The sequence below is a fragment of the Monodelphis domestica genome, chromosome 1 (assembly GCF_027887165.1).
Source record: "Monodelphis domestica isolate mMonDom1 chromosome 1, mMonDom1.pri, whole genome shotgun sequence".
Lineage (NCBI taxonomy): Eukaryota > Metazoa > Chordata > Mammalia > Didelphimorphia > Didelphidae > Monodelphis > Monodelphis domestica.
Window position 1 is genome coordinate 599,334,425 of NC_077227.1, and position 288,358 is coordinate 599,622,782.

Below are 288,358 nucleotides of genomic sequence, written 5' to 3' on the forward strand. Positions count from 1 at the left end.
ATTGCAATTCTTTTGCATCTTTTATATACATATCTTGTCTGTACTTTTCAATACAAGGCAGCTAGAGGTGATGCAGTGGAGAGAGCTCTGGACCAGGCATCAGGAAGATCTGAGTTCAAATGTGCCCTCTGATAAGGACTAGCTATGTGACTCTGGGTAAGTCACAGCCTCAGTTTCCTCAAGTACAAAATTGGGGTGATAACAGCACCTACTTCCCAGGGTTAGTGTAAGGATCAAATGAGATATTTGTCAAATACTAATATGTTGCCTGGCACATAGTAAGCACTATATAAAAGTTAGCTATTATTATTTTTGTTTAAACCCTTACCTTTTGTCTCAGAATCAATACTAAGTATTGATTTCATGACAGAAAAGTAGAAAGGGCTAGGCAATGGGGGTTAAGTGACTTGTCCAGGGTCACACAGCCAAGAAGCGTTTGAGGTCAGATTTAAACCCTGGATGTCCTGCCTCCAGGCTTGGCTCTCTATCCCTTGAACCACCTAGTTGCCCTGCTATTATTATTATATATAATATATCATAATATCATAATATAATATAATATGATGTAATATAATATGATATAATGTAATATAAAGTATTATATTATTATTTCATAGTATAGAGCCCAGCATGTAGTATGCACATAATAAGGATTTGTCCCCACCATATACAGACACACAAAAACACACAATTTATCTGTGTATAAAAGCCCGTGAGAAGATATGAAGGAGGATAAAGGAATTTCCTTACCACTCCTTGACATTCCTTTTTCATGATCCCATGTAGGGCGATAGAAAAACTTCTCAATACTTCCTTTATATGTATATACGTTGTGTCCTCCCCAAGTAGAACCCAGTAGAACATAAACTTCTTTCGGGTGGGCACCTTTTTTGGTTTTATTTATCTTTATATCACCATTTCCATTGCAAGATTGTGGGATAGCTGGGCAGCAGGGTCCCTGAGTGCTTGACACATCATAAGCACTTACTGAAAAGGACTCCCATTTTACAGATGAGTGACCCAAGGCCCAGAATCTGTGGCTTGCCCGTGATCATATATAGCTAAGAAGTGGAGGAACCAAGACTTAAACCCAGCTCTTTTAATACCTAGTCTCCTACTCAGTGCCACAGACTCCCACTGTAAGAGGACTCCCCATACATCAGGATTTGCCTTAAAAAGCTGCCTCTTCAATGGTCTGTCTCTCTCTTCACCTTTAAAAGTAGACCATTGGCAAGCAAACACTGAGCAGAACCTCAGGGGGCAAAATGTCCCCATCGTCAAGATCATCTCCCAACTATGAATTGAGGTAGACCAATGCTCCCCAGTGGGATTTGAGGAATTAAGGAAGACAACCCTAAATGCCTTCTTTGTTATCATATAAATGTCTGATATTCCAGTAATGCTAACCTCCTTTGACAGAAGAGTAAATTGAGATTTCCTTAGAAAGATGGTGACTTGGTCAGTTATATAGTCAGTAAATATAAATATCAGAGCTAGGTGGTGCAAAGGATAGAGTGCCAGTCCAGGAGACTCAACTTCATGGGTTCAAATATGGCCTCAGATAGTTACTAGCTATGTGACCCTAGGCAAGTCACGTAACTCTATTGGCCTCAGTTTTCTCATCTTTAAAATGAACTGGAGAAGGAAATGGAAACTGCTCCAGTATCCCTGCCAAGAAAATCCCAAATGGGGGGCAGCTGGGTGTCTCAGTGGTTTGAGAGTCAGGCCTAGAGATGGAAGGTCCTGGGTTCAAATCTGACCTCAAACACTTCTGAACTGTGTGACCCTGGACAAGTCACTTAACCCTCATTGCCTAGCCCTTATCACTCTTCTGCCTTGGAACCAATACACAGTATTGATTCTAAGCCGGAAGGTAAGAGAAAGAAAGAAAGAAAGAAAGAAAGAAAGAAAGAAAGAAAGAAAGAAAGAAAGAAAGAAAGAAAGAAAGAAAGAAAGAAAGAAAGAAAGAAAGAAAGAAAGAAAGAAAGAAAGAAAGAAAGAAAGAAAGAAAGAAAGAAAGAAAGAAAGAAAGAAAGAAAGAAAGAAAGAAAGAAAGAAAGAAAGAAAGAAAGAAAGAAAGAAAAGACTAGAAGCCCTGGTTTCCTTTTCTATATCTGCTACTTCCCAGCCATGTAACTATGAGAAAGTCTGCCTCCCTAAATTTCAGTTTCTTTATTTATCAAAAGAGGAGTGATTAGGGGAACTTTGCCCTAAGGCACCACCATTTAGAGAGTCTAGAATTTTTAAAGAATTTTAAAGAATACACAATTTTTAAAAGTTGCTCCACCTGGATATTGGCAGCACAAGCATTCCCTTCTGCAGCACAGAGACACCTGAACTTAGTGCCCACTTAGCAGGAATGATTAGCTAAAATGGGAGCTCCCAGATGATATGGATTGTTAATCACTCTCATCTCTGAGTCACTATAGTAACTGGCCTCCCCTCCTGCTTACCTGAATTTGTGTTACTTTCACATCATGAATTTCAAAGTTGTTTTCACTGCACAGTTTAGATTGCTTGCCCACATGCCAGAATTGATCTTTGTGACCCTATAATAAAAAAAGATAAGCACTGCTTCTCCTTGGAGTTTAGAAATGGATCTTTAACCTGTTATGGAAGAGCAAAGGGATCAAAGGTACCTGGTGTCTTTAGTAACCCCAAGTCTATCCTTTCCTACACAGGGGTTGCTCATGGCTCAGGTGAACCTGAGTTTCTTTTGACCTAGATTCACGGCCTTTTTTCTGCATTTAGGAAGTTTTAAAATATGAATCAATAACATATGTTTTTAATTTAGCGGTTTATTCCCAGGAGTCATGAAAACCTCCCTGTCTCTCTGTTTCTGTCTCTTTATCTTTATTTGTCTGACTGAGTGTTTATCTCTGTGTCTGTTAATCTCTCTGTCTCTCCTCTGGGTGCCTTTCTTTCCATTTGTCCCCTTAAAGACATTACTGTACATATGTACAATAATAATGACCACACACAGTCTTAGCAAAACCAGAGAGACAAATGCATTTTACTTTATTTTACTAAAACCCTTACCTTCTGTCTTAGAATCAATACAAGTATTGGGGTTCTTTTTACTAATCCTTATTTAAGAGTGCTTGCTTTCTACATTGCAACTTGTTTTATTTATTTATATATCTATTATTATTATTATTATTATTATTTTTAAACCCATGCCTTCTGCCTTAGAATAAATGGCAAAAAAAAGTGGTAAGACCTAAACAATTGAAGTGATTTGCCCAGGGACACACACCTAGGACATGTCTGAAGTCTAATTTGAACCCAGGATCTTCTATTGATGTGTCTGAGGTCAAATTAGAAGCCAGGATCTTCCATCTCCAGGCCTAGTTCTCTCTCCAATGGGTCACCTAGCTACCCTAAAACCAAGGTTAAAACAAGTGGCAGGGGACAGCTGCATGACTCAGTGGACTGAACCAACAAACTATCTTTTTAATTTAACTCTTTACTCCCAGGAGCCAGGCCTAGAGACAGGAGATCCTAGGTTCAAATCTGGCCTCAGACACTTTCTAGCTGTGTGACCCTGGGCAAGTCACTTAACCCCAATTGCCTATCTCTTCCCACTCTTTTGCCATTTATTCAAAGGCAGAAGGTATGGGTTTAAAAAATAATAGTAATAATAATAAATACACAAATAAATAAAACAAGTGGCAATGTAGAAAGCAAACACTCTTAAATAAGGATTAGTAAAGTATATTCATCTCTCCCTCTAGAGAGAACAGAAGGGTGGAGGGAAGGAGTATAGGATAGGGGTGAAGAATTCATCAGGTTCTCTCTCTGCCAGACTACAAGTATATTCATCATTCTGTCTACTTTATGCTCAGCTTTCACTACCCAGTAGTGATATGAGAATCTCTATGTACTCTTCTGCTTCCCCCCTGTAGTATCACAGCTAAAGCTGATTAAGACTGGGCAGAAGCTTTTGCTTCTTCCTACCTTCTCTCTACTTCTGAGTGATGAAGTTTGTGAGTTTGACACTCCCAGAACTTTTTGTGCCATCCCTTCATTGTCATTGCTCACTTCTCTCCTGTCACAAAGTTTAAGATCTCCCCCTCCTTTAGAATGAGAAGGAAGGAGACCAACAACTCTGGAACAGCCACAACCCACAGAAACTGAAATAAGGAGGCACTGGATAATGTACGTCTGCCTACAGACATCAGTCTCCAGCATCCTACTACATTAGTCCCCAGGGCCAAGAATTTTTTAGTCCCTTTCAAAATAAGCTGCCACATGCTTGACATCTACAATTATCCTTCACAGTATCAAAATTCACATCAGCACTTAATAAAACAAGAATGATTAACGTGTTATCCCAGCTAATTACCTTATGATAGTATTCCTAGTAAATATATAATGACATGAAATAGACATAGCATATTTATAAAGTATCACTTGACAGGCTGCTTCAATGAAGTACAGGTTTAAATGACATCAGGGGGAAAAAGAGAATACATGAAGGATATATTCCCTGCACTTGTTGCATCAGTACCTGAATATCCGTAGAACATAAGGGAATATGCATAAGAGCAAAACAATAATATCTAAGCACCAAAACAGAAAAACAACAGCACATACATGAATAAACAAGCATCAAAGCTAATCATCACTAACAGGAAACGTATTACAGTACATGAGTGAACATGAGAAGCAACAAAAAAAGAAGTACACTCAGAATAGGAAGTAATGAATACATGCATCGATGAGTGTTCAGGATGCACAGTACATTGTTAAATATTAACATTGTCACTTGGCTACACTGGTAGCCATTCCCCCAGTTTCTCCTGTGTTACAGTGTTACTTACCATGTCGAAAGACCTTAGTTTGATAGCCAGTCAAGGACCTGGAGACCTATTTGTCCCTATCCTTGTTTCTATAGCTTACTCCATCTATTTGATGATTTTGGCTGATTGTAATCTTCATTGTTCATGCTGCATTCCTAAATCTGAACTGAAAGGGGGCCCCTGCTGGCTAGCAATGTTACTATGCTCTTTGGGTGTGTGCATACCCTAAAGGCAACTAGACCGTACAGTGGATAGAGTACAGGCCTGGAGTCAGGAAAACTTATTTTCCTGAGTTTAAATCTAACCTCAGACACTTCCTAGTTGGGTGACCCTAGGCAAGTCACTTAATCCTGTTTGCCTCAGTTTCCTCATCTGTAAAATGAGATGGAGAAGGAAATGGCACTCCACTCAATTATCAAGAAAATTCCAAATAGGGTCTCAAAGAGTCAGATACAACTGATATGCCTGGACAACAAGTGCTTTGGGAGCACGTTCCAGGCAGGAAAGTTGCTGTTTCAATCAGAAAAATCTCTGAAAGTGGATTCACTTCTTTCTATTACTGTCCCACAGAGTTTTAATTTTTTTGTGTGTTTAGGGTTTTAAGACAACTTTGCATTTCTTGCCCTTCTGCTTCTAGAGCTCTTCAATTATATGTGCACAAGTGAGGGCATTCAGTGGATTAGCAATAAATAGCACAGTTCTTTTTTTTTTCTTTTTTAACACTTACCTTCCATCTTAGAATCAATACTATGTATTGGTTCCAAGGCAGAAGAGCAGTAAGGGCTAGGCAATGGGGGTCAAGTGACTTGCCCAGGGTCACACAGCTGGGAAGTGTCTGAGGCCAGATTTGAGCCTAGGACCTCCCACTCAAAGGCCTGACTCTCAATCCACTGAGCTACCCAGCAGCCCCCAATAGCATAGTTCTTAACTAATTTGTGATAAAAAAAAAAATCCTAGAAAATTCCTTAGAAAGTGAAAGCAGAGGAGTAAGGCTTGGTGCTCCAAGAAGGGAGAGAATGGAGGGGCTAGAGCTGGCAATGAAGCCAAAGACTAGATTTAGGAGGAATGAAACAGAAGGAGAGATGAAAAGATAGGAGATTATGATTGAGGGGGAGGTCTAAGGTATAGTCAAGAGGGCTAAGCTGTAGTAGAGGCCATGGGAGTTCAGCTGGTTGATGAAATGAGAGATCAGGTTGTTCAAAGAGACATCAGTATGAATACTGAAGCCCCCAAGGTTGAGAACAGATGTTTTTGTTTGGAGGAAGACTATGAGTTAGGTACTGAACTCCCTGGGAAAGGAGCCGGTACAGCTAAGCAACACGAATTTTAGTCAGAATTGAAGGACCTTCAAAGGCAGAATAGTTGCTCAATGACGGTAACAGAAGAAATCTATAAATGTGGACGGAAAGCAATGAGAAGCAAGTAGTATGCTGACTCTTCCTCCTGCCCCCTGTGTTGAAGAGAATAAGCGGAAGATCAGCCAGCAGTGGAGGTGATTTAAAGGATGAGGTATCTTCCAAGGGTATCCATTTTTCACTGAGTACAAGGAGATAAGAGAGTGAAAGGAAAAGATCAAAGACAGTAGAAAGGGCATTCTATGGAAGAAAATGGAAGGGGATAACAAAGCGATTGGGGTCTAAGGAGGAGTAGGTTAGAGGTAGACTAGGAAGATGATGTAGGAAGAGGGCATGAAGTCTAAATCACGAGGACTAATGAAGTAGGAAGCAAGATTTTCTAATCATAGGACAGAACAAATACTAGTTGACTAGAATGCCCAATTAATTGAAACAAGGGATGGCAATTATTTGGTGAAGGAAGAAAGACCTGCAAGGGGGGGAAATTGAACCCACCAGAGAGGGAGAATCATATCTATTGATTATGGTCTAACATGAGTATTCCATGTTTTCTGCATGTTGTTAGGAAAAAAATAGATGTTCTCCTGTCTTTAATGTGCATTATTACTCTGCATGCTTATTCAGGAACTAGTAGCCTCCTTATCCACTTGTATGGAGACCTAGTTATGAACTATAGTCCAAAATGTCAGAGGGAAAATTGTGAGTTGGGGCACAGAGTCAAAGTTATGATTTGGCAGTCTCCCAAGACTGAAACCAGGCTGTGTAAGCCCAGAGTCTGGGGAAGTCATTCTTGATGGTTACTAAGAGCTTTATAGATATGATTTAATTTGATCTTTATCTAGACCATATAGGGTAGGCTTAGGCATGGCAAATATTTACAGGCTTCCTCTACAGATGGGGGAGTAAGGCTTGGATTGCTAAAGTGATTTTTCCAAAGTCACACAGCAAATGAGTCAAAAAACAAACAAAAAAACAGATACTGAACTAAGTGTTATGAATCCAAATTCCGTGCACTTCCTGTTGTGCCAATTTTGTGCCACTGTGGCCAATGCTGCCCTTTCAAAATCTTCTCCATCTTGATTAGGAGCTGCTCTTGGAGTTAACTCTAAGAACAGCCCACTTAATCTTGTCAGATTGCTTGCCTGAGGAAGCCAAACAGAAATCTATCACCTGGTGAGCAATGTTTAGGCCATTTGTTTAAGGTTTCTTTTCTATGCTACTGCTCTGTGGCTTGGGTCAGGTTAAATAGTAACTAAACTCTCCTCTTTCACCTGTCCCCATTGAGGTTGTTTGCCTATCCAATAGCTAAGAAAAGTCCATGAGAAAATATATACCAGGTGTGAGTGAAGCTCATCATCCTAAGTTTTGTTACATTTTTATAGATTTAGAGCTGGAAGGGACCACTGAGGCCATCTAGTCAAGAACCTCCTCGTTTTAGAAATTGAAGAAATGAATTCTGGGGAGTTAAATGATTTATCTAAGGCCACCTAAAGTAAGCTATATCAGAATCAGGCCCCTTCAATGCAAATGCTTCAATATAGCTTCAGTATCTTTCTCTTTTGATGATTAAAATCTCTGAGAGACTGGGTCCAGAGTAAGAAGATCAATTTATTGATCAGGCTAGCAATAGCCAATTAATTGGTCAGGGATCTCTCTCAGTGATCAAAGACAAATTCATTCAGCATCTTGATTCAGCAAATATAATTTGGAAACTGATGAGGAGGTAGGCTAATATTTTCTAATTCTTCTATGGCACCTCATGAAGATGGGGAAATCACAGCCTCATCACCGAATTCCAATATCCTTGCTGATCTAGGAAAAGAAATCAGTATATACTGGTTAAGATTGACTTTTCCCCCCCATCCATCCCAATGGGGGAACTCAAGGATGTTTCCAAGCTATCCGCCAAACATACTTGGCCCAAACTAGTTTTTGTTTACTGGACAAAATGAAGCTTATATTCTCAAACTTAATCATCTTAACTTTAGAAGTTGTTCTGGGGCAAGGAATATGAGAGAATTCCTAGGACTGTCAGAAGAAAGGGATAAGGAAAGAAGCCTGAAAAACATACCAAGCCCTATTACAAATCATATTATATAGTCAGATCATTATTTAAAAATAACAATGATACAGCATTAGGAATAAATCTTCTTACTCCCTTGCATGATGCTATATCGTTTTCTCTTTAACATTACTTCTTCCTCTCTCAGCATGGGATAGTAGATAGAACACCAGATCCATTTATTCTGACCCCCAAATCCTGAATTCAAGATCAATAATATAAAAATATTATGTAAATATTTATGAACATTTATATAACTTGAAAGAGATATAATAATTAAGTTAACGATGAATGGAATTTTAGAAAAATAAGACATGTCTTACCACATAAATGAATGTAAAAAAGCAGAAATATTATTATCTTTTGTTGATTCCAATGCAATAAAATTATATTCAATAAATGGCCACTAAGAAATTGAGTTTGTTTAAAATTGACTGGAGAGTAAACATATAATAATAGCAACATTGTAAAAAATATTTAACTAGAATTAGTACAATAAACATGCATGATTCTAAAGGACCACTAATGAAACATGCCTTCCATCACAGAGACATGACAAAATTAGAATGTATAGTGAGACATATATTTGTATACAGCCATTGAGTCCATGGGAAAAGAATCTCCTCATCTTTGATTACCTGTGTATATCTGTATGGGACTTGCAAGCTTCATAAATAATTCCTAAAATAGTCAGTTTCCCAGAGTTTAATGGCTACCAATGAGAGTTGGTCTCAGTTTAATACCAGGAGTGACCAGGACACATATAGCATCCTTGCGTGAATGGCAGTCATTTTGACTTTTGCACTATCCAATATGGTCCTAACCTACTCTTTCCTGCATACTATGCCAATGAAGCAGGGGGACAAGAGGACGACTCAAAAGTTTAAAGCTTAAAAGTCCTGAGACATTGGTCTAGCTAGGTTCTCAACAATGCAACTATGAATGAAGACCCAAAAATTTTAAAAAGAGGAAGTGAAAGTCTTTTGAGTCACTAACTATCCTGCCCTAAAGGACTATTCTCAGAAGGTTCCAGTGGTAAGCAAATATTGCCGTTTAAACAGCTGTGGGCACAGTTGATAGAAACTAGCCTTGGGGACTTGGAGAGAAGATGCTTTGAGACCAGGTGGCTCAAAAGAGCTCCCATTTGGGGTTTGCCAGAGCTTGATCATGCACCCAGAGCTATTCTAATAAACATAGACTTTGGTTGTCCATTCCAGACTGAAGAACTCATTGTGATTATTCGCTCTGATGGATCTTTGATCCTAGGTAGATATCTCCCCTATCAATTAAGTTTCTATGCCATTTTTGCTCCTCCTTGATCTAGATCCTCCATTGAGGAGCTACTCAATTCATTGGTGATATATTTTATATCACTTCTTGTAGGTTGACTTTGGTAATACGCTAGATAGCCTATTAAACACATGATGTGTCTTTTTGGCCAATGCCTTTTATTAGGCATAGAAGGACACCTATAATTTTGATTATTTGGAGATAAAAGGGTTCTCTTATCCACAGCCATATACCATCACCAGGAGAATAATGGTATTGAAAAGGCTTGTTTTTTTTTTTTTTAAGAACAAGGACATAAAGTTCAGAAAAACAAAAAATACATCAAAAATCACCTGACATCATATACAAAGTCTCACAACTCCAGTCTCCCACTCTGGCAAATAATGGAAGCTGTCATCCTGGAAAGCTAAGTGTCACAGTGAAGAGTATTGGTTCTGAAGTCAGGAAGACATCTTCTAAATTCAAATCTGACCTCAGACACTTTCTAAATGGATGACTCTGGACAAGTCACTTAACCCTGTTGGCCTCAATTTCCTCATCTGTAAAATAAGCTAGAGAAGGCAATCGTAATCCACCCCAGTATCTTTGCCAAGAAAACCTCAAATGAGGTCATAATGAGTTGGACACAACATCCATCTTCTATCTTTTCTTTGGGGTAGACCTTGATTATCTCATAGCATTCAGTTTCATTTGCTTCATTGTTGCTTTCTGCATTTAAATTGTTCTAGTCATGGTATATATTATTTTCTTAGTTCTGTTTTACTTCATCTGGTGTTTTTAAGGCCTAGCCCAAAAGAAGTTGAGATGAGGACTCACCCATACCAATACCAAACAAAGACAAGACCTTGGTTGGACCAATGCTATGGAGAAACTTCATTGAATCTAAGACCGCGTTTCCTCCAGAGAACAGGATAGAATAGAGGAGGAGAGTTTACCCATGAAATGTCTGAGGAAAATGTACCCCTGTTCTTACTATAGTTGTGAAGAAAATGTCCCCTTATAAAAGTTAATTGGTATTCATTGGTTCAATGGAACTGAGGCACCAGTCTCTTGTGTGGCAGAGATGGAGAATGGAGGACAGAGCCTATAGTATTAGATATACTCAACCCTTCCAAGTAACCCTAGAATCCTGGAGGAGAAGAAGCTGGAGCCTGACTCGGGGATAGTGAGAGTAGATAGTATGGCAATTAAATTATTTATTTCTAATATATTGAACTATTTCTATTTATGGGTTGCAAATCAGAGACTCAGATCTGTCCCTTGGGGCTTCCTACTCATTACTTTGTTCCTAGGAACTTCAAAGAATGCTCCACCCAAGAATTTCTTCCATTGTAGGGTGACAGACAGGAAAGTAAGATTATGAGTTATATTTTGCTCAGTAAACAAAAACCAGCCTGGGCCAGGTGTGTCTACAGCAAAATGGAGTTTTTGATTCTCCACTGGGGTAAATGGAAAGTATCATACATAATCAGATAAGACCTGGTCACAGACTCTAGATATGTGATTGCTCACTATCCATCAAGGAAGCTGGGGAGGGATTGAGAGTATGATGGACCACCTCATCATTGGTTATCTACCAAAGATAATTTGGGATGTCCAGGGGAGGGCTGAATAATAAGCTTTCAAAATTGTACTTATGGATCCATGTGGCAGGATTTTAGAGTCTCTGACCACTGAGAGAAGTTATTGGTTGTTAGCCTAATCAATAAATTTATTCTCTTATCCAGAAGCTAGTCTTTCATGATTTTTTATCATTATAGTAACTATATATTTATTTAGGCAGTCAGTCAGCATCTAATCAGCTTTTGCTGTGTGCCAAACACTGAACTAAGCCCTGGAAATACAAATATAAATGAAAGGACTGACAATCTGTCCTCAAGGAGCTGAAATTTTAATGGAGGAAGACCAGTCATAAAAGAAAGATAAAATGGGAAGAGGAGGAGAAACTAAAGTAGCTAGCCCAGGGACATGGTAGAGGAAGTACTATGAGCCTTGGATGTCCTTCTTAAGTAGAGATTCTGGAAGGAATCTAAGACTTCTTATGTCCCATCTGACTACATTCATTTTAGACTTCTTTGCTGAGGACCAGGACTGTCTTTCTTTTTTGCATTTATATCCCCAGAAATATGCCTAGTACCTGGCACATAGAAGCTACTTAATAAATATTTATTGACTGTTGACTTTTTAAAAAAAAAACCCTTGCCCTTCATCTTAGAATCAATACTGAAATTGGTTTCAAGGCAGAACAGCAGTAAGGGCTAGGCAATGAAGGTTAAGTGACTTACCCAATGTCATACAGCTAGGAAACATCTGAGACCAGATTTGAACCAAGGACCTCCCATCTCTAAGCCTGGCTCTCAAACCACTGAGCCATCTAGCTGCTCCATATACTGCCCCTCCCCCCAGACTATTGGCTATTGGTCCATCTAGTCAGAGGGAGTGACCACATAAGAGGTAGGTACTTCTAATGTGTGAATTACAGAGCAGGAATGAAGCTTCAGGATAAAGAGTTGGATGTGGTAAAAGAAGTCTGATCTGAATGTGTCTCTTGGTGATGGAATTGAAGTTACCACAAGCCAAGAAGGATAATTATATTTATTATTTCTTACAGTATGATATTCCATTACATTTACTTACCACCATTTGCTTATCCATTCTCCAAATCAATGGGCATCTTCTTTGATTCTAGTTCTTTCCTATCACAAAGTGTTAGTATAAATACTTTAGTTTATGTGGGGCCTTTCTTTTTTGTCAATGACTTCCTTGGGAAAATGTGTTTTTTTTTTTTTGCATAATTTCACATTGATTTCCAGAATGGTTAGACAAATACACAATTCCCCCAATAATATGCTAATGTATCTGTTTTTTTTTTTTTTTTCACAACTCTTCTAGAGGAAACTTTATCTAAAAAGATTAAGAAACTAGGTATAGACCAGTGATGGCAAACCTATGGAATGGGTGCCAAAGATTGCATACAGAGCCTTCTCTGTGGGCACATAGCTGCCTTCCTTCCCCCTCCCCCAACCCTAGTTCATTACTAGAAAGGCAGAGGGACTTGGGTGGAGCTGCTCCCCTCCCCTTCTCCATTGTGCCTGATGACATTTTTTCACAACTCCCACCCCTCTGCCTAGCAGCCCAATAGGAGTACACAGAGGGTAAGGTGGGTGGATCACAGGTGGCAGAGCTGAAAGGGAGCAGAGCACTAGGGCTATTCCCCTCCTCCCTCTCAATTCCCCCAGGACATTTTTTCACTTACCTGCTCCTCTGTCCAACAGCCCAATAGGAACACTTCCTCCCTCCCCTGTGTGGGGTAAGGGGGTGGGGGGAGCGCACCCAGCATTTGGGTGAGAGAGGAGCATGGCATCTCTGGGGGCGGGCATCTGGAAGGGGTGGGGGAGGTGGGGGACCCAGCACTCCATCTCTAAAAGATATCATCACTGGTATAGACCATCTCATTTCAAATACCAAAATAATCTTCAAATGGATGCATGACTTAAACATAAAGGGTGTTGTCATAAACAAATTAGAGGAGTAAGGAAGGCATTACCTTTCATATCTATGGACAGGGGAAGATTTTAGCACTAAACAAAGAATAGAGGAGATCACAGAAGATTAAATGAACAATTTGGTGACATAAAATTGAAGCTTTATACAAACAAAACTAATGTAACTAAAATAAGAGAAAGACGTAAATAGGGGGAAAGTTCTATAGTAAGTTTCTCTATTAATGCTCTTATTGCCAAGATTTACAGGGAATCAATTCAAATCTATAAGAACAGGAGCTATTTCCAGTTGACAAATGGTCAAAGGATATGGGCAGGCAGTTTTCAAAGGAAGTTACTGAAAATTGTATTTAAAAAAGGGTACAAATCACTAACAATGACAAAGGCAAAATAAAACAGCTCTGAGGTTCTACCTCCCATACAAATTGGTAAAGTTAAGTAAAAAGGAAAATGGCAAATTTGGAAACCATGTGGAAAAAATAAGTATTCTCCCATTCCTGGGATAATATCTCTGAGTATTTCTGCCTCCTGATTTCTTTCAAGTCTCAGCTGAAATCCCACCTTCTATGAGAAGCCATTTCTGATCTTCCTTTCTTCTGTTGATAATCTCCACTATCTCCTGTCTATTTCCTGTTTGGACATAGTGATTTTCATGTAGACTCCCTAATTAGACTGTAAGCTACTTGATAGTGTTGTTGTTTGATTGTTTTTTCAGTTGTGTCCAACTCTTCATAACCCCATTTGGAATTTTCTGGGCAAAGATACTAAAGCAGATTGTCTTTTCCTTCCCCAGCTCATTTGACAGATGAGGAAACTGAGGCAAACACAGTTAAATGACTTGCCCAGGGTCACACAGTTAGTAAGTGTCTGAAGTCAGATTTGAACTTAGAAAGATGAGCATTCTTGACTTTAGGCCTAGTACTCTATCCACTGTGCCACCTAATTGCCCAATACTTTGTAGCAGAGACTGTCTTTTTTTTAAAACCCTTACCTTCCATCTTAGAATCATGGTAAAGGCTAGGCAAGGGGGGTCAAGTGATTTGCCCAAAGTCACACAGCTAGGAAGTGTCTGAGGCTAGATTTGAATCCAGAACCTCCCATCTCTGGTCCTGACTCTCAATCCATTGAACTACCTAGCTGCCCAAAAGACCATCTTTTGCCTTACTTTAAGGCTTAACATATAACTTTCACATAGTAGGCTGTTAATAAATGTTTATTGACTGATAATTTACTATTGTTCAAGAGACCTATAAATATTGTCCCAAACCATCATGGGGTTTGCGAGACATGTCACAGGAACTATGCCTGTTTGGATCTCTCTCCAAGCTACACATGCCTAGATTTTGAATTAATGACATTAAGTAAAATTATTTCTGATAGATATAAAGAAAATGAAAAATCTTAAATTAATATTTTTTTAAATTTGACATCTCCAACAATTACTATTCCTGTCTTAAACCAACTTTGCTAGTTTTCTGGGTATGAGATCAAAGCCCAGGGTTGTTTTTATTTGTATTTCACTTGTAATTATTAGTGATTTGCAACATTCTTTCATACAGTTGCTAACGGCTTGCCATTTTTACTTTGAGAACTGTTTTCTTCACATCCTTTGGTAATTCTGATAAAATCAGACCTTTATCAGAAGTATTTGATAAGAAGATTTTTTTTTCTAGTTAAATGCTTCACTTCTTAACATAGTTGCATTCATTTTATTTACGAAAGTTTTTCAGTTTCTCACAATTAAAAGCAATTTACACATTATGAAGCATTCTTTGCTGCAATTGCCTCTATCCCTTATATGGATAAAAAAACATAGCTGTGAAATTTTTTATGGAATGATCTTTAATATTCAGCTGAACCTAAACCTTATTTCTTCCATACAGTTGTTCAGTTTTCCTTGCAATTCTTGTCAAAAACAGAATTCTTCCCTATGTAATTCATGTGTTCAGATTTACCGAGCCCTGGGTTATTGAGTTTAATAATTTCTGATTCTTCCTCATCTAGTCTCTTCCATTGATTAGATTTTGCTATTTTTAACCCCTGCTGAATGGTTTAGATGATTGCTACTCTGTAATATAGTTTGGGGTCTAGAATTTCCCTTTCGTTCCTACTTTTTCCCATCATTTCCTGGGTGACATTCTAGATCTTTTGGTCCTTCAAATGAATTATATTATTATGAGGGAGCAATTTCAGTCACTCATTTGGGACCGAGGTCAGACCAGAAGCAACTGAGGAGCAAGAGGATTGGTGAGGAAGTGAAAACATCTGATGATAACAACTTTTTCAAGACGTTTGGTCATGAAAGAGAGGAAATAGAAGGTGCTGTAGGACAGATGAAGGAAGGCTGGAGGGTTTGGGGTTGGTTTGTTCCTTGGTTTTTAAGGACTAGGGCAATGAGAATGTATAAGCAGGATTAGAGGCCAAGACAATGCTTTGCACGTAGTAGCAATTTAATAAAATGCCTGTGGAAGTGAATCCAGTGAACAGAAAATGACAACATTCATTCAGTGCCCCAAACGTCTTGGTGTGTGTTTTAAGCCCTTAATGCCACAAAATAAAATGTTGGGATGTTCTGTACAATCCTTTAGAGTTTGAGAGGCTCCCAGTTATGCTTACAACTCCATGAGGTAGATGCTACAGGTATTCTTAGTCCCATTTTACAGATGACAAAACTCTCTTAGAGAAAATAAAATGGTCAAGCTCGTGGCTGCCCAACTAACCTGAATGTGTGTGTGTGTGTGTGTGTGTGTGTGTGTGTGTGTGTGTGTGTGTGTGTGTGTGTGTGTGGTGTGTGGGGGAAATTTGAGCTGAGGTAGGCAAGATATCACTGAAGCTATGTTTTAGGAAAGTTAGTCTGATTTGGGATAAAGAATAGATCAGAGTGATGGAGTCCAGTGAGGAGACTGACCCAGGAATTCAGGCCAAGGTGTTGAGGGTCTGTTAAGCTGAATTTAATCCAATGAAGAGGGCTAGACTGAATATTTATATGTGTCCCAAAAGACTTAATGCTGGTTATCTTCTCTGTCCTGAATCTCCACCTTGTCTTCACTCCTGCTTCTGACTCTGATTCTTGCCCTTATTCCCAGGTAGTATAAGTTGCCTTCCTCATTGGTACCATGGAATAATAATGATAATAACTAATATATGTTACTTTGCTATTATTATCTCACCTAACTCTCCTGATAACCCTGGGATGTAGGTGCTATTATTATCACCATTTTACAGATAAGAAAACTGAGGCAGACAGAAATTAAAGGACTTGTATAGAGTCACACAGCTAGTAAGTGTCTGTATCCCAATTTGAACCCAGGTTCCTGACTCCAGGTCTGGCGGGTCTATCTACTGGGTTGCCTCATTGCCTCATAAAAGGAGAAAGGACAGGAGCTAACTCCAAGGAGCATTCTGGTATAAGGATTGTAAGCCACAAGATTTAAATTCAAGAGACCTTAGAAATCATTTTTACCTTCTCTCCCATTTTATAGAAGAGAAAACTGAGACTAAGAAAGGAAAAGTAGCTTGACCCAGATCTCACAGGCTTAGAGAGAATGTATGGACTCAATGTTAGAGGTAGGACCTGTATATGAAGGAGAATGTCTTAAGTACAACCAGGGATATTTGTAGCACTGTGAAGGTCCCAAGGAAAGGCAGGATAGGCAAGAATGGCAATAAAAAGAGTAATGAGGACAGGGTTGTGGATAGAGGCCCCTAGGAAAGAATTAGACTCAAATGCCAACAGCAAAGAGCAACCACCAAATATCTGGTAACTCCCATTCTCATTATTTTTTATCAGCTGCAGATTTTAGCTCTCCAAAGGCAGAAGTGAGCTCATCATCTGGAGAGTGCCAGTCACCAAAGAGTTCCTCTGCTACTCTGAACATAGAGATCATAGAGAAAAGAATGGCAGGGGTGCTTTAGGAGAAGCTCAATCCCAAAGGCATGGAAATTCCCAGACTTGGGAAATGTTTTCCTCAGCTAAAATGCTGGTGAGTGTAATGGAGGGTGCTGGTCTTGGAGTTAGAAGTCCTGGTTTCTCATCTCAGTTCCCATTACTTTGTGGGGGAAATCACTTTCTGGGCCTGTTTCTTCCCCTGTAAAATGAATACATGAGATGAGATGATCTCTAAAGCCCCTTCCTGTTCTCTGGTCTCCTTACACAGAGTTGGCAATGGCAGGGGACAGCCTCTTCCATACTAGGGGCCCCACGGATGCCCATAATAGTCACCTTCCTTTTTTATGGCAAATTCACAATGATTATCTCATTAATTTTTCCTGAACAACTAAGATGAGTCAGGCAGTGTTTTCCTGGTGAGGTAAGGTAAACCTCTTAAGGGCAGGGTTTGTTTTATTTTCAGTTTGGGTTCTCCAGAGTTTAGCAGAGGGCCTGATATAAAACAAACACTTAATAGAGTTTTGTTGATTAATTGAATCCATGCAACAATTCTTCATCTGTCTAAAAACAGCTAGCATGTTTGCCTCCCACTCCCACTCCAGGCTTCTCTTCTATAAGCTAAACACCTCCATTTCCTTTATCTGACCTTCATATGGCACAAACAAAAGATCTTCCATCCTTCTGGTTGCCTTCTCTGGCCACACTCCAACTTAGAAATGTCCCTTAAATGTGGTGAACACAAAACTCCAAATGGGGTCTGATCAAAACTGAGCATGGCATTTTATGGTTGTTGCTTGGTCATTTCAGCCTTGTCTGACTTCATGATTCCATTTGGGCTTTTCTTGGCAAAGATACTGGAGTAGTTTGCCATTTCTTTCTCCAGTTCATTTTACAGAGGAGGAAAGTGAGGCAAACAGGATGAAGTGGCTTGCCCAGGATCACACAGCTAGTAAGTGTCTGAAGTCAGATTTGAACTCAATAGGTTGAGTCTTCCTGACTCCAGGTCTGGTGCTCTATCCACTGTGCTACCTTGCACCATCTAGATCATCTCTTTATTCCTGTGAAAGGGTGTGCCTCTAAACCCCTTCCAGGTCTCTGCTGGCCATAGAAAGTGTCTGAATAATCTAGGAATGTGGTTCTACTAGGAGAAGACACAATGACCTTGCTTTCTCTGTTTAATTTGATCGTGTGCCTTTTCCTATTCATTCATCTACCTGAGAGGAAAAACAACAGAGGAACATTGAGCCCCAGAGCAAATGGCCATTGCCTGGGATATAGTCCAGTTTTCAAAGATTAACAATGGGAGATCTGTGGAATGCTTTTTATAAACTAAAGTTAGGTCTCTAACAGAAGGACCCAAGTACCTGGATCAGAAAACCAGGAGTCCAATAAAAGACTAACCCCGGGGCATTAGATGGCTAGAGAGACTCTTCTTGTTTTAATAATAATAAGAATTATCATTGTTATTTTAGCTGGCATTTATGTAGTGCCTACTCTATGCCAGGCACTGAACTAAGTGCTTTACAAATATTATCTCATTTGAGCCTCACAACAAGCTTGGAAGGTAGGTGCTATCATATTATCATCCCCATTTTACAGTTGAGGAAACTGAGGCAGAGGTTGATTTGCTCAAGGCCACACAGCTAGTATCCGAGGCCAGATTTAAGTTCAGGTCTTCCTAAAAAGACCTTAGAGCTTAGAATATCTGAATTTGAGAATCTCTGAGTAGGGAGATGAGAAACTTCTAAGAATCTTTAGGAAACAAGAGAGAAGAACCTGAAGGAAGATTTTTTTTGCTAGTCTCCAGGCAAAGGTTTCTATCTCTTCTTTTCTTTTTTTTTAACTTACCTTCTATCTTAGAACCAATCCTAAGTATCAGTTCCAAGTCATAAAAGTAGTGTGAGCAAGGAAATTGGGGTCAAGAGACTTGCCTAGGGTCACACAGCCAGGAAATGTCTAAGGCCACATTTGAACCCAGGTCCTCCTGAGTCCAGACTTGGTACTCTATCCACTGTACTGCCTAGCTGTCCCTGTTTGTATCTTTTCTAAAAGAGTAAAAAGAAGTCTATAGTTTTTGAGATATACAAACATGAACCTCCCTGCTCTTCCCTCAAGGATGATAAAGCCAGGGATTTCAGCAGTTAGAAATGTGAGATCAGTTAGTTAGAGAAAAAGTATTTATGCTTACTCGCCACATGCCAGGAACTATGCTAAGTGATGGGCATACAAATACAAGCAGAAACACAATTAATATAGTGTCACTCCTCAAAGCATCAAAGAAGACTTCATCCAAAAAAACATTGCTCCTTCCCTCTGGGTCTCAGTTTCCTTCTCTGTAAAATTGGAATGATGCCTACAATATTTCTCAGCATGAATGGGAGAAAAAGCACTTTGTAAACTACAAAATGTCATTCAAAACGGACCAATTCAACAGTTATGGGCACAGCTATTAGGAGGGGAACAGTGATTAAAGTGGAAATGAAGATGGTTCATTTGAGGGCAAACTAGTAAGAAGACTGCCTTGTCTAGAGCAGAAATTATGTGTAAGCTTGAGAAATGTAAGAAATAAGTTTGGAAAGGTAGGTTGAGTCCGGAAGGTGGAGAACCTTGAATAGTAGGCTGGAACATTTGGATTTTGTTCTGTAGCAACAGTTAAAGCTATTCAGAGTCAGGGCAGAGCTAGCTGGGACTCCACCACTGAAACTCTTCTGAGCCTAGAAAGGATGAATTCACCCCAAGTTTCTTCCTAAAACATCTGCTGTCAGCCATCTGTGAATGTACGTATGTACCTCCCTTTCTTGCACTCACGTGCTCCTTCTGTCTACTCTTTTATCTGCAGCTTATTTCCTGTCTTAACAGATCTCAGTAATTTGCTGGCAGAAGAAACATGAATAATTGGAACCTGCTCTAGAAATTTCTACTCTGGTCAACTTCCCTCCTGCCCAGGTTGTGTGTACCCTGGGAATGACAGACCAGGAAGGGAAGAATTCAAGTGATGGACAGTAAGGGATCCAAGACTGGTACAAGCAGGACCTGGAGTCCTCAAGTCCAGAATGAGAAGATGGGCTAAATCAACCATGGGATCATCTAATGCTTCACTGAGACTTTGGCTTCTATCTTCAGAAATGGGCTAGAACCTGAGGAAAGGATGAATCACCTCTAGGACTCTCCTCTTCTAGAATATTCCCATTCTGGAGTTTCCCAGGTTGAGATCAAGTCAACGTGCTGGATAGCAAGGAGCCAGCTTGGCCTCAGTGAGCAGACTATTATTTGTTCTGAGATCTGTAACTTCCTCTGGGCTAGGACTCACCCTTTCTCCTGTACTTCTGTGGGACATCCAGCCATATTACAGTCTGCCTAGGAAGAAGACAGCATCCCAGTGGCAGGTCCAAGGAACAAGGCACCCATCATGGCCTTCCTCCTGAGGCTGCTCAGGTTTGGTACTGAGAAAAAGAAGGCAAAGCATTATGCCAACGTGAAACGAGATGTGAACCCTTATGATGTGTGGGAACTTGTGGGAGAGCTGGGGGAAGGAGCCTTCGGGAAAGTATTTAAGGTAAGCTAGCTATAGCCTGGACTATTATTGGGAAGGAGGCTGAAGGTACTTAATTACCAACTTGACCCAGATGGAGACATAACTCAAAGGAGCTCAGATTCCCTGGGATGAAATCTTGGACCCCTCGGTCCTCTTGGGATGGACCATAAAGGAACGGGAGGAGGGCCCTAGTCTTCTCCCACCAGAGAGGAATGAGCAGAAGCCATGGAGTATCTGATTCTTTCCAGTCCCATTTGTCTTAGCCACTTGCTAGAAAGAACTGACATTATGAACATAGATTGTGGATAATGAGACTCAAAGAGGACAAAAACTTGCCTCGGGTCACACAATTAATAGGAATCAGAGGAATCAGAATCACTATGCCTTCCACATAGAACTGCATGAAGATGCCCCACACATGTAGACTCAAAATAAAACTGGGAATTCCATAGCCCCTACTGCCAAAAGCTGTCCCTCTGTATATTTTCCCTCCTATCATGGCCCCTTATCCCTGACTCCTTTATGTTCTCAGTGGTCCCATATTCAGTTTTTTCTTCTTTCTTTTTGCTCTCTTCCTTGATGAACTTGCGTATATCTACCACTTCCATTATTAGCACTCTGCAGATTACTCCCCAGTTTTTATTTCAAGTCCTGGCCTTTCTTCTCATTTCTTGTACCACATTTCAAACTATTTTAAATCACAACTCAACTGATATTGCTGCTTGGTGCCTCCCTGATGCTTGAAATGTAATCAGAAAAACTCGCCATCTTCCTCCCCCAAACATTCTCTCATGACATAGCCATCTCTGTTAGTGGCACCACTAATTTTCCAGCTACCAATGGAAAAAACATCAGGGTCATCTGTCAGGTACAACCTGTCCCCAGGCCTTATTGATAACTGAGTCTTTCTTTCTCGTGTCACTTGAAAGTGTCTCCCTTTTTCCATTTCCACTACCTGAATGTAAGTCTTCATTACTTTCTCACCAGGACAATTTCAATAACCTCCTTGTAGGTCTCCCTGATTCCATTTTCTTCCCTTCTAATTCATCCTACATACTGTTACTCCATTAATCTCCCAAAAGCAAATATCCCTCTCTCCTTGCTCAACAATTTTCAATATCTCCCTGTTACCTTCAGAATAAAGTAAAACTCCTTCATCTAGCATTCCAGGTCTTCCACTCTGGAGTTCTAACCCATTTTTATCTCCATCTCCCATCACTCCCTTATCCATACCAAATGCTCCAGTCAAAATGAATTCATATGTTATCCTCCCAGCACATCTCACCCCCTTTCCTTATACTTTGTCCATACCATCCCCTCTGCCTAGAGTGAGCTAACTGATCCCCCCATACCCACCTCTTGGCCATTTTTCAAGGTTCAAATCAATTGCCACATCCTCCAAGAAGCCTTCCTTGGTCACCCCAATCACAAGTGATTTCTTTTTTCCTTGAAATCATATTGTAAATGATGTCCCATGACACAATATGTGGATTCTTGCATTGTAATTATTTATGCCCCTAGTATTTATCTCCCCTCAGTGGTAGGGACTATACCTGACACAGTATCTCAAAAATAGCAGACCCTAAATGGGGTGCTGTTTTTCTTTTTTAATGGAAAATGAATTAAGGAATGAATGAACACTGTCCGAGTATTCCTGCAATAATAAGAGCTGATGGAGGCATCTAGGTGGTTTAGTAGACTGAAAGCCAGGCCTAGAGATGGAAGGTGCTGGGTTCAAATCTGACTGGAGACATTTCTCAGTTGTATGATCCTGGATAAGTCACTTGACCTCCACAGCTCTTCTGCCTTGGAATCAATACATCTTATTGATTCTAAAACAGAAGGTAAGGGTTTAAAGAATAATAATAATGATAGCTGACATTTATGTATTGCTTTGAAGTTTGCAAAGTGCCTTATTAAGAGGCAGCGTGTCCTTGTAGATGGAAAGCTGATCCCAGTTAGGAAAACCTAGATTCAAGTCCTGCCTTTAACATCTACAGACTACGTGACCCCAGAAAAGGCATTTTCTTTCTCATGGTTCCCAAACAGTTCTAAGATTGCCATTTGCCTAAGAACCATGACAGAAGCAGTTCCTCACCCAGACTTCTCTACTTGGATGAAACTGCAGATGGTATTTTTTAAATCCTTTTTGCATAGATTATCTCATTTGAACCTCAGAGCCACCTTGTGAGTTCAATTTTACCTATGGATCTAATTAACTTCATTTTACACCTGAAGAAACTGAGGTTCAGAGAAGCTAAGGCTCTTGCTGAGGGTCACACAGCTGTCTCTCTGCCTCCAGGCTCAGCCTTCTGTCCACTATATCACGCTGCTGGTCTGAGATGCCATCAAAACAGGACAGTGATCTGTCCTAGCTCTACTATTAGTCGGATGAGTGACCATGGACACGCGTTTCCCCACTGTAACTCGGTTTCCTCTTCTGAAAATGAAGGGGTTGGATTCGCTGGTCCATGAGATTTCTTCAAGCAGTAATAGTTAGTGAGAGGGTCAGGGGCCTGAGTCCCTTTTTCGGGGGCCCTGCTCTCTGTAGCCAAAGACACTGACACACCAGCATTCAGTTTCCTGTTTACAGTTCTTGTTATTATGAAGTGTGGTTTCAGTGAGGGGGGAAAAAGGTCACACACAAGCAAAGCTTGTGGAGAAGGGTTTATTTTTGTCCCCTGCGCAGCATGTACACACCTTTCTCCAGACGCTCACTTAGATGTGATGATTTTCTTTAATTGCCCAAAGAATAATTGTGAAGAAGGGAAACAGAGCTTAGGGAAGATCCTCAGGTGAGATGGAGCAGGATCTGGACTCCCGAGTGAGCACCGGACCCCACCTAGCACAATTCACGTTGGCCTTAACCAGAGATGGCAAGGCTGGCTGCATGCGTGAACTTTCCACCTCTTGCCCCTTCAACAGGCCATTGATGAGATGGAGAAGTCCACCCAAAGGAATTCAGTGCACAGTAGCTTCTATTTGTCCTGAATTTCCACAGTGAGGTCCTTGAGAGCAGGGAATATTTTCTGCATTTCTTTTATATTCGCAGCACTTGGCACAGTGCCTGGTGTATAATGAATGTGAATGCTTCTTGGTGATTTGATCTGACCTGGTACAGATTCATCTCTATTTGTTGAAAAAGTACCAAAGTGGCTCATCTAGACAAGCGTGACAGTATTTACTCAATAAGATCCAGTATGGTATGGTGGATGGGGAACTAGGAGAGAGATATAAATAATTAGCGTCATTCCTATCCTCAAGAAGCTTACAGTCTAGTAAGGAAGATAATAAATGTACACATGATGATGATAGATAATTGCAATAAAAACAATAAAATCAGATGAAGTAAGAAAACAATTCCAACTGAGAGGATGAAGAGGTAACATTTGAGTTGAGATTTGAAAGACTGGTTCAACTGTCATAGTTAGAAATGGGGTAAAGGACAAACATTGCAGACAAAGGTCCAGAAGAGGGAAAATGAAGGAAATGTTGGGGGGTGGGAATGGTCATAGACTCATGCAATCATATATTTCGAAGTGATGAGGGCTTGGAAATCATTTAGGCCAATCCCTGTATTTTATAGATAAAGAAGTCAAGGACCAGAGAGGCTTGATAGGCACATATAGAAGGAATAGTGACAAAGAGATTGGAAAGATTGATTGTAGCCTCATTGTGAAGGTCCTTGAATGCCAGCCAAAAGAGTTCAGACTTGATTTAGTGTCATTAGACCAGCGTTTGATTGAGACAATGGATTTCAGCCTAATTAATGATGTGCAATCAAACAATCATGGCTATTCTTAGTGGAGTCCTCAAGTTTTATGAACCATTAGGGACATGCTACGAGTTCTATTGCAATTTTCTGTATGAATAAAGGGTTCATGGGCAATAAATCAGGCACTAACCATCCTGTCGCCCTGATTCCCTTAATGAAACCATCTCCTTCCACAACATCCTCGTTGCTATTCCTGGGTGGAGTGGCAGATCACAACACACATTCTTCCCTATAACCGAAACATGTTGGCTTTTCCTTGGTAGAGAAAGAATGAGAACCTCTCACAGGACAAATATGACAAACTGGAGACAAGGAGTGACTGATAGACCTTAATGTGTTAACCAACCCAAAGATAGCTGCATTTTCAACACAATGATGGTTCAAATTGATGTGGGCTTTGGGGTTAAGGGGAACTTTCCACCAGGTGATCTCATTTGCTCCTCCCAATTGCTCCAGGGTTGGGGGTACTCTTGTTGCTGTTAATGCCATTTACAGATGGGAGAGATGAGAGCTGAAGAAACTTGTTTTCGCCTCTAGAGTTGTCAGTTCAACAAGGTAGTTAAGTGGCATTGTTAAAGCACCTACTCTGTGCCAGGCATGGTTCCTAGGTCTGAAGATAGAAATAAAAGTGAAACGAATAATAACAACAATAACTTCTCGCTAGGAGGTCACAGTATAATGGAGGAAATGACATGCAAATAATTGCATCTAAACAAGATATAGATGGATAAACCTGAGAGGGAGAGAACTAAGATTAAAAAAGACCAGGAAGGGCTTCTCGCAGATGGTGGGACTTGAAGGAAGCCAGGGAATCCACGAGATGAAGATGAGGAAGGAAAAGTTCTGGGCATGGAGACAGCCAGAAAAAAATGCCCAGAGCTGGTGAGGGAAGGTCTTGTGGGAGAAATAGCAAGGCCACTGTCCTGGGATTGCAGAGTATGTGGAGAAGCGTAGGATACAAGAAGACTGGAAGGTTAAGTAGGAGCACAAACCACCCTTTGAAACTAAAGGAATCTGAAGGAGGCGTTAGCAGTAAATTGAGAATAGAGAGCTTAGTTTAAGAAGTACCTTAATAGCCAAATGGATATTTATTTGATCCTGGAGGTGAATGGGAGCCATTGGGGTTTTTTGAATAAGGGAGTAACATGCAGACCTGGTGACTGTAAGTTAATAGTAGTAATAGAGTCCATCATCCCAGATATCCCCTCCTAGGTGGTCTCCCTGCCTCCATCAGTCTCCTGATGTAACATGACTGATAGGTGAGTCCATCCACTGATACGGGGTCCTGAATATCATTCCTTCTTCCTCAGGGCAGTCTAACCTGGATCCTTTATGCCTGGCTCTCCCAGTACCTAGAACAGAAAAGAATAGATGAAACAAAAAGACCTAGACCCAATTCTCTGGGTTAGATGGGAAGAAAACCCCATAGCTCTTTCCCTTAGAGTGAAAATCTCTCACTGGATGCCTTCATACTACCAGAGCCCAGGTAAGACAGTGAGGCAAAGAGATGGCCAAAAATGACTCAGGCCTTTGCAACCACAACTGGTTACCAAATGTCCACCTCTATTTTCCTGAGATAGCTGGAGGCACAGTGGATAGAGCCCTGGACCTGAAGTGTTCTCAAAAAGACCTGAGTTCAAATTTGAGCTCAGACATTAAACGAATAACTTAACCTGTATACCTCAGTTTCATCAACTATAAAATGGGGGAAATAACATCGCTTACTTTTCAGGGTTGTTGTGAGAATCAAATTAGATATAGACATTAGTCATTAAGACATCTTGTCAAGGGGGCAGCTAGATGGACATTGAGGGCCAGACCTAGAGATTGGACATCCTGGATTCAAATTTGGCTTCAATCACTTCCTAGCTGTGTGACCCAGGAAAAGTTATTGTTAGTGTTATATTTTTGTTAAAGCACCTACTCTGTGCCAGGCATGGTGCTAAGTGCTGAGGACAAAGAAAAGAAAAACGAATAATAACAACAATACCTTCTCTCAAAGAGGTCACAGTATAATGGAGGAAATGACGTGCAAACAATCATATCTAAACAAGATATAGATGGGTAAATATGAGAGGGAGAGTCTTCCTTGCATAGCCCTTCTGCCTTTGGAACCAATACACAGTATAGATTCCAAGAGGGAAGGGAAGGGTTTGTTTTCTCATCAAATGAGAAGATATTTCTTTTATCTGTCATTACAATTTTCCCACCATTTTCCACATGGAGAAATGCCATCTAAGTAAATTGATGGGGTCTATGCGTATAGCAAACCCCCATTATTCTTAATTTGTGAGACGTAATATGGCATAGAGGATTCAAGGCAAGCTAGCCTTGAAGCCAGACTGCAAGTGCCTCCTTCCACATATGATGGTTGTATGAACCTGGGTAAGTCATTCAATCTCTAAATATTCTAGGCAACTCTCTGACACTGTAGAAGATTCTAGCTATATTAGCAGAAGATATTTCCTGACCTGAGAACCTGAAAATTTTCTATGCCAATGAAATCATAGGTCTGGTCCCTGCTCTATTCCTCTGATATATATGCATATGTATTTATATATACTTGGATGTATTTATACATTCACATGTATATTTGTTTTGTTGTTCAGTCATTTCAGTCATGTCCAATTCTTTGTGATCCTATTTGGGATTTTCTTAGCAAAGATACTAGAGTGGTTTGCCATTTCCTTCTCCTGCTCATTTTATAGATGAGGAAACTGAGGCAAAGTTAAGAGACTTGCCCAGGGTCACATAACTAGTAAGTGTCTGAGGCTAGATTTGAACTCAAGAATATGAGACTTCCTGACTCCAGACCTGGTACTCTATATACTCTGCCACCTGGATGCCCAAATTAGATATATTTTTAATTCAAATTTGTATATTGTATTATTATATATTATGGGTATCATTATATTATTGTATATTATATATCATTTGAATATGTGTTTATGTTTATATATAATTTGTTGTTTATTTATGGAGAACTATTTGTGACTCCATTGACCATAGCATACCATGACCTATTCTCCACTACCTTCCAAAGTCTGTCCAAGCTCATGCTCATTTCTCTCCCCTTCTTCTTTTGCCTTCAATCTTTACCAACAGCAGTCTTTTCCAAGTCCTGTTTTCTCATTATGTAGCCAAAGTATTTAAGCTCCAGCTTCAATATTTATCCTTCCAATGAGCAGTCTGAATTAATTTCTTGAAATAATGAGTGATGTGATCTTCTTGCTATCCAAGGAACTCTCAAAAATTTTCTTCAGCCCTACAATTTGAAAGCATAGATTTTGTAGTACTCCGTTTTCCTTAGAGTCCAACTCTCACAATCATATATCCCTACTGGGAAAACCATAGTTTTGACTCTGCAGACCTTTTTGGCAAAGTGATATCTCTGCTTTTTAGTGTGCTGTCCAGATTTGCCGTAGCTTTACTTCCAAAGAGCAAGCATCTTTTAATTTCATGACTACTGTCACCATCTACAGTGATCTGTGAACCCAAGAATATAAAATCTGGGGCAAAGCCAAGATGGTAGCAGCAAAATTCTGAAACTGCTCTGAATATCCTTCCAAATCCATCTTTAAAAGGCACTTCAAAAGGACAGGAGTCAAATCAGGATGAGCAAGGGGGCTCTCCCACTGAACCCAACATGAAAGGTAGTCAGAGAGAATGGATTTCCATGATATAAGGGGGAACCAGAAGCAAGAAGGAAAAGCACAAGCCAACCTGCTCCCCCCACATCTACCATGCCAGACACAGAGCCAGAACCTAGGTAACTGTGGGATTCTGGGACACAGGCTACACCAAGAATATAAAATCTAAGCTGATTCTAATTCTTCTCCCTGTTTGCCAAGAAGTGATGAGTCCAGTTGCCATGATATATATATATATTTTTTTTTAATGTTAAACTTCATGTCAACTTTTACACTCTCCTCTTCCATCTTCATCAAGAGGCTTCTTAATTCTTTTTCACTTTCTTCCATCAGAGAGTAGTATCTTCTGCATATCTGAGATTGTTGATTTTTCTCAAAGAAACCTTAATTCTAGCTTTTTATTTCACATGATGTATTCTGCATTTAAGTTAAATAAATAAGGGAACAATATATGACCTTGTTATTTTTCTTTCCCAATCTTAAGCCAATCAGTTGTTCTGTGCTTAGTTCTGTTATTTCTTGAACCTGTAAACTGGTTCCTCAAGATACAAGTAAGATGCCTGATACTCCTATCTCTTTGAGGACTTTTTGCATTTTATTGTGATCTACACAGTCAAAGGATTTAGTGTAGTCAATGAAGCAGAAGTAGATGTTTTTATGGAACTCCCCTCCTTTTCCATAATCCAGTGAATGTTGCTAATTTGGTCTCTAGTTCCTCTGCCTCTTCAGAAACTGGTCTGCTCTTCTGATAATTATCAATTCATATATTTCTGAAGCCTAACTTGCAAAATCATAACCTTGCCGGCATGTGAAATGAGCACAATAAAATGATAATCTGAACATTCTTCAGCATTTCCCTTCTTAATGATTTGGATGAAAACTGATCTTTTTTTCAATCTAGTGATCAATATTGAGTTTTCCAAATTTATGAGCATATTTCATGTAGCCCTTTTTAGAATTTTAAATGGCTCAACTGAGATCCTGTAACCTCCACTAGTCTTATTATTAGCAGTGCTTCTTAAGGCCCACTTGACTTCTTTCTCCAGGTTGTCTGTCACATTATCATCAACCACATTATCTTGGTTATCAGTGACATTAAGATCTTCCTTTTATAGTTCTTGTGTGTATTCTTGCCACCTGTTCTTAATTTCTCCTACTTCTGTCAAGTCCCTACCATTTTTGTCTTTTATCATGCCTATTTTTGCATGAAGTGTTCCCTTGATATCTCTAATCTTCTTGAAGAAATCTCTTATTTTTCTCATTCTATTGTTTTCTTTTATTTCTTTACATTGCTCATTTATGAAAACCCTATCTCTCCTTGCTATACTCTGGAAGTCTGTATGCAATTGAGTATATCTTTCCATCCTTTCCCTTTTACTTTCTTTCTTTCCTTGGCTATTTGTAAAGCCTCATCAGACAATCATTTTGTTTTCTTGCTCTTCTTTTTCTTTTGAAATTTTTTTTATTGCTGCCTCCTTTATAATATCTCAAAGCTCTATTCCTAGTTCTTCAGGAGTTCTATCTACCAGATCAAATCCCTTCAGTCTCTTTATTATTTCTACTTCATATTCATAAGGTATATTATTTAGGTCATACTTATGCAGTCTGATGGTTTTCCCTACTTTCTTCAATTTAAATCTGAATTGTGTAATATAAGAAGCTCATGATTTGAGCCACCTTCAGCTCCAGGTCTTGTTTTAACTGACTGTAGAACAGTGATCATGAACTGCAAACTGCAACCCTCACACCGCTGTGAGCTCCTCTGCCTTACCCCAGACAGGGGAGGGAGGAATCACTTTCATTGGACTGAGGGGCAGAGGGGTGGGTCATGTGAGAAATATTCTCAGGCACACATAGAGAGGGGAAAGGGAGCAGTCCCCTCTAGCATATGTGCCATAGATTCACCAACATGGGTATAGAGCTCTCCATCTTTGGCTGCAAATTATATAAGTAATCTGATTTTGATAACGATCATCTTGTGATGTTCATGTGTAGAATCACTTTTTGGATTATTGAAAAAGTGTTTGCTATGACCAGAGTCATCTCAAAAAACTCTATTAGTCTCTGCCCTATTTCATTTTGTCCTCCAAGGCCAAACTTGCCTGTTATTCCAATTATCTTTTGGTCTCTTTCCAGTCCCCTATGATGAATGTGACACCTTTATGTGGTGTTACTTTCAGAAGATGTAGTAAGCCTTCCTAGAAATGAGCACCTTTGATTTCTTCAGTGGCCGAAGTATGTCATAGACTTGTTTTACTGAGCTATTGAAGAGTTTGCCTTAGATTCAAACAGATATCTTTCTGTCATTTTTGAGATTATGCCCCTGTATTGTTTTTTTCACCCTTTTTTGCCTCTGAGGGTTACTCCATTTCTTCTAAGGCATTCATGCCCTTGGTAGTATATGAAGTGATGACCTGAATTAAATTCCCCTGTTCCCCTCCATTTAAGTTGTGATACCCAAGATGTTAATATTTAATCTTTCAATGTCCTATATGACTCACATCTAACTTACCTCAGTTAATAGGTTCTACCTTCCTGTACAGTATTATTCTTTACAGCATCAGACTTTTCTTTCTTTATCAGATATAGCTGCAACTAAGCTTCCATTCAGCCCTGACCCATATACTTCATTATCTCTGGAACTACTTGTAGTTGTCCCCGGTTACATGTTGGGCACTTTCCTACCTGTGGGGCTCATCTTCAGTTGTTATATCTCCTATAATTTTAATGCTGTCCATGAGGCTTTCTTTACAAAGATACTGGATTGGTGTGTCATTTCCTTTTCCAGTGAATCATCTTTTGGCAGAACTCTCTACCATGACCTGTCCAACTTGGGTAACCCTGCACAGCATAGCTCCTAGTTTCACTGAGCCATGCAAGTCCATCTTCCATGACAAAGCAATGATCCAAGACGGGATACACACACACACACATGTTATATATACCCATATGTACATAAATTATATGCATGAATTTTATAGGTATATATGTATAATTGAATGGATTTTGACATGATCTGAGTCATGTTAACCTATATGCTAAGAATTAAAGACTGAAAAGGGTGCTGACTTGGTATGGGCAGAAACTCAAATAAGAAGGTTCTCATTTTATATTGAATTTATTTAGAGTTAGAACACAAAATAAAGCTAGTCATTTCTTTTAAAATGAGAAAATCATCACTAATTTTACACTAGAATAGCCATTTGTGTGATTTCATAAGGTACAAGACTTGGGAACCAATAACAACAGAAATCCTGTAAGTTATTCCAAAGTCCCATGCCATTATATCACAAATGCTTTCTTCAAAAAGAAAGCAAAAAGGAAGGTACAGGACACGATGAGCATCAAATAGGATCACATGCAAAAAAAGAGAATTTTCAACTGACTTTTATCTAACAGGAAATGAATGTGTGTGGGATATTTCAGAAGCAGCTGCCTCTGGATGATCAGATTGCCACCTAGTTAACAGAAAGATCAAAATTAATGTCAAATTAAAGAAATTAATGAATCTGAAAAGATACAGTATGCAGTTACAACAATTCCATCCCAAACTCTTTAAACAAGCTATTGACTGGGAAAAAAAAAGGATAATAAAGTAAAGACACTGATAAAGATAAGTTTAATCAAGAAGGTCAGAGAGCTAGTAAATTTCTTTATCCAACAAATATCTGGTCTTCTTTGTCAAACTGAGAGTTTTGGCAACCAAAGACAATGCTAATTTACAATATGAATTTATTTGCAAAGAAGACCAAGGCAAAAGATTATAAGCAGTATAGTAGTAGTCTCTCGGTAACCGAGGATGATGATTGTCTTTGTGCACTTTCATCTGTGATGTAGATGAGTGTGCACAAAGACACTTGTGCATGAAGGAGATTTAAATGGAAAAGTCGATGCACAGAGACAGTCCCACTCTCTCGGCGTTGGAAGTCTGGGTCCAGTGGCACGAAAAATCGTTACGCCTGGAGACTTCCTCAGCTGCATTGGATGGCCGTGTTGTCTTTTGTGCTTCAACATGCCCTAAGCACTCCACAGTGCTTTGCTGCGTCGCCCTCTCAGCCGTTGAACCTTCTTATTGGTTTCTTCCATCTGTTTGGCCGAAGCAGTCTTCACATGCTGGGTGAGCAAAGCCCTAGTTCACCAGGGGTCTACAACCCAATGGCTACCCTCACAAGGTTTAGCCGGCCTGTCGAAGCTGTTGCCCGGAGTGTGGCCGCTGCCGCATGCTAGCAGCTACTGGGAGCCACAAGTCAGAGCAGGGTGTCAGGTGAGGGTCAGGTTGGAGAGCTGCCCTAGGAGGGCACAACAAGCCCTCCATACCAGAGATACTGCCCCTCCCTGAAACAGCATAAGATAGTAGTGCTGGGGAAAGTGAAGTTGGGGAAAGTTTACTTGAATTCCATTTAAATTAGAATATTCCATCAACATTTGTAGGCAAAACTAGAAAGAAAACAGATGTGAACTTGAATTATTTTCTGAAGTTTGTATGTTGATTTCTTCTCATCATTAGCAATGAAATCAGCACATTTGTATCCAAATATACCATACCTTGGTATTCAGTGTTGTGTATCCTGCTCCTTTACTTCAGTCATAGCACCCCTAAAAGCTACTCCCACATTCAAGGCACATTTCAGGGTAGCATCACTCAAGACCAAAGTTCTCAAACTTCCAATTATGTTTCTTTTATTGGACCAGCCAAAAGATGCATTTATTCAAATCAAAATGCCTTTAAATAATACAGTAAAATATTTGACCAGGAAAATTTCCTCCAAACATACATACTCCCACAAATTCCCTCAGCCAAGACATTTTCCTCTTTCAAGTTCAGTTCCTATGCCTTATTGCCCCCTTTGTACCAGAAGAGAGCAACCCTGATGGCTTATAGGTAGGTATACTAATTCTCAAGTAGCTCTTCTATCTCCCCCAAATAAGGATAGTTGCCTTTTATCCAGATAATGAAATTCGCCAGATACTCCTGTTTTCAAATGAGATCATGCTGATTGCATTGAGCCTCAAAATGTTATAGGACAGCAATGGTGAACCTATGGTACATGTGCCAAAAAGGGCACACAGAATCCTCTCTGTGGGCATGCCTGCAGTTGTCCACTAGACTTCATTACTAGAAAGCCAGAGGGACTCGGGGAGGGATTGTTCCCCTCCCCATCTCCTTGCACCTAAGGACATCCCTCACTTTACCCACCCCTCTTTCCAGAAGCCCAAATGGAATGCTTCCTCCCTCCCCTGCCTGGGGCAAATGCTGGGTGGGTAAAGCTCACATTCTGTATGAGGGGGTAGCACAGATGGCAGTCTGTTGAATCTGTGGTGAAGGTGATTCCTGTGGTGAAGTTGGAGAGGAGGTAGGTTTAAGGGAAACATAGCTCACAGTGTAGTACATAGCTGGAGGGGAGCAGAACTGGAAAGGAGTGGAGTGCTTCGATCAGTTGCCTTCCCCTCTCCATACATGCCTTTCATCACCTGCTCCTCTGCCCAACAGCCCAATGTGAATGCTTCTTCCCTCCCCTGTCTGGAGTAAGTGGGGGGAGGGATGGAGAGGGCATGGCACTTGGTCTCTGGGGGCAGGGGGGCACAGCACTTGGTATGAGGGGGTGGGGTAGGGGTGGGGCCTAGCACTTCATCTCTAAAAGGTTCGCCATCACTGCTATAGAATCTCTTTGATGCTATATCCATAGCCACTCAAACGAGTTATTGTTGTTCAGTCATTTTTCAGTCATATCCAACTCTTCATAACCTCATTTCAAGTTTTCTTGGCAAGGATACTAGAGTGGTTTGAGTTTTCTTTCCCAGATCATTTTATAAGTGAGGATCTGAAGCAAACAGGGTTAAATGTCTTGCCCTGGGTCACACAGCTAATAAGTGTCAGATTTGACCTCAGGAAGATGAGTCTTCCTGACTTCAGGCTGGGCACTCTATCTATCATACCACTGCCTTTGATAGAGGCTGACCTAGAAAGGTACACAAGAAAAACCAAGCAAATGAAAAATCTTAGCAAAGGCAGTGGGATGAGCAACCCATTGAAGTAGTACATATATCTTTGAGAGACACACTAGCTGAACAATGATCTGGGCCCAGAACTGAATGGGAGGTAAATCCACTACATCCTGTTTGGGGAAATGTGCAGTTCTTTCACTTACACCAATCTGCCCCTGTGCCAAAGTCCATTTATTAAATGTCAGTATTCTCTAGCTGTGTTACATGATTAAGGTGTTACAGCATACCATTATCCCAGTAGAATCAAAATTATAGATGATGGAAGCAGCTAGGTGGCTCAGTGGATTAAGAGTCAGACCTAGAGACAAGGGGTTCTGGGTTCAAATCTTGCCTCAGACTCTTAGCTATGTTATTTAACCCTCATTGCCTAGCTCTTACTGCTCTTCTGCCTTGGAACCAAATATACATACAGTATTGATTCTAAGACAGAAAGTAAGGGTTTAAAAAAAAACTATAAGTGACCCAAAGAGCATAAATAGGTTATAGTATATACCAACAAGGACTTATTTGCAAGAAGAGGCATAGCAGAAATATGCATGGTCATGTGTTAATGGAAAAGAAGTGAGGTGGTCACATAGGGAGAATGAGGCAATGAGAGGCAGGCACCTTGAGTGTCCAACTGGTACCATAAAATATTCATAACTCCACACAGCTTCCAAAGTGACTTTCCTAAAGTGCAAATCTGACCATGTCATTCACCACCCCACCCCAACTCAATTACCAACAGTAGCTCCCTATTGCCTCCAGAATCAAATCCAAAATTCTCCATTTGGTATTTAAAACCCTTTACAACTCTCTCTACTTTCTCAGGCATTTCTAAACTTTACATCTCTCAGCAGTACTCTAAGCTCTATAAACACTGGCCTACTTATAATATGCTGCTCAGACATGATTCTCCATCTCTGATTCTAAATATTTTCTCTGACTGTCTCCTGTGCCTGGAATATTATGCCTCCTCACTTACATCTCCTGCCTTCTCTCTTGTTGTTGCTCAGTCATTTACAATTGTGTCTGTGTGACTCCATTCCAAGTTTTTGTGGCAAAGATCCTGGAGTGGTTCTCCAGCTCATTTTGCAGATGAGGAAGATGAGGCAAACATGGTTAAGGGAATTTCCCAATGTCATATAACTAATAAGTGTCTGGGACCAGATCTGAACTCAGGTCTTCCTAATTCCCTGGTTTCCTTAGTTTTCTTCAAAATTCAGCTCAAATTCTAGATTCTACAGGAGGTTTTTCCCTCTATGCCAGTGATTGCTCTCTGAGATAATCTTCCATTTACTCTGTGTGATCATATATGTCCAGATATTTGCATGTTGTCTCCACCATGAGAATGGGAAATCATTAAGGGTAGTACTTCTGCTTTTCTTTGTGTTAGCAGTCCATGCACATAGTAGATGCCTAATAAATGCTTGTTTATTGACTTAATGACAAAAATATTAAAAGAGCTAGACCAAGGGGCAGTTGAGGGCTCAGCAGATTGAGAACAGGGCCTATAGACGGAAGGTCCTGGCTTCAAATCTGGCCTTAGGCACCTCCTAACCATGGGACACTGGATTGATTGTCTAATCTTTACCGCTCTTCTGCATTAGAAGCAATACTCATTGTTGCTTCTAAGACAGAAGGGAAGGGGAAAGGTCTAGATTATTGAAGGCCTCCAGTGGAGAGGGTAAATCTTCCACAGAGGATTTGAAGGACAAGACCCACATGGTTGAGAAGACATGGAGGGCCTGTGGCCTAAAAACAGTGATGAGATCGTGGCTACATCACCTCTACGTGCAAGGAAGTCTGCGGGCTTCTTTTGGATCTAGCCTTTTTCATGGCGCTCTCTGTGTTCACTGCCACTTATAGCATTGCTCCAATGGTTGACTACCCTAAAACCCTACTATGGGTGTGGTGCCAACCCACTTCCCTAGTTTAGTAGGTGTGGGTTCCAAGCCCTCAGGTAGGGCATTGGCATGCTGCCCTGATGGGAGAGATAAGACCATAGTTATCACCCTCAATGATTAGGAGTGATCAAAGAGCCAATGCTGGGCATGCCAGGATCAAAGAACAATTTCTCCAACCATCTGTTGACACTTATTCTGTTATCATGATCCAGCAACCAATGGGGTAGTATCCTTCCTTTATTTCCAATGCCTTATACTCTTTACTGCCCACTCTCCTCCCCTCTTGGTCTCTAGTCTTCCTTTGAATGAATAAAATCAATCTCTTGCTTGCTCCTCCTTCATGTTTTTATTTTTAAAATAAACCCTTACCTCCTGTCTTAGAGTCATTACTAAGCATCAATTCCAAGGCAGAAGTGTGAGGGCTAGGCAATGGAAGTCAAATGAATTACCCAAGGTCACACAGCTAGGAAGTGTCTAAGGCTGGATATGAACCAAGAACATCCTATCTCCAAGACCTGGCTCTCTGTCCACTAAGTCTCCTTGTTGCCCTTAATGTTAACACCTTCTCTATGAATACCTTCCATCTACTCTATATATTTTATACATACATTGTTTTTGCATGTAATCTTTCTCAATAGACTATAAGCTTCTTCAAGCCAGGCACTATGCATTTCTTTGTATTCCTGACAGTTTACACAGTTCTTGGCACACACAGTGCCTGGCATGTACTAGGTACTTCATAAATGCTTATTATTGGTTAATAGTCGGTGTTTAATAAATGCTGTTGTCTGACTCTTGAGAAAGCCCCTAAGTCCCAAACTGTTGCAAGTGACTAGAAAAGCTTTGTTGTTTTGTGTTGTCATTTTTCAGTTGTGTCCAGTTCTTCATGATTCCTCTTTGGAGTTTTCTTGGCAAAGATTCCATGGAGTCATTTGCCATTTCCTTCTCCAGCTCATTTGACAGCTGGATACTTATTAATTCATAAGTAGTTATGACTGTCCCTTGGGGAGTATTTGGAAATGTCAGCAACAGTAGCTTTGGTTTCCGAATTGCTGCAGACTTTGTCCAAAAGGCACATCAGCCAGTCTACCGCCGGCGTTTTTATCTTTTATCCTCTGAGATACATCTGTAATTTCTCCTGTGTTGATGATATTGCCTTCTATATTGTAGAGTCAGAGTTAAATTGCACTTACAGCCAGCCCTCTCATTTTACAGTTGAGAAAACTGAAGCCCAGAGAGGGTAAACAACTTGCCCAAGGTCACACCACTAGTAAGTGTCTAAGATAGGAGTCGAACCCAGTGGCTCCTAAGAGTCTAGCACCCTCTACAACACTAGGTCTTCTTGATTCCAGTCCCAGAAGCTGGACTCCCTGTCCTCCTTCCTCCATCCCTCCCCACACAATACACTTTCAGAGCTGCCTGTAACATGTATAGTTTGCAACATTTGCCCATCAGAAATGGTGTTTCTCCCTGTGACTCTCATGCGCCCTTCCATAGATCTCTTGTACTCCTGCCATTCTATTTTGCAAAATAATGATAGAATTTCAGTTACACAGTTCAATTTGACAGCTATTTACCAAACATTTACTATGTTCTGGGCATTGTGTTGTCAGGTGCTAAGGATCCAGAGACAAAAACATCCACACCATCTTTGATCTCAGTGTCCATTCTGCTGCAGAGAAGGGAGACGGTATACAACATGAATACTGATCACCATCAAGCATAATAAATGGAATAACTGTAACCATAATAGCAATAGCTAACATGTGTATAGAGCTTTAAGGGCTACAAAGATCTTTGTACAGAGTATCCAAAAAGTCTAAGATATTTTTAAGCCTTAGTAGTTATTAAATAAGCATTTAATGGCTATTTTAAAAAATCACTTTACCTTCTGTCTTAAAATTGATACTAAGTATTGATTCCAAGGCAGAAGAGCCATAGGGGTGAAATAATTGGGGATAAGTGGCTTGCTCAGGGTCACATAGCCAGGAAGTGTCTGAGGCCAAATTTGAACCCAAGACCACCTATCTCTAGACCTGGTTCTCTGAGCCACCTAGCTGTCCTGCTAGTCCATAGTTACTAAAAGCTTTTAAATGTCCTAAGACTTTTGGAATACAACATGCTATTAAAGCTTTACATTACATTAAAACTTTTGGGGACACATTGTATATATATGATCTCATTTACATATTATAATATATCATATATTTTATATATAGGTACTACATAGTATTGCCTGTTTGCATATGTGTTATAAACTCTTTAATGACAAAGATCATATCTTAATTATCTTCTGTCCTATAAGGGCCAACATTGTGCTGCAAGTAAAATAATTATTTCATAATTATTTATTTATATTTATTCTATTTCTTTGTAATGGCATAATATTAATTTTATATATTAACATATTTAGTGGCATATAAATATTTAATATATTTTTTTATTATTCTATTTATAAATTTTGTTCAATATTTTTTTAGTTGTGCCCAACTCTGCATGACCCTATTTGGGGTTTTCTTGGCAAAGATACTGGAATGGTTTGCCATTTCTTTTTCCAGCTTATTTTACAGATGAAGAAAATAGGCAAACATGGTTAAGGGACTTACCCAGAGTCACACAGCTAGTAGATATCTGAAGCCAGTTTTAAACTCATGCAGGTGAGTCTTCCTGACTCCGGGTCCCGCACTCTATCCACTGCACTGCCTAGCTGCTCCTATGATTGCTGAGCAAATATCTGTCTCTGCCTCTTTTAGAGGCAGCTGCTGGCCCAGTGGATAAATCCTGGAGACAGGAAGATAAATTGAAATTTGGCCTTCGATGCTTATTAATTGTATGACCCTGGGCAATTTACTCAGCTTCAGTTGCCTCAGTTTCCTCAACTATAAAATAAGGATAAGAATACTACCTTCCTCCCAAAGCTGCTATGAGGATCAAATGAGATAATTGGAATAAAAGCACTTAGCACAGCACCTGGCACATAGTAGGTACTATATAAATGCTCATTCCCTTCCCATAAGGGACTGTCTCTAGACCCCATCTTTTTTGCTCTTCCTTGGTATCTCTATTGTTCTCAGTCGTCACCCTCTATCTCTCTCTTACAGTCTCTTAGTAACCCCCTTTCTCTTTCCTTTTTCCTCAAAGCTTTAAGCCCTAGAATAATATTGTCCCTTTTTTTTAACCCTCACCTTCTGTCTTAGAATCAATACTATTCTAAGGCAGAAGAGCAGTAAAGGCTAGGCATTGGGGGCAATGAGGGTCACATAGCTAGGAAGTATCTGAGGTCAGATTTGAACCCAGAACCTCCCATCTCTAGGCCTGGCTCTCAATCCACTGAGCCACCTAGCTGCCCCCAGGGCTCTTCCTTTTTGTACCTTTTGGTTGAAAAAAATGCTGTATGAATGTATTCCTCTATTAAATGAAGGGTTTGGACTATAGTAACTGTAAGGTCCTTTCCCAGCTCTAGTATCATATAACATTCTGGATATGAACAAGAATTCTAAAAGAAGGTCTCTTATTACCTCCCTGACCTAGGAAATATGTGAACCAGCAAGTTTGTAGAGAAAGACTAACTGTCTTAGGTTAACCTCTTGTATCCGTCTGAAAGATGATTCTGTCCATTCCTGGAATGGTCGGAAGCAAGAGCTAAATGGAACTGGGATGAGAGAGCCAGGATATAGAAGCTGGAGAGTGGCCCAGGTCAGCTCCTCCTGAGCCAGCTCCATAGAGTAGCTTCATTCATTTGTCTGAAATGTTGGGAATTCCTAGAGAAAGACGTCCACATCCAGATGGAAGCACAGAACGGACATCCAAAACCAAAGAGAAATGCTTGGAAGCTTAGACCCTCTCTGGGTCTACCAATATCCTTTCCATTAGCCAAAATAGTGGCAACCAGAACACCCAAGTTATCCTCTTCTTCCCCGAGGGCGAAAGTAAATTTAATACTCCTGGGCTAAAAGGACTTGTGGCCAGAGCAAGGACACATTTACATTATCTATAACCAAAGCTAACCCTAGATAGGACAGAGCCCCAGGGCAAAACACAGAGCATACAACCTCTCCAATACTCTCATCACAATGAAATTAATAACCAAAATAAATAATAATAATCATGGAAGCTAACATGTGTATAGCATCTATTATATGCCAAGTATGGTACTAAGTGCTATCCAATTAGGATCTCATTTAATTACATTAAAATTAAATTAGATTAAAAGGACCTTTTAAGATTGGTTTTGTATGTATACATGTGTGTATACACATGTGTGTCTTAGTGGGCATGTATGTTTACATGCATACACCGTGTGTGTTTATAATTGTGTGGTGACATACATTTAGGTTATATACATGTTGTATAAAACATACATATATGTTACTGTGCAAAGAGGTGGCCCAGTAGGTTGAGTGCCAGGCCTGGAGTCAGGCAGGCATCTTCCCGAGTCTCAGTCTAGCCTCAGATACTTACTAACTGGGTGACCCTGGGCAAGTCACTTAATCTTGTTTGCCTTAGTTTTTTCATCTGTCCAATGAACTGGAGAAGAAAATGGCAAACCACTTCAGTATCTTTGCCAAGAAAACCCGAGATGGGATCACAAAGAGTCAGAGAGGATTGGAAATCATTCAACAACAAATAACAGACATATATGGTATCTCTACTAATATAATGTATAGTTATTTATGTATATTTGTGCTGTATATATTTATCTCTCCCATTTGAATGTAAGCCCCTCTGAGGAGGGATTTTTTTCCTTCATACTTTCTAGAAAGTTAACTTATCCCAAGAAACGATTACAAAAACTTCCCTTTAAACAAAGAAAAACAATTAAGGAAAACAAGGTGACACAGTGTCCACGTCTGACAGCATTCCACACCACTGACCCCTCAACTTTCTGTCAAAGGAGCTAAGTGCTTTTCACCAGCTGCCCTTTGGAACCCATAGTGGTCAGTCTTGCCAAAGATGTTCCAAATAAGCTTATCCAAATAACTTCTCAAAGTCTGGGCTCCTCCATTCTATTGTGAAATAATACAAATCACCTCTCTTCCTTTATATCAGCCAATAACAGAAAATTCTTTTTCTCCATAAACTAGGAGGGGAGGGAAAGAGAGGTGGGATGACTGATGGCTTAAATTGGTGGCTAAGCTTCAATACGACTGAATGCGTCTTCTTTGTGAATGATGAAATTTGTATGATCTAGGGCAAGAGATGGAAATTGAGGTCTTGGTGCTAAGCTGCACTTCCTGTCAGTCTCTCTGAATGGAGGAGAATAGGAAACCACAATGACTTCCTCTTAACTGGAAGGTTCAATTATATAGGTCTTCTCTACATGGGGTGGGGACCAGAGAGGGGAGTGGGGCAAAGATTATATAGAAGGAAACTGAGAAACACTGGCAGAGAGAGAAGAGCCAAGATAAGAATTTAGACCGTTGTTGTGGTGTAGATGTGGGAAAGGGGAAGGAAAGGGGAGGGAATAAGTGTGTGCCTACTATGTGCTAGGCACTCTGTGCTAAGTGCTTTTTTACAAAGGTTATCTCATTTGATTCTCACGACAACCCTGTGAGATGGGTTCTATTCTTATCCCCACTTTACATCTGAGGGGACTGAGGCAAACAGAGGTTCAGTGGCTTGCCAGGATCACACAGCTAGTAAGTGACTGAGACCAGATTTGAACTCAGATTTTGCTGACTCTATAAACAGAATTTCCTGCTGCTGGATAGGAGCCCTGTATTGGGTTGGATTCTACATAGACCTTCTTTCTCTCTGATCCTTTGTCCTGGGGTGCTGGCATTCAGGAAGCGTATTTCAAACCTGTTCCTATGATTCCCAGGCCTCTGCCAGGCCATGTTCCCTATGGCATTACTGCCCCTATTTTCTTTCTCTGCCCAGGGCTACCACACTGAGTGCTGTCACAGTGGTGCTCCTCTCTTGAACCATTTTCCATCCTTCACCATAGTTTCCCATCTACTGACTTTCTCATTTTTGACCTTTACTGCGGGCACAGGGATTGGAGGGTCAAGGGTCAAGGGCTTTCTGGGGGTAGTGAACAGCTCCCTTTCCCACTGTAAGCTATGTTTCAACTGAGTTCAACTGATCTCAGCACCACCATTCCTTCAAGACTGAATGTGCCTCAGTTATAAGAATCTCTAGTTATAATCCTGGATCCAGTATTGCCCTTTCCCCAATATCACAGCCTTAATTCTCAGGAATTTTCCATTTAACTGGAAGTGGATAAGGGCCAAGGAGTAGAAGATCTAAAACATTCTAAAGATGGGAAATATCATAACCAAAGTTACTGAACAGGAGAAGATGCTGTAACTATGAACGAAAGCAAATATAGATCACTAGACTATTTCCAAGAATGTCAGTGGACAGTGCTTTATTCACTAGTTTACTCAATGCAAAGCACTTAAAAGGAAATATTGTGAAAATAAGATTTGGAAACCTAAGAATGGTGTCAGATCATAGTGACCTTTGAATGCCAAGCTATGGAATTGGGGTGTTTTTCTAGAGATAATAGAAAGCAATTAAAAGATTTTAAACAGAGATGAGAAATGTTCAGAACTTCACTGTAAATATCTTGTCTCCTCCAATTAGAAAGTAAGCTCCCCAGGAGGAGGAACTTTCCCCCCTCTTTGTGCTCCTATCCTTAACACCTTATTACAATGCCTGGCAAACAGTAGGCACTTTGAGGTTTGATTGATGGGCCTCTGCTAGGGTGGTAGTGATGAGAACTGAGAGCTCGTCAGTGGTTCCCTTCCTATTTTTAGTAGCTTTCCCCTATCTTTAAAAATAAAAGAAACCTCCCCCCGAAAAACTTTATTTGAGCCTACAATGCTCTTAAGCCATTATGCTATATCTCTCCTCTCTTTTGTAACCAGTCTCCTAGAAAAAAAAGCTGTCTGTATTCACGACTCTATTTTCTCATTTCTGTCACCTCGACTTTCTCATCTCCAGCTTATTTCAAAATCCTTGCAATTGACTTACCCATATTGGGTCCAATAAGATGGAGGGCTTAATTCATATGATCTCTTACATCTCTCCAAAATAAAAATTATATTCAAGAGATAAAACAATTTTAACTATTTTCATTGTCTAAAACAAAAACAACCTAATGAACCAGCAGCAGAGAATATTACTTTCTTCTATAAATTCAATTTTACCTTTTTCTTCAGCACTGCATTCTCTTCATCCTGCCTCCTCATTGAGAAAGCAAAAAAAAAAAGAATCCTGTATTACAAACATATAGTCAAGTAAAATAAATTTCTGCTTTAGCCACATATGTGTGTGTGTGTGTGTATATATATATATATGTGTGTGTGTGTGTGTGTGTGTGTGTGTGTGTGTGTGTGTGCCTTGTCCTGCATCTTGAATCCATAATCTCTATCTCTCTGTAATGATAGATATAGATACTTTAGTCTGTATTCTGACTCTATCACATCTCCATCTGATATGGGTAGCATATTTCATCAGGAATGTTCGGAACCATGTTGAGCCTTTTTTGTAATAAGAGTTCCTAAGTCTTTCAAAATTATTTGACTTTATAATGTTATTATCATTGTACAAATTGGTTCTGCTCACTTCATTTTGTATCAGTTTATAGAATTCTTCCCAAGTTTCTCTGTAACCATCCCAGAGAAAGCTAATGCCTTCAATTATTTATAATCTGACTTCCAATTTTATCACTTAGCAGAAACTATTCATGTCAAGATTACCACTGATCTCTTAATTGCCAAAATTGATGGCTCTTTCTCAGTCCTCCTCCATCTTAAGCTCGCTACAGTATTTGACATGATTGACCACCCCCTCCTCCTAGACACTCATTCTTCCCTGGGTTTTCATGACACTATACTCCTCCTGGCTATCCTCCTACCTCTCTGACCATTCTTTTTCACTTTCCTTTATTGGATTATCCATGTTCTATTCCTTATGCATGAGTGTACCCCAAATCTCTGGCTTGAACTCTTTCCATTTTTCTAAATTCTCTCTTGTTGATTTAACAAGTTCAATTATTATCCCTATGCAGATAACTATTATATTTACAATCTATTCCTGAGCTCCAATTCTATGTCATTAATTGCCCATCAATTATTTCAACTGAATGTCCTATTGGCATCTCATACTCAACATGTCCAAAATAGGAATCATTATATTTTCCAAAAATCCTTTCCTATTCCTAACTTCCCTATTTCTTTCAAGGGTTTTGGCAGTGACCTGAGTCACTCAGGTTTACAAGTTTAGTGTTATCCTCTACTCTTCCTTCTTCCTCACCCTTCATATCTAATCAGTTTCCAAATGTTGCATATTCTGCTTCTAAAATTTTTCCTGTATCTGTCTCCTCTCTATTTACACAGCCACTCTCTTGGTTAAGTTTATCATTACTTTTTGCCTAGATCAGTGATGACAAATCTTTTAGAGACTGAGTGCACAAATTGCAACTCTCATGCTGCATGTGAGCCACCCCCTTACCCCAGATAGGGGAGAGAGAAAGTGCTCCCATTGGGCTGTTGGGCAGAGGTGGGTGATGTAAAAAATGTCCTCAGGCATGGTGGAGAGGGGAAGGAGAGCAGCCCCTTCTGGCATACATACCATAGGTTAGCCAACACAAGCCAAGACTATTGCAATAGTATCCTAATTTGTCTCCCACAATTAAGTTCTCCTTTTATATTCCCCACACAGCACAGTACCTGGTGCATAGTAAATAGTTAATAAAGGCTTTATTCTTTTATCTATCTATATATCCAATCTTTCCACCATACATCTACCAAACTGATATATCTAAAGCACTATACATGACCATCTCATGCCCCCTGCTCAAGAAATTCCAATGGTTCCTTCTTGCCTTTAGGACAAAATATAAATTCTTCCTTATTACCTCACTCTAGACTGCTTTTTTGGCTAAGTTTACTCAACTCATAAAATAAGTAAATCAATTTATTATGTTCTACTATGAGCATTCCATGTTTTCTGAATTTTTGTGAGACAAAAGAGAGACTTTCCTGTTCATAATGTGCATTGTTACCTATAGTGCATGTTCAGTAACTAGTGGTCACATGTCTGGAGACCTTGTTATGAGCTACAGTCTGATATTTCACAGGGAAAACTTTGAGTGGGGAGACAGAAAGAAAGAAATATGATTTGGTAACCTCCAAAGATTAAAACCAGTCTGTATAAATGTAGAGCTTGGGGAAATAGTTCTTGGTGGTTACTAAGTGCTTAACAAACATGATTTTATTTGATCTTTGCCTAGATTGTATAAGGTAGGTATAGTTTTTTCAAATATTTACATATCTACTGTGCAGATGGAGTAACTAAGGCTTTGGTTGCTGGTAATTTCCCCAAAATCATACAGCAAATAAGTCAATAAAAGAAACAACAACCAAAAAACAAAACAAAAAAAAAATACAAGAACAGACAAGTTTGAATAAAAGAGGTTAGGGGAAAACAAGAAGGGTCAGAAGCCTGGGATTGTGCCCAGAAGGAGTAGACAAATAGGCTATATCAGTGAGATATAACAGTTTGGAAGGAAGGGACTGGGCAACTTTGAGGTAGCAACAACATGATAACATAGGAAGATGGCACATAATACGTATTTAATAAGTACTTTCCCAATGAATGAATTAGTGAGGGAGTAGGCAAGCACCCAAAAGGCAAGGGGTGCTGGAAAAAAGGTTGGAGAACTATTTTCTTAAGGTCTTACTCACACAATGAAGAAAAGTTCTTAGCATAGTGCCTGACATAGAGTAGACATTAAATAAATGGTTATTGATCCACTGGTTGAAGAAAAGATGCCAAGGCTCAAAGTCAAGGCTACCTAGTAAGCCCACAAGGTCACCAGAAATTCATTCATTCATTCAATCACTGAAAAAACCTACTGTGGGCAATTAGGCACTGCAGTTTGTATACATAGGTCAATAGATCGATAGATTGATAGATAGATAGATAGATAGATAGATAGATAGATAGACAGACAGACAGACAGACAGAGAGGATATCACTGCAATCCTGAGCTTATTAAAGCTTTAAACTGCACTAAGACTTTGGAGACAAGAGATAGTAATAGAGATCTGTCTCTATTTAGATATAACCTAAGAATTCTAAATCCTAGATTCCTTGAGTTAAGAGGTCTTCGAAGACATCCAATTCAATCCCTTTCTCGAGCTTGAATCCTCTCTGTAGCATCCCTGCTTCGTGGTAACCAGCCTTCTACTTAAAGATCTCTGGTGACCAGAAGCTCACTTCCTTCACTTTATTCAATTGAATATTGAATAAAACATGGCCCTTGTTCCTGGGGAGCTTATAAATCAATAGAACCCTGGTTCCCTCTGTTCCTTTTATAAGGAGCTTATGGGAAAGTTGAGGAAGCTAGGAGCTGACTCAAGAAGGAGTTATTTGTGTCTGCATCTTCCAGGCTCAAAACAAGGAGACTGGGGTCTTGGCTGCAGCCAAAGTGATTGAGACACAGAGTGAAGAAGAGCTGGAGGATTACATAATGGAAATTGACATCTTGGCTGGCTGTGACCATCCAAACATTGTCCAACTACTGGATGCCCTTTACTGGGAGGGCAAACTTTGGGTAAGTTCAGTTGTATATGATCACAGCATCTGTATTGTTTTCACGATTAACTTGTTCATGGAATATATGTAGTCAGCTAAATAGAGGCATCTCCATTTGAGAGTCTGGAGGTCTATCTTAGAGTCCTTATTCTATCCTTGCTTTTGTTGTGTGACTCAGTTCATGATACAATATCCACCCTTTTTATGCCTCTGTGAAATGAAGGAAGATGAATTCTTTGGGGGGAAAAAGGACAAAGGGAGATGGAAAGGGCTGTGATGGTGGTTACTGACCACTGATCTAGGACTCCGATGCTGTTCAGCTTAAACATTAAAACCCTGAAACCACAAGAAAGTTGTGGGGTGAAGCAGAGTTCATATTAATGTTCCATATATCCTACATCATAATAGTTTCTTGAACTCCATCCAATTAGCAAAGTGTGGAGTTGTTAAGAAATGGAAAATTTGGGGCAAGTAGGTAGTAAGGAATTGAGAGCTAAACCCAGAGATGGGAGGTCCTGAGTTCAAATTTGATCTCAGATACTTCTTAGCTGTATGATCCTGGGAATACCACTCAACCCCTATTGCCTAACCCTTACCCCTCTTCTACCTTGGAACCAATACATAGTATTGATTCTGAGGAGGAAAATAAGGACTTTAAAAAAAAAGAAAAAGAAATGGTAAATGTTCTTTAGCATTCTCATGGTCTACTAAAGAGAAAAATGCAGTATTGTTGTTCTCTTTAACCCAAAATATTGCTGAATCACAGGACTCAAGTAACAGAAGAAAATGAACCCAAGACACAATCTCTGACCTTAAATTACTAAATTCCAGGGGCATGCCAACTAAGAGACTCCTAGATTAAAGAAGAAGGATGGATCCTTATTAGGCTCCTGGCTTGGGTTTCATAGCATTGTCTCTCTCTGAATTAACATTTTTGGCCAACTGCGTAGAGTTCAAGAAACCACTTTAATATAATACAAGTAGGCTTGAAACACAAGCTTAATACAAGTACACAAATTTCAAGCACACAGCATGATTAGAGAATCCAGCTTTGTCCAACATAGAGGATATATCTTCTTCAGTAACACGTAAGGGCAGGGGTCCAACAGGACAGACCTGGTCCTGCTCTGAAAGGGTTGAGAGGAAGAGAGACATGGGCAAGGCATCTAGGCCTTTTATCAACATACTTTGGGTTGGGGTGGACATACATGCCAGAAATCAGTAGATAGTTAAGACAGAAAGTCATGACAAAAAGCAGGAAATATCTCTGTGGTCACAAGCAGTCAAGGAACTGGAAAGAAGCCACCAATCCTGACATGGTAAATTGGAGTAACAAAGTCAAGAAAGGCAAGGACCAGAAATTCAGGAAGTCAGGTAGGTAAAAATTTGGCACCAGCAATCAGATCCTATGAGGTCCTAAGGGATAGTTTGTTTTCACCAAAGGCTGTTATCCTTGTTTCAGGAAGTAAGCCCAGTTGGTTGGAGAGTAAGACCCTCTGCCTACAAATGTGCTTAGATCAATTGTGGGGCTGGAACCAATCTTAAAGAGAAATTTTTAAACCTAAGACTCTCCTTGGTCATGGATTTCCTATGCCTGTCCCACCTCCTCATCTGGCCCCAGCCCAGTCCAGAGCTCCTTCCCTTTGCTCCAGCTCCAAGCTGAGTGTTTCTCATAGACTCTTTTTTTTTATTATTTATTTAATTAATTAATTAAGAATATCTTTTCACAGTAACATGTTCTTTCCCTTCCCTCCTCCTTCCCTGCTCCAGTAGCCAATGAGAAATTCCACTGGGTTTTACATGTACCATTGATCAAGACCTATTTCCATATTATTGATATTTGCAATAGAGGGTTCACTTAGAATCTACATCCCCATTCATGTCCCCTTCAAACCATATGATCAAGGAGGTGTCTCATAGACTCTCCCTTGTTTTTTAACTGTTCTGTTCCATCTCTCTAGCTTCCATCATAAATTTCTGGCTCACACGTCTGTCTCCACCCTATTTGGCTTGGTTTTCCTCTTTTCTGTGTTCTGACTTTTTTCATCATACCCAACTAAAAACAATTTCTTTTGCCATTTTTTTAATTTCTTGAGCAATGTGAATTCACATTTACAAGGTATCCCATCACAAAGAAATAATGAAGGAAGAAGGCAAGGGGGAAATGATTCATATTTACATAAGTAGCTAATTCAAGTAAATTTAGTCCCCATTCTACAGAAGTTTAGATAGGTTGAATGACCCACGCACAGTTATACAACTAGAAGAACTAGAACTCACCCTTCTAACTGCCAAGTCTTGCTCTCTGTGTGACTCTGAGCAAGGTTGCTTAACCTCTGTTTGTCTCAATTTCTTCAACTGTAAAATGGAGTCAGTAATAGTACCTACCTCCCAGGGTTTTTGTGAGGATCAAATAAGACAACATTTGTTAAAAAAATAAAAAAGAAAGAAAAGAAAGTACTTAACAGAGTTCTGGCACGTAGTAGGCACTATATAAATGCTTAATGCCTTCCCCTTCCGTTAAGTTATATATCCACAGTCTCATAGCTAGAAGAGCCAGGATCCAGACTTCTGGCCCCCAAATCCAATGCCCTTTCCACTTTCAGAACCTCCTTCCCCCCAACATCTAACAGAGCTAACCATAAACTAGACACTTGAGTTTTTGTTAGATCATTCACTAGTAGAGAGAAACACTGTGGAATAATAGATTTCTAGACTTGAAGTCAAGAAGAACTCAGAGTCTCTGATACTTGCTGGACAGTCACTTAATCTCTTTGAGGCTCTGCAGATTCCTTGAGGCTATGCTGTAAATGTATTACAGTCTGCAACATTTGGGTGGGTGGGTCTATCCAGGAGGATCATGTATACATGTATGTGGGGATGTATGTAATGGGATGTAGAGCTGTATTTAAAGAGCGCATATGGGTGGATAGGTCATGGGGTCATTCATTTAGGGCTGGAAGGGAATTTAGAGATCAAAGTCTGAGGTGTCCAGGGTCATGGAAATTGCAGGGAGTGGAGGTGGGATTCAAACTCAAACTAGTGCATGCAGTGGGCTGGGTAGGTATATGTGAGAGGGGTAAATGTTAGAGTATAGATACATGCACACACGCACACACTCTCACGGGTCAGGTGTATGTCAGAGTGGAAGATGTAGCGCCTGAGAGAGCCAATAAAACATTTGATTCTTCCCTCCTCCTCTCTTTGGTTCTCAGATTCTCATTGAGTTTTGCCCTGGGGGTGCTGTGGATGCCATTATTCTGGGTGAGTATATTCCGTAGGCTATCACTTCATCACAGCGCAGTAGTCCACCATTCTGATGATATAGCACTTGAAAGGAGATCAGGTCTTTCAAAAATATTTTATCCCCATTATACAGAAGGAAAAGCCAAGGCCTAAGCTTGAAAACAGAATCTCTAGTGTTCTCCATACTCCCCCATAGCCTTGGAATCAAGAAGTTTGAATCCTGCCTCAGATGCTTTATTAGTTTTATCTCTCTGGGCAAGTGATTTAACCTGGCAACCTCAGTTTACTCATCTGTGAAGCGGGAATAATAATAGTACCTACTCCCAGAACTGTCCTGAGGATCAAATGAGATAACATATGTAAAAAAATTAATGCTAAATAAATTTCTATTGAATTGAATAGTCATATATAACTAGAAAAAAGGCATCTTACTCAGCGAGTGTGACAGTGCTGGTGAAAAGATGTGGTGATTCCTGTGATACAACATTTTGTGATGTCAGCTAAGCTGATGGACAAGAAAATCATTTTTTTAAACCCTCACCTCCATTCTTAGAATCAATACTAAGTAATAGTTCCAAGGCAAAAGATCTGTAAGGGCTAGGGAATTGGAGTCAAGGAACACAGCTAGAAATGTCTGAGGCCACATTTGAACCCAGGACCTCCTGTATCCAGTCCTTTCTCTCTATCCACTGAGCTCCTACCTGCCCCTATCCATGTGGACTTCTAAAGAATTAGGGATTTGCAAACCTTAAAGCACTCTCCGGGATGTGCACTTCATAAATGCAGTCATGAGGACAATGATGGTGGAGCTTGAGGACCTGGGTCTAGAATCTCCCTCTCTCTTCCATCATTGCAGAGCTGGAGAAAGGGTTGACCGAAGTTCAGATCCAAATGGTCTGCAAGCAGGTGCTACAGGCTCTGGAATACCTCCATGGATCTAAGATCATCCATCGGGACCTCAAGGCTGGGAACGTCCTGCTGTCTTCTGAAGGCTATGTCAAACTTGGTGAGTCAAACCCTGGGCCATTCCCCCAGGCTCTCCCCCAGCATTCCTGGCTCTCTCACAAGCCTTGCAATTACCTAATTTGAACCTTTAGACAACTGTGTGAAGTACATGTTCCAGGTATTTTCAAGATGGTAAGAACTCTAAGATTGGGAAGATCTGGGTTCAAATCCTGTCTAACATTTATTAGCTGGCAAGTCACTTAACCTCATGTGCCTCAGGAAGGTCACTGATATTTCGCTACTAATGTATTATTATTGCTAGCTATATAGCTAACATTTATATGTCACTGTACAGTTTGCAAAGCACTTTACATATATTATCTCCTTTGATCTTCACAACAATCCTGTTGGTGAGGTAGATATTATCAGCCCCATGTAGGGGTTTTCTTGACAAAGATCCTGGAGAAGTTTGCCATTTCCTTATCCAGTTCATTTCACAGTTGAGGAAATTGAGGCAAACAGATTAAGTGACTTCCCCAATATCTGAATAAATATCTGAATATCTGAAGCTGGATTTGAATTCAGCTCTGAAGGTCTTCTGATCTCCATGGCCAATGCTCTCTCCATTGCCTTTACCCAGCTGCCTCTAAGGAGGAGATAAGAAGACTTACATTAAAGACCTTGCAGGGTTGTTGTGAAGAAAGGATTTTGTAAAGCTTAAATTACTACAAAAATGTAAGTTATTTTGATGTGTACTAGAGTCACATAGACAGTGAAGCAACCTTTTCAGTTGTGTCCGACTCTTTATGACTCCTTTGGGGGTTTTCTTGGCAAAGATACTGAAGTGACTTGCCATTTCTTTTTCCAGCTCATTTTATAGGTAAGGAAACTGAAGCAAATAGTTAAGTAGCTTGGGCAGATCATATAACTAGTAACTGTCTAAGGCCAGATTTGAATGCAGGTCTTTCTGACCCCAGGCCTGACTCTCTATCCATGGCACCATCTAGCTACTCCCATCTCTTGCCTAGAGAATTGCAATAAACTGTTTTCCTCATCTCCTTCTTCTCCCCACTCTAATCCATGCCTCACACACCTGCCAAAATACTCTTTCTAGGAAAGAGTTTTGGCTCTGTCACTCCTCACCTTAAAAAAGCTTCAGTGGCTCCTGATATAGTCAGATCTTTCTAAATGCCTCAAGGGAAGAGACTGTTCTTTTTCTTTTTTGTGTTCCCAATATCTAGTATGATGGCTTGTATATGTCAAACATAATGGGTAGTCAGCCACTATTTAATTGCTGAAGAGAAATAAGAAAGTCCAGAGGCCAGAAGTGGGTGTAGATAAATAAATTTGTGAGTATAGCCAAAGGTATTTAGACACCCACTGTATGGGGGATGGGGAAAAAAGAGACACCCCCATTCTTTATCTTTCATTTTGTCTCCTCCATCTCTTTCCTTGAGACAGCTGATTTTGGAGTGTCAGCCAAGAATTCCCGCACCTTGCAGCGAAGAGCTTCCTTCATCGGGACACCATACTGGTACAGTTAGAGGGCCCATTTTCCAAGGAAGCCCATAGCTCCAACTCGGGGATGAGATGAGGGGGGTATTTGAGATTTGGGCATCAATCCTTGTAACACAGAAAGGTCCACCAACTCTTAGCTTTTAGTTCTGGTCTCTTAGTGAGGAAAGGGACAGGATGGACACCTAAAGGTAATCAAGGGGTCATTAGCAAGGCCTACAAAAAGAGTCCTCCTGGGTAAAGATATGGGAATGGTCCAAGTCATGTTCTAAGAAGATACACAGGATATCAAATAGAGTATATGTTACAAATAAATCCAAGACCTTGATGGGGAATCTGGAAAAGAAGAAAACAGAGCTTACCTGTAATTAGATAGGAAAAAATGAGCAAACAACAAAAAAGCACCTAACTCTAAAGAATTTTTATGGAGACAAAGAGCAAGGTACAGACAGAGAAGGGGACAGTGAAAGCAAAGGAAACACACACAGAGTCCAAAAGAAAAATATGGATTGGACACAGAGTCTCGAAGAGCTCAAAAAAGACTTCAAAACCCAATTAAGAGGGGTAGAGGAAAAGTGGGGAAGAGAAATGAAAGTGATATAAGAAAAAAAAGAAAGTGATGCAAGAAGAAAAGAAAGTAATACAAGAAGAAATGAGTGATGTAAGAAGAAATGGGCCAATTGAAAAGGGAGAACCAAAAACTGACAGAGGAAAATCAGGTCTTAAAAATCAGAATTGAAATAGCTTGTTAAAAAACAAATGAACTAGAAAATAGATCTAGGAGAAACAATCTGAGAATTATTGGACTACCTGAAAGCCATGATGAAGGAAAAAACCTTGGATATCATATTAGAAACAGAGCTGGGAGGGATCTCAGAGGCCATTGCAAGTCAGAAAATCTTGGTTCCAATCTTTGTTCTGCCCCTTGCTACCTATGTGACCTTCAGATGAACCATTTCTCCCCTCTGGACCTCAGTTTCCTTTTTAGTAACATAAGGAAATGGATTGAATAGCTTAAAAGGTCTCTTCTTGCTCAAGATCAACAATCCTGTAATATTTTTCCCCTGATAATTTTTGGGGGAAGAATAGTTTGTTCCTCTGGTCTACCACAAGAACAATCAGATTTTCCTCAGGGACCTCCAGCAAAGACTACTTAAGGAAAGGGATGGGGATCTCAATCATCAGTCTATTGACCAAAACTGACTGACTACCCCTCATCGGTCTTAGCCTCTTGGTTTCTTTTCTTTTGGCAATGCGCAGAGGGTAGCGGGAGGGGGTCACTCAAGGAATCAAGTGGGACAAGTAGAATGAACCCTTGCTTCTGTCTACAGGATGGCACCCGAGGTCATTCAGTGTGAGACGTCCAAGGAGGCCCCTTATGACTACAAGGCTGACATCTGGTCTCTGGGGATCACGCTGATAGAGATGGCTGAAATGGAGCCTCCCCATCATGAGCTTAACCCCATGAGGGTGTTGCTAAAAATCCACAAATCCCCTGCACCCACTCTGCGCTATCCTCAGCAATGGCAAGTCCTCCTCTCTATTCTCCTCTCATCATAACTGAGGCATGGGCAGTGCTGAAAAAAAGAGCAGTCTAGACTGGAAATGGTCAGCACTTAGAGAACTAACAGATCCAGGGGAGATGCCAGTAGCAAGCAGTAGGCAAAGGTGTGAGCAGTCAGGGAGGCAAACACCAGGAGGGTGAGGAGAGGCAGCAGAGGAAGACAATCACAGTGAACTGGTCCTTGGGAAGTTTTTTCATGGCTATTAGGATTTGGGGACAGGATTTTAGGCTCTGAGAGAATTTTGAAGGGAAGAACGAGCCTGTAGACCTGACCTAGTCATGCCAGTGGTATTGGGGTAAGGACCTCCCTAAGTTACTGCCTCTCCTTTGATCCATTCCCAGCCCACTCAATTCCCCAGGACACAAATAGTAGAAGTAATAGGAACTCAGTGAATATTTATTTGTTCAATGACTGAAGGAACCAGTCCCTTGCCAAGGTCTCTATGACTTTACTCTTTATCTTCCTCCCTTGATGTCATTGCTGGTCTAGGAGCCCTGATCTGGACCAATCACCTTTATTGCCATGCTTGTAGCTTCACCAGGCTTGGGATGTAGATCTCCAAAAGACTTCTCCCCTTCCTGCTCAAATCATTTCAGTTCAAGTCAGCAACAATCGATTGGGTTTAAAGTCAAAAGATATGGATTTGAATCGCAGTCCTGAGGAAGCTGGCACAACTTGCTTTACTTCTCCAGAACTTGGTTTCCTTATCTGTAAGGCCAGAAAGTTGGACTAAGTGACCTCAGATATCTTTTTCAGCTCTATCTCAAAATAAATTTATTATCCCATAGTCCTTTTAGGATCATACTGGAGGGGGAAGCTGAGTAGCTTAGTGGATTGAGAGCCAGTTCTAGAGAGAGGAGGTTCTGGGTTCAAATTTGACTTCCTACCTGTGTGACCCTGGGCAAGTCACTTCACTCCAATTGCGTAGCCCTTACCACTTTTCTGCCTTTGAACTGTAAAAATTAAAATTAATCTACAATAATTTAAAATATTATAATTTAAGAGATGTATTAATGATCACTAGAAATAAAGGAATAAAAAGGTAATGAAATAAAAACACATGCCCATGGCTAATATACCTGTTCAAAAACCCCACACTCCACCACAGTCACCAACAGAAAGCAAAAAGAGCGAGACCAGGAACCCCACCCAATATATCTCCCTGTCTACATGACCATGTAACAACAGGAAGTCAGTGGGTTCCTAAGAAATTCAGTTCAAAGGCACGAGATTTCCAAAAATATTGATTCTAAGGTGGAAGGTAAGTGGAGAGAGAGAGAGAAAGAGAGACAGACAGACAGACAGACAGACAGAGAGACAGAGAGAGACAGAAACACAGAAAGAGACACAGAGACAGAGACACAGAGAGAGAGGGGGGGGTGAGAGAGAGAGAGAGAGAGAGAGAGAGAGAGAGAGAGCTTATTTGAAGGGCAGCTAAGTACCACAGTGGAATAGAGCTCCAGACCTGAAGTTGAATCTGGCCTCAGACACTTCCTAGCTGTGACCCTGGGCGAGTCACTTAACCCCCATTGCCTAGCCCTTACTGCTCTTCTGCCTTGTAACCAATACTTATATTGATTCTAAGACAAAAGGTAAGGGTTAAAAAAAGAAGAAGAAGCATTTACTAAGCACATATTATCTATTTTAGAGATAGACAGACAAAAAAAAGGAACTATTCCTGCTTTCAGAATGTACAATTCACCATCCTGGTTACCAGAGACAGCTAGATGAAATAAAACACACACAGTACCTATTCTCTTAAGGGTCATTTCTCTCCCTTTTATCAAAACCAGAGATCAATAATGGGCAGCTAAATGCACAGTGGATAGAGGACCAGGCCTAGAGTCAGGAAGACATGGTTCAAATACAGCTTCAGATACTTAGCTGCTAAATTACCCAAGATAGGGCACTAAAAAAAAAAAAATCTCTGTTTGCTTGTATCCTCATCTGTAAAATGGGGATAATAATAGTACCCAAGTCCGAGCTGTTATGAAGATCAAATGAGATAATATTGGCAAAGTTCTTAGCACAGAGCATGACACATAAATATTAGTTATTATTAATACATTCATATTTCATCTCTATCTCCTAGTTAGAACTATAGAAATGTTAGCTATTGTTAATACGTACATACATTAATATACTCAGTGCTTCTTTTCCTCACAACCTAAATGCTGGAAAAGTCATCAGTAATAATAGCTAACATTTAAATGCTGATTTTATATTTACAAAATTCTTTACATATATTATCTCATTTGACTTTCACAACAAGCCTGGATGCTAAGTATGATTACTATGATTATTCCCATTTCACAGATAAGGAAACTAGGCCTGAGAGAGGTTATATGCAAGGATCACACTGCTAATAAGTGGGGAGGTAGGATTTGAACTCATCTTCTTGACCTCAAGTGCAGTTTGCCATCCATTAGGCCCCCCCAGTGGCCTCACTAAGGTTCACGTAGGATCTTTAGCCCTTCATCTGATCCTGCATTTCCTGACTTCCCCTCCACACTAGAAGAAGGAAGCAAAGGCTCTTGTAGGAGTGAAGTCTCTAAGCTCTTCCACACAGAGGAGAAAAGGTGGCCTCTGAGCGAATGCCAAGGGACAGAGAGATGTTACTCCTAGGATAGGCCAGAAGTTTCCTGGATATTTCTTACAGGTCTGAAGAGTTTAAAGACTTCCTGAGGAAATCCCTGGAGAGGGATCCTGAGAGCAGATGGTCCGCCTGTCAGCTCCTGCAGGTAAGCAGCCTATCTCCAAGGCGCCACGTATATTTCAATATTTCTACCCCGGGCCCTTTGCATCTTCTTCTGCTCCAACAGCCACCAGGCCAGAGGGTCATCGTTTTACCCAAATGACCTCAAACGTCAAAGGGAGATCTGAGGACTAATTAATAAGTCAGTTATTATTCAGACCTTTTTCGGTCATGTCCAACTCTTTATGACCCCATTTGGGATTTTCTTGAAACAGACACTGGAATGGAATGCCATTTCCTTCTCCAGTTCATTTGACAGATGAGGAAATTGAGTTAAACAGAATTAAGTGACTTGCCCAGGGTCACACAACTAGTAAGTGTCTGTGGCCTGATTTGAATTCCTGGAAGAGTCTTCCTGACTCCAGGCTCAGCGATCATCTAACCCCAGTAGCATCATCAAACACTGAATTTGCACCATGGACCCACTTCCACCCAAACCTCTGAAATTAAATTCCACACTTACTTAAGATCATTTACTCATTTTGACATTGATGGGAGGGGGGGGGGGAATGCAAAAGGTACTGGAAAGAAGGAACAGTCAGTCACAACCAGCCCCACAGCTCTTGCCAGTCTCCTCCTTTTTCTCCCTTCACAACCATAAATTTTATCCAAGAAGCCGCTGGGTAGGACCCACAAATGAGAGAGGAAGCTTTCTAGTCCCCTAGAAATCATCAAATTTTGTAGTTAACACGAGGACCCTTTTACCCCATCCCTCTTTGCTGGAGAAGAAGCCAATCCTAAAGCTTTCCCCTCTGTTCCTTCTTTCCAGCATCCTTTTGTGTCGGAGGTGGAAGGCAGTGGACCGCTGCGAGAGCTGATTGCAGAAGCCAAGGCAGAAGTCCTGGAGGAGTTTGAGGAAGAAGAGATAGCAGCCTCCTTTTCGGTAAGCCACAGCTGGATGGCATCTGTGTCCCTTTTAGCTGAATTACTTCTTCTGGATTGACTTCCCTGGGAATTACAAGGTCAAGGACACTTTAATTTGTCCAGGGAACCCAGAGTTCCCTAAAAACCTTCCCCTTGGAAACTGCCCAGTTACAGACTCTAGCTACTAAAACATGAATGAGAAAGAGATAGCCAAGTGGCAATGAACCTTGAAAATGCCACCTTCTTAAACCAGGTCCCCCAGAAGTGTTAGCATCATAACAAATGGCATGTATGGAGACACCAAGGACACAAAAATGCCCAGTAGACTTTAACATAAGAAAGTCAGTGTGATCTTGGGCTACATTTTCCTTAAAAGATAGTAATATGGGGGGGGGGGGGCAGCTGGGTGGTTGAGTGGATTGAGAGCCAGCCTAGAGAAGGGAGGTCCCAGGGTCAAATATGGCCTCAGATGCTTCCTAGCTGTGTGTTCCTGGGCAAGTCATTTAACCCCCATTGCCTAGTCCTTACTGTTCTTCTGCCTTAAAACAATACACAGTATTTATTCTAAAATGGAAGATAAAGGGTTTTGGTTTGTTTGTTTGTTTTTAAGTAGTAATATAGTCCCATTGTACTTTATCCTAGACAGGGCGACATATTCAGATTCAATATGGAGTATTATATTCAGTTCTGAGTTCAAGACATTCCTCTTGGAGGACACATATCTTGGTTATGTATCCCTGGGCAAGTCCCCTCACTTCTCAACACTCCAAACAAATTTTTAAGACTAAATGTTGCTAGGCAGGCGCCAGTCTGCTTTGGTAGAGTAAGTGTCCCTCCCTCAGAGTTCTCTATGCCAATTGTGTTCATTCAAGTATAAACAAGGGCAACTCCCTGCCAGCTGTATATTAGCTTTTTTTGCATATTGACTTTTAAAACCACATCTTAATGTTACCTACATTTTATATTTTTATTTATTTTGTTAAATATTTCCCAATTATATTTTAATTTGGAGCAGACTGCACTTGGGAGTGGTGTGCCACATCTGTTCTATTCCAATGAAATCAGAGATCCAGGTTTTTTTTAAAAATCACTATTTACATTCTACGGTCATTGTGAGGAAATCTCTCTGTAAATGTATCATAAACACACGAGTTGGCATTATTAGCCATACTCGCTGTGCCTTCCAGATGTTGTCAGGGACTAGCTAGCACCCTGGGCTTGGGAACCATTGGGCAAGGAAGCAATCGAGCTGGGTTCTCTTCCCCCTGGATCATAGCCCTGAGAGCTGGAAGGGACCATAAGGATTGATAGTCAATCCCTTATTTTACAGTGAAGGCAAATGAATCTTGAAGAAGGGGAATAACTTGTCCAAAGTCACGCAATTAATAAGCAGAAATCCTTGGATTCCAACTCAGGTCCTTCCATTCTAAATCTCATGCTATTTCAACTCTTTGGTGAATACAGGCCTATCTGATTCTAAGCCCAGAGATCTAGCATTGCATCACCAGCTGCCTGCAGATAGAATGAAAGGGATTTTGGTCCAGGTCACACAAGTGAGTGATGGATGACGCTGAGGTTTGACCTAGGATTGGTGTGTAAAAGATGAAATGACTGTGGAAACAAAGGTTCGATCTTTCAAGCATATCAATTGATTAAGCAATACATAAATCCAATACAGATCAGGACCAAAACCCCTCAGCTTAGGGCTGGATCCCCAAATTCAGGGGAGACAGACTTTTTAAATATACATTAAAAACAATCAAATAAGTCTAATTAATGAAAATGAAATAACAGTAGGTAATCTCTGATTTCTTATTTAAGGAAAGATTAGGGTTTTTCCAAGTTGGGAGTGGGGGAGCAAACAGATATAATTCCTCGAATTCAGAAAAAAGAAGTGTCCTACTCCTCCCTAGTGTCTCTCTCTAACCGAAGGAACATGGAAACAATAACTGATTGATCAACATGGAGCCTGTTTTCTGATGACATGGATTGCTTGAGATGTACAATTATGAGACAACTCTGCATCAATCTTAGGATCTGACTGTATTTCTGTTAATATAACCCAAGTCCTTGGATAAGGATCTCTAAACAGCAGGTACATATTGTCCAGTTTCCCAGGGCTAGGTTCAAACAATGCAATAAGGTTTTCTTCCAATTCCTATACTTGAATAAAGTTTTCTCACAGGACAGAATTTGGACTAGACTCATAATTTAATGGAAACTAAGCTAGCTTTAAAATTGAGTCACAAAATGGAGTCAATGTAATTCACTCAATTCCCACAATTAACTACTTGCTGTCCTAATCCTCTTAATTCCTTCAATTTTCTCAATTTTCCTCATAAATCTTCTAACTCTTAATGCAGAACTCACTCCAAGTGACCACAGTCTGAGCTCTGCTACTCCCTTGCCATAAAAATCAATTACTTTATGTCATTAAGGCTCAGTTTTAGGATCTGTAAAATGAAGGCATTCGACTAATTTCCAAGATCTCTTCCAATAAAAAGTTAACAAACATGAATTTTCCAGAATATACTAATAACAAGTTAAAGCTAGAATGGACGAATAAAATAACAACACTTCTTAGTCATTTTCTTTGTGCCAAGATATCATCTAGTCCAGCCCAGACTATATAGATTAGGAAACTGAGGCTTGGAAAATTAAACTAACTTATCTAAATCCACAGTTTATCACTGGAGGAACCACCTATTCTAGTGTGACTAGAACCCAGACATCCAGACAGCTACACCAGTGTTGTTTTACAATGTTCTACGGCAGCTAATTGGCACAGTCACTTAACCTGGGCATGACCCTGTTTGACTCAGTTTCATCATCTGTAAAATGAACTGGAAAAGAAAATGGCAAAACCACTCTAGTATTTTTGCCAAGTAAATCCCAAGTGGGGTCATGAGAAAAACTGAAAAATGACTGAATTGAATGGACATGTCATCCAGTTCCTGATTCCTAGCCAAAGAGGTTTTCCATCGACTGGTAGAGTTGATATAACCTGATTGAAAGACAGAGTTCTTTGGGGGACTTATCATCTTCTAGAGGTCATTCTGGGGCACTTGAATAATTCCAAAGATCTGTATGATAGGTACACACACACACACACACACACACACACACACTGCAAATATTACCCCCTCCTCCCTTTTTAGTTTCTTAGTTTGCTGAGGCCAGGAAAACACCACTTGATGATTATCTTCCTTTAGACTCTTCTAAGCCCTCAGATGACCAACAGCCCAGGTTCTGTTCCAGGTTTTACTCAAAGTCTTTCCAAATGGCTAGGGCCTACCAGGGGTGACGGTCTACAGCACAGACCTCAAGAATTCACAGCATTTTGGAGGGAGGGAACCAGCAAAAACATCTACCTCTATGCCATACTGAAGTATGAGACCAGGCTAGAAAGGACTTTCGAGACCATGGAATTTTAGGTCAAGATGTCCATGGAAGAGACCTCAAAAACCATCTAGTTCAACTCTTTCATTTTACAGATGAAAAAACTGAGGCCCAGAAAGAAGTGAAGAGCTTTACCCAAGGTCCCAGAACTAATAAATAGTAGAGCTGGAATTCAAACTGAGGCACACTACCTCCTAAACCAGAACCACTGTACCTGACCTTCCTCCTGTCTTAGCTCAAGTGGGCAGCCCCTAGTGAGTCAAGGGCAAAGGCTATGAGCATCTTTTATACTTTATTTAAACCTTTAATAAACATAGATGTAACCATGTGCCTGATTATTCTTTCTCTCTCTGTCTCCCCTCCTCTTTCTACCTTCTCCTTTTCTCTCTCTCTTTAACTCTCTCTCTCTCTTATTCTCTCTCTCTCTTTATCTCTCTCATGCCCTCACCCTTCCACCTTTACTACAAATTATGTCTCTTTCTGCCTAAAGGTTCTTAGCATATTTTCTAAGGACCAGAATTAAGCATGGAAGAATAAGAGGGTTACACTATAAATTTCAACCTCCACTTCTGTTAGTAGATTTTATCTCTCATTACTAAGTCTAAAGTTTTTGTAATCTTGAGTAGAATTCTGCCCCAGGATTTCAAATATTCTTTAAAAAGTCTTCACCTTCTTACCTAGCATCAATTCTGAGACAGAAGAGCATCAAGGGCTAGGCAAATTGAATTCAATTATCTGCCCAGGGTCACACAGCTAGGCAGTGTCTGAGGCCAGATTTGAATCCAAGTTCTCCCAACTCCAGGCCTGGCTCTCTATCCATTGTTGTTTCTAATATTATAAAGAAAGATAGTCTGCTATCTTGGATAGAGCAAAAACCTTAGAGTCAGAAAGCCTGCATCCAAGTCCTACTGGTACATAGTAGCTGTGAGACCCTGAAAAATTCACTTAAATTCTCAGTGCCCGCAGGCAATTCTATAAGATGACAAATTACAGAGCAGGCACAGATTTTCATGAACATCAAGGGTCTCTCATTAGGAGTGTGTGTCCGTGGTGTGACTTTGGGCAAAAAATAGTAAGGAAAGGGGCTCAGGTTCAAATGTACCCTCAAACACTTCCCAGCTGTGGGACCCTGGGCAAGTCACTTAACCCCCATTATCTAGTCCTTTCTGCTCTTTGGCCTTGGAACCAATACACAGTACTAATTCTAAGATGAAAAGTAAGAGTTTTTTTAAAAAAAAGAATGATAAGGAATAGTCAATAAACAATAATTGATCAAACAATAATCAGTAAACATTGATTAAGTGCCTATTATGTGCCAGGCACTATGCTAAGTACTGGAGATTCAAATAAGAAAAAGAAAGAGTTTCTGCCCTCAGGAAGCTTATAATAAAATGTAGAAAGACAATTCTCAAAAGGAAACTGAAAGGGGGTGAGTGACAAGGATGGGAGCAGGATATGATGTTCATGGAGTTGGAGCCAAGCAAAGCAGCTGGTGGGAAATGACAAGTTGGAAATTCTACTCTAAAGAGATTTTTTTCTTTTTTAAACATTAACATATTTATTTAGAATATTTTCCATGGTTACATGATTCATGATTTTTCCCACCCCTCTTCCCTCCCCCCTTCCAGAGCTGAAGAGCAATTCCACTGGGTTATACATGTATCATTGTTCAAAACCCATTTCCATATTATTCATATTTGCAGTAAAGTGATCTTTTATTTTTTTAATTTTGAGGTGCTTAATAAATGTTTATTGTACATTACATATAATATGTACATCATTTTTTAAATTTTATTTATTTTTAAGAATATTTTTCCATGTTTCCATGATTCATTTTCTTTCCCTCCCCCTCCCAGAGCTAACAAGCAATCCCAATGGGTTGTACAAATGTTGTCACTTGATACCTATTTCCATATTATTCATTTTTGCTATAAAGCAATCTTTTAAAGCCAAAACCCCAAATCGCATACCCATATATACATATGATAAGTGATGTCATATGTTTTGCTTTTGCATTTCTACTCCCATCATTTTTTCTCAACGTAGATAGCATTCTTTCCCATAAGCCCTTCAGGAATGTCTATAAGGGGATTTTTTTTTTGCTCTGCTTTCCAGCCCTCAGATTAGAGGAGAGAGACAACTGAGGGTGCCCAGGAATAGTAGAAAAAACCAATAATAGGATAGTAGAAAGAAGATACTTCAAATCAGATGCCCTGGGTTAAAATCTCAGCTAAGCTGCTTATTATGTCTCTCTGAGTAAGACACTTTAGCTCTCTGAGATTCAGTTTTCTCCTCTCCAAAACAGAGATAATAATAGCTTCCCTGTCTATGGCACAGAACTATATTCTCATATCACAGATACAAGGAGTGTTCCCTTAGTCAGTTAACAAAGATTTATTAAGTCCTTGCTCCAGGCACGAGCTAAGCTCTGGAGTTGCAAAGAAGGGAAAATGAACCCTGAGAGTGCTATGGAAATGTAAGCTGTTATTGATAAAAGACAATGAGGCCCCCTCTTTCTTCTCTCTTTGCCTCTCAGCCAAGTCAACAACATAAGCAGTCCCTGTCCAGTGGCGGCGGTCCTCCTATAGAGGCAGAGAAGCATTCAAAAGACAGGAAGTTGTCCTTGGAGAAGCCGGATAGAAGCAAAAGCACCAACAAAGGTGTCCAGCTCCTTCCTACAACTCTAGCAGTCAAAGAGAATGACTTTCAACCTCAGGTCATGGAGGAGAATCAAGCAACCCTCCAAGAAAACCCCCAGGGAGATTCTCCAAACAAGCCACTTGATGGTGGGGGTACCAATTCCCTGGCTGATTCTCCTGATGCAAAGGGACCTGGGCTCAGCAGGCACAGTTCTGTTGGTCCAAACCAAAGGTTGCTTCGGCCAAGAGCGGGCCGGACTTCCAGTTTGAAGAAGCAGATGAGACGCAAGTCTGCACCCATGCTGGTCGTTCCCCTTGACTCTCAAGGTTCCATGAAGCTTTCCTCCAAGGGCCCTTCAGATATCTTGAAATTAATGAGACGAAGGTCATTCTTTGGTGGATTGAAGTCCCAGGATATTCTTGATCCACTAGCCCAGGAGATTCATGAGCCATTGGCCACTCTAAGTGGGAAAGACCTTTGGGAAGAACAACTCTCTTCCAGCACTAAGCCTCAGGCCAGGCTAGACTCCCAGAGCAATGCTCTTCTTCCCATTCCCAAGGCACTCTCCCCTGAACAAGACACGCTGATTGACTACGCAACAGAGACTAATTCTCCAAATAAGCCACAGGAGTCACAGCTCTCCCCATGCTTCTCCATAATCCTCCCTGAAGGACAAGAGGGACCCCTGGCAAAAGAACTAACTCCTACTCACAGTAGCACTTCTCAGATAGAGAATCAGGAAAATTTTGGCTCAGGCACTGGAGAGCAAATTTCTCCCCTTACTGTTATCTGCCCCTCAACAGGAGACCAACAGCAAGTTATTCTGGAACTGGAAGCCCCCACACCAACCAATGCTACAGCAGTTCTGGAGAATTCAGAGGAGAAGCATGATCCCAGAGGAAACCTGGAGAAGATTTCCTCATATGAGAGGCTGCCTGTTGGGCCAGATAAAGAAAGGAAAGTCAGCTCTCCTTGCAAACAATGGAATGGGGATGCACAGGTGGAGGAGACCAAAGCTCAGCACCTGGACACAACATTTGTGTCCAGTCTTCTCACAAAAGATAAAAACTCAGGAGATGAGTGTGCATTGGAGGCTTCCAATCCCTGCCAGATCAGGACCAGATTCCTGAGCTCCCAGGACCCAGGGGCCCACATTCAAGCTAACCTGCCCAAAGATGCTGAAGAACCAATGCCAGAGAATTCAGGACACTATCTCTGCTGCCCTCAAGAGTCCTCCAACTTAGGACATGAACTGGGCTCTGGTACCCAGAATCCAACAGCACCACTCAACACAACCCACTTCCCATACCAAAAGGAACACTGCCCCCCAAAGCCAGAGACAAGGGGTACAGATTTGCTGCTGAGAGAAACACAAGAGTTAAAAACTGAAGATGCCAAGAACACGTCCCCAGACTCAACAGGGAAATCAAAGAGACTCAAAGGGCAGGAGGCTCATTCCTTGGAAAGGGAAAATCAAGGAGTGACCATACAGTGTGAAAAGAAAGAAGCACAGACAGATATCTCCAAAGGCAAGAAAGAGAACCTGGAAATGGTAGGTAATGTCGTAGTGGCCCCTGGAGAGACCTTTCTAAATGTCATGGAAGATGCCCAACCTACACCCCTTGAGGGACCAACTAGAGTCCCAGAGGATTGCCAGCACCCTGCCCTAAAGCTGGCTGGGACAGCAGAGGCCCTGGAGAAGCCAACAGGGACAGAAATCCTTGAGACCCTGAAGGAGAAGAAAAAAGTTAATTTCTCAGAAGGGAGCTTGGAACCCAGAACCAATGATCAATCGGGAAAAGAAGGCAGAGTCCAGAAGACTGAGGCAAGCCCTTTGGAGGGAAAGGACCCAAGAGACAATGAAAGACATGTGACTGGTGGTGATATTCCCAATGCCCGGCCACCACCAGCTACAAGTGACACTAGCCAGGTAAGGCTGTTTATGGAGAAGGGGACCTTGGCAAGAGCTAGATAGAGGGTTTCCCAGGGCCAACTGGAATAAAAAACCACCTTGCAGATAGTCACATACCCAGAACTGATCAATCAACAAGGTAGATTTCACTTTCTTCCCTGGACAGTTCAGGTTTTGTCTCAATTAAGATGTTTGCAAGAGTTTTCTACCTACAAAGCTGGAATCAGTAAGAGTTATTATCCTGCAACGAAGCTGGTTGGAGGGGTTCTAGGAGAGGGGCCAGAACAAAGGAGGGAGGCTGCCCCCTCGTGGAAAAGGACAGAACTTCCTCCCCTTCAACCCCCAGGATGATGATGGATGATGGAGCTCCCAGGGATCCAAACCTTTCTGTGCTTTGGCTTCAGGGCCCCCTTTCCTTCAGAAAAACTGTAAAGAAAACCCGCAAGTTTGTGGTGGACGGGAAGGAGGTCAGTGTGACGACTTCTAGGCCTGTGCAGGAGGCTGACCGCAGAGGAGAGAGCGTCCGTTCAGCCCGGTAGGAGAAAAGATTCACCCTAACTCCTCATTCCCAGAGGGGAACCAAATGCTCTTTGGCAAACCAGAAAGGACCCAAGAGGCACTTCCCAAAGGAAGCAGGGTGTTTGTTTGGGCTAGAGAACAGGAGTGATAGATTTCTAAATTATTGATTATGTCCACATAACAGAAGGGGGTCAAGGGCAAAGAGTGAGAAACCCAGAAAAGTCCTCCAACCACCTGTTGGACCCAGTCCATCCCCTTCATGGCAGAAGGATAGACTAGATGACGCCATGAGGTCCTTTCCCACCTTAAGCCTTGGGAAACATGAGCAGGAAATACCTGCTGTCTCAGGAAACCCTCCAGGGTTTCCTCTTTTGGTACTGAGGTGAGAAAGAGTTTCCCACAATAGTCCAGGATGGACAGATGCATGTCTGCTTTGAGCCTCAGTTACTAGAAACAGATGTAAACAGTTCATCAGGCTATGCCAAAGGACATACATACACACATGCAGCATTTGTTCAGCACTGCCTCAATGGGCAGTAGTGACTCCCTCATTAACAGGAGGGACTAGAAAGAACTTCGGCAGGTGAATACAGGAGTTCCATCAGCCCTACCTGGTTGCATTCTGATGGGAAGGGACCATCCTAAGCACTTCCACATAGTAAATGGGGAGGGGAATAAAAATTAAATAAAAGTCACATTTTGTTAAAAGCCTGAAAGGGAGGGAGATAATTCAGATCATATAACTTCAGAAAACTTATGTGGAAATGTATTAAAATCAATTTTTTAAAAGCCTGAGACTGTGACTTGCCTTAAGTTACAGAGTTAATAAGTGACAAAAATGAAATTCAATCTGAGTCCTTAGACCTCCTATCACTCTGGCACAATAGCTCTCCTGTGTTGGGCAGCCAACCTTCCCAGGAACTGGTTTCTGCTCCATCAGTGGTTTTCTTTGTTTTGGCCTCAGTGTTCACATCTATAAGATGGATCAATCCCCCAACTCCCCAGGTAATATTTGCAGATACCCTATCTTGATTCTGAATGATGTGCTATATTTTAGCCGAAAGGAGTTGCAAGAGCTTCGCCTTCTTCAGAAAGAAGAGCAGAGGGCCCAGGGCCAGCTGGACCAGAGACACCATCAGCAGAGGGAACAGATGTTCCGACACATAGAGCTGGAAATGACGGTAACTGTAATCCTGTCACCTTCAGTATGGGTCAAGAGCACCAACTGACCTTTGCAAAGTGGGTAATAAACGTATGGTTGTACCCATTTTGCAGATGAGGAAACTGAATAAAAAAGAGGATTTAGTTTAGTTGTTTATTCATTTTGTGCTTACTTCAAAATATGAAGAGATAGTAGAAGACATACCCATTTCCTCAAAGCCTTAGGAACTGGCATGTGCACTAAAACACACTCTCTTTCCCTCTGTCCTCCCCTTCCAGTGCTTTCAGCTCTCTTGCTTATGATTAGGGGACGATCAGAGAATTCTCCTGAATCATCAAAGAACTCCACTTTGGCGTTACTAAAACTTGATTTGTTTCCCTGTCTTATTTAAAATGCCAACTCACTGGTGCTTTTTCTTACTCTGGCTCACTTTTTATTATTTAATAAATAATTATAAATGGAAAAAAATAAAAAAATAAATTAAATGCCAAGTCACCTCTAAGGAAGGCTACCTATACCCAACCAAGAGCTAGGATAGAAAAATGTGGAATGCATTTCCCAAGGAAACAGGAGACCTGCATGCTCCTCCAGTCTCCCCTGCTCACTCACTCCCAGGAGCAAACCTTCCCACTACAGGAGGAGACTCAACCCTGTTCCATGCTTTATGGCGATAAATACGGTGATGCCAAGAACATCGTAGAATCCAACCAGAGTGAGGAATGGAGTGGTGACCCATCTCTCCACAGGGTAAGAAACAACACTACGACAGCCAAGTGGAGGCTGTGGACCGCCATCACCAGCAGATCACCGACAGGTTAGAAACAGAGTATACCCAGAGGCTCCAGGACCAGGCGAGGCGCCTGAAAGCCCAGCAAGAGAAAGATTACAATCGGAGGTTGCCCGCGCTGAGGGAGAACAGGAAAGAGGTAAGGAACTGCTTTCTTGTGTCTGTCCAGCGCCCAGGGACACCTCCCTGAGGCATGGGGATGAGAGTCTGAGATGAAGAGAAACACCAGCAGGTCCAGATGCCACTCCAGACACACGCCACCCATCACCTGCCTAGAGTTGGAGGCACTGATGTACTGATGCAAAAATTGGGATAATATATAAGAGGACATCAGGTATCCCCACGTGATTCTCACTAAGAGAGGGCCTTAATTTGGAGGAGGTTATAAGGATTTAAAGGTGATGGAAAATGGGGGCAGGTAGGTAGCTCAGTGGATGGAGAGTCAGGTCTAGAGATGGGAGGTTCAAATCTGGCTTCTGACATGTCTTAGCTGTGTGACCCTGGGAAAGACACTTCCTCTCCATTGCCTCACCCACGTCACTCTTCTCCCTTGGAACCAGTTCATAGTATTGATTCTAAGATGGAAGGTAAGAGTTAAAAAAAAGATGGTGGGAAAAGGAGAACAAAGTGATTAGGTGGATTTAGGTCTTCCAAAAAACTGTGCTGCTTTGGGTCCCATCTGATTTGGGACTAGGGTTAGACAGGCTAGATCACAGCCTAGCGAATAGCAAGCAGGCTGTTTCTTGAAGGAACATTTTTGAATGTTACTTTTCACAAGTGTACATATTTTAATGTCCTCCTATATAGATTTAAGCTCATGAGTATAAATTTTGAGGTATGCCAAATCAAATGTTAGAATGAAATGTCAAAGTCTCTGATGAAAAATAATAAATAATAACAAACATTTTCTAGTCTTTTAAAGAAAACCCTTACTTTTTCTCTTAGTGTCCAATTCTAAGAAAGAAAGTGGCAAAGGCTAGGTGATTGGAGTTAAGTGACTTGCCCAAGTTCACACATCTAGGAGATTTATGAGACTAGATTTGAACCCGGGCATTATAAAGCACTTTTAAGACTTACATAGTACTTTACAAATGTCATCTCATTTGAATCTCATAACACTTCAGGGAGGTGGATACTATTTGTCCCTATTTTACAAATGAAGAAATTGAGGCAAGCAGAAATTAATAACCTAGGGTCATATAGCTAAGTAAGTGTCTGAGGCTGGATTTGGAGACTCCAGGTTTAACTCTCTATTCACTGAACCACTTGCTTCCTACACAGGCTTTAAGATTTACAAAGTGCTTTACATAGATTATTTATTTGCAATTGGAGCTAAATGACTTGCCCAGGACCGCATATCAAAGAAGTATTTAAGTCCAAATTTGAACCCAGGTCCTCCAGACTCCAGGTCTGGCACTCTATACACTGTGCTACCTAACTGCCCCAGGGCAATGCATTTTCAAGCTTATGGACCTTGTATAGTCTAACTGGATCCTGTAGGATTTTCCTTTCTGATTCTATCTGTATAGAAAACTCTATTCACATATATAGATCAATAATTCATTTTTAATATATAGTCTTAGAGAGTTGGTTGAGGCCAATGAGAGGTTAAGTTACTTCATACAACTAATCATGTCAAAGGCAAGACATCAATCCAGATCTTTCTGACTTTTAGGCTGGTCTTCTATCCACTATCCACTAGACTGTCTTTAGACTGCTCCCTTATCAAAAAAGGGGGGATCCCTCCAATTCAAATGCCTTAAGATAAGGGATCCTGTCTTAAGTATCTCCTTGTCTCCAGGGCTTAGTCATGATACTCTGCACCCAACAGTAGATCAAGAAATGTTACATGATGGTAATGGTGATGGTGATGGTGATTGTGGTAGATGGGGATGGGGATGATAGTGAATACGGTGGATGGGGATAGGGATGATGGAGGTAATGGTGTTGTGGTAGTGATGGTGATTGTGGTGGATGATGATGGGGATGATGGAGGTAATGGTGATGTGGTAATGATGGTGATTGTGATGAATGGGAATGGGGATGATGGTGGTGGTAATGATTGTGGTAATGGTGATGTCGATGGTGATTGATGGTGAGGATGGTGATGGTGACATTACTAATGTTGGTACTAGATGAAAAGTGTCTTCCTCTTTTCCGTCAGGAGCAGAGGTTTCTCCAGCAGCAGCAAGAACAGCTAAATCAAGCGCTACAGAAACTGATCCAGGAGCATAAGAAAAAAGTGACCTCCATTGAATGGGAATGCACTAGTAAAATCCACAGCCTCAAAAGAGGTAGAATTTGACTCAAACCTGTGAATTAGGAGTGATGGGTAAAGGATACAGGAGTGTTTAGCCTGAAGATAGAAATACATGGGGAGGATGTGGCATATTTTCATGTATTTGAAAGACCATTATTTATAAGAGGAATTAACTTAGGGCAGCTAGGTGACTCAGTGCATGGAGATCCAGGCCTGGAGTAGGGAGCTCTTGAGTTCAAATGGGGCCTCAGATACTTGCTAGCTATATGACCCTGGGCAGGTCACTTAATCCCAATTGCCTAGTTCTTAATGCACTTCTCCTTTGGAACAACTTCTTAGTATCAATTCTAAGGCAGATGGTAAAGGCTTCTTTTAAAAAAGAGAATTAATTATATTCTGAGAGACTCCAAAGGGCAAACAGAGGACCAACAGGAAGAACTTCCTCAATAGAGCTGTCCAAAAATTGAATTATGTGTCTTTTTAGGTAATGAGTTCTTCATTACTGAATGCGTTCACTAGAGGATAGATAACTACTTATTAGGGATATTGTAAAATTGTATATACTTTGGTTAAGAAAAAGACTGGATGACACAAAGTTCCCTCCCAATCAGTGATTCCATTACAATCCAAACTTCCCATGAGAAAGGCTAGCAGGGATCCTGGAATGAAGAATGTACAGACCTTGGAACATCAACACATGCATCTAGGCCAGAGTATAATGGCAGGGAATTCTATTGACAAGGCCACTCCTTCCAGACTACACCACCCAATCCATCCCCACCTAAGCTTAGGTTGGAATTATGGGTTGACCTCCATGTTCAGTGGTTGTGCTACAGACTTTGGTAGGGAAATGAATGTATGGCCTAGAGAGGAAATATCATTCCATGTAGAATTTTTTTTTTAATACACACTTTCTGTCTTAGTATCCATTCTAAGAAAGAAGAGTGCCCACAGCTAGGCAATTGGGGTTAAGTGACTTGCCTAAGGTCACACAGCTAGGAAATTACTGGGGCCAGATTTGAACTCAAGTCCTCCATACTCCAGACCTGATACTCTATCCAATGTGCTACCTAGCTGTCTCCACAGGTAGAATTTTAATAGAGAGAGCTCTTTTAAGAATTAGTCATCTTTTCCTACAGGACCCAGGCAAGATAAGCAAAGGTATGTAGACCATAGAGGAAAGGATGTGAATGGGAGAGAAAGTAATCCAAGGTGTATTCAGAATGTGAAATGTAGAATGCATGAAGGGGAGTAGTATATGAAAAAACCAGGTTGGAGGCAGTTTGAGGACTTTGAACCAAGATCTGGTGTTTGGTCTGTAAAGTTAAGAATATCTTGAGGAAGTAACTTATATACATCTCTGTAATTGAAGGAACTTCCCAAAGATTATCAGCCAGTTGCCATGGATCTGGGAAGAAGGGGCATTCCTCATAGATTGTATTTCATAGGGCTTTCCCATCAAGGTTGGGGACCTCATCAGAGTATCTAAGGATCCAACTGACTAGATCAGCTTGGTGGAACAGAGGCAGAAAATGGATAGGACCATCTTTTGGCAGAAAGTCACATAATGCTGGATCTGGAAGGGGTCTTAAGGATCACCTAGTTCAGTCATTCACAATTTTCTAGAATTTAAGGACCACTTTTTTCACAGCAGAAGATTTTGCAGATTTCTGCTCCCCATGATAGTGATTATATTATTGCCTATTGACTGAGAAAATATATAATTATAAGAAATGACATCACTAGAATTTGTGGTGATGGAGAATCCTCTTCTCTCCAGCCCGGGAGGCTGTAATCTGGCAGCTGGAGCAGTCTCACTTACAAGACAAGTATCAACTCTTCAAGCAGCAGGTGAAGGAACAGTATTCCCTCCACAAGCAACAGTTGACCAAGCGCCATGAGAAGGTAATGCCAAGCTGCTGTCATATCTAAGCATATTGATTTCAACTAGAAAGCAAGTCTGAACTTATTCCCTACTTTATAAACAAATTTCCAAAAGATGTCCCTCAGGCATCCAGGGTCTTGAAATTGGTGGGGGTGAGGGGGAGAATAAAAGAAATGGATTTATTCCTCCCATGGTTGATTATAGGTTTGGGTTTTACAAGGTTCTTCCTAGGTATTAAACTCAGCATTCAGGCGACTGCTCACAAATCTGTCTATATAGTGCTTAATGATTTTCAGAGAACTTTAGAGATTATCTCATTTGATCCTCACAATTAACCCCTGAGAGATAGATACTTTTGTTATCATCCCCATTTTACATATGGGAAAACTGAGGCTGAGAAAGGTGACTTAACAATGGTCACATAGCCAGACATGCCAGGGAAGATTCCACCTCAAGTCTTCTTAACTCTAAGTCTAATACCCTATCCACATCACAGGAGAATGAAAGAAAGAAAGGGAGAAAGAAAACAAAATGGGGAGTGGGAAGTCAGGTTTATCCAAAAATGGACCAGAGCAGCATACTGCCCCCAACATCCAGCATATCTTCCATGGCTTCAGTCCAATGCAATAAGCATTTATTAAGTACCTACTATTTTCAAGGTAACGTTCTGGAGATTCAAGGACAAAACAACAAAACAGTCCCTGCCCTTAAGGAATTTACATTCCATCAGAAAGATTCAACGAATAAACAGATATATATATATATATATATATATATATATATACACATCATCATCATCATCATTTGAGAAAAGAGAGAGGACCAAAAAAAGTTGTGATGGCCTCCCAGAATCAGGCCACTTGTGAAATGACAATTTTGAGATTGGCCACCTTTATCCCAACCCACTTAAACTGAAAACTGAAAAAGTCCTTTCCATTCTACTTTCACCATCTCTCTACTCCTCACTCACTCACTCACTCACTTCCTTTCTACTCTCTATACCCTCATTTTTCATCTCTTCTCACCTAGACTATTTAATAGGCTCTTCACTGATCTTCCTACCTCTAGGCTATGTCCTCTTCAATCTATCCCCTCTAACCCTCATCCTCCTACCCTTCCTTCCACACACAAGTAATCTTTTTTCATGCACTCCTCTAGTCCTATAAATCTCCTACTCAAAACCTTTCCATGAGTCTTCACTGTCTACTGAATAAAGCAGAAATTTCTGATTTTAGCATTCCAGCAATCCAACTCCAATCTACCCTTCCAACTTTATCAAATACCACTCCCTTTCAACCACTCTATACCACATTCTACATTCTTCATTCTAGCCAAATTGAACTACTTTGTCTCCCATTATTCTCTTTTCCTCTGTCTCCAAGTCTTTGCCCATCACTGTTTCCCATGTCTGAAATGAATCTTTCCCCACCCAACTCCATCTACTGATAGAGCTTTTACTTTCTTTTCTCAAAAATTTCTTTCTTAGCTTTTTACATGTCAATGCAACTTTTAATAATCATTTTCTGACATTTCATGATTCATGTTCTCTTCCTCTCACCCACTCCTCTCTCCTCCATAAGATCACAGGTCATATGATATGTGTTGTCCATCTGCTGTCATACAATACATATTTCCATATTCATCGTGTTGTGAAAGAAGGTACATATTACTTAAACTAGAGAAAAATTCATGGAAGAAATAAAATGAAAAATGGAATGCTGAATCTACATTCAGACTCCTTGAGTTCTTTCTATGGTGATGGATAGCCTTTTTTTGGTCATGCGCCCCTTAATGTTGTCCTGGATCCTTGCATTGTGGATAAGTTAATTCATTCACAGTTAATCTTCATACATCATCACTGTTACTAAGTACAACATTCTCCTGGTTCTGCTCACTTCACTTTGAATCACTTCATATAAATCTTTCCAGCTTTTTCTGTGATCATCTTGTTCGTTATTCTTATGGCTTATTATTATTCCTTCACAATCACATACCACAACTTGTTCACCCATTCCCCAACTGACAGACAACCCTTTAGTTTCCAGTTCTTTGCTATCACAAAAAAAAAAAAAGCTGCTATAAATATTTTTGTACAAGTAGGTCCTTTTCCCCTATCTTGAATCTCTTTGGAATTTAGACCTAAGAGTACTGTTGCTGAGTCAAAAGGTGTGCACAGTTTTGTGACCCTTTGGGCATGGTTCCAAATTGCTCTCCAGAATGGTTCTATCAGTTCATAGCTTCACCAATAAATTCCTCCAAGTTCCACTTTATATGAAAGTCTTTTCTTATGCTTTATAGGATAATGAACGGATGCATAGCTTCCACCACCTCCTTTTGGAAGAGTTGAAAAACCAGCAGGCCCAGGAGAGAACCCAGCAACTAAAGTCTCAACGATGTGAGTCCAGGGTCCGCCTGGCTCAGTTCAAAGAGAGTCTCAAGCTACAGGACTTAAGTGGTGCTGAGCATAGAGATCAAATCAAACAGGTATTCTATGTAGATCCATGTAGTATTGTTTTGATTTGGAGAGGGTTTTTTTCATTTTTTTTAAATTAGGCAGTTTAATTTTTTTGTACTAATTACATGTAATAACAAATTTCCACATAAGCTTTCCAAGTTGTCCCCCTTCCTCCCCTTCCCCATTCCAGAGCTGGCAATTAATTCAATCTGGGTTATACATGTATTATCATGCAAAACAGATTTCCATATTGTTAATTTTTCTAAGTGAATAATCACATAAAACCCAAACTCCAAAACAAAAATCCAAATAAACAAGTGAAAAATTATGTGCTTTCATCTGCATTCCAACTCCAACAGTTCTTTTTTCTGGAGGCAGAGAGTATTCTTTGTCAGAAGTCCCCCAGAACTGTCCTGGATCATTGTATTGCTGAGAATAGTTAGATCTGTCATAGTTGATCATTCCACATTATTTCTGTTACAGTGTACAATGTTCTCCTGGTTCTGCTTATTTCCCTCTGCATCAGTCCGAGTAGGTCTTTTCACCTCTTTATGAAATCATGCTGTTCGTCATTTCTTATGGCACAATAGTATTCCATCACCATCATATGCCACAATTTGTTCGGCCATTCTCCAATTGAGAGACATCCCTTCAATTTCTAATTCTTTGTCACCACAAAAAGAGCAGCTATAAATATTTTTGTATAAGTAAGTCCTTTCCACTTTTTTATGATCTGTTTGAGATACAGATCTACTAGTGGAATTACTGGATCAAAGGGTATGCATTATTTTATAGCCCTTTGGGCATAGTTCCACATTGCCCTCCAGAATGGTTGGATCAGTTCACAACACCAGCAATGCATTAGTGTTCTCAATTTTGCCACATCCCCTCCAACATTTGTCACTTTCCTTTACTGTCATATTGGCCAGTCTGATGGGTGTAAGGTGGTACCTCAGAGTTGTTTTAATTTGCATTTCTCTAATCAAGAGGAATTTGGAACATTTTTTTCTTATGACTATTGATAGCTTTGATTTCTTCATCTGAAAACTACCTATTCATATCCTTTGATCATTTGTCAAATGAGGAATGACTTGGATTCTTATAAATTTGACTTTGTTCTCTGTATATATTTGAGAAATGAGACCTTTATCAGAGAAATTTGTTACAAAAATTTTCCCCAGTTTATTGTCTCCCTTCTAATCTTGGTTACATTGGTGTTGTTTGTACAAAACCTTTTTAATTTAATATAATCAAATTTATTAATTTTATATCTTGTAATGCTCTCTATCTCATAAATTCTTCCCTTCTTTATAGACCTGACATGTAAACTATTCTATGTTCCCCTAATTTTATCACCTTTATGTCTAAATCGTATACCCATTTTGACCTTATCTTGGTATAGGGTGTGAGATATTGATCTAAACCTAATTTTTGCCACATTGTTTTCCAATTTTCCCAGAAGTTTTTGTCAAATACTGAGTTCTTATCCCAAAAGTTGGGATCTTTGAGCTTATCAAATACTAGGTTGCCAAGGTCATTTATCCTTAATCTATTCCACTGATCCACCATTCTATTTCTTAGACAGTACCACATTGTTTTGATAATTACTACTTTATAGTATAGTTTAAGATCTGCTACCACAAGGCCACCATTTTCACATTTCTTTTCATTAATTCCCTTGATATTCTTGATCTTTTGTTCTTCAAGATGACCATGCAGCATTTGTTAGTCACCTACAATAAGAATTATGGAAGCCTAGAATGGTAGATGGGACCTTAGACATTATCTTGTCCAAATTACTCATTTTATGGAAGATGAATTTGAAGTCCAGATTGGTGAAATGGCTTTACCTGAAATCTCACAGTTAGTGGCCAGAAGAGGTAGAACTAGAACCCAGGTCTCCTGACTCCCTGTCCAGGCCTTTCCATTAAACCAGAAATGTTAAACTTTTCAGGGCCTTCTTTGCTAGTCTGCTGAAGGGACTCCTTCTCATAATCATGTTCTTAAGTGCATAAAATAAAATATATGGGGTTACAAAGGGAATCAGTTATGTTACAATAGTTATCAAAATATATTTCTGAAGTTCCTGGACTTCAGGTTAAGAATCCTTGAATTGAACTTTCATTTGCCCAGCTGGGTATGGAACAATGTGGTGAATAGGAAACAGGAAAAAGTAAATAGACATTGACATTGACAAAAACAGATATCAAATGACCTCTGCCCACAAGGCACTTATAGTCTCCTTAAAAAGATAAGATTTGTGTCCTGGAATGATTAGGAGGCCTGGAAATACAAAGACAGACTATCTTCAGGACATAAAATGAATATAATCAAGGGTCAAAGTGGATGGTATCCACAATAATATTGTGGGAGGCAAGAGAGGGGAGATAGCAGCATGGGTGGGAGTTTGGGGAAAGAATTTATGAAGAAGATATGACTTGAGAGGGGACTTTGAAGGATGGATACATATGGATATGGCATAACTTTTCAAAAGGAAATCAGAAACCCAACTGTATTTCAAAGGGAGGAAAGAATTCCTAGGGTCAAGGGCAAAAGGCTTGGGATTCAAAGACATGCATAGGGAATAAAGGTCTATAGTTAGTATCTTTTCTTTCTGGGTAAAAAGAAAATGGTTCCTGACATTTAGCCTGAAAGAGATTCAGGGAGCAGGGGAAGGTTTGGAATGAGAGGTATCTTCAAAAACTTGGAGGACTGTCACATCTGTAAGAGGAAATTTCTTATGCTTGACCCAAGAAAGCAAATTGAGGTACAAGAAATGGGTAGAAGTTGTAGAGGAAAATTTAGGCCCTAGGAAAAATTTTCTAATGAATACAGCTATCCGAAAGACTTCCTTCAGCACCTGGGGGCTCCCCCTCACTCAAGGTCTTCAAATGAAGCTGGAGAGAAGTTGATACAGATCTTTAGAGGGGATTCTTGTTCAGGTATAGGTTAGAGACTAGACAGCCACTGATGTTCTGTGATTCTGTAAAATAATGAGGCATCATAGTACAGTTTTGAGGCCATGAGGCTAGGATTTAAAGAAATCTTAGTGACCCCATTTGGGGTTTTCTTGGCAAAGATACTAGAGTGATTTGCCATGTCCTTCTCTGGCTTATTTTGCAGATAAGGAAACTGAGGCAAACATGGGTAGGTGACTTGCCACAGCTAGTAAGCATCTGAGGCCAGATTTGAAATCAGGAAGATGAGTCTCCCTGACTCCAGGTCCAGCACTCTATCCACCATGCCACCTAACTGCCCCCCAACACAGAACACAACATGAGAAAAGGCAAATGGTCTGGCTTTGCTAGAGCAAAGAGACAAGAAGGAAGAATGGTGAGAACCAACATTAGAAAAGCAGGTGGGCATGAGAGTGGGCAGGGCCTCAAACATGCTATGAGGGAGTTTTGCCATTACCCTGAGTGTAAGCCATGGGGAATCAGCGGAAGTTTCTGAGCAGATGTGTGCTGTGATCAGAGTTGTGTGGGCAGAAATAGAGAACACCCTGAGTCAGGGGCATGGTCAAAGCTGCCCCTTCAGGAGATTCTGGAAGCTCTGCTGCCCTAGGACCAATCCCAGTTTGGCCTGATGTATGTCTTGTGCAGTTCTTACAGCAAGAGGAAGGACGCCAGAAGGCAGACACAGAGCAGCACCAACAGAAGCACCATGGACAGCTGCAGGAGCTGCAAGAGCAGCTGGAGGCCAATGTTCAGGAGGTGGAACAGATGCAGGTGAGTGGCAGGGGCTCTCCTGGGCCCCGGGTGCCCCACTCTACTTGCCCCCCATACCTCCAGGGCAGAAAATGGGGCCAGCAGAAAAGGAAATGCCAGACACTGAGCAGACCCTCTCTAGGGATGCTCAAGACCTCAGGAGACTCGTGGGGTCTTCCAGAAATCTGCAATGCCATGTTGAACAAAATTAGAAGGGACCCTCCAAAGTATCTAAATTAATCTCTTTGAGGGGAGGGGTTGGTTTGGTTTGGTTTTTAATCCTTATTTTTCATCTTAGAATCAGAATTGAATCTAAGGCATAAAGTAAGGGTAAAAAAATATATCAATATTGTGTATTGGTTATAAGGCAGAAGAGTGTTAAGGACTAGGTAGTGGGGCTTAAATGACTTGCCCAAGGTCACACAGCTAGAAGTGTCTGAAACCAATTTTGAACCTAGAACCTCCTGTCTCTAGGTCTGGCTCTCTATATACCTAGCTTCCCCACCCCCTTTGTATTTACAGATAAGGGAACTTGTGCCCAGAGAGGTTGAGTGACCTACCCAAAGTCCCACAGGCAGTAAATTTAGAAGCTTGGATTTAAATTTTCCTATAAGGAGTCTAGGGTCCAGTGCTCTTTCCATCCCCTCTCAGCCACCTATATTCTTGTGAACTTGAACAGTGTAAATTTAAATCAGGATTTACCAAAATCAAGCCAGACACCAATGACAACCTGTAGGAAATTACATTTTTTTAATTTTGAGGTGCACATGGAGAGGATGGAAGAGACCACTTAGCTAGCCGAGTTTCAGTTCTAAGACTGTCTCTTACTCATGGTATAACCTTGAATTTAACGTCCAAGTCTTAGTTACTTTGTCTGTAAGAGGATAATCTTGTGATTCAATCATTTCAGCCTCCAACTCTTTGTGACCCCAATGGTTCTGGCATTTTCTTGGCAAAGATACTAGAGTGGTTTGCCATTTCCTTCTCCAGGGCATTTAACAGATGAGGAAACTGAGGCAAACAGGGTTAAGTGACTTGTCCAGGACCACATAGCTAGTGCCTGAGGATGGATTTGAAGATAAATCATCTCAATTTTAAGCCCAGTGCTTTATCCTGTGCCACTTGGCTGGCAAGACGAGGATAGTAATAAAAACTATGTTTCAAGATTGTCATAAGGATCAAATGAAATAACTTATATAAAGTACATTGTAACTGAAGCTCATTATGTGTCAACGGGCCTTTTCTTCTATGTCCCCCTTTTACTGTAATTTACCCACTCAACTGATTCCTTCATTCTTCCCACCTTCTGCCCACTCCTCCTATAACAGCTTTCCTGACCCCTCACCACCCACCCCCAACATTCATGTTCTCTGAGGTTCTGCCCTTGGACCCGTCTTCTCTCTCCATATTCTCCTTCAACAATCTCAGAGCATTTATATAGGACCTACTATGTGCCAAGCACTGTGCTAAGTGCTTCATAAAGTTATCCTTATTTGATCCCCACAATAATTCTGCAAGGTAGGCGCTCTTATTATTCCCATTTTACAGTCAAGGAAATAGGCAAAGAGAAGTTAAGCAACTTGTCTAGTGTTTCATACTAAGTCTCTGAGACTAAATCTGAAGTCAAGTCTTGGACTCGTTGCTCTATCCACTGTACCCCATTAGCTGCCATGAGTTCATTTGAATTTCCTCTGTGCGGGTGACTGCCAATTCCAGCTCTTGTCCTGACCAGAAGTCCAGATCCCCAATATCGTATGGTGGGAGAGAAGAGTAGGGTTAGAGTCAGAGTCTTAAGTTCAAATCCCCACTTTGCCCTTTCCTTACTTTGAACAAGTTCATTCTAGTTATAGAATTTTATTGCTTTGGAATTCAAATCTTCCATAGTCTGTTACCACCCTACCTTTCCAGTCACATCATATTACCCCTTTCCAGGCATTCAATGCTCTCGTCACACTAGATTAGAGTCTATACCTCAAATTTACACTCTACTCTCTTGAGCCCATCCCTGGAATGTCTTTCTTCCCTCCCTTGCATCTCATCTTTGCCTGACCTATCCTTTAAGTTCCAATTTAAGCACTTCCTTCTCCCTTAGATCTCACTTAAGGCTTCATTTTATAACTCTCTACTATTTTTATTATAGTATCATGTATATATATATGATATAATACATTATAGAGTATCATGCTATTAACTATGTCACCCTGGATAAATCATTTAACCCTTCTTGCCTCATTTTCCTCATCTTTAAAATGATTTAATTTAAAATCGTTTTAAAATTTTTTTAATTTAAAAAAATTTTTAAAAATCAAAAAATTTTAAAATTAAAAACTTAATTTAAAATTTAATTTAATTTAAAATTTTAAAATATATTAAATTTAAATTTTTAATGATCTGAAGAAGGAAAAACCAATCTTTATAAAAAAAAACAAAATGGGGTCATGAAGAGTCAGATTTGATTGAATTGTGTTTTATCAAGATCTGCGTTGCTCTATGATTCTCCTGCTAGATTAAAATATTCAAAATATTTATTCAATTAAACTTTGTACTTCCTAGTGCCTGGTACAGTATTTGATAAGCAGTAGGCACTAAATAAAAGTTTTCTATATTTACCAACTATGTAATATTAATAATAATAGCAATAATAACTAACATTTGTATAATGTCAGGCACTGTACTAAGTGCTTTATAGCCATTATTTCATTTATTCTCATAACATTGGGGAAAAGGTGCTATTACTATCCCCCATTTCACAGAGGAAATTGATGCAAACAGAAGTTAAGTGATTTGCTCAGAGACACACAGTTAGGAATGGTCTGAGGTCATATTTGAACTAAGGTCTTCCTGATTCCATGGCCAGAGCTCTCTACATGTACTACCTGGTTTCCCTACTGCGCTAGGCACTGGGGATACCATGATGAAAAGAATACAGTCCCTGCCCTCAAGGGGCTCATCAGTGAATAATTCTTTTTTCTGGCCACAAAATATCTAAGCTATAAGAAATCCGAGATATTACCTGCTTTGATAACCTCTTTTATAGAGGAAAAAATCAAAATCCAAAGAAATAAAGAAATTTGTTCAAGGTTCCCACAAGTTAGTGGGAGTCAAGAGGAGAACCAAAGTCTCTCACTCCCCCCACTTCTAGTCAGTCAGTCAATCAACAATAATTTATTAGGCTTATTCTATGTGTTTGGCACTGTCTGCTGCCCTCCCTCTTAGGTTTTTTTTTCCCCTCTCTCATGACATCCTTTTTTCCTTGTTATACATCCTTTTATAATACTTGGACCTCAGGAGACACATAAAAGAAATGGGATGGGAAGATGAGTGTGTGTATGGGAATGGATATAGATGCATCTATGCATATTGGGCCATGAGCTTCTTGACCTCTAGCTTACGTACCTGGCCCGAGTTGGGGTGCCCCATGTCACACATACACACATCCCCTGCCAGAACACATCGTAAGCCAGAGGCAATGAAAATGGAGTGGAGGGAAGAGGATGTTCTAGGAGTCAAGTGTGGTTATACCACTGGACTCAAGGCTAGGTTGGAACCTGGGGAAAGGAGACCTTAGGAGAATTCTCGCAACATAGTAAGCACTTAATAAAGATTCATCGAATCAAACACCCACCTTCCTTCTTTCCAATGGCTAATGTGAGGATACAATAAGATAATATATATGATAGTCTTTTAACAGTAGGAAGAAGTGGTGTCTTTCTGGTACCAGAGGACTGAGGTCAAAGCAACCTTTCATTAAAATCTAGACATGAATTTCATTAAAATCTGTTCCATTTTCTAAAAGTGTTTAACTGCTTGATCACATGGGTCAATGGGAATATGACTGGGGATGTAGACTCTAAATGATCATCCTAGTGCAAATATTAATAATATAGAAATAAGTCTTGATCAAGGACACATGTAATACCCAGTGGAATTGCTCATTGGCTAAGGGAGGGGGTGGGAGGAGGGAAGGGAAAGAACATGAATCATGGAATCATGGAAAAATATTCTAAATTAATTAATTAAATAAATTTTTTAAAAAAAAGGTGTTTATTTATTGGAAAAATCACATTGCCTAGCTATTTGAATGCATTATATACTTTCAAATAAACATATAATATGAATCTGTGTCCTTTGTCAAGAGAAAAATAAAATAAAATAATTCTTTTGTAATAGATAACTCACTCTGGAAACTTTCTTCTATTACTCTATTAATACATTCCTTAGGAAAGCAAATTTTTTGTTATAAATAGGTAATAAATTATCCTAAATATGCTGATCCCAGAGAAACAAATCCTAACATCAGTTGTGTCCAAAAATATGGGGAGCAATTATTATTTGCAGCCTGTCCTTGAGCATAGTGAGCCGACACACTATGAGTGAGTCCCCTCTGCAGAGAACAGGTAGATCAGTGGAACCCTGAAATGGGCATTGATGCTAGGGTAACTACAGAGGAGTAGCAGCCAGTGAAGTCCAAAGGGAAGACCTCACCGGTTTGTCTTTCTTCTCCTCTGTATAGAATGAAAAACTCCAGCGCCTGGTAGAACAAGAAAAGAAAAAGCTAAGAGCCCTGGATGATGAACACACCATGGAGCTACGAGAGTGGCAAGAGAGGCTGGCTGCAAGAAAAGAGGTAAGGTGTACCTGCCCCAGTGCAAGAAGCAGGTCAGTGGAGTTAGAAATTACAAATACAGCAATTTGGGACACACTCATACAGTAGGCGCTCCATGAATGCTTGCTGAGGGGAGCAATGATGGACCATCGGATCCAATATAAGTCCTTGTCAGGCGGGACTCTCTTGGGATTATTCAGTCAGAGATAGAGAAAGGGTCCCTTTCATTGCATTCCAGGCATGAGGAATGGCCAGGGAAAAGGCATGGAAATGGGAAATGGAGCATCATTTAACAAGCTTAGTAAGAAGACTTCTCTGGCTGGACCAGAGAGAGCCACAAAGGAGAGTCATTTATAACAAAACTAGAAAGGTAAATTGGAGCCAGATTAGGTAGAGCCCTAAATTAAATGTCAGACTAAAGAGTTTGAATTCGATCCTACAGGTAATGGGAAGACACTGCAGTTTCACAGGGGAGAGACATAGTTAGGTCCTGTTCCCTAAGAAATCCATTTTGGATGGAATAGAGATTATTCAAGAGGGCACAAGTGTGTGATGAGGCTAGAAGATAGATCATGCCCAAATTTGGGGGGAGGTTGGAATGGAGGCACTAAGGAGTTAGTACTTTATTTAATAAGTATGGAACACCAGTGCAGAATTTTGAATGGGACAATGACATGGTCAGAGATGTGGGCTAGGAAGATTAGCCAGGCAGATTAAGAAAGGGCATGCACCAGGGTCTTCTTCTTTCTGCCTTTCAGATGCTGGAGGAAGAGCTGTCTAACAGAGCCCAGCTGCGTTTCCCAGGGCCCCGGCGGGGGAGCGAGCCAGCAAGGAGGCTTCAACGGCTCTTCCCTGTGTTCCACTTCCCTACTTAATAACCTACTTCTGTGACAGCTAGCCCACACCTCCTTTCATCAGTAATTTTTTTTCCAGTTTCCTCAAAAGTGGGAATGAAGCTTCTACACACTATATTTTAAGGAAATGAAAAAGATCTAGTTGTAACAAAATATTTTTAGCAAGATTTTCCAATAGCAAAAATTTGGGGAGGGGCAGTTGGGTAGCTCTGTGGATGGAGAGCCAGGCCTAGAGATGGGAGGTCCTAGGTTCAAATCTGACCTCAGACACTTCCCAGCTGTGTGACCCTGAGCAAGTCACTTGACCCCCATTGCCTAGCCCTTCACTCTTCTGCCTTAGAACTAATACACAGCATCAATTCTAAGATGGCAGGTAAGGGTTTAAAAAAACTGAAAATAATGCAGCCATTTTACAGTCAAGGAATAAATTGTGGCAAATGAACAAGAATGGACTATTATTGAACCTATAACTGTAACTAGGATGGGACCATCAGGCATTACTTCAAGGTGTTAACATGCATGGGGTCTGTTTTATCCATGGATGGTCCAAATGATTCCTGGTATTTCACAGTCCTTTGCTAGTTTGTACCCCATAAGGCAAACCCATTCCCTCCTATGTGGCACAACACCTCTAACATAAATATGGGGAAATATAGATAAAGTAATACAGAACAAAAAAATTAAACCCAAAAAAGCAACATAGACACTGGTTACCGCTACATTCAAAAAACCATCATTTGAAAATCTTGAAAATATGCCATAAATGAGGGTAAAGAGAAATGTAGACAAAAGATAGGTTGGATATGACTTAAATTTTATATATTTTGTTACTGTATAAACAATGGAACCTTCTGGTTTTTGAGTAAATTGTTTTGCTTTTGTTTGTATACTTTAAGGTTTCTGTTCACTGAAGGTCAAGTTCATAATAAAAACATTATTATAATATTGTTATAATAGCATTAGAGTAAAAAGTGATATTTTTTTTTAAAAAGTGACGGTCAGCTCCAGGCTTGACAGCCTGCTTTGGGGACACCCTACTTAAAGGCAAATCAAACCCTTTTCAGAAATGGCCCCAATGACCTTCTGAAGACCTTCCTGCAGAGGGAGATAGAAAGCAGGCTTGTGGCCAAAAATCAAAGTCTTTAGAGTTAGTTCTCCAGGCTCATTCCATCAAAGGGTTACATGGAGTACACCAAGACTATTAGAACAAAGAGAGACCACAAGAGTTTCCTTCTCTCCTCCTTTCTTTCTAAAGATACTCCCTTTCATTTAAGGAGGAAGCTGGGGGCAGATGGGTGGCTCAGTGGATTGAGAGCCAGCCCATAGACAAGAGGTTCTGGGTTCAAATGTGACCTTAGACACTTCCTAGCTGGATGACCCTGGGCAAGTCACTTAACCCCCATTGCCCAGCCCTTATTGCTCTTTTACTTTGGAACCAGTACACAGTATCAATTCTAAGACAGAAAGTAAGGGTTTAAAAAAAAAAAAGGGAGGAAGCTGATCTGACATGGGGCAGTTTAGGTGACACAGTGGAGAGGACATTGAACTTATCCTCCTGAGTTTAAATCTGGCCTCCAACACTTCCTAGCTGGGTGACCCTGGGCAAGTCAATTAATCCCAATTGCTTAGCCTTAGGATTCTGCCTTGGAACCAATACACAGTAATCATTCCAAGAGAGAAGGTAAAGACAAAAAAAAAAGATATTTAGCATGGAAACTTTAACATAAGGGGAATTTCCTGTTTGTTGAATCTAATTTAATTGAATAAGTTCCAAAGACATGCCAAACCAGATCCTACTTTTTCTGTGCAGTCGAGGCAAGACCCAACCTCAGCCTCAGTTTCCTCATCTGAAAGATGGAAATTAGCTTTTTACAGACCTCAAGAACACTAAGGAAATGCAAGTTGTAGATCCATTTAAACAGAACAACGTCCTGTGTTGCCAAGCATATAAAGTCCAGGATTGCACCCATTAAGTCACTGCACTCAGAGTTCCATTAAAAAGAAGAAAACAGTGTGTGCCCTCTAAGTCTTATCACAAGCTGAAAAGTTTGAGGCTTTGACAGAGGTTATCAGTCCTGCATCTCCTGGCTTGGCTAAGTTTCCTTCCTGGAAACAAAACAAGCTTGTTTAGCAGGGCTTTGGCTGGAAGCTCTAATTGCACAGAAGGGGGAAAAAAAGTTATTTGGAGTTCCAGTCCTCCTCCTCCTCCCTTTGTCAGTTGGAGCCAGGACTGAATTTTTACCCTGGAGACAAACAAACCGCTTAATCCTGGTGTCCGAAACATAGCTATCTAACAGAGGAGACCTTTCAATTCAGAGTGAATTGTGTGTCAATCAAAGGCAATTTAGGTGGTGAGAAAAAGAATTTTCCAGTTCTGACATACTATAGAGCATGATGTGAAACTCAAGCAGAAACAAGAGCTACTAATTTATTGTGATCTGACTGAATTTTTCTTTCCTTTTTTTTTTAAAATCACCTAACCTTCCATCTTATAATAAATACCATGTTTTGGTTCCAAGACAGAAGCATGGTAAAGGCAATGGAGGTTAAATGACTTGCCCAGGGCCACACAGCTAGGAAGTATCTGAGGCCAGATTTGAACCGACACCTGACACTCTATCCTCTAAGTCACCTAGCATCCCCTCTCTAAAGTGCATGTGTGACCACACCACCCCATCCTGTTCAGGGAATTCTAGTGACTCTTTATCACCTCCAGGATAGCATAGGAAGTCATCTGCCATCTAAAGGTCTTCATGATCTGGCCCCTTCCTCCCTCTCCAGGCTTTTAAGATCTTACTCCTTCCCAGATACACTCTGATCCCACAACACCAGCCTACTTGGAGGCCTTTGGACACAAGACGTTATCTTCCAAACAAAGGCACTCACTGGTTGGTCCCTCCGACCTCTAGCTTCTGCAAGAAGCCTTTCTTGGTTCTCCCAATTCTCTTCTCTCCCCACTTGTGAACAGCTTCCCTTTTCTTCCTACCCTCATCTCTTCTGTATACTTCAGATTTATCTAGATATTTACATGGCGTCTCTTCCATTAGAGTAAGGCCTGGATTTTGGCCTCTCTTTGCTCTTAGTACAGTGCCCAGCACATAGGAGGTGCTTACTAAACTGACTGACTGATTTCCATTAAGCTGAAAGCTGTCTCTGCAACATCCACCCGTTGCTTCCAGTTTTCACATCCAGAGTGAAATGGAACAAGGGCAACTCATCTTTCAGATGACAATGGTTTTCCAGTATTATAAGAACAAGTGCCTCTTTCCTAAGTCTTCTCTACTCAGGGTTAAACATCATTCATTCTATCAGAAGGCCTATGGCATGAACTTAAGGTTCTTCATCATCCCGGTTGCCTTGCCCTAGATAATTTTGACAACTAAGAAGTGTCTGAAGTAAAATTTGAATACAGATCCTCCCAATTCCAAGCCTGGCACTCTATCCACTGAGCCACCTGGATGTCCCCTATTTTTCTATTACAATACCCTACCCCTCTCAGTGATTAGTAATAGAGCCAGAAAGAGGACCCAGTTTTCTTGACTTCCAGCCCTACACTCTCCACTGGGCTATGCTAGCTGTATGGAGTGATTGAGTATTGTGGAATAGTACATTTTCAGGATTTATTTTTATTTTTTTAATTAATTTATTTTTTTTGTTTGGTAAATTTCAAACATTATTCCTTGGTTACAAAAATCATATTCTATTCCTCATTCCCCTCCCCCCACCCTTCCTGTAGCTGACGCGCAATTCCACTGGATTACATGTGTCCTTCATCAGAACCCATTTCCATGTTGTTGATGTTTGCACTAGGATGATCATTTAGAGTCTACATCCCCAATCATATCCCTTCAACCCATGTAATCAAGCAGTTATTTTCCTTCTGTGTTTCTCCTCCCACAGTGTTTTTCCTCTGAATGTGGATACTGTTCTATCTCATAGATCCCTCTGGGTTGTTCAGGATCACTGCATTGCCACTAATGGAGAAGTCCATTACATTCTACTGTACCACAATGTATACACAGTGTACTCTGTGTACAATGTTCTCCTGGTTCTGCTCTGTAACCGTGAAAATGTGGGTTTCCAAGACTGTGAATTGCCAAAACTGTAAAGGTTTCGGCCAAACTGTAAAGATAATTTTTAATGTCTTGATTTTATATTAAAAATAAGTGGTCGCCATGGGAAAATTCCCAAATATGAAAATACCCAAGTCAGCTGGGTTTTATGGAGATTTTAATTAATACAAATGAAGGAATTAAGGGGGGGGGGAGAGAGAGAGAGAGAGAGAGAGAGAGAGAGAGAGAGAGAGAGAGAGAGAGAGAGAGAGAGAAGAAGAAGAGAAGAGAAGAGAAGAGAAGAGAAGAGAAGAGAAGAGAAGAGAAGAGAAGAGAAGAGAAGAGAAGAGAAGAGAAGAGAAGAGAAGAGAAGAGAAGAGAAGAGAAGAGAAGAGAAGAGAAGAGAAGAGAAAATAATAAAAAGGGCCTAGGCCAAATGGCCTAGGCCTGAGCCTTAAGGGAGAGCGAGTCAGTCTTTATCACTCACCACAAGATCGTTCCAAGCAAGCTCCAGTCCTTCACTGAAATCCACCACTCCTGAACTGAGTTCAGAGTTATAATTCAGCTTCCAAACTAAACTAAAAACTAAACTGAACTGAATTCTCCTTTTAAATAAATTTTCTCTTGTGTCACCTCCCCTAAATTTTCACATCTACCAATCACAATAGACACTTTTTTCAGGACTGCCCATTCTTAGTTCTCACCACTCTTTAGTTCTCACCTTCTCTGGGTAGATTATATCTTCTTAGTACTTAACACCTCTTTTGTTAAGTTTACCTTTTGTAAATTGCTTGACCTTTTAGTGATTAATTTAACCTTTATATATTTAACCTTTTTATATTTATATATTGTATTAGATCTAAAAATAGACCACCTATTTCGGGGTTTTTGCTTCACTATAAGTATGAGTTAGGGACTTTTCATTGTTCAATCAGGAGTTTACAACTTTATCTTCCCCTAAGGCACTGTCTGAACAGGGTGGAGTAATTTTAAAAGTTCTCAATACATTCCTGATCAAGTACCTCCATTTGTTACAATAGGGGAGTAACTTAACCAAATCTTCTAAGGTACAGTCTGAGCAGTTTTTTAAGATTCACAGCTCCTTTCACTCTGCATCAATTCCTGGAGGTTGTTCCAGTCCCCATGGAATTCCTCCACTTTATTATTCCTTTGAGCACAATAGTATTCCATCACCAACATATACCACAATTTGTTCAGACATTCCCCAGGATTTATTTTTATACAGGGCAAGTCTTCCTTATTGGTGTCCAAACTCTGGAAAGAAAAGCAGGCAAATCCTGGTTGTTATCCTCTCAGTTACAAGATTGGAGTGAAAAAAGTATTCTTTCCTTAAGCCCTAACCAAATTCTGTTGTAGAAAAGGCTGATTAAATCTTGGTTCTGGAGGACCCGTGATGAAGCCAATTGCCTTCTCTCAATAGATAGGAAAGGCTATTCAGCAAGGACACAGGGTCAATTCAACTTGGTGCAATTCAAACCTCATTTGTCACAGTGGTATAAAATGCTACATATGTCAGATAGTTATTATATTGGTTTTCTTGAGCTTTTCCTTTATCATAAGGGAGGTTTTAGGGATGGCACCTTCTAATATTGCTATCATTTTGTACAATGCTCTCCCAGTTCTGCTTATTTCATTCTGCATTAGCTCCTGCAGAGCTTTCCAGCTTTTTCTGAAATCATCTTGCTCACAATTTCTTATGGCACAATAGTATTCCATCACCAACATGTACCATGATTTGTTCAGCCATTCCCCAATGGATGAACATCTCCTTTATTTCCAATTCTTTTCCACCACAAAAAGAGCAGCTATAAATGAGGTGCTTTTTAAAGACTGGTTTAGGGGGCCAGCTGGGTGGCTCAGTGGATTGAGAGCCAAGCCTAGAGACAGGAGGTCCCAGGTTCAAATTGGGCCTCAGACACTTCCTAGCTGTGTGACCCTGGGCAAGTCACTGAACCCCCATTGTCTAGCCCTTACCATTCTTCTGCCTTGGAACCAATACACAGTATTGATTCCAAGATGGAAGATAAGGGTTTAAAAATAAAAAATAAAGATTGGTTTAGAAAGATTTCCAGAGAGGTTTCAGCTTTCACAGTTACAAAGCTGCCATCTTGGCTTTGCCCCATATCTATGCTCTTGAGTTCCAGTTTTTCCACCAACCAATCAGTCAAGAGGCATTTCTAAAGTGCTTACTGTGTGCCAGAGACTATGCTAAACACTAGAAAAATACAGAGAAAGCCCTCAAGGAGTTCAAATCTTATTGGGGAAGACCAGTAACTATGTATATACAAGATATATACAGCATGAATAGAAGGTATCCTCACAAGGAATGGATTGACAGTAGCAGGGACTGGGAAAGGACTTCTCTGGGAGGTAGACTTTAAACTAAGCCCTAAAGGAAACCAAAGAAGCCAAGAGACAAAAATAAGGAGAGAAAGCATCCCAAGTATAGTGGACAACCAGGGAAAAGTCCCAGGGTTGTAAAATGGACCCTTAATAAGCTGCCTCTCGTTGTGGCTCATCGAAGATGCCAGGGCCATAGCCACTCATTCTGACTCCTCATCTTGCTGCTAGACTTGGGTGACTCTTGAAAGAGAGAGTGAAGGACTTTGTGCATCATTATGCCTCTCTGAAAACCAATTCATGGGCAACTAGAGACCTCATCTAGTGGTATTATTGGTGTGAAGGTTGTACAACATAACAAAGGCAGCTAGGTGGTACAAAGGAGAGAATACTAAATCTAGAGTTGGAAAGACCTGAGTTCAAGTCTAGCTTGAGATAATTAACTAGTTGTGTGAGCCGGAGAAAAATCACTGAATCCTTGTTTCAGTTTTCCTCAAGTATAAAATGGGAATAATAATAGCATCTACTTACCAAGGTTGTAATGAAATGTTTGGAAAAAGCACTTAGCACAGTGCCTGGAACATAGTAGGTGCTTAATAAATACTCATTCCCTTCTCTGTGTGCATTTTTTCCTTTGAAAGAGATCTCTTTTTATGTTTTATGTTCATTAGTGACCATTCAGAGCAATAATTATAATGTGTTATCCTATAGAGTGCTTTCCTTCTTCCTCAGAATATCCCTTCCAGTTAGGCAAGTGGATTATTATTCTTAGTTTTACAAAAGACTCACTGATATACTCAATTATACAGGAAACAATTAACAGAAGCAAGTTCTTCAACCCAGAAATCCTGATATCTAGGTAAAATGACTTTTCCCATTAGGGACCCAGTTTCCTGACCTTGTCAGATTGCTAAAAGGAAGTCGATTCAAGAAACAAAATGAATGAGTGGTTCAATTGTTGAACAACTACCCAGGACATTTTAGACAGTTCATTTAAAAATTAGTTGCTTCTACTCATGAAACTGCATCTCATTTAGCTCCCAATTCAATCTAGCAAATATTTATTAAGCACATTTGCTAGGTAATAGGGATACAAGGACAAAAACAAACAAACAAACAAACAACAACCAACAGTTCCTACCCTAAAGGAACATATAATCTACCAAAGATAAGTAAATACCAGGTAATTTGAGGAAGAAGAAACAAAAACAAAACACTTTCACTTAGAGGAATAATGAAAGGTTTCCCAACAGAAATGGCACACGAACTGAGCCTTGAGCAAAGCTAGGGACTCTAAGAGGTGGGAGTAAATTGTGAGGATGAGGGGATAGCCAGCCTGTGTAAAAGGGAGATGGTAGGAGATGGAATGAGGATTGGGGAAGAGCAAGCTGACCAGTTCAGCTGAAACACTGTGAAGGGGAATAATGTGAGACAAGCCTGGAAAGGCAGACTGGAACCCTACTGTGAAGGCCTTTAAATGCCAAACTGAGTTTTATCCTAGAGATAATAGTTTTACCCTATCAAACTGCATTTTATCCTAAAAATAGGAAGTCAGTTAAGAAAACTGAACAAGAGAATATGGTCAGCCTTGTCTTTTGGCAACTGCATGAAGGATGGATTGAAGTAGGGAGAAACTTAAGACAGAGCATTCAATTAAGCTGCCCAAATAGGCAAATAGGCAAGAAGAGGTGAGGGCTTTCCCAAGGGTGGTGACAGTGAAAGCCAAAAGGAAGCAATGGATAGATTGTCAAGGTAGAATCTACAAGACTTGGCCACTGGTTAGTTGAGGGAGAGGAAGGGATTGAAGAAAATCCCTGTGTTGCCAATCTGGGTGCCTGGAAGAAGGCGGGGCTAGTCCAGATTACAAAATGAAAATAAGGACTTGGGCTTCAACTGTCTGATGAATGAATAAAGAAGCATCTATTATGAGCCTATGTACCAAGCTGTTGCTCCTTTAGGGCAGGAACTGTTTTCCGGTTTCTTTGTCTTTGTAACCCTATTACCTAGCAAATTTTGAAGAGGACAATGACATTATGACGTGAAGTCTTGACTTGCCCCAAACTTGGATTTAAGTGAGGTGGAATGGCACGAAGTCATCAGCTTCCCTCTCTCTTCCAGAGTTGAGGTCCTGTGGAAAAAGCAGGATGACCATGGATGGACTAGGACTGCAATGAATGGCCTTGGGTGTCTTTGATGTCTGAGGAAGCTCTAAGCCCTTTTTCAGCCTTCGGAGCAAATTGTTGACATCAACCCATGTAGTCTCATCCACTCACATCCATCTTCTCATGCTTGGGATAGATCCCCTGCTCCCCCCAACTCACTGGCTACTCTCTACCTGGGTGAGCCTCTGCTGGGGCTGTTTGGCCAGCTGGGGCTGCTGTATGTGTTACAGCTTCTTGGAGCCACAAGTTGAGAGTATAGTGAAATCCAGAGGTGGATGAGCATCCCTGAACAGGGCTCAGCAAGCCCCCACATCAGAGACGCTCGTCTTTCATGAACACCCCAAATGGACAAGCAAGAAAGGATCTTTTAAGGATCTCACATTGTAATTGAGGTTCACAGAGGCTGGACCAATAGCCTGGAAGCAAAGCTCTGAGGAACCAAACATGTGCAATGCCTTGCACACAGTAGATGCCTAATAAATATTTAATTTAGTTGAATGGAGGCCTATAGCTCTGAACAGTTCACCTATTGTGATGAGGGACATAGCACCAGAGACTTTCTTCCTTCCTAATTAATCTAAATCCCAAAGAGCTTTCCCTCTCCCAGTTTGGGAACAGTTTCTTCAGTGAGATAGAACAAAAGTCCATGAGAAACAGATCCAAGAGAGTTAGATTAGTTTACCAGCTCACTACAGCCATTTTCTTGTGTCTGCCAGAAATGAATTCTCAACAGCCTCAGGCAGGCAGAGATTTAAACAAGCTTTGTATTACACTGCTGGGACAAAGCTATTCAGAATTCTCAAAGAGGTAAGTAAACAAACCTCCAGCAGATTTCACAGCCTGATATTTTTAATTGAGTGCTCAGTCTAGTCTTATGACTAGAACAAAGTCCAGTTCTTTTTGGCAAAGGTCCTTTTCTATCAACCCAGTCATCAAACCAACAGAATTATATTCATGAGTATATCCAGGCCAAGACTTATCCCTAGATTAAACATACATGCCCTCTAGAAATTTTCATACAATTTTAAAACACTTAGCATTTTTATTAGCTTTTTCCTCTTAAGAACACCAATAAAGAATTTACAAGACTAGCTTAATGGAAGAAAGTGATAGAGACAAGAAATGCAATTTCCTCAAGACTAAAAAAAAAATTAAAAAGAAAACTGGAGGCTAAAGCTTTCAGCCCTCTAGTCCTGACATTCCTCTCCCAAGTCCCAGAACCTGTCTCTAGTTCCCTAGTGGATCTCTGTTTGGAGGTCCCATTGTTACTCACCTCAAATTCAAGATGGCTCATCTTTTCCATAAAATCAACCCTTTCTCTTCATCCTTCTCCCTTTATTAATCATTCACTCAGACTCATCACCAAAGAATCATCTTTGCCTTTTCTTAGATCCCTGCTATCTCCCCATCAACTCACATCTATTTCTCTTCCATGGCATCTGTGATAGTTGGCACTTCCATTCTATTAACATTGTAACCACAGTGGTTTCAGAGAAATCTGGGAAGACATGTATGAATTGATGCAACAAGGTGAGCAGAACCAGAACAATTTCTACAATAATTTTGTAAAGACCAACAACTTTGAAAGACCTGGGAGCTTTGATCAACACAATAATCAATCAGAGGACTCATGATGAGACATGCTGCCCACCTCCTGTTAAAGAGGGATGAAATCAAAAGTGTAGACTGAGACATTTTTCTGGACATGACCAATGTGGGAATTTGTTTTGCCTGACTCTACATATTCATAAGTTGTTGTTGTTTTTCTTTCTCAATGGGGAGGAGGGAGGGAAGTCATCTTCATTTGAAAAAAATTAATTTAAAAAATTGCCATACTACTTCATCATCTCATCCCTGGTAATTCTAAATCCTTTGCCAGGATTCTAATGTGTTGTCATCGCTAAATCTGTCCACTCTGACAACAGCCCTTTGGAAGAGTGATGCAGGGAGGTAATGTCAGATGGAGGACTCTGAGTGAATTGTTGGGAAGTGAAAGGCAAAGCCTGAAAAACACATTATGACAGCTGAGGCCCCTCTTTAAAACCCTATTCCAATGACAGCATTAACTGTCAAGCAAATGCTTCTGGGGCATTTGAACAGTGATATTTCAGTTCTGGGGTCCCAAAGACAGAAAGGAGCATGAGCAGAGCTCCCGGGACCCTGGAGAAGCCAGTCCTGATTCTGTTTGCACATGCAACTGCAACCACAAGAATCAGAGAAATGTCTATAGCTCTCTAATTCTGTTATGAGTTAACATCTTATGACCAGCTCTGATTTCATGGGGACAGATCTTCATCTGGTTGTTTTTCTCTTCTGTTTATGCTATGGCTAGTACATTGAAAGAGAGGGGAAAGAGAATTGAAGCCTTAAAAATCATTTCTGCCTTGGGAAGAGCTGAACCTAGAGCCTGAATTAAATGTGCCATCTATAATTACACGAAGAATGTTTGTTTTTATAATCGCATTTACTAGTTTAATTAAACTCCAGGTTGACATCATGAAGTTGAGTGAAGGCTGATAAATGAAGCAACACAAACCAAAGGGACAGGAAGAGGTATAGCCAGAGCTTGTGTGATTGTGAGCCTGAGTCCTAACATTTAACAGAACCCAGACTACAACTCTTACCCTGTTTTGGATGTACTACAATAAACTATCCAGTTTTCCAGTTTTCTTTCCCTCCCCGATCCCTTCTTTACCTTGCTGCCAGATTAATCTTGTTAAATGTCTTTGTCTCCCCCACAAGCACCTGTTACCCAAAGGTCTTCCTGTCTTGATGATTTTCTGTCCACAACCACTTCTCAAACCCATTCTCTTCTCCACTCACATGCCTGTTCTCTAGCTCAAGTTCCTTCTCATTTCTCTAGAGCATTGTAAGTCTCCTAATTGCTCTCTACTTGCAATCTCTTCCCCTCTCTAATCTATCCTCTCCTTAGCTGCTATATTGGCATTCTTTAAAACATAGACCTGACCAAGTCACTCTCCTTTTCAAAAAACTTCAGTAGCTCCCTACTGCTTCTGGGACAAAATAGAAAATTCTAGGGCTAGCTTTTAAATCCCTCCAAAATCTGGATCCCACCCACCTTTCCACTCTTATTACTTCCCTTTCCACAACTGTTCCAATAAAGCTATTCCCACAATGTATTATTCAATTTCTTGGAATATCAATTACCTTTGTATAAGTGGTTTCTCATGATGCAGTCTCTCTCCTAACTTCTTAGAAAATCCTTGTTTCCTCAAAGCTTTGCTCAGGTACAGCCTTCTATATAAGGGACTACTCTTGATCCCCTCCTCCCCCCATTTGTACTCTTCTTGAAATTAGTTTGTATTCATTTATTTGTGTACATATTATATTTATCTAACATAAGCACCTTGAGGACAGGGACTGCTCCATTTTTTGACTTCACATCCCCAGCACCTAGAGCACAGGGCCTTGCACAAGGGGCCAAGTAATTGTTAAATTAAAAGCTTTGATTTTATCAGAACACTCACTCCCTAGCACAAAACCTTCAATGACTCTTCAGGACCAACATTATTAAATTCAAACCCCTTAGCCTGACATTCAAAGCCCTCCATAATCTGACTTCCACCTGCCCTTTTCATATGATAGTAAGGACAGCTCACATTTATAGAACAATCTAAATTTTGTACACTTTTCTCACAACTCTTAGTGAAAGTACTGTCCCTGTTTTAAGAAATCAGAAGTTAATAAAATGTCCTATCTGGAACTTGAACCAAAGCTGACCTCCAGACTCAAATAATGATTTTTTCCCCATATTTCCATGAGTTATGATTTTCCAGGTATTTTTCTTCTCTTATTTCTCCTGTTTCCTCCCCTCTCTCTAGCCAAGGTGAATATTTACAAACCCTCACACTGGTGCTCATGCTTTGCTCTCTCCTGGAAATGGCCTTCCTTCCCTATCCACCTAACCAACCACTGTCTTCTCTTCACATACAGATACACCCAACACACATCATATAGACACAGAATTTTGTGCGTACCCATACTTTTTCCTCTTTGCGTACAAGTGATAATGATCTCAACAACAAGCAAAGGGTTCTAAATAGCAATTTTATTTCATAAAATTATTTATACAAATATATATATATATATATATAGGGAGAGAATATCTAAAATTTTTTAAAGTTGATATACAGAATTTATCAAATAAAAATACAATGAAGAATACTTTCAATTGCAATTTGTGTAGGAAATCATATAGTGGATGATAAAATCATGAGTGGCCCAGCTTAGAAGTGACCAGACAGAATTGCCACGAGGTTTTAAAACCCAAAATAGCATTTTCTCCCTCCCTGACCACTCTCTCCTATATGGTAATGTAAAAAAACATGCAAGGCAGATAGTCCCCACTATCCCAAAAGATGTTTCAAGGTACCAATTGTCACAATAAAGAAGAAAGAAACATTGCATCTGGGTTTGGGTCCACCCAAATTTACATCTCAGTCATTTATTGAGAAGTTCTCACCAAATGTGGTCCATAACATCCCCATCTATCAAGAGGAGAGAATGACTTCCTCTTTCTTTTAGCACTTGAAGACATTGGCCTTTTTCTGATCTCTCTGCAGAGAACAATCAATCTCCTTGCATTACAAGAACATCAGAAAGGTCTTCCACTACTTTTAATGTCAAATTCTGTAGAAAAAAAAAACAAATACAAAAACAGCTATGAAAATCACTTATACCAGAATAAAAGAAAGCAAAAATCAAATTGCTCTCAAAAAGGTTATCTTAGACTCAATACCATTCCCAAGAAGTGAGATACATTAACTGAGCTATTTTCAGGTCCTAAGTCATTCTCAATACTGGTAGCACTGCTTTGTGCATTAGAGGGGAGCCGAGATGACCTGAGAGCAGCTGAACTATCCCATTCTTGTTTTGCTATCAAGTAAACATTCTTTTTTAATAAATTCAGTAGTTTGGGGTTAAACAGATTTGTGGTCAGGGCTTCTTCTTCTATAGTGCACTAAGCATTGGTAATGTCATGTATTGACAAAGCTTTCCTCAAAATTCCTAAACTGCTGATCTTTGTCCATGGCCCTCTGCATGGCACTTCCTTCTCCTTCTTCTGCTCTATATAGGGCAGAAATGCCCCCAAACCACTCCTATATTGCCTTCTGAATGCCCAAAGTTTACCCTTTTTTCTCTCTCCACTCCTCCCCAAAAACTCCCCATAAGATTACAAAAATAGGCAATCTAATTATGATAGTTTAAAATTTCCTCCCAGGGGTTATTTGCAGTTAAAAAGAAAACAGTAGTCAACTCAAATAAGTATCCAACTGGTGGTATATCTTCAAGACATAGAGAAGCTAACACTCCTACCTGACTTTATACTCAGAGTATCTTCTTCCTCCTGGGTGCCATTTTTCAAAAGTAAAAGCTATGATCACAGAATCAAAGGTTTTAGAACTGGAATGGCAGTAACAGATCATCTGGTTCAGCCTCTCATTTTACAAATCTCGAGACTTATGTGACTATCTAAATCTATGTGACTTTTCTAAGTAACTAGCTAACCAGGATTCAAACCTAAGTTTTCAAGAACTCTTTCTTACATGGTCTTTGGGAAGGTGGCTATAACTGTACCAAATTGCAATAAAAAGGCAATAGAATCATAGATCTAAAGCCAGAAGAAAACTTAGAAATCATCAAAGCTGAATCTCTTTGTTTTTCAGATGAGACACAAAAAGGTTCATTAATTTACTCAATATCACATAGGTGATACAGCCAGATTGCAAGCTACATCATCTGACTCCAAATCCACAAGTTTTTCTATTGTGTGACCCTACCTATCAGAAGTCTTTGAACCCTCCCCCACTACCTTTCTATACCCCAATTCTTCCTTGCATCCCCTAATCCCCAAGTAAAGAACTTAATATTAATATATTATGTAATATGTAGTTATGAATATAATATAAATATAAAAAATAAAGTGCTATCATGGAATCCCTTGAGGAGCAACAATCTGAATCTGAGTCACAGGTCTCTTACCCTCTTTCTACTAGCTCTAGTCCAAAGTAGCAATGGTTTTCAGGAATGTGGCTCCCATGTAACTCCATGTTTGGCTGTAGCTAAATAAAGCACTAGAATATTGGGGACAAATTCTAAAGAAGGTGGCCCCCACCCCTACCCCTGCTCCTTAGGGAAGATTAGCTTAAGAAAAACAGCAGGGTATTTGGGGGTTGCCAAAAGAGAAACTTGATCTTTAGTAAATTGAGAGAAGCTGCTACTCCCTAAGAGGTGTCAGAATGTTGGTATTCCATATATAACTAGCTGCTTTGAGTTCACCTACATTTACCATATTAGTCTCTTCAACCATTTCTTACTTCAGCTATTTCTTTATCTAGAAGGAACTCCTACTGGCATTATAAGAAATGTGTCATGGTCCTAATAAGGTTACCCTGCTAGTTCACAGTGCCATTAAAGAGAAAGGAAGTGCAAGAAAGAAATACTAAGTGGAAATTAAGTGGGCCAAGTATATTTTCTTAGTGCTCTTAAATCCTATGTTCTCATAGATCACATTAAGTTGTTATGCTGAACGTCATGGGAAACATTACAAATAAAAACCCTTTCAATGAGTCTAAAAGCCAACCTAGGATAAAGGCCTTACTTATTCACCCAGGCAGGGCATGGTCTGTAACTTTCCCCTCATTCTTCAAATTCTGACTGCTCTGGGGTTATTTCCAGAGAGACCTGTCTAGCAAAAAAGAACAAGGCTTGTACTGTTAGGAGAAGCTAAGCCAATTCTGTGGTCAGAGAATCTTTGCAGTCAGTTCAAACCTGTTATCACATATTTTACAGCTTCATCATGCTCCACTGGAAACTGGCTTATCAAAGCACAATGTACCCTAGGTAAAGTCCAAGAATTGATTATGTTTTTAGTGGAGCTGGATTGAAAATGTTTTGTACAAATATGTGAGGTCAGTGAAACTTTGCAAAGGGAAAAGAAATTGTAATTTTATTGAGATGTTACTGGGTGTTTTGTTAGGAGAGTCCATGTTTTTAGAGCAAATAACTATTTAAATTGCTTAGGAGACAATTAAGTACATTGCTACAGGAAGGAAATATGAAAGAAAGCCAGAAGATCTGTTGGATTGCCCCAGCTTTGTCATTAATTGTGCCCTTAGGCAAATCACTTCCTCCCTCCTAGTCTTAGTTTCCTCATTTGCAAAATGAGGGGATTACACTTGATGACTTTCTTTCTGTTAAACACTCTGCAGATTTGTTATGAGTCAATGGTGCAGCCAGAAAAGCTAATGCAATAGTAGGTCCTGAAAAATAGGGAAGTGATAGTTCTTCTGTATTCTCCCTAGTTGCACCACATCTAGAATATTGTGAGCCAGTTTGGGTGCTGAGCAACACTGACAAACTGGAGTACACTGAGAGGAGAAACAAGGGGAAATTATTTAAATAGGTTATTGTGGATGCCCAGAGAACTCAATGAATAAGATAGATATTTTAAATGTACAAGAAGGAGGATCAGCTGGGTGGCACAGGGGATAAATAAAAGCATCAGACCTGGAGTATGGAGGAACTGGATACAAATATGGCCTCATAAATTTCCTAGATGTATGATCCTGGGCAAGTCACTTAACCGTCTTTGCCTACTTTTTCACAGGATAAGGGGGAACTGGAAGCAAACTACATACAGAGGAGTGCTCACCGACCACCTACTGTACCAGGTTCCAAACCTGATCACAGGACCTGAGCTACACCAACAACAGAGCATCGCAGACCCACGTCTTGAAGTCCCAGGTGCTGGCACTACCCCACAGTGAGGCCGGAAGTCCACAGCACTTAGCCCTTTCAAGCCTGCCTTGCAGTGAAGATCTAAGCCCAGAGCAAAACAGTTCACAGTACTAGGCCCTGCAAGCCAGTCACAGAAGAGACATAACTGTCAGCTTTCAGAATCTCAAGTCCTCAGGCAAAAAAAAGGCTAGGAAAATGAGCAAATGGTAAAACAAACACCTATTACTAGAAAATTTCTATGGAGACAGTGAAATCCAAGCAACAACATGCAAAACTTCAAAGAAAAATAGAAATTTGTCAAAAATCAAATAAGACAGGTTAAATAAAAATGAGAAAATGAAATGAAACAAATGTTTTAAATAGCTTAAAAAGTAAAACTGGTCAATTGAAAAAAGAGGCCCAAAAACCCAATGAAGAGTGCCATGAAAAAGTAGAATGGATACTAAATAGAAAACTGTGGATCAAAAAGCCATGGAAAAAATTTAGCCTTTAAAAATTAGCATTGGGCAAGTAGATGCTAGTGACTTCATGAGACATCAAGAAACAATAAACCAAAATTAAAAGAAAAAATAGAAGAAATATTTCATTGAAAAAGCAAATGACCTGGAAAATAGAGCCGGGGAGATAATTTAAGAATTATTGGACTACCCAAAAGTTGTGACCAAAAAAAAAAAAAACCACCTAGACATCATATTACAAGAAATTATCCAAGATAACTGCCCTGGTATTCTTAAATAAGAGGGCAAAATAGAAACTGAAAGAATCAATCCACAAATCAACTCCTGCAATAAATTCCCAAATGACAACTCCTAGGAATGTTATAGCCAAGTTCAGGAGCTCTCAGGTCAAGGAGAAAATACTACAAACAACCAGAAAGAAACAATTCAGATACCGTGGAGCCCCAATTAGGATTACATAGGATCTGGCAGATTCCACGTTGAAGGACCAGAAGGATTGAAATATGATATTCCAGAAGGCAAGAGAACTAGGTTTACAACAAAGAATCACCTATCCATCAAAACTAGCCATATACTTTAAGAGGAAAGTGTGGTCATTTAATAAAATAGAAGATTTTCCAAGCATTCCTGAAGAAAAGATCAGACTTAAACAGAAAGCCTGATGTCCAAATAAAAAATTCAAGAAAAACCTAAAAGTAAATAAGAAATAGAAAAAAATTTAAGGGCTTCCATAAAGCTCAAATTGTTTATATTACTACTATATGGAAAAAATGATATCTGTAACTCTTAAAAATTGTTATCATTACCATAGTTGTTGGAAGTCTACATAGACAGAGGGTATAGTAAGCGGGTATAGAAGTAAGCTGTTCAGAATATTAAAAAAATCTAGAGGTAAAAGAAGACTGTACGAAGAGAAATGAGAAGATAGAAGTGTAATATGGTAAATTATCTCACCTAAAAAGGCATGAAAAACTATTACAATGGAGGGGAGGACGAGGATAGTGACAGGTAATATTTATACTCTACTCTCATTGGAATTGGCTCAGAGAGGAAAGAACAGCCACATTCATTGGGGTATAGAATCCTATCTTACCCTATAGAGGAGTAGAAGGGGAATAAGGAAAGGGGATGTGGGGAGGGGAGTAATATAAGGGAGAACTGGGGCAGTGATTAAAAGTAGGAGAGAAATAAGAAATGGGTGATGCTAGGAAGGGGAATAATATAAGGGAGGAGGAATATGGGGAATGATTAAAAGCAAAATACTGGTGTAGAGGGAAAGAGTGAAAGGAGAAAGGGCAGGATTAAAAGAGGAAATCAAGTTAGAGGGGAATATACAGATGGTCACCACACCTATGAATGTAAATGGAATGAACTCACCCATAAAATGGAAGCAGATAGCAGAGTTGATTAAAAACCAGAATCCTATCATATGTTGTTTACAAGAAACACATTTGAGACAGAGTAAAGGTAAGAGGCTGGAGAATAATCTGCTGAACTTCAACTGAGACCAAAAAAAAAAAAAAAGGAGTAGTAGCAATCATAATCTCAGTCAAAGCTAAAGCAAAAACATAGCTGATTGAAAGAGATAAGGAAGGTATAAAACATAGTATAGACACCAGAATTGACGAACTTTTTAGAGACCCTGTGCCCAAATTGCACCTTCAAGCTGCAGAAGAAAGTGCTTTCACTGGGTGACTAGGCAGAGGGACAGAGCATGTGAACATTGTGCCCAGGCTCAGTGTAAAGGGGGAATGGAGCAGCTCCCTCCAGCACTCCAAAGCATGTGTCCATGCCTTCACTAACATGGGTATAGACAATGAAGAAATATCAGTACTAAACATATATGCACCAAATGGTATAGCATCCAGATTTTTAAAGGAGAAACTAAAGGAGCATAAGGAAGAAAAGGATAGTAAAACTATACTAGTGGGGGACCTCAACCTTCTCCTATCAGAACTAGATAAATCTAACAAAAAATAATAAGAAAGAAGGGAATTGAACAAAATTCTAGAAAAGTTAGATTTAAGATATCTGGAGAAAAATGAATAGAGATAAAAAGGATTACATACTTTTAGCAGCACATGGTACATATACAAAGATTTACCATGTACTAAGGCATAAAAACTTCACAACCAAATGCAAAAAAGCAGAAATAATAAATGCAATTTTTTTAGATCATAATGCAACAAAAGTTATAATCAATAAGGGTCCATGGAAAGGCAAATTGAAAATTAATTGGAAACTAAATAATCTAATGTTTCAAAACATATGGGTCAAAGAAAATCAGAATGGCAATGAGGAGACAACATATTAAAATTTATGGGATACTGCCAAAGCAATACTCAGGGGAAAACATATCCCTGAATGCTTATGTCAACAAAATAGAGAAAAGAGAGATCAATAAATTGGGCACACAACTAAAAAAAAAAACTAGAAAAAGAACAAATTAAAAAGCCTCAATTAAACACTAAATTGGAAATCCTAAAAAAAAAAATCAAAGGAGAAATTAATAAAAATGAAAAAGAACTACTAAAGTAACAAATAAGACTAGAAGTTGGTTCTAAGGGAAAAAAATGAATAAAATAAGATTGTTGGTTAATTTGATTTAAAAAAAAGAAAGAAAAGAATCAAATTAACAGTATCACAAATGAAAAAGGGTGATTTTACCTCTAATGAAGAAATTAAATCAATCATTAGGAGTTATTTTGCCCAGTTATATGACATTAAATTTGATGATTTAGGTGAAATGGATGAATATTTGCAAAAATATAAATTGCCTAGTTTAACAAAAGAGAGAATATTTTTTTAAAATAGTTTTTAAAAAAGAGAATATTTAAATAATCCTATCTCAGAAAAAAAAATTGAGTAAGCAATAAGTGAACTCCCCAAGAAATAATCCCCAGGCCCAGATGTTATTCACAAGTGAATTCTATAAAACATTTAAAGAACAATTAATCCTAATACTATACAAACTATTTGGTAAAATAAGCAAAGGAGTTCTACCAGATTCTTTTTATGACACAAATATGGTGCTGATACCCAAGTCAGGAAGACCAAAAACAGAGAAAGAAAATTACAGATAAATTTCTTTAATGAACATTGATGCAAAAAGCTTAAATAAAATACTAGCAAAGAGACTACAGCAATATATCACAAGAATTATTCACCATGATCAGGTGGGTTTTATAGTAGGAATGCAAGACTGGTTTAATATTAGGAATACTATCAGTATAATTGACCATATCAATAATCAGTTTAACAGAAATCACATGATTATCTCAATAGATTGCAGAAAAAGCCTTTGATAAAATACAACCACCATTTCTATTGAAAATACTAGAAAGCATAGGAATAAAAGGGTCTTTCCTTAAAATAATAAGTAGTATTTATTTAAAACCATCAGCAAATATCATCTGCAATGGGGATAAATTAGAAGCCTTCCCAATAAGTTCAGGAGTGAAACAAGGATGAAATAAGGATATCACCTCTATTATTTAGTATTTACTGGAAATGCTAGCTTAAGCAATTAGAGAAGAAAAAGAAACTGAAGGAATTAAAGTAGGCACTCTTTGTGGATGATCTGATGGTATAATTAGAGAACCCTAGAAAATCAACTAAAAAGCTAGTGGTAATAACTTTAGCAAAGTGCTGGAAATATCTGCATGAACTGATGCAGAATGAAATAAGCAGAACCAGGAGATTATTATACACAGTAACTGCAATACTGAAGAATGATCAAATGTGATAGATTTTGCTACAAAGTAATTGAAAGAAAAAGAATAAAGAAGGGGGAAGCTGGGTAGCTCAGTGGATTGAGAGCCAGTCCTAGAGATGGGAGGTCCTAGGTTCAAATCTGGCCTCAAACACTTCCCAGCTGTGTGACCCTGGGCAAGTCATTTGACCCCCATTGCCTAGCCCTTACCACTCTTCTGCCTTGGAGCTAATACACAGTATTGACTCCAAGACAGAAGGGAAGGGTTTAAAAAAAAAAGAAAAGAATAAAGAAGAAGAAAAAGATAAGGGAGATTTAATAGCTTTAAAACTCAATTCTAAAGACTTGTGAAAAAGAATGCTTTGACCCTCAAGAGAAAGAACTGTTGGAGTAGAAATGCAGATGAAAATACATTTGGGTATATGTTTTGGATTTTGGGTTCTATAAGATTATTTGCTTACAAAAATGAATAATATGAAAATTTATGTATAACCAAGATTGAATTATTTGTCAGTTCCAAGAAGAGGTAGGGAAGAAGGGAGGGAGACAATATGGATCATATAACTTTGGAAAACTTATATAGAAATTTATTAAAATAAAAAAAAACTTAAAATAAAATAGAAAATAAAACAAAATCAAAATGGTTACAGGGCACTGAAACCTAAGAAAAGTAAGGAGAAAGAATGGGAGTATCTAGCTGTTTTTAAAAGATTCAAATCTCACTGAGGAAAAAAAGATCATGGATAACAAAGAGTAATGCCACTGGGTAAGAAAAGGACAAATTTTGTCCCAATTTACAAAGAAGGTTAAAGAATGGATTTTAAATTATAATCCAGTGAGTTTGATTTTAGCAAAGCATTAAATAAAATTCCTTGTGCTATTCTTGTGGCTGAGTTAGAAAACTATGGGCTAGGTGAAAATTTATGGGCTAGTTAGGTGGACTCAAGAGCTCTAATGGTATGACCAAACCCAAAAAGTCGTCAGTTTAAAAAAAGATTGCCAGTGGATTGCCCTAGGTAGCTAGCTATTCTTAGCCCTATGCTGTTAAACAATTTTTGTCAGTGATTTGAATAAAAGAACAGAGCACTTTTAATCTAATCTGAGGGTGACATCAATCTGGGAAGAGCTGGGATGATAGCTCCAAAAAGATCTCAACAAGTTACATGACTACAAAAATTCTAGTAGGATAAAATCTAAAAGGGTTAGGTCTTATACTTGAATTAAAAAAAAAAACTCAACTTCACAGCACAAGATAGTAAAAAAACATGATTAGAATTTTGAAAATATGGGGATATGGGGTCTATATCCCAATGAGATCAGATATAAAGGAAAAGAATCTACTTGCAAAAAAATATTTTTAGCAGTTCTTTTTATAGGGGCAAAAATTTAAAAACGGAAGGGATATCCATCCATTGTAGAATGGATGAACAAGTTGTGGCATATGGTTGTAATGGAATGCTTTGTGTCATGAGAAATAATGAACAGGACATATTCAGAAAAATCTGGAAAGACTTAAATGAACTGATGCAAAGTGAAATGAGCGGAACGAGAACACCATACACAGTAACAGCAATAGCGTAGGATGATCAGCAAAGCAGGGTTCCAAATTAACCCCAAAGGAATCATGATGAAAAATGTCATCCACAGTCAAAGAAAGAGCCGTTGGAATCTGTTGCAGATCAAAGCATGCCATTTTTCACTTTATTTTTCTCATGAGTTTTTTTATTGTATGTGTGTGATATATGTCTCCTGTCATGACTTGAGGAATATGGAAGTATTGCATGACAGCATTGGTACATCTTAAATCAGACTGGGGCAGGTGGAATCTGAATCACAAAATGTCAAATAACAATTATCAAAAATTGTTTCCACATGTAATTGAAAGAAAAAGAATAAAGAAGAAGAAAAAGATAAGGGAGATTTAATAGCTTTAAAACTCAATAAAATTTAATATTATGATATAGCAGCCAAAAGGGCTTGGGCTTCATTGAGAGGTAACACTGTTCAGGTCATGGGAAATAATAATCAGTCATAAGCCCATATGTGGATTCATATGTTTAACTCCAGATGCTATATTTTAGGAAGGACATTGATAAAAGCTAACATCTACATGAAAGTAAATATGCTGATGAAGCATCTCATGCCTTATACAAACCAGTTCAAGTAGTATGACAAGGAAATCACTTTAAAAGACTGATATATATTAATTTAAGGTCGCAAAGGAATTCAGCTATGTAATTCCTAAATGAAAACTCAAGTCAGCAGTCAACCTTTTATAAAGTTTAATTACAAACAGGATGAAGAAAGGTATTAGAGATAGAGATAGAGAGAGGGAGAGAGAAAAGGGAGAGAAGGGAATAGGGCTTAAATACCCCTTCTGTTTAGGCTGGGCCAAAAGACCCAAGCCCTTAGATAGCTGGGGCAAAGAAAGGAGATCAGTCCCTATTACTCACTTGACCAAAATGGAGAAACAGTCTCAGGGGCCTCCACCTCCAGCTTCTCTTCAGAGCAAGCTTCTCAGAGCACCTCTCCAACCACTCAGAGCCAAAACTCTCCAACCAACCACCCCTCAGTCCTCAGACCTCTCTCTCTTTAAGCAAACCATCCAAGTTCCCTCCCCTCAGTTCTCACATCTACCAATCACTGTCCATGTCTTCCCTGTGCCAATGGTGGCTCTAGCTTAACCCAGGACCGCCCAGAGGTCTGTGGCTTTTCACATGTCTGTTGAAGGTCATATTCTCAAATAATTAAATCTTGATCCTTTGCTACAGCCCTTCCTAAATCCTGTTACCCTGAGTAGGGTAGAGATTGGAATAATTAAATTTTGATCTATGCTGCAGCCCTTCCTAAATCCTGTTAGGACTGAGTAGGGTGGAGATTGTAATTTCCAAGACCTGGTTCTGTCATTCCAAGTATCTCTATTGTATCAATTCTAAAATCAATCATGACTCAAAGAAATTCCTGTTCTATGCTTAAGCATAGGTCAAAGCCCTTTCCATTGTTCAGCAAAAGGTTTCTGTCCTAAAGTAATCTTAAGAAAGGAGGAGGAGGAACCTCCCTTGTCAATTGGGTTCACATTCCAATAGACTATCACTAAGAAATTTTCCAAGTATGAAATTTCCCAATGGTGAAATTTCCAACATTTATAAGTCTAAGAAATTTTGAGGTTTACAGTAGCTAAGAATGTTTCTAAGGAAGAAAAAAACTGGAGAATGGATAGCTGTCCTCAGATATTCAAAGGATCATCTTGTAGAAGAATTAGACCTATTTTATTTTGTCCTAGAGCATAGGACTAGGAACCACCAAAAGATAGAAAGTTGCAGAAAGGCAGAATTCTGCTCAAAGTAAGGAAAAACTTTTCAATAATTAAAGCTATCCAAAACTGGAATGGTATATTTTGGGAAATAGAGGTACCCTCTCACTGAATGTCTTCAAGCAAAGTTTGGATTGCCATTTCTCAGAAATATACTAGAGAATGAATTTCTTCAAAGGTTTGAGTTGGACAAAATGAGCTCTGAGACCAGGTCAGATGCTGTGAGAGAAATGCACAATGGGATTCCTTTCTGCTCATATTAGAGCTATCTGTGTTATTTCACTGGTAATGTTCAACTAACTAGGAGAAATAAATGACAATATTCATTTTCCCTTTTTTTTTTGGCAGGGGTAGGGGGGCATGGGGCGGGGCAGTGAGGTAGTGGTGATCCACAAAACACATATTGTGCTCACAAATCAGTAGCCAATAAAGGGAAGGAATTGGACCAGATGGCCTTTGAGTTTATTACATGTGGGTTCTCTACATCTCGAAGGTAACTAACTTCTTAAAGAAAGAATTTAATCCCATTGATCCATCCTTCTGTCTCTTAGCCAGTACCATATTGTTTTGATGACCACAGCTTTATAGTACAGTTTAAGATCTGGTAGGCCCCTATCCTTCACATTTTTTAAATTATTTTCCTTCTTGATCTTTTGTTCTTCCAGATGAACTTTGTTATAATTTTTTCTAATTCTATGAAAAAGTTTTTTTGGTAGTTAAATAGATATGGCACTGAATAAATAAATGAATTTGGATAGGATTGTCATTTTATTATATTAGCTCATCCTACCTACGAGAAATTAATGTTTTCACATTATTTAGATAGTTTTATTTGTGTGAAGTGTTTTGTAGTTGTGTTCATATAATTCCTGGGTTTGTCTTGGCAGATAGATTCCTAAATATTTTATATTATCTAGAGTAATTTTAACTAACTTCTGCTGCCGAGTTTTGTTGGAAATATATAGAAATTCTGATGTTTTATGTGGGTTTATTTTGTATCCTGCAACTTTCCTAAAAGTTTATGTTTCCAAGGATATCTGTATATCACACTTTACACCACAGAGGAGGGCACTAAAGATTCTTTCAGAGATTTCAATAACCTTTATCCTTCATACTGAGCTAGGCATTTCTAGCCTGTATCACTTTACCGAAATAATATTTCACTGATATGATATTTCTGAGGTACTGGTCTAAAAACATACCTTGGCTATGTGTATTCTTTTGTATAGGACTCACACATTAAACTCTAAAGCAGGTCCATCTTTCACAGTCATAGAGCAGAGTGCTGAAGGAGCACCACAGATGTTGGCACTGCTCATATATTCAGAAGTTTTTAGAATTATAGTCCCTCAGCATCTAAGAAGTCATCTCATCCAGCCCCCTTATCCCATTGACAACCAATCAAAATCAGAACTCACTTTTGCCAAATAAAGTTTCTTTTTCTATGGAATCATGAGAAAAGATAGAGCCAAGAAAGTCCATTATTAAATTTCATTCTGTGGTGCCCATTTAGCTGGGCAGTAAATGCTTTCTAAAGTGTTTGCTGGGCAGCATTATAAGAGGATATCTTCATTTTGGTTCTGACAATCAAAGAGGAATCTTTAAATTTGCTCCCTATACTTCTCTCAAAGAGAAAAGAGGTGAAAAGAGCCTCCCACCTTAGAAATACCAGTTGATATACCGGAGTCTCTTTAGGCCACATCTTCTTCTGATGTAGACCTAAATCAGCTGTTTCTGTTCAGATTAAGATGAAAGGTGGGCTTCCTCCTTCTATTCCTCAGTACCCCCATCAAAAGGGGCAATTGAGGGAATTACAACGGTAATAAATTTATTAATTGAGCAAGGGATAGTAATTCCATGCAAATATGAATAATACACCTATTTTTCCTATCAAAAAAGCCAAAATTAGGCCCTGATATTTGTACAAGATTTAAGGGCTGCAAATAACCATGTCATAAAAAGACATCCTGTGGTTCCAAACCCAAACAAAATTATTTCCTCTATTCCTAGTACAGCTACATACCTTTATGGTAGTGGACTTGTGTTCAGCATTTTTCTCAATATCAATTCATGAGAATTCTAGGAATATATTTGCCTTTACCTAGAAAGGTTCTAAGGGAACCTGGTGTCAATTGCCCCAAGGGTACATGGAAAGCCCTACCCTCTTCTCACATATTTTGAGCCAAGATACAAATTTAAGAATAGCCACCTAATTCAATATGTGCATGATTTGCTCTTGGCCTCACCAAATGCCACAGCATGCCAAAAAGATAGTAAACATCTTCTTTTAGAACTACATAAAAGAGGCCACAAGGTCTCAAAAGCAAAGGTTCAGTGGTATCTCCCTAGAGTTCATTTTAACTGCTGGTGACCATTTTATTTCTCCCATTTTAATATCTCCCAAGATATTCCAAAATTGAGCATTCCCACCACTAAGAAACAGTTGAGAGTAATTTTAGGAGCAACAAGTTTTTGTAGACAATGAATTCCTTACTATGGGGAAATTACTAAACCCCTTATAGCATTAACAAAAGATTCAGTCTCTGAACCACTTAGAGTCGGAACACCTGTCAGCTCTCTCAAATTTAAAATAAGCTATCCTGTCTGTCCCTGCTCTAGGCACCCCATATTATAAAAAGCCACTTACTTTGTATGTACATGAACAGAAAGGGGTGGCTTCAGGTGTCTTAATCCAAACTTTGGGCCTGGTTCAGCATCCGGATGCTTATTATTCAGCCCAGCGGGGACCCAGTAGCTTCAGATGCACTACCATGTCTTAGAGGCGTAACTGCCACAGCTTTATTAGTAAATAAAGCTGCTGATTTAGTATTGGGATGCCTATTAACAATAATGTGCCCAAATGAAGTCAAAGCACTGTTGCTAAAGCACAGAACACCAGCATTTTCTGATCAGACACTTGCAAGATTCTGAAATATCTAATTGAAATACCTAATTTGACACTTGTAAATTAAAGGGTGGTATTATAGGGCCAGTAATCTGTTGGGGAAGGGTATACCAGTCCAGAGTAGGCAGATCCAGACCCTGAGCTAATAAATACAGAAACTGTATAATAACAGGACAGTTTGGTTTAATAACTAAGGGAAAGGTGAAAAGGGGTTTGGGATATCTAAAGAACATAAATAACCCTCCCCTAAAACAAGCTAGTAACTCCAGAGAGATGGTATCTGCACTGCCAATTAGCTCTGTAAATGAAGATTTGGAGAAATGGTATATGCATCTGCAAAAAGAGAAGGAGAACTTTGTGAATCGCCAATCAACTGAGATGAGGAGACAGTTCCATGGAACCTTGGGAAAAAGCAGTTAAGCAGCTTGAGCTGGCTAAAGGGATTCCTTCTCTGGCTATTGGACCAGATATTTGACTCTCTCTCTCTAGCCATTACCCTTTCCATAAAACTGTGTGCTGGAAAAGACTTTTGGGGTTTTTAGCCCAGAAGAAAATTGTGAGCTTTGCTGTCAATATCTCCCCTTAGGGAAAGACAATTTTCTTTCCTGAATTTGAATACATCTTGAAATCTTCAAGCTTACCATTAGTGAGAATATTTCTAAGTCAGTTGAAAGTGAACAGGAAGTAATGTAGGCAGAGGGGCTTAAGATCTAGTCTTTCCCCTGGCTTGCTTCCTAGTGTTATCTCTCTAACATTTCCCCATTACCATAATTTCCCTAGTATCAATATCTACTACAGCTCTCTACCTAACAGTCCCAGTTCCTACAATAAACTACACTTCTCTACCCCAAATTCCCCCCTTGGATGGTGATGGAGGTAATAGGGTAGGAAGATAAGCAGGACCAGGGCTCAAAGGGACAGACTCACTGACAGATGGCTTTTGGTGTCTCAAACAGCTCTGTAGGAATATCTCAGTCCACAGGATACGCAAGAACAGGTTGGATCACAAGGAAAGCCACAAGAGAGAGAATATCTAGCTATCTAGACTAGACAGAAATTCAACTTCCTGCCTGTTTAACTGTCTCTTAGAAGAAGCAACAGCCCTATCACTTCTCCAGAGTTCTGGAACCTTACTGCTTCTGCCTTTACAGCATCTCCTACTCCTTCCTTTCCTTATAACAATACAAAGTAACCTTGTTGGGCAACGAAAATATTACTTTAAAATGCTGTACAACTCTTAACCCTGCCACCTTGCTTCCAGATTTACCAGTCTCAGGAGAACTATTGCAGAGTTGTAAATTTTTAGTGTCCATGGCTAAAAAGCCTCGAGATAATCTCCTGGACATTCCTTTAGACAACCCAGATCTAGTTTTATTCACTGATGGTTCTTTTATGAGGGATGGCATACATTACACAGGGGCCGCTGTAGTCACAGAATTTGCTTCACTGCCCTCAAATATAAGTGCTCAAGGTGCAGAACTTATAACCCTAAAACATGTCTGTAAAATTGCCAAAGACAAAAAGGCAACAATTTATACAGATTCCAGGTACGTATTTGGATACAGTGGGTATGTTATGGCTTCAGAGGATTTTTAACCTCAGCTAGAAAATCTATAGCTAAGGCAAAAATTATTGATGAAGTTCTTTCTACCCTCCAGCTACCCAAAGCCCTAGCTTAGTTCATTGCTCTGCCCATACAGGTGGCACTGATCCTGTCTTCAGGGGGAATAACCAGGTAAATACCACTTCTAAGCTAGCAGCCTTAAGAAGGGCCTGAATTCATTTTAACTTTGACAATGAATAACGAATCAGATTTATCATTTTCCTATATATGAAAAGGAAGTGAAAAAAAAGGAAGCAAAAATTTAAGGCTAAACAGATAAAGGAGTATGGGTATCCTCTGAAGGAAAACCCCTGCTCCCTAGAAATTTTTATCACCAAATATGCCAATCTGTGCATAAACATGGTCACTTTGGTATCCAAAGAATTGTAGACTCTGTTAAGAGTATGGATAGCCCCTGGTATAGCTACTATAGCCTCTAAAGTGTGTACAGCCTATCCTACCTGCCCAGCATTCAGTCAGCACTCCTTTCGTGGCAAAGAATTTGGTGGGTGCCCTCTGGCTTACACACCTTTTGAACATCTGTAAATTGATTTCATAGAAATGCCAAAGGCTGGACATTATAAATTTTGTCTAGTCATAGTGGATCAGCTGACCAGATTTCTGGCCAAAAGCTTTTCCTACCACCTGAGCCGCAGTGACTTTTGTTGCGAAGGTACTCTTAAAAGAGATTATTCCTTGCTTTTGTCTGCTAGCATGAATTGATTTGGACAGAGGAACTCATTTTACTGATTCAGTTCTGTCCCAAATTTATTCCTGTCTGGGGATAGCTCCTAAATTCCATGTACCATATCATCCCCAGAGCTCAGATCAAGTTGAAAGAATGAACAGAGCTTAAAACTTTGATTGGCAAATTATGCATTGATACACATTTAAAATGGCTAGAAGCTCTCCCTCTAGCTTTATTTTATCTCCAAAGCAGGTCCAGGGGAGATCTACACATCTCACCATTTGAAATGCTTTTTGGACATCCCCCTATATAGGCTAAGCCTTTTTCTCCTACATATACATGACTATTGGGGCACAGGAGAGGGCAACACGACACACTTCTATTGTTTCCTATATACAGGAATTGCAGAACAAACTGCATGAACTTCATGAATCTGGAGCTGCAGTACAAGCAGGATCTACATAGACTTTTCACTTCATGACCTGAACCAAGGAGATAAGGTATACATAAAGAATTTCCAGTGTACTGGAGCAACTCAATCTGCCTGGGAAAGTCCATTTTAAGTGCTGTTGACCACTCCAACAACTATAAAAATTGGAGAAAAGGACTCTTGGATTCATTGATTTCATGCAAAGAGAGTACCTTCTATTGAGACTGACTGACTGTATCCTATCACAGGCATTGAAAATAAAAGTCTATAGACAAGTGGATACTGTTTTGTGAACACACTGAATTCCTGAATTTTGATTTTATTATTGGTTTTCTTTTTCTTTTTAATAGAATATTTGATTTTTTCTTTCTTATTTCTTATACTTAAAGTACATATAATCAATATGATTATTGATCTTTTTCTGATTTTGCAGTAATATAAATTTAAAATATATATTTACTCTAATATTAATGCATACCCAAAAGCTTTAGACTATCCAAACCTGCCATCGATTGATAAATGTTATGGGACTGTGATTAATGATTCTGTGATTCCAGGAGAAGGAATTATAAAAGAGCCACTGCAGTGCCAAGGAGAGCACAAAGAGCAATCTGCACTGTGCCTATGAGCACAAGGTCAAGGAGACCAACCAATCCCAGTGGGACTGATGAGAATCTGCACCAAGACAGAGGACTTTTTTGAGGTTCAAGATAACGGTTGTTTGACATACATCAGTCACAGGTCTTCCCCATGCCACATTCAGATAAGTACTGAAGTTTGGCTATCATCCTGGCTCCCCCTACCCCTGAGAGTGAAGGTAAAATCAGACCAGGGAAACATATTTCCCTTCCACATAAAAATCTAGTCTCTTTTTCCCTCTTATAGTATGGCAACTTCCTGTGTAGTCCAGGCTGCCAATGGGAAAGTGCAATATTATTGCATTTGTCCTACAGAAATTATTTTTATTGAATGCTGACTTAAGAATCTGTTATGGATTTATTCTTGTTTACTCAGAAATTTTATATATAGATTTTGATTTTTCCCCCAAAATTTAATTTTTCTCTTTTATTTGGGTTTTTTTGTTTGTTTTTGGTTTTTCTTTTGATAACTGACTCATACACCCCATAACTAAACCATGTATCCTGAGCTGATCTGGATGTTGGTCAACACCCTCCTCAAGGGTGTTGTATACAAAACCCTCAAGGGGGAATTGTATACTTTTTGCAAAATCCAAGATTTAAATTTTTTTTTGAGAAAATTTTCAGAGAAAGAAGCTTGCTAACTCCTTGAATCCAGAAAATGAACTTTGGAGAAAGATGCCTGCAGAAACTTACACTGCATCAAGACAATCCAAAACAAACTTTGGGGTGTAATTGATTGAACTAAAGGGGGTTGAACACATTTATTTTGAATGTAAACTTTTATGCCAAAAGGAACTATCCCCAACTGGCTTTTTGTCAATGCACCTAGCAAACATTGGTTTTGCTCTCTCTCCCTCTCTTCCACTTCCTTCTTATCTTTAACTATTGTAGTTTCCTCTTAGAAGGTGCAATATTGGATGCACCTGTAGTTAGAAGATTTTTAGAAGTACAAGCTGATTATGTTAAATTATCCATTGGGGAGACTAGTCTCTCAAAGGATCACAGAGAGATAATGTGAACCTCTGATTAACTCTCCCTTATCTACTTTTAAATTTAATCAACCAAAAGCAAAAACACCCTACTTAATGCCTAAGTTGGGGAGGTTCACCTGTGACCCACATGCTAAAGTGACAACTTAGAAACAACTGACTGCCCCCTGGACATTCCTATGCAAAGATAGCAAATGGTCCCTGTTAAAAGTGGGGGAAGACACAGGAAGTGATACAAAGAAGGGTCTTTAAAAGTGGAAAAACTTCCTGTGATCATGCTTCTTCGTCCTGGGACTCTGGCACTTGAATTGCATTTGGTAAGACAGCTCTTGGATTTTCCCCTTTAGACTACCATGTGCATGAGTGAAAAGGCTGACTCCTTTCCTCACTTCTGGAGAGACTAATTGCCAGAGGAGGCCACGTGGTTATTCACTACCTGGTTCTCCAGCTGAACAGCCCCCTCTAGCTGAGGGTCCTCTAGTGGAGGGTTAATGAGCCCTGCCTGGTTTGAGCTGGGCCAGAATAATCATCTAATGTGATAGGATAGATAGCTTCTCTACCCTCTTTCTCATTTCTCTATTTTACCATCTCCCTCTATTTTATAAATAAAGCTGCTAAAAAGTCATTGACTTGAGATATATTAATTTCGGCGACCACATTCTCTCATATTTAGTCCAACCTTAATGTTTAACCCTTACATTGGAGAACTGAATGAATAAGCATCGTACAACACTAATTTTTGTCCATAAAGACACAATCAATGGCATTCACAGAAAATCTTAAATGATTGACCCTTTAAGATCACTGAAATTGGCAGGATTTATCTTGTTCTTTAATCAAAGGACGCAGATTTCTCTCTTCTGATTCTCATTGTTTTTTCCCCCAATGACATTAGAGGCTCTATTTCATACTACTCACTGTTACTTCTCATTTCTTATCGTCCTTCCTCTCCTTTCCTTGGCATTTTCCCCATAGCTAAACCAGAAGGTCTAAGGTCCTTTCTAGTTCTTGTGTTTTAGCTTTGGAATCAGGAAATTTAGGTTTTCAGAGTTACTTGCTAGCCAGAAAAAAGATTTTTCTTCAGGTCAATGAATCAACCAACCACTCACATCATCCACTATCTTAATAGAGTTTTTCTTATTTTCATTGCTGTTCATAATTGGGTTATATTTTGGTAACTTCTAGACAAGAAGGCAGCTACTACTACTACTATAACTTAAGGAAACCAGGCAAAATCTGTCTGTTCAAGAAAGAAGTTAAAATAGGATACTCTTACTATCCAGTGAACTGTGCTTATCAAATCATTTACCTACCTTTTCATTAGCTAAATGTAAGAGACAGGCAAATGCCAGAGGTACAGAAAGGTTCTGAGCCATCAGAGGGGGCAGGCTGTAAGAAAAAGAGGAGGAAATGGTGACATACAATATAGATGCTAAAAACAAAGTCTCTTTCATTAAACATGAGTAATACTTTAAAACAAAGAATGAACTAATGAGAAACAAAGAAATATTTTAAATGTTTGTAACAAGCAGGTTATTCCAGTTTCTTATTGAGAAATACCAAACCTTTGGTTCTATTCTAGCCTCTGGCATGGAATAACTTCTCAGGTTACTGTTTTGTGTTCATGTCAATGAATGTGCCAGTGCAGAGTCAAAACTGGCAAGTAATATACAATTGGGATAAAAAGCAGACTGCTTTTAGATCATGTGACAGTTAGTGCAAATAACAGCTCCTTTGTCCTGTCACATGATCTGCCCGTTACTGCTTTTAATCAAGAAATAAGCTGGAACACTTGCATCCCAAGCCTTATAAAAGGTGAGAACAAAGAAATAATTAATCGTATATAGCAACAACAATCTCAGCAGTTAACCTGGCTGTGGGCTTTAGCTGCCCTCAAACCAGAGGCTCTTGTACTTACTTCTTTAGTAGGTCCTTTGTGAGATCACTGAAAATCTTCTCATCTGGCACTATGTCCAAGTTCTTTTTTGGCTCAGTTTCATTCTAGTTTTGTGAAGGAAAAAAGAGCTAAAAAGTGGCATTGAGGGGGAAAGAGGAGTTGCTTCTTTTCATATTAGTAATGCTGGAAAGCTCACAAAAAGGGCTAAGCCTGCTATTCTAAGTGGAGTGGATCATAATTACAGAAAAAGAAAGCTGAATTTCAACTTGTTTATTTTGCTCTTGTTTTCTCCTCCAAGAAGGACATCTTTGATTTGGGAAGTAAAAAACCTAAATGGTTAGCAGAGCAGAGAAATTCAAAATAAATTAGATTGAGAGGACAGTTGTTCAGAGAACTAATGATATAATGTTGGGGTAAAACAGTAAATGATGGATGATATTTGACTTGCTCTTGAATTGGATTTAAGTGAAGCAGAATTGCACAAAATTATCAGTCTCACTCTCTTCTAGATTCATGGAAAGGACAGTCAGGCAGAATACAGCTTTTTTTTCACCAGGCCCTGGGCTCTTTCTATCCTACAGAAGTGAAAAGACTGTAAATGCTGGTGTGACTGCTGAGATGTTACTCTGGTGAATAATGGAAGAGGCTACAGGACTAAAAAAGGTCAAACTTCAACCTAACTTTCAAAAGAGGAAGAAGGTGGAGTCTGCAAACAATAGAGTCATGAATCTAATTTCTGTTCCTGAAAAATTATAGAACATATTAAGAGAATAACTTCTGATTACTTTTATTTTTTTAAAACTATTACCTTCTGTTTTAGAATCAATACTAAGTATCTATTAGAAGACAGAAGAGCAGTAAAAGCTAGGCAATTGGGACTAAATGACTTGCCTGGGATCATATAGCTAGGAAGTGTGTGAATCCAGATTTGAACCCAGGTCCTCCTGGCTCCAAGGCTGGCACACTATCCATTGTGCAACCTACCTACCACCTGAATACTTTTAGAAAGGGATATAATGTTCAATCAAAGTTATCCTGGCTTCATCAGGAATCAGTCCTTCCTCTACTTTTTCACAAAGCTCTAACCATGGGGTCTTGAACATGGTTTAAGTCAAGACTTTTTAAAAATAATTTTAGGTAGTTTTGCTAAGCAGTTGCTTAAATTTTAATCCTTTTTTCTTCTTGACTAAAAATAATGACTCTCTAGAATAGAGTGAGAAGAAGGATATAAAGGGTAAATGTAGACAAAGTAGAAAAAAAAAGCTAGCAAGAAAAATTTACTTTAAAAAATAATTCTGCCAGTCTAACCTCATTTCCTTTTTTGAAGGGGTACCTTGCTCAGAAGATTAAAGAGAGTGCTATAGATGTAATATACTTAGATTTTATCAAAATCTTTCATCCAATAGTTATGGAAAAGATGAAGAGACATGGACAAGATAATCAGGTGGTTTGGCTCAGTGACTGGACCAAAAGAACAGTGATTACTGGGTGAATCATTAATGAATCAATACCTCTGAACACCAGCTAATCTTATCTAGAATTTGATATTTATATTTACCTAGCAGTAGAAGTCAGAGAAGTGATCCTTAGAGATGGTCTATCAGCATAATCACAGGTAAGTGAAAGGTTGGATCCAGTTATCTCTAAAGCAGCAAAGATACTGCTAGGCTCCTTTGCAACAATAAGGCTGACAATTCTGTTTCATAGGATTATAGGGTTTAGAACTAGAGGGAATATGAGTGTTCCATCTAATCCCTTCATTTTATGCATAAGAACATCAAAGCTCAGAAAGAATAGCCCACCCAACATCACCCAACTATTTTCTAGAGGCAAAGACCTAAGAGTAGACCCAAGGATCTATTCTTCTAAGACAGGTTTCTTTGCTTCAAAATAAACAAATCATGACTAAAGAAAGACAGACTACCTCTGCAACTGCTTCTTTCTCCTGGCCATCAATCAGCAGATTCCACATACTCTGCTTTAATCTTTTCATGTCCATCTTTTTAGCAGTCTTGGCATAATGAATTTCAATTTTATTCACCTGAAACAGGGGATAAGTTGAAAGAACAGAGAAACTTGTCATGATTTTTATCAAGCCACTATAGAAACAAATAGCCAGATACATGAAAAGGTGGCACAGTAGCACATGTTAAGTTGTTTTTTTTAAATCCTTACCTTTAGTCATAGAATCAATACTAAGTAATGGTTCTAAGACAGAAGAACAATAAGGGCTAAGCAATAGGGGTTAAGTGACTTGCCCAGGGTCAAACAGCCAGGAAGTATGAGGCCAAATTTGAACTCAGAACCTTCAGTTTCTAGGCCCCTGGATCTCTATCCATCCACCAAGCTGCCCCACATGTTAAGTTTTAATGGTAGAATTATATAGATCTCACTCTTGACAAATTAGGAGCAAATAAAATAATTTAGTATCTCACTTCAAACCCATTTTCTTTTATGGTCATGTCTATGATTGTTTACAATACTACTCTGGCCCAAAATTCCCAGACACATCTAAAGAATTGGAGGCAGGTGAATTAGAAGAATTAGAATCCATTGACTTTTGGCTTTAAAACAGAGAATATTGCCTACATTTTACTCTATGAATATCAACCCTAATCAATATGCTTGGTAGGACAAGCTGCTCTTCAGCCAGATATGTTACCACAGCTCCTTGGAAAACTGTTCAACTCCACTTGTGATTATTTATCAATAGCTAACTTTAAAAAAAAAAAAGGTTCCTCTTGCCCTTCCTGGTCTGGCATTCCTCACTCAGTCACTTCACAAACAAAAGATGAATAATAGAGAAAAAAATAAATCTTACAACTCTATCTGGTTTGGAAAGCGAACAGCAAAAAAATTAACACCAAGCTATCAATATTGTTGCTAATGTTAAATGATTAAGACTTACCTTCTGTGGCTCAGCTACTAATTTTAACTCCCCATACATTGGATTATCCAATCCATTTACATCAGCATCATTTTCATTATCCTGTGAATTTCCAAATCCAATGTTGGGATTAATTGTAAAATCAAATTGGGTCCCATTTGCTCCTACAAATAATCCATCAGGGCCATCGCCATCATCATCCTCATCACTGTCAGCAGCCTAGGCAAAGAAAAATAGCTGCTCAAGTTTTGTGGAAAGTGGCATTAGAGCTAAAAGACAAATACAAAACAACTGAAGCAGAAGGTCTTGGTTTTATAAATTTAACCACAATTGGAAAGGACCTTCAATTATGCTTCCTTGTATTCAGGTCAAACTGAACTTAAACCACCTCAGACAAGACAGGTGCCTGTACCTCTAAAGACCTCAGAACTACACTCAGAAAGAAACTAAATCACCACAAATACCAAACTGCTCTCTTTGACAGCTAACTGAGTTATAGTTCTATTGTTTGTTCAATAAACATAACTAAAGTAAACAATTAAAATACAAAATGTATCCCTTGACCAGATTCAATTGTTAAGCTCACCAAAAAAAAAAGAAAAACATTCCAAAGATTCTCTTAGCTTAATATCTGATCAAGATTTTATAAGATTTTATTAAATCTTCAAGATTTACAAGATTTTAAAAAACAAAAAACTATCTCTCTCTCGAGTTAACTAGGAAGAATGATCATCCCTCCTGCTCCCTTCTTACAGAAGTAGCAACACTCTAGATCACATTCCTACTTTTGCTACTTATTCCTGCTTTGTCTTCCATTTCCTGCTCATGGGCCTCACTACCCCTAATGTTATAAATCCCTCAAAGGCAAAAACTGTCCTAAGTTCCTTTGCCTCTCCCACAGCATCTAGAAGTAGCTTATAGACAGCAGCTGCTCATTAAGTATTGACTGATGGATTGCCTCTGGGCCAAATGGACTACTATCAGGTATAAATGGCTTAAAACAAATGTATCTAAAAGCAAACACAGTCTCTGTCCTCTGGGAAGCTCTGGGTCTAGAGATGGCAGGAAAGGGCTAATCCTTGGTGAGCAGGGGCTCTACCTCTGAGAGGGGAGAGATGACTGGTCAGAAAAAACTCTTAGCCGTCTGGGAGGGAGGCATAACATACCTCAGGAAGCCCTGGGCCTTCTATCTTCAATCTGATGGGGCAAACAAGGTCCCTAGAGGACCTCCAAGTTTCCTATTAATAATAGCTCAAGTCTCGTGCAGAGGCTGCTCTCAGTTTTTCTCTTCTGACAAGTAATGCACACCTTCCACACACAAAAGATGTGCTTAATTAGGGCCTTCAGCTGGACACCACCACTAAGGCCAGGCAAAGGAGAGAACACGAGGCAAGAAGAAATCGTCTCTCCTCTCTGACAGAAAAGAAAAATGAAGTTCCTCTCCTTCCCCCTCTTCCCCTCTCCTTACCGGCACCGCAGGGCAAAATTCAGAGGTATCATTAGGATTGTTGTAATCATACTCTTCGATTTCATCGTCCTGTTCTGATGAAGCACTCTGGGAGGTTGCCTTCCTTAACTACCAAAAGGAGATAAGACAAGCAAGTAGAGAAAGCAGTTTCCAAAAGGAGAACTCAAGCTACAAGATGACAGAGATAAAATCAAACACCAACATTCATTTCTGCTTAGAAACACAGAATCACTCTTGGAGGGGGATAGAATGGGCCAGAAGGCTCAGATTTCTGGGATTACATTCCTGAGTCTCCTCTACTGCCGCCCCATTTCTGAAAGTCACACAAGGGAGGTTTTTGAGCCGACAAGAGTATGAGCCAGAGGACCAGAGTTCAAATCCTACTGTTGCTACTTACTGTGAATCTTAAAACTTCTCAGACTCTACCTTGGAACATTTGGTTAAGGCTATTCCCATTTAAACAATGGAGGTACTTGATCAGGAATGTATTGGGAACTTTAAAATTACTCCACCCATACTTAGGCATACTTTAGGGGAAGATAAAGTTGTAAAACTCCTTAGTGAACAATGAAGGTACTTAACTCATACTTATAGTGAGGCCAAAACCTTACGCCAGGTCTATTTTTAGATCTAATACAAAAAGGTGCTAAGTACCTATGAAGGTCAAATTAATCACTAAAAGGTCAATCAACTTACAAAAGGCAAGCTTAACAAAAGAGGTGAGAAGTACTCAGAAGATATAATCTACCCAGAGAAGGTGAGAACTAAAAACTAAGAACGGGCTGTCCTAGGAAAAGCGTCTACTGTGATTGGTAGACGTAAAAATTTAAGGGAGGTGACACTAGAAAATTTTCTTTAAAAGGAAGGAGCTGGAGGGCTCTGGAATTAGTTCAGCTTTGGTAGCTGAGTTGGAGCTCGAACTAGTTGGAGTAGCTGGGTCTCTGAATACTAGTTTTGCTTGGAAAGATTTTGTGGTGAGTGATTAAAGAATGACTTAGTTTTCTCTCTTAAAGAGAAAGGCCTAGGCCAATAGCCTTTTCCTATTAATTCCTCTTACTCTGTCCCTCTCCCTTTCCTTAATTCCTTCACTTATATTAATTAAAATCTCCATAAAATCCAGCTGACTTGGGTATTTCCTATTTGGGAATTTTTCCCATGGCGACCACTTATTTTTTATTTAAATCAAGACACTAAAAATTATCTTTACAGTTTTGGCAATTCACAGTCTTGAACCCACATTTTCTCAGTCACAGTTTATGGCAACCACTCTTTTGTCTGTAACATTACTCTCTGTGTGAGCTTAGACATACCATTTAATTTCTTTTGGACTAAATTTCCTCATTTGTTAAATGATGGGATTGGACTAGATATGGTTCTTTCTAGTTCTAAATCTATTATGGACATACCAGTTTTGAAGCACTGACATGTCTATAGCTTAATACAAGACATTTAACCTGGAGAAGAACAGATCTATAGAGGATAAGAGTTACCTTTGAGAATTTGAAGGTTTCTCACATGTTAAGAGTCATTATGTGTTCCAGTTGGCCTCAGAGGGCAGAACAGGAACAAGAGGTGGACAGTACAAAAAGGAAGACTTAGGTTTACTAAACTATCACAGATCATATGGGAAACCTAGTGAAAGTGGATAGAGTGCCAGGACTGGAGTCAGGATGACCCGAGTTCAGATCCTGACAGACATCCATTTTGGCTATGTGACCCTAGGCAAGTCAGTTGGCTTCTATTTGCCTCAAATTCCTCATCTGCAAAATGGAACTAATAATAGTACCTACTGCCCAGGGTCATTGTGATAATTAAAACAAGATAATACTTGTAAAGCATTTATTTTATTAATATTATTTGTATTCACTATTGTTATTGTTATCATTGGGCCAGAGCTAGAAAGGATCTCAAAGGTTTGATGTGAGTTGGAGGGAAAAAGCCTTGATGAAGAACTTACTGAAAAAGTGTAAATGACTGTGCTAAGCACAAAGGGGACAGTCCCTGCTAAAAGAGAGACAGCACATATCTGTTGCTTAGTTGTTTTAGTCATGTCTGACTCTTTATAACCCTTCTGGGAGTTTTCCTGACAAAGATTCCGGAGTGGTTTTGCCATTTCCTTCTTGAGCTCTTTTTCCAGAAGAGGAAACTGAAGCCAACAGGGTTAAGTGACTTGCCCAGGGTCACACAGCTGGGAAGTGTCTTGAAGTTGGACTTGAACTCGGTTAGATGAATCTTCTTTACTCCAACCTACTGCTCTCTCCACTGTGCCACCTAGCTGATCTGACAAATACATGGAGATTTTGGCTACAAGTCAAATGGAAAGGGTCCCATTATCCTTAGTCGACTGGCAAAGCAAATGGCAATGATAATAATAAACAACATTTACATAGAGCTTTAAGGTTTAGAAATTCTTTACAAATATCTCATTTGATCCTCACAACCACCCTAGGAGACAGATGCTACTATCATCGGAAGTTTACAATAAGGAAAACTGAAGCAAACAGGTCAAGTTACTTGCCCAGGGTCACCTACCTAGTGTTGTAGTGAAAATTTCACCTTTTAAGATTGTTATATTAAAACTGTGGCCGCCAAGGAATTTACTTGTGAAATTCCTAAAATGAAACACTCAAGTCAGGATGGAATTTATCATGGGTTTAATCACAATGGGAGTAAGAAAAAGGAGAGGGAGAGAAGGAGAAAGGAGAAAAAGGGAAAGGGTTTACTCAACCACTAGCAGGGAGCCAGAGGGAGTTAGGCCCAAAAGGGCCAAGGTAGAGAAGGAAACGGTCCTTGACTCACGTGACCAATCTGAAGGGAAGCTGTCTGTGGGCCTCCACCTTGCTCAAGCTTCTAGCACGAACTGGCGTCTAGCCCTGTCCACAGGAAGTGAGCGAATTCCTGAAGCTGCTCTCTCCGTCACTTCCTGTGCCTCACAAGTGCCAATGGTGGCTCAAGCTTGGCTTAGGACAGCCCAGGTGGGCAGTTAGTTATTTCTCATTTGTCATTGACTAGCACATGCCCATGTAGTGTGGGTGTGCACAATTTTGGGTGCTAGACCAAGATGGAGATTTTAAAATTCACACTAGTAAGTATCTAAGGCAAGATTTAAACTCGGGTCTTCTGGACACCAGCATTTCTCTCTACCACACCACCTAGCTGCATCTATTTTAATGTCATTTCCATTAATAAAACTATACTGTTTTCTAAAGTTGAATCATCAATAGGACTAAGGTGGTGAGAAATTTCTTTTCTAAGTTTTCAAGTGAAAAGAACTCTTCATAAGAATTAATGATATCCCAAAGAGGGGTTGCTTCAAGAGGGAGGGGACAGTTCTGTTAAGCGGAGACTGGAGGCCATCTGAGCTGGGCCAGCTGGTCCTCAAACCTTAAGGTCAGCTCTCAGCAGCCTCTGAGGCCCGCTTCAATGGGCCCTTCCAGATCATCTTTCTTCAGTCACAAAGACTTCTTGATACTTACTTAGTGGAATTTCCAGAATTTCACCAGCTTATAATTAACAAGCCTGAAAGGCTCAGACAACATTGTGTGCACCCCAGGATGAGTGCCCAGGAGCCCCAGGCCTTGGTGGAGGTCACTGAGCCTCTCAGGGATCAGCACCTCCCCCACAGGCTGGTGTGAGGAAGCTTTAGAAATCTGAAAAGTAGGAGGGAGCCTGGGACCCGAGGGGCCCATGCAGTCTCACCTTGTTCCCTGGTTTCAGGTTCAGCTGGACGATGTTCTCCAGTTCATAGTGGAAATCTGCAGGAAGGGTGGTGGCTCTCCTACTCTGGTTGTCCAGAGTTGACTTGGCCAGTGTGGTAGCAGCCTGGTGAGGAGAAATAAAATTTCAAGAATCTCTAAAGACAAGGGGCTAAAGATGTTTTTCCCACTAAGAGATCCCAGAAACAAAAGAAGTCGAGTCAGATAAAAGCCAAGACTATACTGAAATACCTGTGATACTGGGTAAGAAATGAATGACTAGAAAGCGGGTCTCTTTGTGCTGGGACTCATTCCCTCTGACCCTGCACTTAACAGCACTGACATCAATATCCTCCCCTATATGAGAGGGCAGGTTGCTAAATCCTGATAAAAATCATTTAAAAAAAAAATTTTAAGTAGATAGGAACAGCAAGGTGGCTCAGTGGATAGAATGAGCCAGGCCACAGAAGAACCCAGGTTCAAATCTGGCCTCAGACACTTCCTAGCTTCATGACACTGGGGAAGTTACTTAACCCCAAATGACTAACCCTTACTGCTCTTCTGCCTTGGAACTGATATTTAGTATCATTCTAAGATAGATGGTATGGGTTTAAAAAGGAAAGTGGATTTATTAAGCTGACATAGTTAAAAAGAAAACTCACAAAAAAACTCAAAAGTAACCAAAAAAAAAGAGCACTCAGATGTAGAGAAGCAAAAGCTTTTAATAAATTCAGTACAAACCCTAGTTTTTCGGAAATGTGTATTAAAATCAATCTCTTCCTCAAAGTTGATTTCATATACTTTCTTTGTAGTCTTCTTTTTCTTCTCTTCCTGAGAAGTTGGGTCTTCTGCAGACATGAACACATAAGACAATATTATACCATTTAGGGACCAAAAAAGTGTAAGCTCAATAAGATGTTTGATGGATTGATACTTCTTCCTCACCCAGAATTTATCATCCTACAGATAACAAGAAATCACATGCATCTTAATATCATAGAATATTAGGAAAGGTGACTTTCTTAAAGTAATTTGAGTTCTAAATTTATATTTTGGAGGAACAATTTGTCTTGCTACCAAACACAACTAAAGAATAGCTAGCTCATACCTTTCAGGTGAATGATAAGGAAAAATGAGAAAGAAAAAAGCATTCTAGGTCTTGATTTACACTTAAGTCTCTCTTGCGGCCCAACTATTCATTCAACTAGAGGACTAACATAGGATATTTGCAGGACATACTGAAAAGCCATGATGACCTTCCTTTCCATTTTCTTACTTGAAATGATGGGAGGCTTGTCAGTCCTGCTAAAAGAAAGTTGCAGACTGCCTTCTATCTTAATACTGCTTCTATAAGTACATACGTTTGCGACGAGGTTTGAAGCACCAGTGGTCAGGCCCGGCCCACATAGACATGGTTCTGGGACTGAAATAGGAATATTCTCCAGGTTTCATGGATAAATGGAGGCACATGGTTCCAATGTCTCCATCCCCAAGGGAAATCACTTCTTGCCTGCAACACAATGAATCAGAATCTATGTGTAAACTATAGTTTATTATCTATTTTCAGATGATTCCATACATAGACACTTCTTCACCACAAAAGGACAATTTCCAAAATAGTTTCTTATTAGTACTAAAAATAGTCTTCATTTGTATAGTGCCTATACTGTAAAGGATTTTTATATGTTAACTCTCTGATTCTATCCTCATAACAAATTTATGAGGTAGGTAGGGAGAGCAAATAAAATGAAGGACATAAAATCACTTTGTAAGTATAAAGTTCTACATAGGTTGAGAATGCTTAAGTGACTTGCTTAAAGTTGCATTGCTAGTGACAAAATCAATTAATTTTAAAGTGGGAAATAACCCTAGCAATCTCCTAGACCGATCCCCTCTATTTACAAATGACAAAACTAAGAGTCCAGAGATGTTTAAATGACTTGGTCCAAGATCACAAAGGTAGTCCTTAATGGCAGGAACAGGTCTCCTGAATCCTAACCATGGGATCCTTTCCATATTGCCTCTTGATACATAGGGTAATTCTACACTTTAAAATATCCACAGCTCTGCTGTGCCCAAGCCTTGCTTCTTCACATTCATGCACCTAGCTGATCCTGATAGCACAGTCCCTAATAAAGGTGGGGAAGATGCTGGTCCAACTCACATCTTTAACTATCCATTACAATCAACTGTCCAGCACTGTCTGCATCACTCCCTCTAGCTTTGCTCTTTGGCTCTTGTACAGTAACTGAATGGAAACCTATTCAGGAGAGATCTTTTACTCTACCTATCAGTGGATTGAAATAAAGACATTTGAGGCCATGAAGGAGTTGGGCTCACAACAAGGGTCTCAAAGCATGTCGGAAATTGTTATCAGAAGTATGCTACTCTGCTGCCACCTAAAGGTTAAGGTAAAGAAGAAGCAATTTTGGAGAAATAATGCTACTATATTAGGCCAGTACAGGTAAAACCCCTTTATGTCAATTACAGGAGCCATCCAAACTTTTGCTGGCAAAATTTTGTTAAAACATTAAAAAGAAATCACAGTCCCTATCTATAAGTCCTAGAATTGACTCTCAACACAAAGCACTGTTTTGTCCCTTTCTAATGGAGTTGTGTATAGCATATATGTTAAGCATGTATAGCATAGAGCATATAATTATTAGGTGTATGCTTTATTCTTACATTGTCAGCTCCTTCAGGGCACTGATGACATCTTGTCTAAATTGTGTCCCTTCATAGACCTAGCACTATGCTCTCCATAAAGCAGATATCAGTTTTTTCCTCTGTAAAATGAAAGGGCTAGATTTAATTAACTCTGAGGTCATCTTAAAATTTTTAAATTTTGTGGCCCTCGTATAAAATTTGTTCTAACTAGTTCCTCAGAGCATAACTGCTCTGGATGAGGGCTCAGAAACAGTTTTCTCATATAGAACACATTTTTATAACAATATTCATTGCAATGGGATTTTGCCTATGATTAATAAAACTTTAGCAATTTGTATTTATAATTTTCTCTGATCAGAAAGAGAGCTGTTGACTAAAGTAAATGTTTATATCTTATTTTCTAAGGTGTCATAACCTTTTTTAACAAACAAAATGTTCTATTCCCATCAGGTATGGGAGACCTCTGATTCTTGGGTTTAATTTCCTCAGGCACAAGGCAAGTGCCTTCAAGTGCAATTTAACTTTCAAATGCACTAGCATGAGCCAGTCCTACATTTTCAGGCTGTTTTTAATGTTCAAGCAATCCTTTTCCCACTGATAGATATGTGAAAAAAAATATATATATATATAGTAGCTATAGATATTAGATGTTACAGATATGTTCATGATAAGTTTCCAAAGTAAATTAATAAAAACTATAACTAAATAGGATACTAGGATACTAGCAAAAAGACTCCAGCAAGTGATCAGAAGGATCATTCACCATGATCAAGTAGGATTCATACCAGGGATGCAGGGCTGGTTCAACATTAGGAAAACCATCCACATAATTAACCACATCAACAAGCAAACTAGCAAGAACCACATGATTATCTCAATAGATGCAGAAAAAGCCTTTGATAAAATACAACATCCATTCCTATTAAAAACACTAGAAAGCATAGGAATAGAAGGGTCATTCCTAAAAATAATAAACAGTATATATCTAAAACCAACAGCTAATATCATCTGCAATGGGGATAAACTAGATGCATTCCCAATAAGATCAGGAGTGAAACAAGGATGCCCATTATCACCTCTACTATTTGACATTGTACTAGAAACACTAGCAGTAGCAATTAGAGAAGATAAAGAAATTGAAGGCATCAGAATAGGCAAGGAGGAGACCAAGTTATCACTCTTTGCGGATGACATGATGGTCTACTTAAAGAATCCTAGAGATTCAACCAAAAAGCTAATTGAAATAATCAACAACTTTAGCAAAGTTGCAGGATACAAAATAAACCCACATAAATCATCAGCTTTTCTATATATCTCCAACACAGCTCAGCAGCAAGAACTAGAAAGAGAAATCCCATTCAAAATCACCTTAGACAAAATAAAATACCTAGGAATCTATCTCCCAAGACAAACACAGGAACTATATGAACACAACTACAAAACACTCGCCACACAACTAAAACTAGACTTGAACAGTTGGAAAAACATTAACTGCTCATGGATAGGACGAGCCAATATAATAAAAATGACCATCCTACCCAAACTTATTTATCTATTTAGTGCCATACCCATTGAACTACCAAAATACTTCTTCACTGATTTAGAAAAAACCATAACAAAGTTCATTTGGAAGAACAAAAGATCAAGGATATCCAGGGAAATAATGAAAAAAAACACATATGATGGGGGCCTTGCAGTCCCAGACCTCAAACTATATTACAAAGCAGCAGTCATCAAAACAATTTGGTACTGGCTAAGAAACAGAAAGGAAGATCAGTGGAATAGACTGGGGGAAAACGACCTCAGCAAGACAGTATACGATAAACCCAAAGATCCCAGCTTTTGGGACAAAAATCCACTATTCGATAAAAACTGCTGGGAAAATTGGAAGACAGTGTGGGAGAGACTAGGAATAGATCAACACCTCACACCCTACACCAAGATAAATTCAAAATGGGTGAGTGACTTAAACATAAAGAAGGAAACCATAAGTAAATTGGGTAAACACAGAATAGTATACATGTCAGACCTTTGGGAGGGGAAAGGCTTTAAAACCAAGCAAGATATAGAAAGAATCACAAAATGTAAAATAAATAATTTTGACTACATCAAACTAAAAAGCTTTTGTACAAACAAAACCAATATAACTAAAATCAGAAGGGAAACAACAAATTGGGAAAAAATCTTCATAGAAACCTCTGACAAAGGTTTAATTACTCATATTTATAATGAGCTAAATCAATTGTACAAAAAATCAAGCCATTCTCCAATTGATAAATGGGCAAGGGAAATGGATAGGCAGTTCTCAGATAAAGAAATCAAAACTATCAACAAGCACATGAAGAAGTGTTCTACATCTCTTATAATCAGAGAGATGCAAATCAAAACAACTCTGAGGTATCACCTCACACCTAGCAGATTGGCTAACATAACAGCAAAGGAAAGTAATGAATGCTGGAGGGGATGTGGCAAAGTAGGGACATTAATTCATTGCTGGTGGAGTTGTGAACTGATCCAACCATTCTGGAGGGCAATTTGGAACTATGCCCAAAGGGCGACAAAAGAATATCTACCCTTTGACCCAGCCATAGCACTGCTGGGTCTGTACCCCAAAGAGATAATGGACACAAAGACTTGTACAAAAATATTCATAGCTGCGCTCTTTGTGGTGGCCCAAAACTGGAAAACGAGGGGATGCCCATCAATTGGGGAATGGCTGAACAAACTGTGGTATATGTTGGTGATGGAATACTATTGTGCTCAAAGGAATAATAAAGTGGAGAAATTCCATGGAGACTGGAACAACCTCCAGGAAGTGATGCAGAGCGAGAGGAGCAGAACCAGGAGAACATTGTACACAGAGACTAATACACTGTGGTATAATCGAACGTAATGGACTTCTCCATTAGTGGCGGTGTAATGTCCCTGAACAACTTTCAGGGATCCAGGAGAAAAAAAACACCATTCATAAGCAAAGGATAAACTATGGGAGTGGAAACACCGAGAAAAAGCAACTGCCTGAATACAGAGGTTGAGGGGACATGACAGAGGACAGACTTTAAATGAACACTCTAATGCAAATACTATCAACAAAGCAATGGGTTCAAATCAAGAAAACATCTAATGCCCAGTGGACTTACGCGTCGGCTATGGGGGGTGGGGGGGGAGGAAAAGAAAATGATCTATGTCTTTAACGAATAATGCTTGGAAATGATCAAATAAAATATATTTAAAAAAAAAAACTATAACTGATTTTTCATATACCTACAAAGTATATGAAATACATGGAAAAATAAATATCTTTTTCAAAAATGTCATTTGACGTTTCAAACAAAGAGCAGATAAAGTGCCTCTTAAAGCCAAAACAACCATTAACCAGAATTCAGGTCAACATAACTTGAAATCCCATGAGTGCTCCATTATTCTATACTGCCTCTTAGTCATATAAATGTAAGGTAGTTTTATTTAAGTTTTAGTTGTTTTCTGTTTTTAATTTTAAATTAAATTAAATTGTTTTTACTCCACCCCACCCCCCAATAGTTTTGTTTTTCTGCAGGTCAGTGGGTCTGAATAGAAAAACAGGATACCCAGGCACTACATCCCTCAGAAAAACACTCAGTTTTCTGAAAGAAAATTGACAATATTGATCATTTCATTTTTTATGCCTGCTACATTTTGGAGTATATTTGAGTTTCACCACATTTAAATGGTTATGTCGAACATCAAAGAAAGTCATAGGAATAATTAGCTAGCTCAGTAGATAGCCAAGCCTAGGAATGGGAAATCTTGGGTTCAAATTTGGACTCAAACACTTCCTAGCTGTGATCCTGGCCAAGTCACTTAACACCTCAGTTGCCCAGCTCTTACTGCCCATCTGACTTAGAAGAATACTTAATATTGATTCAAAAGCAGAAGAAGGTATGGGTAAAATCATAGCTTCCAGGAATAAGGAGTCGGCAAGTCAAATGAACTAAATCCTGGTCCAACCATATCTAGAATATTGTATTCGTTTCCAGCCATCATATTTAGGAAGAATATTGATAATCTAGAAGATGTTTTAAAAGGGGGCAACTTAGATGGTAAAAGGTCTTGAATTCATACCATGGTATTTATGTGAAGGGCATAGGGATATTTAATCATAAGAAAAAAAGACTTAGCAGGTACATGCTCACTGTTCTAAAGTATCCAAAAGGCTGTCATGTGGAAGAGGGCTTCAATTTGTTTTATTAAGTCCCAAGCACAGAACTAGGAGCAGTAGGTGTAAGATGATAGGCAAAGATGGGTTCCTGTTAGAAGAATCTACCTAACGATTGGAGCTGCCCCAAAGGAGAAAGGGCTGCCTTAAGAGGGTCCCTTTCACCAAGATACACTGACCACTTATCTAATCTGTTGAAGTGGGGATTCTTTTTTTTGGAATAGGTTGAACTAGGTGACTCTTGAGGTCCTCTTCAACTCTGAAATTCTGTGCTTCATTTAATTTTGACTATCTGGAAGAATTAGACCAAGAAAGGGCAGCAAGGTTGCTCAGTGGATAGTGACTGGTCCAGGGTTCAATTCTTATTTCAGATACTTCTTAATTATGTGACAAGTCACTTAACCCCAATTGCCTAGTCCTTACCACTCTTCTGCCTTGGAACTAATTCTCAGTATTAATTCCAACATCGAGAAAGTAAGAGTTTAAAAATAAAAAGGAATTAGTCTAAGTAAAACCAAGCAAAGGATGTGTGAACAAGGGAGACAATTGGTTATCATCAGTGAGTACACTATTCATTCTAAAATACAGCCCTCTTAAGGATGTATTCTTGAGGAGCAAGTTCACTTATTTGTACAAAATGTGGGGCAAATACCTACATTCTTAACAAACATTTTTTGGTCATTGTCAAGCACTGGGACAGATATGTCACATTAGGAGAAGATCATGCTGAGAGAAAGTATTTGTTAATGTTTCTGAAATAAAATGTTGTAAAGGAATACTTTTATTCTGGGGCAGCTAGATGGTACAGTGAATAGAGCTCCAGCCCTAGAGTAAGGAGAACCTGAATACAAAACCAATATTAGATCTGTATTAGCTGTGTTATCCTGGGCAAGTCACTTAACCATGTTATACCTCAGTTTCATTATCTGTAAAAATGAGCTGGAGAAGAGAATGGCAAACCATTCCAATATATTTGCCAAGAAAACCCCAGATAGGGTCAGGAAAAGTCGGATACAACTGAAACATGACAACAACATGCTTTTATTCACCTAGTTACTGACTCATCCTCTAACATTCATAATTTTCCATGTCTGCGTTTCTTTTATTTCTCTACCACCTTGCACAAAGCTTATGCTTAAATAATTCAAAGGTAAATTCCTAGAGGGAGTGGAATCTAAATATTCTTTGTCCAGGCCCTAACTTGGGACCGCATACAATTTAGGTGCTTAATTGATGCTTTCTGTAATAATATATACCATGAACCCCCTTTTAAGACTAACTCCCAACGCTTTCCATCTGCAGCTCTGTTTGCTATGAACTCTATGGAACATGGATGCTCCTACTCCAGATTCTCCTCCCCTCCATGAAGCTTGGTTTGTGTATTGTCTTCCCCTGTTATAATATTGTTAGCATTTGCTAGAAAACAAATAAGAATTAGAAAAAGAGTCCAGGCCCAGCATAGTGCCTGGCACATAGTAGGCATTAAATAAGTATATTTTGAACTGGATTAGGAAACATTTCTTTTTAAAGAATTTTCAGTAGAGTTACTTTTAAAACTTCACAGGAAAGCCTGGCTGAATTTTGAGATAAGAGAGAGTAAAGGGCAGAATGTATCAACTCTTCTGGAAAATTTAATTCTGCCCATCCTTTTATAAACACATTCCAGGCAATCCAGAGTACCTCCCCCCTCTTCCCTTCCCTCTTCCTTTGTCTTCCTATTCCTCTTCCCCCAGGGAACCAGGCCAGGAACAGGTTTCTGTGATAAAACATTCTAGATCCTTCTGCCCTTCCCAGCTCAAACAGTTTTCTCTATTTAGGAACTTGTGCTTATAATTTCTGATTTAATGGTTACTATTTTATTTACCATATACATGGAAGCTTCATCTTCAGGAATGAAAACATTCAAGTCAAGCTGTGGTTGTTTAGGCATTACAGTAGTGGCCCCATTTGAGGTTTTTCTTGGCAAAGATACTGGAGTGGTTTGCCACTTTCTTCTCAAGCTCATTTTACAGATAAGGAACGGAGGCAAATACAGTAAACTGACTTGCCCAAGGTCCCACAGCTAGTGTCTAAGGTCTTATTTGAACGCAAGAAGATGAATCTTCCTGATTCTAGGTCTGGTGATCTCTCCACTGTGCCACCTACTTGCCCAATCCAAGTCAGAGGTACAAAACTGAAAATCTTTTTTTTAAATAATATTTTACTCTTCCATAATTACATATAAAAACAATTAACATTCTTTTTTTAAAAATTCAGTTCCAAATTCTCTCTCTTCCTCTCCCTCTCTCATTCACACTAAAGAGTTTTAAAGCATTTTTCATGCTAGTATTTGCTGAAATGATGAGTAGGCTCTACCCAACTATCAAGTTCTCTGCAGCACCCCAATCAGTTATGGTTCAAGATGACATTGCTGCCACTTCCCAGGACAGGAACAAAAAACTACAGTCCCTATTCACATAGGCCAATTACCACTATTCAAAAACTCTTGCGGGTGTCAGAAACTGCCTTGCCAACTCCCCTTTTGCCCCAGAATCCAAGTGTGCCCCCAGTAGTGTACTGGAAGTGGTACTAGGCTTGGAATCTGAAAACTTAAAGATTCAAATTCTAGCTTCTCTGGTCCTATAACTAAGGACAGATCTCTTTGATCCTCTGTTTTTTCATTGATAAAATGACAGTAACAATACTTGTGCTGTCTTTGTCACAGGCATTATGGGAAAATATTTTGTAAAAGCTGAAGCACTAAGTTAAACATGAACTGTATTATGACTAGAACTGGAATTATCCCTTAAGGTCATCAAGAGGATTAAACTTATTAATCACAGTCAAGATGCTTTGAAATCACTACAGAAGTCTAATTATCTAATCCATATTTCTAAAGCACTTCATAGCTTACAAAGCATTTTCCTCAAAAAGGAAAAAACACTTTGAGGTGGGCTGTGATGAAATAATCCACTCATTCACTGAAGGCAGTTATGGATTCAAGGTGAGATTAAAAAATAGATTTTGGATATAAATAATGTGGCAATTTGTTTTGCTTGACTATGTATATTATAAGGGTTTTTATTTTTCCCCCCAATGGACATGGGAGAGGAAGCAAATAGATTTGCTAAAAATAATTTAAATAGTCAGTACAGACTAAAACAAATTTTTAGTCAAAACTAAAATTTTAGACTTATTAGCACTGTAACCATTATCTGAGCTACCTAGGAACTTTCCCCCTTTCCCCACCTTAAGAAAAATTTCACCAAGGACCAAACTTACTAGTACGGTAAGGAGATTAATTCGGACTTGCTCTGACATCCTAACCACTAGAACTAATTCTCCTCTGTGATCACAATTTATTCCTCTCTGCCACTGCCTCACCACCTGCTCCCCAGAGTACCCTGAACCTGCCTTTATTACCTCTTTGTAACCTTCAGGCTCCCTAACATCCCAGTACATCAGCCCTGTTCCACATAAGTCCCTCCTTATACCATCCCTTGAATTCCTGAACCCCATATGTCCTTGCTGTTTCTACTCAACTAATTAGTTAACAAGAACTTATTAAGAATCTGCTATGTGTCAAGTACGATATTAGGCATCTGAATCCAAAGACAAAAATTAAATGGTCCCTGTCTTCAAGGAGTTAATATCCTCTCAGGGGAACAACATGTCTATCTGTAGGCACCTACAGAATACATGCAAGATAATAGAAGAGGAAAGTCACTAGCTAGCTGGGAAAGACTGAGAAAGGCTTCATGTACAGTTTGTACAGAATGTCAAAGGAGTCCATGGTATACTCCAGGCATGGGGAATAATCAGTGCAAAGGCACAGAGATGAGAGATGTAGTATTATATGTATGAGGGAAAAGTAAAAGTAAAAAAAAAAAGCCAGTCCTATCTTGCACATAACACACATGAAAAGGACTAATATAATAAGGTTGAAAAGGTAAGATTGGGGCCAGGTTGTGAAGGGCTTAAAACACCAAACAGAGCTTATATTTTATGCTAGAAATAACAGGTGGCCACTTAAGTTATTCCACAGGAGAGTAACACAGTTAGACTAACACTTTAGGGAAATCACTTTAGCAGTGGTGTAGAGGATGGACTGGAAAGAAGAGTGAGGCAGCGAGGCTAACTAAAAGCTTTTATAATAGTCTAGATATGAGAAATGAGAGCCTGATCTAGCTATGTCAGTGGAGAGAAGGACTCAGTTGCAAGAGACTGAGGAGACAGAAATGACAAGATTTTGCAACTGATTAGATATATGAGTGAGGGAGATGGAGGAGTCTAAACCCTAGTTTATCCACCAGATAGGATAGTACACCAGTACTATCCTATCATTTACCAAATGGTGGTAAAGGAAGTCATGAAACCATACTAAGTGGGTCCATTACAAAACGATGTTATCTGATCCTAAATGAACCCTACCCTTCCTTGGTTTTGTGTCTGGAACATAGTCCCTTCAAATCTCAGTCTGAAAAAATTGTTTTAAAAAACCTCGGCCTAATTTGGAACTATGCCCAAAGGGCGACAAAAGAATATCTACCCTTTGATCCAGCCATAGCACTGCTGGGTCTGTACCCCAAAGAGATAATGGACAAAAAGACTTGTACAAAAATATTCATAGCTGCGCTCTTTGTGGTGGCCAAAAACTGGAAAACGAGGGGATGCCCATCAATTGGGGAATGGCTGAACAAATTGTGGTATCTGTTGGTGATGGAATACTATTGTGCTCAAAGGAATAATAAAGTGGAGGAGTTCCATGGAGACTGGAACAACCTCCAGGAAGTGATGTAGAGTGAAAGGAGCAGAACCAGGAGAACATTGTACACAGAGACTAATACACTGTGGTATAATCGAACGTATTGGACTTCTCCATTAGTGGCGGTGTAATGTCCCTGAACAACTTGCAGGGATCCAGGAGAAAAAAACACCATTCATAAGCAAAGGATAAACTATGGGAGTGGAAACACCGAGGAAAAGCAACTGCCTGAATACAGAGGTTGAGGGGACATGACAGAGGATAGACTCTAAATGAACACTCTAATGCAAATACTATCAACAAAGCAATGGGTTCAAATCAAGAAAACATCTAATGCCCAGTGGACTTACGCGTCGGCTATGGGGGGTGGGGGGGAGGAAAAGAAAATGATCTATGTCTTTAACGAATAATGCTTGGAAATGATCAAATAAAATATATTAAAAAAAAAAAACCTCGGCCTATTTAAATCTTTCTCTCCTTTAAGGCCGAGCTCAGTTAACACATCTTCCTTTAAATTTTCTGTTATTCTTCCTACTGAAAATAATCTATCCATTATTATATTTCTTGTGGTATTTTGTGTAGATGCCTTCCTTTGCCCTTATTAAATTCTAGACTGTAACATATTTATGTACATATATGTCTTAACTAATCATACTGTCTAGACTATAAGCTTTTTATGAAGAAGGCCTGTACTATTTTCATATCCTCCCCACTATTTGGATTCCATTCCATTCAATTAAACAAGTATTTATTAAGCATCTACTATTACCAGGTGGTCTGCCAGATGCTTGGTAATATAAAGACAAAAATTAATAGTCTTTTGCCCTCAAGGAGCTTACATTCTGCTCTGGGCCAAATACTTGCCAGGGATTAAAAAAAAAAAACTTGGAAGGGATCTTTAAAAACCCCAAAACAACAAACTTGGGAATTACAAAGTCCATTAGTTAAGAGATAAAAATAGTGGGAGTAGATAACTAGCAATTCATAGGAAGAAATAACTGGGCACTGGAAATAACATTTATAGCCTTAGATATCTCTATTCTAATGCACAAAGTATGAGTAATGAATAAAGTAAACTTGATATTTTAATTTAAAGAGGAAAATATAACCTTTGTGGATATCACCAAAATTTGTTGAAATAATGCTTACTACTAGATGGTAATGAAAAGATTTACCTTCTTCCAAAGGAAAAGATCATATAGAAGCGACAGCCTAAAATTAAAACAGATGTATCTTTATCTTTGTGAAAATCTACAGACCTGAGGGAAGAAGGATAAGAGAACACTGGAAAAAAGGAAAGAGAAATGATATTATAGAAGTAGACTACAGACTATTTTCCTGATACAGATCACAAAACTGGCATGGTGATGCTACTATAGTGGTGTAGGGCAGCTTCAACTAAACAGTCCTCTGTTGGGAGTATCAGTCTACTAAAAGCAGACCATCAGATCAGATCTTAACATGCCCCCTGAAGTCATCAAAAACAAATTCAGAAAATGACTGTAAATAAACCAAAAGAGGATGAGATCATCTAGAAATGAGAGCTAATCTAAATATCTATGTGGTTATACAGGGAGCTTTCTAAAGAACTTAAAACTTAAAAATATAGGTATTAAAATTGGAAGAAATACACATAAAAGACTTAAGAGATTTTAATTGACTCCCCAAATTCAACTTCATTTGACAGTGTGACATCACTGCCAAAGAAAGCTATTATAATTTTAAGCTAGGCCAATAGATGTATAATGCCCAATGCCAAGGTGGGGGGAGAGGGGAGAAGACTTTATGGGATTTTTACTGGACTTTAGGGGACTCTACACTAGTCAGACCATAGCAAGAACATTGTATTCACAAGCTAAAATACATGTAGAAAAGATTTAGAAGGACACAAGAGAGCTCTTTTTAAACAACTAAAAGGCAGTCAAGCAAAAGACTTATTCCATGAAGAATCATGAGCAGACCTAAATTCTAGGAAGGTGGATTTCAACTCAAGAAATTTTCTAATAATTTTAAGAAACATTGAAAAGAAAAAGAAGCTTCCATTTAAGTCAACAACATTTATTATGTGCTTTCTCTATTCATTAGAGACAAAGAGTTTAAATAAGGCATAGTCCCTACCCTCATAGAATTTAAGAGTCCAGAAGGGGAATCTGACATATAGACAAATAATCACAATACAAACTAACACATAATGAAAACACAAGAACTCCCCATCCTTCTAAATGTTTAAGCAAAGATTATGTGACCATTTGGCAGGGACATTGTAGAGGAGATTCCTTTTTTGGATAAGAGGATGATCTGGATGACCTTAAAGTTCCCTTCCATCTCTAAGCACTAGTTTTGGAGGCAGCTACTTCAAAGGAATGATTGGTGTCCTGTATCCTATGGATTCCGTTTTCCCTCTCTGACAAATGCTTGATTCATTCAATCAAGCTTAGGATTTATATGTTCACAATATGTAGAGAAGTTGTTATTTTTAAGAATAATGTTGTCTTTCAAAGACCTAAAGTTCAAGGCCTAAAGTTCCTACCAGTCTCTGCTGAGTCTACTGAAAGGGAAAAACTTCCAAACTACCAGTATTTAAAGTACAGAATTCTGAATCCCATCAAAATACAGCTGGAGTCAAACATTCCCAAAGGAAATTTACAAAAAACTGATATGAAGAGCTCACTTAAGAAAATTTTTTTCCCTTTACTGCAAAAGTCTGCTTTTTCTTTCACTTTACCTGGAATTTTGAAATTCAGAAGACTTCTGGCAACTTTTGAATTCATGATGATCTCCTCCTGCTGTTTGATCATGCATATCTGCATCAAAATCATCTTCAAGAGGCATATCAGCACAGTCCTCACTATCACTATCTTCAATCTCAGAATTAACATCAAATACCTGATCACTCTTCTTAAACTTGTCCACCAGAACCGACAAAGACTAAAAAGAACAGAAAGAATATATCAACACTTGGGATTTTTAGCCTTTTCTTGTGTAGTGAGATACCTTAGGTAGTCTGGTAAAGTTTCCCGATATCTCAGAATGCTATTTTGTTTTGTTTAATTCATGATGGAAGGAAATGCTAATTTTGCTAAGAGATAGAAATATTGAAAATAAATGTGCAATATTTTACCCTATCCAAGTTTATAGTAGCTGCCCCCACAAAGATCTGTGGACCCTAAGTTAAGAATTCCTGATTAAAATGCCCTAAATCACTAGTGATTAGAGAAATGCAAATTATGTACAAAAATATTTATAGTAGTTCTTTGTGGAGAATGGCTGAACAACTGTAATATATAATGGTAATGGAATACTATTGTGCTATGAGAAATGACGAGGATGTTTTCAGAAAACCATGGGAAAACTGATGCAAAGTGAAGTGAGGAGAACCAGAAGAATATTGTACACAATAGCAATAACTGTATGGTAATCAACTGTGAACGACTTTTAGAAATTCTCAGAAACATAATAACCTAAGACAATTCCAAAAGGCTTATGATGAAAAATGTTATCGACCTTCAGAGAAAGAACTGATGGAATTTGAATGCAAATCAAAGCATACTTTAACTTTTTTTTTTAATTTTTCTTGGTTTTTTGGGGGGGGTCTGTGTTTTCTTTTGCAACATAGATATGGAAATGTTTTTCATGATTGCACATGAATACATCAAAATTTTTGCCTTCTCAAGAATAGGGGAGGGAAGAGGAGAATTTAGAACTAAAAAAAATTTTTTTTAATGTTAAAAAAAATTTACATATAATTGAGTAAAAAAGAGAGAGAAAAGGATCGCTGATCAAGTGACCCTAGTCACTTTTCTCTCACTGAGCAAGTAATTATATTTGTGTAACAGGTTCACCACTTCTCATTTCAAAATTTTAAAAATTCTATTCTTTATCTACATGTCTTAACTGCTCCATTGCTTTCTTTATACCACTCTCTCACCCCTCCTCCCAAGCCTAACATTCTTGCCATAAATAAAGAGCTGAGGAAGTTTATAAGGCACAATAGAGAATGGAGCTGTACTGTTGCCAGGCACATAATGTAGAACATGAAACAGGAATCCAAATCCACAAACTACATGTTTTAGGGAAAACAATTTTCCATGGAGACCATTTGTTTTCTTAATTTTAATGAGGAGGCTAAAGGGGCCAAGTTAAAAATAAACAGAGGAAAGCTTTACACATCATGATTTCTCAGGAAATTCTGTGCCAAGGGACATAACCTCAAAGAGCAGGAAATTCCTGAAGCTTACAGAGCAGCCTCAGAGCACAGAGGCTATTGGGATAACCAGCAACTGAGAGTTAATCCTACTTAAGAAGGGCTGCCTTACCACCGCAAAGCAGAGGAGAAAGGATAATGAGAAAGAAATTCCAGAATTAAATTAATTTTATAATAACATAGGACTGTTTGGATTACCCTTCAGGTTTTTGTTCCTACAAATGTGCCAAAGGAAATATTTTCCCTACAACTGGTTAAATAAGAATGACTTTCACAGAGTTTTGGTTCCCAGATGACTGAACTAATCTTGGACACTGAGAATGCTGGGCACATTCAACTAAACCACAAATACATGCTCTGGGACTCACCCAGAGAAATTACACCAAAAGTTGACTCTATACCTCAGTATGAGCGTCACTGTCCCACTTAGAAAACTGGAACTCGGCCAAGGAAGGACAAATCTGGCGCTCCTCCACACACTGCATCAGGGCAGCTGGCAAGAAGATCACAGATAGGGATTCAAAGTCAGATAAATTACTTTCCTCATCCATTTCAAATCAATGTCAAAATGAAAATGACACACACACAATCACCTCATTATATTCTGGCTGAGAGAATCAGGGAATCATATCAGAGTTAACAGCAGAAGTGGCTAAAAGCCAGTTTTGTGTATTTTTAGTCAGCTGGAGTTGGCTTTTTGCAATGTGCACATGCGAACACGTGTACACATCCTCTGGAGGCAAGACTTGTGCAGTAGCCTCAGAAAGGACTCTCAAGCACTAACTTTTTCCTACAAATAACTTGTAAGCCCTACACTAGAGCTAGAGAATCTAAAAGGCTACCTGTAGAATTTGTAGCCGATCCTATAAGGCTACCTGTAGAATTTGTAGCCGATCCTATAATCCTATTTCTGGTCTTAAATCAGCTAAAGTTTGAATGCTTCAGGAAGAAATATGATAATACTCAAGTTTACAATGAATACTTACAAATACTTTGGACAAGACTTATACTTTAGAAAAGAGGCACAAACAAGTAAAAGCAGGTTATGGGAGTAGGGATTCTATCAATTGGATAGCCCCGGGGATGGGCACATTACATAAATCTTATGTATGCACTGGGTAAATGTGAACCAGGGAGCTGGTCTGTAATCCAAGTGCTTATCTGGTATCTATCTCCAGGATGCCTCTAGCTTCTCACCACCACATCCCCAGGAGAACACTGAACTACCCTGAAAGTGTACTCTGGATTTTTAAACCCAGATCTTTCCCCTTCCCTACAAATGCCAGAAGGGCAGAGAAGGGTGGAGAAGAGAGTGATCTTCTAATACAGAGAATCAAAAAGAAGACATGTCTCTGTGAGAATTCTGATTGGCAAAAGGAAAATCCCAAAATACCTAGGCTAAGCCACCCTGGAAAGGCTCAAAGTCTCATTTCCTTAGAACTTTCTGCACTGACCAGCAAACTGACCAGCAAACATATCTGTATTACAAAACTTTCTAGCTAATCACCTATATAGCCTGCGGTCCTTATTCTAGGTTCAAACTCTAATTCTAGAATTATCCAATGGTTCTGTAAGATGAAGGTGGAAAATAATCCATAAGAAGCTTTGGAATTAGAACTTTAAGCCTATCTTATTGTGCTTCTAGAAACCTTGACATTACTGCAAAAGTATATAGGCAGGATAGTTATTGCTAACCTGAAAAAACTATTAAGTAGGAAAAACTTCTTTCCCCTCTCCCCCATGGAAAACTGCATTCTTCAGCACAACAGAAGTGCTTATGCTACTTACTATAATCAATTATCCATTAGTATTTTTCCCTTTCTTGAAACATCCCAATAATCCACCTCTTCCAAAGCTGTTGAGCCTCAGTTATTCTACTATCTATAATTCAATTATCTCTCAACTCCATATCCCTCCATTTATCTTGTCTAAAACCCATTTGATTTTTTTCCTTTCAAGGGGATAAAAAAGTCTAGCATTGCACAGTTGGACAAGAAGCTTCTCCATAGTGCTTTCTACCAAAGCACCCTCCTTTGTAGTAAGTAATAAAGCCATGTTTTGATTAAGCTAGAAGTCTATGCTCTGAGTTTCTTCAATTTAACCCTGTTTTATGATGAACATGTGCCAAGTTGCAACAAGTATCAAACCATTCACTGCAGTTGTTTGAGACTTGATTACTAGGGGAAAAAAAAATCTGTGATTTGATTGACCATCCCTTTAGGGATCCCTGTGATACTTGATAAGAACAATATACACAATTTAATGCAAGTTCTTTTGAACCTCAACAGAGGCCACATAGGAACTAGTGACATATATAACAACTCCTGGCATATGGATAGCACTTTATATAGTTTATAAAGCACTTTACCATCCATTATTCCCATTTGATTCTCACAAATGGAAAATAACTGACATTTATGTCACTTTAAGACTACAAAACACTTTATACAACAACTTTGTGAGATAAGTAGGGCAGGTATTATTTGTATTTTTACAGATGGAGAAATTAGAACCCAAAGAATTTAAACAACTTGCCCATGGTCATAAAGCTAATAAAATGGCAGTGGTGAAACTGAATGAAGTTTGTTTGCTTCTTTCTTTCTTTCTTTCTTTCTTTCTTTCTTTCTTTCTTTCTTTCTTTCTTTCTTTCTTTCTTTCTCTCTCTCTCTCTCTCTCTCTCTCTCTCTCTCTCTCTCTCTCTCTCTCTCTCTCTCCTCCCTCCCTCCCTCCCTCCCTCCCTCCCTCTCTCTCTCTCTCTCTCTCTCTCTCTCTCTTCCTCCCTCCCTCTCTCTCTCTCTCTCTCTCTCTCTCTCTCTCTCTCTCTTCCTCCCTCCCTCTCTCTCTCTCTCTCTCTCTCTCTCTCTCTCTCTCTCTCTCTCTCTCTCTCTCTCTCTCTCTCTCTCTCTCTCTTTCTTTCTTTCTTTCTTTCTTTCTCTCATAAGTGCTTGGAATCATAGTTTTGCTTGTGACTTAAATGCTTTTGTTGTGGGAAGTATTTGCACAGTGAGATCATTTGTACCTACTTTTTAAATCTGCCACTTCTACCGACCCCAAATCTGGGAACTTGAGAGGCTCTGCAGTAGAGAGAGGCCGGACATCAGAATGAAAAAGGAGCTCACTCCTATAGTCAGAACAGTGAAGACTGGAGAGAAATACCCCAGCAGTGCTACACTCATCAAATGAGGCAGCTGTCTTCTGAAACATGGGATCAATCTGAGTGCAAATATAAAAGGGAGAATATGGTAAGGAAACAAACATAACAGCACAAATAAAATTATAGCAAAACCTCCTTCATTTGGATATCTCTCATATCTGTATTTAAAGATTCTGGCCACATAATGAGAAGGAAGCCCTCAGTAGGAAAGACTGATGTTGGGAAAGATTAAAGGCAAAAGGAAAAGGAGAAGGGAGAAGATGAGATAGACAGAGAGTGTCATGGAAGCAATGAACATAAGTTTCAGGAGATATTGGAGAATAGAAGAGCCTGGAGTGCTATGATCCATGAGATCACAATGAATCAGACATGACTGAATGACTAAACAACAACAACATGGGGTGGGGTTAAGGTTTACTTTGGCCCTTTGAAAGGAAAAGAATTTGTAAACGAATACAGGTAAAACGCCTTGCAAACAAATACCATTTAAAAAATAAGTCTAGCAAAGCTATTTTTTATGCTCAGACAGATGCCCATGCTAATACTGTATACTTTTTCAATCTGATTCTCTTTAATAAATTCTACACAATAAATTTGCTTTCTCAATTCTTTGTCCAGGTAAAAATCATCCTGTTTTAAACTAGAGTATACAATATACAATTTTATGGAATAAGCTGTTTCTTTGTCTAAGACTATATCCCAACATTCCTTTACCAATGCTGTTATAAATTCTGCTAAATGACAGGGCAATCAGATGGCTCAGTAGATAAAGAGCCAGACCTGGAGACAGGAGGTCCTGGGTTCAAATTTAGCCTCAGACACTTCCCAGCTGTGTGATCCTGGGCAAGTCATTTAACCCCAACTGCCTAGCCTTTACCACTCTTCTGCTTTAGAACCAATAATTAGCATTTATTCTAAAACAGAAGGTAAGGATTTTAGAGGGGGAAAAAAGAAATATCTATAAAATTCTGTAAATCTTCATGCCTTCCTCCCCAAAAAAGATATCCAAAACTACAGAAAACAAAATAGGAGTTCATATGAGATGTGGAAGATTCAACAAGGGTAAAAGCTTAGAAATAAACAAAGAAAAACAATTCAGATGAGGGGAAAAGGAGGTAGGAATGGAGAGAAAAAAATCTAAAGCGATCAATGCAGATGTACAGGGAATTCATTGACCCAAGTTAGATTTTTAAAAAGCCATGCACAGAAGGCAAAAACAACTGTGAATTATAGAAAATTATTACCCAAGCATGGAAAAATCTTAAAATCAGTTTCAGAAGAGCTAAAGCTGAAAATGGAGACCAGTAAGAAAGCATAAAGAACAAAAAAGATCTGAAGTTACACTGTGGGGGGTGGAAGTATATTCCCAAGAGGGATAAGACCACTGCTCAAGGTGGATAACAGTGAACTGAGAAAAAGCAGAATGATGAAACTTTTATTTTGATTCTGTCAAAGAGAATAACCCACAGTGCTTAAAACAGAGTAGAAGCTCATTAATGTTTGTTGATTAATTGAGAGGGACAGAACAAAAATGGCTCTGAGGAGCCAGGAAATGATAGGAATATCTCCATGCCCTTGGTGATTTATGAAACATCATGGAGAATGGAGGGAGGTACTAAAGAACTAGAAGACAAATGTTCTAGATTTGGAGAAAGAGGAATTGGTTTGAATCACAGCTCTGTTATTGACTCCTTTGGACAAAGAACTTATTCTCTCAAGTTTCCTTACCTATAAAATGAGAGAGTTGGAAAAGATGATCCCTTCTTGCTATAAATTATAATGTTGAAATTCCCAAGATTGATGCAAACATACTAGAGGTGAGTAGGGGGAAGGAGGTGAAGCCCAAGAAGAATAAACAGTGGGGAAAATAACAGAAATATGCTATGTGGGGAAAGCACAATATACACACCAAATGCATGTATATTACCAAAGGTGGTAAGATTAGGGCACCAAACACAGAAGAATAATGATAATAATTATAGTAACAATATACTCTTGTATGGCACTTTATGCTTCATAACATATAACATAAGGCAAGGCACAGTTCAGGTATAACTGTCCTCATTTAATAGATATGATAACTAAGGCCTAGAGAAATTAAATGATTTGCTCATGGGAATACAGAGAGTAAAAGATGGAACTGAAATTCAAACCCAGGTCTCCAGACTCTACATCTAGTATTTTTTTTCCAACACAATTTGCTGGAAATGGGAAAGAAAAGCAAGGATGAGTATCTAAGAATGGAAGCAAAGAGAGAACCAGATCTAATCACTAGGAGAGAAAAAAGGAATAGGAGATGCAGAGATGGTTTCTAATGGGGTGAATATAATGCTTCTCAATTCCAGGGATTCTGAAACAATCCCAGAACATAGTAGCCATTGATAAAAGGGACTTGAAAACAATGATGGTACCTCAGTTTTCAGGGATCATCTCTCTGCTACCTTAGTGACCATCCAACTTTTCCAACTGCCTAGGGTACTTGAATGCTCCACTATCTCTTCAAACTCAAACTCATCATTTCCTCCCATTCCTCCAAACCAGATCCTCCTTCTGACATTCCTGTTAATGACAGAAGTATTTTTCTACTCTCCACAGAGAAAATAACTCATAATAATAGATAAGAATACACATCAAATCTGCCCATCTGTTTTATCAGCACTGGTTTCAACTTGTACAGCTACAACTGCAGCTATGCTTTTGACCTGAGGGCCAGAAGAGGACTTTGCCAGCCTCAGAATCCAAATTCTGAGCCTCCAGTGCATATTTTAGTAAAAGCGACTGAAGAGGAGTCTAACTGGAAGTGAGGGACTAAGCTTAGGAAAGAGTCCTCTTACAGACCAGATCTGTATCTTTACATACTGCTTCTTTCAACAATGGATCTATAAAATTGATCTCTTCTTCACTTTGAGTCATCTACCTATCAATGCCAATTCTTCCTTCTCAGTCTGGTTGGGGAGGAAAACAACCAGAATTCTTAAGAATTACCTCTTTCATGTTTTACACCATGACCATTAAAAAAGAATGCAGGATTTAACAATTCTCAAAAGAAGAATTTAAGTTTATAAATGACCACATGAAAATGTATTCCAAAGCATTAAACATAAGAGAAATGTAAATTAAAACAGCTCTTAAGATTTCTACTGTACACTCAGCATTAACAAAAATGACAAAAGATGGAACAGTTATTAGTGTTGGAAGGGTGATAAAAAGACAGGCATACTCTTAATACAACACTGTTGGAGTTTCCAGTTGGTCCAACCATTCTGGAAAGCAATATCCCGTACTCTTGAGATTATACTATGGAATTCCACTATGCTAAGGAAATCAAAGATTAAAAGAAAGGTCCAACATACGTCAAAATATTTACAGCAGTACTTTTCACAATAGCAAAGAATTGGAAGTAAAGTAAATGCCCATTTATTGTGGAACAACTAAACAAATGGAATTTACTTCAGGGTAAGAAATGATGAATATAAAGAATAAAGAGAAGTATGGGAAGACAAAAATGATACCAAAAAAGAAGCAAGCAGAATCAGAAAAAATATATACCCAAAGGACTAATGTAAATGAAAGGAACAACAAAAAAAGGAAACTGAACAATAAGTAACCATAGTAATCAAGCTTGCTCTTCTCCAGGAGGAGAAACCCACCTCCCTGCCTTCCTTGTAGGGGGTATAGGTGTGGAATACTGTCAAGACTGGATATATTGGTTAGTTTTGCTGAACTGCTTTTTCTCCCACTTATTTTTTAGTCTCCGTTCCAAGAAATAGATATCTGGGGAAAAGATATACTTGGAGATGTAAAAACAAAAACTATCAATAAAAAAAATTTAATGTAATAAAATGTAAGAGAGAACAACAAAGAAGCAGTGTAAGTATTATTATTTCTGTTGTACAGATGGGGAAACTGAGCCCAAGAGAGGTTAAGTGACTTACTAAGTCCCTACTTACATAATGGCTAAGGTAGGACAAAAACCCAGCTATCTTGTACTTTTCTAAAAGTATTAAACTTCCCAAAAAATTTAGAGCTAAAAGAAATGTTAGAATTCATCTAGTCTAACTCCCTCACTTTGTAGATAAGGAAACTAAGGCCCCAAAGGTCATTAAGTTTGCCCAAAGTAGTAAGTGGCATAGTGGCAGCACCAGGATTACAAACCAGGTCCTCCTCTGACTAACATTCAATGTGTTTTCTACTTCACCATCTCCCTTAAATAACTTCCTGAGACCAAATAGTGGCTGCCCAATTTCCTTTCTTGTTCTCCACTAGCCAAAACCAGATTTACCTGTAGGTCCAAACCATTCACTGAAATGATCCCTATAAAAAAAATCCAGCCTTAGACACTTATTTAGACATGACTCTGGGCAAATGATTTTTAACCTCCATCTGCCTCAGCTTATTCATATATAAAATGGGGAAGGGGAAAAACATTTATGTAGTGATAATGTGCTAGGCACTGTGCTAAGCACATTACAAATATCTCACTTGATTTTCATAGCAACTCTGAAGGTAGGTGATGCTATTATCCAGTTGAAAAAAACTGAGGCCAAGATTAAGTGACTTTCCCAGAGTCACACAGCTAATATGTCTCTGAGGCTAGGATTTGGACTCAGGCTTTCTTGACTCCCAACATAGCACTCCATCTACTGTACCACCTAGCTGCCTCTAATAATAACAGTAGCATCTATCTTTCAGGGTAGATGTGGGAAAGGGGGAAGAGAAAAAGGAACGTTTAAGTAATCAAAGATCTGATTGGTCATCAAAGGGCCTTATTTTCAATCTGCTTCTGGGACATTACCTTTGAAAGGCAGTGAGTTCTTTCCTATATGTTCTTTTTCGTCAAGTTGCCCCATAGGCCCCTTTGAATTTTTCAAGGAATGAGGAACTCAATACCTTACAAAACAACACTTTCCATTGTTTACAGCTTTACTTATTGAAGAGTTCTTTATAATCTAATGAAATAGGTCTATCATTTGCAGGTACTGGTCCCATCCCATAATTGTATGGTTTATTTCTTTAAAAAATTAAGTGCAGGGGGCAGGTAGGTGGCTCAGTAGATTGAGAGTCAGGCCCAAAAACAGAAGGTCCTGGATTCAAATCTGGCCTCAGACACTTCCAAGCTGTGTGATCCTGGGCAAGTCACTTAACCCCAAATGCCTAGCCCTTACTGTTCTTCTTCCTTGGAACCAATACCTAGTATTGAGTCTAAGACAGAAGGTAAAGGGTTTAAAACAAAACAAACAAAAATCATAAGTGCATTACTTTATATTAATCCTGGATGAAATTTAATCCTACTAGATTTGGCTCATTATTCTATAGTCTATTCTGCATAACCATTATTTCTCCAAATCTGAGATCCCATACAGATTTGATAAGCAGTCTGTCTATGAGCAGCCACACAGGACAGGTAGAGAAAAAGAAACTAAGTAATCAAAGATCTGATCAGTGAACAAGAGGCCAATTGAATGCCTCTGTTCCCTCACCTCATATTTCCGATCTGCCTCTGAGACATTGAGATTGTTTATATTCTGTTCAATAGTTTTACCCTGGTGCTTCTTCTTAGGTTTCTGAACTTTTTTGATGGTCCCTGGTATAGCAGTGCTTCCATCTAAAAGAACAAGAGAAGACTTTAGAGTCAAAAAGCAAATTCACTACAAAGAAGATAACTCTCCCCTACCCATTTTTATATTTAATCAACAAAAGTGTATACACCCCACTCATACTTGAGTGGGGGAGGCCTGTGACCCATGTGTGTGATAGTGGGTGACAAATCAGAATCGAATGACTGCACCCTGGGCAGTCCTAATCAAAGTTTTAGCTGTAATTGGTACACATCAAATGGAAGTAAGTCACACAGGAAGTGATGATAAGGAATGATCTTTAAAAATGCCAAGAACTTCCTCTGAGGGCTCTTCCCTCTTTGGTCTTTGACTTGACTTTGGAGGAGCTCAGGTTTGTGATCTCAGACTGCTTCCCTTTGGACTGACATGTACTAAGTGAAAAAGGCTGACTCCTTTCCTGGATTTTCTGAAGGGACTAACCTCAGGAGACACCTACCCTCTTGAGAGAGGCTTCCTGCATTCCCAGGTCCTCAGCTCAAGGCTAAGGCCCCTCCAGCTAAGGATTAGTTAGCCCTGGGCTGAAACAGGGATCAGGGCAAAATACCCTATCCTCTAATTTTCTTTCTTTCACTTTCTATATTTTATGAATAAATTGTTAAAATAAATCTTTTTGGAATTCATTAAAATTCCTGGTGAGCCTATTCTTAAATAATCCAGTCCAACCTTTATAAAAACCACTCACACATCTCTACCCCTTACATAAACAAGCCAGAGAATTATTAGGTGCCTCAGTATAAAATAGGGTCTGAGATTAAGCATGTGGGCTTAGCTCCAAATACCAGAGCTGCCTAAAACTTAAATACTTAGTATTTGTTTCTCTTAGAAAGGTCCTAAAGATCACCTGATAAGATAAGGTATCGAACACTAAGATCCTTTCTTGAAGTGAACAGACCCTACATAGTGCGAATCTCATGGGCTGGCCACTTGTTCAGATGCCAAATGCACGTTTACCTAAAACATGAGAACTCCCACAGGCAAGTGCTCACATGGAGGTCAGAAGAAGCAATACAAGGACACTAAAATTCACTCTTAAGAACTTTGGTATCTATTGTGAGGCATAGGAGGCACTGGCACAGGACCATTCAGCATGGCGTGCCCACATCTGTGCTCTGTAAGCAAAGCAGAATTACAGTAGCTCAAAAGAAATGGGAAGATGCACAAATTTAGAGACATCTCTATCCTAATTGTTCATATGGGCTATTTGTGCCCAACCTGTGATAGAGCTATCAGCCACAGTCAGACACAATAGTCACTGACTCCAACATAGTGATGTCCTTTTGGCCCCCTTTGAGTATGAACAATTTGTTTCTCAACAGACTGCGGGCAAGTTTTCAGTAGCAGACATACTTCTTGACTAAGATGCTCACTCATTGATAGGGTAATAGGATATTCACTATTAGAAGGGAAAATTCTGTTCCCTGAAAGCTTTTAGTCTGGATGCCCTAAGGCTGAAATGATTTAAATATGTATCAAATATTCAATAATTACTAAATCCTTTCAAAACCAACTTATGTATTAGCAGGTCCCTTTAATTCTTGTGACTAATCAACTAGATGGTTTAGGTTTATTTGTTTTGCTTTATTTTTAAACTGCACCTAAACACCAAATAAAAAAGGTATTTCAATATACATAGTAGATCATAGTAAAATGATTACATGAAACTGCTGTTCTCTAATGGAGCTTATATGTATTTAAATATAAAATAAGCTCAACTTGTAGCTTTCAATGCTGCCCTACTTAAGTGCTTCTTTCTATCTAATAATGTCACAATTAAGATGCTCTTTGACATCTTCAAGCTTCCCGTTTTTTAAAAGGCTAGAATTTTCATAATTAGTCAAACTTTATTGGCTTCTCATGTTCATCCTAAACTAAGAAATTTTAGCATCTGTGTAGCTTCTTCCTATACAAGTCCTTCAATTCCTTTGAAAGCAGAGCTTGACATTCTGGTATTGAAATCAATTGACTTGTTAGAGAAATGTATAGAAAAAAGTTTTGCCCCCCAACTTTCAAGATCCCAAACCCCAACTCACCTGCCTCCTGAGTATCTGCTCCCTCGGCAGGAGCACTTTTGCCTAGTCCACCCAGCACTCTGTACACATCAGCATGGACAGCATCTACTCGAACAGCATAGATCTTGGTGCTGGCATCCAAGGTGCCAGCAGCTACCTGGGGAAACAAGCAAGAGTTGCATGTGAGAGCATGAAGGAAAAAGTATTTTCTAACATAGCTAAAACAAAACAAAATAAAAACCCTTAAGCTTCAGGCTACAAGTAATTGACTACAAATGCCTTTTTAAAAAACTAATTTAGGCATGATGACAGAGAAACAGAGCTACAAAAGATTCTATCCCACTTGGTGATTATAAAAGTCACTCCAGGGGGCAACTAGGTAGCTCAGTGGATTGAGAGCCAGGCCTAGAGACGGGAGGTCCTAGGTTCAAATCTGGCCTCAGACACTTCCCAGCTGTTAACCCCCATTGCATAGCCCTTACCACTCTTCTGCCTTGGAACCAATACACAGTATTGATTTCAAGATGGACAGTAAGGGTTTTTTTAAAAAAATCACTCCACTTCAGGGAAGGTGTGCTTAGTATTCCTAGACATACTCTTTCCCAACTCAAAAATACAAAGGCTTGAAAGGTTATCCTCACCTTAAAGTTGGTCAGTTCAGAGTCTTTTTCTTGGAGAATTTCAGTCATAAAATCAATCAAGTGCAGACCAAAAGCATTCTTGGTGGTGATTTTCTGAATTAGAAAACATGAAGGAAAAAAAACAGAAAAACATACAAGTTTGTTCTGACTCATAAGTGAAATCCCATATGGATGATGTCACCTCAGAAAAGGGTTCTAAGAAAGCAGTCCTTGTCCCTCTGCTCAGCTCCACTCTGAAGTGCTTGGTACAACTTAACAAGATGTACATCCTCCCCACATTTAACTGAGCATGTATCAGGTAGCTGACAGGCAATTCCTAAGGAGGTAACTAAAGGGCCATATAGCAATATCTGCACATTAAGAAAAATCAGCATAAGAAAAATTACAGAATAAATTCACAAAATTACTACTGATCATATACTTTCACAGTGAAATCTTAGTATTACAAACTCGACTCCAAGTGGTATTAGTCAACCCATTTAATAGAGAGGAAATTGAAGCAATGAGAACTTTACTAACTTGATCAATGTCTCAGAGAACCAGTGTCAGAGGAGGTTAATCACAGAGAAAAAGGATTTTGGTGTAGAGGTAACAGATGTGAAGGAGTCAGAAGTCTAAAAGGCAAGTCCTGGCTCTGCCACTGAGAAGAATAGCAATCTGTCTGATTCTTGTCTATAAAATAGGAATGATAGTGCCCTATCTACCCCAAAATGCAGCTATATGGCTCAAATGAGCTAATGGAGATATAATACTTTTTAAGAGTTATTATTGCAACCACCTATCATTATTACAGAAGAACAAAGACCTCAGATATGCAGGCAAGAAATCTAGGCATCTCTCTACTTGTCAATGGGATAGTAGATACTCACATTTTCAGTTGACAACTTGATGCACGTGGAATAATGATCTGCAATTTGTGTATTTGTAAATTTAGGAACCAGTAATGATGAAGTTTCAAATTTCCTAAAAGGATAACACTAGTAAGTATAAATTTATATATTCCTCTGCATGACTATTCCAAACACACCTACACTGCCTATCTTAGGGACATACATATGCACAGGATAGATAACAATCCACCCAAAGCACATTAGTGTAGAGAGACTAGAATTATACTTACCTATTAGAAGGGGATGCCACTGAATGTGGTGAATCTGTGCTACTGAGCTGTAGGTCAACAACTCTAGAACGCCGTCTTTGCCTTCTCTCCCGTTCATCATCATTCTGAGGGAAGTCTTCAAGGACAGGGGTGCCAGAAATATTCAAAGGTGGCTGTTTGGATGGGGGGGTCAGGAACACACTTTCAGGGGATGAGATGCGGTTGGAGTGGCCACCATTCTCAAGCCCTGAGCTGCTCATTGTGACTAAATGAAGAAAAACACAATGTATTCAGAATCTTGAACACAATATTTCATGTTAGCAATGGCAACGTCTATAAGTCAGAGTTAGACCACTTCTACTTTAGAAAGCAAGCTATTATCTATTCAATGCAATAAATATTTATTAAGCATCCACCATTTGCCAGGCAACTATGTTAAGTGCTGGAGATATAAAAGAGGCAAAAGATAGTTCCTGCCTTCATGGAGCTTAAAATCCAATGACATCTGACAGCAAATACTAAAAAGTGGAAATTACCCTCCCCCTACAAGCACAGATCAACATGCATCACCAGGGTAGCAAGGTGTCATAGTAGATAAGGTGCTGAGCCTGGAGTCAGAAAGATCTAAATTCAAATACAGCCTCAGATACTACCTTTGTAATTCTAGGGTATGTCACTTACTTTGTCATTCCTGTTTCAACTGTAAAAAGGGGATTATAATAACAGCTACCTCAGGGTGAGGGTTGTTATAAGGATCAAATGAGATACTTTTTGTTAAGCACTCAGCATGATGCCTAGCACATAATAGGTGCTTAAGAAATTACTTGCTTCCTTCTTCCTTCCCTTCAGAGAAATCTGGTGAATAATCTCTATGATAAGCTTGTATGTAGATACTACTATTATTATTAATATAAAGAACTCTTTTATACTATTGATGTCAAGAGAGTAGAGGAATAAGATTCAGAGTCTTTTAGACAGTGCTCTGTGTAATAGGTTTTATCTACTTGGGTTTTGGGGGATATGATTTAACCTGTGATTCATCTGAAATTAGAGAATAACAAATCTTAGCATAACAGTTCTCTATATATACAATGTTGTATCAGTGGGTCTCTTCTCTCCCAGTACAACTTAATAGATATTATTTGATTCTGATGCTAAATAGTAAGATACCTCTTCACACCTATATCATTCATTATGTATGGGAAGTTCCAGGGAAAACCAGAAAAAAAACATTGAGAAACCTCAGATATTGGAAGAATATCAGGGAAGCTAAACCTCTCTCCAACAAGTGTTTTATTAAAACTTCTCATGCAAAGGGGGCTCAGCTTTGGAGGGGGGAAAATGTCATAGAAAGATCTTACAGTGAAGAAATTTAAAGGGGTGAAATGTGAAGTCTTCATTTCACCTCTGGAAATAAGACTCTATAGGAGGTAGGGAAAGAGTTCTAGATTAAAATAAAAACTATAGTTTGTAGCTTCCCCATACTGACTATATGAAAGGAACCCTAAATATGAATATGAAAGCCAAATAGTTTTCTCTGAAAGTCTCAAAAACCTCAGATCCTCAAGACGTTTTATAAACTCTTCTTCAGACTTTAAAATTCAAACTTCAAAGAGTTTTTTGAAATAAAAATTTGTTTTCCCCAGGAAATTCTGAATATTTTTCACTGTGCATGAAGCAATGACCTTAGACTTCTAGGAACTTTATAACCTACAGGTAAAGATAGGCCCTATTAACATTCAAAAATTGTCATTTTGCTTTATTTTTTTTCTTCTGGGAAAGTAGGCTGCCTAAATGGAGTTTGTTTGGTTTGTATCCCATGGGACTTAAACACGTCAGATTGCTATTAAACTTATATAAAAAGTAATGAGCGAATCAATTCAGAAGGGACAGGGAAAAGCACCTGCCCCCACCCCCACCCCACTTTCCTTGGAGAGTTGAGAAGCCATAGAAATGGAATTTCTATACGTTGTCATTTATGACTGCTGTTGGTTGGTTTTACCTAACAGATTTTTTTTTGGCATAAGGCTCACAAAGTTGTGAGGGATAAAGTATATATTCAAAAATAACTATAATGAAAAACAAAAGGCATCAAAAAAACTTTATTTTTTTTTCTTTAAAAAAATAACATCTTTTTATTGGACCCAAACTTACCTGTAAGCATTTGTCCCTTGTCCAAATCACCATGGATAATGCAAAAAGCACTGGACTTGAAGTTAGGTTCTGGCTTTACCACTTAGTAGTTGGGCAGGTCACTTTGTACCACTTTAACTCTCAGTTTCCTTGTCTGTAAAATGGGAATAACAATGCTTGAACTAACCACCTCACAGGATAGTCATGAGGAAAGTGTTTTGTAAAATGTAACACTATATAAATGTGAACTATTTTTATTAAAAAGCCATGTTTGCCCATCCTACCCACAGACTTCACTGTTTCATTGAATTTTATATAATGTAATAATAAGAGCCCTGAACTTAGTGTCAGAAAGACCTAGGTTCTAGTCATCACTTTTATAGTTTATAACTTAGGCAAATCACTTAACTTCTTTAAAATGGACATCAATATTTACATTTCCAAATACAAGGTTCCTGTGAGAAAAAACACTTGTAAATTGTAGTGTATAAATAAGTCATTCAACTGTATGCCCTCTTTCTAAACTGAAGTCCAAATCTTTTTAGTTCTTTCTCATTAAACAGTCCAAACCCTATCACTTTTATAATTTTAAACCTTTGTTCCTATAAATGAATTCTCTAGCTTAACTATGTTTCCTTGTCAACTACTATTTGACTGTAATGCTGAAAGGACATTTTGAATCTTATACTTTCACCATTTCTCTTATCTTTTATTATATGTAAAGGACATGCACCACGGAGTTAGTGTTTGTCTGGATGCTGCAAACACTAGAGATGACAGGAGCTGGGCTGACCAGGAGGAAAGCAAGCAAAGAAACAATAGAAAAGTGATGGCCAAAGCAGAAGCAACCTGAAAAGCAATACCAGACAGGAGTAGAAGCTGATTTTCCCCCTCAGAAGAGGAGAGTGGAAGGGACACATCAGAAGAGTAAATAAAATAAGCACTTATGTATAATAACATATGCACAATATTATGCTAGTCATTGAGGAAACAAAAAGAAAACTGAATCCAGCTAGAGGAAGGGCAGAGAAGTGAAAAGGCATTCAATGAGTGCCTACTATGTGCCAATAACTATACTAATAAGTCAGCCAATGTTGTGTGTCCCTCTTTTTGAAGAGGACTAATGACATCATGGGGTGATGACTTGACATTTGACCCTTGGATTCAAATGAGGCAAACTATATAAAGTTGTCAATCTCACTCTTACTTCCAGAGTTATCAAAGTCCAGTGGCATGACAAAAAAGGTCAGTCTGATTGACAATGGATTAGGATATGTGGATGATCTTAGTCTGACCAAGCTCTAAATGGTCCACAGTGCATGCTTCAGGCACTTTTAATGGCCATTGGAAGGAAATGTTCCCATTCACCTATTAGGGGAAGTCTTCACATACTTGGGATGGCCATACCACTTAACTAATTAACAATTTTGAACCCTGTCTATTACCTTCAAACTAGTTTAGCCTATTTGTTGAGATAGTTTTACAAGGGGGTGGCCACTGTGCATGCTACAGTTTTTTGGAGCTACAAGTGAGAGTTGGATGAAAGGAAGATACCAAAAATGGCCAAACAGCCCTGGAAGGGCCAGGGCAAGCCCTTTCATCAGAGGCATAAATATGATAAGCAATGGAGATACAAAATAGGCAAAGGGCAGTCCCTAACCTCAAGGAGCTTATATTCTAATGAGGAAACAAGCAAACAAATAAGTATAAACAAGCTATAAATAGGAAATAATAAGAGGGAAGGTACTAGATAAATGAGATTAGGACTCTTGTAGATGATATTTAGTTAAAATTTGAAGGAAGCTACTCTCATCTGTTCCTCACAAACAACCTTTGAGGTAGATGCTATTATTCCCATTTTACAAAACTGAGTCAGACAAAAAAGTTAGTAATAAGTGGTCAAGGTCACACACCTAGAGAATGACTGAGATTTTTAATTTAGGTCTTCCAGACTCCAGGCACAGCACTCTTACAACATTTACCTCAATAAGTAATTAAAATGTAATTCAAAAGGGGGAAACCAGAAAAGGTTTTGAGCAAGGAAGTTCTGAGCCTAAAGTGAAGATGAGCAGGAACTAGTAAACTGACATCATGAGAAACAACCTGTGCAAAGGCATGGAGAATGGAACAGTTTGATTAGGCCAGTTAGTCTGGAGCATAGTCCAAGGGAAAGGTAAATAAAATGATAGACATCATTTCTGTATTCTTTACTACAATATAGCCTGCTCTAAGCCTGACATCCTTGTTAGCCTAACTGTTCACAGAGAATTGAGGCTTGCCTTTTTGGTGGGAAAGGATAAGCAAGAAAATTTGAAGTTCCCAGGGTTCCCAGGAAGTAAAGAGACTGTGTAACTTCCCAATACTGACCTCCTCCCAAAATGTCAGGAGAAACCACCTAGGGCAATTGGGATTCCTGCAAAACCTTTTTATACACCTTCACACCCCCTTTTCATTCTCCTCTTTACTTTCTCCTTTTTTCTCCCTCTTGCCTTTGTATGTATTTTTAAAAAATAGCTTTTCTTTATATATTTTAGCTCGGGCTTTCAAAGGAGACAGACAGACATCGTTAGTGACCCTGGAGAGAGTAGTTTCTGTTGAGTGGTAAGGTTAAAAGCAAAAGATTGAGAAATGAATGGAGAAAAGGAAACGGAAGCGACAAACACAGAAAACCCCTTCTAGGAGTTTGGATATGAAAGGATGAAAAGATATAAGGTAGCAGCAGCTTGAGGGAATGGTGGAATAAGTGAAAGGAATTAAAGAATAGGGATTTTCTGTGGAAAAGAAAATGAGCCAAAGAAAGAGGCTTCTCGAGGCCCACACATACATTTAGCGGGCTTCACGATGACGTCAGACAGGCTCGCTTTGCGACTGGCTGGTTGTGACCCAGCCCTGCCCATCATCGTTCGGCCCAAAGGGCCCCAGGTTGCAATCGCTTGCCCACATCTGCGCTACCCCAGCCCAAGCTCCCGCAAGCCCCCACGGAACGCAGGCTCGCGGCCGGAGCCGCTTCGCCCGTTCCTCGGTTCTGCACCGAGCACGCCAGCCTCGCCGGGCTCCTTGATACTCTCACTTACCCAGACCAATGGGTCTCATGAAGTACTGTGCCGTTCCTTCCCAAGATCGACTTGAAATCGCGCGCGCCAAAGCACTACTGGCTCTGGGTAACGGCCGTGAGGATGACGTACGTCCGGGGAGCGTGACCCAAGAAGCCTTACTATACGGGATTGGCTATTATGAGAGATGGGGCGGAGCGATACTGCTTTCAAGCGAAATCACCGAGAGGGTGGAGCTCTTTGATCCTAGTGGGGATGCCTTCTCCCAGATTTCTCTAATGGATCGGAGCGATTCTCCTCTAGGCCCTTTTATCTTCCCTAAGGAAGCCTTGGGCTAGTTGACCATCCCTGAGGCCTGAGTCGTTTCAGGGATCTACGAAGGCCGGCAGAGGATCTCGGCAGCTGGGGGGGAAAGGGGCGGGGAGTCCTGTGTATGGGCCCTGGCGCGCCCGTCTTGGAGTTTTGCCGGAACGGAAGCTGGTGCCAACCAGCGTAACACCGGCAACCCCAAGACCCACTAACAGTCAACAAACATTTTGTTGATCAGTCGTGTCCGACTTGTCGTGGTGCTCTTTAGGGTTTTCTTGGCAAAGTTGGAATAAGTTGCCATTAACTTCTCAGGGTCATTTTCCAGATGAGGAAATGTAAACAAACAGTTAAGTGACTTACCCAGGTCATAGTAAGTATCTATGACCAGATTTGATTTCCGGAACAAGCATTGTCCTAATCTCTGAGGATACAAAGTCAAAACAAAAAACCAGTTCCTTCTCTCAACAACTTCACAGTCTAATGGGGAAGACCACCTGCACACGTAGTAACAAGATATGTGTCTACATATGAGAGAGAATGCATTATACCCAAACTATATACGTATATATGTAACAGAAACAACATACAAGTAATTTTACTTTTTGGAGACCCGAGTTACATGAAGTCGTTGGTCTCAGTCCCTCTTCCAATCATGGAAGTCCAGGGACAAGTCAGGACAATTGGAAATGGCCCAGGATGCAGTCACCTTAGTGTCTTTGATGTCTGACCAAGTTCTATTCAGTGCAAACAATTATGTACTGAAAAAATGTAGATAGGTTTTGCTATAGGCATTTACATAGATGTATTATATGTATATAGGGGAGAAACAAAAACAGTTCTGTACAAACAAGATATATGCATTTACTTGGAATTACATGTATGGGGAGGAAACTTGCAAACAATTATTGAAAAACAAAATTGAAAAACAAAAGTATTGATATATACATACATTTATGAATGTATATTTATATAGGATAGAAATAAAAAGTTATGCACAAACCAGATATGTGCATATATATGCACATATACATATGTATACATGTATAGTGGAGGTAACAAGCAAACAAAATGTGTGTGCATATATACATATGGATGGTATATATTGGGGAGACAACATACTAATAAACAAAATACATTTATGTAAATAGATGGGGATATATGTTTGTATACATATATACATATATAGAATACAACATGTAAACAAGTTTATACAGATATTACTTATATATATGTGTGTGTTTATACATGTATTGGAGAGACATTATATAAATAAAAGCCATGTGTATGTATATGTATAAGGAAAGAACATGCCAAGTATGTACAAAAAGATGTGTGTACATAATCAACTTCCAATTTATTATATATCTTATTATTTCCAATTTATCTCCTATATATAATAAATTGGAAATAAAGGGAAGGCACTAGAATTTAAGAATCAGAAATTAGTAAAAAAAAGATTCATCAGGGAAGGAGGAAATGTGTGATTGCTATAGGTCAGAGGAGGGAGTCAGATACCTGTTTTGTGTCTTTGATTCCTTGGGAAATTTGGTGAAGCTATGGACTCAGAAAAATGTAATTCAGTCAATAAGCATTTATTAAGCACTTATATTTACAGACTCTGTGCTAAATATTAATGCTTTTAAATAACTGGAGAAAATGCTGGATTTCAGTTAGAGGTTAAGGAAAATAAAGATTTAATTTTTCTGCCATCTAATTTTACTAGGTTCCTTGAAATCTATACGCAGATCCCAGGTTAAGAGACCTGTTGTATGATTTCTATGAAAATCCCTGACAACCTTCTCCTCTCACCTTATGTAAGCACTTTTGCATTTCTCATTGTTAAGTCTGTAAACTCCCATGAGGACTAAGATCTCTTTATCTAAACTTTGTATCTCCCTTAGTGCCCCTCATCCTTTAGGACTAAAATCAAATCTTTATTCAAGAGAGATTTCTAGGTCTCTCCCACTACTACTGCCTTCCCTTCTTAAATGACTTTTCCATTTATACTATTTGCATATTCTCTCCCCCATTAGAATATGAGCTATATTGAGAGCAGGGACTGCCCTTCTTTGCATTCTCTTCACTGTGCACAATGCCTGGTACATGGTACTTAAATGCTTATTGACTTGAGAGTAAATCTAAAATAAATGTTGGTTAAATTAAACTAATCCTAAGTTGTCTGCCATGGTTTTTATATCAAAAGGTCAAATTGGGGTCCTGAACATCCTTAACCAGTAGAGGAACGCTTAGAACCCACTGGCTTTGGAATCGGGAGGCCTGGGATTGGAATTCCATTGTTCCTTTCCTTGAGTGATTCAGTCTTTCAGACTTTTTTAGTTTCTTCATCTATAAAGCAAGAGGTTTGGAGTAGATTACTTCTAAGGTCCCTTCTTGCTCATCTATTCATTTAGCTTAATCTTTCTGAGCTTATTTTGACTTTTCTTTAATCACCTTTTGAAAAAATTATTCCAAAATGTAATTCATGTTTAGAGGTTATATTTGGCTATTCTATTCTGATAGTAGACTGTCTTAGAGGAAGAGAGGATTCTTTTTTCTGGCTGTAGAGCATATATTTAAATGATTTCCTACCTGTTAATACGACTACATTGTCCTCTAATGAGCCAAATGCAATGGATGTGTGATGATGGGAATTGGGTTTGCCTCAGAGAAGAAACCTTTTGAAGAGTTTTGGTTAATGTCCATGATGGAGTTAAGTGAAACAATCCAAAGTTGTTTTGAGGCCATACTTTTATCCTGTCCTAACTATCTGGTGATGGTGACAGCTTTGGCTAAATAATAGTTCAATATCCAACTGTAAGGGCAGCTAGGTAGGTAGTAGATAGAGCACCAGTCCTGGATTGGGAAGGATGGAATTCAACTATGACCTCAGACACTTCCTAGCTATGTAACCCTGAACAAGTCACTTAACACCAATTCCTCATCTTTGCCTCTCTGTCTTTGAATTGTTACTAAGACAGAAAGTAAGGTTGTTTTTTTTAAATACCTAATTGCACAATGTTCTCATTACATGTTATTTCTCTGTTTTTTGTCTCTTCTGAATCCTATATCTGGCTGATTGGGGCTAGAATATGTACATACAAAGAAGTTACAGTGAATTATCATTAATGTCTGAAGCACAATTCCTCTGAATAAAAAGGAAGTAGCAGTGGAGCCAGCTACCCAAATTTTGCTTTTTAGGCTGACAAAAAAAAAAAAAAAATATATATATATATATATAGCATGAAAATCTCCAGTGAACTCTACCATAGCCTCAAATAGAGATTCTATTTCTAAAATAATAATTCAGGGGCACCTAGATGTCTCAGTAGACTGAGAGTCAGGCCAAGAGACAAAAGGTCCTAGGTTCAAATCTGATGTTAGACACTTCCTAGATGTTTGACCCTGAGCAAGTCACTTGATGCCCATTGCCTGTCTCTTTCTACTCTTCTACCTTAGAATCAATCATCAGTATTGATTCTAAGATGGAAGTTAAGGGTTTTAATAAATAAATAATATAATAAAATAATAATTTAGTCTTAAAATATCCTTAATTTGGCTAGAGAATACTGATATTATTGCTCTCAGATAATATGAAGTATCATTTTAAACTTCTAAACCTTGTCTAACTTCATAATGTGTTTCATGACATAAAACACTGAATTTGTATAAGACTTGGGAAATGTCTCTGCAGTCATCCTGCCTTACAAGCAAATATCTTTGTGTGTGTGCATGATGAGGAATTCTTGCTCTGTTAAGTGATAGGCTAAGAACCAACAATTCATGTCTCCCATGATTGCCAGATAATAACTTCCCTCCCTTATAATAATATAGGGTGTGTGAACCACACTAGTACTTGTAATTTTTCAAAGTTAAAATGGACATCATCCCCATGATGGGTAAATATGAAGCAAAGGGGGACTAAATGACTTGTCTAAGTCACAAAGTCTAGTTAGTGACAGAGAAGGTTGACAAGAAGCTAAATCTTACCAGATTCTTTCCATTAACACCTTGCTCTCTCTTATGACTTTCCCAGATGGAATTATAAATAGTGGCCTATAAAAGTGACTCAGTGTCCTGCAGATAAATCCTCTGAACTTTAAAAGTTTTAGGGTTTGTGTTTTTTGTTTGTTTGTTTGTTTTGGATAGAAAGCTTTAGGCTCTTTATCATTAAGGCTATTGGCAATTGTGTCCTTCTATTCATCTTTTTTTTTACCTGTACCCCTTTCCGCACCCTCTGCTCCACCCAAGCTTTGCTGACTATATCTTTTGTTTCCTTCACCCACTCACAACTTTATAATTTCTTTCATGACTCCTATTACACTGGAAACAACCACCTACAATACTGTACCAGTTTCATTCTTTCTCTTTGGACCAGTGCTTAATGGAAATTATAAACACAGTTTATGGTCACTTAGGCCTTTTAATTTTGCAAAGATTATGTCTTTGTAGCACCATAGAAATTGTTCATGGCACAATAACAGTATGTTGTGTTTAACTTTTATATTTGCTTTTTCCTGGCAACTGGCCATACCCACCAGGAAATCCACAAGGCAGACTAGTATGGAGTATATTGTGAAATGCCAACATTTGCTGAAGTATGCTGGGAGGTACTTGGTGATATTCAGAGTTAGGCATGTGTAACCTTGGTCTGACATGTTTAGTTCAAAAAGGATGCATATTTAAACAGAAAATAGTTTACTTTATTGGTTCAAAAATAAAATGAGTTATTTTTAACTCTCCAGAAATGTGTGTATAGTTTAAAAAAAGACTAATTTCTTCCACTATCACAAGACTATCACAACTTCAAAGAAATTCATGGCATATCCCCAAAAGTATCATACAAGAAAAGATCTACCTTTGTTCTATGGGAAGGCCAATGTGAGTCAATCCTGGATTTTGACACACTTTGAACCATTTTGTGTTATTGTGTCTGTAGTCCCAAAGAAGCTAGCCAGAATCTGATACCCTGTGGAAGTAGTGTTAACATCAGACATCAGCCACATTTCCACAGATAGCATTTTATGATAACAATGGGGAAGAAATCCAACTAAGATATGATCCCCCACCCTACCCCACCCTATTTCCCCCCCACAAATCAAAATAAATGAATACCTGAGGTTTAAAAAGGCAAAACCAAATCCAAAGCATTGTTAGAATCAACATTTGTTAGAGTCAAAGTGTTTTCACAAGTCCAACATTTTTAGTAAGCCTGGATTCTTACAACTCACCTTTGAAAACCACAATGTTCAGATAATTATTCAGAAACTGAAAGAATTACCAAACTGAGGGAAAGCAGAATGTATTAGAGGTTAGTGGTTAAAATGTCTTTCCAGGAAAAAAGTTCTTCCTCAAAACTATAACAATTGTTGGTTGTCTTAAAATTGAGAGATGTTCTCCAACAAATAACACTACATAGCAATTGATAATCTTTCTTAAAGACCCTGTTTTTAGAAGATCATTCATTCTTTATTCTCCATTGCTTCCAAGCTCTGGAAAAGTTTTCAGATACTTGCTATGATATTAATTAGAATAAGTAAACTACATTAGCTTGAGGGTAGATTAGTCATTTCTGAATCTTACCCTTCCCCTTCGACAACAGTGGAAGTACTTCAAGCAAGAAGATCACCACCTATTCATATGTTGTTATCTAATGCAAATTTTCTCCATGTCTTCATAAATTCTTCATAAATTATCTCCCCCATGGGTTAGAGGCTTTCTTCTGATTCTTTTAATAGCAATGTTAAAGAATCAGTGCTAAAGGGAGTAGCTAGGTGGCAGAGAGGAGAGAGGCAGGCGCAGAGATTGGAGTTTCTGGGTTCAAATCTGGCTTCAGACACTTCCTAGTTGTGTGATGCTGGGCAACTCGAATTAACCTACCCCTTACCACTCTTCTGCTTTGGATCCAATAAGCAGTATTGATTCTAAGATGAAAAATAAGGGCTTAAAAAATATCAATGCTAAAACATGATTAGGACTGGCCATGTCAGGAATATAATAATAGCTATGTATGAAAATTAGAGTCACAACTAAAAAACACAACAAAGAAGAGAATGTCTTGCTTCTTGGTTGCATGTTAGAAATTTTGAAGGTAGGGAAAACTCAGGAAGAGTTGGATCCTATGTGAATTTGAAAACAAAAGCCTGACAGCATTTACTTGAGATGAGGTGATATAGAGAAATCATTCCAATAACAAATGATTCCTGTTTACATAGTACTTTATGGTTTAAAAAAAAAAACACTTTATAGAATGTGACAATCTGTGATGTTTGCTAAATAGATCTGTTCACATAAGGAAATCACTTCAAAGGGAAAACTAGGCAAGGTGCATAATCAGAAACAGGCTAAAATGAGTGTCCCACTCAGATTATCCCCATTTTTTCATTGTTAATGTTTATAGTTTACTTCTAGGTCTCAAATCAAAACATGTGCTCGTGGTGCCTATACATTCCTGGTCTCCTTTTGGTCATGTTTTATAAAACATGTCAGTAGAAAAACCTTAGAAGCTACAGCCCAAGTTAGTTAGTATTGGGTAGCCTGGCATCATATTTTCATAAACTCCTGGGAGACTCTCTAAGTGCCTCCTCCTGCTGCTCCCTGTGCCTAGGATCATGAACTATACACATGCTTATGACAGATCAAGGGGCACAGATACTAACTGCTAAGACATCTGAAAAACAGACACTCTAGAGGAGCCCAGAAAATTCAGTAATCCCATTTTTTTTTAATGGCCTTTACATGACCCTACCAGGTATTGGTAAGCCGGACAAAGATTTCACCTGGGTCACAAGGTCATGGAACTCTGTCACTGCCTTGGAGTGTGCCACAGAGTCCAGTTCGAGGTGCCGAAAGAGGTTGAAGGGCTTGACACTCCGAAAGTTCTTGGGGACTGGGATGGTGAGGGGTAGAAAGGTGTTTCCAATCAGGAAGTGATAAAGACATCTCTCCTGTAGCCCACGGCCAAGGTACCAGAGGATGTCCTGGAGCCGCTGGGGAAATAGTTCAGGCTTCCATTCAGTAAGAGGCAGCCGGAGCAAGAGATGCATGAGGGCTGTCTTGAAGTGGTAAGGGGTGAGAATGGGTTGATGTAGCCCATGGGGTGGAGCCTTTAGGCTCTGGAGATATGAAATGACCTGGAGACACTTGAGATGACAAGTGTTCTCCGGGGCAAACCGCCCAACCAGCTTCAGAAACAGGTGCTCACAGGCTGCGAAGGACTCAGGCCAGTCCACGCTAGTCAGTTTCTCTTGTTCAGGTGACTGACTCACAAAATAAATCAGAGTGTCATCCCGTTGCACTCCCAGAATCAAGTTGATTAAGAGAAATCGACCTGAGCGATAGTCCAGCCTCAGTTTACATGAGGTGGCTGAAGAGGGAAGGCTAAGCTTAAAGTCATATTTATGTGCCACTAAGGCCCAGGCCTTCCCTATCATGCTTCGGAACCAATATAGGCTCTTGAATACATCCAGGTTTGAACCAGTACAAAAGTTGTTCTTCAGGGTATTGGCAGGCTTTCCAGGACGGGAGCTGTGATCCCAGTGGTGTACAAGACATATCACATCCCCCAAAAGCTTTTCTCGCTTGCATACGCACTCTGACTCCACCCTCACTCGTCCACAACGGAGCAGACCAGATTCTGGAGTTCTCATATCTACGTGGAATGAGTTGTTTTGTGGGGGCGATAAAGGCACCAGCACATCAAACCTGTGAACATCTTGGCCAATACCCCATTTCTCAAAGGCAGGGCCTATACCTAAGCAATCCTCCAGCTGGGGGTATAGCTCTTTCCGGCCCACAATCTGACAGGTCTCTATCAGGTCATCCACAAAGCTCTCCACGAATTCACAAGTACTAGGCAAGTCACGGATATTGTTTTCGAGATTCTGCTCCAAAAAGGAATCCAAGTCTTCCTGCTTAGGAAAGTCAGATAGCCAAGTACATGCAGTATTAACAGTCTCCCCAGTGAATTCCTCCTCTTCCTCATCACTGCTGGAGTCAAAAGATGGCTCCTGTTGCATATTCTGCCGAAGAAGCTCAAAGAGGAGAAAGAGACCAAAGAGCCCTGCATTCCACAGGTTTCCCAGCATCCAGCCTACAGGCCCCGGTGAGCTTTCAGTCTGGAATACCTGAACCTTCTCTGATTCTTCTCTTCGTACCTTGTTTTTCCTGATGCTTTTTTCCTTATCGATGGTTTCATGTTTTTCTTCCTCAATTCCTAATGGTTTCCAAGCTTCCTCCTGCATCTTCTCTTCTTGGGTTCTCTTTTCAAACTCTAGCTCCAGCTGCCGCATCTCTTCAATCATTACTTTTTCCAGTTGTCGGCTTCGGGCCAATGTGGCCAGGTCCATCCGGTCACTGACAAACATCAGGTGCTGGACAACATACATCACCGCCACAAACAGGAAGCTTATCATAGCCATGGAGGCCACTGCATCTGGAGAGGTAGGAGAGTGGGGGAATAAATAGTGATCTTCTGGGCTTGCTTTCTCTCCACTTGCATATTCCTCAGCAACCTGTACCCCAAAATCATGGAAGATGGCTACATGCTCAGGGAAGAAAGAGGAATATTCTATAGCTTGGACTAGACAGATGGAGGCTATCTTCCTGTGATGAGTTCTCTTTGTATTAAAAAAGGATAGGGGTAAAGGAATATTTTTTTTTATATATATATGGATATATATATATAGCTTTCTTCTACATGGCTTAGAGAATATTTAGACCCCCCCAACATAGGGAGGTAGGTAATTTTTCCATTCCTTTATAAGTTGGATGGGTATTCTCACAGTTCTCACTCAACCATAGAAGTCCACCACAGAAACTAGATATGCCCCTACTAATCCTAGTGACTTTCTTCCCCCTGGCAAAAGGCATTGAGTCTTCCTAGGCAACTTGCCTTTCCCAATTCCAGGCAACCTAACCTCTGATTGTTCAATGGCATTTCCTCTTTGACTTCATAACCTCTTGTCTGCCTAACCTGTGACATCACAATGGCCCTGCCTCCTCATCTCCAACCTACCCTTGAAATATCATTTATATCCCCAATATACACCTGGTATCCTCTACAGGCAGTATTCACAGTCACCTCTATGGCTTGCTACATAGGGTGCTCTCCTGTTTTTGTTGGACCCTGTCCCACGTACGCTGGTTCTGGCACTGAATCCAAGACACTGCTGGAGGAACCTTGCTGCCTAGACATTCTTCTGCCTGATCAGGAAGCAGAAATCCACTTTCCTGCCCAGAGGAGCAGAAGGAAAGAGCATTCACCTCCATCAATCACCAGGAATTCAGGGAATACTGACTATCAATAACATCTATGGAAGGTCTGAAGAAAGGATATGGAAGATAGAATTTTTGTGTGTGGTATTCCAAAGACCTCTGATATCTTTCCTCCTCTGGAAACTAGAATTACTTCTAATAACTTCTAGTTATTTCTCATCTCTATCTCTAAGAGCCCCATTAAAATTTAGGATAGGGATAAAAGGACCTTGTGCTCAAAATAGCAGATCCACCCATTCCCAGCCATAATTACTGTCCTTTTTAGAGTTCTCTCTGAGGCATGCACCCTCCCCCCCCCACCCTACGTTCCTGAGGCAACAATCCCACCCAGGGCTACTGCCAAGAGGGCCAAGGTTACTTACAGTCCAAGAAATCACAAGCATACTTCTTAAAGAGGCCAACTAGCCTCAACCTTCATGCCTCCCAATAGCCTTTGCCTTATCTGTCAATAGTCTTTCTCTTCTTCAGCCTCTGTGGAGTCTGCCAGATAGAGAGTCTCTTTAGCAGTTTCCAAAGGCTATACCATGGTGTATACGTGTGTCTGCTTGTCTCCAACTCCCTTTGCTTACAAGATAGGCATTGTACCTGGTTTAAAAAAAAAAAAACAAGGCACCTCCCAGGAGCTGGCTGCTTCAATGGAAATCTTATTCCTCTGATAGCAGACCGAAGCTATGCTCCGCCTAGCCTGCGGCTCCACCCTCCCTTTCTCGTGGATACATGATTTTGCTTTCTTTTACACATCTGGCCAGCTGCCCAGTCCTGTCCAAGCTCCTCCCAAGTATAATCTAGATCACCAAGTGACAATAGGAAAGAATTTGGCCCAGATCAAGGTCAAATTAAAAGATATCTAAGTGCTACAATAATTACCAACCTACTTTCTACTCTTCTGGTCACAGTCCAGTTTTACTGTCAGAAAAGAAAGCTCAGAATCTTAAGAGAAAGTTGTCAAACTCAATAACTGCCCAGGGAATATATTCTATCTTCCAAACACTCTAATACCTCGGTGTGCCGGTAGGGGTCAGTGTGGCCATGAGACTTCACTAAACCGTCTACTTCCTCTGGTTTACTTAGCAACGGTCATCAAAACATCCTTGATATTATAAAACCAGATGATACTTGGCAAAAGACTAAAAATTGAGAGAAAACAAATGTTCTCGTTTATTCAAGGTGTCCCCAGAGAAAAAATGCTAAATGATAAAGTTCCCTCATCTACAATGTGAAATGGTTAGACCAGACAATCCTTTCTAATTCTAAAATTCTATGCCCTTAAGTCTGTCTTCATCACTATTCTTTAAGACTTTTTTAAATTTATGTTTTAATTTTTACATCATCATTATTTTCAGATATACTTCCAAGACAAGAACCTTCTCCAAGTTAAGCAGTGATTGCAAAGAACATTATAATTCACATATCACATGCATAGTCATCAAGATGACCCAGGGAGGGAGACACACCTAAGCACAGGTTTTCCAAATTACTTCAAAACAGCAGGAAATGAATAAAAGACAAGTAATAAAAAAAGAGAGACAATAGGAAATAGTTTCTAAGACAAATCTTACTAAAAAACCAGCAGAGTGACTGGAAAAAATAAGTAAATAAAAAAGAGACCCCAGTACAATAAATATATAACCTAGGTAAAAGAAATTGAAGTGAGATCTCTAGGAGAAAAGGAGAATACCCCAACTTCAAGATGTCCTTTTTCTACTACTGTATGCTGAAGAGCCAATTTTCATTCTGTCCCCCTCTATCAAAACCTCTTCTCACAAAAGATCTTGAAAAAAAGAATCAGAAATGTTTCAAGTATTTGTATGTGAATCATACCTCTCACATTAAGGTCGATGGGTTAAGATTGGTTTTTTAAGAGCCAACTGTGGGCTTTGACTCCTCAACTAATTTTCATTTAAGATTCATTTGGTGCCACTTCGATTTTCCCACATCTGTCACAAAACTGAGGGAAACAAGGAAATTTAATATTAAAAAAGAACCTAGAAAATAATAGAACTTTTAAGTTTGGAATGGTTAAGAGATTTCAGAACAGTGTGAACTTTCCCTACTGTTAAAAAAAAAAAAGTATTCACATGGGCATCAAGTGTCAAAATATCAAGGTTGAAACTAACTCATTAGACTCATACTCAGGCAAAATCTCTAAGCCTTTTCCCAGTGTTCTGTCATTCATAGCCATTTGGAATGAATATAGCTATGAACTTTTAAATAATCACTTAATTTGGAAAAGTTTGAGGTTTAGTTCATAATGCTGCATTATGTGTTTCATGTGTACTTCTCAAGATAAATGTAGAGAAACATTTTGATGACCATTCAAAACATCCCTTAATTTTATTTTTAATTTTTTTTCTTAGTATTCCAAACTTAATAATCATTAACAATTATGAAATTTCATTTTACAAAGAATCTGAAAAGATGAATTTCTATCACATACATTATTTTAATGTGTTAAATTTAACAAATAATTAATAAAAATAGCTCTTTTTGTGTCCCTTTCAGTTCTTTGGTATACTTTTTTTTGGGGGGGGGCAAACCCTTACCTTCCGTCTAATGGCTCCAAGGCAGAAGAGTGATAAGGGCTAGGCAATGGGGGTTTAGTGACTTGTCCAGGGTCACACAGCTGGGAAGTGTCTGAGACCAGATTTGAACCTAGGACTTCCCATCTCTAGGCCAGACTCTCAATTCACTGAGCCACCCAGATGCTCCCCTTTGGTATACTTTTTAAAATGCTTTTTCTTTTAAAATATTTTATCATAAACATAATTAAACATAAACACTTTGATACAAAGAGGAAAAGAGTTATATATGAAACTCAGCATTTGTTAACATTTTCAAACTGTCCATTAAATGTTAGCAAAGTAATAACAAAATGGTTTCCTTTTTGTTTTCTTCTGCATATTTTTAATTTTGTATTGCTGCTCTTCCTCGTCTTATTTTCGCATTTCTACCAAACAATCAACAAGTATTTATTAAGCATCAGACACTGTGCTGGGGATACAGGTACAAATAATAAATCCCTACTCATTTTGAGATTACATTCTAACAGGGGAACCAAGTACGTGTAAATATATATAGCATTTATTTGAAATATAAAGTAATAATTTAAATTAATAAATATATTACATAATAAAAATAAATTATTAATAATAAATTATATATAAAATACATAAAATTATAATGTAAATAACAATTACACAAAGTATTTAAAATCAAAGTAATACAAAGTAAGACAGGAAGGTACTCATTGGTTACCTTCATCACTGAATACTTACTATTAAAAAACTGATATGTAGGGACAGGTAGGTAGTATAGAGGATGCTTCCTGGTCTGGAGTCAGGCTCAAATCTGGCCTCAGACACTTCCTAATTGTGTCACACTGGGCAAGTCACTTAACTCCAGTTGCCTAGACCTTGTCACTCTTCGGTCTTAAAATTGATATTAAGAGAGAAGACAAGGATTGTTTAAAAATACCAACTTATATGTGCCTGGTGCTAAAACTGGATTGAACAAATGCCCTCCAGGAGCTTTAAGACAGCACTGATAACAGTCATCTATCTACCAACAAGTACAAACAGTTCCCATTTAGAAATAGATTGTGTTCTAAAAACTCCTTTCTAAATTTTATGTTGGAATACTAGAGTATTCCCCTTACTGAGATAATTTTCTAAATAGTGACCAGGTTTCCAGGGATGCTTAGAAAAGAGACAGTGTGATATAGGAGTAAAAGCTCTTGTAGTGAAGTTAAAGCACTTGATTCTGTCTAGTCTTGAGCCCAGATAAGAATAAAGAGAATTGTAGACCCTAAATTGATTTGAGTCCCTATTCCAACACTAATTAGAAGTAGGTCTGTTCTACACCCTTCCAATTCTAAAATTACCCAATTCTCTTCCCCTAAATAAAACCTTTTATTTTCCTAGAAATTAGAAGGAAAATAGTCTTGCTTAAAGTAATCCATACCAATGTGTGAATAATTGAGACCTCTGGAAAGGATAAAAAGTTACTTGCATTATTAAAAAAAAAAAAAAGATTCTTGTTAAACCAAAAAATTTTGGGAAGTATAAAATTTCAGGAAGTAAATCAAAATAAAGTGAAAATTTTAGGCAATGTGGGAGATGGTCTCTGCATAACTCCTACTTCAGACTCCTTAGGTTCTCTAAATACACCAACGTTGGTTAGTTGGATTTTGTTTGCAACACTTCCCATGGCAGTGGCAGGGATCCTGAGATCATAGATTTAGAATTGGACAAGACCTTAAAGGTTATCTGATACGTTCCTTTCATTTCATAGATGTAGACGAGAAAAGTTCAAGAAATTTTCCCAAGGTCAGGCAAGGAGTTGATGGATGGATGGGCTGCAACAGATGTGTATGTTTTTTCAGTGTTTGGTTTGTGGGGAACTGTTTGCTCATATGGAACAAGCATAGAGACCCACAGAAGACTGTGAAGATGCAGAATTTAAGTCCAAGCCCAAGAATTAGATAAACAAACATGGTATGGGGAAAAGTGAGTGTTCTGGTTTTTATGCCAGGGAAGATGACTAAAGTAATAGAATAGTAACTATGATATACCAAATACTAGAATGCACAACATGTTTCTTTTAATAGCAAATTACACACACACACACACACTTTCTGATCAAGGTAGGACTTTGACCAAACCAGTTACAGAAGTCTCAAAAACTTGTCTTTTATGAATTCTGAACTCGTAATATTGTGATGGAGGCTCTATGAAGTATATCTGGTATGGTGATGGGTTTGTGCATCATGACTGCTTCTCAAAGCAAGGGAAAGAGAAAACTTCCTCCTCACTTCTCCTGAGTCATGGAAAATTTCTCAAAAGGAGTGGGATTTTTAAAAGTTATTTGGGTAATGGGCAATTTAAATTCCAAGAATGACCTAGAACAGGGAAAGGCACAAAGGGGGAAGGTAGGGAAAATGTTTAAGAGAACAGAAGTTTGAATGGACAGAGAACAGTGAGAGAGGCTGAGGGAGGAGAAAAGTAATTCAATTCCACAAAACCCTTAGAGAACACCTGCTGTGGGCTAGATGCTGAAGGAAATGTAAAAATAAAGACCAGGCCCTCAGGAAACTTACAATTGAGTAGTCCAGAAATAAATATGAAGATGAAAAAAATGCAGTTTTCTTTTTTTCATTCAAAGATATTTTATTTTCCCAATTACATGTAGTAACAATTTTCAACATACACCAAACAGCAGTTCAAAAAAACATGAAGCTTGACACAATGCCTCTCACCTTTCCATGCCAGGAATAGAACTCAATTTTAACATAAAGCTCAAAATCAAGAAATAAAGTGGAAAATGAACAAACAACAAAAAAGAATCTTACCATAAAAATCCACCATAGTCTGTTCAGGGGAGTCTAGTGTCTCTGATGTGGGGGCTTACCTACCCCTTTTTCCAGGACTACTTTTCTTCTTTGGTGTCCACCTGCCATCCAGCTATCACCTGTGGCTTTCAGAAGTCACTTTTAAAAATTGTTGCATCCCTTTTTTATAGTATGATATTATTTTACTAAGGGTTAGGTATATTCTTCCCACCTCCTACCTCATGATAAAGCTCTGGTTTTTGTGCTTTTTCGATATTGTTGGTCCTTCGTTCCAAGCACTTTATGCTATCTATAATGGGATCTATTTTTTCACTGGAATATCTGTTAACTGAAAAAAACTAGACAAGGTTTCACAATAGATTTCTAAGTTAAATAATTTTCATTAAAATGAAAAAAATTGTATTGTCAGTAACTTTATATGAATTATTAAAAAATCATATATCTATGTTGTATTGAGTCACCAAAATAAAGCTGTGACAGTTTTAAAAGAAAGCACAGATAGACTAAACTAGTTTAAGGATAGCAGACAGTCCTCAAATTCTTAGTAAGAGAGTGTATAGAAACAGTTTCTACATCAAGCACGTGAAGACTTCTCCAGCAGAATGGACAGATGACAACAATTAGTTCCAATGGGCCATAAAAGTGGTGGAAGCAGGTGCTATAGATCACTTGGAGCTGGGTTAGATGTTGAAGATGCTAAAGTCATCCACTGCATCCCAAGCCATCACTAGTTATCTTGACTTTTGCCTTGCCACTGGACATTGATGACTGGAAGAAGGAGCGAGGTCAACAACTTTGAACAACTCTGCCTCACTTCAATTTATATGCAAATCAAAAAACATCACCCATAACATTTTACCATTTTATATCTTACTATTTTATTACCTCATTATTTTATTGTTTTACTCCTCCTTGAATTCCAGTGTGGCTGGCAAGTCATGAAGCAGCGGTGTGGAGATACTGGGAGCTGGGGTCACAATCTTGCATATAGACAGCCCAGGGCATAGAGTCATCTTCTCACTGAACTGAAGCAGCATGGGATGCTGCAGCCCCCCTGGGTGTCTGAACAGCCTTTTTTAAGCACTGCACTGCTCATCTACCAGCACGAGAAAGGGGCTAGGAAAGGAGCCCTAAAAATTGTCTACCTCATCTAACCTAACCCTGACCTGCTTACCTTGGTAAGGAGGGAACCTTTCCTATGGTCAAAACACAAAAAATGTACAAAAACTTTTGCAAAAACAATCCCGATCACTATGGACTTATGGATAACACAAAATCCGATAAACCAGGAAGACAAACAGCTCTTGTTATGAGAGAATTTAGCAGCATGGCATCCAAAAACCAGCCCTGAGTAAAACAAGGCTGGCAAATAAAAGCCACCTTCCTCAGGTTAGAGCAGGATACATGTTTTTCTATAGTGGTTGCCTTAATGGGGAGTGTCATGAAGCTGTCATAGGTTTTGCAATCAGATCTAATCTAGTCAATAAGCTTGTATGCCCCAGATTGATTTCTTGTCAGCTCTAAGAGTGAGGAAGGAAGAAGGGAGGGAGACAAAATGGATTATATAACTTTGGGATTATGTGAAAATTTGATACTAAAATAAAATTAATTAATTTAAAAAATAAATTTGTATGCCTCTTTTTTTAAAAAAGCTCTCACCTTCTGTCTTAGAATCAGTACTGTGTATTGGTTCTAAGGCAGAAGAGTAGTAAGGGCTAGACAATGGGGGTTACGTGACTTGCCCAGGGTCACACAGCTAGGAAGTATCTAAGATCAAATTTCAACCTAGGACCTCTCTTCTCTAGGCCTGGCTCTTAATCCACTGAGCTGACTAGCTGCCTCCTTGTATGCTTCTTAAAAAAAGTGAATGACAGACTCATAACAATTCAATTGCTACTGGCAAGAAAGTGCCAAGTGTAAAAATGGAGACTTGAATCCAGGACTTCAATCCCCAGAAGTCCTTGCTCCACTTCCCCAGAATGCTTTGTAATATCACTGAATTCTCACCTGGGCCGAGATCGAGATGGGGTATTTAACCTGATTGGAAAGGCTTTTGGTGCTTTTTCTTTCCTGTTTCCACTTGCAATCAGACGGGTCTTTCATGATGTAGGTGAGGTTGTGTCTAGGCCTCTCTTGGCCTAGACACATGCTTTCTTATTCTGTAATTTTCTTTAATTCTTAACCTTTAATAAACCTCTAAAAATATAATACTCCTTGCAGAGAGAAGCTAATTTCTACTTGTCTTCAGTTTCCCTAAAATTTTAACTCTTACACAAGCCACAATCACTAGTTCATGTGCTCCTATTATGACAAATCCTGATGAAGTCAAAGAAAAATTTTATGAAGACTTGAAGGACCCTCATTGTGCCAAAATAGAAAAAGGTTGGAATTCTGGAAGACTTTGCCAGAGTAGGCACAGACTATCTCAGACATGGCAGGTAGTCCTTAGGAAGATTGGAGATGAAAATAGCAACAGAAACAGCAACCTTTACTACTGAATACTTCTTTGACTCATGACCCAGTTGGTAAATGGTCAAAGAATATGAAAAGGTAGTTTTCAGAAATCAAAGTTATCAATAGTCCCACAAAAAAATGTTCTCAATGCCAATTAGAGAAATGCAAATTAAAACTACTCTCAAATCTCACCTCATACCTATTTGATTGGTTAATATGAGAGAAAAGGAAAATAACAAATGCTGGAGGAAATATTGAAAAATGGGGACACTATTGTCCTGTTGGTGAAGTTGTGAACTCATCCAAACATTCTGGAAATCAATTTGGAACTATATTCGAAAAATTATAAAACTGCTTCTATTAAGTCTCCATTCCAAAGAGAACAAAGAAAACAGGGAAAGATCTATTTGTATGAAAATATTTATAGTAGCTCTTTTTACAATAACAGAATTGGAAAGTAAGGGACTATCCATCATTTGGGGAAATAACTAAACAAGTTGCAGTATATGATTGTGATAGAATATATTATTGTGCTATAAGAAATGAGGGCAGCTAGGTGACATAGTGAATAGAGTGCTTGGCCTAGAGTCAAAAAGACTCACCTGACATTTCAAATCTAGTCTCCAACTCTTACTAGCTGTGTGACCCTGGACAAGTCACTTAATACCATTTACCTCAGTTTTCTCCTCTGTAAAATGAGAAAGAAATAACAAAATACTCTCAAGAAAAACCAAACACTATTGAAAGGATGGATCAACACCAAGTAAGAAATGAGCAGGATGGTTTCAGAAATACTTAAGGAGACATTTGAACTTTTGAGACATTTGAAAAGTGAAGTGAGCAGAACCAGGAGCACATAAAAGCAACAATACTGTAAGGATGATCAACTGTGAAAGGTTTAGTACTCTGATCAAAACACAGATTCAAGACAATTCTGAAAGACTTAGAATGAAAAATACTATGCCCATCTAGAGGAAGAACTGATGAATTCTGAAGACAAACTGAAGTATACTTTTTTTAACTTTATTTTTTCTATGTTTTCTTTTGCAACAGGGTTAATAAAGAACCATGTTTTGCATGACTTCAATTGTATAATTGATATCAAATTGCTTGCCTTCTGAAGGAGTGGGAAGGGTATGGAGCGAGAATTTGGAACTCAAATTTTAAAAAAAGGTTGTTAAATTTTTTTCATGTATTTAGGAAATATTTAACAAAACAAATGAAAATATATATTGAAATATAATTACCAGAGGGCAGGTAAGTGGCTCAATGGATTGAGAGCTAGGCCTAGAGGTGGGAGGTCTTAGATTCAGTCAGATACTTCTTAATTGTGTGACCATAGGTAAGTCACTTAACCCCCATTGCCTAGCCCTTACCACTCTTCTGCCTTAGAACTAATACATAGTATCGATTCTAGGAGGAAAGATAAGGGTTTTAAAAAATGTAATTATCAATATATATATATATTTTTTTTTAAACACACAAAACTGTGATCAGCTGTGAAAAACTTGCTACTCTCAGCAATACAATGATCTGGGACAATTCTAAAAAACTTATGGCAAAGAATGCATCCACCTCTAGAGAAAGAACTGTTGGAGTCAGAATGCATATCAAAGCACACTATCTTTGACATTCATTTATGGTTTATTTTGCAAATTGGGTTTTCCAGGAATATTCTCTTACAACAATGATCAATATGGAAGTATGTTTTGCATGATAATACATGTATAATCCAGATTAAATTGATTACTATCTCTGAGAGGGGGGATAGAGACAATTTGGATCTTATAATATCAGAAAAATGTGGGAAATGGTTATTACATGTAATTAGAAAATAAAATATCTTTTAACTAAAACACATATACAGGTACAAGTTCACAGACCCCAGGTTAAGAACCCCAGCCTAAAAGGACTCTTAATCTTGAGGGGGTAGAATTGAATCCTCAAGAAAAGCAGTTTTATCCAAAGGTCAGAGAGACAGACAATAAGGAGGTCAAGAAGCCAGGCCACCCTCAACCTCTACTGTTGCTTCTAATATAACCCCCTGCTGCTACCTTGGGCAAAAGTAGACACCACAGGGATCTGGGGCCAACTATGAGTGTAATCACAGAGATTCTGGCCACGGTCTTGCCAAAAACTGCTAGAAACTGCCAGAAATCTACACAATTACAGCTGTGAGACCAGTAGCAGACCCCACTGGCCAAGAAGAGTGTCTGGGCAGATCCTGATTTTGCCAAACTTACCCCAAGGGGCAAATACAAGAGAGCAATTCCATTTCTGTTCTCCCTCTCTATTCATTTCAAAATTTCTATGTTTCTTTAAAAAAAAAGTTTTTCCTTAAGATTATATCATGTTGATCCAACCATTCTGGAAGGCAATTTGGAACTATGCCCAAAGGGCTTTAAATGACTGCCTGCCCTTTGATCCAGTCATAGCAGTGCTGGGTTTGTACAAAAATATTTATAGCCACACTCTTTGTGGTGGCAAAAAAATTGGAAAATGAGGGGATGCTCTTCAATTGGGGAATGGCTGAACAAATTGTGGTATATGTTGGTGATGGAATACTATCGTGCTCAAAGGAATAATAAAGTGGAGGAATTCCATGGAGACTGGAACAACTTCCAGGAAGTGATGCAGAGCGAAAGGAGCAGAACCAGGAAAACATTGTACACAGAGACTGATACACTGTGGTACAATCAAATGTAATGGACTTCTCTACTAGCAGCAATGCAATGATCCAGGACAATTCTGAGGGACTCATGAGAAAGAATGCTATCCACATCCAGAGAAAGAACTTTGGAAGCAGAAACACAGAAGAAAAACACCAGCTTGATCATATGGTTCAGTGGGGACATGATTGTGTATGTAGACTCTAAATGATCACTCTACTGCAAATAACAAGATAGAAAAAGATCTTGAACAATGATACATGTAAAACCCAGTGGAATTGCTCATTGGCTACAGAAGGGGGGGAGGGAGGAGGGGAAGGAAAGAACATGAATCATGGAACCATGGAAAAATATTCTAATTTAATTAAATAAATAAAATTTTTTAAATATTTTTTAAAAGATTGAATCCTACCTATCCTTGGCTGCAATGGGTGAATAGGAGTGGGTTGGGGAGTTTACTATTTATGGACTAATCATACCTCTGATAGGCATTGGAGCTCTTTTCCTTCAGTTTCCAGCATGAACAGGTTCACCTCTCCTTAGACAGTCATGGTCTCTCTGACCAGGGGCTCATCATGTTATTGCTGAATTTAACTGAACACAACTTAGCCCAGTACAAAACTCATAACTTGAGGACTTATGAAAAAGAATGCTATTCACCTTCAGAGAAAGAACTGTTGGAGTAGAAATGTAAGTGAAAACATATGATTTATCACTTGTTTATTTGGGTATATGTTTTGGGGTTTTGGTTTTGTATGATTACTTGCTTACAAAAAATAAATAATAGGGAAATGTTTTGTGTGATAATATATGTAAACCCAGATTGAATTACTTGTCAGCTCTGGGAGAAAGGAAGAAAGACAGGAGGGAGACAATAAGGATCACATAACTTTGGGAAACTTATGTGGAAATTTATTAAAATTAAAAAAAAATTTTTTAAACTCAGAACTCTCAAGATCAAGATATTCATCTGCATCAGCCTCCTCTAGTAACAGGGATTATACCCTGCACCATTAAGGCAGGCTGTTTCTTTAGAGTTTTACACTTCTGTTCACCTATTCTCTAAAAGTTGCTATTGAAACAGAACTGTTGTAACCATTGCATTACTGGCTTGTTTGTACTTCATTTGTTCAAAGGCTGGTGAAAGAGAGACAGTGACAGACTGAAGCATGGACAGACAGCTCTGCAGCTTCCCCCTGCTTCCCTTTCATCCTCCCTGCTAGGCTGTGGCAAGGGCATTAACTACAGAGAAAGTCATTTCTCTAAATCAGGTCCTGGGAATTAATGCTATGCAGCCTAGGGTGAAGGCAACCAAGAGAGAGTAACTAGCATGGTGGCTTACTAATGTTCACTTTCTACCCCATATGTCACTAGTACATACCCTGCTTCTAGACAAAGACCTGGAAATAGGAAATGGGATGATGCAAGTGAGGAACAGCAAGAAGGCCAATTTGTCTGGATCAAAGAGTTTGCATAAGGGAGTGATATATAATAAGCCTAGAAAGCTAGGTTAGAGCCAAGTTGTTACATGCTAAAAATGCCAAGCAGAAGAGCTTTTCCTGGACAGGGAGTCACAGACCGAAGCAAAATACTGAACAAATGAATGACAAAAAGCACAGCTTTGTGGTTTATCAATATAACTATAACCGCAATGTCACTGAATCAACTGTGTCTCAGAGGATGCAGTAGACGAGAGAGGGAAGACTACAAGAGTACAAGGAATAGGTGAGAAAGGTTTGAACTAGGCTGGTGGCTATGTGTGTGTGTGGTAAATATGTAAGAAATGTGGGATGCAAACACAACTGGCAAAGCTTGGCAACTGATTAGATGAGAGGTGTAAGAAAGGAGTGGAGAAGGGTGGAGTCTACATGATTAGAGGTATGCTATGCTCTTAAGAGAACAAGAATAGTAAAGAAAGGCCGTTTTGGCATAAAGGATGAATTCCCTTTTGGATCCACTGAATTTGAGATGTCTAAGGAGTTCAGTAAAGACAATAGAGCAGGGGCAAGTCAGTTGGCAGAGTAGATAGAGTGGCTAGACTGGAGTCAGATAGACCCAAGTTCAAATTCAGTTTCAGCCACTTATCAAATATGTGACCCTGAGCAAGTTACTTAACACTTTTTGCTGAGACAGAGACAGAGACAGAAAGAGAGGAAGGGAGAAATTGAAAGAAAAAGACTAAGGCTGATATAAAGATGTGGGAGTATCCTTAAAGAGACAGTAAAGAAACTCAGTAGAAACTGAGAAGATTGCCAACTGAGAGAATACAGAGGGAAAAAAGAAGAGAACCCAGGAAAGAGCCTTGGGGCATGCCCACAATTAGAAGGTGTTATGTGGATGGCAATTCAGCAAAGGAAACTGAAAAAGAGTAATCAGACAGGTAGGAGGAGAACTAAGAGAGAGACCTATCAAAAAAACACAGAGAAGGGCGATGTTTGGTGGCTCAGTGGATTGAGAGCCAGACCCAAAGACAGGAAGTCTTGGGCTTGAATCTAACCTCAGACACTTCCTAGCTGTGTGACCCTGGGCAAGTCATTTGACCCCCATTGCCTAGCCCTTACCACTCTTCTGCCTTAAGACCAATTCACAAAATTGATTCTAAGATGGAAGGTAAGGGTTTAAAAAAAACACACACAGAGAAGAGAAGTTGATCACATGCTGCAGAGAGGTCAAAAAAGATGAGAATCTATAAGAGGTCATTGGTTTTGAGAATTAAGAGAACCCTGGTGACTTTAGAGAGAAAAATACTAGTTTTATCAGATATGCACTGTGCAAGGGACTCAATGTCATTGTTTTTCCAGTAGGATAGTCTGCAGGAACCACATGGACCATCTTCTTTCTTCAGGGAGCACACTGCATCTAGAAATTACTTTATCTTCTCTTTCTAGATGATCTTCTGCCTGGACTTTAAACTAAAGAACTCTTAAATTTGGGATTATCCAGTAAGCAACTCCCAAAGCTGTTAAGGGCTTTATAGGAATTCTTTCTTCCCTAGCTAGAAAGCTAGCTTAGAAGATATGAGCTAGCAAATTTAAACTCCTCTAATCATTCAATATTACTTGACTTATATAAGATTAGTGGCTTTCTCAAGCCTCTTAGTCACTATTACTATTTTGAAAAAAAGCAAAGAGAAGAAGCACCTACATTGGTCTACTCTAGTGGAAAAGACAAGGCAAAAGGAGTCCCAGAGAATGATATAAAATTTAACTAGTTTTGCCAGGAGGAGGGGCAGGGCAGCCTTGAGTCAGTCAGCTACTCATTAGTAATTTCCTGTGCCCTTCAGTTGCTTCCAGACAATGGCCCACATCCTGAAATTTATCTGGTTGTTTGGGAATTTCCCTATTGCCCTCCCCCAGACTGCCACTTTATATTGGTAATAGGGATATAGGGTTATAATAACCCAGTGGGGAGAGGCTCAGGTCCTGGACTATGGATTTGGTTGTGGTGAGAGGAACAGTAGATCAGGTAGAAACAATTTTATAAAATAGAAAGCAGCAACATTTGGCAGTGGCCTGAATACTAGAGACTAAAGGAAAGAAGAAAAGACAGTTGAAAAGCACTCCAGGACTACTTTAGAGTCCTAAAACCTGGTCTGTTCTTCATCTCATCTCATCAGGCATCTCATCAGATGCCATGATTGAGTAAAGAAACCAAGCCCTGGAGGACTTAACTCTTTTATGCCCTGGGCTGGCCTTCCCCCCTTCCACCCCACCTTGATCAGTAGTTCCCTTCTGGCTTCAGGGTCCTTCACTTCTCTCCCTCCCAACTTCCCACATTCCCTACTGCTATGCCACCATGTATTTGGACTCTACTCCAAGCCTTTCTAGTTCCAGAACAATAATAAAATTAGCTCTGTCATTGCTCTTGAAAAGAATCAGTAAGCAAGTACTTATTAAGTATATGTGCCAGATACTGTGCAATGAGAGTTCAAAGAAGAATAAAAACCTGTCATTTGCTCTTAAGGAACTCATAGTCTAACAGAGGGAACAACATGCAAATAACTATGGAATTATAGTAGAAGATATAGTGTAAAAGGAAGGCACTCTCAGAGGGGAAGGTGCTAACAGTGGAAAGGACCCTAAAAAACTTCTTACAGAAGGTGGGATTTGAGCTGTCTTGAAGGAAGCTGGGAAAGCTAGAAGGTGGAGGTGGAAAGCGACAGAATTCTGGGCAAGGGGAACAGCCAGTGGAAAGGTAGAAGACTAAAATGTCATGTGTGAGGAACATCAAGGCCAATATCTCTGGATCATAGAGTACAAGGAGAAGAAAAAAGTGTAAGAAGACTAGAAAGGTAAGAAGGGACCAAATGAAGGTACTTGGTGCATGAGCCCAGAAGGGCCAGGAGGGCAGTCTGGGAAAATATCTGGTCATACTGAACTTCCTCTTTAAAAAGTGGTTTGGGGAGGAGCCAATTAGGAGAAGCCTTAGGAGCAGAAAGCACTTCTAATGTGTGAAGCCCAGAAATCAGAGTAAGCTTCCAGGATGAAGTTTCTGGAGACTACAGGGAAAGACCAGGAAAATTAGGGATGTACCCTGGAAAAGAATGAAAATAGGAGGGAAGGAAGTAGTATTTATTAAGCACTGACTACATACCAGGCACTCTGATAAATGCTTCATATTCATGGAGAAGGAAATGACAAACCACTTCGGTATCTTTGCTAAGAAAAGCCAAAAAAAAAAAAAAACAACCAGCCCAAATAGGGTCACAAAGAGTTGGACATGGCTGAAAGAAGACTCAGCAATAGCAATCATTAAGAAATTAGTCCAGACAGAATATCAGTGGCTGGAGAGAGTTCCATTGAGAAAACACCATCTCTTTAACCTTCCAAACCAACATATCCTTCCTTAGCCATTATTCCTCTATATATGTTTCCCACTATTAGCATGCAAGCTTCAAGAGGTTTTATATTTCTAAATTCCTTATCAATTATTTTCAGGTGTGCCATGTTTAAATTAATTCCCAGAATGCTACAGGTAATCATTTAACAAGAGTAACAAAGATGGGGGTTGGGTGAGGAATAAGATAAGTATATAAAAAATATATATGGGAAGTGATTGGATGATATTGAAACCTCTGACCCTGGAAACAAGCTAGGGACTCCAAGGCAAAGAAAGAGGGAGTATATTCCATACCATGGAGGTAGCCTGGGAAGATGAATAAGGAAAAAAAAAGGAAATGCCTTATATAAGAATAGCAAGTAGACCAATTTGAAAGGAATATAAAGAACATGAAGAGAAATAATGTGCAATAACCCAGGAATGGTTAGATAGTACCACATTGTGAAGAATTTTAAATGACAGATTAGTTAATATTCCATCCAGAAACCATAAGGAGCCTCTAGAGCTTCTTGAATAGGGAAATGACATGGCACATGGTCAGACCTGTGCTTTGGGAAAATCAATTTGGCAGCTATGAAGAGAACAACAATAGAAATGGGAGAAACTTAAGATGAATAAACCAAATAGGAAGTTATTATAATAGTCAAAGTGAGACGTGAGGAGGATTTGGTTTAAATTTTTTTAAATTTTATTATGCAAAACATGCTTCCATATTGGTCATTAGTATAAGAGCATACTCATACATAACCAAAATCCCAAAGTAAAACCATAAATACACTGTCATGAAAGATAATATGCTCTGATCCACATCCATCCAACACCAACAGTTCTTCCTCTGGAGATGGATAACATTCCCTGTCATAAGTCTTTCAGGATTGTCCCATAGTATTGCATTGCTGAGAGTAGCCAAGTTTTCACAGTTGATCATCTTAAACTATTGCTGTTACTGTGTACAATGTTCTTTCAGTTCTGCTTATTTTGCTCTGCATCACTTCAAGTAGATCTTTCCAGCTTTTTCTGAAACCATCTTGCTTATCATTTCTTATAGCACAATAGTATTCCATCACCAACATGTACCATGATTTGTTCAGTCATTCCTCAATTGATGGACATCCTCTCAATTTACAATCTTTTGCACTACAAAAAGGGCTGCAGCAAATATTTTTGTGCAAGTGAGTCCTTTCCCCTTTTTTATTATCTCTTTGGAATACAGACCTAATAGTGGTATTACAGGATCAAAGGGTGTGCACAGTTTTTAACCCTTTGGGATATAGTTCCAAATTGTCCTCCAGAATTGTTGGATCAGTGGTGCAAAGAATTTGAACAAGAATAGTGGCTATATGAATGGAGATAAGAAAGATGCTAGAGATGTTAGAAATTACAAAACTTGGCAACTGGTTGAATGTGAGAGAAAATGAAACAGGAAGGAGGAGGGGGAGGGGGAGGAGAAGGAAGAAGGGAGGAGAAGGAAGAGGGGAGGGAAAGAAGAGGAAGGAGGAGGAGAAGGAGAACCCTTGCCTCCTGTCTAATCAGACAATTTTGGCTAGGCAATGTTTATTGGCACTGAAGAGGAAGAAATCATGAGAGTGAATGGTAACCAAGAAATCTAAATGGTAAAGAAGACAAAAGGAAATTTAGAGAAATTCTTCCCTTGTTAAGACTAAAGTAAACATGTTACACTTTTTGCTTGCTTATTTTTCCACCCCTTCTATAAGTCAGACAATTCTAATAAGTCACACAAGACCAAAAATGGTCTAAGTTTTTCCTCATGGGGCCTTCTGATGTAATAATTACTCACTTCAACACCCTGACATCTGACACCTCAAAAAGTAACCTTTTAGCAAGAGAATGAGGTTTGGAATGAGGAATAGGAAGAAGGTGGGAGGCTGACTGGAAGGAAGCAGTAATTCTTCCCTAGGCCCAATTGGGCTGTGATTCTGTGCCACATACACTTAACCACACCTTACCTAATATTTAAAATTGTGAATGCTGGGTAGCTCAGTGGATTGAGAGCCAGGCCTAGAAATGGGAGATCCTAGGTTCAAATTTGGCTTCAGACACTTCCCAGCTGTGTGACCCTGGGCAAGTCATTTAATCCCCATTGCCTAGCCCTTACCACTCTTCTGCCTTGGAACCAATATACACTATTGAGTCCAAGATAGAAAGTAAGGGTTTAAAAAAAAAATTATGAATCCGGAATCCAAATTTGATGAATATTCTGAGTATTTCTATCTTGTGCATTCAAATTAGAACATAAGACTTCATGACAGCAAGGATTTGGTCTTCTTAATGTACTACTAAATCCATGGTAGAGTTCCATGATCATCTGGAGTGAGGTTGTCCTACAACAAAGGTTCAGTGACTATAAGCTAATTGAAGAGGCATATTAATAAAAATGCATCTCTAATAGACTTGACTAAAACCTAAAAGTTGGTTGTTTTTCATCTACATTGGTCATATGTGTTCTTGTCCACCCATTGGTATAGAAATTAGTGGGAAAGTGTTCCCCATGTGAGCAGGACATGTGTGAGAAGGATATCCTTTATTATCACTTTGCTATGCCATCTGATTAAACTTTCTATCTGTGAACACATGTGTCTATTGTCTGGCTTGTACAAAAAGGTAAATATATGAAAGAAGACTTGGGAGCTAAGGAATTGTGACAGTGCTTACCCACAGAGTGACTTTAACCTAGGATAGAATTTCTGGAGGTCTACATGAGGGGGACTCTAGACACTACATTCTTGGGGCTTAATCAAGATCTCTAACTCTAAATTCCCATGGACCTGAAGATTTCCTGGCCATCTTGAGGCCCTGCTATGGACTCTTCTCTTCTACCTTCCTCCTCTCCTCATTCCCTTTCTTCTCTTTCCAATTCCAACTGAGAACTATAACCAGATCAACACTAGCATTCCCAGAAAAATCAATTAGAACACCAATCCACCCCTGTGACTTCCCTTTCCAAAATAATCTTCTTTGGTCACCACTCCCTGTGTGTTCTTTGCCACTGTGTTTTTGTACTGAGTCCAAATGGAAGAGTACTCCTCATAGATGATAAGGACCTTAGATGATCTTTATTGAGAATGATATTGTGTTAAATACACCAAGTCCTAGAAAACTGCAAAACCTCCTCAGAAGCATACATGAATATTCAGAAGAGAATGGCCCAATCTATAGAGTAAATAACAAATAAATGAAAATTAGGATTTTTCTAGATCAAAATGTGCATTTGGGTGGCAAAACATGCATTTGGGTGACCAATTCATTGAATTACTATATCTATAAATATATTTGGGACCAGGTACTGTAGGTAAATCATGAATTTGGTCCAGGTACTAAAGGTAGAGAACAGATTGGGATTACATTTAAGAAATTCAGCATGTACACAGAGACTGACACACTGTGGTACAATTGAATGTAATGGACTTCTCCATTGGTGTCAATGCAATGTCCCTGAACAATCTGCAGGGATCTAGGAGAAAAAACACTATCCACAAGCAGAGGACAAACTGTGGGAGTAAAAGCACTGAGGAAAACCAACTGCTAGACTACAGGGGTTGAGGGGATATGACTGAGGAGAGACTCTAAAAGAACACTCTGGTGCAAATATCAACAACATGGAAATGGGTTCAAATCAAGAACACTTGTGATACCCAGTGGAATCACTATGGGATGGGGGGTGGGGGGAGGAGAAAAGGGATCTTTGTCTCCAATGAATAATGCTTGGAAATGACCAAATAAAATAATGTTTAAAAAAAAAAGAAATTCAGCAGTGGTTTTAATGATCTAAAGCTACTCCTCAGTACAAAGAGTCATCTTTCCAACAAATCCTAGCAAAGTTCTCTGGTTACATATCTTAAAACACTACAACTTCAAAGGAAATTAAGATATAGGTAAGCTAAATAGCAATGAAGACAGAGCCATAACTAAGAATGCAACATGAATCATATCTTCATTTAGGAGGCAAATTTGGGATACTGATTCTGTTGGATGAAGACAAATTCTGAGACAATAGTGTGAAGCTGATTCTGAGGATGCAGTAAGGGTGTGAGTTTGGGACAGAGGAAAGAACTAATCCATGAGGAAAAAACGATAACAGAAAATCAGCTTCCTCTTTTAACTAATTCTTCAAACTAGGTTCTATTGTTTCCATATTGTTAAAAGCTATAAGTACTCAGTTTCTTCTAAATTCAACCTCCTCTCTATTTATAAAAGCTCTTTGAGAGAGTTCAAGTAAGCTGCAACATATTTATAATAATGAATTATTATATATAGTATATTATATATATATATATATATATATACCTCAAGAGGTAGCATAAAGGATATCACTGAAGAAATATATATGATTAAAAAAATACATGGGATGGTCTTGTGTTACAAGCAACAGAGAGCAAATGGATAGCCAGAGAACACCAGTGATAACTTTGAAGCTGAAAAAAGATGTAGGGACAGTCCTACAGCTCTGTGGATGGATCGCCTGAAGGGTTCTAAGGAAGAAAACGTATGCGACTAGCACAAGATAAGAAGACATGGATGAGTTGCAATCTGTACTAATGGAGGGAATGTCTATTTTGATGAGATCACAAGTCCATCACAGAAATGAAATATAATGCTGAATAGAATTAAAAGGAAAGTCAGAATAAAGGAATCTGAGGCATAAGAAATAGTATAGAATTCTAAAATATGAGTATTCAAAACTTCAAAAGATCTGTATCACATCAATATTTAACTTTTCTACATGTTTTAAGCTGAGGCAGCATAATATATGTATACATATAATGTGTATGTACAGCATATACATGTGTATGTAGAAATAGATAGGAATTAGAAAGATCTGAGTTCAAATTATACCTCTGACATCATATACTGGCTACACATATGGATCCCAGGGCAAGTCATTCAGTGCTCTAGAGGCAATTCAGTTCTCCAAGATTAAAAAGTACAAAGGGGTAAAGCAAATTTTGTTATTCCTATTTTACAGACAAAGAAACTGATGCTCAAAGGAAGTAATTGTTTGCCCAAGATCATACAGACAGTAATAAGTAAATAAAAAATTTAGCACTTAATATGTGCTAGAGGTTGTGCTGGACACTGAGTTAGAAAGAGAAAATCAAAATCACTACTTTTGAGGAACTAATGATCCACAGGGAGACAACTTATTGGTGTATAACAGATACACAAAGGACTTATGAATCAGTTCAATTTTGGAATGTAATTTGGAATTGTGCAAATAGAGTAAAATGTCTATATTCTTTGACCTAGAGATTCCATAACCAGTGACCTTATTCCACAAGGAGACCATGGATAAGAAGAATATATACACACGCCCCAAAATATTTATAACAGCATTTTTTTTTGTTGCAAAGAATTGGAAACAAAATAGATACCCATCAATTAGGGAATGGATAAACAAATAATGAATGATACATGGATGTAATGAAATATTATTGTGCTATAAGAGACAAAGAATATAATTAATACAGAATATGGAAAGACTTACAAGGGCTGGTACAAAGTAAAGATTATACACAATGACTAAAATGTAAAAAAGAACAATTACAAACAGAAATAAGAAAATCAAACATGATCTCAAAGAAGAGATATGAGAAGACATCTCTACCCTACTCTTTTGCAAAAGTGGGAGGTTCAAAGGTGAGGAACATAACATATATATTCTGATATTTTCCACAGATAAATTTCCCCATTTTTTTCTTTTCTACTTTTTTTTCTTCAAAAATAATTCTTTGTTATAATGGGATGGCTCTCTGTGAGTAGGAAAGGGATAATGGAAGAAATTTAGGTGATCTAAAAACAAAAGAAATAAATAAAAAATTCATTTTAAGAAGAGTATATAGACACAGCTAAGTGGCTCAGTGGATAGAAGCCAAGCCTGGAAATGTGAAATCCTGGGTTCAAACTTGGCCTCAGATGCTTTCTAGCAGTGTGACCCTGGTCAAGTCACTTAATCCCAAATGCTTAATTAACCCTTGCTGCTCTTCTGTCCTAGAAGTCATATTGAGACAGAAGGTAAGGGTTTGGAAAAAAGAAAATATATTAAAAGGGAATAAAAAGATTTATCTAGCTGCAATGAAGAGTTAGTTGAGAAAATATGGCATAAATTTGTAGTGGACCCAATAAGTATAATTGTGTGACTTCCTCCAGCATCATTCAGCAGCATATGAGTAGGAAAACCAGAGGCAGATTATAGAAGAAATTCAGGATTGTGATTTTGCAGGGACTGGAGAGGGAAAGGGAGAGATTGATTCAAGAGTAAAAAGTATAGCACTAATTAACCATGGGTTTGTGATTGTGAGTCTAGGAAAGTGAAGGCAAAATAATAGTGGTAGATGGGGAGAGAAGTGAGGGATAGAAGGATTGAATGATATTGGGGGAGTGAATTCCAGGGGGCAATAGAATGACAGAAAACTAATAATGGTCAGATAGAAGAATGTCAGAATTCTTCATCATGGAAATGAAACATTTGTGATTATGAAATAAAGTGTACTGTCCCCATATGTAGTATTGAGGAGACTGATGAACTGGGAGGCCAGCCAAACAAGATATGAACCCATGTCATTTCATTACAAGGCAAGGTGCAGACAAATCTATCTTAAATATCTTCCATCTCTTCTTCTTCTTCTTCTTCTTCTTCTTCTTCTTCTTCTTCTTCTTCTTCTTCTTCTTCTTCTTTTTTTGGTTAAAAACAATTATGGATCATTTTTGAGGGTTTTTCACTCGTCTGGCAAGTGTATTTGCATTCTTCCTCAGTAAAATAAGAGGCTTAAGCTAGATAATTTCTAAGTTCCTTACCCACCTTAAAAGTTTATATTTCTGTCTTGATCTGCCTGCCAGAAGGTACTGCTTTCTGCCTTAGTCCATGCCCTTTTCATCTCAGCCAGGTAATTCCATTCACCTGCTCCAGTCTGCAAGAAACAGATGAGCTAAACTAGGATTGATTCTGAGACAGGTAGACTCTAGTTCTACCACAGGAAAATACTGATATTCCTTGGAATGGGCACTGACCCCTCACTTGATTTGTTCTGCACTTTCAGCTTCTTCTGATCCCATGGTTCCTGATTCTGCCCACCGATATTTACATCTTCAAGGTTCGGATCAGCCTGACTAAGTAATCCTTGATCAGTTTCTTCCCCTCAATAAGTGATGATTCAGTCTTGCCTTCCTCATTCTTATCTGTGACCTTGATCTGGTCTTAGAGAGTTGGACATGCCACCATTTAAGGTGACTTACTTGATTCTAAGGTTCTGACTGCCTTTATCATGATATTCTGGTACAGTCTCAGGGCCAACCCATTTCTGGATCTGCATCCTTTGTTTTCAATAACACTACTATTTCTAATTTTCAGTCTCTATAAATATTATCCTGATGCTCTTTATTCTTCTTGTGCTTGCTGACAGAGACTTTGAAGAAAAGGAGGAGAAAGCAAGATAACTGAGACAGAGAAATGCCAAAATCTAAAGAAACACAGAATGGGAGATGGAAGAGAAAAGAAGAGGAGGGTCAGGCAGAGGGAAACTCAGCAAATTCTGAAATGTGAAATGTCAGAGTGTGAATTAAACAATTCTTGTCACAGTTAAATGAAGACTTTGGGTGTGGGCAGAGAATAAGCCATGCTACCCTTGGCAGTGTTAATGAGTTCTCCAGATGTTTATAAACAATGCTTCTCCACTTTCACCTTCAGACTTTAAAGTTGTTTTTCTCAGAAATTCTGTGTAGATAATACAATTCAGCAGGCATTTACTAATCCCTTACTTTCAATTTAGGCATTATGCTAGACACCTGGGACACAAAGACAAAATTAAATTCGTCCTGGCTTCAAGAAGCTTATTATTTGATTGAGAGAAACGTGTTCACATATAAATGTCACATTGCAACCTGGTGAGTGCCCCTCTCCCACAAGAGGCCCTTGCTCTATATTTACATGGACATGTATTTACATGGACAAGTTTCAATTGTAGGCGAGTCTGATTCCAAAGAAGATTGGCACTGAGACCCACTTAGTAGTCTTTAAATGGAGAGTATAAAGTATCCACTTCTCTATGTATAAAAACACTCCTTGTTTCTTTATCTCCATGTGTTATCCTTTTCTCTTTGGTGTCTCTATCTAATTCCCCTCTACTTTTCCACTGTGTCCTCTAAAATAATTTCCCACTGTTAACTGCCTTCATATTGGACCTGTGTCCTATTCCCAGAAATTACTTTGCTAATTACTAACTTGGGATTTACTTATTTAATGGGGGAGGGGAGGGTTAGATTGGAGCACTTCTTATGAGACATGTAGGGACATGGGTCCTATGGCCTGATCTCTTCCAATAGATGATACATTCTGTGGTCCCTTGTTGAAGAATTCATGCTTTCAACTGAAGAATATAGCAACCCCTTATTGGCTCTTACAACCAGGCATTATATCAAAGAGGATCCAATATTCTGTGACATCAAAATTCTAATCTGCAACAAAAGGACATTGAGGCATTCCAAGCAATTCAATTTATAAGGGAAACTGGTGGTCCCTGAGAAATTGGCTCTATGACCTGTCTTTGAAGTCAAGGATCCTTCTTGCTTGTAGGTTGCAAATATTTATAGAAAATGAGAAAACAGTAAAAATGAAATGAGGAAAACTGAGTTAAAATCCTGCCTCACTTATTAGCCATGTGACCTAAGCAAATCACTTCATCACTTCTATTCTTTCCCTCCCATCCTCCCTCCTTTCCATCCTCCCTCCCTCTCTCTCCTTTACTTTCTCTCTCTCTCTGCCCCTCATCTTTGAAATGAAGGTGATATTAGCACCAACCACATAAGAATGTTATGAAGATCAAATGAGATAATATATATATAAAGTGCCAATTTTATAGTGATTTTAAGTTCACAAAGTGTTTTACGTATGTTATCTCATTTGATCCCTTTAACAACCCTGTAAGGTTGATGTTTTATTATTTATTATTATCATAATATTTATTGTTACTCCTATTTTATGGATAAGGAAACCAAAGCACAGAGAAAATGAAATGATTTGCCCAAAATCACAGCTAGTAGGAAACACACACACACACACACACACACCCCAAAACAAAAAATTGCTAGTAAGAATTCAAAGCAGGGTATGAACTCGGGTCTAGGGGCAGCTAGGTGGCCCAGTGAATAGAGTGCCAGACCTGGAGTTAGGAAGACTCATCGTCCTGAGCTCAAATCTGGCCTCAGACACTTATTAGATGTGTGGCCCTGAGCAAATCACTTAACCAGGTTTACCACAAATTCCTTATTTGTAAAATGAGCTGGAGAAGTAAATAACAAACTTCTCCAGTATCTTTGTGAAGAATACTCCAAACAGGATCATGCAGAGTCAGTTACAACCGAAAAATAACTGAACAACAAAAAAAATTCTCTGACTTGGATCAAGTCCAAAACTATCTTCATTGCACCACCTAGTGGCTTATTATGTGAATCCACTGCAAAGGCAGTTATTTGCCTAACTATATTCACCCTCAAATACTATGCAGTAGGATATTATGGAGCTCCAGAGTAATTTGGAATCAGTAACTAATTAATCTTAAGTATTTTTGCTCTTCTACAAAAGTCTTCCTTCAACACCTTGTGATATTCCTGGGTTTTCAAAAACGTTGGCAACTTGATCTGGAAAGCACTACCAAGCAAAAAGGCTTTGGAGTCCTCAAGAATTTTTAAGAATATAAAAGGGTCCTGAGACCACAAAGTTTAAGAATTGCTGCTGTAGGCTATGATGACTCAGAGGTTTTGTACCTTGCCGATGCAAAATGTATTTTAACTGGCTGCCAAGCTGGAACTCTGAACATACTAAAGAGGCCATCTATTCCTCTTTTTCTGAAGCTTAGTGCTTACTTTATGAGTAGCTAGGTAGCACAGTAGACAAAGCACTGGGCTAGGAATCAGGAAGATGAATTTTCCTGAATTAAAATCCAGTCTCAAATACTTATTATCTGTATGATCCTGGGCAATGCACTTAATCTTGTTTGCCTCAGTTTCTCATCTGTGAAAATGAGCTGGAGAGGGCAATGAGGTGGCTCAGTGGATAGAGTGCCAGGCTTGGAGTTGAGAAGACCTGGGTTCAAATATGGTCTCAGACCCTTCCTAGTTATGTGACCCTGGGCAAATCCCTTAAACCTCAATTAAGTTGCTCTCACTGTTCTTCTGCCTTGGAACCAATACATATATCAATTCTAAGATAGAACATAAAAATTGTTTTATAAATGAGCTGGAGAAGGAAATGGCAAACCACTCTAGCATCTTTGCCAAGAAAACCCAAAATGGGGTCATAAAGAGTCAAATGTGACTGAAAAAAATGATTGGATAACGATTCCTCAAGGGGTCCTCTTCCTGATGGCTTAGAAGCATGAGGATGAATCTTAGATGTCTAGGGAGTGGGATGGAGGACATTGACTCCATCTCCCAAACAGTCCAAAGATGTAAGCATACGTCATGCCCACCATGGGATTGCCCCACTCTTCTGTCTTTCTTCTTTTGCAGAAATCCGTATGAGATCTGGAAAGGTATTTAATATAGATTAATGTAGCTAAAGCTAGGCTTCTGCAGGAGTGAACTGGTTGGTACCAAAGCTGCAACTAAGATATCTTGTACTTAACACCAGTATAGATCTAATCGTGTCACTGCCCTATCCAGTAATCCTTAGTTGTTCCTTATTGCTGCCAAGATCAAATATAAACTACCCTTCACAGTTCACAATCCATGGCTCTGGCTTCCTGGTAATTGTTCTCATTACCAAAATGGTCTTCCTCCTCACCTCTGCCTTCTTCCTTCTTTGCCTTCCTCAAGTTTCAGTTAAACTCTCACCTTCTTTCAGAATCCTTTCTTGGTCCCCCTTTATGTTAGGGCCTTTTCTTTGACATTAGCTCTGATTTATTCTGTATATATCTCATTTGTATAGTTGTTTACATATTGTTTCCTCCCATTAAATCTCAAGTTCCTTCTTCTGAGTCTGCTTCCCAAGATTAGGGAAAGAGGAAAAGAACCATATGTTCCAAAATATTTATGTCAACTCTCTCTGTGGTGGCAAAGAATTGGAAACTGAGGGGATGCCCAACAATCGGAGAGTGGCTAAACAAATTGTGAAATATGATTGTGATGGAATACTACTATACCATAAGAAATGATGAACAAACTGATTTTTTAAAAACCTGGGGGCAGCTGGGTGACTCAGTGGCAGGTCTAGAGATGGAGGTCCTAGGTTCAGATGTGACCTCAGACACTTCTTAGCTGTGTGACTCTGGACAAGTCATTTAACCCCCCATTGCCTAGCCCTTACCACTATTCTGCCTTGGAACCAATACACAGTATTGATTCTCAGACAGAAGGTAAGGGTTTAAAAAAAACCTTGAAAGAACTATATAAGATAATGAACAGTAAAATGAGAAGAACATGATACACAGTCACAAAATGAATACTGGAAGAATAAACCGAGAATGTGACTAACTCCAGAGAGTGAACAGAAAGATTAAATATGAAAGACTTCATTTATATGAATATGTTGACCTCCATAATGATGTCCCTTGTGATGTGGGGAGGGGTTGGATCACTTGTGGATAGGTTCTATTATGTAGATATGAAGAAAAGTTAAACATATAGGAGATTTGTGGTTTTGTTTCGATAATATTTTTCTTTTCTTTATATAAGGAAATGTGTTTTATTTGGATTTGTAAACATTTAGAATAATAAAAGATAAATAAATAAATAAAAGATTTTGAGTTCTTTGAGGGCAAGAACTGTTTTTACCTTTTTTTTTTCTTTCTTGGTAGAGTCAATGCATATAGCAGGTACTCAATAAATGCTTGTTGATGGGGACAGCTGGGCAGCTCAGTGGATTGAGAGCCAGGCCTAGAGATGGGAGGTCCTAGGTTCAAATTTGGCCTCAGATACTTCCCAGCTGTGTGACTCTGGGCAAGTCATTTAACCCTCATTGCCCTTACCACTCTTCTGCCTTAGAACCAATAAATTGCATTGATTCTAAGGCAGAAGGTACAGATTAAAAAAAATACTAGTTGACATGAATTGGGCACATCCCCATAAGCAGTGACTGGAAGAGCTGCACTGGTCAACATATCTCCTTGCCATATGTTTGCATTTAATAAAAGAGGGGGTTTTGTCTTAACTATCTCTTCATTTTCTCTATTTCTCCAAATTGTGACTTTATACTCAGGACTGTTGTACACGTAGCCTACAACACATGAATATATACGTGTGATTCTGTGCCCCCTGAGCCTTCCATTTCTTGCTAAGAGCAGAATATCCCCTGAAGAAAGGCTACTAGGGATCCAGGCCAGACATCTTTGCAAGGGGTTTACCAATGCCTGCTTCTACTTCACAACACATACAGAGACGGTCATACCATTGGTCTTGCCATCACCCACATATGTACCACCTCCATGTTCAAGAATATGATATCCCCTTATCTGACCGTAATCTAACAGCTTTTCATTTCTCCCTTTGTTTTCTCTTATATAACCCTACTATTTAATTACACTATGACCTCCAATCCCTTGACCTCTCAATTCTCTCCCAGGCCATCTCCCTTTCACTAGCCACTCTGGCCTCTTCTCCCTGGTGAACCAATTCAATTCAATATAATTCTTGGCCCCTCATCATATCCCAGATTATACCCAGTCAAGACTCAGTCTTGGATCGCTCTCACCATTTATCACCTTTGCATCTATACATGGTGAAAATCATGTAACCATTCTGACTGAATCCATTACAAATTAGGGCCTCACTGCTGCTCCTATATCAACTCAATAGCCCACCCTACCCACAGGGCCTCTTCCAAACCTTTTTATCCCTTTTCAGACTTCACATGGCTCCTCCTCTGCTCTTCCTCTTATCAAAGAATCCTGTCACATTTTACAGGAAAAAAATGAGGCCATTCACCATGATCTCCCTCTTCTCCCCTCTTCCTCCTCTATCACTCTGGTACCTTCTGTCATCTCTTTCTTTACTCTCTCACAAGCAGCCTTACTCCTTACCAAAGCTAGCCCCTCTACTTGTTCTAGAAGTCCCATTCCACCCTGTCTCCTCTAGCAGATTACCCCCTATGTCATCTCTATTCTATCACTTTTTTTTTAAACCCTTATCCTCCATCTTGGAATCAATACTGGATATTGGTTCCAAGGCAGAAGATTGGTAAGGGCTAGGCAATGGGGGTTAAGTGACTTGCCCAGAGTCACACAGCTGGGAAGTGTCTGAGGCCAGATTTGAACCTAGGACCTCCCATCTCTAGGCCTGGCTCTCAATCCACTAAACTACACAGCTGCCACCTCTATCATTTGTTTTTAATCTGTCATTCTCTATTGCCTACAAACATATCCATGTCTCCTCTATCCTGAAAAAAATCCCTGATCTTTCCATTCCTACTAACTCTTGACCTATATCCTATATGCCTTTTACAGATAAACTTCTTGAAAAGGCTATCTACAATAGGTTTCTCCATTTTTTTTCTTCTCTAATTCACACTACTCTCCTCTCTCCTCACTCTATTCTTAACTTCTTACAATCTAGTTTCTAACCTTATCATGTCACTGAAACTGCTTTCTCCATAGTTATTTATGATCTCTTAGTTGCCATAACCAATGACCTTTTCTCGATCCTCATTTTCCTTGACTTCCTTATGTCCTTTAATGTTGTTGATCACTCTTTCCTTCTTGATACTCTCTTCTCTCTAGGTTTTCAGGATATCACTCTCTCCTGGTTTCTGCCTTTGATTATTGCAATAGCCTGCTGGTGTTTTTGCCAGTCTCATCTCTCTCCACTCTAATCCATCCTCCATTCAACCCCCAAAGTAATTTTCCTAAAGCTCAGGTCCAATCATGTTAAATTCTTCTCCCCCTCCTCTCCCACAATAAACTCCAGTGGCTCACTACTTCTTCCAGAATCAAATACAATTTTTTCTCTTTAGCAATCAAAGCCCTTCATACCCTAGCCCCCCTCCTACCTTTCCAGTCTCCTTGTAGCCAACTCTCCAAAATGTACTCTGACTTCCTTGGCTTCCTTTCCTTTAAGTCTCAACTAAAACCCACCTTCTACAAGAAGCCTTCCCTAATCTCTCTTAATTCCAATGCTTTCTCTCGTTTCCTATTTGTCCTGTATATAGTTTGCTTTGTATTTGTTTGCATACTGTCTTCCCCCATTAAATTGTACGTTCTACATTCTTTGAGAGCAGGGACTATCTTTTGCCCTTTTTTGTATTCCTATGTCTGGCACATTGTATATGCTTAATAAATGTTTATTGATTGATTGATTCAAAATATCCTTCATATTCTATAGGCATTAGTCGATGGAAAAGCCTGTCAAGGAATATTTATACTGCATTATATCTATTACCTATTTAAATATCATTCTATATTTGTGTGAATAGCACTATGAAATGATTACCTGGGATTCTGTGGAATAATATTTTTTGTCATTTTAAGTATCGGTATTTCTTTTTTTATCACAACAAATGTGGCAAGCCCTCAAAGAGATGAGAGTACCAAATCATCTTACTTGTAACCCATATGTGGACTAAGCAACAGTTTGAACCAAATATGGAACAAATGATTGATTTCAGGTTGGGAAGGAAGCACAATAAGATTATAGTCACCTTATTTATTTAATGTATTTATAGGTACATCATGCAAAATGCCAGGCTCGAAGAATGAAAAGCTGGAATTAAGGTTGCCAGGAGAAATATCAACATAATCAGATATGCAGATGATACCATTCTGATGGCATAAAACAAAGAAGAATTAAAAAACTTCTTGATGAAGGTAAAAGAGGAAAGTGTAAAAGCTGACGTGAAGTTTAACATTAAAAACGCTAAGATCATGGCAACTGGTCCTATAACTTCTGGTAAATAGAGGAAGAAGAAATGGAAGCAGTGTCAGATTTTATATTCTTAGGCTCAAAGATCATTGCAGACAGTGACTACAGCTATGAAATTAAAAGATGCTTGTTCCTTGGAAAGAAAGGTATGGGAAATCTGGACCTCATACTAAAAAGCAGAGACATTACTTTGCCAACAGAGATCAATTTAGTTAAAGCTTTGGTTTTTCTAGTAGTAATATATGGCTATGAGAGTTGGGCTATCAGGAAAGCTGAGCACTGCAGAATCAGTACTTTCAAATTGTGGTGCTAGAAAAGACTTTTAAGAGCCCCTTGGACAGCAAGGAGATCAAGTCAGTCAATATTTTAAAAAATTAATTGAGATTCTTCATTAGAGGGACAACTATTGAAGCTGAAGCTTAATACTTTGGCCTCAAAATGAGAAGACAGGAGTCACCAGAAAAAAAAACCCAACAACAAACTCTAATGCTGGGGAAGATTACAGGCAAAAGGAGAAGGAGATAGCAGAGGATGAGATGGATAGAAAGTGTCATGGAAGAAATGAACAGATTTCAGGAAATAGTAAAGGTTAAAAGGACCAAGTGGGCTATATATAGTTCATGGGGTCAGGAAAAGTCTGACAACTGAACAACAAATTTCTTTTGATTCTTATGAGATACATATGTTCACACACATACACATATACATGCAAATTTCAACATGCTTCATCTAGTTTTTCAAAGGACTACAAAATTTCTGAACCCAAGGATGAATGTAACCTGCCTTTTGGCCTCTCAAAGGCATTGACAAAGAAGATTTGAAAAGTCCAGGTACCTTTCTGCTAGAAGGGAGTGGTTTTTACCCAATTTCCTCAAGTTCCTAGTCAAACCCCTAACCTTGAACCTTAATGAATTTCTTAGGGAAGTCATATAAGTGGCAGCAGAAGAGGAAGCCATTAAAGCAATTTTGCCAAACTACAAAGAGTGGATAGTTAACTCAAATGCTTTGTAGAAGATGAGGATGAGAAAACAAGATGGTCTGATAGAGGTCATGTATAAGCCTAGGACAGCATGAGCACAAACATGTAAAAATGGTGGATCCAGGCGGTGAAACACATAAAACCCAAGTCACAACTCTTTTCCCCATCTTCTTATACACAAGGGACATATCAGATTGGGGTGGGAGACTAATTTCCCATTTATTTCTTGGCTATTCACTTCCTTCTAGGCTCTTTGAGCTGCAGTCAGTAGTTTATGTGTTTTTGTCAATTTTTCTCTAAATGTTCATTTTAACTTGTAAGCCATTTTAGCTATGATAAATTTGTTTGGCCAGCAATCCCAAACTATTTGCTGTGGTTAGTGAAAAAATTAGAAAAGAAAGAAAAAATTCCATTTCTAAGAGATGGGAAATATTTTTTTTGCTATTTGCTAAGTGAAATTGGGAGAGACAGAGTCAGAGACAAAGGGACCCACAATGATGTTTCAGAGACTAATAGAGGTAATAGAAATCACAAACAGAAAATCTATGTACTGGAGAAGAATAGCTGATTTTAAACTTAAAGACTTTGTGTGGCTAATTCTTCTCTTACATCCTAATCCCCTCTTCCCCAGCTCCCAGTTAAAGCTAAAATTCCTAGCTCCAGGAAGGAAGGGTGAGGATGTTCAACTTACAACCTTGTTGGAGTTGAATATGTGTCAACTCTACCTGGCTGTTAGCTCCTAGGCAAGAGGGTATCTCTTCACCAGTTCCATCTTACATATATTCTCTCTTGAATTGTTAACCTCTCCCTAGTTACTGGTTCTTTACTTGATAAATTCATACATGCCCAGATCTCTTCCATCCTCAAAACTTTTGCAAGATCCCACTATCTCCTCAAGCTATTGCCTTCTCTCTCTCTCTCTCTCTCTCTCTCTCTCTCTCTCTCTCTCTCTCTCTCTCTCTCTCTGTCTCTGTCTGTCTGTCTGTCTGTCTGTCTGTCTGTCTGTCTCTCTCCCTCCCTCCCTCCCTCCCTCCTCCCTTTCTTGGTCCAAATCCTTGAAAAATCTATTTATACTTGCTGCTGCTGCTTCTCTCACCCCTATCTTTCTATCTGGCTTTTTGACTCAATTGGAACTCTCTCAAAAATGACATGGGCTTTTAAAAAATGTTTTTCAATTACATGTAGAAACAATTTTTGACAATTTTTTTCTGACATTTTTAGATTCAGACTCTCTCCCTCCTCCCCTCCCCCCGCCTCTCCCTGAGGTGGTAAATTGTCTAATATAAGTTATACCAGTACTTTCATGCAATACATATTTACATATTCCCCAATACCATGACAAGACACAGATCACACATACAATAAAAAAAGTAATGAAGGAAATAAAATGAAAGATGGGTATGCTTTAGTCTACAATCAGATTCTACCAATTGCTTCTTTGGCTATAGATAACATTTTTTCATGAGTCCTTTGCTGTTATCTTGGAACCTAGTTGATTGTCATACACCCTTTCTGTTTCTATATGCACTGTTTTTTCTGGTTCTGCTCACTTTACTTTGCATCAGTTCATATAAGTCTTTCAAGGTTTTCCTGAACTCATCCTGTTACACATTTCTTATGATGCAATAGTATTCCATTACAACCTTATACTACAACTTGTTCAGCCATTTTCCAGTTGATGGACATCCTCTCTGTTTCTAATTCTTTGCCACTATGAAAAGAAATACTAAAAGTATTTTTGTACCAATATCTCCTAACTGCCAAATATGATGGCCATTTTTCAGTTTTAATCATACTATAGTTATTTGCTTTGTTTGACACTGTCAATCACCCTTTCCTTCTGAATACCCTCTTCTCACTGGATTTTTATGGCTCTCTCCTGCCTCTCCTCTAAGCACTCCTAATTCTTTGGTAGTTCATCTTCCATACCATGATCTTCATCTGTAGTTGATCCCCAAGGTTTCTTTCCTTAGCCCTCTTTTCTTCTCTCTCTCTACACTCTCCCATTTGGTAACCTCATTGCCTTCAATGAGTTCAAATGTCATCTTCTGGTAGATATATATATCTAACTTTAGGCATAAGTTCCAGACTTGCAGCAATAATTGCATTTTGTATATTGTAAGGATAATTTTAGGGTTGTGACCTAATCTAAATTATTTTTGGTCGCCAGGGAATATCCCAAATAAAATACCCAAGTCAGTTTTTTTTTTAAATTTATGGTGGTTTAATTAACATAGAGGAAAGGAATTAAGGAGAAGGGAGAGGGAAAAGGTGTAAGATTTCTCCCACCTGGCCTGTGCCAGGGGAAGTTCAAAGTCCTTTGCCATGAAGTCCCTGAAGATTAGTGGCTTTTTAAGAGGATAGTGTTTAGAAGGTAAAGGAGAAAGAATCAGCCTAAACTCCAATAGAGCTCAGTAAGATGCCTCACCTGAACTAGGCTACTCAGCTTCCTCCAGTATGGTATCAAGGAAAACTCACTGCTAAACCCGGACAATAGCAGCTGCCACCCAAGATGCCGAAACGCTCAGCATGCTCTGCCAGCCACCTCTCCGCCACCAAAGAAACCGGAGAGAGGCAGTGATGTGAAATACATAGACTTTTTTACATCACTTTCCTGTGTCTTACATGTACCAATGGTAGCTTAAGCTTGACTTAGGCGAGCCCAGGGGTCTGTCAGTTGTTTCCAATTTGTCATTTGCTAGCACATGTCTGTCATAGGCCATCCTCCTAAATACTTAATCCTTAAGTATGAGTGTAGACATTCCTGTTTTTGTTAGACTAAGTTGGGTGGAATAATCTAAAGTTCACAATATTAAAACTCAATGTTCTAGAGATATCTCAAATTCAACAAACTAATTATTATTCCAAAATTGAACTTATTTTTCCACTCAAACCTTCCCGTCTTCTTAACTTTCCTTGTTTCTGTCAAACACACTATTCTTCTAGTCTCCCAGGTTCATAATTCAAATGTTATTCTTGGTTCTTCACTCTCCCTCAGGTTATGCATCTTCAGTTGTCAAATCTTGCCATTTCTACCTCCTCAACATTTCTTGCATTTATCCCCTTCTTTCCACTCATAGAGCTACTACCTTAGTTAAGGGTGTCATTACTTGTCAATTAGATTATTGCAACAGCCTCCTAACTGGTCTCCCTGTCTCAGGCTATATATAATTATGTTACTTCCTCGACTCAGTCAACTCCAGTGGCTTTCTATTGCCTCTAAGGTCAAACATAAATTTCTGTCTAGCTTTTAAATACCACCTGGACCTGCCTATATTTCCACCTCATCGCATATTATGCCCTTCCCACATTCTGGGATCCAGTCAAACTCTGTTCTCCAGGCACCCTACTCCAACTTCTGTCTCCATTACTTTATGCTGGCTATCCCAGATACTGGAGATGAATTTCCTTCTGTAAACCTTAAAATTTCTTAGACTTATGAATGTTGGAAATTTCCCCATTGGGAAATTTCATACTTGAAAAATTTCCTACTGATAGTAAGAACTCTATTGGAATATGAAACTCCTTGGCATGGGAGGATCCTTCTCCTCTCTACTTAAGACTACTTTAGGACAGAAACCTTTTGCTAAACAATGGAAAGGGCTTTGACCTATGCTTAAGCATAGAACAGGAAGTTCTTTGAGTCATGATTGATTTTAGAATTGATACAATAGAGATACTTAGAATGACAGAACCAGGTCTACAATCTCCACCCTACTTAGAGTAACAGGATTTAGGAAGGGCTGCAGCAAAGATCAAGATTTAATTATTTGAGAATATGACCTTCAACAGACATGTGCAAAGGGGAGAGACCTCTGGGTTGGTCCTGGGTTAAGCTAGAGCCACCATTGGCACAGGGGAGACATGGACAGTGATTGGTAGATGTGAGACCTGAGGGGAGGGAACTTAGGTTTTTTCCTTAAAGATAGTGGGGTCTGAGGCCTGGATGGGAGGTTGCTCTGAAGGAGGACTGAGGAGGTTTTGCTCTGAAGGAGGTCTGAAGGGAGGATGCTCTGAAGAAGAAGGATGCTCTGAAGGAGGTCTGAGAGGAGAGAGGTCCTGGAGGGAGAGCTCCTGGAGAGGTCTTGAAGGAGGCTGTGGAAGGAGAACTCAGGAGGAGAATTCTCTGGAGACATTTCTTGAAAGGAGGCTCTCTTGAAGTTGGAGCCTGAGGTTGGCATGAGAAGCCTTACCTAGAGAAATCTTGGGTGAGTGATAAAACCAACTGACTGATTTATTCATTCTTATTCCTTTCTTACTTTCTCTCTTTTTCTATTGATTAATCAGTGTATTATAAATTAAATTTCTCTATAAAACCCAGTTGGCTTGGGCATATCCATAAACTGGGAATATATTCCCTGGCGACCATCTTATATTTATATAAAACCAAAACACAGTAGAAAACATATTTCATTGGTCATAATTGTTATATATTTCCCTTGCTCCCAAACATTTTAATTATCACAGTTTATGGCTCCCACTCTCTTATCTACAACTATATAATGCTCAAAACTAATTTAAACCTAACACTTCTGACTCTGACCTTATAGAATACCTTTCTTCTTTCAAGATGAAGTTCAAGTACCATATTCCTCATTAAGTCTTTACTAATTCCAAGTTTGAGTCACCCTCCCAAACTACCTTGCAAACTACTTTGAATTTATTATATTTATTTACTTTGTATTATGTGGATTTTTATATGTACTTGTTTCTCCCATTAGAATGTAAGTTCCTACAATCCTGAAAGACTTATGAGAGGGAATACCATCCACCTCCAGAGAAAGAACTGTTGGGGTCATCTTTCACATCAATGTTTATTTGAGGTTTTAGTTATGTATGAATTTGCCCTTACAACAGTGATCAATATGGAAGTGTGTTTTGCATGACAATAAAAATGAAATAAAATAAAATACAAAAGAATATAAGCTCCATAGTGAAGGGTGTTAAAAGGAAAATTCTTTGTTCCATCTTTTGCCTTGACTAATAATGAAGCAAAAGTCAGAAATAGATAATTAAAATTTTATTTTTTTAAATGTCAAGATTGAAAATATCTTAAAGGCAGAATGGCTTTAAGGGGACCAGTCCATAATTCAAGATGGAGGACACTTTCTATTGATGACCTTTGTAGTAAGTACAGACAAATCTGATAAGTACACATCACCAGAAGGGGAAAGGTCTCAGGTCAAAGGGAAATAATATTAGCTATAAAGTGTTAACAAGTGGGAATGGGATCAAAAGTACCTGCAGTAGATTATCACTTCCCTAACAGATAAGGCTACCCCCAAAATAAATCATACTGGAAACAGTAGGGGTCCTGACATTAATTTCAGTAATTGTTTCATTCTTCATACTTGTATCCCCAAAATCTAGCACAATTGGCACATACTAGGTGCTTAATAAATATTTGATTGATATATGAAGAATTTCCCATTTTTCTCTAAGTTGCATCTAAATCTAATTTTCTACAACTGCCAGACCCTACCACGAGTTCCAGCAGCCAGTTCAAAAGTGAGAAGGAAAACCCTGAATGCTGAAGCTATACACTACAAGTTTCTGAGTCTTCTCTGACATATTTTTAATATGCCATTGATATTATTTTACTTTGGGGGATCTCCTTGTTTATCATTTCCCCCTAGTAATAGTTATGAAAAGTAGCAAATCTTATTTTCTTCTAATTTTTCATTTTGTAGGGTAACATTTTATATTCAGGTCATATATCAACTTTTTCCTTTTTGTAGTATATGACATACAATGATCATCTAAAGCCAATTTCTAGCAACCTGCTTTCCAGTTTTCCCAGATGTTCTTGTCAAATAGGGAGTTCTCCCAGTAGTTTGTTTCTAGGTTTCTATCTTATTATCTTTTTCTTATCTTGTCTGTCCCATCGACCTATGTTTCTATATTTTAATTAGTATCAAATCATTTTTATGATCAATGCTATATAGCAGCCCTGTTTGCAAGGCTGGTAAGATCCTAGACTCTGCTTTTCACGAATGAGTTCTAGCTATATTCACTTCACATGAAACCATTATCATTATCTTTTATATTTCTAAGTACTTTTCAAACATATTTACATCAATCTTAACAACTAAAGCCATAATCCAAGAAAATAAAAGTGATTTCAAGTTTTGCTAATCTGTAAAGTGAGTAAAGTGTTTACTTCCAAGGTAGGAGAGCTTTGTGATATCACAAATTTCATTATTCATTGTATTAGAAATAGTGTTAGAAAGCACGAGTAGCAATTTACTCCAGTCTACCCGGACACTTCAAGGATACTAATGCACATGAGCACAGGTCCGCGACCCCTCACAAAGGAACCAAGCCGGCCTATGAACCCCCGCGCGGAGGCCAAACGACCAACAGTGACATCATTTCAGGCACGAGCCTGATTCTCGCGCGAGAAAAAAGAAGCCGGCTCCTCCCTTTCCCGGTTCCTGTGCCCTGGCCAACATTGTACACATGCGCGATTCTTGAAGTAGAGTGTCTTCACCCGGAACCGGAAGAGAGAAGCTTTCTGCTTCTTCCTTCCTGGTCAGCTTCCTCTGGAGCGTATCTGTGGTGTGTGCGTTGTGCTGGAAGAGTATAGTAACGGAGAGAGTTGGGCTTTGAGGAAAAGATTATACTCGTGGGGCCTTGGCTGGGGCACTTGAGCAGGTGCAGCCATGGCGGATGTGACCGCCCGGAGCCTACAGTACGAGTACAAAGCTGTGAGTATCGAGCCGGGCTCGGCCTGGGGAGCGGGAAGGAATCTTTCTAGAACTTGGGGAAGGGGAGGAAACGTAAGCCGAGGAAAGAGGGCTTTGGAGTTAGCCACATAACAAGGAGTCATGAGAGGAGCCCCTAAAAGAGTCCTAACATGGAGATCAATAGGGGCATCCCTAGATCCTGAAGGAAGAGGGAAAAGAAGGGAGAGTGGAGACCTTAAAGTGGGACATAATTATTAATACGTAGTCTCCCACCGTCAGACAAAACTGTGTTTTTATATTCCACCTTTTGAACTTATAGGAGTTCTTTTTAGGTATTCACGAGCATGGGGAAACCCCAACTTATTTGGAAACCAACAATAGAATGGCAGGCTTAAGCCACAAGGGTCAGCTAAGTGCACAGTGGCAGAGAAATGAAGACTCATCTTCTGGCCTCCAGATATTTACAGAATGTGTGACTTTGGACAAGTCACTTAACCCTGTTTGCCTCAGTTACCTTATTTGTAAAATGAACTGGAGAAGGAAATGACAAACCACTTCAGTATCTTTGCTAAGAAAATCCCAAGTGTGGTCACAAAGAACTGCACATGAATAGACTCAATAACAAAAACCCTATCAATCTGACTTATTAATTAGGTGCCCACATAGAAATGCATAATCATTCTCTTGAAAATTTTTAACATTCATTTTTTAAGAAATCTTGAGTTCAAAATTATCTCCCCTCCAATCCCTTCACCACCCATTGAGAGAGGCAAGCAATACTATGCCCATTGTGCATGTGAAGTCAGTGCATAGTTATTCTCCAGAATTTACATCAAGGTAAAGGGGAGCAATTTCAAGAATTGAGCCTGCCTGTACCAAATCCTGCACTTGTTCTAGTTCCTTTAATATTATGATTATTTCAGAACTCCAACCTTGTCCTCCAAGCTGATCGATCTCTTATTGACCGAACCCGGCGTGATGAGCCAACAGGAGAGGTACTTTCACTGGTGGGAAAACTGGAGGGCACTAGAATGGGTGATAAGGCACAAAGGACCAAACCTCAGATGCAGGAGGAGAGAAGAGCCAAGTGAGTATATAGAAAACTGTCCTCTTCCTTGAAATTGAAAGTATTGAAATTTTATCAACTTTATGGGATGCTGGTTTTCAAATGTCTTGCACTGAAATACTTGACTAGAAATCCCTTGACTAGAAATCCCTAAAGGATTTTAGGGATTCTCTCTTCTAAACTTTGTCTCTCATATATATTTCATAAGTGTTTACAAATGAATAAAGTGTAGAATGCTGGAAGTAGAAGATGTATTAGAGATAATATGGGCTAGCCCCTTTATATAGAATCATCAACAAGCTTTTATTTTATATAATGGGTACTACTGACATCTGCTTCTAGGAGTTCTTTACCTACAATTACTAAAGACCTCATAAAAGAATGTTCTTGGTGTTGTCAAATGATTTAACAGTTGAAACTGACATAATTTTATTGGTAGGAATGATATTAGAGAGGAGACATTACTTATCTACTTTGCTGCTGCACCCAAAAGACCATGGGACCTTTCTGTTTGACTCGAAGCTGAAACTTTCTGTTTATCTTGTGTCCCTTAATGAGTTCTTCAAGAACAGGGACTACCTTTTCTGTTTGTATCTCAAGCATGTTACATAGTACTTTGCACATAGTAAACCCATAATAAATGATTCCTAAAATTCACTTGGCAACAGTGGGGTACCAAGACAAGGAAATGTAATATTGTTTGTGTGAGGAACAGTAAAAAGACCAGTTTGGCTGGATCTTAGAGTTCAGAAGAGGGCATAAAGACCAATGGGGCTGAAAAGTAGATTCAGGCCGCTTTGAAAGGGTTTTAAAAACTAAATAGAAGTATTTGTATATGAAGCCAGAAACATTGGGGAATTACTGGAGATGATTGAGGAGGTGAGTTATCTGGTCAGATTTGTACTGAAGGAAAATCACTGTCCCAGCAGCATAGAGGGTAGACTGCAATTAAAGATTTGAGGAGGCTATTGCAATTATCTAGGTGAAGTGAAGAGTTGCTAAACTAAGGTAATGGCTGAGTGAGTAGAGAGAAGGCCTTAAATGCAAAAGATACTATGGAGCTAGAAATGCCAAAGTTTGGCAACTGATTGGATTTATGGAGTGGTAGAGAGTGAGTAGTCCAGAATTAGATCTATCATGAACCTAGGAGACTGGAAGAATGGTGGTATCTTTGACAGAAATAATGGAAGTTTGGGAAGTATTGGGGAGAATCATAAGTTCACTTTTAGATGTGTTAGGTATGACATATTTCCAAGACAGTTACTTTAAAAACTAGATACTGCAAGACTGAAGCTCAGAGGAGCACTGTATCTGAATATATAAAGAGAAGAGAAAAGATGGCCCAAAACACACCTTAAAGTTAAGGGCTATGATATGGATGATGAGCCAAAGCAGGGCTTAGACTACAGTTATTAAATGAGAAGAAAGCCAAGAGAGAGTCATGTCACGAAAACTCATAGAAGAGACAGACAGAGAGTGGACAACAACTTCAGACATAGCAGACAAGTTGAGAAGGATCAAGACTCAAAAAAAAAAATCAGATAAATATCTAGAGGGGTTGGCCTTGCCAAAGAGGACCACTTTATTGTCAAACTAGTGGGGAAAAGGAGAGAGTTGAGGATGATGTCAGAGGACTTTGAGAAGGAGATAAATAAGTGCTTATCTCCAATGGCCTCCCTTTTCTTAGTAAAATAATGGGTGTCTTTAGTTTGGAGCAGAAGAGGCAAATAAGGGAGATTTATGAAAACAGAATATTTGTAATAGTTTGTTGTAAGTAAAATAAGAGAACCAGTTAGGGAAGAATAGGATTGCTTGCTGTAGCAAGGACCCAGTTGGAATTGGATAACCTGAATTTATAAATGTACTCTGTGTGACTTCCTGAAACTCCATTTCATCTTGGCTCATCTTCCTCTCATAAGATGTAACTGATTTTGTGACTTGTTCATAGAGAGGGAGCTACTTAATGAGAAAGCTGGTATTAGAGACTACATCTTTATCCCTCGTTCTTTGCTGCTTTATACTTGTTGATGAAATTATTTTTTTGAAAATGAAGACAGAACAGTTCCCTTCTGTAGCAAATGTTCCTACAGAAAACAATAACTTCATTAAAATTTTTTTAAAACATTAATATCTGTTTTGTAGAACTGCTTCTTTTTCCCAGCACAGTTATTTTCAAGCTTTACCCTAAAAAGACTAGACCATTTACTTATTTTTCTTTTGCCCTCAAAATTCTTTGATTTTAAATTCCTTACATGTAGGAAAAAGTGATCAAAATTGGTTAATGCCACTGGGAAAAGGGGCCAGAAAATGATACATAATCAAGTGTCAGATTCTTAAAATTTGAAAGCCCTTGGTGGAAAGCTGGCATAGGAATATTTTGGCTATCAGTACTATAATAGGAGAATGGTTCCTGAAATTAAATGAGACCAATTGTATTCACTTTGGGAAGACAGATCCTGTAGTATTTATTGTTTCTAAGATGAGGAGCTGAACAAAAATGTGTATTTTTGAATTAGTCATATCATTTTCTGAGATATGGTAGGAATTGGTCTTGATCATCATCCTTTCTTGGTTTACTCCACTCAGACGAAGAAAGCGTGATGAGGACAGGCATGACATCAATAAGATGAAAGGCTATACACTGCTCTCAGAAGGCATTGATGAGATGGTGGGTATCATCTATAAACCCAAAACCAAGGAGACCCGAGAGACCTATGAGGTGCTGCTCAGCTTCATCCAGGCGGCACTGGGGGATCAGGTAAGTTTTTGGGCAAAGCAGCTGAGAGAAGATACCATGTTTTTGATGAGAATATCTTAAGGTATCTCAAATTCTCTGTTTCTTTTATGACTCTTCCACATCAAACTGCCCCAAATTAACTATTTTGGTTGAGGACCCTCATATGTCTAAGATAATCCATTGAAGCAAGTGATAAAGTAATTGGTAATAAGTGTTTTGGAATTTTCTGGGCACTAAGAATACTTAATCTCCTAGGTAAATTGATATGGGGAAACTTGGGTCCAACTTGCCAAGACACTTAACTTTTCCCTTCTAAAGCAGTTTGTACTTTCCTTTAAAACAGGAGCAGTCACATTTGTGTGATTTTGAAGTGTGTATCTTTAACCAAAAGAATCACAACTGCTTTATAGCATATAAAGGGTAGTTTAATGGTGATAATGGTTTTGATGGGCTATAGATTGCTTGTTTGGGCCAGCCAGATGGTATGGTAGATAGAATGCTAGGCCTGAAGTCAGGAATACCTGAATTCAAATCCAACTTCAGACATTTACTAGCTGTGTGATCCTAGGCAAGTCACTTACCCTGCTTGCCTCAATTTCCTCATCTATAAAATGACTTTGAGAAGAAAATGGCAAGCCACTCCAATATCTTTACCAATAATACCCCAAATAGGATCACATAAGAGTCAGACATGACTGACAACTCAACAATAACATTAGAAAAGTTAAAATTTCTCATGGCTTGATGACTAGTTTAAATATCAAGACTCTAAAATATGTTTCTTTTTCCTCCATCAGCCACGGGATATCCTTTGTGGTGCAGCAGATGAGGTCTTAGCTGTCTTGAAAAATGAGAAATTACGTGACAAAGAAAGAAGAAAGGAGATTGATCTTCTTCTGGGCCAGACAGATGATACCCGATACCATGTATTGGTGAATTTGGGCAAAAAGATCACAGATTATGGTGGAGACAAGGAAATCCAGAACATGGGTAACCTAACTTTTCATAACTTATGTTTTAGTCTTGTTGGTTGATTTGCTTGCTGATCCCTGGTAGCTACATTCATGAGTTCAAATATTTTCCTAGAACCTACCAGTAAAGGTTCTTTGGTCTGTTTCTTCTTGTGATTCTTCTTTGTTACAAATCATTGATTTGTTTATTATCCCAGAAATTTTAATGTGATTAAGTCCAGCTAATTAGGAAAACAGCAACTTGACTGGATGGCTTTTATCTGACTGACATAAAAGAAGGTTAATTTTAATTGTTAAATTAAACCTTGAGTTAAATTAAGGCTTGGAATGTGTTAGCTGCCTTCAAATATTTGGAATACTGTTATGTTAAAGAGGGCAGAACGAGGAACACCAGGTGAACTACAGAGGCAGACGTCATCTGAATATAAGAAAAACATTTTCTAATTTGGAATTGGTACTAACTAAAACTAGAATGACTGCCCTGAAAGGTCATAAATTCCTCTTCATTCAGGCAAAGGTAGAGTAACTTCTAGTTGAGTGTGTTGCAGAAAATGTTTTTACTCAGGTTTTGGGTAAGACTAGTTAACCTTTTATGGCTTTTTAAACTAGCAGTTTTTAGTCCTTCTGGTGTCATGCACCCCTTTGGGAGAAAGCAAGTTATTGGATGGCAGGTTAAGAATTCCTGTTTTAGGAGGCAGTTAGGTGGTGGTTCAGTAGATACAGAACCAGGCCTAGAGTCAGGAAGACCTGAGTTCAAATTTGGCCTCAGACACTTGCTAGCCATGTGACCCTGGGGAAGTCATTTAACCCTCATTGCTGAACTCGTATCACTCTTCTACCTTAGAATCAATACATAGTGATTCTAAGACAGAAGGTAAGGTTGTTGTTGTTTTTTTTAATCCCTGCTTTAAACCCTTAATGAGGTAATACAATATAATAGAAGGAGCATAGGGAAGGAGTTAGATGAGCTCTGGGTTCAATTTCACCTTCACCACCTAGTAAAAGTAAGTCATCTAACTTCTTGTAGCAACAATTTCTTTATCTACAATATCTATATGTAAGGTGTTTTAGACATTTTAAATTGGTATGTAAATGCAAATTGTTAAAAAACAAAACAAAACACAATTCTAATGTTGTATGATGCTGGTCTTGAAGATTGGTGACTTTTCCTTCTGGTTTCTTTAAGGTTGAAGCATTTACCATGACATGATATACTGGTGAATTCTCAACCTTTGTTAGAGAATTTCCAAAGATAATTTGGGATCGTGGGGAAGGCAGAGATTTATTACCTCAACTCCTTTGTCTTTCCTTAATCACTTATTCTAAATTCTTTAATTTTCCTTTATAGATGATAATATTGATGAGACATATGGTGTGAATGTACAATTTGAGTCAGATGAAGAGGTAAGTGATAAGCTATGAAACTAATAATTCCACACTTTCTTTGATAGGATGGCCTAATGAGGTGATTAGATGGCACAGTATCTAGAGATCTAGACCTGGAGGCAGGAAGACATCAAACCTCAGCTATTTAGTTACTGTTTCACCTTGAAAAAATCTCTTAACTTCAGTTTTCTCATCTGCAAAACAGGGATAATATTAGTATCTAGTTCCCAGTGTTGTAAGGATAAAGTGAGATAATATTTGTAATTTGCTTTGCAAAGCTTAAAGTGCTTTATAAATCCTATTATTATTATTACTATTGCTATTATTCTTGTTGTTATGACTAACTTTAATTTTAAGGGAATCTCCTACTGTGAAATTCTCTTTAAATTTTCATGTCCCTTCCTTAACTGCCTCCAACCATGCCTATCTCTTCTATTATCTTAAAAAAAAAAAACCTCACTTGATCCACCCAGCACATCTAAGTACTCAACCTCAAATTTGCCTTTTGTGTTATCTCCTTGAGAAGTCTGTCTATTATTAGATGTCTCCACTTTTTTCCTTCCATCCTCTTAACTCTTCACAGTCTGACTTCCAGCCTCATCATTCAACTGAAATTTCTCTAAAGTTACCAATGATCTCTTTATTTGCCAAATTCTTTGACTTTTTCTCAATTCTCATCTTTCTTGTCTTGTCTGCAACCTTGGACCCGATTGATCACCCATTTCTTTTCTGTGATACTGTTACCTGTTGACTACTCCTTCTCAAATCTCTTTTTCTAGATCTTCATCCAAATTATGGGTGCACCCCAAAGCTTAGTCCTGAGTTCTTTTTCCCCCCTGTTCCATTTTGCTTGATGATCTTAAGTGTTCCCATGGATTCAGTTATCATTGCTATGCAAGTGATTCTCAGATTCACTTGACATCCAAACCTAGCCTCTCTCTTGACTTCTAGACTCACATCTCCAACTGCCTCTTGGACATCATGAACTGAATGTCCCATGAGTACCTTAACTTAAAGTAAAAATGTGTAAAACTGAAATAATTGTCTTCTTCTTCGTTTTCTCCTTTCCCCACTCCCATCCCCCATGCTTTCCTTTCCTATCCTATTACTGTGGGGAATGCCATTATCCTCCCAGACAGCCTAGGTGTCAGCCTTGATTCTTCGCATTCTCATTCCTTATACCAATTTTTGCCAAGCCCTATCAATTTTACCTTAACATTTTTCATATACACCTCCTTCTTTCCTCTGACACTGCCACCATCCTAGTGCAGGCCATTATCACCTCATGTCTGGATTTATGTAGCAACCTTCTGGTTCGTGTCTGACTATAGTCTTCCCACTCCAGTTCATACTCCATTTATCTCTCAAACTGATCTCCCAGAGTGCCAGTCTAACCATGTCATGCTGCGCAATTTAGCAAACTACATTGGTTCCCTATTCCCTCCAAAATTTGTTATAGAATTTTCTGTTCAACATTCAGCTCTTCATAATCTGACTCTTTCCATGTTTCCAAGTTTCTTCTGCAGGAAGATTTTGGATCTCCCTTAATGCCAATACCTTCCTTCTGTTGATTACCTCTAATTTATCCTCCATGTAAATTGTTTATACACAGCAGTTTGCATGTTGTCTCCCCCATTAGATTGTGAGCTTCATGAGATCAAGGACTGTTTTTTGACCTTTTTTTTTTTCTGTATATCCAATGCTTATCAAAATTTAAACCCTTAGTAGGTGCTTAATACATGTTGCCTCAGTAATATCTTGCAGCCTGTATTCACATTTATTGTGTAATTCACCATTGCCCTTTAGTTCACCTGCTGTTTGCAGTCTTGAGATCATGATTCATGATGTATAGCCATAAGCATTGTCAGGAGAATATTGCTGTTAAAAAGAAGGAAATTTGTGGCATGGAGGGACTTGGAATCACTGAAGCACTATGCCATTGTCTGACTAATTTTCCTCCTGTACATCTCATTGTTCCTTGTTAATACTCATCCTGTGTCCTTGATCGAGATCTATTTCCATAGTATTAATATTTGCACCAGGGTGATCATTTAGAGTCTATATCCCCAATCATTTCCATTGACCTATAGGATCAAGCGGTTGTTTTTCTTCTGTTTCTACTCCCACAGTTCTTCCTCTGAATGTGGATAGCGTTCTTCCTCATAAATCCCTCTGAATTGTTTTGGATCATTGCATTACTACTAGTAGAGAAATCCATTATATGTATCAGTCTCTGTGTACAATGTTCTCCTCGTTCTGCTCCTTTCACTCTGCATCATTTCTTGGAGTTAGTTCCAGTTCACATGGAATTCCTCCAGTTCATTATTCCTTTGGGCACAATAGTATTCCATCACAAGCATATACCACAATTTGTTCAACCATTCCCCGTTCGGAGGGCATCCCCTCATTTTCCAATTTTTGGCCACCACAAAGAGTGCAGCTATGAATATTCTTGTACAGGTCTTTTTCCTTATTATCTCTTTGGGGTACAAACCCAGCAGTGCTATGGCTGGACCAAAGGGCAGACAGTCTTTTAGTGCCCTTTGGGCATAGTTCCAAGTTGCCTTCCAGAATGGTTGGATCAGTTCACAACTCCACCAGCAATGCATTAATGTCCCAACTTTGCCATAAACCAGTGTCTTTTAAGTGACGGATTTCATTAAAGAAGTATGTATACTGTTCTAGCACTCAGTTCAGATAACATTGTTATTTGCAAAAAAAGGATATTATGCTACTAATCATTTACAGAGAATCCTCTTTTTTGTACATAGCACAGAAAATGTGAAAAATGACACTCATTTATACCCTTGTTAAGCATGTCTGCCTCTGTAATACTTTGCTTGGTGTTGATATTCAGGCTCTTTGAAAAAAGGTATTTCTGTACTATAGACATCAGAAGTATTGCATTGGAGGTTTTAAGGGCTGTATTTGCTCTCCCCAATCTAGTGCTTTTTGGGTAATAAACAATAACAGTGATATTCTTTATTCTCTATACCTTTGAATCAGTTGTGTGACTGAGAATGCCATCTACTTTAAAAAATCCTTTATAAAAACTTGGTGGTTCCTTTGTTTCATGAAGTTTAACCTTAGTGTGTATAAAGAACATTTCTGAAAGATTTCACAGCAATAAGAAGGTGGATGCGTATTGAATAGTTGCTGAGGTGGGGTTGGAGGCTAATACTTTTCATAACTGTATGCGATTCTTTTGGAATCATCTTTACTTTGAGATATTTGAAAATTCATCCCTATATTGCCTCCTGCTTAAGTAATTTTTCCTCTACTTCTTTGGTCATAGCAAGTGACTCTTCACTACTTACTTAATCTTTAGTGCCAGTTTCACTTATTTCACCAGTTGGGCTTCATATTAATGTGTTGCCCTTTCCAGTTTCATATATTAAACCTGTAAGGATTGATCTCTCACTTCAAGCTTTATACAGCTTTGTTTTTGTCTTCCCTGCTTTTTGTTTTGTTTTGTGAGATAGTACTACTTAAAATCTTCCCTTCTCCTTTATAATATTTTATAAGTAAACTTTTATTCTAAACCAGTACTGTTCTTGACTTTCATACCTCTCCTTGATGTGGCACCTCATGTCATGAAATTAGGAGCAAAATAATATAGTACAAGAAGCATGAGTCTGGAGTCCAGCCTCCAACAAAACATGTGAGGCAGCAACTTAAAACTTCTCTTGGCTTTGGTTTCCTTAATCATACAATGAAGGCACTGAAGGAGATCATCTCTAGTGTCCCTCTCAGCTTTAAAGTTTTATGATTCTCATTAATTAGGCCAGAGGAATGCCATTGGATTCTACTAGTATACATTGCTACCACTGATTTCTTTGCTCTTCAAAGTATATGACTTTTATCTTATTGTCTGTTTGTTCTAAAAAGCTTCAGTAGTCCAAAATTTTAATACTGGAAACCCAGGCTTGGACTTTAACTCTATTGGCTTTATTATTCCATTGAGGAATGATACCCAGTGGGTTATGTTGCTGGTGAGGAGTAAAAAAGAGGTGGAAAATCAGATCTATGAATAAATATGACATTGTCTTCCATGCTTAATATAATTTTGTTGGTCTGTTCATTAAAAGTCTTGGAAGATGTAGTGGAATCTACTTTTCAGGAAGCTGTTTAATCCTAAGGATTCTGCAATAAGAATCTAATTGGGACTGATATTATTTTATAGAACTGCCAAGTACTACTCTGACTCATTAAATATGTCCCATAGGAAGGTGATGAAGATGTGTATGGGGAGGTGCGAGAAGAAGCATCTGATGATGATATGGAAGGGGATGAGGCCGTTGTGCGTTGCACCCTCTCAGCCAATGTAAGTACAGCCTTTCTGTCCTTTTCACAATCTAGAGTGGGATTGATGATCAGATTATTTCTTGGTGTAGCATACTGTTTTCACTCCCCGGGTGATGGAAATATACTTTGTAATGAAATATACCCTTTGACATGGAACCCAAAGGTGAGCAACTAATCTCTTGATTCTCGTAAATTTTCAGAACAAAACAAATCTACAATTAACTAGAGCCATGTTAGTGAACACATGGCACATATGCCAAAGATGGCATGCAGAGACCTCTCTGGGCACGTGTGCCCTCACTCACCAGAATTAGTTACTAGAAAGGCAGAGGGATTTGAGTAGAGTTGCTCCCTTCCCCCTCTCTACCACATCTCCTGGCCCCTCTGCCCAGTAGCCCAATGGAAGCTCTTACTCCATCTCTTGAGTGGAGCACTCAGGCCACTCCCCTCCTTTTCTCCCTCCCCTGTCTGGAGTAAGGAGGGTGGGGCATGGCACTGTCTCTAAAAGGTTCACTTTCACTGGCTTAGATCCTGAGATTGATGAAATCTTACTTCAGAAAACAAATCAGGAAAATTACGTAACTGTTTTTAAAAGGTAAAAAGTTGGTTTTTGTGGTTGGGAATGTCACTTGATTTCAAGCACAGGAGACATAGGACCTTTTTTTAAAAAAAGATATTTTATCAATTATATGTAATAATTTTCCACATAATGTTTTCTGAAGTTGTAAGATCCAAGTTGTCTCCTTCCCTTCCCCTTACCTGATGATGGCAAGCAATTTTATCTGTGTGTGTGTGTGTGTGTGTGTGTGTGTGTGTGTGTGTGTGTGTGTGTAAAATCAGTAAGAGAATACTCCTATTAAACCAAAACCTCAAAATAAAAACACAAACTAAAGTGGAAAATAGTATGCTTTGATCTGCATTCCAACTCCAACAATTTTTTTCTTTGTCATTTAATTGATCGTTATATTCCTGAGACCAGCTAAGTCTTTCACAGTTGATCATCCCATAGTATTGCTGTTGCTGTGTACAGTGTTCTGGTTCTGCTTATTTCACTCTGCATCAGTTCATATAGGTCTTTCCAGCTCTTTCTGAAATTATCCTGTTCGTCATTTCTTACAGCATAATAGTATTCCATCACCAATATGTACCACAATTTGTTCAGCCATTTCCCAATTCTTGGACATCCCCTTAATTTCCAATTCTTTGCCACTATCAAAAGAGCATCTACAATATTTTTGTAGAAGTAGGTACTTTCCCCTTTTTTGATCTCTTTGGGTTATAGACCTAGCAGTGATATTATTGGATAAAAGATTATGTACAATTTTACAGCCCTTTGGACGTAGTTCCAAATTGTCCTCCAGAATGGCTGGATCAGTTTACAACCTCATGAACGATGAATTTATGTCCCAATTTTGCCACATCCCCTCCAACATTTATCACTTAAAACCTTTACTATCTTATTGGCCAGTCTGATAGGTGTGAGGTGGTACCTCAAAGTTGTTTTGGTTTGCATTTCTCTATTCAAGAGTGATTTAGAGCATTTTTTATATGAATATTGATAACTTTGATTTCTTCATCTGAAAACTGCTTGTTTATATCCTTTGACCATTTGTCAAGGGGATAATGGCTGGTATTCTTACAAATTTGACTTAGTTCTCAATAGATCTGAGAAATGAGACCTTTATCAAAGAAATTTGTTTTAAGAATTTTTTCTCAGTTTATTTCCTTTCTAATCTTTGTTATGTTGGTTTTGTTTGTACAAAAACTTAAGTTTAATATAGTTAAAATAATTCATTTGACATCTCATAATGATCTCTATCTCATTTGTTCATGAATTCTTTCCTTCTCCATAGATCTAATAGGTAAACTATTCTATGTTTCCTAACATACTTATGTAGTTAGGACTTACTAAGGAGTGTCCATTTAATGATCAGAGTTATTTTTATAGCTTGTAGCCTCTGGTGAGTTGATGAGCTCCAAGAAAAAGGATTTGCATCCAAGGGACATTGATGCCTTTTGGCTACAGCGACAACTTAGCCGTTTCTATGATGATGCCATTGTATCTCAGAAGAAGGCAGATGAAGTGCTAGAGATCCTGAAGGTATCTATGTTGGAGTTAATTTAAAGATAATATCATTCCTTTAGACAAGTTGCTACCCACTCAATCAGATTTTATACTCAAGTATTTGACTTTATAGGAAGTAAAGTGGTACAAAGCAAGCTGCTGTAGTGATTCTAATCATATCTTGTGTCTATGTAGACAGCCAGTGATGATCGAGAGTGTGAGAATCAGCTGGTCCTGCTCCTGGGTTTCAACACATTCGATTTTATTAAAGTGCTGAGGCAACATAGGATGATGAGTGAGTATACAGAGAGTTTTGTCTCTTTGTTTTGTATGTATGTTTGAGATTGTTTTCTTAGTTGTGGTTCCTGTAACATGGTAACTTGGTTTCCCCATTATCCTGCTTTTCCTTTTCTGCCCCTCTCACTCATGTCTCATTTTTTTCTTTTCTGTTTTGTAGTTTTATATTGTACTTTGCTGGCAAGTGCACAGAGTGAAGCTGAAAAGGAGAGGATCATGGGAAAGATGGAATCCGATCCAGAGCTCTCTAAATTCCTCTACCAGCTCCATGAAACTGAGAAGGAGGATCTTATCCGGGTAAGACTTGGGCTGAAATTTTTCATCTACTTTCTGAGTTAGGTAATTGTCTTTGAAAGAAAGAAAAATTTAAATATTAGCTCACAAAATTGTTCCTAAAGAGCTGAAATATGGAGTAGAATTTTATTCTTGGGCGCTTCAGAGGCTGTCAGTGGGTTCAGATCAGAACCATTAAGTTTAAATAGACCATAGGCAAAAGACCCTAAGTGCTTTACTGCCACAGCATTGCCTTTTACTCCAGACTGCCATGCTGGCTTGAGGCTGTCAGCAGATTCTGATATTTTGTGGGCATGCTGTGTCAAGTGTCTGAAACCAGTAACTTTCTGTTTTGGATTGTTAGGATTGACCCTTTCCAAGCTAAATTTCATTTATGTAGGTGCATTATAATGAATTTAAGCCTACATTTGTAAATGATGTTTGCCTTTTTCCTGTTCTAGGAGGAGCGGTCAAGAAGAGAACGTGTACGGCAGTCCAGAATGGACACAGATCTGGAAACCATGGATCTAGATCAGGGTGGTGAGGTAGGAGAGCAAGGCTATTTCAATCTGCTGAGACAATGCAAGTATTGAAATTTAAGAGGGGAAAAGAAGCTTTCTGTTGAGTGGTGCTTTCTTTGATTTTCTTAGGTCCTAGCCCCAAGGCAGGTTCTAGACTTGGAAGATCTGGTCTTCACCCAGGGGAGCCATTTCATGGCCAATAAACGCTGTCAACTTCCTGATGGATCCTTCCGCCGCCAGCGCAAGGGCTATGAAGAAGTACATGTGCCTGCTCTGAAGCCCAAACCCTTTGGTTCTGAAGAGGTGTGTTTTTTTGTTGTTGTTGTTGATAATCTATTACTTTGGTCTTACCTCACATTTATTTTTCACTTTGACTATTTGGTCCCTTTATGAGATCTGGGCATTTGGTTTTGTCCCAGAATTGAAAATTGAACCTGCCTTTTTTTGTTTTGTTTTGATTTTTGCTTTGTTTTTCTTTTTTTAAACCTTACTTTCTGTCTTAGCATCACTTCTAAGTCAGAAGAGCAGCAAGGGCTAGGCCAGTGATGGTGAACCTTTTAGAGGCTGTGCCCACCCCCAAGACCAAATGTTATGAACTCCCCCTGCCACCTTACCCCACACAGGGGAGGGAGAAAGCACTCCCATTGGGCTGCTGGGCAGAGGGGTGGATGAAGTGAGGAATGTCCTCAGCAAATATAGAGATGGGGAGGGGAATGGTCCAAATGCTTCGATCTCTCCTCCCTTTCTGCTGCCTATGAACTGTCCACCTTACCCTAGACAGGGAGGGAAGAAGTATTCCCATTGAGCTGCTGGGCAGAGGGGTAGGTGAAGTGAGGAATATCCTCAAGTAGAGAGGGGGAAGGGAGCAGCTCAGCCTGGGTCCCTCTGCCTTTCTAGTAACGAAATTGGGGGGGGGGGGGGGGCGGTGGCAAGTGTGTGTGCTTTATGTGCCATCTTTGTCACCTGTGCCATAGGTTCGACATCATTAGGCTAGGCAGTGGGGGTTAAGTGACTTGCCTTCGGTCACAGTTAGGAACTGTCTGAAGCCAGTTTTGACTCCAGGCCTGGTGCTCTATCTACTACATCACATAGCTTGCTCCCTCTGACTCTGTCTTGTGACCTGGGTTCACATCAATAGATTCTGAGTTGAAGGCACTGTTAGGACCTATCCATAGTGACACCGCATTTTTCTTGCTTGGGCGCATTCATTTTATGTGATGAAGACATTTGAAATTAAAATATTAAATATAATATTTCTTTATTTGCCTATTTCAACAAATTATTGTCATCTTTCCAGAAGTCAGTGGTTCTAGGAAATTCTAATATTCTGCAGTTAGATTCTCTTTAGTGAGATAGAACCACCAAGTATTCCAGACTTTGTCAATAGGATCTGTATGCTGTTTTGTCTTTTTAGCAATTGCTGCCAGTGGAGAAGCTACCAAAATATGCTCAGGCTGGATTCGAGGGCTTTAAAACACTCAATCGAATACAAAGCAAACTCCACTATGCTGCTTTGGAGACTGATGACAATCTTTTGCTGTGTGCTCCCACGGTATGAAATATGAAATGTGATTCTTAACTTTTCCTTTTGAAATCAGCTCTACATTTTGCTTGAGATGTATCTATTTTATTAATGGGGGTATTATGAATCAAATGAATATTGGATTTGTAAAGACAGAGTAACTTAACTTCATATGTTTGTTTGAGACTAGGATGAGAAATGAGAAATAAAAAAATGAATTTAATTTAGCCTTCTTTGCTTTCTTACTTCACCTCATATTTTTTGTTGTTTGTCCTAGGGTGCTGGCAAGACTAATGTGGCACTGATGTGTATGCTCCGGGAGATTGGGAAGCATATTAACATGGATGGTACCATTAATGTGGATGATTTCAAGATCATCTATATTGCTCCTATGCGTTCTCTGGTACAGGAGATGGTGGGCAACTTTGGAAAGGTAAGGGCTACAATAAGAAGTTAACTGCTCTAGAGTCTCCCAAAACTATTATTGCTAAGACTTAATTGTAAATTTTATACCTTCAGTGACCCTCTAATTCTTTTATTAATAGTAATGAGGTGTGACTTGGTGTTGTTAACCTTATTTCAAAGTCTTTGGAATGGATAGAAGAAGCAAGTCTGATGGAGATTAGTTTTGAACCTTTTGATTTCTGTTTGTGGTTTTACATGTTCATCACAGGTTCAGTGTTCTGTGATATGTATCCTCACTTTGGAAATTTTTAGATGTTAGCAGTAAAAATTGCTTTGTGCCTGTCTTTTGTCCAAGTTTTTTCTATCTTTTCTGTTCTTTTTTCTTTACTAGTTGATATATTCTCGTCAGCACAGTATTTCTTAAATGCTTATATGCATGTGGCAACGAAATAAGTGTTATCTAAGTTGTTTACAAGTACTCCATTTTCTTTTCTCCTTTTGGTTGACATGTGTCATGTTTCCAAAAGTCCTACCTTCGCTTGCCATATGTGGACACAGATTTAACAATCTGAGGTAGTGGATAGCATCAGGAAAATTGAATTCACATCCTATATACTAGCTCTCTGACCATGTTGGCATCTTACTTAACCTTGAGTTACTAATTTGTATTGGTGGAGGGAGTTTCTACATGAGGAGAACCCATACAGGTCTGGGCCAAAAATTTGGAGGTGATCAGCTTAGTCAATGGATTGTTTAAGGGAGATATCCTGTATCCTGAAACAAGATTTGCCTTGAGTCATAAAGTATGTAGCATAAGACCACCTGTGAATTTCCCTCCCTGAGATGTCTCTTGATTCTTAATTCTTCAGCGCCTTGCAACATATGGTATTAATGTGGCAGAGCTGACAGGTGATCACCAACTGTGCAAGGAGGAAATCAATGCCACTCAGATCATTGTCTGCACCCCAGAGAAGTGGGATATCATTACCCGAAAGGGTGGGGAACGTACCTACACTCAACTGGTACGACTCATCATCTTGGTGAGTAGAGAACTTCTGGATTTGAAGACTCGAGAAAAAACCCTCTTAGAGAAAATTAGTTGAATCTAATATTGTAGCTGGTTCATGCTTCATACTTTTAGTGCTGTTAGTACGAAGGCCAATAGAAAATCTTGCTCAAAGTTGAGGGTTACAGATGTTCAAGTTAAGGATATCTTAGGAAATGACAATAAGAATCAAGAAAAGTACTCAAAATGAGGGTGACTGATTCAGAAGAAAATCCCTCACCTAGCCCATCCCTGAACCTCTTGCTCAGCTTCTCTTGACAAGTGACGATCAAGCCTTTTTTGGAGAGTTTCATATTAGAGGAAGCCAATCCCTCTAGTGTCATTCCAGTATTAGAGAACTGTTGAGCAAGCAGCTCAACATAGTGGCATAGTAGAAAGAATGTGTGGTAAGGAAAACTGAAGCAAGTTTTGGACTTTCTGCCTCAACAATCCCTTTATTACAAATGCCAGGCCTGGAGCTGGGAGGAACTGAGTTCAAATTTAGCCTCAAACACTAAACTAGCTGTGTATTCTTGGACAATTCACTTCCCCCCAGTTACCTAGCCTGTACCATTCTTCTGCCTTAGAATCAATAAGTATCAATTGTAAGACAAAAGGTATGGGTGAAAGAAAGGGAGGGAGGGAGGGAATGAATTTTTCTGGAGACCACACCTCTATATGCTTTTTTTTTTAGCTCTCCTTGTAGTGGTTCTCTCCAGTTTATTCCCTAGATCATGTAAATCATTAGCTTTTAATGATCCAGCAGATATGATTTTGAAAATACTCCAGGAGATCTGAATACATTTCAAAACATAATATATTTCACTCTCTTCATTTTTTCCTACATTTTTTCTTTGAATTCTTGGCACAAAATTAATAATATGGGAAAATGTTTTACATTACTCTACATATAAAACCCATTTCAGATTGCTTGGCCAGAGTGGAGGAAAGGGAAGGTGATTATTTTGGCTCAGGTTTTTTTTAATACAGTTTAAAATTGCTTTCACAGATAATTGAGGAAAAAAATAAAATATTTAAAAGCTAAAAAGTAAAGGACCTAAAAGAAAAGAAATGCTCTAGGGGTAAACATATTTGATGAAGAAATAGAATTTGGCATACAATCACTTGATACATTGCACCAGTTAAAAAACTTACCGTAATCTTAAAGTAAATTAAGAAATGTTGCCACTGATCTTATCTTTCCTCTTGTGTTTTTGTTTTTTTTTTTTTAAAGTGGTAGCTTTATCTGTATCTCTTCTGGCTTTTGTTGCTCCAAACAAACTTGTGCAAGATACAGATTATATGCAAGGCTGTTGTGTCATGTACTATGAACATGCTTATATTTTTCCTCTTGATCAAAGTGCAGGAGTCCCTTTGGTATTATATGATAATATTTCTAGGCCTTTTAGTGAGGGATTGAGTAAGATGCTTCTTCTGCCTCTTAATACAGGCATTATAGGGGGCAGCTGGGTAGCTCAGTGGATTGAGAGCCAGGCCTAGAGACGGGAGGTCCTAGGTTCAAATCCTGCCTCAGACACTTCCCAGCCGTGTGACCCTGGGCAAGTCACTTGACCCCCATTGCCTAGCCCTTACCACTCTTCTGCCTTGGAGCCATTACACAGTATTGGCTCCAAGACGGAAGGTAAGGGTTTAAAAAAAAAAATACAGGCATTATAAACAATTAGTAGATAGGTATAATATGTCTATTGGAGGGAAAAAAATGAGTCATGGGGATTATTTCTCTTGTAATGAGGCTAACTTTTGTTTGCATCTTATCTCCAGGATGAAATCCATCTTCTTCATGATGACAGAGGTCCTGTTCTGGAGGCTTTGGTAGCCAGGGCTATCCGAAACATTGAGATGACCCAGGAACAAGTTCGGCTCATTGGACTCAGTGCCACCCTCCCAAACTATGAGGATGTTGCTACTTTTCTTCGTGTAGAGCCTGCCAAGGGCCTCTTTTACTTTGACAACAGGTATGAAGAGGACCTTGAAGCTATTAGCTCTAAGAGATTTTTCTCTCTGCTATTTCCCATACATTTGGGTGTTTATCCATTCTCAGAAAGAGACAGGAAAGACAGCTAGGGTCATCCAGGATTTGTGTCTAGAGAAGGATACACCAAATCTATTCTCTCAAAAAGCCTCCACTGAGGACTGGAAATCTCTTGGATTGAATCTGGGAAGAGGAGTTTTGATGAGAGTTGTAAAGTAAACATGGAATGCATTTTAGGAAATGAGATTTGCATATGTCTCTCTCTCTCTGTCTATCTAGCTCTATCTCCCTCTTTCCCTCCCTCCCTCTCCCTTTTCTTCTCCCTCTACCTCTCCCTCTCCAGGGATCCACTGCTAGGAAGTGTATGAGGCCAGATTTGAATCCAGGGCCTCCTGTCTCTGGGCCTGGCTCTCAATCCACTGAGCCACCTACATATGCCCCCTTTGCATTTGTTTCCTAGGATGATGGAAAGTCTTGACTTTCTCTTTTCTTCACTCCTCTAAACAATACACACACAATACACATCACTTTTTCTTTTTAAGCTTCCGTCCAGTGCCTCTTGAACAGACATATGTGGGTATCACAGAGAAGAAGGCAATCAAACGTTTCCAGATAATGAATGAAATAGTTTATGAGAAGATTATGGAACATGCTGGGAAAAACCAGGTTAGTTTCAAGTTCCTTTGATTTTATTTCAAATGTCTAAACATCTTGAGTCCTTTGGGTTTTCTGCAGTCTGGGTTCATTTGGGCCTCAGACATTTACTAGTTCATAGACACCCAAGATTTTTTACTTCTCCTTGGTTGTTCCTCCTCACAAAACTTTGGCTTCTTGACCTTTTAAAATATTGAATACTCTGCTTACTGTGCTTCTCAGTAAATTTTCTGGAGTGGCCCTTCAAGCTACATCTCTGCATTGTCATTATGTAATTTTATTGCAGGTGCTAGTATTTGTCCACTCTCGAAAAGAGACAGGAAAGACAGCTAGGGCCATCCGGGATATGTGTCTAGAAAAAGATACGCTGGGCCTGTTCCTTCGAGAAGGCTCTGCTTCCACTGAGGTTCTGCGGACAGAAGCTGAACAGTGCAAGGTGAGAATGAAAAGACAGGCTCCACTCGGGGTCTGTAGGCTATTGGACCAGAGTCTGGTTTCAGACAGCAGCAATGTCAGCAAGTATTCCCTAAGAAACTAGTGTAGGGGTGACCCTGCCTCATTTATGGTTGGGATCTTGTCCTGAGTATTATTCTTTCCAAGTGGGGAGTTATTGTGTAAATGGGGTCTTGAAAACTCTGTAGGCAGCTTTGCCTTCCTCATTTGTATGCAGTGTATGTTTGAAAGATTTTTTTGATGTGATGATTTCAAATAAACCCAGAACAGGAAAATAGGGCTCACCTCAAAAATCTTTTCTATGCCACAGAATTTGGAATTGAAAGACCTCTTACCTTATGGCTTTGCCATTCATCATGCTGGTATGACCAGAGTTGACCGAACACTTGTAGAAGATCTTTTTGCTGATAAACACATTCAGGTGAGGGAAAACATGGTTGATACACATACTGCAGTAGTGACATAGACAACTAGGTTTTGTCCTGTTGGGGGAAAGGGGGGGAGATAGAGAGAGTCGATTTTTAAAAAAATTAAGTTTATTTAATTAATTAATTTAGGATATTTTTCCATGATTACATGATTTATGTTCTTTCTCTCCCCTTCTCCTATCATAGCTAACACGCAATTCCACTGGGTTTTACATGTGTCATTGATCCAGACCTATTTCCATATTATTAATATTTGCACTAGGGTGATCATTTAGAGTCTACATCCCCAATCATATCCCCATCAAACCATGTAATCAAGCAGTTTTTCTTCTGTGTTTCTGCTCACACAATTCTTTCTCTGGATGTGGATAGCGTTCTTTCTCATAAGTCCCTCAGATTTGTCCTGGGTCATTGCATTGCTGCTAGGAGAGAAGTCCATTACGTTTGATTGTGCCATAATGTATCTGTCTCTGTGCAGCTTTCTCCTGGTTCTGTTCCTTTCACTCTGCATCAATTCCTGGAGGTCATTCCAGTTCATTATTCCTTTAGGCACAATAGTATTCCATCACCAACAGATAACCACCATTTGTTCAGCCATTCCCCAATCGAAGGACATCCTCTCATTTTCCAACTTATCTAGCGTCATCCCAGGTGTATGTTGAAATAGGCCTGCCCTATTCTGTTCAAAACTCTATTCTATCACTTAATCCATTATAGGCAAGTTGCTTAACTTCTTGGGTCTCAGTTTCCTCATTAGTAAAATGGTGATAACACTTGTATTATCTAAGAATGTTGTGAAGAAAGTGTTTTGTAAACCTTAAGCATTATGTAAATGTGATCCTGTTATATAACTTGATGTCATCCCCTTTCCTAGGGCTAGTTTCTTGAGAAGGCAGAGCTGCTTACCATCTGGTTTAACTATTACTACTTGATTATCTTTTAAAACTTCACTTGCTTCTATAGGTTCTAGTCTCTACAGCAACTCTGGCTTGGGGTGTAAACCTTCCTGCTCATACAGTCATCATTAAAGGCACACAGGTGTATAGTCCAGAAAAGGGACGTTGGACAGAATTGGGAGCATTGGACATTCTGCAGGTAATGGGCCTTTAACTTAAGTGTATTTTGGTTCAGAACTTTGTGCAAGGGTGCTAGGAAGATACCAGAATACTTAAAACCAAGAATTTTGAAACTTTTATGTCATCTGCAACTCACATTCTTTTCCTGATTGGTCTAGATGCTGGGTCGTGCTGGTCGACCACAGTATGATACAAAGGGGGAAGGTATCCTCATTACATCTCATGGGGAGCTGCAGTACTATTTGTCCCTACTCAATCAGCAGCTACCTATTGAGAGCCAGATGGTATCAAAGCTGCCTGACATGCTCAATGCTGAGATCGTCCTGGGGAATGTCCAGAATGCTAAGGTAAGAGTTACTCTGCCCACTGGATTTCACTTTCTCAGATATATCCTGAACTTAGAATAAAGTGGTCAAAAGAATGAGCTAGTAGTACCTTTAATCTTGTCCTAATGATTACTTAGCATCCAACAGGGATTTCTCCTTAATGCCTTTCTTTGTTGTGTTTATTTATAAGTTTTTGTGGCTAATGCTACCAGTTATCTACATTGCTGAGGTCTTGGGGCATTTTCTTGGTAATAAACTCCTAGTGTCTTAGTAATTGTTTGATACTTACTCTTCTTCCTAAGATCAGTGAGCTCTTCTCTTTGCAGGATGCAGTAAATTGGCTGGGTTATGCCTATTTATATATCAGAATGCTCCGTTCCCCAACTCTCTATGGCATTTCACATGATGACCTTAAGAGTGATCCCCTGCTGGATCAGCGCCGACTAGATCTGGTGCATACTGCAGCTCTCATGCTGGACAAGAACAATTTGGTCAAATATGATAAGAAGACTGGCAACTTCCAAGTGAGTAGGGTCATGCTTAGGCCTGGGGTCTTGAGGAGAGGTCCCAGACTCAAGGGAGTTTTAATTTATTCAACTGAGGCTTTAACTTGTATTGTCCCTGGATCCCATGCAAAAGTACAGAAGATTTCAGTAGTGGTTGATTCATTGAACTCAGGATGTCTTGATCTTATTGCAATGACTCTTGAAAATCGTTTCTTTATATCAGCTGAGTTGATATGAAGAGCTTAGCTGACTTTTCATTATGGACACTAAAAAATGTGTCCACCTCATTGAGCTAGCTCTTGTACTATGCTCAGGCACACTCCCTGTGACCTCTCTGAAATAAACCTATGATAAGGAGTTATTGAACTGCAAAAAGAGATTTAAACTATCAACATTAAATTGCATTTTCCTTCTTGTAGGTGACAGAGCTTGGTCGTATTGCCAGTCACTATTATATCACCAATGATACAGTGCAGACCTATAATCAGCTGTTGAAACCAACCCTGAGTGAGATTGAGCTCTTTAGAGTATTCTCACTGTCTTCAGAATTCAAAAACATCACAGTAAGAGAGGTGAGTCTTTAGGAGTCAGCCTGAAGAGACTGAGATTTGATACTCAGTGCATTGGGACCTAAAATTTTGCTTCCTCTGAACTTGGGTTTTCTTTCTGATTCTTTTTCTGTCCTCTAACAGGAAGAGAAGTTGGAGCTTCAGAAATTACTGGAGAGGGTTCCTATTCCCGTGAAAGAGAGCATTGAGGAGCCAAGTGCAAAGGTAAGCATCTGACCACTTAAACTAAGGCCCTTGCCTGAGGGATGAGGATCACATGTTTTTTCATAGCTCCCAAAAGAAGTTATGATTTTGGATAATTGTTTTGGTAGCCTGCTGGACTCTAATCCTTCTACTCGTCCCTTTTGTACAAAGTCACTAGTATCTAGTATTGAGAAGGACGCCCAGAGCAGAAACAATTCAATTGATAATCTGAATCAGACTGCAGAGGTTATATTGCTTTCCTCAACTTTTCCCTTTTACAGATCAATGTGCTTCTCCAGGCCTTTATTTCACAGCTAAAGCTGGAGGGGTTTGCACTGATGGCGGACATGGTATATGTTACACAGGTGAGTTGAGTTACAACTTGGCTCTTACAAGTAGGTTCACGCAATTTTTAATTTCCTGCTCTCCTATGTGTGTCTTAGGGTGGGGGCAGTTGCCAGATTTTCCTGGCTATGGTACAGTGTTGCTGTGATAGCCTAGTATCTGCTGATTTACTGACCTGAGCATCATGAGAGGGTGAGGCTGTTGGAGGGGATGGTAGTGTTGGGGAGAGGTGGGAAGATAGTCATGCAGCTGGGCCTCTTAAGCCAAAGGCATTCTTACTAGTGTCACAGCTTTTATTAGTGAGCTAAGAGTGACAAAAATTCTCTCTAGTTTTATTGTTTCCCTCTAATAAAGTATCTCAATAGCTTAATTTACTGGCAGAAGACATCTATGTTGTGAACCTTGTATTAAGCTACCTAAGATTTTCACAATTTAGCTGTCCCTGGGAACTGCCCTTCCCTCAGTAAGCACCTATGGTATGGAAAGGAAAAAAGAATAAGAAATATGTTATAGCAAGGGAAGAGAGAGAAGTGAGGTGTTTTTATGAGCAGGTTAGGATGGTTGGATCAAAGGATGAACTCATCCATGCATAAGCTAGCCAAATGGGTCTAGCATTATAAGAAACTAACTTGACTTTTTTTTCCTAGTCGGCTGGTCGATTAATGCGTGCCATCTTTGAAATCGTCTTAAATCGAGGTTGGGCACAGCTGACAGACAAGACTCTGAATCTATGCAAGATGATTGACAAGCGCATGTAAGGGGCTAATGGGCTGAAAAATTAATCATCATTGGTTGCAGTAAAGAGTCTGAGGCGATAATTTCAATCTGAATCTGATAGCTGACTGGTTAGAATGGTTATGAAGCAGCAGAGTTTATACCATCTTTGGCTTCTCTTGAGTTCATTGGAGCTTGTGGAATTGGGATCAACTATTAGATAGCAAACATTGACAGCTTAGATTTCATTTTTGTTAGTTTCTATATATGTCTTATGATTTTGCTTTGTCTTTTGGGAAATGTGATAATGTTAATCAGTTCCTCAAAGACCCATAGGGCTTGAGGAGGACCCACTGTCTTTCATTTCCTTCCTGTATAGGTGGCAGTCCATGTGCCCCTTGCGCCAGTTCCGGAAGCTCCCTGAGGAGGTGGTAAAGAAAATTGAGAAGAAAAATTTCCCCTTTGAGCGTCTATATGATCTGAATCACAATGAGATAGGTTTGTAGAATTCTGGTCTTTCTTGCCACTTTGGGAACAAGTACAAGTTGAAATGGAAACTATATCCTAACATCAGACCTCATTTTCTACCCTGTGATCTAACTTTGTCCCTATCATATATCTTTCACTTGACTCCTAGGGCTTTGTCTTTGAGCTCTAATTGATCATGGTTCTAATTTGCATTGTGATAGAAAGAACTCAGTTAGCCAACACCTAAGTTACTGATAATCCACAACAGTCCTTTGGTCCTATGTAATGTGGATTGACTGGGCCTTTAGTCATTGTGCCACCTCTTCTTGCCTCTTTTCATAGGTGAGCTTATCCGTATGCCCAAAATGGGGAAGACCATCCACAAATATGTCCACCTTTTCCCCAAGTTGGAACTCTCAGTGCATTTGCAGCCCATTACTCGTTCTACCTTGAAAGTAGAGCTGACTATAACCCCTGATTTTCAGTGGGATGAAAAGGTGAGGTTATATTTTATGTGTGATTATTCTCAGAATGGTTATGGGAAAATTGAATGAAGGCAAAAATATCTATTAAATACCTACTGTGCATCTGTTTCTTTGCTAGATTCTAGAAATACAAAGTATCCCAAAATTCCTCGTGTAACTATTAAAAGCATGCAGCTTTACCAGGACTTTTGGGACACTTTGTATAGCTGAGTCAGTCCCTGCCCTTGTGGTTAGAGTTTATACATTCTAAAGGGGATGAGAGCACATTGGGAGGAAGAGGGATATAGGCAAGTGATTTTTGATTTGGAGAGCCACAGGGTTTGTGACAGAAAACATAGAGCAGTAGTTGCCATGCCCCTTCTGGTAGTAGTGTTACTGTTGAATTGATCATGTAAGAGGGTTAGGACTGTGTGTGTGCAAACTGTGAGGGTAAAGTTTCAGGTCAAGTCAACAATATTTATTAAATATGTACTAAGTGCTAGGCACTGTAAGGCAAAGGAATAAGGATGGTCAAGGCAGTCCCTGCTCTCAAGGAGCTCATAGTCAAAAGAGAGCTCATGGTTTCCTAGATGGGTGACTGGATAGGATGTTAGCCAGTGAGGGCAGGGCATTGCCCTCTACTGATTCTATGCCCCTCTCTTCAAAGGTCCATGGTTCATCTGAGGCATTCTGGATTCTGGTAGAAGATGTGGATAGTGAAGTGATCCTGCATCATGAGTATTTTCTGCTCAAGGCCAAATATGCCCAGGATGAGCATCTCATTACATTCTTTGTTCCTGTGTTTGAACCACTTCCTCCACAGTACTTTATTCGAGTGGTGTCAGACCGCTGGCTGTGTGAGTACTGGCTTCTCTTGAAAGCTAACCCCCCTTCAATAAGAATAGATCCCCTTATGGCTATTGATCTTACAGTATCTTCTTTTTTTTTTTAACTGTGTATTACTGTTAAGGGGAGGATGTGGTATGATGTATTGTGATAGTGAGTGCAGAACCACAAATCTGTAGTTTCTTCTACTAACCAGGAACTTTGAAGGTATGTATTAGAGATTGATATGAATTCTGACTCCTATTTTCTTACCTGGTAGCATGTGAGACCCAGTTGCCTGTCTCCTTCCGTCACTTAATCTTACCTGAGAAGTACCCACCTCCCACAGAACTTTTAGATTTACAGCCATTGCCTGTGTCTGCCCTGAGGAACAGTGCCTTTGAGAGTCTCTACCAGGACAAATTCCCATTCTTCAATCCTATCCAGACTCAAGGTGGGTATCAAATCACTGGGTATTGCCTCCCCTTCTGAACCCTATCTAAAGATTAGTTCAGAAATTAAACTATCCTTGCCAGAGATAGAAAGCCAGTTTCTCTTGAGATTTGTTTCCAGAAAAGCTAGCTAGTGGGAAAACCTCGTTAATTTTCCTTCATGACAATACTTGAATTCAACATTAAGACTTAAAGTTTCTAAAGCTTTCCTATCTTAATTTAATAACTGGTAGAACTTTAAACTGTTGCTACTTTCTGGGATTTATTACAGTGGATCCAGCTTTTCTTTAGTTCCTTGTTATTTCTCTTATTATCATAGCCATTGCCAAAGCCACATAAAAGTCATCAAATTTAGTGCTTCACCATATGCTCAGGGTGCTTGAATAGTTTTATCTTGTAGGATGTCCAAGGATTCCATACCTCTCTATTTAGCAGTCCTCAGAACCATTATAAATGGCCCAGGATGTGGAAATATTTCTAATGACCAGAGCTAGGGATGAAACTCTTTAGCCACTATCCCCTTTTCAGTCAATCATCTTTGGGGTAAAGGCAGGGTCAGAAAAGCAAGATAGAAAATAGTGGGGGGGAGGGGGGGTTGTTTGTTTTACTTGCTTTGGGATTCATTGTTGAAACCATAGAAACTCCTTGGATCTTGAATTATTTCTCATTCTTATCTATTGTGCTTCTAATTTCCTGAGTTTTCTTTTCTCTTTCATTAACAATAACCATAATAATACCAAGAGCTAACATTTATATGTCTCTTTTAGGCTTATAAAGCATTTTGCATGTGTTAACTCATTTGATTCTCCCAACAATTCTATGAAGTAGCTGCTGCTATTTTCATTTTACATGGAGGCACCAGAGAGATCATGTGACTTGCCTAGCAATATTTAGGTCATCGCTATTGGCAGTTCGCTCCCCATAGTTTTGCGTGCATAGCAGAAAACTTAATAACTTCTTGTTGGATGCATTAAATTGACTGCTATAATGACAACAATGATATAGCCACCATCTTGTCTCACAAGGGCATGTTTTTATACCAAGTAGTCTGCCTAGCCTTCCCTTCTCTCTTGGACTTGACACCGATGTTCTTTTGGCTTGTAGTGTTTAATACTGTGTACAATAGTGATGACAACGTATTTGTGGGTGCCCCAACGGGCAGTGGGAAGACCATCTGTGCTGAATTTGCCATTTTAAGGATGCTTTTGCAGAACTCTGAAGGTCGCTGTGTCTATATCACCCCCATGGAGGCTCTAGCAGAACAGGTAAGGAAACTGCTAGCCTTTCCTTAGTCATATCTTCCCTAGAAGCTATTCATAGTATCAGAGAAGGGACCAGGCCCTGAATCTGGCCTGGCTTCATTTTAGACAGATATTCAGAGAGAATATATGACTGGCTTACAATAATATGTTGAATAAATACCAAGATTGAGTTTGAAGCCAGGTCCTTGAACTCCAAATTCAGTTTTTCTTTTACTTCATGGTTTTTCTTTTGTTGGATTGTTTCCAAAATCTTCAGTGATGGCTGATGGCTTTCCTCCTTTTATGTTTCATTTTCTTTATTTGTGCACTGTGGGAGAAGGTATTCTTCAGTGAATCAGTGAAGGTTTGTAAAGTACTTCGATACCTCTAACTGAAAAGTTGGTCTTGTGACCTGTTTATCTCCTAAACTTTTTCTCAGAATGGTTGAAGTGACGACTTGAAAGAGACTTATTTCTTTTATTCTTCCCTTGCCAGGTGTACATGGATTGGTATGAGAAGTTCCAAGATCGACTCAACAAAAAGGTAGTACTGCTAACAGGAGAGACCAGCACTGACCTGAAGCTTTTAGGCAAAGGCAATATCATTATCAGCACGCCTGAAAAGTGGGACATTCTCTCCCGTCGCTGGAAGCAGCGTAAGAACGTCCAAAACGTCAACCTCTTTGTAGTGGATGAGGTCCACCTCATTGGGGGTGAAAATGGGGTATGTACATGGTCTGTTAGCAAAAATATGGATCTAGTACTTCTCACTAGGGAAATCTTGGTATTGAGATGCCCACACAGGCATGACAGTTTCCTTATTTAATGGCCTCACTTAGGAGAATGCTATCTGCCATTTAACTCTTGACATTTCAATGGAGAGGAGAGGATTTTAAATGCTTTTTGTAGAGCATTATGAAAAATGAACCTAGAATGTTTTTTCCAGTGAAGATTGTTGATTTGGGGGATAGAGAATGTTAGAAAAGAGACCATAGCTTTGAAGAAAGGATTAGTAATAATTGTAGTATGTATTTATAAATTATAAATATATAAAGTACTTTATAGACTCATTCAAACCTATGATTAGCATCTTTCAGACACTGGTATACTTCTTTTGTGGATGGAAAACTAGGACTTAGATTATAATTTGTTTCAGGTTGAATAGCTAGTAAAGGATGGAGCTAGGTCATATATCTAGGTCTTTGAAATTCTTGGGTCCTTTGCTTTTCTCTTCCTCCACCCCCTTTTAATCATGGATGGATTTGAAGCTATTGGAAATGAAAAGCTGCGTTTCTAGAGGAGCTAACTAGGCTAAGTTGATAGCCTTTTCTTTAATTCATCCTCTTATTTTTCTTACAGCCTGTACTTGAAGTGATCTGCTCTCGTATGCGCTACATTTCCTCTCAAATAGAGCGACCTATCCGCATTGTGGCACTTAGTTCCTCCCTTTCTAATGCTAAGGATGTGGCCCACTGGTTAGGCTGTAGTGCCACCTCCACTTTTAATTTTCACCCCAATGTACGCCCTGTTCCCTTGGAATTGCATATTCAGGTGAGGACTACTCCCATAATTCCCATCTGCTCTTTAAGTATTCAGGGTGCAGCAGGCTTTGATATCCATGTTTTCCTTTTTCCTTTTGGTTCTTAGGGCTTCAACATTAGTCATACACAGACTCGCCTACTGTCTATGGCAAAGCCAGTGTACCACGCCATCACAAAACATTCACCCAAGAAACCCGTCATTGTTTTTGTTCCATCACGCAAGCAGACTCGCCTGACTGCCATTGACATTCTAACCACCTGTGCAGCAGACATTCAGCGACAAAGGTATATTCTGTAGGAGAGGTTCCTTCTTCCATAGAGGTTCTTTCTTCTATCTATCTATGGCAGGGGAGCATTCAAGCAGCAGAGCTCTCACAGGCAGAGCGTGCTTCCACCACCTTGCTCAGGACCACTCTGCATTCCTATCTTGTGCACAGAAGTTAGTTCTACAGAAATCCCAAGTTCCCAGGGAGGTCCTTATAGAGGTGTAGGCATTCCTTTTGTCCCAAGAAGGATGTGTCTTTCATGATGGTGGGCCAGCTAGCAAATGTACTGATCCATTCTGTAGCTTGGCCTGAGGCAGAGTGCGAGACTTCACACCTGAGAAATCCTTTGCTATTTCTCCTTGCTCCCGTGATCAGATTTCTACACTGCACAGAAAAGGATCTGATCCCATACCTGGAGAAGCTGAGTGACAGCACCCTCAAAGAGACACTACTGAATGGTGTGGGCTACCTACATGAAGGGCTCAGTCCAGCAGAGCGGCGTCTAGTAGAGCAGCTCTTCAGTTCAGGTACAGAATTGGCAGAGATCACTGCAGGGCCTTCTTGGGACTTCATCAGCCTTAACCTTATTTTTGTTCACTTAGCACTTCATTTCTTGTTTTGGTTTGACACTTGCTTTTCCTACTTCACCATCTCCACCACCAGTTATTTATTCTTCACAACAGGCCTTTCATTCTATTAGGAAGCAACCTGTTTTCCTCTTCCTTTTTCTTATCATTGGATCTATTGCAGGCTTCCCTTATTAAATTATGAGATTTCCTCCTTTCTCTCCCCACTCTCCCACAAAACTGGGCAAGAGTGCTCTTGAATTAAATCTCTGTGGTGCTGGGCACATTGCCCTGAAGCAGTGGTCAGTTTCTCAAAGAGTAATATTTGCCAAGTCTGTCTTGGCATCTCCCTGGCATGGAAGCCAAGGGTCCTACCTCACTCAAGGGAATCCTTGGACTCACTTTTCTACTTTCCTCTACTGTTCAGGTGCCATCCAGGTGGTGGTGGCATCTCGAAGCCTGTGCTGGGGCATGAATGTGGCTGCTCATCTGGTGATCATCATGGATACACAGTATTATAATGGCAAGATCCATGCGTAAGTACAGCACTTTCCATCTACATGGGGTTTACCTTCCTGCAAAACAAAGAGAATCCAAAATCAGTAGCTTTGGGTACGTAAAGATCATATATAAGAAATGGAATTAATGAAGTGAAAATGTAACCCATTTAGCACTTAGCTAAGTTGTGTTCCAGTGGTCATTGTCTTTGTCCCTATTACCCTAAGGGTCAAGTTTTGGATTATAGTCACTCTGCTGGAGACTAAAATCATAAAAAGTTCAACTTGGAAGATAGGTTCTAATCTAGTGGTTCCCAACCTATAGGTTTAGGGAACTGCAGAAATATTGCATATGGACAAGATTACAAGGGATTGGAGGATAATGGAATGCTGAGGATGCAGACATAAAACCTTTTTTTTAAGAGAGAGGGCAGGAAAATGTGATGGAATTCTTCCCCCACCCCCAATATTGGGAACTCTGAATACATTTGTAGACTAATATGGAACCAGGGAAAAGAGATTGAAAATGGATTGCTTCTCAGTTTAACTGAGAAAGTGATGCTTGATAGAAAAAAAGAATAATGGCTGACACAAGGTCTCTGAGGAGTCGAGAAGAGAACAGGATTTAAGAGTGGGTAGAAGAAGAATTTGCTTTAGAATGGAATAAGAATACCTCATCTTTTTTTTTTTAAACCCTTACCTTCTGTCTTGGAGTCAATACTGTGTATTGGCTCCAAGGCAGAAGAGTGGTAAGGGCTAGGCAATGGGGGTCAAGTGACTTGCCCAGGGTCACACAGCTGGGAAGTGTCTGAGGCCAGATTTGAACCTGGGACCTCTCGTCTCTAGGCCTGGCTCTCAATCCACTGAGTCACCCAGCTACCCCCAGAATACCTCATCTTTTGAGAGAATAGGGAAAGGATGGGCAGAGATGAGGAAGCTCATTTTACATATCTTCTATCATTTTAAGGCATGTAGGAACCTTAGATACGTGCTTTGGGGTTAAGGGGTGAGCTGTAGGGGGAAGGTTTAAGATAGTTGATATTGGTAATCAGTTAGGAAGTTAATAACTGAATAGAGTTTGAACTGGTACTTGAGAAGGGGCCTTTTTGTTTGCATATAAAATATTTGTACAATTTAATAACTTCTTCCAAAGTTCTGTAGCAGCCTAACATCAGAAATGGATGATGGTGATTCTTCCAGAATTGTGAGGATGTTGGGGATAGAAAAGGGTCATGGAGTAAAGTATGCTAGGATGGTGTCTAGTGAGTCCTTGAAATGTCTATCTTAAGGGGCAGCTAGGTAGCTCAGTGGATTGAGAGCCAGGCCTAGAGATGAGAGGTCCTAGGTTCAAATCTGACCTCAGACACTTCCCAGCTGTGCGAATCTGGGCAAGTCACTTAATCCCCCATTGCCTAGCCTTTACCACTCTTCTGCCTTGGAACCAATACAGAGTATTGATTCCAAGTCAGAAAGTAGGAGTTAAAAAAAAAAGAAAAAGAAATGTCTATCTAGAAGGATTAAGACTGATTCATGAGGTTCTTTAAAGGGAGTATTGTAACTTGGTTTTGGGCAATTTTTGCAGCTTTGGTCAAATTCTCTGGAGTCCCTAAATCATGGAAATGTGAAAATTGCCCTTAAATATTTTATTGTAAATTGAAAATGGCTAAGATGAATTATATGCCTATAAACAAAACCATAAACATAAAACTCATAAATCATAGCACTTTTACGTATATTCTAACCCTATTATGGAAAGGTTTTGAACCCTACTTAGCATTCAGAGGAGAATGATGAGGACGTATTCTTTTTCATATTATCTATTTATACACTGTCTTTTCCCCCTTTTTTCCTTGTATTAGTTATGTGGATTATCCCATCTATGATGTGCTACAAATGGTGGGTCATGCCAATCGACCTTTGCAAGATGATGAAGGACGCTGTGTCATCATGTGTCAAGGCTCCAAAAAAGTAAGTCCTGGGGATATGAAGGATCCTGGAAAGGTAGGCCTCAAACAACCATCACATTGTTAGTTCTGTTCTGGATGATGACTTCAATCATATCTTAAGTATGCTTGCTGTTGTCCATTCCCCAGACTCTTTATAGTTCAGCTCCATGAAATCTGAGCAAGATGTGGATACTTGTCTCTCATATGTTTCTACTGCTATTTAGTGCTCCCTCATGTCTAACTCTTACTCCTCTGACAGGTTCTATTCTCATTATGTGTCTCAGTGTCTTTAGTGATGCTCTCTTCTCTAAGAAGATGTTGGTTAGGTCAATGATTGCTGCTTGCAACTCTTTTGCCTTATTGGTCAACGCTAGTTAAGTTCTAATTTTTCATCTGCTGTTGCTTTTCTTCATAGGATTTCTTTAAGAAATTTCTGTATGAACCACTGCCAGTAGAGTCTCATCTGGATCACTGCATGCATGACCACTTCAATGCTGAGATCGTCACCAAGACCATTGAGAACAAGCAAGATGCAGTAGATTATCTCACCTGGACCTTCCTATACCGGCGCATGACCCAGAACCCCAATTACTACAATTTGCAAGGTGAGCTCAATTTTTTGAAGCCCTCTTCACCCTGATAGTGTCAGTCCTAGACATCTAGCTCCTTAGCTGTTCTACAGATCTTTTTTTAATTGATATATTTTTTGTTTTTACATTAGCTCAATTTTCCTTGATATCCCCCTCATCCAAACAACCCCCATCCTTTATAACATAATTTTAAATAGGGAGAGACAGAGACAAATGCAGTATTCCATGCTTGTGTCATTTTTCCTTCTCCTACCCCCAAAGAGAGAGAAGGAAGGAGTGGAGGAGTATTTTAGCGTACCTCTCCTTTTGGACCAACCTTGCTCTTTATAATTTTGTAATAATCGTTTTAAATAAGTTTCTGTTGATATCTTTTGATCTTTTTAGCTCACCATAATTTTCCCCAGTATCTCTTCCTTCACCCTTCCAGATAGCCATCCCATAAAACAAATTAGATTTTTAAAGGGGAAAGAAAAAAGCAGCATTATTATCTCTGATCCATGGTAGCTCTTTAAAATTTTGCCACATTTACTTTTGATTTTGGTACATATGGTTGTTCTTTCTCTTTACATTGTACTCATTTATTTTCTTGTCTGCTAACTTCACTTTGCATCAGTTCGTGTAGATCTTTCAATGTTTCTCTACATTATTTCTTTTATGTTTGTCTTTTACAAAACAATAATTTGTTTATCCATCAATCAATGGGCATACACTTTGTTTCTGATTCTTTACCATCACAAAAAATATTGTTGTAAATATTTTGGTTTGTATAGTCTTTCTTATCAATGGCCTTTTTGGAGCATGACACTTAGTAATGGAATCTCTGGGTCAAATAGTAAGGATATTTAAATTACTATGTGCATTATCCCAAATTGCTTTCCAGAATGATTGTAGTGATTCATAGTTTCATACAGCAGCATGGTTCCCATCATCCTACAATTCACTCAAATATTGATTTTTTTTCCCATCTTTGTCATCTTTGCCAGTTTGCAGGGTATAAGGTAAAACCTCAAAATTGTTTTGATTTGCATTTATCAAGTTTTTTCATGCTTCTTTATATTGATCATTTCTTATGTAGCAGGGCAATATTTCATATTATATTCATACCCTACAATTTGTTTAGCTATTTTCCAATTGATGGGCCTCTAATTTGTTTCCACAAAAAGTGCTATTCTAAGTACTTTGGCATTTATGGAGCCCTTCTTCCCCCCCCCCTTTTTTTTTAAATCACTGACCTCTTTGAGGTATCTTCCTCAGATAGCAGAATCTCTTCTCAATGGGTATAAACATTTTTACCTCTTTATTTGGGTCATTCTTATTGCTTTCCCAAAAGGTTTTATCCATTCACAAATCTACTAGCAATATATTAGTATAACTTTGTCCAAAGTTGACTTTAATTGATCTCTTAAATCTATAGGCATCTCCCATCGTCATTTGTCGGATCACTTGTCAGAACTGGTAGAGCAAACCTTAAGTGACCTGGAACAATCTAAATGTATTAGTATTGAGGATGAGATGGATGTGGCACCCCTGAACCTGGGCATGATTGCTGCTTACTACTATATCAACTATACCACTATTGGTAAGGGAACCTAGGGTCATCTAAGAAAAAAATCATGCAGAAATAACCTTGCCTGTGGGAAAAAAGGATAGCCACAAATGGCTTACCCAAGACCCTTTGGATGTGATAAATTGTTTGAAATGTCATTGTAGTCCCGTGGTGTTGGGCATTTCTCTTTTGTTAATTTCTCCAGTTGTCCTTGACTTTCTGCCAAAACCTTCTCTCTCCAGAGCTCTTCAGTATGTCTCTGAATGCCAAGACCAAGGTGCGTGGGCTCATTGAGATAATTTCCAATGCAGCAGAGTATGAGAACATCCCCATCCGACATCATGAGGACAACTTGCTACGGCAGGTGAGGTATAGTCACGGATCTGAAGAAGTTTTGAGGTTCAGACTGGACATTTGAAGTTCATAGTAACTTATCACAGCAAAAATCCTAATTCTAAATATTACTTGGTTATAAATCTGGGGCTAGGAAACCCATTTCACCATAGGGCTGAATGGTTCTATGTGATTTCCTTAGATAAACCCTTGTGTAGGGAAAAGTGACCCATAATTCTCATAAGATTTCTTTCTCCCTCTTTCCAGTTGGCTCAAAAGGTTCCTCATAAGCTGAACAATCCCAAATTCAATGATCCCCATGTTAAGACCAACCTGTTGCTTCAGGCCCATTTGTCTCGTATGCAGCTGAGTGCTGAATTGCAATCTGACACTGAAGAAATCCTTAGCAAGGTACTGTATGATTGAGGGAGATAGGCTGGTGGAAGGAAGGAAGATAATAGGTCCTGTTCCTGACCCATTCTTGTTTCTCATGTAGGCAATCCGGCTCATTCAAGCCTGTGTCGATGTCCTCTCTAGTAATGGTTGGCTGAGCCCTGCTCTGGCAGCCATGGAACTAGCTCAGATGGTTACCCAAGCCATGTGGTCCAAAGACTCCTACCTGAAGCAGCTGCCACACTTTACCTCTGATCACATCAAACGGTGCACTGACAAGGTAATCTGAGATTTAGATTGCAAGCATTAGGGATATGCCTGAGGATGGAAGCACCTGACATCTTAGCTGAATTTTCTAGACGAAAATTTTTTCCAAGGGCAAAAGGAACCTAGCTATAATCTGAGAAAATCTGGTTCTCATTTGGTAATGAAAGATCCACATGTTAAGATCTTAGACAAAGGGATTTAACATGTTGGTAGTATTTCTTTTGGTTAAGAAGTAAGACCTGCTACTGTTAGTGAAATTAATGAGTTCCTATAGCTTTTCATTGGTGTTTCTTTTCTTTTTCTCTGGGATCTCTCTGAGCCTTCATTGTTCCCTTACAGGGAGTGGAGAGTGTCTTTGACATTATGGAGATGGAAGATGAAGAACGCAACACACTGCTTCAGCTGTCAGACAATCAGATTGCTGATGTAGCCCGCTTTTGTAATCGCTATCCCAATATTGAATTGTCTTATGAGGTGGTGGAAAAAGAGAGTATCCGCAGGTGAATTGAGAGGATCTGACTCCCTGGCTTTGGAAACGCTAAGAAAAAATGTTTACATAAGGTCCCCAGGGGGGAGGCACCCTTTGCTCTAAGCCCACTGTTTTGAGTAGTGATGACTTGATTCTCTCCTGCAGTGGTGGGCCAGTTGTTGTGCTGGTGCAGCTGGAGCGAGAAGAGGAAGTCACAGGCCCTGTCATTGCTCCTCTTTTCCCACAGGTAAGCTCAAGCTCTACTGATTTTGCTAACATACAGGTTTGAATCCCTTTTTCGCTACTAGAGTCCAAACATGTCATTGAGAATAGGACATTTAGTAATATTGCTTTAAGAAGCATAATTGCAGAGGGATTAGAGAGCCATCCTTGAAGCCAGGATAACTTGGGTTCAAGTCTCACCTTTTAACATATACTATGTGAACGTAACTTTTCAAAAACTAAGTTATAGAATAGATACCGATCTGTGTTGGCAGAGGTTTTTTCTTTCCAGGAATGCCGGCAAATTTTTAAAATACAGATTTATGTGACCATCACAAGCCACCTCCAGCATTTTTCTAGCTGTCCCTTGCATCTGGAGCTGGTCGGGATAAATGGGAAGGCAGTTCCATTTCCCTCTACATTTTCTTCACTCATTTTTTTTCTTTTTTCTTCTGGTTCTAAGTTCAGTTTGTTTTAGATTTGAAAGTTTTTATTTAATTAATTGATTTAGAACATTTTTCCATGGTTACATGAATCATGTTCTTTCCCTCTCCTTCTTCCACCCCCCTCCCTTAGCCAACAAGCAGTTCCACTGGGTTTTACATGCGCCATTGATCTAGACCTCTTTCCATATTATTAATATTTACACTAGAGTAATTGTTTAAGAATCTATATCCCCAGTCATATCCCCATTGACCCATGTCTTCACTCATATTTCTATAGCTAGTTTCAGGATCAAATTTGGGGTTGGGGAAGGTAGAGTGAGACTGGTTATTATGGTAGATAGGCCAGTCCTTTTTCTAGGGCTATGAGTTTAAGGATGTTTCATACATGGGGCTGATGCCTCTCTTTTCTTCTCTCGTCCCCTTCTGGGAAGAACCCTCTCCATCAGAGGTGTCTGATGCATAGCTATACAACTTCAGAGTGCCACTAGAACCAAATTAAAATGTAATTAGGATAAGTTTAGCAAAATGAAGCTACAGAACAACATAGATACTGTTAATGAATGGTTTTCTAAGTCAGTATTACAGTGGTTGGGATCTATTTCTATTTGAATTCAAAATCCAGGCTCCACAAGATAGCTTAACTCATTTTTCCCTTGTTATCTGACTTAATGTCTTCCTATAATGTATACTCATTTTTCAATGGGTATGAAAAGTAGATGACTCCTGTTCTTGTCACTGAAATATTCTAGATTCATTAGTTTTGCAGATAACAGGAACTATCTTAGGCATTAGAGTTTTTTTAGGTATTAAAAACTATTTTAATCTTTTTTTTTTTTAAGTTTGGAAGCAATAGAAAAGAATTATACCTTTTCTTGTCTTTTAATGACTTGAGTTCATTGTAAATGTAATTACACTGCTGTTATACACATGTACCCTCAGGGGCTATTAAGATATGTTGGACTGGATGACCCAGACCTCCAGGCTTTCCTTCCCTGTTGTTTCTTCTGCTCCTAATATCTCCTTCCCTTATTCTCATCTCTGTTAATAGATTTGTTTCTAGCAGTTTCTCTTTTCTATTCTCCAGTAGTACTGTCCCTTCTGCACAAAGTAAAAATCCAAAGTAGCAAAGGAAACCAGATAATTAATTTTATTAAATCAGTAAATTCTTTTTTTACACATTCAATGAGTTATTGAGATAGTTGTCTCTTTGACATGTGTTAAGTTATTGAGATTGTTGTCTCTTTGATATTTTGGTGGCCATACTACTCTGGTATGGTGAAGATGTGGTTCTTTGCAGCAGTTGGTTACTTAACAGTTAGATAAATAACATCACTGACATAGGTAACTATAAAGACCTTGGATGTGTCGTGGACCTGGCTGTGAAATAACTATCTCTTCTTTTAGCGACCTGCCTGGTGTGTCAGCTAATTCACAAAAGGAATTAGTATTCATTTTCTTTGGGCATTTGCAATATCATAGAGTATTCTTTAATGATAGAAACATCTACAAGACTCAAAGGAATCTTGAAATCTCAAACACAGTTATAGACCATGGAGGAGGTATTTGGAGGCAAATTTTTCAGCCTGCTACCAATCTTTCCTGATAAAGCTAGATCTAACTAAGATATATTGGCCTTTTCAAGAAAGTCCAACTCCTTAACTTATCCCCATCATCCTTTTCACCATTGTAAGAGTTCAGAATATCAGAAGATGAAGAGTGGACATTTACTTCACAGATCCCAATCTCTTCACACCTTAGTAGACTCTTAATGAGTTTTTGTGGCCAAAACAATTCTTTACTTGGTACCTAAACTACATTTAAAAAACATACTCACACAAAAAACCTTAGCTTCTATCTCAGTATCTTTTCTAAGACAGAAGAGCTATATGGTCTAGGCCAGTGATGGGGAACCTTTTAGAAATCAAGTGCCCAAACTGCAACCCTCATGTGCATGTGAGCCACCCCCTTACCCCAGATAGGAGGAAGTGAACCCAAGTTCTCCCCACTCCAGGGTTGGTGCTCTATCCATTGTGTTATCTAGTTGCCTTAAGGCCAAACTACTCTGGATGAGCCTTTCTGAATTTTAGGTAGGCTGGTCCTAAGACAATACACCAAGTCCCTTGTTATGCCCATATATGAAGCCATTTCTATTATTGTCTTATTAGTCTTTGAGAACCCCCAGTCATCTCTGTCTCATTATGAGCCATTGGAATAGAAGTTGAGTGGAGGACCATAATACAGCCCACATTTATATAGCACTTTAAAGAGCTATATTAATTGCTTTTCTTGTAATAACTTTATGACACCTTGTAGAGAAAAACTTAACACATGAAATGTGTTGTGTTAGAGTTAGTAGGTATAAAAAGGTGGGAATCCTTGTCTTTCCTCCCTCCCTTCCTTTCCCCAAGCTTCCATATCAAACTCACCATAGGCAGAAGAATGGTAAGAATTAGGCAGTTAGAGTTAGGCCACACCACTAGGACATGATTGAGGCCAAATTTGAACCCAGCACCCCTAGTCTTTAGGCCTGGCTCTATCCACTAAGCCACGTAGGTGCCACCATCAAAGTTCTTTCTGTTACAATTAATGGAGAATACCAAATCATTTATTTTTATTAAGGTCCTTACTTTGTTCACTTTTCTAGAAACGTGAGGAGGGCTGGTGGGTGGTGATTGGAGATTCCAAATCCAATAGCCTCATCTCCATCAAAAGGTTGACACTGCAACAGAAGGCTAAGGTGAGTGACTAGAAGGAGCAATGTTGGGTGGAGGAGGCGGGTTGGGAAAGACTACACTCTCTAAATCATAGAAGTTCTCATCTTCATTCTTCTTGCTTCCTTTCCCCCTCTAGGTGAAGCTTGATTTTGTGGCTCCAGCCACTGGTGCCCATAATTACACTCTCTATTTTATGAGTGATGCCTACATGGGTTGTGACCAGGAATACAAATTCAGTGTGGATGTGAAAGAAGCAGAGAGTGATAGTGATTCTGACTGAGACCCAGGGCATTCATTTACTTTCAAAGAAAAATGCTAGACTGGAACTAGTGGGTAACTATCTGGGACCTAGATTTTCAGAGATCCAACATTGAAGGGAATCATGCCAGTGCTGGCCTGGCTGTCAACATTTTCATCTATTTTGTTTAGCCCCAAATCCCTTTACTGATTGATATTAATGCGTGCTGGGTTTTGTCAGCTTTGCTGAAGCATGGAACTTGTACAGTGTTTTTTGATGTGGCTATTTTGTAGTTCCTTTTTGAGTTTTGGATATTATAATAAAATAATTTGAAGACTCCCTGACTGGACTTATAGTTTAAATGACTCCATTTAGTAGTAAAGGTTCATAGCCCTTGGCTAAGACAGGTTTTCCAGCCTACTCCATTAGCCAGAAGAAACTCCTCAGCAAAGTCTGATGAGACTGGCTGCTGTTCCCAGATAACCCCTCCAGACATTTTTTAGTCAGGGTTCAAGTTCTTATTACCTTTCTTGTTAACTGAAATAGATCTGGTCAGTGATTTGAAGGTGGCTAATTCAATCAAGGTAATGCTTTGACAATAGTTCTCAAAACTTTTTTTGGACAGGTTATCCTATAGCCAGTATTTCTGCATTCAGCATTTTGAAGTCCTACAGTTTCCAAGCGCCAGGGGGCAGCATAAATTGTTCCATGAGCCTTACAATGTAGTCAGCTGTTATTCTGGAGAGCTTTAGACAGAGCTTCCTTCATTTCTTTTCAGGTCATATGCACAGTATCATTTTAAGCAGGAAATCCAAGCTTGGAAAGCAAAAAGTTCATGTGCTAAATCTGTGGATTTCCTTGAATTGCTACATTATTTTCTTTTTAGAAAGCATGTTGAGCTGGAAAACATGCTAAATTTGATCTGAAGGGGACTTGAACATCTTTTCAGTTATTCTTGGGGTCTGATGAAAACAAGTTGTGGAATGCAAGACAAACTTTAGTTCTGATCCTTCAAACAGCCTTCCTGCTGAGATGATCTCCAATTTGTTTTGTACCTACGTTGTTTATATAGAGATAAATGGAGATGAAAGTACTAATATGAATATGAACCACTCATTCCTAAATCTGAGCAAAACTAGCTCCACTGGGTAGTTCACTACCAGCTTCCCTTTTAAGTCCCTGGAAATTTTTCTTTTTTTAAAAAACTCTTAACCTTCTGTTTTAGAACTGAGACTATGTATTGGTTCCAAGGCTAAGTAGTATCTGAGACCAGATTTGAACCCAGGAGCTCTTGTCTCTAGGCCTGGCTCTCCACTGAGCTACCTAGCTGTCTCCCTGGGAATTTTTTACAGTGGTCATAATTGGCAAGAATGGCCTAGGAGACAGACACAGAACTAAGGGTCAATGGTATAACTGAAAGCTATTTTAGCATCCAGTAGTCATCTCTGAAATAGTCAAACAGTATTTTATACACAAATCCTACACCTTGGTGGAAATTTCTCAAAATGAAACTTGTGAAAGTGTGTGTGTGTGTGTGTGTGTGTGTGTATATATATATATATATATATATATATATATATATATATATATATAAGTGTTTAAATAATTAACACTCCATACCCATCTTAATATAAGTAAAACTGAGGCTAAGATTTTTAAAACATTTATTTTACACAATTCAACTAGGGGGCCTGAATCACAGGACAGAAAAATTATTAGCGATTCTGGAGCTGGGCTCTTGAACCCAGCATCTGACAAACTGAGTAGAGGGATTAAGTTCAGATGTGAAGTGAGTAAAATTAGCACTGTGCTTCTTTGGGCTTTTATTGTAGACTGGAAAAACTGATTCTCATGATTTTTTTTTCCTCTGGGGAAAATTAATCCTATCCCCCTGCTAGAAAGTCCAAGGGATGTTGATACACAGGCAGCAGGGCTTCATAGACCTTCTGGTCGTTGGTATTTCCAGAAGGCCATTTCACCATCATCACTACAAGAAGCCAGTAGCCCTGGCTCCTTGGGGTTCCAAGCTACGCAGTTCACATCCTGGGAATGAGCCTGCGGTAGGTGAGCTGTTAGGGAAAAGGATGGCTGCTGAGGATCTGAGCTGGGGTCTTCTTCAAATACCCGGATGGCATCATCACCACAAGCTGTGGCCAGGGCCCCGGTAAGGTGACACCTAGGAAGAAAGATTGCTCTTCAATGCATAGGTTGATTCTAAGCAGAATTTGAATCATCATGTTGGAGATATATACTAGTTTTCTCTAGACTAAAATCCAGTCTCCGTTCAAAATTCAGCTAAAAGTTACTTGAGGTCTTCTTTGAGCATAACCAGAGTCCAACCCACATAATCCTAAAATTTCTAGCTCTCTCTGAACATATTGATATGTAATTTTAGCTATATCTTTAGCTTGGTAGATAGCTTGAAGGAAAAGTCCCCTTAGCCATTTTCAACATGGACCTGGTCTTCAGCCAGAATTAGTACTGAAGCTACTTTCTAGTCTTCTGTAACATACTTCATAAGGGTAGACTATTCCAGACCCAAAATCAGCTAATTTCTGCATGTACTTATCGTTCCCTGAAACACTCCCAGGCCAGAAGCTACTCTGGATCAGTTATGTAAGAAGGCTCCTACTGGCCAGATCTGGCAAAATCAACAATTAGCCCAATCCCAATGAGCAGGAGTCACTGCAGATGTGTCTACCAGCTTCATGAATGAGAGTGACTTACCAAGAGACATCATAGACTGTTCTGGAATGAAAACCAGATAAGGTGCAAATACACTTCCAGGTAGGGTCAGAACCATTGCAGACTACTCCTGTCACAAAGAGCTTCCAATTAGTTTGAGAAATGTGCAAACATTGCTTCATGTAGCATCTGTTCTCCAGAAGACCTGCTGATCCAAGTCTTAGAGCCCCCCCTCTGTCTTGGTTTTTGTACTCACCTTGCTCATTGCCTGGTAGGTATTGGCGCCAAATGCGCACAGTGCGGTCATCACTGCAAGATGCCAGGCGTTGACCACTGGGGTCAAAGGACAAGCTCCACACTGTGGACTCATGGCCCTCTAGGGTGGCATAGCATACCCAATCATCTTCTTCCTCCCTGTAGAGCTTAACTGTGTCATCATAGCTGGCTGATGCCAACAGCTAGAAGAACACACAGTATATATCAACACTGCTAGAGAGGTTAATAATAGCTAGCATTTATGTAACGGTTTAGGGCAGTGATGGTGAAACTTTTGGGGACCCTGTGCTGTGGCCCACCCCCAAGACTGCATGCTTATGCTTTACCCCTCACTGCATGCAGTGCCCTACCCCCTGCATTGGCTAGGGGGCTGGTAGAAGGAAGGGGCTGCTGCCAGGCTTTGATGGGCTGGGAAGGTGGAGCAAGGCTAAGGGGTTGGCAGCTCTGAGACCTAATGCCCCACACTCTGCATTTGGGGGCAGGGCAAACTCCCAGCTGGCTGGTACCTAGGGAAACCACTTCCTATGGCCACAGGCCCTATCCCTGCATCCAATCCCACCTGTCTATTGGGCTGTGACCCATGTGGGAGGTGAGCAATTAGTCTTTGGGGGAAGGGGAAGGGAGGCAGTCACCCCCATCCCAGACTGGCAGCTGGCAGGAAAGGAAGTGGAGATTTTTTAGGGGGTAGGGCCAGCCCCAGTGTCGGGGGAGGAGACCTTGCAGCCCCTGACAGGGATGGGAGAAAGGGAGGGGCGTGGCCTGAGTGCTCTGCTCAGGTGATGGAGTAAGCACAGAGGAGTAGGGAAGCACAGTGGGGGGGAAGACAGAGAAGGGGGCAACTGCAGGGGAATGCCTTGTGTACCCAGAGAGGTTTCTGCGCACTGTCTTTGGCAAACATGCCATAGGGTCACCATCATGACTAAGGTTTGCAAATGTCATTGTGACATTTACACATATATCTTGATCTTGTCAGGCAGGCATCATTATCCTTATTTTACAGATGACAAAAACGAAGTCAGTTAAGTGATTTGGCCAGGATCACATAACTAGTAAATGTCTGAGACGGACCTGAATTCAGTCTTCTTGACTCCCAAGTCTATCAACTACCACCTAGTGGCTTCTAGTGGCTTATGTTATGAAGTTATGGAGTAACCTCACATGCTCTTACAGCTTAGAGATTTTACTGTGTTTTTAAAAGTAGAGTCAAAGTTTCATTTACAACATACATCAGTTTAGGAAGTTCAAGAGGGCCAGAATGAAGCTTTTGACATCTAAGATTCTCCTAATCCCATATTCAGGCACTTTCTGTCCCAAAGGTTACCACTACCCTCAACACTTACCTCTTGGCTAGGGTGCCATATCACATGTTTAACATCCTGTGTATGTGAATTCAAGACACTGACACATTCATATTCATCCTCTTCATCAACTGTAGGAGGGAAGGGGACTATGAGCCCAATAGCCAAAACCATAAAGGCTACATTAACATGGATACCTAACTGACCAACTTTCTGAATTCTCTCCCCCAAGTCATACCACTCACCTTCCCAGACCCAGACACTCTTGTCCCGGCTGCAGGTGGCCAAAAGGCTACCAGATGGGGCCCAAGCTACTGACTTTACTTCATTTTCATGCCCTTCAAGGGTGGTTACACACTGTAGAAAAGATGATAGATGAAGATCAATAAAAGATCTTGGGAGGCCTTCCTTAATCCCCTCAATCATTGTTGTTTCTTTTCTCCCTTCCTAGAAATTTACTTGTATGTATTTTGTATTGATCCGTATTTATATTCCAAACTTGAGGGCCTCATTTTTGTCTTTGTAGCCCCAGCATGCAACAGAATGCCTGACACCCAGATAATTAAGAACAAATACTTGTTCAATAATAATAAATGATCAAGTGAAACAAATTGAATATTTCCAATCCCATGTAGGCCTCAGGATGTTGCCATCCTCAGACAGCAAGCTGGAAGAAATCCTATGCACCTACTCTCTAGCCTAGTTACCTCAAAGTCATCTTGGTTCTTCTTCCAGATACAAGTGGTAGCATCAAAACTTGCAGATGCAAGGTAGTTCCCACAAGGGGACCAGGCCACCTTCCTCACAGTGCGCTGGTGACCCTCAGCCAGAACAGACTTACACACCCAGCCATCGCCTAGAGAGAAAGATGATGCTGAAGTTCACATCATCAGCCTAGAAACTACATGTAGGGAGGGAGAAGACTGAAGGAAGCCAGAATAAATTTCTTAACTTGGAGAAGATATCAACAGATGCATTAGCACCAGGAAATCTGCCCTTACTTTTTACAGCATTGGGGGGGGAGGGGGGGAGGAGGAGTTAAGCTTCTCTCCAGCCACTTAGTTAGGGGAATGGGGTAGGAGAAGGGAGGGGAGGAACCTGGTAAGAGAATTCTAGGATGATAGATGGAGAAGGGTAGCATGACACTGCAGAAAAAAGCATGGGCCTCGAGGGGCCTGGAAGAACTGGGTTCGAATCCTGCCAATACTAGGCATTAAGGGAAAGTCATCATAATCTCTCTGAACCGAATTCTTCATCTTTAAGATGAGTTTCATACTTGTTAACCTCCCTCATCTAACCAGATAATGGATGCAAACCGCTTTACAAACTCTGAAGCGCAATCAGTTACTATAATTAAGCAAGGCACCCAGTTTGGGGGATTCCCGAAAGGTGGCACACCGAGGGGACGGTGGGAGGGAGAGGAGGTCGAGGAGAAGCTCTAGGGCCAAGGGCCCCGAAGAGAGGGGAGCCCTTACCCTCCTTGCCCCAGATGCGAATGCTACGGTCGCCGCCGCACGAGGCCAGCAGGGTCCCCGTAGGGTTCCAGGCCAGGAACCAGCAGCGGGAGTCTGGGTGGGCCGGCACGCGGGCCAGGAGTATTAGGGAGTCCTTCATTGTGGTGCCCAGGCTCGGCCTGACCTCAGGCCTCTCGCCCCCTAGGAGGCCGAGCCAAGGTCCGGTTCGGACTTGAGCTGTAACTCAGCTCCGGACTCCCGCGGCAGCTCCCGGGTCCCCGCCACTTCCGCTCTCGTGCCCCGAACCCTCCTGGGAACTGTAGTGCCCGCAAGGCTCGGTTGCCTCACTGCCTTCTGGGAGTTGTAGTTGTTGCCTGGAGTCTCAGAAGCACGGTGGGCTCTTCTCCCTTCTCCCGGGCAGCGCCGAACTCGAACCCCGTACGCGGTTAAGCGGACCCTACCCAGGCCCGGAACTAGCAGATTCCGATTAATCCCCGGACAGAATACACTACTAGCTAGGAAATGGGGGGAGGGGAAAAGAGGGAGCTGACGAAACACGCACGCGGCGTCATGACGAGCAGACCAGAAAGAGGAGGGGTGGGGGTGGGAGGGGGGGTAAGGAAGCCGGAAGTGGACCGGGCTCTGGCCGAGTCCGGGCGTTGCGGGTTCGGGCTCCGGGCTCCGGGATCGCTCTGCCGGGGAACCTGGCGGGCGGGCCCGGAGCGGGCAGCAGAGGTGACGGGTCTGGAGCTGCGTGGCGCGACCCCCAGCCGGAGGTGAGCGGAGGATGGAGGGGATGGATGGATGGATGGATGGATGGGGGTTGGGGGCTGCCGTGGGGATGCCGGTAGGACCCCCCTCCCCCAGCTGGAGTGACGGTCCCCTCCCCGCAGAGCGCCGGTTCTCCGCCCCTCGCTGTGCCGGGACACGAGCTGGGCCGCCCCTCGCAGCTCCCTTCCTCTTTCTTCCTATCCAGGTTTTCGGTCAGCCGAGTACAGACAGCGGACGAGCAGCGAGCGAACAGTCCCCGAGGATCGGGCCCAGCCCGGCGGGCTCCCCGGCATGTACGCCCCGGGAGGTGCAGGGCTGCCCGGTGGGCGCCGACGGAGAGGCCCGGGGGGCAGCGCCCTGCCCAAGCAGCCAGAGCGTAGCCTGGCCTCTGCGCTGCCGGGGGCTCTTTCCATCACTGCCCTGTGCACCGCGCTGGCGGAGCCGGCCTGGCTGCACATCCACGGGGGCACCTGCTCTCGCCAGGAGTTGGGAGTGGCCGACGTACTAGGTTATGTGGACCCAGACCTGCTCAAAGGTAAGGATGCTCTAGTTTGTCCTGGGTGCTTCTTACCTGCATCTGAGGGAGGGGGCAACGGAGTGAGACAGGGGATGGACAGAACCTGAGCGTCTAAGGTTCTGAGGATGGGCAACCTATCCAGCCATGCTTTTATGGTGCTCATGCCCACCAGGTGGCTCTGTTTGAGACCCCCTAATTTATTCGTTTTAATTCTATTTAGCTAGCCCCAATGGCATACACCATGTTAGGTTGGGAGGTACAGATTTTTACTCTATCTAAGGAAACCCTTACTACTTCAGAATTGTCATTAGAACTGTCGGAATGGATTGGGCTGCTTTAGTGGGTGCTCCCTCCCCGGAGATCTCCACAGAAACCAGGGTAACCGCTTATTCAGGCTTCTGTGGAAGGAATTTCTGTTAAGATATGGCTTAAATTGGGGGACCTCAAAGGACTTTTCCAGCTCCAAGATTCTGATTGATTGAAATTCTTGCTGAGGAGTGTCTTTTAATGTTAGACAACAAGGAAAGATAAAAGAAAGTGCCCAATTAATGGGGTTCTTCTTAAGCATAAATAGAAACTTGCCAAGGTACAAGAAGGTTTCTTGATAGTACTCTAACTAGTCTTAAGATAGGAGTTTTAATTTTGTTAGTTGAAAAAAGATTCAGTAGTAATTAAGGAGTCTTAAACTTCAGTTAATTGCCTCTCTGAGTGAATTGTCATTCTTCCTCATTTCTAGGGTTAATTTTTTTACTCTATCCCCCTATAAGTTCAATCAGACATTGCTGTTATTGAAATTATTACATTGGCCTGACATGTTCAGTTGAATTATCCATTTCACCCATTTACCTTTCTTTTGAGGTAGTTAGAAGAAAAGAAATTTATTCTCCTATCTTTGTTTTTAGAAGTAAGTTGAGGCCCATAGAAAGGATGTTTGTGTCTGTGGTACATTGCCTGTGATTTGTGTGTGCCTGTGACTGAATCAGGAATGGAATTTAGGCATTTAGTTTTTCATTCAAATGCTAAAAGCCAGATCTATAATAAATGATTCATTGACAGTCATAGTCTACAATTTTCAGGATAGCCAGTTGTTCTCTGACCCTTATAAAATATCTATACATGCTATAAGGATAAAATAAATGTTATATTGCATTATGTCTACAGTGTTTTGTCCACCATTGTTTCAGACAGTGTTCTGTTAGGAAGCATGACTTTGATATTAATCTTAAAAAGTGATTTATGACCAACCCTCAAGATCCCTAGCTTTTAACACATCTTGGACATAATCCCCATGAATTTTTTAAACACATCTTGAACTTTTTTATATTTATATTATTTTATATTTTTATAACACTTTGGGAATCTGGTTCTTTCAAGCTCGAGAAATTGTTTCCTATATTCCTAGTATTCTAAGAAATATATAAATGAATTTCTCTGCTAGCCTTGCATATCTTTGCATGTTATCCTGCCCTCTGACTTTTTTTTTCCTTATCAAGCTGGAGAATCTTCCTTTTTTTTCACCATCCTTCAGTTCTCTTGATTATTTTAGTTATCTTTGGGCCTTTCCCCAACTTGATTATATCTTCATTTTGGAAGCCCAAACTTCACACAGTTGTCTAAGTGTAGATATACTTTGATTTTCTACATATGTTGCATAACAAGTTCACTATTCCTGCTATTGCCCAGCACTGTATTGGCCTGTTGGATCTATATGTTCAGGAAACAGTTTATGACAACACCTAGATCTCTTTTCTAGTACATATCTGATAACTCAAATCAGAAACTAAGTATGTAAGTATGTTTTGTATACTTGTTCCATAAATTCATTATTTTACATTCCATTTATCTAGAGTATAAAATTCATCTGCCATTTTTCAAACTTTGAGAGTTTATCCTTTTGTATTTCATTAATTGGGAGAGGTTAGTATCTGTTTGCCAACTAGGAATTTTCATTTTCTATGCCCTTTATACTACCATTCATGGGAAAATTATAGAATAAAACTTTAGTGACATTAGGCATTGGGTGAAAATGATGTGATTACTTTAATCCTGTCTTCTCATTTTACAGATAAGGAAACTTGAACCCAAATTGTAACTTGCCTAAAGTCACATTCCTACTTAGAACAAGGCTATAACCTCTAGGTCTTTTGACTCTGGTATTTCTTCTAGTATGGTACCCTGTGCCCTCTTCTTAACATTTCATAATACCCTCTAAGACTGTCCCCTACCAAAAAACTCCATTACCAAACATTCCCTGTTAATTTAGCTTTGTTGTGGATCCTTGTCACTGGCATTTTAAAGATCTATATAAAGTAGGTCCAGGTGGGCAGCTAGCTGGTTCGGTGAATTGATAGCCAGGCCTAGATATTGGTGGTCCTGGGTTCAAATCTGGCCTTAGACACTTCCTAGCTATGTGACCCTGGGCAAGTCACTTAATCCTTATTGCTTAGCCCTTACTGCTCTTCTGCTTTAGAACCTATACACAGTATTGATTCTAAGGTGGAAGCTAAGGGTTTTCCTTTTTTAATTTAAGTAGGTGCATAGGTTTTCCCTTAATCACATGTTTGTCTCCTCTAAAAACAAATATATGATACAGTATGATTTCAGAAAATAAAAGTCCTTATAATGAGAAATCATAAATGGATAGTCCCAAGGCTTCTCTGATCCCTACAGAATGTTAAACCTGGAAGAAGGATCCTAGCACATAGGGTAATTATCTATGTTAGATGTATGTGAGGTCACAAATACTAATCACACAGGATAAAAATATAGATATATTGCTACTACACTGCTGACATTAGCTCAGCGGATTGAGAGTCAGGATTGAGAGTCAGGTCTAAAAACAGGAGGTCCTAGCCTCAAATTTGGCTTCAGAAACTTCCTAGCTATGTGACTGAGCAAATCACTTAATCCTGATTACCTAACCTTTACCTCTCTTCTCCCTTCAAACTAACTCTTAGTATTGATTCTAAAACAGAAGGTAAGAGTTTTTAAAAATAAAAAAAGGGGAGCAGCTGGGTAGCTCAGTGGATTGAGAGCCAGCCCTAGAGAAAGGAGGTCCTAGGTTCAAATCTGGTCTCAGACACTTCCCAGCTTTGTGACCCTGGGCAAGTCACTTGACCCCCATTGCCTAGTCCTTACTATTCTTCTGCCTTGAAACCAATACACAATATTGATTCCAAGATGGAAGGTAAGGGTTTTAAGAAAAATAAAAAGGAAGAAAGAAATATTGAAGATGTTCTGTATTGGATATCCATTTAGATTTGGTTCAGTGCTGATTAGCAATATTAAAAACCAATTCAGTGAACTCGGTTATAGTTTCTATATGTATGATAACTTGTTAAATATGACTACCTCCTTTACCTTCTTCATGCTAGAACTTTGCAATGCCTATGTCAATGAATAAAGTTGACTTTGGGTACAACTGGCCCACTAGTGAAGCATTAGCAAAAAGGGCAGTAGAAGAGAACCAGAAGGGACAAGTGTCTGGTAGTGTATCTACCCCATTACTTGCTTTTGTTTACCTCCCAGGTAGCTGGCAGGAGAAAAGGATTAATGAATAGATAACCTAGCCTGGTTCTGGATCTTTTGTGGACCTTGAAAGATTGTCTTAGTAGAGACCCAGGATTTCTCCTATCCCTGAACATTACAACAAAAGACAAGGTTATTTAAGCCTCTAGTTGAAAATCTATTTGCATTTCATTGTTTTCTGAAAGAGAAAGAAACACCTGGAAATCTTTTTAGATGATTGGGGAAAATGGGCAGTTGGTTCTGGAACTGAGTCATAAGGACTGTTTCATTAAGTCAAAGTTAGCCAAAGTTGATCATTTTCAAGTTTAGTATCTTCCAAAACCAATCAAAGCTGTATTCGTTATAATCTTGAATACTTTAATGTTGAGGCTTAGTGTTTTAGAGAAAGAAATATTCAGCTTTAAGCAGTGGTTCAGGCAGCTTTGGAGGTTTTAGGAAATGCAGGCTAGCTTGATCTCATTCAGGTCAGCCTAAATTGCTTTCAGTCCCCTAATCTAAGGCCTGCATTGTATAGAGAAACCAAGGTTAGGAAGAGCTCAAAAGATATTTTCAGCCTTTTCTCTGCTCCAAAAGGGTTAGGATTTCCTTCAAAGAAAGACTAAAGTTATGATAACTCTCAACTATAAATAGCCTTTTAATTTCTATGTCTGGATGCTGGGTGGCAAATAAGTGAGGCAGCTCCAGGAGTAGCATCTTTTAGGAATGTGGAAGGTTAAGATTAGGTGTTTAATGAATCATTGTTGATAATCATCGGAATTTCAAATATCTTCTAGGGATTTGGCAGTACATCTGAGGTTTAATTGTCATATGTGTAGCTAGATCCTTCTTAGTGCCTTTAGTTCATTCAGGACCCAATTTATACATTGTCTTTGAATTTGGTTACTATGGTGACAGCCTCCCCCAGAGGACTGTTAGGATCAGGTGTCAGCTGCCTGTCGTGGATTCAGAAAAATCAAGGTGGAGGAAAAAAAAAACTAGGCAGGTGGGTCTTCCTAGTGCTGTGATGGATTGGGTCTGTCAGAGGCTTTTCCCATCTGTCAGGGAGTAACCTGGAGTTGACAGGAACTCCAATAAAACAGAGAGAGAAGAAGAAAAGGGAACTAGTTGAAGCAGAATTAGGCATTTGGCCTACAGCCTGTCTGAGTAAGGCAGTGGTTGAAGTGATGAGCAGGCAGGCAGGAAGAGCCAGAGCTTTCAAAACAAGGCCAGATTGGTGACTCACCAGTGACCTTGGGCAAAGTCAATTCCCCAGGATCCTGTTTCAGATGACAACAAACCTTTTTGTATGGCCAGAGGTGGCAGTCTAGTTATACTCACCAACTTAAAGAACTCAAGAACAAAATCTGATGACATCTATTGGAGACTTGACTGGGTCAGAGTAGAATGGAATATAACAATAATTTGGTTTAAATTAAAATAAAGAAGCTTCCTTTGATTCCCACTTCTCACCTACTTTTTTAAAATTAAATGTTTATCTTTCCCCATCTGTCCTTTTCCCAGTAATCATTTGTTCTGATTTTCTTTTTTGAAAGGAAAGAGATTTATAATAATGATAATACCATTTTATATTCGTGTAGTTCTCTTAAGTTTTCATAATATATTCACATTCATAAGCTCATTTTAATTTCAAACAACAGTCCTTTAAATTTTTTTCTGAATTTAACAAATGCCAAAAAAGAATATTTCCATACACAAAGTAGAAAGAAAAAAGTTATATGTAAGAATGCAAATCCTAGTTATATACAACTTGCTCTTTAAAAATATGTAATAAAATGGTCAAATTATATAAAAAGGCAATTTTCAAAGGGAGAAGTAAAACTAACAATAAAAAAATGCTCTAAATCACTAATAACCAAAGAAAATACATTAAAACAACTCCGAGGTATTACCTTACTCTCTCAGCAGGTTGGCTTAACATGGCAAAACAAAGACAACTAGCAGATGTCAGGGGGATATGGGAAAGGAGGTATATCAATTCACTGCCTTCTCAATGGAGTAGGGAAGACACAGGAAAATAATTTGAAACTGAAAATAAAATTGAAGTTTTAAAAAAATGTTTAAGTATATAATAAAGTCATGTCATTATCAAAGCCATCCTGCTTATCAATTTCCTTCTGAATTTTCTTCATTTCTTTTCTGTGCATTTTAAAAACAATTCAGAGGTTTTGAGGGAGGGTTTTTTGAGCACTCTTAGAACTAGTTTCCCTCCTCTCCTTTAAATATACTATCAGAAAAAAGGAAAGCATAGTCCTCACAAAAATAAGCAGTCAAAATAAATATACACATTTGCCATATCAAAATACTGGTCTAATTCTGCACCTTAGTCCTCTGTCAGGAGTTAGTTAGTATGTTTCCTTGTCTGTTTTTGGAGTCATTATCAATCATTGCATATACTTTTCTCTGATCAGTGTTCTTAAGTTTTTCAAAGTGATTTTTCTTGATTACCTTGTTATTGTATAAACTGTTTATCTGGTTCTGCCTACTTTACTTTGTATCAGTTCATACAAGTCTTCCCAGCATTTTCCAAAATTAAGTTGTATTACATTCATACATCATATTTCAGTATTCTCCAATTGATGGGCACCTACTTTGTTTCCATTTCTTTGCTACAACAAAAAGCTACTATTAACATTTTTGAACATATGAATATTTTTTTTCTTTGATCTCTTTGGGATATAGACTTGAGATGTATAACTGAGTCAAAGAATATACATAGTACAAATACACTTTTGGGGACATAGTTCTAAATAAGGGATAGTTCACTAAAGTGACTAGAATGGTTGGAGCAATTCTCATTTACAACAACAGTACATTTGTGTATCTCTTTCCCCAAAGACCCTCCAATAATTGTCCTCTTCCTTGCCAATTTGATAGGTATGAGCTGGAACCTCAATGTTTAGATTTGCATTTCTTTAATTGTTAGGGGTTTATAGCATTTTTTTTCCATAGAAGTGTTGATAGCTTGGATTTTTTCCTTTAAGAATTGATTATTGACCATTTATTTATTGGAGAATGACTTTAATTTTTATATATTTGAATTAGTTCTTTATAGATCTTTGATATCAAATCTTTATTAGAGAAACTTTCCAAAAAGATTTTGTCCCAATTAACTTATTTCCCTTCCAATTTGAACTACATTGATTTGTTGTTGTTGTTGTTGTTGTTGTTGTTGTTGTTACATCATTGATAGAAGGGTAGGGACTAGTCTCATGAGGAAAGTGTACCTCAGAAAAGTTTAAATTGTTTTGTCCAAGGACATACAGCTTTTAAGAAGCCGACTTTTCTTGTTTTGAGGATCATTTACTACAGATTCATCAATCAATCCAGATTCAAGTGGCTATTCCCTACCAATCCCAAGATCATTTTCTCTCCCTCCTCAATCACTTTAGTGCCAGGCTCACTGTCTTCCTCTTTATCCTAATTCCTTCCTTCATTCTAGGGGACTTCAACATGCTTGTTAATGTGTCCTCAGATACCCAAACATGTCAGTTAACTCAGCTCCCATTACCTATTTCATTCTTCCTTAAATATACAACACCCTTGTCCTTGATCATTCTCAAGCCATTTTGAGGAACTCTTGAGTTTCCTTTATCTGATCCTTTTTTATTTTTCCAGCTTTATCTTTGCCTCACTTCCACCAGTCACTTCATTTCTCAGTACTGTCTCATGTAATTTCTCCTTTCTGGACCACACAGTCTTCTCTTCTGGACTCTTAGTGAACCAGTTCAACTTTATCCTAGCCTCTGCTCTTCTATCTCCAGCTCCCTTGTCCTTTTACCAGACAACTTTGGATTACTCCCACCATTTGCCTCATCTACATCTATTCATTTGCTACTGGGTGACACTTGAGAAAAATAAAAACCTACTAACTGATTCCACTATAAATTTATGCTAGCTAATCTCAACTGGGCCCTCAAGTTAAAAAGAAGCTAGTCCTCTCCTCTTCCTTAAATGTTTCCCTGTTGCACTTACCACAATAGCTATTCCAGACTTTTTCTTCTCTCTTCAAACTTCTCACATCACTCCCTATTCTCTCTTCTCTGCCTGAGGGCCTCACCTCATACTTCATTAAAAGAATCAAATAGTTAACTGAGGCCACCCTCTCTTCCCTTCCTTCTCATGCCATATCCCTCTGACATGTTCCCCCAGTATCTCTTATTTCACTACAGTCTTTGATGAGGAAATGGCCTTCCTGCTTACCAAGGCCAGTCTGTGAGAAAACTGTATAAATGGTGCCACTGCTTCCTCTCTTCTCATTCCTTTCTAAACTTTGCAGTTTGCCTTCCAACCTCATTGTTGAACTGAAACTGCTATCTCCAAAGTTACCTATGATTTCCTAATTGTTACATCTATCTAATGGCCTCCATTCAGTCTTTACCCATCTTGACCTCTGCATCATTTGAATTTGTGCTTCATTTTTCTAAATGCTCTCTCCTCTCAGGGTTTTTAGGACTCTGGTATCTCTTTGTTCTTTTTCCAACAAGTCTCACTGCCTTTTCTCATTCTCCTTTGCTACATCTTCATTCATGTTACGCCCAGTAACCTGTCCCCCAAGGGTCTGTTCTGGGTCCTCTTCTCTTTTCTCCCTATACTCTCATTTGATAACCTCATCAGCTCTCATGGGTCCAATTATTATTTCTATGTAGGTGTTTCAAAGATCTGTTTATCCAGCACTAGCCTCTTTCCTGAGTTCCAGTCCTTCAACATTAGTTGCCTGTTAGTCATTTCAAAAAGAATGTTCCATAAGTGTCTTAAACTCAACTTGTTCAAAACAGAACTCATGAGCTTTCCCACCAAACCTTCTCTTCTCCTGAATTTCTCTATTACTGTCAGAGGAACTGTCTTTCCAGTTACTCAGACTTAAAACCTAGGTATAATCTTCGTCCTCTCACTTTCATACCCCATATCAAATCACTTGTCCACTCCCATCATTTCTACCTATGTAGCATTATTTATAAAAAGAAAGGAAGATAGGTAGATCCCTTTCTTTCCCCTGACATTGCCAATACTGACTCTGGTTCAGGCCTTTATCATCTCACACCTGCAGTATTACAATAACTTGCTGCACCATTACTATAATAGTCTCCTATATTTAATATAACAGTCTCCCATGCCTCAAGATCTCTCTCTACTTCATTCCATCCTCTACTCAGCTGCCAAAGTAATTTTCCCAAAGCACAGATTTAACCATGTCAACTCTGGCCTCCCCCCTGTCCCCTACTCAATAAGTTCCATTGGCTCCCTGCCATTTCCAAGATCAAATATAAAATACTCTGACTTTTCAGACCCTTCACAATCTGCCTCCTTCCTACTTTCACACCCTTCTCACATTTTACTCCATCCCATGTACTCTGCTATCTAATGACATGGGCCTCCTGGCTATTGCTTGCATAAAAGTCTCCGTCTCTTGACTCAGCATTTTCCCTGCCTGTTTCATCCCTGGTTTTTGTATCTCTTTAAATTTCCTTCCTTCCTTCAAGTCTGAGCTAAAGTCCCACCTTCTGCAAGAAATCTTTTTCAAATCTTTCTTAATTTTCATGTCTTTCCTTTGAGATTTCTCCTAGTTTGTCCTATCTGGAGCTTATTGTTTGTGTTTGTCTCCCCCATTAGACTGTGCATTCCTTAAGAATGGAATCTGAGGGAATTTTATTTTGGTCTTTCTTTGAATCCCCAGCACTTAGCACATAGGAGGCATTTAATAAATGCTGAATTGCTGACTGACATAACAAAAACCTTCTGAGTTCTTGTTAAACATATTTTGTCTAGGAAATGAGTTTTTCTTCTTCAGCAGCAACAATAATAGCATGTATTTGTGCTTCTAACAATTTAGACTCTCTAAACCCTCCTAGAAATGTTTTTCTTTCTGTATTGATTTTTTTTTTATAAACCCCAATCTTCTGTCTTAGAATCAATACTAAGTTTTGGTTCCAAGGCAGAAGAGTAATAATGGCTAAGCATTTGGGCTTACATGACTTGCCCAGCTAGGAGGTGTCTGAGGTCCAATTTGAACCCAGGACCTCCCGTCTACACGCTTGGCTCTCTATCCCCTGAGCCACCTAACTGCCCTTCTCATTCTGTATTTTTAAAGATTTTCTCTTCAGTTACCAAATCTGCAAACTTTACTTGGTTGAGGAAGCTCCATTAAAGTAAGTCAAGCTCCTCAGAATATGTTCCTACAATCCTATGCATGTGCTTATTCTTCCCTCAGAATTTGAAATGTAATCAAGTCACAGAAGGTCATATATCAAATGTAAACAGAACAAATTGCATGCAGCCATCCTGGATAATAAGAGTAGTAATAATAAGTAACATTTATGTAGCACTTCCTATGTGACAGACACTGAGACATAGATGTTATTATTATCCTCAGTTTATAGAAGAGGAAACTGAGGCAAACATAGGTTAAGTGACATGCTTAGAGACATTCAGCTATTAAATACCCAAGGATGTATTTAAACTCAGGCTTTCCTGATTCTAGGCCCTGGGCTCCATCAACTACCCCACCTAGTTGCTTCCAAGTGGATTAAAGCATGACCACTCCAGTTTATACCAGCTTCTCAGAACTGACCCATAATGTGAATGATGTATAGAACAGGGATCCACAAACTACAGCTTGAGGGCCAAGTCTGATCAACTGCCTGAAACCAAATGGTTTTTTACACTTTTAAATACAACACATTTTTATTTTAAAGGCAAAAACCTTTCTTACCTCACAGGAAGCTGACCACATTTGGTCCACAGAAGATGTCCTGCTTTAAGGAAATTTAATTCAAAATTTGAATTTATAAAATAGATCTATTTGGGAATAACTAGTCACATTATAAAAAGGTTAAGAATTTTATCCAGAGTCTGATGCTCTCCTTAAATGTTACATACTCTTCTTAAATGTTACCCCCCATTTTCTTCCTAATTATCATTATCAGAGAATAGACATCAAAATGTTGCTAAAGGAGACACTGAGAGATAAAGATTGTTGCCTTTTTTTGATCCATTGCTGTAATTATAAAGCAAATTGGTTGGAAAATGAATTCAGTTTACAAATGGGAATTTCACACACTTTTTCAAGAACACATATATTGCCAGAAAGCCAAGTTACCCTACAATTTTAATTAGAGAACAAGGATCATGATTTAAGGAGGGACAGAGATGTCCAGATACCTAATTGCTATATCTGCTGGGTGATGTCCACTTGTAGTAGAGTCCCTCAACTGAAAAGGAAATGACTTAGACTGCTTATTACTTCAGTGATTCTCCACTGGAATATTTAGACCAGGTTTATTGGAAAGGCAAACTTGAATTTCTAGTTGATGTTGATTGGTCTTTGTCCTCAAAACATCTTTGTCAGAATCCAAGGGACTCTTGTTTGAACTAGAGCCAGAGACAGAGTTTTATTAAAGAAAAGAAGATTTAGGAGGAACAAAATTATTCTGAAGGGCTATCATAAGGTTGAGAAATAAGAACAATTCAGATTGATTTTCCTAAACCAGTCTGACTCACAGTTGTGTCAAGTATGAAATTAAAAAGCCCTTAGCCTTCCATTTAAAGCCTTCTACAGTCAGATTATCATCTTCTCAGTCTTGTCTCACACTGTTTTCTTTTCTGAACTGCTCACCAGCTGTCCATGACTGACGATATTCTATCGCCAACCTCTTTGTCTTTGCACAAAGGGGTCCCCTATGTTGTATCTTAAAGGTTTCCCTTCTCAGCTCCTCCCTGTAGAAGTCCTGGCTTGAAGCACAGCTCAGGTGTTGTCAGTTATTAATTACCTCCTATGTGCCAGGCAGGGTTCTAAGCTCTAGGAATACAAGCAGAAAGGATAGTCCCTGACATCCAAAAGGACATGAATCCCAGGGACCTTGTAGAGGAAGCCCAGAGGTCAGGGTCCAGCCTGGAGAGCACAGCAGACATGGGTGGACTGGGTAGATACCTTTAAAGTTGGGGTTTTCAGAGGAGGATGAGGAGACCATGTGCAGGGAAGGGTAGAGGGAGCTTCCTGATGTTTTTAGCTTCTTCCTCGTGAAGTGACTTTATACATTGTATTTATATTCTTGTGTACATGTGGGCTATCTCTGCCACTATCAGATGGGGACTTTGGACAAGTCACTGCCCTGCTCTGGGCCTCAGTTTCTTCATCTATGAAAGAAGAAGTTGATGGGCAAAAGGAAGAAATCTAAACCACCTCTTGCTTATCAGGTTGTCATGCTGTAAGAAAGAAAACAAAAAAGAAGTTCCAGAGAAACTTGGGGGAAGACTTATATGAACCAATGTAGATGAAGTAAGCAGAACCAGGAGAATAATTTAGAGTCATTAATCATTTATGAAGTGCCTGCTCTGTGCCATGCACCAGGGCCATGGTGACAAACCTATGGCATGTGTGTCGGAGGGAGCACTCAGATACTTCTCTGTGGGCACTTGAACCATCCCCCCAACACAGAGTTTGCCAGAGTTTGTTACTAGAAAGCCAGAGGGATATGGGGTGGGGTTTCTCCCCTCCCCATATTCATGGGCAGCTGAGGACATTTCTTACATCATCTCTAACATCTCTAAAAGGTTCGCCATCACTACACTAAGGGGATACAAAGAAAGACAAAAGGTAGTCCCTACCCTCAAGGAGCTCATAGTCTAATGGAGGGAGAAAACATGCAAACAGCTTTGTACAGACAAACTTTATGCCAAATAAATTGGAGATAATTAATGGAGAGAAGGCACTAGAAACAAGAAAAGGATTCCTGTAGAAGATGGGATTTTAGCTGCGACTTGAAGTAAGAGGTAGGGAAGAGGGCATTCCAGGCATCAGGGACAGCCCAGTAAAATACAATAACATCATAAAGAAAAACAACTTTGCTGGACTTCCAGGGGAAGTTTGAGAAAGGAGTCTAGAGATAAGTGTCTGATTCTCAAATCACCTTCTCCCCAAACAGATTTCTGCATGAATCCCCAAACGGTGCTACTGCTGCGTGTCATTGCTGCCTTTTGCTTCTTGGGGATCCTGTGCAGCCTCTCTGCCTTTCTTCTTGATGTGTTTGGGCCCAAGCACCCTGCTCTGAAGATCACTCGCCGATATGCCTTTGCCCACATCCTCACAGGTAACCCCATTGCTTTCCAAGAGAGCAGACCAGAATGTTAACAAAAGCTGAGCAAAGACATTCTTGTACCCTAAATGGTTCCCAGAGTGACTGGCTGGTAGAGATCAAGGGGTTTCCATATCTTCTACCTCTCCTGATCTTGGTTGCCAATTCTCATACTTCTCCAAGTATGTTATTCTCAGGAGCTGCAGTCTCTAGGAAGGGCATTAACTTTCATTTTCTCTTTTCTCTTCCTTTCTAGTCCTTCAGTGTGCCACAGTGATTGGCTTCTGCTATTGGGCTTCAGAGCTCATCCTGGCTCAGCAGCAGCAGCACAAAAAGTACCATGGCTCCCAGGTCTACGTCACCTTTGCTGTCAGCTTCTACTTGGTGGCAGGAGCAGGAGGGGCCTCCATCCTGGCGACTGCTGCCAACCTTCTGCGCCATTATCCCACTGAAGAAGAGGAGCAGGCCCTGGAGCTACTATCAGAGATGGAAGAGAATGAGCCATATCCGGCCGAGTATGAGGTCATCAATCAGTTCCAGCCACCCCCTGCTTACACACCATAATGCAACTGGCTGGGGTTCTCTCTCCAGCATCCTGTTCCCATGCCCCCGTACCTTTACTGCCCCCTGTAAGCAGAAGAGCTCTCTTCTTATAGCACTTAGCTTGGATGTCCTGAGAGTCTTCACCAACTCCTCTGAATGAGAGATACTACATCTAAGACTTTTCATCTGTCTCATCTCTTGAAAAAGGAAACTCATTCATTTAAAATCTTGTCCTCTTTCTCTCCCCTTCCCCGCCCCCTCCAGGTCTTCTCTGCTCACCACAGCCACTACCATTGGGGTGATCATGTCAGTTTTCTCTCCCTTTGGGTCATATTTTTAGGACTGGGATATTCTTCCTGTGACTCACAGCAGTTGCCACTCTTGGAGAGAGTTAGCAATGTCTGTGAAAAGATAACATGCTCATTAACCCCTGGGCAAAGGTGAATGCGTTCCCTAGACTTGCTCATTACAGATACTTTTTTTTACCCCTCAGCTATAGCTTTGGGATCAGCTGTATCTGACCACCCACTTAAACCTGCTCCTTCTCTTGATCTGCCCCAAACTATGATGCACACACAATATGATAAAAATCTTTGCACTTTAGTCTTTGAGTTTCCTCCTCCCTGAGAAGGTGAGACACTGGTAGGAAACATAGGAGTCTCTCTCTGTACTCCTTGGTTAAGGTTGCAGGAGCTGAACAGGTAAGAACTGAATCAGTAGAGGAACTGATGAGAGCCTGCCTCTTTTGAGGATGAGAGCCAATTGGACCAAGTCTCTCCTACCTTTCACCTTTTAAAATGTGGTGATTTTAAAGGGGGGAGTGGGGAAACTATCTTTTTAAGTAGGGACAAGAAAATTGTAGTTTTTCATTTTTATCCTGGTCCCTTGGGCCTCAACAGCGTTTCAGGCCTTATCCTCTTATAAGCCCATCTTCCTTCTTCCTGTTATCTTTCATATCAGAACCCATCCTTCTACCCTCTATTATTGTTTCACCTATTTTGAGGAGGTTGAGTTATTATTAGGTGATACAAGATACTCTGCCTTCCTCATGGGGTGCCAAGGACTGAGCAGCTGCAGTGACCTGGCCATCATGGTGCTCCTCGGAACTCACAGTGAGGTTTAAGTCAGCCTCACATCAGGAACAATGACATCAGAAGGTCACAAGACCCTCGTCCCTACCATTTTACACATAGGAATTGAAACTGATGGGAGACCATAAAGTGAGGTTTCAGAACTACTTTGTTGGAGACCAGGTCAATGAAGGAGCTTATAAGTTAATATCCTTCAGGGTCAGACATGGTAACCGAAACTGCAACTTGGGGTGGAGGCACTACAGCTTGCTGCATGCCCACTCTTCACCCCTTCTTGAATGTACCACTAGTTTTGCATTGTACAACTGGTTCTTTCTTGCCCTGCCCCTTACCTTTGGCCACTGCCGGTCACACCCATGTCTTTGGCTCTGGCTGAATTTAGTCTCCAGAAATCTGAAGCATGAAGTGGGGAAAACTCAAGAGATTCTTCCTTACAGCCCAGCTTGTCAGGAAGATAATGGAGGCAGCTTTCAGAGTGGATAAATTACCAAGTTATTTTCTTTAATATACATACAGGCATCTTTGAAATCAGTGTCCAAATACTACCCTAAAAGGGAGACTTTTCAGATTGCCTGCCTGCCTTGCCTCTTCGTTACCCAAGGCTTGAGGTAGTTCAAAGCAAAGGATTTTGGGAGTCTGTACTGGGTGTTTGGTTGCAAAAGGAATGTCAGCCTGTTCCCGCATCATGTATCCCCTAAGCCTGGAATGAACTGAGGTCAGGCTAATGAGAACTTGTTTTGATGAAGATCATGTCCTGCATCCAGGCTTTCCAGCTGCCTAGAGTTCCTTACTCTGATGTTCAATTGTAATTACAGTGGTGACTGTCACACTCCATTGGACTTTTTCTTCTTATGAAAGAAAAAGTCAAATATAAATAGCCTGTGCATAAAACAGAGGAACTGTTTTAAGTGTTGTATATCTGTCAAGTACTTTCATTGTTGTTGGCACATTTCTGGAGCTCAGCCAACTTTCTGTGACCATCCATTTTAGAGAAGGCAGCCTGGGAAACTTGGCATAGATAACATCAGTATGTCCAAAGATCCTGGGCATAAACCTTTTGGACTCTTCCCTGCAGTTCAGTTTTTATTAATTTTCCATGCATTCTCATTCTTCTTACTCTTGAGACCCACTATTGATGGTTTACCATGTAAATTCCTCCCAGTGTTTTTTTTTTTTCTAAAGAAAAATAAAAAAAATCAAACAGGAATGTAAAAAGCTACTCCCATATTCTCACAATTTGTCTTCCAGAGTTGTACTATGTATTCCCCACCTCTGAAAAATATGTAAATCACTGATAGAAATCGAAAGAGTCTAGCTACAAATGAGCTTTAGGCTTATGAGACGCAGAAGCATGTTTTCCTTGAACTTTGTTGGAAAAGTCATTTTCTCTTGAAACCACAAGGACGGACACCCATAGGGAAAGGCAGAGGGATTGACTGCACATAGGAGCTGAATGTAATCTCAGTGAACAGGCCCGTCATGGTAGGCTTTGGTGGAAGAGAGTTCAGAGTGAGAGCTAAGAGTTGCTATTTGCTAGAAAGCCTTTCTGATTGTTGAAGCAGCCCCACTCGGTGCCAGTTTTTCTCCAGAGAAGTCACAAAATCACTGTATTTGAAGTAGGATGGACCCCGGACACCAAGCTTATATTTTATAAATGAGGAAACTGAGACCCAGAGAGCTTAGAACTTGGACAAAATTAGACAAGTGAGCAGAGCCAGTATGCAAACCTTCAGGTCTTCTGACGCCAGCAACAGTTTCCCCCTATCACCACAGCCTAGTGACTGGAGAGTGGTAGTTTGCAGTTACAGGCCAATTTTAAGGAAACCGACTGTTGAATAATAATGTTTTCAGCTAACGCTACCCACAGACAAACCATTTCTGAAACCATGCCCACATGCATGCATGTTTGTGAACTCTTAAATGCTAGATTTATTTAGCAACAGTAGATCTAGTGTGTTCTACAAGTTTCTGAAGTGAGAAATTAAGGAAATAATATTGAATATTTGTCTTATGACCCATGCCTCGAGGAACTCCCAATCTCCCACTTCTTCAAAGGCTTTGTATTTAGAGTTGGGGTGTGGGAACCTGGCAGAAAGGGAACATAGCAATATCTACTTATTGCATATATACCTATAATTATGAAGAAAAACCTTTGGCAAGGAATAATTTTGAAAACAGGCCCCAGAATCCTATCACTAAAATCACTTTCCTCAACATTTTAATTTCTAAAACATCCATTCTATTACCCTACATATAGAGCGATTCCTAGCATTTGCTTTAAAGTTTACCAATCACTTTACATGTTTATCTCATTTGATTCTCAAAACAACCTCATGAGGAAGGTGCTATTAATATACCCACTTTGCAGCTGAGGAAACAAGCTAAGAATGATTAAGTAACTTGCTGAAAATCAGATCTAATGACTCCAAGACCAGCATTCCTATTTCCACCTCACTCTTTTTGAGCTGGTATCCTCAGTAATAACTTGCTAGACTGGTCTCATTTGGGATAACATCACCATGGTACATGATGAGTCCTCTGGAAAGTTAACCTTCTAGTACTTGCCTCAATTAATCAACAAGTTCCTTTTTTTAGGCTAACAGTCCTCTACTGTTAGATATGAAACTTCATCATCAAAAGTAAACAAATGAACTAAATCATTTGGAACTTGGTAGTAATAGACGATACTATTTTTTTAAGTCCAAGTCTTAACTCATTGTGAGCCCCTTCCTCCCCAGGGGATAGGCCTCATACTTTATCTTGTAGCTGTTATGTCCAGCCACAATGTCCACTTCCTCTTTAATCTGTCACGTAAATGTAAAGTCCTTTCTAGTTAAATGGTACTTTGTGAGGGTAATAGTGAACAAATCATCTCTGGGCAAAGGAATAGCATACCCAGATATTTACATAAGAGTATTCTGGAATGAAGCAGGAGAGAGCAGGGAAGGGTAAAACTTTTAACAAATGGCTAGGCAATTGGTAAAATAGCCTGCATTAAGGAGTTGGCTGTGGGAACAGATACAGATGAATATGAAAGAGGAAGCTGTTACGTGTTTTACTTGATAGTTGACTAAATATCAATGGTAAGAGAAGGAATAGTCAATCATAACCGCAGTCTTGTAGATAGGAAAGCCTGGGTGACTGGTGGTGCCATAGTCAGAAATAATATAGTTAGGAGGAAGAACAGCTTTAGTGGTAACCTTTGGGGGATGTTTGAGATGCTAGTGGAGCATCCTGGTGGAGATGTCCTAAAAGCAGCAGTAGATCTGAAGGGGAAGGGTCCTGAAAATCAAGATTTGGGTATTGTCCCCCAGTCTATGCCTTTGTATAATAATAGAGTTTGATGAAGCCAAAAATGATAATAGTTTATCTCTTACTCATTACAACCCTTTGAGGTAGGCAAATCAAGTTTAATTATCTCCCATTTCAGAGATGAGAAAAAGGAGCCTAGAGACGTTAGATGACTTGCCCCAAGTCACATAACACTAGTAATTAACAAAGATTCCAACCCAGATCTTTGGACTGCCAAATCTAGTGGTCTCTAGTGATTTTTTTTTTTAAGTTAACATCTGTTGGGAGCAAGAATAAATAGTTCTGGTGAGAGGAAGGAGTATGAATTAGATTATTTCTGAAAATGGTAGCAACCAGGGGATGGGACTAGAATGAATTATGGGTTGAAAAGCATTCTTGTACTGATCTAAAATAGATGACACCAAACCCCACTTAAAGTTGCTGAAGGAAAAGACTGAGGAGAGTCTTTTCCTTCAGCAACTTCAAATCGAATTTGGCATTATCTTTCTTCTCTCTCTAAGCTGGAAGCCAGAAGTGCCAGAAGGAAGAGACTGCAGAAACTTAAAAAGACTGGAGCTTTCCTCTCTCCATTCTCACCAACTCCACCTGCTCTGTTCCTCATTCAAGTGTAGGGGATTGATCTCCATCTATGAGAAGAGTCCTATACCAGAGGTCTTTCAGACTTGGATTACATAAAAAAGAGGGATGGCAATTGCCAATTAGAGGCAGCCAGATGGTACAGTGGATAGAGCACTAGTCTTGGAACCAGGAAGATTCATCTTCATGAATTCAAGTCTAGCCTCAGATATTTAGCAGCTGTGTGACCCTGGGCAAGTCATTTAAGGACTGTTTGCCTCAGTTTCTCATCTGTAAAATGAACTGGAGAAGGAAATGACAAACCACTCCAAAATTTTTTGCCAAGAAAACCCTAAATGAGATCATAAAAGGTTGGACAAGTGAAAAACAACACAAAAAAATTGCCAATTGGAAATTTAGAGAGGCTTTTTAACAATAACAATAAAAATGAATGCATAGATCAAGCATTTAACAAATGTTTGCTGAATGATTGAAATGTGAGTTTGGATAAGAGTAGGAAATTAGATGAGGAGGAGTAGCTACTTAAAGAGTATTTAAATAGTACCCCATAACTCACATCCCACAATCCCACATCCCATAACAAGTCACCAGTCCTGGCTCCTAGGACTGCACATAGTTTTTTACATGTATATAGAGCTGGAAGAAATTATATGCAGAAAGAAACAAAAAAGCCTTAGCAATTGCAATGTTGATGTATCATAAGGGAAAGTGGAAGTTGGCTTTTTAAAAAGATACTTATTTCACATGCAAACTGCAATGGAACAAGTTTAGATTTGTTGTTGAGGACCTAGAGTCAAATTCTGACAGCCATTCCACAAGCATTCTCTGGGTCTCGGCTTTCTCACATGTAAAATGAAGATATTAGACTAGATGACCTCTGATGTCCATGTTCTAAGTCCAAATGGATAGATAAAGTGTCGGTTCTATTCAATACAACAATCAGGTATTTATTAATAAGATTTCTTTGAATCTGTTATCTCCTTAATGTTGCTACTGCTCCTGTGTGACTTATCCATGTTATCTCATAAATCCACCAAAGAGGGGCCATCAAATGAGCTCAGGACCTTATTATAGTCTCTCCCTGTCTCTATTTGTCTCTCTCAACCCTTACCTTCTCTTCTGTCTTGGTATCAATTCTAAGACAGAAGAGTAGCAAGGGCTAGGCAATCAGGCTTAAATGACTTGCCCAGGATCACACAACTAGGCAGTGTTGCAATCCAGATTTGAACCCAGGACCTCCCATCTCCAGGCCTGCATTCTATCCATTGTGCTACCTAGCTGCTGCTTCGTAATTCTCATAATGTTTATGTATATACCAATGGACTATGTGTGCCATCCGTCAGTTATCCACTGCTCTTGCTAAATGACTAGCATATATATATGTATATATATATATATATATATATACATATATATATATGTACACACATACATACAGATATAGTTTTACATTTCTACAATACCATCCTTCTACCCAAATAGAATGAAAGTTCCTTGAGTAAGGTTCGGGTTCGGATTTTTGTTTTGTTTTGTCCTATCTTTGCACTTAGCACTTGACAAATACCAGGCAAACAAATGAATGAATATTCAGTAACTCCTTAAAATGCTGTATGTGAGGCCTCCTCATGCCCCTGTGTGTTTCTCCATTGCCATTGGAAACCATAGTTTCCATCACTAGCAGCCATTTAACATCACCAGAAGAATATTGGTATAACAGAGATGGGTCTTTGTTTGATGGAGAAGCTTAGGATCACTAAAAGGACTGTGTACTTTCTCAGACTCAACTAACCCTACTTCCTCCTCTTATTTAGTTCTGGACCCAGCTCACCACCTATTTGTAGTATTTATGTAAAATGTACTGGTAGATAAACTCTATGGGTTACCTATCCAACTATATATCATGGCCTCAACAATAGGCCTTTTCCCCCCATCCATTTGGGGTTTTTTCCCCAATAAGCTGAACTCCAAATGAGCAAAACTAATGTAAAATCAGAAGAAAGTATAAAAATGGGGGGTATGGCAGATAATTAAATTAGGTATTAATATTTTAAAAGTGTGAATTAGGGCCCTCTGTTGGATTTTGGTGAATTCTGGCTCTGCCTCTTACTCAGGTTGGTCAACTTTGTTATGAGAAACAACGTTATCTGGTAGAAAGAACACAAATTTGGTATCAGAATGAATGAATATGTGAATGAATGAAAAATCAAAGCAATTTCTATATGCAAAGCGCTGGGAATTTAAAAAGAAAAGCAACATAGCTGGCTCTCAAGGAGCTCACATTTTAGTTCACATTTAGCTCTGAAAGTCACATGGAATGACCCCCATGGTCCTTAGGGCACAGCAGCAAAGTAAGTGGTAATGCATCTTCTTTAGCATCATTTCCATTAATAAAATTATATTGGTTTCTGATATTGAACTACTTGACAGTGCCAAGGATTTGAGTGGCAAGAAGCAGCCTTGGCCCTGCAGAAACATTAGCAGGTGGTGACTCCTCAAGGTTACTTCCCTGGACAATGGAGTCCAGGGCTAGACTAGAAGCAGGCCTGGTGGTCTGGGGGGGCCAGCCCTTGGGCTTATCTTGCCCATTAGGGCAGCTTGTCAGTGATTGGTATTCATGATGTTGGGCCCCTTCTCCATAAGGTCTCTTCCCCATGATGATAGCCAAAAGCGCCGGGTAGGAAGTAGAACCAGTGGAAGATGGAATCATCACTTCTTTTCCTGAGACTTTTGGATTCAGAGACCAAGACTTTCTCCAACAATCTCTGAGGGGAGACAGCGGTCAACGCAGTTTGACTCATTTGGCACGTGTCTCCTCCTGTCTCTCCTTCAGGATGCCCTGGTGTTTCTGCTATACTATCTTCCCTGCCTTTGTTAGTGGCAGTTGTGGAGGGGATGATGAACCCCTTCTCCATCAGGTTTGTTCTCCTGGATTGTAGCTGGCTTTGAGTCTACCTATGCTTCTTGTGTGACCTTGAAAAAATTACTTAACTTATCTTATACTCATAAGATCACAAATTTAGAGCTGGAAGAGATCTCTGAGAGCATCTAATCTAATCCTCATATTTTATAGATGAAGATCTTAGACCTAGACAGGTGAAAAGTGACTCACCAATGGTCAGAGGAATAGTCAGAATCAGAACCTGGATTTGAAACCGAGGCCATCTGACTACAGCTCTAGGGATCCATCTAACTACATCATGTTGTCCAGATACCTTAGCCTGCATTCTAATTTTTCCACCATCTGGTCCCATCTCATTGTTCCAGACTTTTTCTCTCTTTCAAGTCAAATTAGACTAAGGTACTTCTGTACCACTCTCTGCCTCCTATTCCTTCACCAGCAATCTTCTCTTCTCTCTTATCTAAATCCCACTCATTCTTTAAAGTCCAGCTCAAATCCCACCTTCTAGAAAACTTCCTACGTCAAATCAGATCATTCGTATTCACCTGAGCTCTTATAGCATGTACACTCATTTGGCACTCATATGCTTCCTTATGCTATTATTGAGAATCCTTTCAAATAAGAGCTTCTTGAATCCCTAAATTAATTGTAAATTCCTTGAGAGCATGGAGCCTGCCTTTGTAGCTCCAGCAGGGTCTTGCATGTAGTAGGCATTTAAATATTTTAAAATCAGGTCTAGACTAATTTTTACCTGACAAAGAATCTTCGCTTCAACATTCCTGACAAGAAACCTTTCAGCTTCCCCTTAAAGATCTCTAGTGATGGGAAACCCAATATCTCCTGAGGCAGCTTATTCTGCTTTTTGACAGCTCTAATTATTAGAACATTTTTCTTTAAATTGAGTTGAAATCTATTCCTGCAACTTTCACCAAGTGCTCCTAGGATCAGCCCATGAAGTTGGACTTTAAAACAAGCCTAATAATCTAATAACAACTCATATATTTATATCTCCTTAGAAAATGGAACACCTTCAAGTATTTGAAGATGGCTAATTATTGACAGATCACTGGGTAATAACAAAGGGGCAAAGAGGATTCATTTATTCTTTGTATCCTCAGTGTTTAGCACAATGCTTAGAGCACAGTAGATGCTTAAATGCTTGTTGATTGATTGGTTGATCCTAGAGTCTACACTTTTATCCCATATCCAATTAGTTGTCATATCTTTTCATTTCTTTCTTCATAACATCTTGGTTCCATCTCCTCCTTTCTATCTACATTACAATAACCCTGGTCCAAGATTTCATCACCTCTTGCTTGAATTGTTACAATATCTTCATCCTAAATAGTATCCCCACTTCCATTTCCTTTCTTCTATTCATCTGTCACATAGCTACTAAAATGACCTCTCCAAAGCACATACCACTCTCCTTTGCAACAAAGACATAACTAGTGCAAGACAATGGGGGCTTTATTCTAAGAAATTTCAGTGGAGGGGTATCTGGGTGATTCAGTGGATTGAGAGCCAGGCTTGGAAATTCAGGTCCTGGGTTCAAATGTGACTTCAGATACTTCCTAGCTGTGTGACCCTAGGCAAGTCACTTGACCCCATTGCCTACCCCATACCACCAATACACAGTATTGATTCTAAGATGGAAGGTAAGGGTTAAAAAAAAAGTAATTTAAATGGCATAAAATTTTAGAAAGTTCAGAAATTTATCACATGTACTCTTTCTAGCAGAGTAGGAGATGAGATGAGTATAAATTCAGGTGATAACTGTAGAGCACAGCAGAGGAGTTTGGGGTTCTAGGTGTTAGTGTCAGATTATTCTTCCTTTACCTCCATTTACCTCATAACCCTTTTCTCTCCATTTACTTGCATCCTCCACAGGAATTCCTCTTCCCTTGGCCCTTTGAGGGTAGGTCAGCCTCTTTCCCACTTTCCCTGTATAAACAATAACACTTCCCCATTCTAAATGTGAGTACTCCTATCTTCCCTTCAAATGTTATTTAGGAGAGATTCTAGTCAAGTCCTTTCAGGTGAAGTAGAAAAAGCATGAGAAGAAAAGAAATAAAAGTGTCCATGAAACATTTTCTTAAACCACCCAGAACCAAGTGGGAAGAAGTTGAGAAGGGCACACAAATAGGGCAGTTCTGTTACTACTATGTTAAATTTAATATATATGCTTTTAAATAAGTTTAAAAGAGGTTCACAGTTTAATATGTAATCCTTTTTTGTTCTCCTTTGTTTGTTGAAATATTCATGTTCATTAATGTTTGTTGAATTTATAATAAAAAAGGACATTTTAAAAAGAGTGCAGGAGACTTCTGGCTATTTGACCCAAAGAAATTAAAACACAAAACAAAACCCTGAGAAGTTCCAATATATGAGAAAAATATTTATAGCACTTATTTTGCAGTAGCAAAAAAAAAAAGGAAATAAAGTGGGTGACCATTAGATAGAGAATAGCAGAATAAATTGTGGCACATGAATGTGATAAAATATAATTAAATGGAGGAATTCAGAAAAACATGAGGAGATATACAGTTTAAGAAATCCTGTAAAGTAAAATAAGCAGAATCAAAACAGTATACATAATGACTATGACAATGTTAATGAAAGATCACTAAAATAAAACTAAAGATCCCGAAGAATAAATGATAACACATTTTAATCCTCCTTGAAGCTGAGATCCCAGGGACTATGAGGCAGAATACTGAATACTTATTAGTTGCCATAAGTTCCTTCTACTTGGCAGGAGGAGTGTATAACCCTGTGCAAATCACTCAACCTCAGTTTTATGGTGTATAGCACCCACCTAACTGGGTTACTGTAAGAGATAAGTGAAATAATATCTGTAAAACATTTAGCATGGTGCTTTGCTCATAGTAGACACTATGTAAATGCTTATTTCTTTACCTTGCCCCTCTTAAGTGATCTCTTGAGATCTTAGTCTAGGAAAGTATGAAGTTATAATCCCTGTGGCCAACATACCAGTGGAAAGAAATCTTTACAAAAATTTGTATTTCAATAATAAATTTCCCCATCAGTTTTCTGAAGTTACATAATCCAGATTACCTCCCTCCCCCCTCCCCTCAAACTGGCAAGCAGTTCAATTTGGGCTATACCTTTTTATCACACAAAACATGTTTCCATATTAATTTTGGTAAGTGAATAATCTTATAAAGCCAAAACCCTAAAACATACCCAAATAAACAAGTTAACAAATAAACAGATTAATCACATGCTTCCATCTGCATTCTTACTCCAACAGTTCTTTCTCTGGAGGTGGATAACATTCTTTTTCATAATCCCTCAGAATTGTTCTAGATCATTGTATTGATAAGAGTAGCTAAGTCTAGCACCTTTGATAATTCCAGAATATTGTTGTTCCTATGTACAATGTTTTCCTGGTTATGCTTATTTTACTTTGTATCAGTTCATGTAGGTCTTTTCAGCTCTTTCTGAAATCATCTTGTTCATTGTTCCTTATAACACAATAGTATTCCATCACCATCATATACCACAATATATTTGTTCAGCCATTCCCCAATTGAGGAACATCTCTTTAGTTTCCAATTCTTTGCCACCACAAAAAGAGAAGCTGTAAATATTTTTCTTATCGCTTTGGGATACAGACCCAGTAGTGCTGTGAATTTTAAAACAACTCCACCCTACTCAGGCCTTACTTTAGAAGATCTGATTTAGCTATTTCCTGATTAGTAACAATGGAGATACTTGGTTTAACAGAATCAAGTCTTGGGAACTATACATTTCTCCACCCTACTCAGTTTAACAAGGTCAGGATGCCTGCACCATACTCAAAGATTTAATTATCTGAGAAAATGGCCTTCAACAGACATGTGCAGAAAAGCAGACAGACCCCTGGGCTGTCCTAAGTCAAGCTAAGCTCTCATTGGTACAGATGAGATGCAGGAAAGTGAAGTAAAACTGTCTACATAAGGCACGTCGCTTTCTCTCTCTCCCTCTTTCCCCAGACAGGCGACTCTGGCTGGCAGCTTGTTAAGCATTCCGACACCTTGGCCTGGTGGCAGCTATTGTCTGGGTTTGGCGGTGAGTTTGCCCTTGAACTGATTCAGGTTCAGGCATCTTGGCTGAGTCCTTTGGAGTTCAGGCTGATTCTTTCCTCCTTACTCTTCAAAACCTTATCTTCCTAAAGTCTCTGGTCTTCCTCCTGGCACTAGCCAGGCAGGAGAAATCCTACACCCTTTTCCTTCTTCCTTCTTCTTAATTTCTTTCCACTATATAAATTAAATCACCATAAATTTCCAGTTGACTTGGTTATATTTCTTTTATATTTGGGATATCCATGGTGAGCAAATAATTAACATAGTTTAGGTCACAATGCTAAATTATCCTTTACAGTGCTATTACTGGATCAAAGGGAATGAATTCTTTTATAGCCCTTTGGGCATAGTTCCAAATTGCCCTCCAAAATGGACGGATCAATTCATAGCTCCACCAGCAATGCATTAGCATCCCTGTACAATTACTGGCCATTTGGATTAAAGGAGGGAGTCTACTGGTTAGTTTATGGTTTTTTGAACAGCTGATTAATATACTAACTTAAAATTTAAGAAGTAACCGTCTCTCAATAATTGGGGATGTAGTCTCTAAATGAACATCCTAGTGCAAACATCAACAACATGGAAATAGGTTCTGATCAAGGACATATGTAAAACCCAGTGGAATTGCATGTTGGCTACTGGAAGGGTGAGGGTAGGGGAAGGAGGGAAAGAATATGATTCTTGTGATAAAGGAACAATGTTCTAAATTGACTAAATAAAACAAAAATTTTTAAAATAATAATTTCAGTCATTACATGACAAAAGAGAAAAATTTACAGCCAAGAATAATCTATCCAGATACTCTAGATACGGCACCCAGAATTTAAAAAATAAATACATGAAGCCATTTCTCTGAGTATAACATCGTATATTAATAGAGGTACATGATCTTTTAATAAAGCCCTCTATCAGTTGTAACACTGTCTTTTATATGGGAGGCATGTCTTCTTTCTGACTGGCCTCATACATCCTTTGGATCTATACTGGAAGTCTAAACTGGTGGGTATTTTTTTTTAATATATTTTATTTGATCATTTCCAAGCATTATTCGTTAAAGACACAGATCATTTTCTTTTCCTTCCCCCACACCCCCCATAACCGACGCGTAAGTCCACTGGGCATTAGATGTTTTCTTGATTTGAACCCATTGCTTTGTTGATAGTATTTGCATTAGAGTGTTCATTTAGAGTCTATCCTCTGTCATGTCCCCTCAACCTCTGTATTCAGGCAGTTGCTTTTTCTCGGTGTTTCCACTCCCACAGTTTATCCTTTGCTTATGAATGGTGTTTTTTTCTCCTGGATCCCTGCAAGTTGTTCAGGGACATTACACCGCCACTAATGGAGAAGTCGATTATACCACAGTGTATTAGTCTCTGTGTACAATGTTCTCCTGGTTCTGCTCCTCTCGCTCTGCATCACTTCCTGGAGGTTGTTCCAGTCTCCATGGAACTCCTCCACTTTATTATTCCTTTTAGCACAATAGTATTCCATCACCAACATATACCACAGTTTGTTCAGCCATTCCCCAATTGATGGGCATCCCCTCGTTTTCCAGTTTTGGGCCACCACAAAGAGCGCAGCTATGAATATTTTTGTACAAGTCTTTTTGTCCATTATCTCTTTGGGGTACAGACCCAGCAGTGCTATGGCTGGGTCAAAGGGTAGATATTCTTTTGTCGCCCTTTGGGCATAGTTCCAAATTGCCCTCCAGAATGGTTGGATCAGTTCACAGCTACTGGTGGGTATTTTTAAAGAGGAAGTAGGCTTAGAGATCTCAACTCCTCCTCCATTACTTTGTCAATGTGGAATCTGGAAGCCCCCAAATTTGTAGCCTAATAAGATTAAATAATCCCAGTTTAGTTAGTTTAAAGGTGAAAAGCTCATAGTTTGACCCAGTCACTTGAGAGTCTCTCCCTGAGGGAAAGTCCAACTTCAAGAGTCTCAGACTAACAATAGACCTTAAAGTAGTTTAGGTATGGAGGGCTAATCCCACCAAGAGTTTAGTATATTTTTTTTGTCCCAGTGGTTTCTCCCATTAGTCTAAAGTCCTTTACCCTAGGAGGGTCAGCCTAGGCAGGATCTTCCCTTTTTGGGTCCATTGTAAAGCATCAGCCCCTCACCATATTCCTGTCTGGGACTCTTCATTTTTCTCTGTTACCATTCTAAAGCCAATCAACAATCCTTCTCTTCTTTAGTCCCCATGTTTCCCTAGAAATGTATTTAAGCTTCCCACTTTAATGGCTCTTTGGAGTTGTCCAATCTATCACAGTTAGCTCTCCCAGGGGTCAGTGACCAGAGCAACCAAAGTCTCATAGTTTCAGGACTCTACATGGGTGTGTAGTGCTCAGCTTTGTGTGGAGGCCTTGAAGAAAGCACTGAACTCCTTTAATTAGAATGGTTTTTCTGACTATTTACTCATTCTGTAGTTTTTTCCTAGTTAATAATTTGGAGGTCCCCAATGAGATCCCAAAGTCCCAACTGCCTGAGCTCCCCTGCTAACAAGAACTCCAAGATGTGAGGTACCCACTGGATCCATTTGGGGTTGTCAGGAGTCCAGTTATCAGAGTGGCCAGGGAAATGTGCAGTGGGGCACTTCATAAAGCGAGTCTGGACACCCAGAAATTCAACGATTGGAACTGTGATTTATTGATAAAAAAAAAAATATTGTTCGGTTCGATTCTGGTTCAGATTACAAGGAGGAAACACACACAATAATGCAATACACAAGAGGTACTTTATTCAAGCTATAGCTTGGGCCTCCACAAGAAGTAGAAGACCCCGAGCATTGCATAGGCCTGGTTTATATAGAGGAGCTAGGGGTGGGGGTCGCCAAAAGTGAAGACGCATCAATCTTAGTCCCAGATGTTTCCTTTTTAATATTGGTCGGTCAGTGACCTAGGTCAGATCAGTGAAACTTAAAGACTTGAGATAACATATGGCAGTACATAAATAAGGATGTGGTCATTTTAGTTCTTGGGACAAGGGACCCTATTTAGGATATCATCTGGAAGGCAAGTTCCCATGATAACATTATGTTTCTTCAGAATAAAGAATCTACCAGCTGAGTCAGCCTTCCCTAGTGGAAGCTGTATCAGACTGACATTACAGGATAGTTTATATGGGTTACAAGATACAAAGTTATTTCCTTTCACATACAGGTTCTTATTTGACTATCAAGCAAACCTTATCACAAACACAGGTGTGTGTGGTCAGTGATGAGTGGACAATCCTCAGGTTATTCAGGGGTTGTTTACTTTCACATGTACTTAATTCATGTACTTATTCCTAGTTAGCTAAATGTTACCTTGTTTTCATCCTGGACCTCTTTGATATTCCTGAAGTTCCTTTGCTTCTTGACCTTCCTAATCCTCATGCCCAGGCTAGTTAGATGCTAGTCAGCAGCCTGCATAAGCTGTTTGACCTCCTGGGGGGGGGGGGGCTGGGTCTGTTTCTTAAAAATGCAGGGAGGGATTGATCTGCTTTATCTACTTCAATTTTATTATCTTCCCTTATTCAGACTACCTCAAGTTGGCCCTGGGATAAAAGGACTCAGTCACTTACCCACTCTTTAATTAAGGGGGCTTGAGTGGTGGGCTGGGGGAAATGGGACCCAATTCTGTGGCCCCAGGTGAAGGTGGGAGCAGCTGGCAGCCCGAAAAGCCACCTGGACAAACTGCGTCAAATTATATATTTTCAAGATATGAATCTCGTGCAGGCAACCGTGTGGACAGATGGCAGATTGGCAAAATCTGACCCCAAGGTGAGCTGGCCAAAACGGAGTCTAGTCAACCCGCCAGCTCCACGCTTGGCTAGGTTTTTGGGTTTGTGTATTGGTGCATGTGTATATGAGGGAAGCAGTGTCTCTACTAGAAGTAAGAGTGAGGATAGTGCAGTTATCATGCCTGAACGGTTGACTGAAAACTTTGAATGTGAAGCTGAGCTGGAGTGTGGGAGCCAAGATTTCAAGTTCTGTGTAACTGCTGTTGACTGGAAAAAAAACACAGAACTATTAAATAGTCAAATCACTCTTTCATCAAGGGCAAGAAGGGGTTCAGCGCTAGTAGGCCTCGACACAGAGCCGCGCGCCACACATGACTGGACAGAGTCCAGGGATTGAACTTTGGCCGCTCTGGTCACTGACCCCTGGGAGTGCTACCACGCTAGATGGACTCCTATGAACAAAAGAATTTGGGGAACCTACATGCCATTTGGGGAACCCAAGGACAAGGAAAGATGATTGACATTGCTATAGCTACAAGGAAAATGGGAGTGTTCAAACTACACTGACAGGATACAATCAAGCTTGGGAAAAGAATCATAGCTAGGCTAGGGTGTAAGAGAAGGGGCTGCTTACAATGGATACTAAAGGATGGTTCCTGCCCAGGTGTGGATCTTCTAGGGAAAGGTTCTGATACAATAGGGGAGACTACCTCAGACAAAAAGGGTCCTTAGCATATGCTTAGTCCCACCTAACTAGGATTGTCAATTCCCTGAGGGTCTGCCAGTCTGAAACAGTTAGCCTGGGATTCCCTTTAGGGTAGATTCCCATAGGAAAAGGGAACAAGTACAAACTTTGGGGTCTCAAACCTATAAGCTAATCTTGAAACCTGGGGTTCACCAGATCCTGCTAGACCACAAGTTTGGTATTCCTAGATTCTATGTTGACACAGCTTTAAGTCGATTAAAATAGAGATAGTTTCTTCATGAATTGAAATGCCATGGTTTAAGGTTTAAATCAGTGGTTCTCAACCTTTCTAATGCCATGACCCCGAAATACAGTTCCTCATGTTGAGGTGACCCCAAACCAAAAAATTATTTTGGTGGCTACTTCAAAACTGTAATTTTGCTACAGTTATGATTCGGAATGTAAATACCTGATATGCATTATGTATTCTCATTGCTACAAATCAAACATAATTTAAACATAGTGATTAATCACAAAAACAATATATAATTATATGTTGAGAAACATTAATTCAGCAGGAGGCAGCCTGAGCACTGGGGTGGGAGGTAAGTCCTGCCTGGGGAGGGGGTCCACAGATGCTGCCTTCTTCTTCCTGAGGTCTCCCTCCAGCTCGAGCTGAGGCTTCACTTTGCTAGGGTTACTCGGCTCCGTTATCTGCTCCAGGAGTTATCCACTCCAGGACTCGTTCTTAACCTCTTTGGAGCCAGCACCTGGGTGCTTTCTCTGGGTCTCTGTTTGAGTCCAGTCTCCAGGCAACAGGGTAAATCCATCGCCCCTCATAGGGGAAGGGCTGCTGATAGGTAACTAATATTAGTACAATGTGTGAGCAGCAGGGTCCCTGTTCTTTCAGAGATCTTGCTATAAAAGTAGCATGATTTCTCAGCGGCTAAAGCCATTGGAAAAAACATATTTAACGATGGCTTTAGGTGACCCCTGTGTTTTGGTCATTTAACCTCTGCCGGGGTCCCGACCCACAGGTTGAGAACCGTTGGTTTGAATGGTTGTAAATTTTTGTGGAAGAGCTTCTCATAGAAGCTCAAGAACTTAAGTTCTGGATTTCTTCTCAGTTCTCTGGGAGGTTTTGCCTAAATTGTTTTTGTGATGTATTTCTTAGGTAGAGGTTTCCCTACTAACCTTAAATTCTTGTGATTTAAATGTTAGCAAATAATGTCTGAAAGTTGTATTAACAGTCATTTCCTCCCAAAAGCTGAAGAGGCAGGAGCTGGGGAAGGGAATATCCAGCAGGAGGCCCAGAATTCATAACCTTAAATTCTAATCTTTTCTTCCTAGTTCTGGTATGGTTAATGTATGAAATATTACATATCAACAGTGGTTAATTTTTAATAACATTGGTAATGAGATACATTTTATTCTAGGTATCATTTTTTTAATTTAAGTGCTGTAATTTCACATTTTTATCAAGCTGTTTATTTACAGTGAATAAGGTTTTTCTGATTAACCTATGTGTGTGTTCTGAAGTAAAGAAAGTTCATTTTAGGTTGGTAAACTGCAGACTGGTCATTTTGTTGTTGTAAAAGTACAAGGCATATTTGCGAAAGGCTTTGCTTTAAATGGTAAGGAAACCCTGATAAGTTTTTAAACTGACCAACAAATTTCCTCCTAGCTGTTTTTGCCTTAGGCCAAAGAGAGGTAGAAGACTCAACTGAGAGAAATATAATTTTGGAGCCATGGATAGATTAGAGTAAAAAGATAAAGAGATAGGAACTGGATAGGTAATCTGATTGATTTATTTATATTTATTAATTTTTTTAGAGCCCTTACCTCAGTCTTAAAATCAATACTGTATATTGGTTCTAAGGCAGAAGAGTGGTAAGGGCTAGGTCAGTGATGGGCAACCTTATGAACTTGGTGTGTCAAATTTTGCCAAAAAACTGAGTATAACTCGGATGATGTGTCACTTTGAGAAAAAAAAACATAATTTTGTGATATTTATAGTTTAAATAACAAAAATGTACAATTGTACTATATAACTGTTTTTAACAAACCAAAAACTAATTATTTCACTTACCTGCTAAATGACTTCTTTGTTAATCTGTCAGTCAGTTTCTTTTGTTGGTCTTGATATTATTTAACTTGTGTGGGGTGCCATGAACTAAGATAAATGAGAGGGAGGGGGAATTCTTTAACTAACCTGCCTTTTAGTGGCTTTTTTATTGCTGAATTTCATTGGCTAAATCTTCAATTGAAGGTTGGTATTTTGTACACTTAAAGCCCAAGCAAGTGCTACCAACTTCATCTGTCAATCTGTTTCGTTTATTGGTTTTGATATTATTTAATGCTGAGAATAAGGTCTCACAAAAATACGTAGAAGAATTGTGAGTAAAGCCATTGTTATATTTTTCAGGGTGCTAAAAGTGTCTGGTAATGGGTTCCAGGCACTCCTCCTTTGCACTTGGGCAAAATATGTATTTTCCGATGGCTTTAGCCGCTAAGAAATCGTGCTACTTTTATAGCAAGATCTCTGAAAGAACAGGGACCCTGCTGCTCACACATTGTACTAATATTAGTTACCTATCAGCAGCCCTTCCCCTATGAGGGGTGATGGATTTACCCTGTTGCCTGGACTCAAACAGAGACCCAGAGAAAGCACCCAGGTGCTGGCTCCAGAGAGGTCTTCCTCTGGCCTGGCTCTACCTTGTCCTGCCCCTCCCTGGTCAGCTTACCCAGGGGTGCTGCAACAGTAGCAGCTGCCTCCTGCCAGCCTGCCTGCCCTCAGGCACTCCTTCCACAGGTGCACTCCTCCTCCCTGCCCCCGTGGGAGCCCCATGTGCCCCAGCCACCTGGTTTCCCTGCTTTCCATCACCTGCTGCTCGCCCCCCACCCCCTCAGCCAGTGAGTGGAACAGCCCTCCCCCCTGGGGCCATGGCTGGGTGCTGCTACTCAGGTGGCTCCTAGGCACACTGAGCTGAAATGGCTATGTGTGTCACTGCTGACACAGGTGTCAAAGGTTCACCATCATGGCCTTAGATCAAAGTCCTTTACCAAGATAGTATAGCTCTTGGATGGATCTTTCCCTTTTTTTGTCCATTGTAAAGCACCAACCCTTCACTCTTATTCCTGTCTGGGACTCCTCATTTTTCTTTGTTACCATTTTAAAGCCAATGAACTAGTAACAAAACTTGGAAGGGATGTGGGAAAACTGAGACACAATGGACTTCTGGGGGAACTGTGTACTGATTCAACTATTCTGGAGAGAAATTTGGATTTATGCCCAAAGATCTATAAAACAATATATACCCTTTAACCCAGCAATATCATTACTAGGTCACTATCCCAGAGAATTTTTTAAAATGTGAATATGGGATTAACTCTGCCAATTTTTAGATTTCATCACCAAAAGTGTACATACCCCACTTTATCCTTAAGTGGTGGGGGGGTCTGTGACCCACATGTGTAATAGTGGGTGACAAATCAACCCAGTGACTGGGCAGTCCTAAGCAAAGCTTTAGCTGTAATTGATACATGTAAAAGTGGAGGAAGGCACAGGAAGTGATGCAAAAGAAGCCTCTTTAAAAAGTAGTTACAACTTCCTATGGGGATTTCTTCATTCTTCTTAGTTCAAGTTGGAGGTTGATAAAGAATCTGCTTACTGGACCTGAGACCCTGGACTTGGTGAGATTGTTCTTAAATCTCTCCCATTGAGCTACCATATGGGTGAGTGAAAAAGACTGATTCCTTTTCTGGATTTTCTGAAGAGACTAGCCTCAGGAGAGGCCTCCCCTCTTATGAGATGTGATATGGAAATCACTTTTAAAAGACTGATATATATTAATTTAAGGTCGCCAAGGAATTCAGCTATGTAATTCCTTAATGAAAACTCAAGTCAGCCGTCAACCTTTTATGGAGTTTTAATTACAAACAGGAGGAAGAAAGGAATTAGAGATAGAGAGATAGAGGGAGAGAGAAAGGGGAGAGAAGGGAATAGGGCTTAAATACCCCTTCTGTTTAGGCTGGGCCAAAAGGCCCAAGCCCTTAGATAGCTGGGGCAATGAAAGGAGATCAGTCCCTATTACTCACGTGACCAAAAATGAAGAAACAGTCTCCGGGGCCCCCACCTTCAGCTTCCTTCAGCGCAAGCTTCTCAGAGCACATTGCAACCACTCCCACAAACTTCTCCCCCCCTCCCCCCCCAGTCTTCAGACCCCCCTATCCTTAAGGAAACCATCCAAGTTCCCTCCCCTCAGTCCTCACATCTACCAATCACCTGTCCATCAATTTCCCTGTGCCAATGGAGGCTCTAGCTTAACCCAGGACCGCCCAGAGGTCTCTGGCTTTGCACATGTCTGTTGAAGGTCATATTTTCAAATAATTAAATCTTTGATCCTTTGCTACAGCCCTTTCTAAATCCTGTTAACCTGAGTAGGGTAGAGATTGGAATAATTAAATTTTGATCTAGGCTGCAGCCCTTACTCAATCCTGTTAGGACTGAATAGGGTAGAGATTGATTCCAAGTATCTCCATTGTATCAATTCTAAAATCAATCATGACTCAAAGAAATTCCTGTTCTATGCTTAAGCATAGGTCAAAGTCCTTTCCATTGTTCAGCAAAAGGTTTCTGTCCTAAAGTAATCTTAAGAAGGGAAGAGAAGGAACCTCCCATGCCAATGGGGTTCACATTCCAATAGTCAAGACCCACTATCAATAGGAAATTTTTCAAGTATGAAATTTCCCAATGGTGAAATTTCCAACATTTATAAGTCTAAGAAATTTTGAGGTTTACAGAGAGGCTTTGTGACTGAAGTCCTTGCTTTATTCCTCCCCAGGTCCTCAGCTCAAGGCTCTCTAGCTCTAGCTGAGGACTAATTAGGCCTACCTGGGTTGAGCCAGGGGCCAGAGCAAATTACTTAGTGTGTTGTTAGATGTCTTACCCTATCCTCTGATTTTCTTACTTTCACTTTTTTTCTATATTTTATAAATAAATTGCTAAAAAATAATTTGGAATTAACTAAATTCCTGGTGCCAAACTCTGATAAATTCAGTCCAACCATTTTTTTTTAACCACTTACATTCTGGCCATTACAAAAGGAAAAGAACGCATATGTATAAAAATATTTCAAACATCCCTTTTTGTGGTAGCAAAAAATTGGAAGGTAAGAGGGAAACCCATCAATTGGAGAACTGGCTGAGTTAGTTGTAGTATATGAGGGTAATGGAATATTATTGTTCTATAAGAAATGATGAGCAGAAGCATTTCATAAAAACTTGCACAAATTTATAGAGTGAATTGAGTAGAACCAGAACATTGTACACAGTAACAGCAATATTGTACAATGAACCACTGTGAATAACTTAGCTATTCTCATCAGTTCAATGACTTAAGATAATTTTGCAGGACTAGTGATGAAATTTGCCATCTGCTTCCAGAAAAAGAACGGATGGAGTCTGAAACCAGACCAAAAACATACTACATTTCACTTTCTTCATTTTTTTCTTCAAGCTTTCTACCATAAAAGGATTAATGTTGAAAAATGTTTTGCATGATTGCACATGTCAACTGTGTTTTGGGAACCCCCAAGTTTGCCCCTGTCCCTCAGGAGCTTGCCTTAAGGGAAGTCCCAGACTGCTTGGCTTAGACTGAACAAAGGACCACCAAGCATCCATTAGGTATACAGAATAGAGTGATAGAAATACTCAAACCTCAATCACCCTTTTTGCCTTAAAAGTTTCTCCCATTGTATCAGAGATGCCTTCCCAGGTAGACCAGCTCCTGGCTGGAATCATCCTTTTGTATCCATTGCTCCCTGATCCAGCCCTGGAGTCCTTTTTAAAGCTAATAAACCATACTTACCCACTTTATTCCTATAAGACCCTCAAGTTCTTCAGCTCTTTGGAAAATCATCTTTGGTGGTGTTTTCTGAGGGACACCATTCCCAGAGACCCAGAGCTTTGGCTCTGTGTGGTATTAAGTGCTTGACTCCATATAGTGGCTGAATTTTGAGCACTGTCTCTTGTTCTGTTTAAAGACTTGGTGTTTCTGACACCTTAGTGGTTCTGTGTTTTTCAAACTTGACACACATATAAAACCTATATCAAATGGATTACCATCTCAGTGAGGAGGAAGGGAGAGAAGGAAAGAATTTGTGTCTCAAAATTAAAAAAAAAACACAAATGTTACAAAATTTTTAACATGTAATTGGGGGAAATATCAAATAAAAAAACAGCATCAAATAATGTTGTCTATAAGAAATATATGTGAAATATAAAGATTTGCACAGAATTAAAATGAGGACAGCTAGATTGCACAGTGGATAGAGCACTGGGCCTAGAGTTAGAAACACTCATCTTCATGAGTTCATATTCAGTCTCAGACACTCACTGGCTATGTGATCCTGGGCAAGTCACTTAATCCTGTTTACCTCAATTTCCTCATCTGTGAAATGAGCTGGAGAAGGAAATGTCAAGCCACTCCATTATCTTTGCCAAGAAAATCCCAAATGGGGTCACAAAGAGTTGGACATGACTAAAATGACTGAACAACAACAAAGAGTTTGTTTTGTTTAGGATTAATTCCTCTCTTAATCTACCTTCTATCTTCCCCTTACCCCCTTTATGTTTTTCTTCTTTTTTTCCCTGCCTAGCAAAATACTTATCTGTACCCAATTCTGTGTGTGTTTTCTTTCCTCCTTTAACCAGTTGAGATGAAAGTGAAGTTCAAATGTCAGTTGCTTTCCAATCACTTTCTCCTTGTTTTATTGACTTCTATTTTTGTCTTCCAGTTTGTTCCCCCTCCTAATATATTCTAGTTCCCCTCTTTTTCCCTTCTTTTACAATAATCAAGATATAACAGAACCACTCTCAAGCCTTTTGACTAATTAGATATCTCTATGGCTAATGCTGATAACAGGGTATGCCATCTCCCCATATTAGAATGTAAGCAGTTTTTCCTTGTTTATTCCTTTATGCTTATTTATTTAGGTTTATGTTTTTATGGTTAGGTTTTTATGTTTCTCTTGACCCTTGTGTTTACATTTCAAAGTTTCTTTATAACTTGTCTTTTTATCTGGAAACCTTGAAAAATTTTATTTCATTAAAGACCTATTCTTTCCCTTGCAGTTTTGCTTTGTTAAGTCTTTGCCTTCTGGAAATTATATTCCAAGTTTCCTTTT

At 39.4% G+C, this 288,358-nt stretch overlaps 7 protein-coding genes across 10 annotated transcripts in view; 4 read left to right on the plus strand and 3 right to left on the minus strand.

Moving 5' to 3' along the window:
* Nucleotides 1-19,782: 19,782 nt before the first annotated feature.
* Nucleotides 19,783-84,331, plus strand: LOC100033185 (STE20-like serine/threonine-protein kinase). The gene is made up of 18 exons (XM_056817762.1): nt 19,783-20,457; nt 46,156-46,320; nt 49,517-49,565; nt 50,404-50,553; nt 51,954-52,026; nt 53,339-53,533; nt 56,232-56,313; nt 57,097-57,234; nt 63,127-65,160; nt 65,547-65,677; nt 66,719-66,842; nt 67,570-67,749; nt 69,775-69,904; nt 71,651-71,775; nt 74,054-74,239; nt 77,813-77,938; nt 82,431-82,544; nt 83,282-84,331. The coding sequence occupies exons 1-18, from the start codon at nt 20,311-20,313 to the stop codon at nt 83,396-83,398; spliced, it is 4,266 nt and encodes a 1,421-aa protein (XP_056673740.1). The 5' UTR covers nt 19,783-20,310; the 3' UTR covers nt 83,399-84,331.
* Nucleotides 84,332-96,001: 11,670 nt separating this feature from the next.
* Nucleotides 96,002-161,337, minus strand: NCAPH (non-SMC condensin I complex subunit H). 4 transcript variants are annotated; one of them, XM_056813739.1, is made up of 19 exons: nt 160,815-161,337; nt 154,885-155,017; nt 152,752-152,995; nt 152,501-152,594; nt 151,632-151,724; nt 151,012-151,147; nt 148,844-148,968; nt 143,233-143,422; nt 140,611-140,702; nt 138,731-138,933; nt 125,761-125,909; nt 125,141-125,247; nt 124,404-124,526; nt 120,705-120,812; nt 119,258-119,455; nt 118,274-118,390; nt 116,371-116,453; nt 115,766-115,841; nt 96,002-96,602 (listed from the first exon to the last, which is right to left on the minus strand). In XM_056813739.1, exons 2-19 carry the CDS (start codon nt 154,892-154,894, stop codon nt 96,543-96,545), a joined length of 2,208 nt encoding a protein of 735 aa, XP_056669717.1. In that variant the 5' UTR covers nt 154,895-155,017; nt 160,815-161,337; the 3' UTR covers nt 96,002-96,542. The 4 variants fall into 4 exon arrangements, with proteins under 4 accessions (XP_056669717.1, XP_056669718.1, XP_007476595.1 ...); XM_056813740.1 differs by lacking the exon at nt 160,815-161,337 and adding an exon at nt 157,938-158,535 and having other exon boundaries at nt 119,258-119,338; XM_007476533.3 differs by lacking the exon at nt 160,815-161,337 and adding an exon at nt 157,938-158,526.
* Nucleotides 161,338-164,926: 3,589 nt separating this feature from the next.
* On the minus strand, nt 164,927-166,642 carry ITPRIPL1 (ITPRIP like 1). Its single transcript, XM_007476535.3, has one exon. The coding sequence runs from the start codon at nt 166,640-166,642 to the stop codon at nt 164,957-164,959; it is 1,686 nt and encodes a 561-aa protein (XP_007476597.1). The 3' UTR covers nt 164,927-164,956.
* A 38,464-nt stretch (nt 166,643-205,106) lies between these two features.
* Nucleotides 205,107-245,001, plus strand: SNRNP200 (small nuclear ribonucleoprotein U5 subunit 200). Its single transcript, XM_001373624.3, has 45 exons — nt 205,107-205,355; nt 206,258-206,421; nt 208,987-209,158; nt 209,935-210,127; nt 211,457-211,512; nt 215,720-215,818; nt 217,748-217,900; nt 218,060-218,159; nt 218,322-218,458; nt 218,896-218,979; nt 219,085-219,258; nt 220,370-220,507; nt 220,755-220,910; nt 221,752-221,922; nt 223,710-223,903; nt 224,463-224,586; nt 224,861-225,010; nt 225,338-225,448; nt 226,419-226,550; nt 226,690-226,878; nt 227,184-227,381; nt 227,783-227,935; nt 228,056-228,136; nt 228,397-228,480; nt 229,108-229,214; nt 229,554-229,672; nt 229,985-230,139; nt 230,774-230,963; nt 231,212-231,385; nt 232,488-232,648; nt 233,120-233,347; nt 233,983-234,174; nt 234,271-234,449; nt 234,806-234,957; nt 235,424-235,532; nt 237,353-237,461; nt 237,855-238,044; nt 239,444-239,608; nt 239,818-239,939; nt 240,176-240,319; nt 240,405-240,581; nt 240,908-241,068; nt 241,203-241,284; nt 244,350-244,442; nt 244,556-245,001. Exons 1-45 carry the CDS (start codon nt 205,311-205,313, stop codon nt 244,697-244,699), a joined length of 6,411 nt encoding a protein of 2,136 aa, XP_001373661.1. The 5' UTR covers nt 205,107-205,310; the 3' UTR covers nt 244,700-245,001.
* A 1,303-nt stretch (nt 245,002-246,304) lies between these two features.
* CIAO1 (cytosolic iron-sulfur assembly component 1) lies at nt 246,305-250,913 on the minus strand. Its single transcript, XM_016424395.2, has 7 exons — nt 250,392-250,913; nt 249,624-249,772; nt 249,162-249,273; nt 248,959-249,047; nt 247,599-247,800; nt 247,385-247,472; nt 246,305-246,833 (listed from the first exon to the last, which is right to left on the minus strand). Exons 1-7 carry the CDS (start codon nt 250,528-250,530, stop codon nt 246,593-246,595), a joined length of 1,020 nt encoding a protein of 339 aa, XP_016279881.1. The 5' UTR covers nt 250,531-250,913; the 3' UTR covers nt 246,305-246,592.
* Nucleotides 250,914-250,964: 51 nt separating this feature from the next.
* Nucleotides 250,965-267,106, plus strand: TMEM127 (transmembrane protein 127). Its single transcript, XM_001373679.4, has 4 exons — nt 250,965-251,146; nt 251,347-251,676; nt 264,108-264,272; nt 264,514-267,106. The coding sequence occupies exons 2-4, from the start codon at nt 251,433-251,435 to the stop codon at nt 264,819-264,821; spliced, it is 717 nt and encodes a 238-aa protein (XP_001373716.1). The 5' UTR covers nt 250,965-251,146; nt 251,347-251,432; the 3' UTR covers nt 264,822-267,106.
* Nucleotides 267,107-287,810: 20,704 nt separating this feature from the next.
* The window catches only part of STARD7 (StAR related lipid transfer domain containing 7), a 26,987-nt gene continuing 26,439 nt past the window's right edge, over nt 287,811-288,358 (plus strand). The window contains exon 1 of the mRNA XM_001382021.5: nt 287,811-288,358. This exon is cut by the window's right edge and continues 6,483 nt beyond it. The gene's annotated coding sequence lies outside the window, so the exon portion shown is untranslated.

Bases quoted from the DNA above. Each gene is read 5' to 3' on its own strand.
- ITPRIPL1 (XM_007476535.3), bottom strand. From the start codon at position 166,642: ATGGCTATGATAAGCTTCCTGTTTGTGGCGGTGATGTATGTTGTCCAG.
- TMEM127 (XM_001373679.4), top strand. From the start codon at position 251,433: ATGTACGCCCCGGGAGGTGCAGGGCTGCCCGGTGGGCGCCGACGGAGA. The intron at 251,677-264,107 runs GTAAGGATGCTC...CTCCCCAAACAG, and splicing joins GGACCCAGACCTGCTCAAAG to ATTTCTGCATGAATCCCCAA. The intron at 264,273-264,513 runs GTAACCCCATTG...CTTCCTTTCTAG, and splicing joins CTTTGCCCACATCCTCACAG to TCCTTCAGTGTGCCACAGTG.
- NCAPH (XM_056813739.1), bottom strand. The intron at 120,813-124,403 runs GTGAGACTGCAT...TCCTTTTGGTAG, and splicing joins ACCTGAAACCAGGGAACAAG to TTAAGGAAGGCAACCTCCCA. The intron at 115,842-116,370 runs GTAAGTACAAGA...TTTTTCTTACAG, and splicing joins ACAAAGGACCTACTAAAGAA to CCTGCCCCCTCTGATGGCTC.
- SNRNP200 (XM_001373624.3), top strand. From the start codon at position 205,311: ATGGCGGATGTGACCGCCCGGAGCCTACAGTACGAGTACAAAGCT. The intron at 215,819-217,747 runs GTAAGTACAGCC...TTATTTTTATAG, and splicing joins GTTGCACCCTCTCAGCCAAT to CTTGTAGCCTCTGGTGAGTT. The intron at 227,382-227,782 runs GTGAGTAGGGTC...TCCTTCTTGTAG, and splicing joins AGAAGACTGGCAACTTCCAA to GTGACAGAGCTTGGTCGTAT.
- CIAO1 (XM_016424395.2), bottom strand. From the start codon at position 250,530: ATGAAGGACTCCCTAATACTCCTGGCCCGCGTGCCGGCCCACCCAGAC. The intron at 247,801-248,958 runs GTAAGTGTTGAG...GTGTTCTTCTAG, and splicing joins TATGGCACCCTAGCCAAGAG to CTGTTGGCATCAGCCAGCTA. The intron at 247,473-247,598 runs GTGAGTACAAAA...TCTTTGTGACAG, and splicing joins CCTACCAGGCAATGAGCAAG to GAGTAGTCTGCAATGGTTCT.
- LOC100033185 (XM_056817762.1), top strand. From the start codon at position 20,311: ATGGCCTTCCTCCTGAGGCTGCTCAGGTTTGGTACTGAGAAAAAGAAG. The intron at 50,554-51,953 runs GTGAGTCAAACC...TCCTTGAGACAG, and splicing joins TGAAGGCTATGTCAAACTTG to CTGATTTTGGAGTGTCAGCC. The intron at 74,240-77,812 runs GTATTCTATGTA...TGTCTTGTGCAG, and splicing joins ATAGAGATCAAATCAAACAG to TTCTTACAGCAAGAGGAAGG.